Source organism: Struthio camelus, chromosome 2 (genome assembly GCF_040807025.1).
Source record: "Struthio camelus isolate bStrCam1 chromosome 2, bStrCam1.hap1, whole genome shotgun sequence".
NCBI lineage: Eukaryota > Metazoa > Chordata > Aves > Struthioniformes > Struthionidae > Struthio > Struthio camelus.
The window spans coordinates 37,865,713-38,101,407 of NC_090943.1; the positions used below are offsets into that span (position 1 = coordinate 37,865,713).

A 235,695-nucleotide genomic window follows, 5' to 3' on the forward strand; every position below is an offset into this window, starting at 1 on the left:
TGAAGGTCTTAACCTTCAGAATGAAGTCTCCCTGTCATGATGAAATTACTGTTGTCTGTTGGTGTCCTTCCCACTGTGCCCCATACCTTTCTTCCCACTGTGAGATACCTCCTGCAATGCTTGTGCCATCTCCCTGGTGTGGACCCTGCACCCAGATGTCCCCTGGTCACTTAACCAAAGTCCAGTGAAAGCTGATCACAGTATACCTCAGCTGGTGGCTGGGATAAACGATAAGAAAACCTTAAAGAAGCAAGAGAGCATTCAGCTTCAACAGGCTGAATGTGTTTATTCTCTCAGGAACATTGTAAAATATGGCTCATCTTGGCTTACAGTAAGAACACAAGTAATTAGGAAATCCAGAGCCTGTAGGTACATTACATGCCAGCACAGAAAGTGGCAGCAGCAAGATATGACCAATACAGGCTAACTAACCTCTCTCAGGAGTCCAGAGAACACAGTGAATCAGCGTGTGTTTGGAACCAATATAGACCAGCACCTTTTACTCCGGCATCCAGGAAACAAATTTAAATTTTTGGGCCTAATTTAGTACAAAGTATATTCTTTTTTATAGTAGAACAACTAAAATTAAAAGAATGTAAGTAAGATCTCTCCCTCCCCTCAGGAGGTCTCTTTTCTCCAAGCTGATGTCATTCTGGAGCAAACATATCAGGAGCAAACACTGTCCCTAACTCAGTTTTGAGCAAAGCAAGACATGTCTGTCTATCACATGTATCTCCTCCACAAGTTCGGCTTATAATCCAAACACCCAAAGAAAACCCCTCAGTATATTAAGGCAAACTTGCCAGCAAGATTAAGAGGATCTATACCCCTTTCAAGCCATACCCACCCCAGAAGAGCTTCCCATATCCCCACCTGTGTCCTCTCCATGGACTGCCTGACCAAAGGAAAGCTGGGTCAAAGGCGGATGGGGAGATGCTCTTGTGCCTTCGCGTTTGCTGCTTTCACTCTTCTGGGAAGCAGCTGAGGCTGCAGACTGTCCGGCAGGTAAGTGCTGGAGTGAGATACTGGAATACAGTTGTCAGACTGTGCGTGTAAGTGCTCCTTGAAGGCCTCTCACCCGGTTGCTAATCTGCCGTCTCTGTTTCCATGAGATATGATGAGCTCCAGACTCACAGCTGTATTCTTATCACTGGTTTACCACCTGAGAAAAATAACTTGCAATTCTCTGGGCGTATCAGGGATAAATCTGCCCTATTTTTTCCATTTATTCTTCTGCCCTGGTGCTTCTCATTTGGCATGCTTGGAAACACCACCTCACCTGAGCACTCCCAGCAGGAGCGAAGAGCATGTGCTGCGAGAGCGAGCACCGAGTCTGGCAAAGAACACACTGTATAATATATGACTCTGGGTTCTTTTACTTTAATAATCATAATAATATATTTTATTTATATAGCACCTATTTGTATGGCAATATGAGCAACATGTGTGCCTCAGCGAAATGAAAGATGACAGCAAACAGATTAAAAACTAAGATTCATCTTGAAATGAGGGAAAACAATCAAATGAATCACGGAGCCACACAATGACAAATCATTATTTTTAAAATATCATAATAGTAAAACAAATGAAAAATATACAGTGTAACTCTTTTTCCTTGTCTGAAGGCAAATACTGAGTGACATGGCCAGGTTTATGCAGACACAGAGCCCTGTGCACCGTTTACATTTCACAGAAACTCACATACACACACAAAAAAGATGTTAGTCGACTTCAGCAGCGCATTAGCTGTATGCTAACCCCTGGTATATAGATGGACTTGGACCCCTGCAAAAAGTAGTATCTTCTAATCCTTGCATTACTTGTCATGTCACAAGAGTGAGAAAATGTGTTTTCCCAAACTTTAAGCCACTTTAAATTTAATGGATTTAAAATTGGACAATAATGGGGCAGTGCCTATTAATATTCAAACTCCATTTTCTCATATGGAATTCATCAGCTTCCTCAGCCCTAATTAGTTTTTGTGAGTCTGTCAGTCGCAGGCAATCTCAATGCTCTATTCATCTCTTTTGCCTTCTCCTCCCACCTCTTCACCCATATCCATTATTTTTATTATTATTCACATCCTCCCCACCCTGGAGTGCCAAGCCTTCTCCACATTCAAATCTCTCCTAACGACTCATCTTCCCGTAAGGCACCAAAAAAGTGATACAACCGTCTGTATACAACTAAAAGAATCTTAACTTCAGGACAGGAAACAATCTGCTTTTTTTTTTTTCCAGTGGGAGGGTTATGCATCTTCTGCCCCCTCAGATGCTGGGTATCTGGGACCACCAATGCAGTCTCTGGTTTAATGTGAGAAATTCTTCAATTCTTCATTCATTCAAGCTTACAGTAATTTGACTCTGGCTGCTCTACAACACTCTTGTCATAGGAAAGCTAGGGTTTTCCCTAGCATATGCATCATTAGGCTTGTGGGTTTCTAGTTTTTGTTTGTTTGGTTGGTTGGTTTTTTTTTGCTGAGAAAGCTCTTCTCTACTTACTGTGCTGCACAAATATTTCAGATAAGCAGTGGAATATAGGGAATAGGTATCTTCCTGGCAGGAGGCAGGATCTGCCCCATTTTAAAGAGCAGCAGCAAGAGTGGCAATTCTGTCAACTTAGAAAAGGTACACTATAATTAAGTGTAGTTAGCAAATCTGCCCTTTCATGTGCCTGTAAATGTGCACATCTAGACATTGTGAAAACATATTAACACATGGACACATTTTTCCTTTGTTAGCAGCTGATCACTTACAGCTGAATAATGCTCCACTGAAGCTCATGACAAAGCTTCCCTCGACTTCACGCATCAAAAGGTTTCGTCCTGTTTTTTAATATACTTTCTCCCATTTCTAAGAGAGGAAAAAAATTTTAAAATGATTCATTTTTTTTTAAGGAAAGCAATGTAAGTGTCTTAGACCCTTGGGTGCCCTCTGTTCCCTGTCACTCTGCTACTGTGGAGTTAGGTTCTGACACACAGTCAATGAAAAGGGGTGGGAGCCTATAAATAACTTGGGTAAATAAATTGAGCCAGCGAAATGCCTCTCTTTCTTGAACTTGGCCCCGGGCAGTGGGCGACAGCGGACTGTGGTGAGTTCCCGAGCTGCACGTGCGCAGCGTGGCGGGAGGGCTGGCTCCGAAAGGATTCGCAGCGTGAACCTGGCGAGCACGCGGACACGCGGGGCTGGTTAAGAAGGGACGCTGCAGCCAGGGACCAGTGTTTGACGGCACAAGTTTACCTCCCTTCCCCAGGGTACAGAAAGGTGCCTCTAGCTGCTTTGCAGAGACATGAGCAGTGCTCATTATTTTCTGTGGAATTAAGAGAGAGGCAATAGTAAGAAACCGACCTGTTGGGAAGACAGACTGAGCTGGAAGAGCCCAGCTGGAAAAGCTGGCGGAGGGCCGTAGCTGGCCTGAGCTCTCGTACAGGTCGCAGGAAGACGTACACGACTGCTTCTGGCTCACGGGTCTTCTTTTGACTCCCTTCCTCTTGGATGAAATTCCCTAAATTTAAACCCAAGCTTGGGTTTAAATCAGATCAGGTGTGCAGCTCTGGTATTGTCCTCTGATGCCTACTCCCTCTGGGGCACACAGAGTAACAGTGGCTGTGCGTATTGCCTGCAGGTATTTATACGAGCCCTGGGACCCGCACATGGTTAAATGCAAATAAAGGTAGTTAGCAGTGCTGCTGCATAAATGTGATTACAGCTGCTTTCCCCCTTTCCAGCCCTACAGGCAGTGAGCTGCTGCCACCTCATCTGAGAAGAACAGTCCGATCTGGTGCAATCACGTTTTTTCCAGTGCTTCGCAAAAGCAGTAAAGCCTTTTCCTGACAAGGTTTGTCAGACCCCCGGTTTGGGAGCCCCTCTTGAAGAATCCTTCGAGAAGTATGACGTGACTGAAGTGGAACGTTAGTTTAAGTATTTTGTTGCGTGATTTTTTAAGCATTTTCAAGTACAAAAGCAGCTGCCATCTGTCTGCAAAGCCTCTGCTGAACCACAGAGGAGCGTGCTTTGAGATACCCCTCGGTTGCGAGCAGCCGTGTCAGACTGCCAGCCCGGTTATCTGTTTAAATGATCACCTTAAGCAAATCACAGTCCAGGTTAACCTGGTGATCAGGCCCAGGTCAGAGCCACCATGTGTAGCAGGGCTGAAGAAGCAAAAGGAAGAGTGTGTTCCACGTACGAGGACATTTATAAACCCTTTGCGTGACTGACGCTAATTACAGCTGGACAAACAACGAACCAGCATCCTCCAGAACTGCAGCGATCCATCCAGTTTGGGAATATACTTTCCTGTTGAGCTCTCACACACGTATTTACAACACTAAGACACCATGATGTTGGAACATGCTTTCGCACGGTGTGAAGCAGTGCAGATTCAGGCTAAGCATCTTCATAGGCAGTTTTTTTTCTCTGTGGATTTGGTTATTTTTACATAAGCTACTTTTTGCGTTTATATTTGTCTTTAAAGAAATAGTAAACTATAGAAAACCCCTCCGTATATTAGAAGAAAAATAAGGAACATCTTGATACATACTTTAATCATAGCAACATTTTATTTGGTGCTACTGAAATATAAAAAGGATAAATACCGTTGCTACTAGAATGGGCTGGTTTAGGATAGTACTCTAGGGAATTAGAAGATAATGTTTTGACCAGCAGACTGATCCTATATTTTCCTATTAAAACAATAGAAATATTTTGAAAACCTTTAATGTGCTAATTTCAAAATTAGGTATAAAGATTGTTCGCTCTGTACTTTGCCCATTCTGCTAAAATCCGTGCCAAAATCTACACACATACTTGTTTTATTGAAAAAACTATTGTAATAGCCTATTCTATGTTTGATTCCTGACAGAGAATAGTCTATTATACGTTTTTAAAATTCAGATTATTTTGGAACGAACAAGATAATTACAGGCCAATCCTGCCTTCAGTTTCCCATCTTAGCTTAACAAATGCTATTTCTGATTTCCGTGGTTGTAAAGCAGTTCAAATTAAAAAAAAAATTGGAGTAAAATACCTTTTAAAATAGGAAAGAAAAAAGATTTTTTTTTTTTACAGGAGTACCTATCTTTCGCACAAATCATTTCCACTGAGAATGAAGTTCCTGAACCTGAGAGAGGGCTGGAATCTGAGTCTCCTATTGAAATCACTGCAAGCTGGCATGGCTCAGCAGCTAGCAGCACTAATGTGGGGTAGAGTCTTACTAGCTTTTGGTGGCTCCCCTTTGCATGGTCTACCTTGGGCATTGTCGGCTCCGAGCATGCTGTAACAGTTATCAAACACTCAGAAGGATTGGATCTGTGTTTTCCCTGCCAAAGTCCCTGGTGAAATTTGTTCAAAGTAACAGAAATTCACTAAGAATTATTTCAAGATATTAATAAAAAGGGCGTGAGATAGTGTAGTCTTGTGCCGTGTTCTTCACGTCTATCTCAAAAGTGGCTAAGTGCCTTTCTCTCCTTCTACAGTAGCACTCAGCTCTTCGGAGTACAAATGAAGTGTTCTCTTGTTGAGCATAGCGTACTATTTGCTCAGTTAGTAACATCTGTAGATACCCACATTTAATGACAACAGCAATTCATTTTCGGCTTAAAAGCAGGATTTGTGATTTTCCCTGTGAGAATAATGGCAAGAATGTGAAGAGAATGAAAATATAATCTATTTTGCACATACATTTTTAATAAATGAAGCACATATTACAAAGCAGTATTTTTAAAGCTTTTTTGTCTGTGATGTTAAAGTGTGTAGGTACAAAATCCATCAAGATAATACGTTAATGTTTAATAGTTAGCGCATCAAACTCTGTTCTGAAAAAGCAGAGAACCTCTTTCACTAATATTTTCTCTAGTATTTCTTTGTACTGTCATAGCTTATTTACCTCACTCAATTTTTAAAGCGCTAATGTAATTTTTTTATAATGCACTAGAAAACTTAGAGCCACTGCCCTATTTGTAAGCTCTCATAGCATACCAGTTTGGAGCCCTTTATTATTACTATTTATTAAGACCTGATAAAGTACTAGACACAAATATAAAAGTTCACACACTGAAAGACAATGAGGAAAAATGCACTGAGACCCCCTAGAGGGTAAATTTAAATTTAAAGAAAATTTAAACCATTTTAATATTAATCTGTTCTGATTTAGGCACTTTTTTTCTCTCTTCCAATACCTGTAGTTGTGGTGACAACTAATTTTGATCCCTGATAACACTGTCTGAACTGTAAGAGGAAGAGGAAATATGCAAGCAGTCATGACAATTTTAAACACCTTAGGTCAGAGAATCCAGTCCTCACTAAGTGTCCACCGATGTGACACAGACGATCTGAGGAGCTCCATGAGGTGACTGTGATTCTGTGATTCTGTGACTGCTACCAGTTTTCCTTAGCTCATCCACTTCTGCAGAAAGGCTAAAGAGTTCACGGAGATGACCTAGCAGGAGCTCTGAGGCAGCAAAAACTCTTGATCAGAAATCTGTAGGGTCAAGTGAGACACTTGTGTTGAGACCAGCTCTGCTATCTACTTCCTATCACACTGGAAGAACCAGAATGTCTTCATAACAAAGCTCACAGGAAGTCCAGAAAACTATGCTGCAGAGAGCTTACTTGTCCATCTATCTGCATGTCTGTCCTTCCCTAGCGCACAGCTGAAATATTTAAACACAGATCTAATAGGTTTCCAATGGGTGGTGGTGGTTGCAATGTTGTCACCCAGGTGCCTACATTTAGGCATTGAACGTCCTTTAGATGCCATAAAGTTTATAAGACATCTGCATAGCGATGACAGAGAGGACAAAGAGGGTTTTGCAAGAGACTGGTACCTTCTGAAGAGACAGCCAGACACCATGTGTGTCAAAAGTGGCTGAGCTGAGGTAACAGCTTCCTACCCAGTATGATTCACCTCTTTCCATAAAGTTCTGTGTCACTGAGGAGAAAAGCCACCATTTTCTGGTTCTCCCAACATGTATGGAACACAGCGTTCTCAGTCCTTCTTCAAGATGAAAACAGCCAATATGTTCTCAGTGAAATGCACCTTTTATTTGTTGCACTCCCTAATATATTGCTGCAGCAAAAAGACACAGCAGGCCATGGTTTAATGGTCTATTAAAATGCATCTCATGTGCTTCCAGAAGCTCAAGGTTGAGTAACTTCAGCTACCCAAGAAGTGTACTAATGGTCAATTAATACATGCCTTCTTGTGTGCTATTTCTGTAATAATATGGTTGTTTAGTATTTATCAATAAAAATCCTTTTAAATGAAATGTATTTCAACGAATTCATATTCATATTTAGGGAAAAATAGATTGTAATAAAAGCAAAGGGCTTTTAGTGCACTCCATAACAATTTTTTAAAGGTGTCATTTTAATCTAGTGCACTGGAAATGTAAGTGATCATCATGAATCATATCTATCTGTGCTGGGTTAAGATTTCTTTTAGATAAAAATCGAACTCAAGTGTTTAGCTTAAATCATGAATTTGTACATGGTGATTAATATACCACTAAAAAGGTAGAATTTCCTAACACTCCCTTTCCCTTATACAAGGAAGAAAGGTCATGACACAGAAGATGGATATACCAAACCATATGTTCCCTTCTGTTTCTGCAAGGGGAAGAGAGCAGACAGCTGCATATCCCAGCAACAGGAGGGATGCATAGCAGGGGGCTGCCAGCTCTGTGCTGGCTTTCAGTGCAACATAGAAGCACTTCGCTAACCCTGGAGGGATTAATTCGTGCCATATCCTCTGCAATGATTTGACATCCCTTTCTTTCTAAGGTAGACCTTGCTGATGAGACTGTTGCTGTGAAGAGCAGAGGTTTCCCCCCAAGGGCATGGCTGTGTTTGTCACAAGTGGCAGAGGTCAGATCCTAACTTCTAAGCACTTATTTCAAGTTATTTAAATAGCTGACGTCCTCGTTCAGTATTTAGCATTTTAAGCCTGATTTTGACATTGATTGCTTTGCATTTGGAGGGTCTCTGTTCTTATCTGAATCCTATTTCCAGCTCTGGGAATGACCCTACGAGCTGTCACAAAACCTCAACTACTTGTCTTAAGGGCAGTGGAGTGGGACACAACTAGCAAAAGCAGTCCTTGTGAGTACTGATGAGTTGAGAGTGGGTATGTCTCCCCAGAAGTAGCAATGAACTGGAAGTCCAGGCAGGCAGCCTGCGCTTGGTGCTTAGCGGACTGTATTCTCTCTCTTGTATTGGGGCAAGAGCAGTCATGCTTAGTTCAAAGAGCCATAAAATCAGCATATGGAGCCAGAAACAGAGCAGCTGTAGCCTCTGCAATAGCACCAGTGGATATGGCATGCTCCTGAGATCATCTGATACGGAAGCGACACACAGCTATGTATGCTGTTGCATCTATAGAGCGGTTGCACCTGCCCTTGCTATAAGTCACTTTTGCCCTGCCTTTGGGCTGTGTTTTGCGTTCTTCAGACACAGATAGGAATCTAGATAAGATATAAACTCAGAAACCTGATCTCTGGTTGTGGTTAGAAGGAATCACACAGCCTCGTGACCTGGCCAAATTTTGTGCTCCACCTTTATAAATCCAACCTGTAGCTGAATACTTTCTTTACTTCATAATTTCTTTTTCCAAAACAGTCATGCACTGTAAAATATCAATGGCATATCCTCTTTCCTTCTCCCTTCCCCCCCCCCCCAAATTCCTATATTTGAGTGGTAGGTTAAATAGTATCTCCATATAGCATGTGAGGGAGTTAATAAAGTAATTTGGTCTCCCTTACGCTGAATTCCAACACATTATAAGGTTGTAGGTAGTTACCACTACTATATAATTTTGCTTTAAGCAGTCTTATGCCAGAGATGCTGCTGCTTTCAGATTTCAAATTTAATTGAAGAAATATTTAATTTTGGGGGGTGTTTTCTTTAATGAGAAATGAAAATCAAGGTTGACACTGTGAGGAATGAAGCTCTATTAAAAGTCACCTGCAATCTGTTAAAACGAAAAAGTGTTTTGCTCTTATCTGAAAGCACTAAGTTAGCTGTGGCTTTCTGACTTGCAGCTTCTAACTTTTGCTTTAAAAGAAGTCCTTAGCTTCACATCATTTGATTTTTACTAAAATCTTTAACATGTTAAAAAGAAGCACTGTGGTGGGCACACAGCTTTTGAAAAGCATAAAAAGGCACTAAAATACCAAAGAGAAGCCTGCTAAAATCTGGAGCCAAAAGAAAAAATAGGATTATGAATGTAACGTTGTTAAAAACTAAGAAACATAATTCACTATTTTTAGTAGTATTATTTATAGGAGCGCCTAGGGACCAACCAGAAGTGGAATTTTGATAGATTAGGCACTGTTCAGACACAGAATAAAGATAATCTTTGCCTTGTGGAGCTTAAACATAAATAAGCAAGACTGACAATTGTAATTCATAAATAATTCATAAATATTGTAAGATACTTTGCTTATAAGTTAGAAGATACTTTCCTTATAAGTTAAACTTATTTAAAAATACACAATTACTATGTATTAGTATGAAATTACTAATTATTGTATTACTACTAATAAAAATACATAACACTAATACATAATAAAATACATAATTACTAGAGGCTATTTTAATAATTCCATGCAATGTAAAACACTACATAAATACAATTTCCCTCTCATTTATAAATTAATCTCTATAAATGACAGAAAACTAGGAATGTAAAGAATCCTAAAAGCCAAATAGTCCATATCCCTGTCAGGGATATGGCAGAGACACGGCAGTCTACGATACTTCTGATGGATGTTTGTTTAATCTGTTCTCAAAGATTAATGATGATGGAAATTCTACCACATTTCCATGGTAATGTGTAAAAATAACACCTTGCATGAGAGAGGAGTTTAACCAATAACTAGGAATTCATCCCTGGAATGGCCTTTGTATTGTGAGAAGCATAAAGTAACTATTTTTTACCTCCCCATTTGCAGGGGCTGCCCCATGTTTCGTCAGCTGTGTTCTCAGTTTCCCACTCTGCCCAAAATTTGTCTGAGGCAGAGGAGATCAGAGCCATGTCTGAGGTTCCCAGAGACAGCTTTGCGCTGTGCAGCTCCATACTTCTGGTTTGTAACCATCCCTTTGCCCCAGAAGAAATTGCACAAATGGGTTCAAGGAGTCCATTTCCTCCCTGGCTTTCCAAAACACACTTTGCAACAAGAGTGTTGTTTTAACTAGACTTATAACTCAGAATAAAAGGACACCACTAGTCCTATGAGCCAACTTTACTCAACTGATAAGCAACTTTGTGACAGAAATTAACGGCAAGAACAGTAAGTACAGTTCTCAGGTCTATTTAGACCATGCAATAGAAGTAATTAGACTTTAAATGGAGACATTTTATTACATGTGCTTACAGTCAATTTTTATTTCTTTTTAAGCTTGGTTTGCTCTAGTGGCTGTAATTGAATTTCTTTTAAATACTTTCAGGACTGACAGGCTCAAATCTGAAAATCACGGGATTGCAATCTTAAAAACATATGGAGACTGAATAGGAAACACAACCAGAAAGTTATGTAAGATCGACATTGGTGTAATAAATCATTAAATACTCTTTTCATGATGCTATACCTGCCTAAAATAAGAATTTGGTCCCTAAATGTGGTTGTAAGTAAAATGAGCCCTTTCTAAACTGCAAAATATCTTTTCAGCTTCTTTCCCCTCTCCAATCTGTATAATCGCCTCATATTTTCTCTTGACTCCCTCTTCTTTGTTTCCTCATTCAGGCAGAAAAAGTCTCCTCTGATGCTGCTGTCACTCTTGGCAAACAGACTTGTGGTCTTCTTTCAATGAGTTTGCCATGGCAGATAGCAGGGAACGGGTAGCAATGCCTGCTACTGATGATGATGACGATCTTTGAGATTTTCATTGGAGGCACAATCTTTTGATAGCATCCCAATGAACTGGACACATGAGCAGCAATGTACTTTGGCCAGAAAAGATTTGCAGCCAAAGAGTTCTGGAAAGGAGCTGTCTTTTGTAGCTGAAGCTACAAAAGCAGCTTCGGGAAGAGAGCCATGGAGTCCAAAGTTGCTAATACTGCTCATTTTTCTGTTGAAAGGGATAGTTCTTCCTGACCTAGGCTAACTATTAATTTTGCCCTGAAGCATGAGGATTCATAGTCTCTCTGGCAATACTTTTTGTAATGTGGAGAAGATTTTGTTAGGAAATGAACTGAGGTCTACTCATGTGGGCCACTAAGCCACGGCGTTTCTGATAGGCTTAGATTCACAAATGATTTGATTCCCCTGAGTTTATTTGAAGTTTTTAATTAAATTCTTTGCCTTTGTATTCTGATTTTATTGAATGTGACAAAGGTTTCCTGGGACTTGATTATTCTTTAAACTAAGGCCCCTTTATAGCCATCATGTAGTAAATGGATCTCCAAATGGGTGTAAATGACATCATTTTAGCAGTATAAAGGAAAACCATACGGAAACTTAGAATATATGTGGGTTTTTTTTTCCTAGAATTTCAGCTTTGTGTCTGTGGAGTGAAGATAGTCTGGTGAAATAGGGGAATTTCCACACTTTCTGTTAAGAAATTATTTTTGGATATGAATACCACTGAGCTATCTGTCAAGAGACCTGGAAAGTTTTGTTTTCAGAATTTTGCTGTGACTTCTCTTTCAGTGTGGAAACCTGTTAGAGGGAGACTGTGGAAAGGGAAAAATCTAAGAAATTTGCTAGCGGCCAGAAAAGACTTCAAAACATTCAAGTCTTCCTCCTGAAGCTGGTCCCTGTGCAGCCAAGAGTGCAAGGTTGCTGGGGCCAAAAGGAGAGCAAAAAAGGAGGATTATGGAACTATATCCAATTAATTATGGCACAGCTGAGCAACTATAGCCTGGATTTTGGTCCTCGCTCCCAGTAATATTTGAGATGCAGCATTTCACTGGATAAATCATAAATGCTAGAACTGTCTTCTCCCACCGTATAGTCACTTTTCCATGTGTTCTGCACATGAACTCATTGAGTCAGAATCATAGAGTAATTCAGTCATAGAGTGACTCAGGAGGTCCACTGTCCAATCTCCTGGTCAAAGAAGGGTCAGGGATGAGATGAGTCCAGGTTGCTCAGGGCTTTATCCACTTGGGTCTTGAAAAACTCCAAGGACGGAAACTGCACAACTTCTCTTGGCAACCTCTTCCATTGCTCGACTGCCCTGATGGTGAAAACGTTTTTCATTGTATCCAGTCTGAAATTCTCTTGTTTTGATGTATGTCCTCTGTTGCTCATCCTCCTGAAATGCCCTGCTATGAAGCCTGGCTCCAGCTCCTTGATAACCTTCCAGAAGACACTGCCAGGCTGATGTTAGGTCCCCCCAAAGACATCTCTTCTCCCAGCTGAACAAGCCCAGATCGCTCAGCCTCTCTTCACCAGACAAGTGCTCCAGCCCGTGACCATCTTGGTGTCCCACTGCTGAATTCACTCCAGTTTATAAATGCCTTTCTGGTACTGGGGTTCTCAAAACTGGATGCACAATTCTAGATGTGATCTAAGGAGTACCAGGTAAAGGAGAATAATAATCTACTGGCTTTCCTCTTTTTAATGCAGCCCCAGATGCTGTTGACCTTCTTTGCTGCCAGAGGACATTCCTAGTTCATGTTCAGCTTGCTGTATACAGACATCTCCAGGGGCTTTTTCACAGATCTGCTCTGCAGCCAGGCAATCTCCAGCCTGGATTGGTGCAAGCACCTAATCCACCCCAGGTGCAAGTCTCTGCATTTTTCCATGATGAATTTCTTGTGGCTCCTGTTGGCCCATTCCTCCAGCCTGTCTGGGTTGCTCTGCCCTCCAGCATATCAGCTGCACCCCCCAGCTTGGTTTCATCTGCAAGCAGCACTCTGTCGCCTCCTCCAGGTCATTGACAAGGATGTTAAACAGGACAGGCTCCAGGACAGACCCCTGTGGTACTCCACTTGTTACTGGCCTCCAGGTACAGTAGGGCCCATTAACTCTGAACCTCTGAACCCTTGATCACCCAACCAGCTGTTTACCCATCTACTTTTCCATCCCTCCAAACTGTCTGAACCTTGATACAAGAATGTAGTGGGAGACAGTGTCAAAAACCTTGCTAAAGACTTAAATATTTCAAGCCTTGCCGAAGTCTTAACAACTACTGCTGTCTCCTCCTTCATAAATTCAGTCATTTTATCATAAAAGGCAATCAAGCTGGTCAGGCTTGATTTACCCTTGGTAAATCCATGCTAACTGTTTCCGGTCATCTTTTCCTTCATGTGCTCAGAAATGTATTCCAAAAGGACTTGCTCCATGATTTTCTCAGGAACTTAATTGAGACTATCCAGCTGGTAGTTTCCTGGATCATCCTTTTGGCTTGCTCTGCAGCTGAGTGCAAAATTTGCCTTTTCCAGTTGTTGGGGACCTCCTCCAATCTCCATGACTTTTCAAAGAGGATAGAGAGTGGCCTTGTAAGGACATTAGCCAGCTCTCTCTGCACCCTCAGATGCAGCCCATCCGGCCCCATGGGTTGTATGGGTTGAGTTCTCACAAGTAATCCCTGACTTTGTCCTCACCCACTGCTGGTGGCTCTCCTCCTTGCACACAGGCCTGGGAGACCCGGTCAGTGAAGAATGAGGCAAAGGCGGCATTGAGTACGTCAGACTTACTTGGCTATGTTGTCACTAAATCACCTACTCCATTCAGGAACAGATGCGTTTTCATTGTTTGGCCTTATGGATCTTTGTGCCTAACTCTGTATTCTGGATTTTAGTTTGTAGACAGTAGATACTTTACTAAATCTGTCCCTGAAATCTGAGGAGTAAATATAAATTTTATTTTTTCTTCAGTTTCCTTCAGTTGAGTGCTCTAACAGCTCATGGCCATGTAGTCTAGGGAGAGAAATGAGTTGCATGTTCTTTATATAAGAATAATTGGCATATTCATACCTGTGAAGAAAGTTTGAGATAGTCCTGTAAGCTCCTCCCATGTTTTCTTGATTTTCTTCTTATTTAACTCAAATCTCAAGATGGAGGTGAGGTGGTGGCTGGGATTTTTTTTGCTCCAAACAGTATGTGGACTGAGAGTTGAGAATGGACATAGGTTGTGCACAGGGGAAAAGAATAGGTCACCTGAGAATAATTAGTGCATTTAAAATAAATATATATGAGGTAGGAGTCAAGGAAGTGCCTACTTGTTGTGTCTGAGGTATTGCTCATAGAGAGGGAGTTCTTTTTGGAATATGATTTTTCAAAAGATGCTATTCTGCTATTGTGCTTTTTCTATCTTGCAAGGAGAAAAAAAAAGCCTTGTAAAAAGTATCACATTCATATATAGAATATAAATTTTGCAGAAGAAATAGCAAAATATTTTCAGTTGCAGCTAATATCATTTCTCTGATGCACACACTGAAGGAAAATAAAATTCAAGTATACAGACAGAACACCTACAACAATATGTTCAGGCAATTAAAGAAAATGAACAGTACTTCTAAAATGAAATATTCCAAACACATGTCATTTCAGCTTCTAGCTAAGATCAGCTGGTTTGGGACCATGTCTTTCTGCCTAAGCCACTAGTGAGAAGCAAATTCCATAACATTACTGACCTAACCAGAGGGCAATGTGCATTTGCAACCTGCAACCTCTTAATCGATACCGTCCTTGTGTCCAGTCAGTGCCTGCTATTTTTGAGCTGGACCACCAGTCACAGGTGGAAGACTTTTTCAGGCAGTAATATACTTAGGAAATTATGTTCAAGGAAATATTTTTTTGACAAACTCGAGTGTTGTAATTCTAAAACAATGGACCTGACAGGGAAGAGGAGCAGAAGGGGCGTAAGAAAACAGTGCTCTTTTCTCTATCTGGCCAAGTACAGCCCCTGTTCTCTGATAATGGTAAAAGCTTGCTGCTTCAGAAGGCCGTACCTCTGCTCCCCAATAATGACCTTGCTAATTGTGTAGTGTTGTATATAGTGGAAAGATTTTTCTTGACCCCGCAGGGAACTAGTGCTGTGAAGCATGAGATTTGATTAGCCTTATTATCTTAGTTTGCCCGGTTACCAATGTTGTAAGCTGCCATGAAATTATCCATCCCTTTTAAAAATAAAGCCATATTATTTGTCTTTATTATCTCCTCCTTTGGAGTTGAATTCCGCATGCAAACATACCTCAGTAATGAAAACAGCACAGGGACTTAGATGTACAGCCTTTTAACTCTAAAGGTATAGTCCCCTTTTATTTTTTCGTACTGCCTTTCCATGTAAATCAACATTCTCCTAATTACTATGTTTTCAATCAAATCCCCTCCACCCCACAGAAGAGGAAACAATTTTTATTCTACCCTCAATATTTGTAATCATTTGTGTGATCTTCTAATGAGTTCCTATGGGATAGCTTGGAAACTTGTGCAGTTTCTTATGAAATGCATTTTATAGATCTTGTTGTTTTTTGCTGGATCTTTTGGCATATCAGGAACTATGTCTTGTGTAGAGATGTGAATTCATATTATATACCAAAGAAAAACTCCTAGCTGATTCCTTTGGCACAAAGAACCTCATAAAAAAAAATCTCACCGCTTTGATGACAAAGAGAAGCTATAGTCGTAAGATCCCAAATTGTGACAAACACAGCAAAGAGGCTGAGGCTGTATTGTCTATAACTTACCATGCGATGAGGACAACATATTTTAGGGACTATCAAATAGAGAAGTAGTCTGATATTCCAGCTACGTGAAGAGCGATCATAACTGAATATCCAAGTTAGATACAGGTAAACTAAAGTACACAGAACACTGCGCTTGCAGAGTACGCTGGCAATCAGCTGAAAGCATAACCTCATCCTCACTCCTATAACACGTGCAAGGCGTGTCTGCTCCTTCACCCAGTCAACATCAGCTAGGAGCCCTACCAAAGATGAAAGACTTCGGAGACAGACATCTACCATGCTACTACTAGCACCAGCAGAGAGCTATCCTGGCATTAGCAGTCCTAGTCTCTGCAGTTTTATGGAGAGAAGCATTACGCTTCATTGTAAAAGGCACCATTTGTCTGAGCGCGATCCGTATCGTCAGAGTTTCAAAGGCAGAGTTCAGATCTCTGCAGAGTCATTAACTCTAGCTCAAGTGAATCCTCATCAGCACAAAAGCAGGAGGGCCGGGGTGGACCTACCTCACAACTTTCTATAGTCTCTCTGAATCCTGTAGCTAGACAGAGACTGAGATAATCCCTGGCATAAAGCAACTCAGCGTTGGCACTATTCTAACTCACGCCTGGCTGCGCACGACCACTAGCCAGAAACTGCTGGGGCATAATTCGGCCTTGGCCAGGTCCCCATTTTCTCTGCCCTAAACTGGGAACAGGTGAGGCTTGGCTAAAGTACGGTAATTCCCTGCTAAATGGAGAGATTTACAGTTGTTTTGCGCAGCAGGAATGATACAAAGCTATCAGATTGGACTGCTCTACCACGGTCCTAAGGACCGTCGTTGGGTAGGGGATTGTTGTTATGAGCGGCACGTGAACGTAAGCAATAAAAAGCCAAAATGATATGATAATTCCTGCCAGAGGGTAAACATCATTTTCTAAATTCTGTTCTAAAACTATTCATTTATGTTCCTTTCTTGACCCTAATGGGTCAAATGGACTAAGTATTGGGCAAGAAGTAGTGTGTGAGCATTTGGGACACATTCCCTACAGGGCTTTAATAGCCAAATAGCAGCTGCCGAGGCCAGAATGGAAGACATTCAAAAAAGCTGTGGAGCAGTCAAAATTCTTGTGTTTAGATATTTCTCTTACAGCCAAAAACGGGCTCTCGTGTTTCACAGGCTTGGATTCAAGCTTTGAGTTGAATTGTAATAAGGAACCTCTGAGCGTTGCAGTAAAATGATTTTCTTTCATTGGCCATGAAGGTAAAGTCAGGATATCATTAAAAGTGCCAGCATAAATTGCTACAACCCTTTCTCCTTAATAGAATAATTTTCAGCCTCCTCAAATACAGGGATCGTAACAGAAAAAATCAACAAGATGTTGAGTTGTGTAATACAGAATAAGATGACAGTTATGCATTCTGTGGCCCTGGTTCAAAAGGTTTTCCATTAAAACATCACAAAAAATAAATGAGAGGTAAAGAAGAGAGAATGATCTGGAGTTATTTTTTGGGGTGTGAGGCTTTCTATGCCTGTCAGTTTTTTCATTGGTTTGAAGACCAAAAAGAAGATAGTTCATTACTTAGCTTAGAATCCTTAACAACATGCTGTTTCTTTTCAGTTTAACAGGGAAAAGATACCTGCTTGTGAAGGAAATTAACAAAAATACGTTTAATTTGCACCTTTTAACTGAGAGATTGTAAGAGGATCGTAAGCTCTTTGGACCTGAGGACACAAACTCCCATGCCCTTGTGAAGCTCCCACCACAGTGGCTTTGGTCTGAGCAGAGCCCATGGTAGCTACCGTAACTCAAAAAGCAAATAATAATAATTCGTAAAGGAATTTTATATGCTGGCTCCCTAAGATGAAGACACAAAGATCTTATTTACTTAATATGTCTTTATTGGTCAATTTGAAAAAGGTTTTTTAGTTGCCAGCTGCTGTTCCACGGCTTCTTTAATTATGCCCACCATGCATGTTTCTTTTGACCTCCTTGGTGGTATAAAAATCGCCTTATTTGTTAGCTGGTATGAAAGCACAACTTGAACCCACTAAAATGAAAATCAATTCCTGATGGGTTTTCTGTTCAAATGAACTATACCCCCACATAGCTCTGGCTTTTCCTTCTCCTCAACAGCTTGCACAGCAAAAGCCAGCGTGAACTGCAGCAAGCTATTATTAAGGGTTACCGTATGTTACAGCAGGCTATCACGTATTCATAATTAAGTACATTACCGCCAAACTGTATGCTTGGATTTAAAAATTTTGGAAGGTCAGTAAAAGAAGGCAGAAGTGAATGAAAACAATCTGAGGAATGAAATATTGTTTGGGATTGAATGTTTTCTTTTATGGGGCAAATTTTACTCTCACATAGACACTCCAGCTCCAGTGAGACTTGTGCATGCAAGACTCAGTATTTGCAACTCAGATTTCGTTAAGTCCGAGAGCATCCAAAGGTGAAAGCCTCTGCAAAGCCAAGTAAAAGCAAAAAGTGGAATTGTTAGTCTATTATGGCTGTTCAAAACAAATAAAATGCAAAAAGTGAACGGTGATCAAAAGTGCAGGAAAATCACTTTTGCAACATTGTTTCCATCTCAGTGGTCTTGGATGTTATTAGTTGCAGGAGACAATTTTTTGTTCTCTCTTTTAAATATTTGATTTATCCTTCGTCAGTGTTTCGCGCACTCAGTGACTAAATACACAGTGCAAAGTGAAATGCTGGTGTGACCCCTTGTGACTTTGACCAGGGGAGAGTTCAAAACCTGCCCTGGCAAACAGTCACATCAAACCCAGTCAGAGGGTACATGTGCCCCGCACAACAGCAGGGACACATGCACCCTGTCTCTCACACACACAGAGTCCCCCCCCCCCCTCCACTCCACCTCATTCCCTCTCACACACACACCCTCTCTCACTTACCCCCTCCTTTCATACCCCCACCCTCACACATACACTCCCTCTCTCACCCCCCACAGTCCCTCTCACACACACCCTGTCTCACACACATGTGCTCTCACACCCCGCCTCTCACACGCCCCCATCCCCTCTCACACCCCCCCTCCCTTACACACACACATACCCTTTCACACTCCTCTCTCACACACACTCCCTCTCACACACACTCCCTCACACTCCTCTCTCCCACACACACACTCCCTCTCACACACACCCCTCTCACATACCCCCCACATACCCCCCTCACACACAGCCCCTCCCTAATACACACACACACTCCCTAACACACACACACTCCCTCACACTCCTCTCTCTCTCACACACACACACACTCCCTCTCACACACACCCTCTCCCACATACCCCCACACCCCCTCTCACTCACACTCCCTGTCACACGCACACCCCCTCTCCCATCCCCCTCTCACACACACACACCCTCTCATACTCCCCTCTCTCACACCCCCCCAACTCCTCTTTCTCACACATACACCCCCTCTCACACACACATCCTCCCCCCCACCCCTCTCAATACACATGCCTTCTCACACACCCCCTCCCTCTCACACACCCCCTCCCTCTCACACACCCCCTCTCCCTCACACCCACCCACCCTCTCTCGCACACACACACACGCACCCCCCACAGCCCCTCCCTCACAGTCACACACACCCTCCCTCTGGCACACGCCCTCTCATACACACACGCCCCCTCACGCTGTCACATACACACACTTGCTCGCTCTCACACGCTCCCTCACAAACACAGGCGTTGTCACCCGTCCTGTCACGAACGCTCCTCTCTCACAACCACACTCCCCTCTGGGACACACACACACACACACACACACACACACACACACACACACACACACACACACACACACACACACACACGGGGCGGGGCCCGGGGCGGGGCAGGCGGGGGGGGGGCGAGGCTGAGGCGCGCGCGCCCCCTCACGCGCCCGGCCGTTTAGCTCTAGGAGGTGGGGGCGGTGCTTGCGCGCCATCGCCGCGGAGGCCGCGCGCGCGCGCGCCGCGGAGGCCGGGGGCGGGGGGGGTTGGGGGAGCGGAGGAGGAGCGGGAACGCGTGCTACAGCCACCCCGGCGGCGCGCGCCGAGGCGAGCGCAGAGCGGCAGGAGCGGGGGAAGCGGCGGCGGTGGCTCGCGCGCCCCGTCCTCCAACGGCCGGCTCGCGCGCCCGAGTTCGTAGATGGGGCTGAGCGGCGCCCGCTGAGGAGGGGACGGGGAGCGGGAGCCGGTGCCAGCCGGTGAGTTGCGGTAGCGGAGAGGCGGGCGGGGGGGGGAGGAGGAGGAGGAGGGTCTGCCCGCACGCCGGCGGGAAGCGGCGTCCTGCGGCCATGCCGGCGGAGACCCCTTGCTGGGCGGCCGCGAGCGGGGCGGCCGCCCAGGCGCCCCGTGTGCGTGTGGTGTGAGGGGGGAAGAGCCGCCCGCACACAGGTACCGGCGCCGGGCGGGCCTGCAGGGCACCGAACATGGCAGCGCCCGAGTCGGGGAAAAGGGATTTTTGCCCCCAGAAGGAGGATTAACCCTCCTCCTCCCGCCTCTGGGTGCGTCCCCGGGAGACTCGCTCTTCATCTGCTGCTTCGGATTATCTACCCGCCCACCCTCCTTCCCCCACCCCCTTCCCGGTATTTTCTCTCCTCCTGGAGATTATCAGATTTCCCGCCCCTCCCTCCCGGGATCCTCCGCCTCCCCCCTTCTCCGAGGGGATTATCCCCTCCCTTCGCTGTCGGATTATTTCCCCCGCTTCGCCTGCCTTCCCTCCCTCCCTCCCCGATTGTGCCCCTCCGCAGCCTCGCCTCTCGGGGATTATCTGCTCCCCCTTTGGGATGCTTCCTCCTCTCTTGATCTCTGCCCTGGCCTTTCCCTGGTTATTTTCCTCCCGGGGAAGTCATCCCTCCCCTTCCGTCTGCCTCTGATTGGGAAAAGGGGAGAAAATGTGGTTGTAATCGGGTGGGCAGGAGTTTGCAACAGTGCTATCACCTCCTTAGGCTCTGTACCAGTACTGCAAGCAAGTGGAGGTAGGGCAGTGGGAGAGGCACCAAGGGAGGTGGTGGGCTTGTGGCAGAGGTCAGCCTGCGGTGCTGTTGCGCCGTATTCAGGAAAATGTATGCCCCCTTTCTAGGGTGTTTAAACTGTTGATGGAGATGCTGGTGAAAGAGAACCTGTCTGAATATGTCTGGAACCGTAGAGCACACGTGCATGGCTGGGTAGCGGATATCAACTCTTAACCAGAAACTGCATTGGAAAAAAAACCCAACAAACACCCGCTCTCCAGTTGAGAAACATACAATGTACAGTAGTAACACTAAAGTGTAAGTGGGAAGGTATGTGGATGACATTGCTGCTGTCCAGGGGTCAGAGCTGACTTGGATAGCTTCTGTCTTGGCTTTCAAGACAGTTGGCTTAGTCTGTTTCTCTGTGGTGAGAAGGAAGGAGGCAGGTATCTTTTGCTAAGGCTCTGATGCTTATGTGGTTCAACGCTATCGACATGCTGGCAGAGGAAAAATGAGTTTGTTCCTAAGGAGCAGAGATAAGGTTTATCCCATGTATTTGGCTCCTGTGTGGGTTAGACCATTCTCTTCCTCTTATTCCCAGTTTTATTGCACATGGGATTGCTGGAAGAGAGCTGCAGAGCTTCTGACCGGCTTGCCGCACAGGGCCCGAGATTACATCCATTAAACTTCTCCTGACTTGGCTTTTGGGAGGAGGAGGGGCTGTGAGAAATTGTAGAGAGGCTAGGCAGCTATAAATAGACGTCAGACTAGAGGAGGCTTTGAACAAACCTTAGCATGCTGCTTCTGAACAGATAGTGTCTGTTAAACTGGTTGAGTTGACAGTAGCATCATAATGTTTCCTTTTATTTCTGCTGTGGTGGTTGGCTTTTAACACTTTGCCATGTGACTGGACCGTGCAACATCTGTTACAAATTCTTATCAAAAATGCCATGGAGAAAATTCTCATTTAAATAACATGCTGGTAATTGGAGGCTAGATTGAGCTAATTTTAAGTGATTTTTTTAGAGGACTCTTCAGAGAAATCTTTAATTTCCTCTTTCCTTCCTTGAAATGTTTGGAATTGATGATCTTGCTCTCCTTATTTTGTTCTCTGAGTCTAGGTATTGCACTATATAGATTACCTGGGATCCATATTTTTCTGAAAAATCTGCAATACTGAGGCATGGTGTCATTATAAGGCTGGTATCTTTGTTAGCTTTCAATCTCCTCGTCTTTTCTAGATGAGACACTACTTTTTTTTTTTTTTTAATGGAACCTTCAGCATCTGTGTGAAAGTGTGTATGTTCAGCTTCTTTGAATTCTATGTGCTTGCATTTGTTTCAGATCCTGCAAATCACTGCTGTTTCTGCCTCTGTTGTCAAGAACTACTTAATATGGAAGTTATTGACAAATATACCATAGCAGCTATTTGGAGCCGTATCTGTTCTGCTGCTATATTAGTGGACTAACTGTGCATACCAGAAAACTCCAAAATGATTGAAAAGCTGTTGCAGCATATGTGCAACTGGACCTTTCTTGAACTGCTTCTTGTGGTTGTTGTTTTTTTTTTTTTTTTAATAAATAATGGCAGCTATTAAGTTAAATCATGACTTAGTCACATATGGTTTTTTAAGTAAAACAGAAATAATGAAGGAAGTGAAAACATGCTTAGCTAATATGAAAGTGTCTTAAGGAAGCTACAGAGAGAATGAATCTAATGAATCTCTGAGAGTCATTTTTTTAGATGCTTCTTATTAAAAGCATAACATTTTTAGTCAAACTTTTTTTCCCTAAATTACTGTACATGAAAACCTCAGGAACCAGAAAGGAGCAGAAATCTAGATGATATAACTTGCTACTTTTGGCATCTTTAATTGATGTTTAGCCAGAGTAAAAGCAGGAAAATCAAATATCCTACCAAATAATTTGGCAGGCTTTATTCTGGGCTGTTAAGGATGTGATCTGAGCATTGTCCTCAAACATATAACTTCTTCAATCAGGACCAAGTTCCAATGTGATGTTACTTCCTAGTGGTGGGTATTCTACAAAGTGCATATATGAACAAAGGTTGATGATCTGGGGAAGACTTTATAGTACCATAACGGCAGACCACAGAGCCTTCAGTATGAATCTATTACTACAGTTACTCAATCACTGGATCATACTTTTTTTCCTAAATATGTTTATTTGTAAAAATTACTTAACGCTTTTAATGCAATCTTAACACAGCTTGGTGTCCTGCTTTAAATGCATGCTTTCTGCTGTAGTTGTAAGTGATATGCCCTCTTGTGTTCTGTGTTTAAAGTAAAAATGGGGAAAAATTGACTTGTCTTAGTTTGGAGCGCTGAGGTAGTGATTGTGCTTAGATCAAGAAGAGTATTTGCTTCAGAAGGATACCATAGAACAGACAAAAGGGTTCTCAACAGTGCCTACATCTCAGGCTTGCTTTTTGCTATTTGTTTGTTTGTTTGTTTACTTGTTTTAGCTGACCTTGAGTGAGATGGTCATGTTTGATGTTTGTTATGAGGAAAGGAGAGCCAATAGATAAATTGAGTTGAGGGGAGAAACCTGCCTTAGTAACAGTATGCATTAAAGAGTATGTGTTCTATAAACTCAGTGCTGAGGACAGCTGGAATGGGTATGGCCTTGTGCATGGCAGGAAAAACTGAATTTTTAGAAACATCATAGAGGTGGAGCAGGGCAGACAGTATTGGAATTATTTGTGTGGAAATGTGAAGCAGAATATGATCACAGGCTAAAGAGTGAGTCTACTGGGGAAAGCGGTTATAGTGTCCGCCACAACAGAAGTTCCTAAAGGGTTCCGGGGGGGAAAAAGCGAGTTTTGTTCAGGCTGACATTTGAAAGGCACGCTAAAATACAGATGTGCAGGTGACAAATACTTTTAGAGGAGCATAATGCTTTGTTTTCATTGACGTGAGGGTGTTAATGTGACTGTTCGTTATCACAAGTTAAGTAGTAGGGGACATTGATAAAAGATTTTAGTTAAGTGCATACTAGCTAGGAGAAGGCGGTGCCAAATAGCTGGACCAGTCGGTGTTTTGGGCTAGTTTAGAACAGTTATGACTAAAATCTTTTTTTATCTGAGTTCAACAAAATATTAGAATAATGGTTTAGTGTCAGTTTGGTGGGGAGGAGTTAAGATCACTTTTAAGTTTAGGATTTATTTGATTCCCTGGTCATTACTACTAACCATCTGCAGTAGTTCTCAGGTTACACTACAGCAAAACTGTTGGCTTTTGTAATGGAATAAACAAAGCATTGTGATACTAATGTGCTGTCCTGTGGTTTGAAAAACAGCTTTTTTCAGAATAAAGCAAGCTTGAATTATTTGCTTATGGGTGGTGTCTAAAAATGATCAAATATCTTACAAGAATGATGGAGACATTTGACTTGCTGATGGGGAGGTGGGGAGAGGTATTTTTCCCTGTCAAAATACTTACATTCTTATTTTGTATTATTTAGCATCTTTAGAATGATGGTGAGTTATTTCACAAACTTTATTTAATAATAAAAATGCAGATTTGAAAATGGGAGGTTCTACACTTTTATTTATCATCTTTTTAGTTTAAAAATTTTTATATATTGAGAATGTTTCATATTAGCAACTATTCTATGTGTTTTAAGCAAATCATTTATTTAAAGAAATCATTCTAATGTTAGTATGCAGGTTTCATGAAAGCATGGTAGAAACTAGTAAAATATTGAAATTAGATGACTTGTTCAGATTTATTGACAACAGATGTTATTCAGTAAGTTATTTAGATATCTTATTTTAAAGGTATTGACTGGTTTTGCGTTCTGACAAGCATCTGTCTGAGAATAGGGACAGAATGATATCTATGCTGATTGTAGAAAATGCCAGCGATTTCCACACACACTTTGGAAAAAAATGAAAGGAAACCCTCCCCCCCCACCCCCCCATCTTGCACTACTATATTGCTCTTATGACTTCTGCTTATCTGAGCCTCAAAGGATTAAACCAGTTTTTCAGTTAAATTCTCTTTTCCAGTAGGTGGAGACATAGCTGTTGACTTCAAGCAAGCTTAAGCTTTTACTTTTTTGATTCCAAATGTTTTGTTAAAATACTGTTAAAATAATGCCCGCTAAGAGGTAAGAAAAGTAGTTTAACTTCTTAAGTTTTGTCCATTTAAGCCTCTTTGAGATAGTGTTGCCATTCAAGTATTAATTCTCTTGTGAGAGTGACTACTCAGATACTTTGTTTTTAGCATCTCAATTAAAGCTTTGTCTCACCCACTAGTCAAATGTGATTTAATGAAAAGTTAAAGTGATATCACTTTAAATGCCTAGATACAATGTAGAAGGAAATAAATTGAGTAGAATAGAGTAAAGCTTTTTCTTAGGGCTAATAATATAATGTGAGGGAGCACTGAAGTAAATTCCGCAAGGGAATGAAAGAAAAATACACTAGCCGTTCTATATTATTACTTTCTTTATATATTTAGCTACATAATTTTATGTTCATTTATTTGTTACCAGTTTAAATTTCCGAGATATGCAAGTAAGGAGCATATGAGAGTTTTTTGTATGCTCTGCATATAAAATGTCTTAACAGCTGTTTATGTGACATTTATTTATTTATTTATTTTTAATACGTCAGTGTGACAATTGGTAAGTAAGCATTTATATACCTTCTTATTAAAATTCCTCCCCATACCTTTCCTAATTCACTGTTGAAGTTTACAGAAGTCTCTTTGGAAAGATGAAACTGCTTATATAGCAGAAGTTGTGAAACTGAGAAGACAAACTGCAGTCTAGTGGATGAAACGGTTGAAAAGTTTCTTTTGCCTTTCTAAGCAATTCCGGCTTTGTCAACTATTGCATTGTAGCAAAATACAGTGTTGCTGGATAGATTTACTTGAATGATATTAAATTTACAATAGTCATACTGCTTCTTAAAACTTATTTTGCATTTTTCAGGTCAGTGGACCTGTAGGAGGAGGAGGTGTAATTAGCAAGTTCAGTGTATGTGTTCATTGGTGAAGAACACTTGGGCAGAGAGAAATTGTTAAGTGAAACTTAACGTTTGTAGAATGTATGACTGGAGGAAAGGCATCTGAATGCAAGTCATGCAGATATTCAGTTGCTCTCCCCAGATCATGTAGTTTTGCTGCTTATGCTAGATTTGGTAAGCAATGGCAGAATGGGACAAACAGCACTTTGGTCAGTTCTGATCAGTGTAGCTCTTCTATATAGATTCTGTATAGTCTTTGAGCAACATCCAGAAGCACGTTACTCAATGTAATTGGCATTTGTCATATGTGATCCTACCCCTGAGGCTAAATTCTTACTTTGTGTGGTGTGCTGTGTGAGATATTCAAACTTATCCGTGAAGTGAAAAGCTGGTGATATTTGGGCTGGTTCTGTGATGTTTGTTTCATTGTTTCATAGCTTTCTCCAGGGTGGTCCAGTTGCTGCATAGATAAAAGTTAATTTTGCCATGGACCTATTGTGTGAGAAATTGTCCATTTTATTTTTCTGATATTAGTACTATGATAATCCCATAGGTGTCTTGGCTCAAGACTGCTAATATGGACCCACTGCTTTGGAATCACTGTTCTACAGGAAGCGAGATGAACCGATAGCCAGTGTTACTGGGTTTCAAACAGCTCTTCTGTAACGTTAGTTGGTTACGTAGAGCTAATGACTGTACTTGAATTGCTAGCTGAAGGTTGAGGACCCTCATCTTTCCCCTGCTGCACGCAGGGGTCGTGTCCGTTTCATGTTGCCGTTGGTAGAAGAGAGAAAAGTCTTTGCAGCCTCAAGGACAGAAAGACAGGCAGGGAATGCACCAGAAGAAACTTTAGGAAATGGTAGGAAAACACTGGAGGGTTGGCTGTTGTATTTTCTCCTAATTTTTACACCTAATTAGGTAGGGGCGTGGAAGATGTAGGTCTTAGGGATCAAGACGTTATTAGAAATCTCAGCTCTAAGAGTGGGAGAGAAACTGAATGTTTGTGTAGGTGAGAAGGGGAGAGGCTCTGAGGTGCTGAAAGGTGTAGAAAGGCTTTTTTTTTTTTTTTTTTAAGGTTCTGAGTGTCGGTATGAAAGCTTTAAACAGAACCCTCTTGTTTCTCAGTAGAAATTTAGCTAGAATACTCCCTCTAGTGGTTACAGTATGAAATCTAAAATGGAGAAATCTTCGTTGAAGTCATTGTTGTTGCTCTGGCTGATGAAGCGACTTAGTATCCAGCTATTTTTGTACAAGCGCCTGCTTACTTAGCTGTGTACAGTGATAAGCCAAAGTCAGTGCTACTTAACAAGTAAGTAACTAAATAAATAAGAAACCACTGTAGCTAAATTTCATAGATTCAGAAATCTTAACTAGGTTACAAAAATGATTTTCCCATCCAGTAGTCTATAGCTTGGGGAAGTCAATGCAGTCAATTTGCTGAAACTTTTTTTTATTGTCTACTGGAAGCATGCAAGTTTACTGTCGAAGGTAATTTATTAGGTACATTTATTAGGAAGTTATTAGGTAACTGACGCTTATGGATTTATTTGCCAAATCTTGGCATATAGCTCTGTAAACATACATAGCCTAACTAAACAGTTGCAGAACAAAGTCCTTCCAAGTTTACCGTATGGTTCTCAGTCTTAGGTTGGATTCCATGATATTGCAGTTCAGGAAAGCTGTTCAGCAACGGTGAAATGTAACAGTAAAACTGCTGAGCTGGGATCTTGAGAAGGAATTACTGGCTTGGTACTAATCAATGCGAAATGGAAAAGGGAAGGGCTGACTAATTAGCAGCTAGATTAGGAGAAGCAGCCCAGCAGGGAAATCTTTTTCCTTTGCAGTGATGATGTTGGGTGATACAAGAAGGAAACTATGCCGTTCCCTTACAGTTACGGGAATGAAGAGCACTGTGTTGATCATACTTTGTGGCTCTTAGGAAAAGAAGACTTCTGAAAAGTGAATGTGTTTGGGTAGAAAACCCAGTGATTTCCTCTCTTTCAGAGTGGGTTTATGCTTAACTGTTGATGGCTTTCATGTGACAAAATGGGATTTGTGACCAATGCAGTTTCTGCCTGAGTTATCTGTGAAGTTACTAGCAAAATTAGTTCTTTTATATAAAAGTTGGATTTTTTTTTTTTTATTGCTTGTGGTTAGCTAGTGAAAGCATGGCCATATCCATGCTAAAACTTTGTTCTTAACGTGAGTTCAGCTTCTCTTGCAGGGATAAAAATCATTAATATTGGCCTGTATAGAAACACCTGAGTTTTGCTGATGGAGGGTTATATGAATCTGATGGTCTGTTTTGAAATAATTTGCAGACTGCGGAAAAAGTAGCGGAAGCAAGTTAGAAATGTGTAATCTTCAGGTAATTGTGTGGAAAAAAAATCTTTGATAGTATGATAGATCTCCAGTGGTGATGGTGTTAAATTACTTTAGAGCTCAAGAAGTGTAAGTAATCTATACTGCCATTTTAAACTTAGATTTCTCAACCTTCTGCAAGAGTGAATGCAAATAGTGTTTGAAGGAAATCAGTCTAATGACTATCAATGTTTTAATTCTAATTTTCTTGAACTTCCATTAACAATGTAATGATTCTCTTTGTACAGAACTTTTTCATATGTATCCAAAAGATCAGCCTAAATGAGCGAGCTATCTAGGTGCAGCTGAATACATTTGTGGTTAAAGCTAGCTTGGGATTAAATAGTCTTGAAAGAGTCAGTCATTTAAAATGATGTTGTTTAGTGTTCAAAGTACTGCAATTAGTATTTTGCCTTATTTTAAAAGGCCAGAGGCTTTTGGGGAGTCCACTAAAATATTTTAATATGCTGAATGATGCCATGTCTATGACCTTTATTTAAGCAATAGTATTCCTGGTGAGTTTAGGGAAAGAAATACATAGTATAACAAAGATCCTTGGTTTCCAAAGCATGTTTTAAAAATATTATGTTCCCATAATTCATTACTGCCTTCTGATAAAAGTTTTGCAGGCTGACTTTATCCTTTGTATACTATGTCACTGTTGGTCCTTATGCTAGTGGAATGGAAGATCTCAGGATAGTTTGTCACAAGTCACTTGAAATTTCTAAGAGAAGTGAATGCTTCATAACTGATTCCAAATTTTGCATATTGTTTCACTTTGTTTCTTTTTTAGCTATTCAAAACTGGAGCTTCTGTCTCCTCATAAAGGTCTTTTCTGTTGACATGACATAAGGTTAGGCCTTGTTTGATCATACCTCTTATTTCTTGAAAAAGCCACCAAGGCTGTTCTGGGAGTGCGTCACAGCTTTTATGACAGTGGGACTTTCAAAATGGTGGTGTTTAGCCTTGCTATTAACTGGAGATGTTGCTGAGACAAAGCACTTTATTTGGGCTACTAAGTTATAGCTAATAAGCTTTATATTTTCTAAAACGTATTCTCATTTGTAAGGTACTTCCAAAAATCTGTATAGGCAAACTTTCAGTGATATCAGTAAGAGTTTTTGAGTTACAGGCATTAGTTTAGTTACAAACCTCGGAAGAAGTGCTTTTGCAAGAAGTTCCAAACCACTCTGCTACTTAGTTTAAAAGGTATGGGCAATATATGGAAAAGTGGACCTATATGCCCGTTCATGCTTAACATCTGGTGTTCTGCAGTCTTACTAGTTGCATGTATTTACAAACCACTGAAAAAGACCATTATTCAGAATGTGTACTTTTGTACTGTACAAAACATTTCTCACAATTCATGTCATTGTGAAACTTCTACACACTTCAAATTAAAAAAAAAAAATCCTTTGGGCCTCCCCACCCCAGGCACAAGTGATTTTACTTTACAGATATAATTACTGCACTTCCAGAAGGTAATCTCTCTGGACAGCTATAGACTAGTTTGAATTAGATTTCTCTGCTTTTTCCTCCAGGGTGATTTAATACATTGAGTTTTATTTTTCTGTAATTACTTGAAAATTCAGATCACTTTAAAAGCTTACTACTCTTCCTTATTACTAGGCTGAGATAGCTCAGAGTAGTTTCATTTTAAAGATTACATTAGGTTTTCTTTTTACTTGTAACTTTATTTTCCCCAGGTAGAGTCTGCTCTACTCCTAGAACTTATGTTGTATTCTCTTAGTCTCAGTAGTAGATTCTTAATTTAGGGTGCTTGGGAATATTTATCTATAAGCGGAAAGTAAGCACACTACATCTTTCAGATGTAGCATTTAAGTAAGTCTAGCTAGAGCAATGCTTTGTCACATCTGTATTTCCATAGATCTGGGTTTGCTGTGGCTTGTAAACCTTTCAAGTGGTTTGGCAATAAGCTGCATGAACAAAGTGAGTTACTTCTTCCTACTTCTATTACAAAGTTTTGGGATAGAAAGCTGATCGATATTAAATGAATGGAGCAGCAGTTTGTCTTGGGAAATACCACAGTCAAGAAAATGTTTTTCTTGAGGACCTTTGACAGGAAGAGTAATTTTCTGAATAGATGATTGTGAACCACAGTGGGACGCTAATTCCAAAGCCCCAAATGCCTTGATATAAATGGCCTGTTTCTATTGGATTTTACTTAAGGAGGTAGCTATTCACTTAAGCATCAGATCAGAGAAATCTGCAAAGATGACCTTGTACGTCAACCTTGTTGTCTGAGAATACGATGCTGTTCTGAACTAGGTAGAAGGAAATATTTGGTGTGTTGAGCTCTAAGGCCTTGACCTCCTCTTTGTGTTGAATATAAGGCTAGCCAGAAGATAGGTAGAGGTATTCTTTGAATTCTGTAGTTTGCATCTGGCATCAAAGTACAGGAACATTGTATGCTAATGCAAGATTTGCTTGTTAAATGCAAGGGTAATGGATAAAACTTGTTGTACTTGTGTTGTCAGTTAAGTCCTGCAGCCTGGCTGCGTAATACCTGAGACCATTACAAAGTTGAAATTATTTGGGTACTCTTTAATTAGGTATGATTTCAATTGATAAGAATTGTCACAGGGTCAGACCAAAGGTCCATCTAGCTCCATATCTGGTTCCAGCATGCATTACAAGTTTTTAAACCATTCAGAATCTAGCAACAGCCCCTATTAACGTTATTTCTAAGTGCAGTCTCCAGAAGACAGAAGAGAAGCCACGGCTCATTTATTCTGGGTATCTATGTCTCTTGATAAGAAGCAGCTTGGGCTATAAAATTTAGTGTCTGGATAAGCTTAAATTCAGCTTCTAGAAAGGGATGAAGAAGCAGCATATTGTGGTCTGTAAGTGCCTACACATCATTAGCAGCAATCTTACGAAGAATTTCACTGTCCTACTCTGCAGTACCATCAGAATCCAGAACTTAATATGTTGATCAAAACTAAAATAACATCTTATATAATTGTCCTGGCCCTACGCATTAGCGGATTCTAAAAAGATCTGACTGTTTTGCAGAGGGGATTGAAAACCAAGAAAGCAAAATGATTTGTATTGCTGAAGGCATGAGACTGAAAGTTGCCAGAAAGGAAATCCCTTTGTGGGCAACAAAGACAACAAATTGGCTATCCTTTCTCTTCCCCCTACTTTTCTACACGTCATTAGCGAAGAATGAAGAAAGACCCACCATTAGGACCTTTCTCCTGTTTGATTTGACTTTGTTCAGTGTTAGGATGTTACCCGTTTGAACCAGACAAGTTTGTTAACTATAATGTGTTAGAGCAGATAATCAATCCATTAAATGCTCTTTTACAGTTAATATAGCATGTCAGTGTACACACACACACACACACACACACACACACAGAGAAAAAAAGTGTATGTGTGTATATATATGTATATATAGAGAATTTTTTATAAAGTATATATGAAGTATTTAATATATACATTAACTGTGTGTGTAAACACACATGTAACAGAAAGTGTGTCTATCCATAAGCTGTCCAGGAAAGCATAAAAATGAGGTAAACTTATGATATTTTCCCTAAGTAATTCCCTAGCTTCTGATTATTTTTTAACTCAGAGATTTCTTGAACTAGATGCAGATGTTGTTCATATTGTGTGCTTCTACTATTCAAGATGCTTCCACTTCAAAACTAGTTTCAACTTCTTGGACTAGTATTCATATATGGATTGCTATGGTGCACTGAAGATCTGTTTGATTAAACATGAGAAACTCTTATCCTTGGACCGGATTACTCTTTAGCTTCTTTAAATAATTTATGTGGATTTTTCTTTGGGGTTTTTGATAACTGATATGTGATATGCATATCTTTGTAGCCTACTCTAAGGACTGAGCCAGTACTACTAGCTCTGTTTTTGGTAATAAAGCTAACAGTGAGTTTGCAGCAGATTAATGATTACCCTTGTATGTAGGTTAGGGAGCATGTCAAACTGACCAGGATGCCACATGGATTGCTCTTCAGTTGGCCTTTGCTCAGTTCCGCCTAATGGTGTGTTCAGATGGAACAGCAGAAATAGATGCTTAGCCTCCAAGCCCCAGAGTACATACGTCTGCATATTTAGCTGTCCTCCAGAATTCCATCTGCTGCTATCTGATCTGTTCCTCCTGATGCCATATTCCACACAGGCATCCTGTGTAAGGCTTTGGCTAGCACCTTGATGTGGTTTTGGAGGCTCTCCTGGCCTCAAGGTGGGGTTTTCATAAACACGAAAAGGTGCAACATGATGGGGTTAGACAAAAAACATCTTAATAGTTTTGATTTTGGCTTGGTGGGTCATAGAATTCTATAAACTTACATGCCATTGCGCTGCTAACAGGTGGTTATCTGAAGCTGAAGGAAAGACTGCTAAATTAGCAATAGAAATACTCTTTCAAGTTAGACTGACAGTATGTCATCTGTTGTGCTTGCAAACAGATCTTCAACCAGTGGAAATGCTTAGATAATGTAGAAACAGCGATCAGTTTTAGATTGCTGTGATTAAAAAACACTCCCTCTAAAGTCCCCTTTTACACAGAATAACAGAATGGTTGAGGTTGGAAGGGACCTCTGGAGATCATCTAGTCCAACCCTCATGCAGGGCCACCTAGAGCATGTTGCACAGGTTTGTGTCCAGATGGCTTTTGAATATCTCCGGGGAAGGAGACTCTACAACCTCTTTGGCAACCTGTTCCAGTGCTCAGACACCCTCACAGAAAAGAAGTTCTTCCTCATGTTCAGGCAGAACTTCCTGTGTTGCAGTTTGTGCCCATTGCCTCTCGTCCTATCATTGGGCACCAGTGAGAAGAGTCTGTCCCCATCCTCTTGACGCCCTCCCTTCAGATACTTATACGCATTGATCAGATTCCCCCCCTCAGTCTTCTCTTCTGTTCTTACATTATCCTATTTCTGGATTCAGAATTGGGAACAAACTGTAGCAACTGTCTCATCATTCTCTCACTTCACTCCTTCTACAGGTAGCTGGCAATCTGTTATTCAGTGTCATTTGATTTAGAAAAGGATTCCAGGTTTACAGTAATACCTATTGATTCTTAAGACAGCAGGAAAAATATTCTTGGTGGCTTCTTGGTTCAGTCCTCCAATGGAAGTGAGAAGGATGGAGCTGAGATTTCTAGATCATTTTGTGATAATGGTGAACAGGAAATATTTTAATCCGTGAAATCAGCCTGATGTATCTTGGAACCCAAGACTGCCATACAGAAACAGGCATGATGCTATAGAAATAGTTTCTGCTACTTATTGGAAATGAGATGACAAAGACATAAATCAATAAACCAGAGATACAGAGCTCTCTGTTCTGTTTGCTTTAAGTATTTCATCATTTTACATTTCTTGGCAAAAGTCTAAGGTTCTTGTGTTTGATCCCTTCATCAGTCAGTTGAAGAGGAGATAAAGAAGCAGTGTCCCAGTATAGTTTTGTACAAATGTTTGAAAAAATCTTTTTCAAGGTTATTTTCTTGCTGCCTTTGAACAAGGAGTGTAGTCACTGGCAAACCACTAGTTTGGGATAAATGGAATATAGAAGTTCTCAATCTTGCTATAAGTTGAGAGGTACATAAAAGTAAGAGCAGTTTCGCTCCCAAGGACTCGATCTGGGCTTTCTGAGGTGCTCTTTCCTCTTGACATAGGATATCTTAATTGTAGTGGGTAAAACAAATTGTCTTTAATTTTAAAATAGTGCAACAGCCGAGCTCAGGAAAAACAGATAAATTTTTCTTACCCCTGGTTGCACTGGGAGGGCAAGTCTTCCACTAAGTATTGATAACTTCTTGCTGAGCAAAGTGATGAAGGTATGTCTAACTTCCATTCTCAAAACCAGCTGTAGTTTGATCTTCTGATGCTTTGGTCATTGGGATTGACTGGAGGTGCCTGTTCTCTTGCTGAAGAAATAGATCCTTAGGAAGAAAGTTGAGGTAAAGTGCATCAGGCATATACTTCTTGTACAGAAATAGGGAAACAGAGGAGTAAAACTTCTTGCCAGCAGTACTTTGAATGCTGTCTCTTCAAATGATACCCAAAAACACTCTTATGCATTTGAAGATGTTGAATGCCTCATAAATCTCAGCTAATATTATCTAGAATTACTATACTTGGTTAGGTGTGAACAAAATGAGAATCCTACTAAAGCCTTTGTTGAGTAGTTTTTAGAGTTCATTGGCAGCTTCTGACTGAATTAACCAGATGGAGAGGCAGAAGCAGTAGAGTCATCAGGACTCTAGATATGAGACATCTTTTAAGATAAAATTTAAACACTGAAAGAAGATATCTATGGAAGCAGTGGATGGAAGGATAGCTGGTTCACAAAGGTTATTCTTACTCGTATATACTTAATCTTTCCAAGTGGGCTAATCAAGAATTATACTATACAATATTTCACAATTTGTACTTAAAGAAATAGGTGCAAATATCTCTTGTCAGTCTCTTTTGAGGGCGGCTGAATATAAACCTCAGCATGAGTCCTTTATTCAAGTAGCTCACTTTTCTCCTTGCTTTTATTCCTCTGGCCTAATTCCAAAGAGTAACTTTAGCAGGTGCCTTAACTTTGTAGTCAGTGGGTCCACTCACCTGTTTGCAACTGAACATGTACTTAAATCATTTCAGTAACATGTTAGTAAAAAAGCAAGCTTTCTGTAGGGTCCCTTCTCTGTAGTATTGTCTAAAGAACTTCTTTTAAGGTAGTAGGCTGAATGGAAGTTGAACCTGCTCAGCTTTGGGAACCTCCCTCCCCTTCCTATTAGGAAAGGAGTGGTCAGCATAATGACAGCTTTCACGTGGAAGTGCCAAGCTGTATACGTGAAGATAAGTGGAGCTGGTGGCAGTCCCTTTTGAGCACTACTGCTTTCAGCACAGTGAAAGCACTAAGTGCTAGGCTGTGTACAAAAGTGACAGACTAGATGTGGTTAGTGGGCCATCAACTGGATCATGCTATAAGCTGTATTGTTTTTTCTTTTTCCTTCTGAGACACGTCTGAGTCTGTAAGTTTGTTTTGTATTGGTTTTTTGTTTATTCATTTTTTTTGGTGGTATTTATTTGTCTTCCTCAAAGATTAAAGGACAGTGTATGTTGCATTGGCTTTGCTGTTATCGCTGTAGATTTAAATTAAAAACTTTGTGTAAAGCAAGACTGTCTCAGATGCAGTTGCAATAATGGCTCTGTGCTTCAAATCTGCAGTAGTCTTGCAGCTCTGCTGCACTAACTTAGTGATGTATTGTGCACCTCTCTTCTTCGCTGTTGAAGAGTACGTGTTTCTTTTGGGAAGGGGATCTGGTATGAGGGTAATTTGGAGTATATTTCCTGTTACACTGCATATACTCTGTTCTCACCCTTATCCCTCTTTCATCATTCCTCCTATTGTTAATTGTCTCAAAGTATCAGGACAAATTTCTGTATCAGCTGGCTGGAGTGGTGATTGCAGTGACATCTGGGGACTTGGCATTCTCCAAGGGTCTTCGAGGCTACTTGCTGTCTAGGATCTCCTGCATTTAGCTGTGTAGAGAAGGCTCCACAGTAGGTAGTGTAATGCTTCCTAATCTTAAATGCTCAAAAAGTTCATGGCTATGGCATAGACTTTCATTATGATACTTGAGGAAATTAAATGAGAGGAGGTCTCTCTTCTTCCTCCCTACTTATGCTACAATTTCCTGCTACTTCTGAAAAACTGAATACGCTCTCCTCCTAAGTGTCTTCAGCATTGAAAACAGTTTTCTGTAGAAGCGCCAAAACTTCTCTGATCATGAATTTTCATCCTGGAAGCAGTGTTTGTATATAAAGGAGGTCAAGAGGAGTTGTATGGAGCCAGAGCATGGATTTACAGGTACTGTTAGAGCAAAAAAAGACTGCATGTAACAGGCACGCAAGACCAGGAGGTTACAGGGTACATGTAGGCATGTCTTGGTGTGCTCTGCTTAACCTTGTTCAATATGCTAACAATTCATTTAATAAACACAACGAGTTCACAGTTTTGAGCACATCTAAAATTTGCGTAATTACTTTGTGAAGTTAAAGTAATTATAAGCTATACAAAAAAAGCACTATACTGTTTTATTCACTACCCTTTCAGCTATGGTTTACTCCTGTGCCAAGCTGAGATGATGCATGCTTGATTGCATCTTTTCCTTTCGTGGCACTTGATGTCCGTTGTTCTGGGCAGGGGGATAGTAATTAATTTGAGAAATTAAGTTTTAAATACAGAGACTTGACTTCTTTTTTGAACCTCTGCTGGCAGGAGCTCTTTTCAGACCTGTTTTTCTGGTATTAAAAAGCAAGCGCTGATCCCTTCTGTGTAGAATTTGACTCGTCTGGATCTGAAAGCTTATGCTGAAGAGTGATGTGATGTTTAAATCCTGGTCTTGTGTTTAGAAAACAATAAACTTCACCAGCATTGCTTGCAGTTGAGAAAATTTCTTTCATGTTTCAACAGCTTGTTGTTGAACGTGAATTCCTCCTTACAGAATCCAATGTCATTGCTACCATGGCATACTTCTGTAGAGAAATGCTCTGTGTCATCTAGTGAACTTGATTTATAGAAAGGATATTACGTAAGTAGAACTTAGAAAAATACCTTCCCAAGCAGCATACTGCTGCTATTATTGTTAAGGTGGTTTCCAAAGTGTGTATTGCAAAAGGAGTTTCAGCACCAAAATCTGATCCTTCTAATGGGTCTCTATGTACAGACTAATACTACTACACATACCAGTAAACCATTGAGTTGGTTACCTGACTGTGAACAGGCATCGGGGTTAGGATAGTCTTTCGTGTGTTGTGCCTTTGTTGGTGTGCCATTGGACCTATCTCCAGGAACAATGTAGTGGGAAATGGAAGAAATATGGCTAAAGAAGATTAACTGAAAAACAACCAAACAGCTTAGTGTTCTTTTTATAAGGTGGAATTTGCATTTTCTCAAAATGCATTATCACTTGGACTAGGTTTTGTTTTAAACTTTTCAGAATGATGAGCAACAATATGGCCATTTAAGTTCAATACTGAGTTTGCATAGCAGATGACTACTCCATCTCTTTATTATTATATTGCATGTGCTGTATGACCCCTCTGCTGAGATAGTACATTTTCTCTATAGCCAGTAGCTATGAATGTTATGAATGTTTTTGACCTTATAACACCCAGAAAATATTGCGTATCTTAGCATTAAGGAGAAAGACATCATTGCCCTTTCAAGTTCACTTGCAAATATGAGGGTAACTTCATGTTAAATTATTCTGCAACCTTAAGAGCTAGCTCTTTCCAAAGAATGTATTTATCCACAGGAGGATTCATTGCTCTCTTTTCTTTTTATATCTCCTAGACCCAATACTCTTAACTACTGTGCTGAAGATGATGGGCAGAGCAATTACTCTTTTGCAGGTCAAGACCTTGACTTCGTAAAACCTTTCTGTGGACAGGCCAAAACATGGAATGTATCTGTTGCAGTGGAATCCCAAGGCTGGGGATGGAGAAGCGTCCTAGAAGCATCCTTCTCCTGCTACTTTTCATGGTACAAGGGAGGACTTTAATAGGCTGTTTTGAAAGTCCTCTTTACTTCTTTTCTTTTGATGAAATTCAATTCTAAGTCAGTCTGGCTCCTGATACCAAAGTAGCTGTACGTAGAAACTTGCATAACTCTGAGAGAGTCCATTATTGAAACTAAGGAGGTTTTTTCAGTGAGGTAGTGCTAATACTAGCATCTTCCTCTCTTCTCTCTCCTCCCACTCTCTTCTCTGAGATACCCTAAATGATAGCGGAAGAAAAGAACAAAAGACTTTGGCCAAAACCAAGAGAGTCCGTGGCTTTTATTGTTTCACCATAAATGGGATATGTTGGAAATCGCATCACAAAGACTGTAGGATGGAAGAGAGTTAGTATATAAAGATATGTACAAACTGCTTTTAAGAAATAGCAGTTACAGTTTGGAGTCTAGAAAGGAATGTTCTTAGAATTTCTTTTAATTTTTTTCTCCTGTAGACTTCAAGTTTTAAACGCTGTCAAAAAGACAAGTCAAATCATGGCCTCCTTCTTACAAGAAAGCATCTTATAAGTGAAGGCTGTTGTTTATTTAAAGTTTTCCACTTTCAGATATTATGGTGATTTACCTTTCTAGGAAAATGAGAAGTCTTGATAAACTGTGTTATTTAATCAAGATTTGCAGTGGTGTGAACTCTTTGGAAAGAAAAGTCCAGCTGTATTTGCATTTGGCAGAATGTATGGTGTTATGGATGACTGGAAATATGAGCTCAAATAGATGTTGCTATAGAGGAAGAAGAATAAACAGAAGCAGTATAACTGCTTTTGAATTAGAGGCATATTAGACTAATGTCAACTGATACAGGCATGGTACAATAGCAGCACATTACACCTGGGTTTATAATGTGTTTCTAACTTTTTACTTAAGTTTTAGCTCTGGTAGTAAGCTGTACTTCATGCTTCATTTGAGCACTTTCTTTGGACATTGGAAATGAAGCCATCAATAGTTACTGGAAGAAAGATTGTTGTTTAAATATGAAGCTGACAGTTATATTTCTGGACGTGACATATAATTTATTTCCCAGTCTTTTACTGAAGCCCATCCACTACTCTCAATTGTGAGCTGTGTCCTCGCACTTCTATCACCTGGTATCTCACTTCCCAAAGTAAGAGTTGCTTGGGAAGATGAATGAAACTCACTAACTTCCTTCTAACTTCCTTAGTCAGAAGTTATTAACTGAAAGCCTTTGCTAAAAGTTCACTGTTTTCCCTTTAATTAGGGTGATGGAGTACGTGATTGAAATTCCAGAAGTTATTTCATAAAGCTTGAAACCAAAATTGATATTCAAACGAAATAGAGTAGAAAATTTCAGACTTGTCAATAGGCATCAGTGCAAAATATCAATTTGAAGACATCCACTTCCAGATAGCTTTATGCTTTGTAGTTTTTGTGTCTGCATCCATCTTATAATGTGCAAAACATTGTCATTCAATGTTTACAGTGGTAAGTTGCAAACTCACTTAAAAGTGAAAGTGGTTGGATAACATTCAAAGTGGTAATTTTCTTAGAAAGCACGCAGTTCTTAGTGCAAGCTGCTCTAAGACCAAAAGAAATATATTTTCCCCTACTATTGTACCTTGATATTCTTAAATTGAAATTAATTTCCCATTTTCAATTAAGCATTTGTGATCCTGAATAAATCCTGATTGCATAGGATAGGGTAGTAGTCTGGAGATGAAACACATAACTAAGTGCAATGTGATTTACTCTGTGCAGTCTTTCAATTGCCTTCACAACCTGGAATGTCAAGGTGATCTTTTTATTCCTTTCCTAGAGTTCTTGAGCATACCCTTCAAAGGACTAAAGGAAGGTGTTCATTATTGAGGATAATGAATAGGTAACTTGCATAAACCTTGGCTGTGTTAAAATAAAAGCTTAGAATAGGGCGTCTTACTGGGGAAGTGTGTGTTTTCAAGTAAACGAGGTGCATTTTGGGCAGTAGTACAGGTCAGTTAAGCATGTAACATGTCTTACCACCCCTCTCTTAAAGTGCAGAAGGTTTTATGTGGTGTTTTCAAGCGTTAAAAACCTCAGCAATGTGATTCTGTAAATAAATTTGGAAAAGCCATTTTCTATCCGCTGTATCACTACTAACGTTTTCAGAACCTTTCAAGTGTATTCTGCTAAATTTTCTTCGTCAGTAAGGCTTTACCTTGTGATCCTAGACTAAACAAGAAGTGCATCATATCAGTGAGATAATTACAGCCCTTTTTCCTGTTGCAAGTTATCCTGAGCTATGAATTTCTTTACTTAAGAACCTGCTTTTACAGCTTCATGTTAAGTTTGTTTGGTCAGAGATAAGTTGTGCTTTCCTAGAGGGATTATTTTGGTGGAAAAGGGAGCATTAGAATTTAGAAATGAACTACAGATAAAACTTCTGGAAAATATATTTGGTGATGCTGTAAAATTGAAAGCTGGGATTGTGGGCCAGAGACTATTTCATTTCAATTTTATGATTTTTACAGTCTTGCTCATGTGTTAATTTTTACTTGCAGGTTGCCTTGCAAAGGGAGACTTTCACTGAAGTTAAGTAGACTCTTGAGTTAACTGAGAACTTCTCCATACTTTGTCTTGCCTGGTGTGGGTCCCCTCTCTCCCCTCCCCTCCAAAAGAGGGGTAAATGTCATGATCAAGTATCTTTTTTATTTTAAATTAGTATCACTTTCATTTTTTTATTGAATAATGTGTTGAATTAGTCTAAATTTCTTTTAAAGTGCATTAATTTAAATTGCACTATAAAAAGCTGTCTTGTGTTCCTGTTTTCTGCGCATGAATTTATTGAGCAATTTTCAAGTGTTTTGTTCAGCATCTGTAATAGGACCTCAAATAGAAGTATTTAAATGTCTGCATTGCTGCAAATCTGATTTAAATACTCCAATGTTTTAAATTGAAATTGATAACTGAATACTTCACAATAACAGAAATCTGAAACAGGACATGCATGAGCTGTTAATATATGTGTGTGATGTGTTAAAGGGCAGAGGTGCAGATTTTGGAGTGGCTGCTTCACAATGGGGCAGTCAGGTTTTGGAATTCCTGTGTTTGGATGTTTTCATTTAAAAAAGCATTCTGCTGTTATTATGAAATAAGTCTGAAAATGTGTTAGTACAGCTTTATTTGACTCAGTATTGGAACTCCTTATTAGAAAATTCTTTATTGTTAGAATTCTTCTTCAGTGTCTTCACCTCTGAGATCGTACTTCAAGTTTAGGGTTCAAAGATGTCTTAATTAGGCTTTATTATGCATTCTGAAAAAGTCTTATTAAGGAGAGAACCAGGGGCTTACACCAGTATGTGAAGAAAGGATTTGACTTAAGTTAGACTAGGCTGATATTACTGATGCTTGAACCTGAGAGATTAGGGAAAAGGTCGAGGAGTTAAACTCATGTTCGTGATTTTCATGCTCTGCTTGCAGCAAGAGAGTAATAACTGAAGTTAAAAAGAATGTTAGTGGGTAGAACAGTGGCTTGAAAGGATTAAAAAAATACAGTAGTAATTTTAGATAATAGCTAATATTAGAACAGTAGCTGGTTAATGACAGTATTGCTTTGTGTGGTTGGAGTAGAGGTCTTCCTACAAACGTACCCCCTGCTTTTTCGGATGAACTAGTGGGTGTCTGAAGAACAAAATGGGTAACTTGAACTGCAGGTTGTGCAGGATGTGAAACTAGGTGGTTGATGAAAAAGTAGTATATATAGATAGGAATATAGATCTTGAAGGAAATATAGAAATAAAAGTACTCCTTGGGAATGAGGGAAATAGAAAGCTGCCCTGTATTTACCCATCTGAAGGACTGGGATTTTTTGTTTTGTTTTGTTTTGTTTTTTAATAAATAAAGAAAAGGGCACTCAAGCAAGTGAACTAAGGGCAGTCTAGGGAAGACCTAGGTGAAACCTGGATCTCAATCCACTTTTAGGTGGCAAGAGATTTTATTGACTGATGCTTGAAGTCTACCCTAGGCTCATTTGGCTAGGCTTGCAGATGAGAGAGATGCTCCTGGGAATTGTTTTGTTTTGGGAACTGATTGTCTTAGAAGTTCTTGTTCTGTATGTTATGACTGATTATGATACGGCCCATATGGTCATGCAGGAAAACCCTGGCAGACTTGACCAAAGAGTCCTAAGCAGAAAGACGCTATCTTCTTTTGAAATTAATTCTTTAATGGATTAAGTAGCAGGTTGTGATTGTAGCAATTTTTGTGCCATTGTTTGGATGTTAGATGAATGAGCTGAATTATATTTTTAAGACTGAAATTTTTATACTAAGTTTTAAAAAATAATTTCATGAAAACAGTGTTTTAGGAACTGATCATAAGAATTATGTTTAAAGACTGAAGAAGTAGAGGAATAAAATTAGAATTGCTTTAAATCTTGCAAGTTAGGCCTTGAAAGTGACAGCAGTGCAAATAGCAAAAGGTTATTTAGCTATATTCTTATTTATAAGGAAATAAAAATTGGTGCTACTTTGAGAATGTAAATAAAGGTTCTGATTTACCGAAGGCTTCAGTAAGGGAGACGTAGCAAATCTGAAATGGCTACATGATGATGAGGCCATGGAAATAAAATACATCCTGAGTAACAGAAAAAAAACTTCAAGATCTTAAGATACTGAGGTTAAAGGATTTGTATAATCTTCCTAGCAGAGTCATGAAAACTAGCCTGTGGGTATTCAGATTGAGTAGCAAATACTGACAGTAAGACTACCTTTTTGGACATTGTACCATAAAGTTGCAGAATAGCAAGTGCACTGATATGTAACAGACTTTGTCACATTACTTTTTCCTTCCTTGTTAGTATTACCTCACTAGTATGTGTGATTTTACGAGTTGTAGAACAAAATGCAGGAGGTTTTACAAAATGTAGATTGAACAATGATAGCTTGCTATCTTTCTTCAGTGAGAAATGGTTTTCTAGATGAAAGAAGTAGGAGTTGCTGTTTGTTAAACCACTAATAGGAAGCATAGTTAACTTAATTTCCCTACTGGTCTATGCTGCTTCTTTTGGGATGAGATGAGGAGGGGAACATGAAGATAGAGGCACTGCAATGAACCATCAACTGTGTCTACCCTATCAACAGCCTACCCTCTCCACCCTTACAATGTTTCTTTGTTTCCATTTCTCATTGTACTTTCAACAAACAATCTCTAAAATCCCAGATAATAATGCATCATGGTAAATCAGATTAAGAAAGAGGAGTACTGGGAAGAAGTGCAATGTTATTTTTACCTCATAATTGCAATTGACTGTCTTACTGATTTATTATTGAGTTGCAATTGCAGACTAAAATGATGGTAAAAGGAAATGTACCCAAATGGAAGTCTTCCCTAGGTAAAATACTACCACATGAGATACTGGTTGCAATGTTGAAGGAAAGTAGAGCATAGTACAAAAGGAAGTAGCGTAACAGGAAGTAGTGTTAAAAGCAGCAGTTGTATCAGGATGAAAGATGGTTTCTTGTCTGAGAGACTGCCCTGAAGCAAAAGGGGATGAAAGTCGAAGTGTCAAAAAAACCCTGATTTGAAGCCTAGAGCATTAGCAGTGGGACGAAATACAAATATGTAGTGTTTTGCACTTGAGGACAAAGACAGTTCAGCTACAAATTAGGTTTTGGAGGAGCCTGTAGTTCAAAATGATCTTTTATATTCTATTGTGACAGACCAGTAGACTGAACCACCAGTATAATGCAATTGTGAGAAAGCCAAAGTAGATCTGATGATCTATCTGTATCAGTAGAAAGAGAAATATTAATGACGTTGTGCAAGGCACTCGTGAGACCCACATCTCTGAGACCCACCATACTATGCACAGTTCTGATGATCCATATTATACAGGTTGGGAGAAGTACAGAAGAATTATGTCAGATTTGCTTCTTTTCCAATCACCTTGCTGTTTCGGAGAGGAGAATTTGCCTTATTTAGGCTAGAAGAATGAGAGCTGAGACATTGCTTGTTAGCTTTAAATGGATTTGGGTAAGAACAGAAAGTAGAAAGAATCATTTAAGCTAAGGTCATGTTGACCAGGATTAAAGAAATGCTTGTCCCAAGTGTTGGAAGAGTGGATTTTTCTGATGATTTCTTAGTGGTATTCTGTTGACTGATAAGAGTGATCAGGTGCTTTCACATGTAAGGATGCAAGTATCCCAGAGATGCAAACTACAGTGAAACCAACAAGATTTCTAGTGACCGTGTTCATCACACATCTCCTGAGGTTCTAGAGGACTGGAAGGATTTTACTACCTGTACAAGTGGACTCAACATTGTTACTTTGCTATGCAGTAGAATATCCATTTTGTACATTAAAATATACCTTGTCTTCTTTGCAGACATACCCAAAGCACCTCACAAAATAGCTCTGTAAGTATTATTCTGAGCCATGACACTTACGCTGGCAGCAGTGTATGATACAATTCTTGTGAATGTTAGTTTTCTCCTTTGGAAATATGCAATCGTAATGTGTCTAGATGCAAATGTTTGAAGAAGAAGCCCAACAGAATTTGAACCTCCTTGTTTTGTTGCTGCTGGGTGTGTGTTTTTAGAAGTGGGGCAGAACTTATCTCTCAAAATTTCGCAGCTCATATTTAATCACTGTGACAGTGTTGACTGGAGACCAGTAAAAAGATGAAAGCGGATAACAATAGTGAAATTCTGCTTTCCCCTTGGAAGAGTGTTCATTCTTTTCTCCTCAGGTCTAAATTTAATTATTGTGTGAGGTCTAAATTTAATTATTGTGTGGAGAAGATCTGTTCACTGATTTCCAGTTGGCTTTGGCATAAAGCTAGGACATCAGTGGGATAAAGTTGTATAGATGCTTCTGTGTATCTTTTCCTTAACTTTTCCACCAAGAAAAATGGTACAATAAACTGAATTATTTTTGTTAACAATAAGTTGCTGCTGAGTGTGTAACTGTAGTTTTTACTTATGCTATTAGTATTTTGTCAGTCAGTTGCACTGACTTCAGGCTTTGTCTCCCTGCAACAGATAAATAGTTTTGAATCCTGTGACAGAAATGTAGAGATGCAACAGATTTGATTCGTTTGCAAAGGTTAATAGTAGAACTGAAAAATTAAGATGAAAAGAGAAAGACACACTTCAAAATCTATACTTACTTTGTTGTGACTATTATGCTGATATTTTATATTTATGCTAGTTTCTGAAACTTCTTCTAACAGCATTAACAGAAGGCTTGTTAGTGTTTCATGTGTTCTCAGTGAAAGAGCTTGTTCATACTAGTCCAAAATGTTAATTTGTTCATAGGTACTCCTTTTTCAGCTATAGATTACCAATAATGTTTTAATTTATAACTGAGGAGAGAAGTGGCTAAACCAAAATAGTTTTTTTTGGCCTGCATTGTGTTAAAGTACATATATGTGTGTGTGTGTGTGTGTGTGTGTATATGTATATATTTTATAAATATGAATACTCATGGAAAAAATTTAAACTGCTGTCTTTTTTTAAAGGGCTGTATGAGTTATAAATCAAATTTTCTTGTGCGCATTGGGTATCTTCCTTTTTGATACAGCCCTTGAACAGTTTTTCAGTCACATAAGAAATTGTGGCCAGACTTTATTTATGTGACAGGATTTTGCTCAAACTTTCTAGGCTTTTCGTGAAGCACTTCAGCTTTATCAACAGACATGAGGTATTTATTACATCCCCCAGCTGGGTGAGTAAGTGGATATGTCATGTGTAAATAAATATCCATGCATTTAAAGTATATTGTACATAATTTTCTTTTAATCCCAAGTTAGGGTGTAAGCTTGGGGAATAATGAAATAGAATTGAGCCTTAAAAAAAAAAAATCTGTGCAAGGTATTCAGAATGGAAAACTTTCATTTTCCCTAGTAAGTGAAACATTTGTCTTCTGTCTACAAATCAGAACAATTTATTTAAATGTATGCTTTCTTTCCTCTATGTAGAATTAATGTAGGCTAGGATTAAGCACTGAAAGAAAGAGTGGAATTGAAGTTGGTAAGAGTCACAATTTAGGCCTTTTCTTTTACAAATACAAGAAGAGAAGAGTCTATCATAATAAATTTTACTCCTATTTGATCTGAATTTACTATGGTAATGTACAGGGGTGTGGATTAAGCCTTTGAAGCATTCTTTTTGGTTATCTAAAACTTGAATTAGGAGGAGTTAATAATTCTGGCTAATTTTACGTTCAAAAATGGAGTGTCTGTATTCTTATGCCTCAGGATGTACAGGAACTGCCACAGAGTTCAACTAACATGTCTTCCCCCCACATTTCTCTTTCTCTTTTGGATATGGAGGTTCAAATAACAAACTAATTACTTTGAATATGGGGTCATATGCATAGCGGGATTAAATTGTTCAGTATACATACAACTGGCCAGTAAGCTCCAGCTGAATCTTGCTTGAGGCTTTAAACTTTGTGAAGTTTGGTTATATAAAGATGTCCTTTGAGAAATGGCTGTGTAAATTGTCTTCTGTGTGTATGTTCTCTGTCACCAAGCCAGGGGCCGGAGTGGAGGGTGTCCCATTGTAACCTCTGTTTTGTTTAGGCTCTGGAGTCCCAGCTAGAACTCCATTCTGTTGTCGCTTTCTCCTCAGTCTGTTTAGTTCAACACCTTGTCTTAACTGAGAGCCTGTTTTTGCTGCTCAGTCCCTCCTGCTCTGTCTGGAGGCTGTTACTGCTGGTGCATTTCTTGTTACCTATGTATTCCTAGGTAGCTGCTGACACTTGTGTTTTTGTTAGCCGTTGTAGTCAACTGTGCCTACCTGCTAATTTTGCTATCCTAACAAAAGGAAATACTTTACTGTAGTGAGAATTTAAAATTTTATCCAGATGGGCCTTGAACATAGAAAAAGGCCTGTCTTTGAGAGGGAGAAAGAGATGCACGGTAGAGTTCTCACAGATGGTACGTTCATACCAGTTTCCTGTAAAAGGTGGGACAAGACAAGCAAGAGAGATTTTATTAGTGTTCTCACTGAAGGAAAAGCATGAACTTCCTTTTTATTGGACACCAAAGGATTCAACAATAAGGAACATCTCTGAGATGTTGTCCTTTTCTCTCCACGCCTCCCCCTCCCCCAGTACCTTCATATTGAAGCACTGCTAGTTATACCTAAGCAGGCTTTCGCTGTCAGACAGTCTGGTAGCTTTTGCCGTGAGAGACGATGCACGCAATAGGAAGCTGTTTCTGAAAACATCTGGTTTTGGTTTTGATCACTTAGGATGTGAGTAGTCTTTTTATGAATTTTGCGAACTCTGCATATTGATAAAGGTGTTTGCTGTGTTGCAAGAATGCTAAAATATGCTTCAGCAGCTTCTCTTGGATGACAAAGTTTTTATGTAGGGATTTTATCTTTTAATTTGATCATTCTAAACTATATAGAGTTCTGAAAGGATCAGGTAGGAAATAGCTTATTAATATGGAGATATATAAGGAATGTATTCATTATGCATGCCTTTGTCAGCATAAAGTGCTGAAGTGCATTTGATAGTTGAAATGAGTGCTTTGACCTGAAGGAAGCTTTATATTCTTTCTAACATTATTTATAAAAACATAGGTACTCTCTTGAAGTCTCTCAGAAACAGTTTGTATAACCCTTAAAATGTAGGGAATGTAAAGTAATAAATCTTACTATATCTAACACTTCTAGTGTTTATGCAACACCTTATATACTATCTAAATTGGTTAGAAACATCTGTGTACTTCTGCAAACGTTATAGCTTGCATGACTGCATTAAGTGTGTGCTATGAATGTATAACTGGGAACTGAGGAATCGTGAAACAGAGAAGGCAAGCTGCATCTGTCTCTGGTCAAGATATAGTGAACACTTAGTTTGAGGAACCTGTGGATTACATACAGGTTGATTTGTCGCCTTTATGCAGCATGAATTTATATGGTGGCTAACAGCACTTTGTCTATCAAAGTATAAAAATAATATTACTGTCAAAATCTGAAAGTATAATACAAGTGTCATTTTCCCTCCTACTCATGGTTTCACAGAGGATTCACTTTTTAGAAGTAAATGAGTGTATGCTTAGTGAGAACATGGTTAAAATACATTTTAAAAAAAACACACAATAGTCTTTTGACATAAACCCTTCTAGTTAAAATGCGACATATCAGATGGTTTAATTGTAGAAAAATAATTTCCACTTGAGAGAGAGAACATCAAGAAAATATTTTCTGGGAATGGAATTATCTAGGAAGGACTGAAATTAGAAAGTAGGTGTTGAGAAATGCTGTCTGTTCTGTTACTTTGCTGCTTTTCATAATAGCTTTCATTATGAAACAAAAAGTTCAGGGTAAATTCCTGTGTGGGAGAAGGGAAGGGACATATAGGCCTTCTGATTCTCTTGGTATACGCTGCTATGCAACATGCAGAACACTGCAGTAAACAGTAGTTGGTTGTTCTCATGCTTCTTAGCTGTTGGAGATCTCAACAGAAAATGTTGTGGTAGACCTGCGTATGTGTCTGTGTGAGCATGCACATATAACTCAAAAGGAGTTTAAAAGAACAATATTGTAAAAAAACAAGAACAGTATAGATTATTCACTACTAAGATAACAGTAACAAGATGAGAATGTTAGTTATATGTTGGAAAACAGGAAAAAAAAAGGCCATTTACCTTGTGAGGGACCTTATAACTGCTTTTCGTGCTTAGACTAAGTTGCCACATGCTCAACTCTGCAAGCTCAGGGCTCGCCAGTGGAATCCGTTCTAAGGGCTGCTGCGCGTGCACCCAAACGTGCAAAAACTCTGTATTTTGTGAACACATTGAACCAACTGTCGAACAAAAAAAAATGTATTTTGTTCAACTTTATCATAAATAGGAGGGTTGAAGTAGACAGTTACCCAAAACATTCTCATCACCCACCTCACAAATGACCTAATGGGACAGGATGGCTGGGATAATGGGATCTTCTGACCTTTTCTTGGGCACTGTTGTTCACTGTCATTCCCAGGTGCTGCAGTTGTCTTTGTAAGTTTGTAGATAAACAGGAAAATGTACACTGAGTGTACTGTGCAGGCACAAGATACTTCCGCTCTAATATATACGTCTTATTCCAGTATGCTGAGGTGCTAGATTGCTGCTAGCATCTGCGCTATCTGTACTTAGTGCCAGAGTGCAGTACCTCAGAACTGGGCATTTTAAAGGACTGGTAGGGATGGACCCAAGTGTCTCCAAGATAAGAGCTGCCTTGGCAGCACGCTTTTTGGTTGAAAAGATTTGCAAATATGTGTTCAAAAACACTGACATCTGCCTACGCAAGAATTGTAAAACATTGTGGTTGGTTGGTGTGACAGCTGAAAACTTTCTATGAAAGAGAGGTTGAACAAAGAGTCATGAATGAGCTTTCATTGTGTTTGGAAGGTTATCTCTATTTATATCATATACATGGTTTTATGCTTGTTTCTGTTTTTCTTGATCTTCAAGTAGTTGTGAATGTTAAAGGGAATGTGCTGGGCCTAGATTTGAGTTGATTGTGATGATAAAGACTTGGATAGATTCCTCCTTTCTTTCTTTCAAAAATAGTCTTTTTTTCCATTCTATCTACTTGCTCTCAGTCGATGCAGCTGGCTGCTTTGCATCTCTAATGTTAATATTGTGGTGTGTTGCAGAGTTTTTTCGCTATTTATGCAAGACTATTTTGATCAGTACTTACTTTCTGTTTTTTGTTTGTCAGCAGCCATGCAGCAGGTCCTGGATAACCTTACTGATCTACCAACATCAACAGGAGCTGAAGAAATAGACTTGATTTTTCTCAAAGGAATTATGGAAAACCCTATTGTAAGATCACTTGCTAAGGTATTTAAACTTGCTGCTCTGAATAGAATTTGGGAAAGTTTTAACCATTGTGTGAGCATGGATCATGGACTGAAATCTAAAAAACAACTTTTATGTCAGGTATATCTTATTAGTAGACTTGAAGGAATTCTTGGGCACAGATAGAGCAGGTTTGGTATGATGTAATTTGTGTGCACTCTGTTTTATTGTTATATGGAGGATTCTAGAAGAAAAATAAAAATTCAGAGACTCTATAAATAATGTGGTAACACTATTTATTAAGAAGACGTCAAAATACTTAAAAAGTTAGAAGCAGTTGTTTTTAATATAGTGTTATGACCACTCTTGTATGCAAAACCCATGAATGATGAAAAGTGAGAGCAATAACATACTTTTCCCTTATAGCTTAAAGAAGTCTTCTTTTTGTCTTTGACTCAGAATGACTTTCTGATCAACCCAGTGAAATATTCTCTCCATGAAGTGCATGCCTTTTTGAGGATCTTAGGATAGTACTGTGACCTTTGATTAGACATGGGCTATAATTAGTTGTGGTCTTGCATTATCGAAATATTTTATTCATGGATGATAGTAATCATTTATAAATATGTAAAGGTGATGGATACAAAAATTCTTCCTGCAACTGAAATGTAGCTAACCTTATCAGTAAGTGATGCAGTCAGTATCATACAGCCCTTCTTTCTTATTCTAACTTTGTAGCTATAACAGTTCCTTACGTGAGGAAAACAGTTAACTTAAAGATACTTCTCTCTTTAATAGGAACAGACGTGAAAATAAGGCTAGCCAGTCCTTTGGGCAGTCGTGAAATAGTCTGTAGTCACAACCTGCAAACTTATGAAAGCTAAAGGATTGATGAACAGGGATTTTACTGAGTATAAAAATCTGAACAGAAAAACTTTTCGTAACAATTAATACAAAATTCATTTAAGAATTTAATTCTATTCAGCTATTCAGAAAACATTGGATAAAAGTGCAAAGAGTTGCATAGCAATAAACTTAGAAATAATTGAAGTATTTCACCTGTTAGTGAGATGGCTGCTGAGAGGAAGATTTGTATACTGAATTTACAGGAGTAAGTAAAAGCACTTTCGTGCTTGGAGTTGTTTCCAACTTCAATATCTGGTACATAGTTTATCTTTAATATTTATCATGAGCAAAATGTTCATTGCAAAGCATATTTTCTTTCTTATCTCTTGATAAGAAAGTACAAATGTACTTTAATGGCCAATTACAATTATGGGAGATTTAATGATTAGCAAAGTAAAAAAAAAAAAAAAAAAAAAGTACTGGTAATGGAAATGAAGACTCTTAACTATAAACTTGCTTTATCTAGGATGCTGAAAGGCTTTAATTATGTTCACATGGCATGACCACGCTGATATATTTTTGTAATTATTTCAGAATTAAATCCAGAAACTCAGTCCAGCCAGCAGGACCGGATTAAATAAGGACAATATCAAAAAGACAACAAATTTCATGAAGTTCATCAGAATCAGTTTCTCTCTAAAAGTGTATAAACCTTGTCTTTCTATTAGCAGAGCTAATTTTAACAGAATAGACAGTTCTTAGGACTTTGAGGTGGCCGGATTATTTGTGAAGATCCAATCTGGATCAGGCCAGAACCGTAAAAGCCTTTTCATTTTCTTTTATTAGTCAGCTATAAAGACTAATAATTATGTAAAGTATCACAAAAAGGACAAAAAAGAAACTTATGGAAATATGCCATGAGTAATACAAGCTTTTCTTTAAAAAAAAAAAAAAAAAAAAGAAAAGGCGGCAAGCAATGAGCATAGTTGTTAGTTTATAATAACATTTTGCAATACAAAGTTTGGCTAATCTTTCGAAGATAGATATCTTTCGCTCTTCTGTGTCTAGAATAAAGCCATCAAGGTAGAAATTACAGGTCTTCTGGGGGAGAGATTATTTATACACTTCATTCTTCAATTTTATTTTATTTTATTTTTTAGTTTACCCTTGTCTATGAACTTGTTTTCCGATTTCTGTGTGTTTCTGGGCAGAGGGGCTTTTGAAGGGAAGGGGAAGTAACTAGAATTACTGTAAAATGCATTTTCCTGTTAGTTACTGATGTTTATGCTCAACCTTAACTAACTGATAGTTTTTTTTTTCTTTTTTAAGCTGTTGTTAATTTTGGAACGTGCGCTAACTTTACTCAACTGCGCTATTCAATTATCTTATCGACATTTTCTTCTACCTAGACTGTCAACTGTTCTTTTGAACCTCAAACCTTTCTTCTCAATTTTGCAATGACACTAAATGTCGTGCTTTTAGTATTGCACTTATAGCGAAGGCAGAGCCTATATCATTCCAGATATATGGCTAACCCAGACAGCTTAATCTTAGAATAAACTACAAACATGGAATCCAGTGTTTAGGATGTCAGACCGTTAACCAAAAGCCTTATTATTTGAACTTTGGGCAAGTATAGTAAATACTTAATGAGTTTAAAAAAAAAAAAAAAAGATTCAATCTCATCACTGTTTCTGAAATGGTGAACAGAAAAATAAATATTGGTTCTAAGTTAACTTTTTTTTTTTAAATTCATACCACTCTATATACTGCTAATGTGCAATCTATTGCTGGATGGGAGTTTGTTAGCTGATAAACTTCCTGTACCACTGTAAGTATATAACCTTGGTTTTGGGGTTGGGATGGGGATGTTTGTATTTAGATTAAACTCTGTGATGGTAATAGTATTTTAAAGCAAAGGACTGGGAAAGGAAAAGCATATAACCCAAATTCTTTAATCTTGTAATGTTTTTGCAGACAGAGTATGTTTAAAAGTCAAAAGATTTGTAGGTCTCTTTCTTTCCATAAAAGAAGTAAACCTTAAAAGAAAGATATTGTTTACTATACATATTGTGTACAGCAGAGTTAACAACAACATAGCATTCCTGTATTAAGGAGAATGTGTGTAGGTGCCAGGCTCTCAGTGGGTGTTGATAGTGGGGAATGTTTGAAGTGTCTTTCTGTGTTAACTGTTCTAACATTTGATCATTGGTCCTGAAGAAATACCATTTTATAGATCTCAAGTAGAATTTAATACTCAGATGATTTCAGGGGACAAAGAAAGTGTTCTTTTCTGTTTTTTAGCAAAATTTTATTTTAACATCTTTTTTTTTTTTTTTTTTTTTAAGAGCACTACTAGGAAAGTAGATGTGTGTGCATACCTTCAAATTACATATGCGTGGGGTATATATAGACCACTCCTAAATTTATCTGTTGTTTGTTGTTTTTTACCTGCCACAGCAATTGTTCTTTGTTGAACTTCTTATTGCTACAGTATTGTAAATAACTTAATTCAGAGCTGGGAGTCTCAGTTATGTCTTCAACCACATGGCCTCATGTGTTTCCCTCATTTTATGATATAGCACTGCCTGTAATAAATAAGCAGAGCATTTGGATTTGCAAGGTGTTCCTCTTGCTGCTCAAAGCTCTTACCTTTCAATGAATTCAAGCATCTGCTTGAATGTTTAGGGAAGGATTATGTCTGCAGCAGTATCTTCGGAAAGAGGTGAAAAATTATGCAACTTTCTTTCAGAATTTGGCTTTCTGAAGGTATTTGAGTGGGAGGACCCTCAGGTAAATGCTTCTCATTCAGACTTTTTTTTTTTTTCTGAGCAGATTTCTGAGCTGCTTTTTTTGGTTCTTCTAGAACATATACTTCACTGAGTTCCGAAGCAGAAAAGATCTGAAGTGCTATGCTATTAAGAGAGGACTGTTTAGTGTCTATGTCCCTCACACAAAGGTTACAGGAAACGCAGACATGCAAGCATCTCTTGATGGGTGCTGCTTAGAGTTTATCCGGTCATTTCGTTAAGCATGCAAAACCCTTCAGCATTTCTGAAGATAAAGTATACAATTAGACTATATGTAATAGTTCTGACTTCCCTGCTGAAGGATGCACCAAGAAATTAATGAAAAAGTTATATGAATTGGAAGTACTATTTACCTGAAACTTAGTGTAATATGTTTATTGTATTTGCAGGCTCATGAGCGATTGGAAGATTCTAAGCTTGAGGCTGTCAGTGACAACAACTTGGAGTTGGTGAATGAAATTCTTGAAGACATCAGTCCGTTAGTAAATAAAGATGAAAATATTGCAGAATTAGTTGGAATACTCAAGGAACCTCATTTTCAGGTGCAAGTTTTTTCTGTATGTTGCCCATCTATTAGATTAGCGTACACATACAGATCTAGATATGATGATAAAACAGTAACAACTGCAACCTAACAAACAAAGACCATTGCAGCAAACTGTCTTACCTAGGATTTTACTCTTAATGAAAGGTAAAGTAGAAGCCATGTGGCGTCAAGAATGAGCAAGATTTTATCTTCTCCAATACGTCTTCATTCATTCTGTTAAAATCTACTTGAATTTCTGTTTTAAATCTTGGATAAAAATGTAGTGTCTGCATGCTCACCGGAGGTTTCTTAAGATGCTGTTAAAAATCCCCTGGTGGTTCCATTCTTAGCACTTTCTGGTGGTCTCAGTTCCTGATTCTGGCCATTCTGCACTTCTCTTAAGCTATTTACATTTATACTCATATGTTAAGACATGCAGTTTGCAGAGTGAATGAACCTGATTCTGTTTTAACAAGAGGTCTGCGCTGCAGCTTAAACTGAAAGTTCTGCATCCCTCCCCTTGTTGCTGTACTTTATGCAAATGAAATGTTGACACATACTTGTCAAAAGCAAACATTTCTCCAGAACTGGCATGCTGTTACCAGGTTCCATATTGGCCCTTGAAGCTTAGAGATAATAAGCTCTGTAAATTCTTAGTGGATTGCGGACTTTATAGCCAGACTTCAGCTGGGTTTAATACTTTGCTTATGTTCTTCTGTAAGATACCTATAGCTAACTTTTTCCCGCACTATGACTGTGCCTCTTTTGGCAGACAGGTATAGAATAATTATAACACCTTTAGGTATGCTTTTCTAAATTTCAGGTATACATTATACACACATAGCAATGAGCTGCATTACGATTTAAAGTCTGATAGACACCAGAAATGCTGTCAAGCCATGTTATGTCCTACTGGAAGCAGAGAATGCTTTAACAACTCAACTTTCTGGGTAATAGCTATCCTGAGCTCTGACACTTCCTTTGCCATTCTAAAGAGCAAGGTGTTGGCCTCCCCTGTGCTCTTCCTGTTTGTCCAGAGGGACATCATATCAAAGGGATCAAAGACTATGATTTGAAGACTGACTGGTGAATCCACCTTCCGATCAGTCTTTGATCCCTTTAGCAGAAATTGGGATTGGAAAGGGAGAGGATGAGTTTGGAGGAACTGGTAGTTGCAATGCAGAGGATCTGAACTAGGGGCCAGTTGATGCAGTGACAGCCCTGACAAAAATCCTTTATATTAAGCAGAGAAGTTAAAATTGACAAAGTGCAGAAGCTGAACCAAAAGATGAAAAAGACTTAATGACTGAAGAACTTGCTGAAGTAGCCTGATGCTGAAAGGCACTGTAGCAGTGATCTCTGGAGAGAGGTGGGAAAGACCAGAGGCCAGCTGGGCAAGTAATTTATGTGGTGGAGAGTGGAAATGGCTGTGGGAGGCTGAGACCAAATGAGAATTTTCGTTGGGATGAATAGCCAATACTATGGCAAACCCAGCATGCATTCCTGTTCAGTGCTCATAATTATATGTAGAGACACAACATAATGCTGGTGTCAGTTACTCTATTAGTTCAGACTTCAGTAACTTGGCATGTTTCGTTTAAAACAATTTTTACACCATTTAATGGTATTTGGGGGATTTTCTTTTGCTTGTTTCTTTGGGGGGGGAAAAAAAAAAACAACCCAGATTGCATATACGCTACATGAACTTTGCAACTTTGATCTGATCTTTTGTTTGTGCTTTCTAATTGTACATTAAAGGTTCACTTAACAAGCATCTGTTTTCCTTCTCTGTCCCCAGTAGTGGGCATCTAGAGAAGACTGCATAACCAGAGCAAGCCAATAGTGATACCTTCCAAAATATTTTCTGAGACTTCATTGATTATTTTTTGCTCAGAGTCAGAAGTGGTATCATCCTTTTTTGTAACCTGTAGAGGAATTTTCTTCTTTCAGCTTGTTCAGTTGTTTTTTGAACCCATATAAAAATCTAGCATCCACAACATCCTATAGCACAGTGAAGAACTTCATCCTTTTGTTGTTGAGCCTGCCAATTTCACTTAGTATCCCCTTCCTTTTCTATAGAGAATGAATAGTTTTTTTTAATCAGCTTTTCCATGTTGTTCATGATTTTAGAGACCTATCATAGAAACCTCACTTGTATATGCGTGTCTGCCTCAAAAAGGAGAGAGCCAAAGCTGTGTACAACTCTCAAACACAGCATGGATTTATGCAGGGGTTTAATAATTTGCGTTCTATTTCCTATTCATTGCCTAAAAATTCCTGGTATTTGATTTGCCTTTTTAACAGCTGCTGAACATAGAGGCTACTTATTTATTTATTTATTTATTGGGACCGTTGCACCTCTGAGATGCAATTTCTGAGTCCGTCAGTTAACGTTAAGTTAGGATTGTATTTTTTCTGTGTGGAATTTTGTTTGTCTTTTACTCTGTTGCTCAGGAGGTCTTCCTGCAGGTTTCGGTCAGCTGTTGTACTCCCTGAATAGCTTAGCAGCACCAGCAAACCCTGTCATTTCGCTTCTCAGACCCATTTTCTAGATCACTTACGTGACATGCCAGCACATTGGCAAGTGTGGAAGTGAGCCGTGGTACCTGTGGGGATCCATGAAAACTGATCCTATATTTCCGCTCTCCATTTTTCTGTCCTTTAACCAATGTTTTCATCTACTTGAGAGCCTACCTTCTTATCCTAAAGTAGCTTTATTTCTCTAAGGGACTTTGGTAAGGGACGCTGTCAAATGCCTTTGGAATTTGAAGTATACTGTCAACTGTATCTGTCTGTATGCCGTTTTGGTGACTCTTCCACAGAACAATACCAGATTTGTGAAGTGTGACTTCTCTTTGTTAAAGCTGTGATGATGCTTTTCCACAATCTACTTTGTCCAATTCTGTTTTTTACAGAAACTGCTTCTAATCTTCATAGTATCAATATCAGATCTACTAGTATGTGGTCTGTTGACCCTTCCCTGGAACACATTTTAGAAATTTATTGCATGCTATGAATAAGATTGCATGCTCTTTCTTTCACTGCACTGTGAGGTGAGTCATGGATGTGTAAGAGAAATAAGAAACTTCTAGGGTTTCCTTCTTCATTCGGTGCAAATCTTGCACTGTACACTTAATTTATAGGGTTATTTTTTCCTAGATACTCATGCCTTCTTACCAACCTCCACTAATTTCTGTAAGATTTTGCATGATTCTATCACTGTACCAGAGCAGTCTTTAAATTTTTTTTTTCTTTTTTGCATGTACATCAGCAGCAAGCATTCTGCTGATTATTCTTATTTTTAAACAATATTGTCAGAGAAGACAAGCAGATACTTAGTGCTTAAAAGGGGAGGGGAAAAGTTTTAAGCATTTTTGAGGTCTGAAGTGTTAGAAAATGAGTCCTGAATTTGAGAACATAGAGTTCTTTTGCCTCTGTGCATCTCCCCTTCCCACCTCCCCCAAAATGCAATTTAATTGTTCTACTGGAACATAATTGGGAAATAGTAATCACACAGGGGCAAGCAATGTGTCGTAACTGATCATGTTGAGGATTTCATGGGGCGGGGAATTAGGAGAACCAAATTATTGAATTTGAATTTGCTTTCAGTGCTGAAGAGAGCTGTTGGATGTGTTTAATGTTTCTTGGCTTACAGAATTACGAACTACATAGTGTATTTTTTTTAAACTCACAAATAAGTACAGCTAGAGAAAGCTACTTTAGAGAAGTGAATATATTCTAAGCTTATGGACTACTTAACGACAGTACCTTGCAAAAAGGGGCCATAGCGTCTGCCATAGGAATATGTTCATTGTGCCACTCTCTTTTGATACGCAGAGTTCTTGTAAGCATTGCTTTTGTTTCCATGAGATTCCTTCTTCAGTTATCCAGTCTTGGATAGCCTGCTGATGCTTTTTAAATACACTATTTGGAAGAAACTTTGAATTGTCTTTGGCATATTAATTATTTAGTCCATGCCATTTTGCGGGATCTGATAGAGGTTTTTGCAAAATGTTCTGACTCCAGTATGGAAAAGGTTGGATTTCAGGGGAGCTCCAGAGTTGCAGGAGCAGAGGATACTGCACTGTTTTTCAGATGTTGTAAGAGAGAAGCAAGTGAAGTCTGTGCTTCACTTGAAGCCAGTCACCATGAATTCCATTGGAAGTATTTCTCCAATCGCTCAACCACACTGCTGAAATAGGAAGGTAATTGTGACCAACATAAAATATTGGAGAGTAGTCTGACAATGGATACAAAATCATGGACTCTGTTAACAGGTGACTTTTTTTCTTAAATGTTCTTTGGAGCTGTATCCCGTGTTCTGGCTGGACTGGAAACAGCCTGGTAAAACTGGTATAGATTCTTGAGTCTCAGAAGTGAGAGTTAGGTATGGGAACGTAATAAATGATCTGTGTAATCAGAATGTGGATAAAGGGATCAGAGAAGAATCTTGTGGAGCATGTTAATTCAGAAAGGATAGCACAGGCTGTTTAGTAGTCATCCTTGACTGTGGATCAGATTATATTCTGTAAAGTATACTACCATTATGGGGGGGGAGCGGTATGTACAAGCATGGTTACATGTGGGACTCCATGAGAAAATGTGAGAGTTGAGTGGTTTATGGCCAGAAGGTTTGGAACCAGCTTGTTCTAGTATGCGACCAGAAAAGGAAACTCTAAGCAACTTACGGGTGCATCTTCCTGGCGTTGTCTGTGGAAATGTGTCAAAATGTGTAGTTGATACTAGTTGGTTTCATTCTGGAAATACAGAAAGATCCAAAATGTTGCTTGCAAACATTGGCAAGCCAGAGATCTGTTATCCTCTTTTCTGGATTGGATGCAGTTTGGATACTGATGAACTAGAAATTGCTACCATCTGCAGCTGCTTGATTTAAATAAATGATTGTTTTTCCTATTCATTTGATTTGGTTTATGTCCACAGTATCTGAGCAGCCACAATAAGCGGCTGTCTTTACAGCCTTAATGGAAAGGGCAGAATCAGTCAGTTAGTAACTCGTTCTAATCTCTGGTTGAAGTATCAGCAGGGTCACTATGTCGTGTATTTTTTAGGGGCAGATGAAAATAACCGTTCAGGTTTGTGATGCTTTGCAAGTCTTGCTTGTTGAGCTTAGCACTAAACTAACATGGTTGGAGGTTGGCTTACAGAAGGACGGAGCAGAATGCATGGCAAAATTGTTAAACTGAAAAACTTAAATTTCACCTGCCCCATTTTCTAGTCCTGTTTGCTGTTTTGCTCTGGCACATGCGTGTTGCTTCCACTGCTAGTTCCTATGGTGTCCTGTTCTCTGTTGCTCTCTCTACCTACCTGACGCCATCGTGATCTACCTTATGACTGTATCGCATCAGGTCACTGTTGGAAACAAAGTTCTCTGTTGTTTGGGGCAAGACAGGCCTAATAGGCATTGTTTCAGCTTGTTTGCCTTTCTCTTCCTATACTTGTGAGTGAGGCTGTACGATGCAAGACACTTTATCCTGAGCACTGTATGTGGTGGTTATAGTGTGCGCCTTTTCTCCTCTTTTAAGATAGAAGGTCTCCACAGTGTAATTTCACGTTTGATTTCTAGTTTAACCTGTATGTGTTATCTTAGAAATCTTTTCTTTAGTCTTAAGCTAGACTTTCTCATCAAAGGTACTTTAAATTGTATTTTCTTCCAAAGATGGTTATATTTGTTTGGATCTCCACCTTTTGGTCTATACTTATGTATGTAAACTAGTGAAAACATTGTTAGCTGTAAGATCTGAGCTCTTGTCTTCCAAAACGTGAAGTGTGTCAGCTTGGATTCGTTCTAACTTATCTGAGCGTAGAATTCTGCTTTGGTTTTATACAAGCAGAAGCACTCGTTCTGCAGATTGCCAGAAACACTTCTATACCGATAATTATCTTTAATTTGCAGTTACTTCCAAGTTACTGTAGAAGAAATTTCACTACATTGAACACAATGATGAGTTTCTCTCCCCCCCCCTTTTTTTTGGGGGGGGGGCAGTGAGTTGTTTGTTTTACTTTAAATGTTTACTTGGATACAGTCTTGCTAGGTGACAGATAGTTCACATGCTCCTCTCAAATTCATTACATTTCTGCTGTAATTCCTTAAAGAAAAATGACTTGGGTTTGCGAAAGTATATTTGTCAAGATAGCAGGGTGTTCAGGCCATATGAGTACTTACGTTTCATATGAACATGAGAATTAATTTTTGCTGTGTTTCATAAGTAAGAGTTTTTTAAGCCCTAAATAGGCAGTTTCAGTGGTTACTAAGCACTAAATTCTTTTGGTTATTTCATAGTGTGAAAAAGGCTTTTTCTGTTCCCTTGCAGTCACTCTTGGAAGCGCATGATATTGTAGCTTCAAAATGTTATGATTCCCCTCCTTCTAGTCCAGAAATCAATAATTCTTCAGTGAACAACCAGATTGTTCCAGTAGATGCTATTCGTATCCTTGGTATTCACAAAAGAGCAGGAGAGCCACTGGTAAGTAATTGCAGATGAGCGTGTCTTTAAAGTGTAAGTGAAAGTGTTTGCATCTGCTTAATTTATTGCATTAAGTTTTTCATTCTTACCTTTATCATGGTATATAATTTAAGGGATGAGAGGATCAGTATTGAGAGGTTGAAACAGGAAGATATCTGTGTGTTCTCCATCCTGTTCCTTCTAAAAATTTATGATAATGAATAGGCAGTCATTAGGCAGAATGATTTGGCAGCATAACTGACTAACACGATATCTGTTTGGTCCTACTACAAAATGACAGGATTGCAATCAAGAGCAATACAGTCATGGTTCAGTCATATAAAAACCTTGTGTGTGAAAACACTTTTGTGTCACTTGACACTTACCTGTATATTAGGAACCCCTACATCGTAGTAACTGTTATTGTCGGCGTTCTTTTGGGGGGAGGTAGATGGCGTGTTCCATAGCAGTATGTATTTGCTTGAGGTAATGGTAAAATGAAAGTGGAATTCAAACAGTGGTAAACTAGGTGTCACATACTTCTTTCAGGGTGTTACATTTAGAGTTGAGAACAATGATCTGGTAATAGCACGAATCCTGCATGGTGGAATGATAGATCGACAAGGTCTTCTGCATGTAGGTGACATCATTAAAGAGGTGAACGGCCACGAGGTTGGAAACAATCCAAAAGAATTGCAGGAACTGCTGAAAAATATTAGTGGGAGTGTCACTCTGAAGATTCTCCCCAGCTATAGAGACACTGTTATTCCTCAACAGGTTAGTAGTGCACTTTTAACAATTCTGTCAAAACAACTTCTGTTTGGTACTTTAGTGCATAAAATTACTCTTGAGATTTTGGATCGGCCATGATTTGTTTTGTGCAAATAACATTAGCAGGAAGGCTAAAATGCAGATATCTGTATTCCCTTTTAAGTACATGTTGGAAACTGGATTATTCAGTAGATTCAGGTCACACCTAATAGAAATCTGCTTAAAAAATGGTATTAGAATCTAAGTCTGATAAGCATTTGTATAATTTCAAGCATGTTTCTGTGGCATGCAGTAACCACCCATGATCTAGCCATAAGCACACTAAACTGCGGTAAACCGTGTGTGTTTAACATGATCAGTGTCCCAGTAATCCGTTTCATAGAATTCAGGAACGTACTGAATTCAACAGACCAACCTGATGTATGACTCACTGACTTTAGGTTGGAAGTTAATGGCTATTCTTTGTCCTTTTGTTGTTGCTGCCTCTGTTGATATCTCCATTGCAGAAGTAATTGCTGCTCTAAATCAGTGCATTTGAAACACCTTTAGGTAGTGGGTCTTAATGTCCGCAGGTATAATAGACTGTGCTTAGGCTGAGGAGGTGCTATATGAATGTGTTGTATTTGAGGCAGGTACACTGCTTCCTTTTGCTATCCAAGCTGGTAGAAAAAAAGTCAAAGATGTTTCCAGTCTGCTGAAGCAATTCACTCTTTCTTCCCCTGCATCAAATTTGAGTCTTAAGCAGTCACATCTTATTTGCTTTAAAACCTTGAGGTCATGGCAAAGTTAATGCTTAAGACTCCATGAACCTTGAGGGCACTGCTCACATTCTGAGAATGGTCTATGTTTTTAAGTAACTTGATGTCAGAATATTAATCGAGAGGTGTATATCGAAATGCAAAAATGAATGTTTTGTAGTATACTGCCCAAACAGAACAGTTTTTTTTTATTTTTGTCATAAAGCTCCTTCAGTCAAAGTTTGCACTGCAGATTAATTTTACTCTCTCAGCTGGCATACTGTTTGCCATTTTCTCCTCTCATAAATTGTATTTTACTTGCCAAATGCAAATTTGACCATGTCAGACTTCTTAGACTCTACGTGAAGGCAGTACTTCAGCTTGACAGATAAAGTAGCAAGAATGTATTTTGTATTCTTCAAAATTTGTAAATTTTTACACATTTCAGGTTTTTGTGAAGTGTCATTTTGATTATAATCCGTATAATGACAACCTCATCCCGTGCAAAGAAGCAGGTTTGAAATTTTCTAAAGGAGAAATTCTTCAGATTGTAAACCGGGAAGATCCAAATTGGTGGCAGGTTGGTAAAACAATCAAAAAAAAATTTTTTTTTATATATATATAATATATATATATATATATATATATGAAATTCAGAGCTTCACTGGTTACATTAATAAGGAAGTCTTTAAATAATGAACTATTTATAAATAGTAAATATAAGAAAAAATATTTAGATTGTTACCCATTTCAAGCTAATATCAAGATATCAACAATTGAAATACAATGTATACCATTCAATTTTTGCTAGTATATGTAATACTATCCTTTTGCTATTACTACTTTTTATTTGTCGTCTTGTGTCATAAGCCTAGACCTCCCAAAATCAGTTTTAAGTGGACAATTTCTAGCAGGAAGTCTTAGGTTGACTATAATAATTGCGGTAAGCCTTCCCTGACAGTGACTGTGGAAGAAGTGGACCCCTTCCTGAGTGCTCAGAGTTGAGGAGAAAGAGAGGGAAATTAACTCTGTGGATTTGAAGAGGGGTGAGAGTAGTTATTTTGGAGAAGCTATATCTTTTATTCCCAGAGCGCTGGTCAGTGTCTGTGAGCTGTAACATGCATGTTCATAATCAAAGTATTTGGCACTTTCAAATATTAACAGTTCATCCTGCTTTAAGATTGTATTTCTGCATTCAGTCCTTCAGTACAAATGTAATCTAATGCTATCTTTTTTTTTTTTCCCCAAAATAATGCACACAATTAATCATCATCAGTACTTTTGAAAATAGGACAACTGGACCTTCAAGGCACTTTTCTCAACTGAGATACTCAAAATTGCAAGTGGCAGTGGCAATCCAGGCTAAGATTTTAGCATTATTAATTTCCCTTTCTACCCCTAAGTTGCTAACCCTGTGTTAAATAACAAGGATAGTGAGCCAAATATTACTTAAATGAGCAATGTATATGTTGCTCTGAAGAGCAACAGAAATATTTTAAAACACTTCAGTGTCTTCTGCTGAATTCTGTTACTTGTAAGTGATTAAGAAAGAAAGAAAATAAAAGGGCAAGGGGAAGATGCAGAAAATTTGGTATGCCTAAGTGAATTAGTTTTAGGAGTTGGATGCTCTGAAACTCCAAAGTAATTTGAAATGGCTTACATGCTGTCTTCTGTACTATTTTTCAAATGTTTCCAGCTTGTAACTTGACAGGACCCAAGCAAAATAAATCAATAAGGTCTCTTAAACAGCCTTTGTAAGTAGAGAGGGAAAAAAAAAAAGTATTAAGCCAATATAGCATGCTGCAAATACTGCTGTGCAGATTATACCAATGGAAAAAAAATTAGTGGACACTCAAGAAATACTAGACTGTTACTGAAAACTTGCTAACTGTAAAAAATTCAGTTAGTCACTAATAGGTAAAAGAATACAACTTGAAAAGCATACGGTTCCTTTTAGCAAGAGAGAAAGGTCTACCAGTTATGGAGAAGAAAAATAAAGCACTTCATAGCTGTGTGTTTATATGCATTAAGCTTGCTGAGCTTTAGTCATGCCATGGACTAATTAATTGATAATTATGAACTAATTAACTATCATTTATGATGTCGATAGAGAATGTTAGCCAAACCTCGATTACCAGGCATACTTACTTACCAGGATTTAAATCTGTAGTTCTGTAGTGCAGAAGCTTGAAGGGATGATTAGATATGTGTGGATAAAATTCTTTGTTTGTGAAATGACAGTTAAAAAGTTGCACAGGAAGCTGTTTTGGAGCAGCATAAGAATACAAAATAAGTCTGTGCACTAGTGTCCAGAATTTTGCCCCTTGAGAACTCAATATTTGGAGCTATAGAAGTCCATCTAGGATTTTGATGCCAAAGGTTTATAGCTATAGGAGATTATTAACAGAATAGGAATCAGTAGTGAAACTTGTATCTGTTTTATCTAAGCTCTTTGAATTTGAATACCTTGGGGGCAAGCTACTGTTACTGCAAATTTTAACATCCACATGTGAATTAGAATTTCCACGTCTCAGTAATAAAAGTTTCAACACTCACCATTGAGAAACTAGCAGTATACTGGCCCCAAACTGACAGTCTGAAAGTCAGTCATCAAAACGTTCGTGAGAAAAGTGCTTCTCACAAGTTATCTGTGTTTTTATTAATGTTTTTTCTAGGCTAGTCATGTCAAAGAAGGAGGAAGCGCAGGACTTATTCCTAGCCAGTTCCTGGAAGAGAAAAGAAAGGCATTTGTTAGGAGGGACTGGGACAACTCAGGTGAGATTTAATGAATTTCAGGAACATATTTTGCTCTGACTCCATTTTTTTTAACTTTCCCTGCTGTTATAGAAACTATGAAATTGCTATATGAGAATACTCAGTATTGGTAAATGCTAATTATTATATTTGAATATCCTTTGTTTTGGCTTAAGGACAAAAGTAAAAGTATACACTTGGTCGTCATAGATATATGAATCACTTTTGCCACCTGCTGATGAAAAGCTAAATGAGGTGGGAAAGCCATAGAATTAGTTCTTTTTTTTTCCAAGTTTTTTCTTATACTATGCACTAAAAGTTAATATATTAAACATTTCAAGGATTTTTCTAGAGTTTTTTAGAAAGCTTTCTTGGTAAACTAAATTTCTTCTCAGCATTTTGTTCTTACTATACCATTTAATGTGAGAAAATTAGTTGTAATTTTCCCTAGGATGTATAAAATTCTAAAAAGGAACATGATCGTTTCTTCAAAATAGTCCTTGTAAAGTTAATTAATCTAAACTTGCATATATTCATGTAAATAAGCTTCAAGAAAACACATTAAACAAAAATGATGAGCTAGTCTCAATTTTTTTTTCCAGGGCCTTTCTGCGGAACAATAAGCAGCAAAAAAAAGAAAAAGATGATGTATCTCACCACAAGAAATGCGGGTATTTCTTAATATTACATACGAATCCAAGTTCTCTAGGCTTCTAAACTTGCAGATAGTCTAGTGTGTCCAAAGCAGAAATATGTATTAAAGTACATGGTTATAAATTTGATAGGTAGTTTTCTGAGGTTTAAAAGCAGTAGTGACCAGTGGGGATATGGTGGTGCTGGGTACGTATTTCTGTAGGTGGAAGTCAGAGCGGAACGGTGTGTTAAAAAAGAAAAAACATTAAAGTGCACTAATTGGTAATCACAATTTTCCAGTTTTGATCACTCTGCAAAGTTCTTCTTGGAAGTGAAGGTGGTAATCTCACTTTATGCTGCCCCTGAAGGGGTAACTATTGTACTCTAATACCAATTTAAAGCCAGAAAGCTTATATAGGACTTAAAGCCTTGTGCGTACTATTTTTATTCACATATATTCTGTTAATAAATAGCAGAACTACTTAATCATTCTTGCAGTAATGACTGAGTATTAACTATTATTCATACACTTTTCAATGTAGAATTTGATCGTCATGAAATCCAGATATATGAGGAAGTAGCCAAAATGCCTCCTTTTCAGAGGAAAACACTGGTCTTAATTGGGGCCCAAGGAGTGGGGCGAAGAAGCTTGAAGAACAGGTTTATAGTACTGAATCCCACTAGGTTTGGAACTACAGTGCCGTGTAAGTTTTCAGGACTCCTATTGTAATAGCCTACTTTGAGTCTCTGATTAGCTAGAGAATAACCTGAAGTTAAACCCCAGCGATTCAGTGTAAAAGTAATTTGGCAGCGTATAAATATTGTGCACAGTGGGAAAACAAAAGGTTCTTCATCTTCTCAGATAACTGGGCTAGCATATGACCACAGCTGGAAATACATGTAACAGTTGATCATTACTGATGCTGCAGAAAAACAATTTTTGTGTATGTGTGTCTGCTGGTATTTCTGTTTCCTTCTGTTTTCAGTGCGCAAAAAGTAGACCTGATAATAGGGCAGGAAGGATAGATCTTACAAACAAATTGTGGAGCCTGAAGAGAGAGCCAGTTGTTCTGTTAATGTGCTGAATCTCTAAACCCCGAAACTGGCCAATGCACTAACAACTGATATGTATGGCTGATAACAGGGTTGATTTCACAGTGTAATTTTTTTTGAAGAAATCTGCCCCTTGGAATCGGGTTATTTTACATTGACAAGAGATACTGAGAAACGTACTACTTTTTAAAATTATTTATTCCCCTTAAAAAAAAAAAGCCCGCAAAAGTACTGATTTCTCTAAAATGCTGTATCTATAAATAGGTAATACAATGCAACATTACAATGCTTTAACTTAGAGCTCTTTTCAAAGACGTAAAAATAATTTTTCTAACCCAGTGATCTGACAAACTAATTATGTACATGCAGTACATGGTTTATGGTATACAGAATCTCTTTCTACCTTATAATTAGATATTGAGTAGGATAATCAGTAATTTTAATTGGCCTTAGTTTCTTTGATTAGAAGAAACCTCTTCAGGTTATTCCCAAAAGATGTTTTCTTTTTTGTGTTTTTTGGAAAATCGTTGAAATGGATCCATATCGCTATGAGGAAAAGCGATGTAGGCCAACACCTGAGCTAGCTGTTAATGTTTTACTTCACCATTGGCAATAACTCTCTCCAGTGAGTTTATCTTGTTTTAAACGGTAAATTGTCCTGAAGAGCAGGTTCATCTGGCCTCCACTAAGTTTCTTGCTACTGTGGCTAGGCTGCTTTTGTGTTTGAGCTAGCTTATTTTATAGGTAGTTCTGGTAATCTCTACCCTAAGTAACAGTGAGGAAAGTATGTGGTATTTTAAAATCTGCTCCCCTTGCCCTTTTTAAATGATTTTGAGTGCTCAAATAAATTTTCAAAAGTAAACTTAGCATTCGAGATTTGAAGTTACATGGACTTTCAGGTCACTTAAGTTATAATTTTATTTGGTGAATAATGAAAAAGATGGCATGAATGAGCGTTGTGTATGGTGTGAAGGCATAATACAGAGGAAATACATAGTCCAGTCTCATACTTGTATTCTAGCTGTGAAAAGGTAACATTCAATTCATATTTTAAATCTTTTTGTTTAGTTACTTCACGAAAGCCAAGAGATGATGAAAAGGATGGGCAAGCATACAGATTTGTGTCACGAGCTGAAATGGAGACTGATATTAAAGCTGGCAGATATTTAGAGCATGGAGAGTATGAAGGAAATCTTTATGGCACCAAAATAGATTCCATCCTTGAAGTTGTTCAGACTGGAAGGACCTGCATTTTGGATGTAAACCCACAGGTGTATATTTTATGTTGTTATATTCAAAAAGTAGGAATATAATGTTGAAGAGGTATGCCTTTAAATTTAAAGACTTCTAGGCTGGTTGCATATCATGAAAAATTCCAGTGTGGACTGGATTTGTGTATTTGTGGCACCTCATTAGAGTAAGTTAGAACGATGAAAAAAAAAAAAACTAGTGTTCTGCGTGAATGAGGAGCCGTGCATAGTTATAAGTATTCTTTCCTTGGCCAAAAAGATTAATATTGAGCATTTTGAAAGGCAACCTTGTAATTTCAGGCAGTGTAGGAGTTCTGAAATAGAAACAAAAGTACTAGCCTATCACATAGTTCTGCTCATTGTAACAGACTAGCTTTGCAGTGCCACTTAAGTGCTGGGGAGATGTGATGAGTCGTTCTCATACGGAGTTAATTCAGGTGTATGTGTGGTTTTTTTTTGCTTTTTCTTTGCCAGGCCCTGAAAGTGCTGAGGACTTCAGAATTCATGCCCTATGTAGTGTTTATTGCTGCTCCAGAATTGGAGACTTTGCGTGCAATGCACAAGGCTGTGGTAGATGCTGGAATTACAACCAAACTTCTCACTGTAAGCAGATTATTTCACATTTTGCTTTGAACAGGATGTTCTTAAAAATTTTTTTAATCTTCATTTTAGATGGAATTTTCCTGAAGTTAAAGTCTCTCTAAGAATGGTTAGGAAAGATCTTTGCTGATTACTTAGTACAAATTAATCAAATATTATGTATAAGGCAGATTGCTTCTTTCTTAAAAATAGACCTCTTACAGAGAAGTGTTGATTACAAGAATTATATGTAACGTGTTCTTTGAGAAGTGCCATATTTGATTATTTGCAGCAAATTGCAGATGTTCGGTGCGAATTCTTCTTTTGTAGAAGTGCCTTTCCTTACCATTTACCATCTCTACCCCCAAGAAAGTTTTGTTCAGGCCTATCTAAAAAAAACAGGTGTGTCTTTTAAAAACAAAAACAAAAAAGAAACAGGAGTGCTTTAAAAATAGAATCTGTGTTACTAAGGAAAGGTATTGCAGCCTGCACAGAAACACTGAAAGCTGCTAGGCCCTATATGCACTGCTGCTGCAACTCTTGCTGCACTGAGAATGTCTGGGAGTAAGGAGGAGTCTTGAATGGCTTCTCCTCCCCTTACGTTCCTTGTATTTGTCTTGTAAAACCAAGTGGCACTTTTTATGCATCAGATCCTCTCTCGTTTTCTGAGATACAATGTGCAGCAGAGGGAAATGAGCTGTGTTTCCTCCAACCTGGGAAATTAAAAGTATTCTGTATGGGCATGAACTTTCCCAGCTGCAGGACTAAAGCAAAATGTCCAACTAAAAAGCTAAGGAAACCGTTCTGTTGAGCAGTACGTCTTCCCCTGCCTGAGAAAAGCCATGGCTGCCTGACAACTCCTGACTGCAGTAGGTTGGATAGTAGCAAAATTTTACATAATGCCGAAGGGGCATTCAAAGCAACAAAATGGGAGATGGGTTAATTTGCAGTAAATGAATGAATGGGGTTTTTATTGTGTGTGGTTTTTTTTCTTTTGAAGCTTGTGAGATTCCATTCTCTTAACCACATGTGGAAATATCCAATCCTATTTGTGGAATCTAGTTGTTACCGATTCTAGTATATCTGTGGGTTCTCTGCCTTTTCCCCACTGGACCCTAACTAACTTTTGCAATGGATATACAGGAAAGCAAGATTAAAACTGCTCAGACAAATCTAGAAATAACTTCTTGCATATCCTAATATTTGATTCCTTAAAGGACATCCTTACCTTTGTTTTACTTGTCATTATGAGTAAGGAGGATGGTTACATTTAGAACATATTTTATATATCTGTACGGACTCCATTAATTACTTTACTTCTTCATTTTGGCTGTCATATTTACACCTGTATCAGAACTTGAAAGTGTTACTGTTAAAATAAATATTGGTAGGGGGAGCAATTCTCACAACTGATCACAAAAAAAATTGATTTTGTGCACAAGTGGAGAGTAATCTTCTAAGAATGTAGAACTAATAAAGCAGTCCTGAGTGGCAGCACTTCATGGAGGCTTCATAATGTAGGAATATAGATTTGCTGCCCATTTTGCAGCTCATGTCACAAGTAAAGTGACATGAATGAGAACAACCATGTGGAAGTGAACAAGACAGACAAAATGTAGCCCCTAACCAACAGGACGTTCTAGAGCTTTATGCTTCTAGAAATCTTTCTTTCATGGTCAGACATACTTGGATTCTTGGATTCTTTCATTCTTGGATTTTTGGTGCTTTCTGGAGAGAGAGAGAGAGAAGGAGCACGAGAAAGAGAGGCATATTTACATAACTAATGGACTCAGTTATTCCTAAAGATATTAACTTTATTCTAATTGAATCATCAGTTGCATATACAAAATGATTAACTGCCTGTTGTGTGTACAGGCTCCAGTTCAGGTGCTTTTATTGGCTTTGTTAAAAATAGCTATTTGTAAACCTTTGGTTGTGATATTTAACATTATTATTTAACATTATTGACACAGCATTTTCCAGACCTTTTCAAAATATTTTAACTTAAATGTTTTCATTTTTATTCCATATAAAACTTCATTATTATATTTTAAATGTACGTGTTATGTAATTTTAAATAGTCAGTTGCAGTATGTGTTGAACTATCGCTTCTTTGAACTGATACTTCTTTGCCAAGTCCTGTGTTCTTAATTATTTTAAAAATCTTTTCAACAGGACACTGATTTGAAAAAAACAGTAGATGAAAGTGCACGGATCCAGAGAGCATACAACCACTACTTTGATCTGACCATTATAAATGACAACCTGGACAAAGCCTTCGAGAAGCTACAGACTGCTATAGAGAGACTGAGACTGGAACCACAGTGGGTCCCAATTAGCTGGGTATATTGAGATTTCTGAAAACGAGCTTAAATAACAAACAAAATCAACTGCAGCAAACATGCTAATGTGATAAGACGTTGTGTAGATACAAAAGATAACCTGCAGCACCTGTGCATTTTTACTCTGTGTATATCCAAAAGTACGCTATTCTGAATTTTTATAGAAATGTTGAAGGGAAAGTGTACTTAAATATGTAATTTATTTTAATTTTTCTAACTTTTTACAGATAACCTTTCTATTCATATCACATGAAGGAAATGCGTTTAAGCATTTTTATATGTTTTGATTTAGTACCTTTGCCTTTTTCATCTAAGAAACTTTCAATCATTCACTTTAACATTTACATCTTGGTCTTACATTTTCACTGTGATTAACAAAGAAAAAAGGATACTTGAAAATTTTTGTAAAACTTTTGTTAATGTCAGTGTTTAACTGGTCAAAAGTCTATAGCTCTTATTAAGAGGATACACTAATTTTTTTTTCTTTGAAAGACATCAGTTTCATGGGAGCAGAATTTTAAATATCGAAAGCAGCAACCAACACACAGCTCCATTGCTTCAGCTTCTTTCTGCTTAACGTTGATGCGTTCTTGACGTTTCACAAGTTCTTGATGTCCCTTGATTTAGACAACTGTACTGTAGGTTCCCTTATATGTGTCTCTTCAAATAACGTAAAGCAGTACCTTGCAAGCTACTTGTTAGGCTGTTCTTGGGTGCCAACCTGTTAGTCTATTATGGTTAAAGTACTGAAGATAGAAAGCCTGTATGCAAGGTACTTCAGTGTAATTTGAATAACGGTGAAGTAGCCTGAGAGAGAACTTAATAATGTGGAGCCTTGTAGAACGAAGCTTAGTGTTAGGACTATTTATTCAAACTTGTAAAAACACATTGCTAAAAGAAAGAAGCATTTTCTTTTCTTAAAACATTGTTCAATATTTGTATATTGATCTGGGACTTAATTTCTTGTGGTATTTAGCTGGCTTCTATATTATATTTTGGAATATTTGTGAGTGATCAGCTATTGTATTTTTATGAATGTGATGTAATGGAATTTGTGCTCTTTGTTGCATTGTGTTTTTAACGGCATTTTTTCCATGGAATAACTCGTGAATTGGAAGCTGTCAACTGCTAAAATGCAACATTGTTTATACCTTTTTGTTTTACAACATGTTTCCTTTTAGGTTTATGGCAGTTCTCCCCTCAGTAGGCCCATTGATATAATTCAAGTTAGGTCCAAGTTCATCCGTTTCATTGATTCGAAGCTTATGCTAATGTAAACTTCTGCTTAACAAGAACGAAATGAAAATACAGCTTGTCACGAAGACTAGCTGGTTTTGTGACCATATTTTATATTACTGTGTTAGCTGTTGTATATAGTTACGTTTACCATCACTTAATCAGGATAGGTGTCTAAATTGCAGTCATCTGTTTGCTTAATTTCTTTTCCACCTGATGGCAGGCACCTGGCTTCTGAATTCTTTTTAAACACCAAAGTGTGATACAGAATGCTATCAAACAGGCAACTCCTCAGAATTATTTCTGAAAGAAAAGAGGCTTATACACTGTAAAACAGTACTGTTTCCTGGGCTTTTAAAGGCTTCTATGTGCACAAGGAAAAGAAAAACAAGGTTGAGATAGTATAGAAAAAATTTAAGTCTCAACACTCTCCTCCCTCCCCCCCCACCCCTGCCAAACTACAGAGGATTTACAAATTCCTCTGAAGTTTGGGGTTGTATGGTGGGGGGGTTTTCTTTATATATGTGTTTTTTTTCTTTTGAGATCCCGGTTACAGGTTGAAAACGTTAATCAAAATTGTGTATAGCCTAGGTCATCTTTGTGTCTCTTAATACTGAGATTTCAGTCCTTTAGAGGGAGGCTGAAATTTTCTAAGGAATGTTTGTACTGCTACTTTGTTCCGTTCTTACAGTTTTCAGCATTTTCTGGTTTTGTTTAAGTTTTTGGTAGCGCTTTTAGATGTGGCACCAGCATGAGACCTCTGTTTGCCTTTCCCAAGGGAAATAGTCTGTGATCCTATTGCTCAGAGGCTGCTTTGAGAAACAGATCAAGTGGTGTATGTAGCAGCAGTGAAAGCAGACCACTGCTTGACTATTGTAATGATTTGATCCTGGGACTATATGCTGAACATGACTATGCTGTGTCTGTTTGTGTACTGTGTAAAAGACTGACATATGCGGTACGTAAGATCTGTTATCTGGACAGATGTGATGCCTTTTCATTATGAGTTAGAGCATACTCTAATTGTCTACTTGTGATGCCAAAAGTGGGCTGAGCTCACTCTTCTCTAATGAATGGAATAAGAAGATTCTTCAGTTTCCATATCATAGTACTGCAGATATCGCTAACTTTCCTTTCTTTCCATAAATTCACTTAACCAAATGAAACAGGTGAAATAGGCACCAAGGTTTAGAGAGGAAAACTTCTCAGCTCCTTTTATTTCCGTTCTAGAGCTAATACTGCCAAAAAGGGCCTACCTAGTTATCAAGTCTCCAAATAACCAGTTATCTGCTAAAGCCTAGCTCCACATAGTGTTTTTAAATCAAGCAATGAGTGATGGTGGAGCCTTGTGCCTGACCATGTGGTGGTGTTAATGTAAATACTAATGAGAAGTACGTTTATAAAGCAGTAAGAGAAGATGGCTTGCTTAGATTGCATGCAAGGACACATCAAAGTATCTGGCTTTTAACTGGTCCAAATGCAAGTTGTACTAAACAGATGCAAGGAATGTATTTTTTCTTAAATGTTGAAAATTGCAAGTCAAGTTTGGCACATGCTTAACGTTTTGGAAACAGCAGGAGGGTTTTTCTTCAAAAGGAAAATCAGATTTTCATCAGATATTCAAATAAATTTGTCACTAACTGGTAGGATGACTAGAATGTGAATGGTCATTAAACTTCTATTTATTTTAAAAAGCCGTTGGAGAGTCTTAGAATGAAGGTGCCATTTCCATCATATATGTAGTGGTGATAGCCTCTACCTGTTTTGGTATGTTAGATCAGAAGTTAATACCTGTACGTTGTGCAATTAGCAGAAAGATGCTGTGAGTGGATTGGTTTTGAGCAAGTGAAAATATTTCATATAATAGCTATTTAAAGGATTTGGGAGGTTTCAAATAACTAGGGTTTCCGTATGTCATTCTGTACTAAACATTCATTTTCCAGATACTAACAGGTAAACTTATGTTGACTGTTAATAATAACAGTAGGTATGTATGAGCAAGGTGAAGATGCTGCTAAACGTTTAAGATATGTGGTATGTATCACAAGATAAATATTTACGTAGTTTAGAAAAGTAAATTATCAAATAGTTGTCTGTGTATATGTGTGTATGTGGATGGTTTAAAGAAAAAAAAAATCTCATGTCTGCAATCACATTACTAATCTACCATGACTTAATCCAGAAATGTACCTGCATGTGAGACTTTAGAACTGGTACACTTCTCTACCTGGTTTGTTGTGTTTACTAATGAATATTTTTCTAAATATACAGATATTTCAATCTAAAAATTCTATACATTTGTTTTAAACACTGCATGAAGTGCTGTAAAATTCTGTACATATAGAGAGACTTATAGAAGAAACGCTGTAGTTGCCCTGTGAATGAAAACTTATCCATAAAAGTACAGTCAGTATGCCAAGCCCCATAAGTTATTCCCCAAAATGCACCTAAAATGCCCCTAAGTATGCACCAAATATGCATCAACTTTAATGCAAACACTTTGGTGCATGTATACCTGAGTGATTACCTTGCTGTTCTCTAAACATTACACTAGCAGGTCTACTTTAGTTTCTGAATAATGTGACAAAATGCAGTCAATTAAAGTTTAGTACGATAGATATAATGGGATGTGTTATATTGCATATATTTATAAAGGGCTTTAAAAATGTTCTGCAAATATGAAATGAAAGTAAAATTGGAGCAGAATGACAAACTGACACAGGTGGCTCAAATTTAAAATCAATGCAGTATCTTTAACTTCTGCAGTGTTCTCAGATCAGTGCAACTCTGTGTATGTCATAGTACAAAAGCTTTGTGGAGCAGGATGGCAGATCAACTCTTCACTTTTGAACTTGTGTTTTATATAAACTGTTTATCTTGGATAGGCTCAAAATGTGACTGACTCTATTTGTGATCTCTCTGTACAATTCTAACCCATTCCATCTTCTAAAATCACACCTAAATGATTTGTTGTACAAACTGCCCGCAACCCAGTGTTCAAGAAGTCTTCTAGTTGTTTTTGTTTTGGAAGGTGATACAGATAATAAATAGGAAACCATTTTTTTTTCTTTTTTAAATACAGAAAATTCCTGGCTAGGTATCATTTTGAAACTAAGCTTGTCTCTCTATGCTTAAATAAGAACTGGTGGCGAATGACCAAGTAAGTAGAGCACTACTCTGGAAATCAGGAGACTTAGGTAACCAATTGTCTGTCTTTACCTGTGATCTATTATGTGAACCTAACCAAATTTGAACTTCCTTTACTAGTTCCTTGGTTCCTCTCCCCTTTCAGGTTGAACTTTGAGGCAGATGCTGTTTCTCAATATATCTATAGTGCCTACTGCAATAGATTTGCCATCACTCTTTGTGCCTGTAGGTACAGTTTTAAGACAAACTAGAGATAAAGGTCTGTTGCAGCTATAATGCAAACATATATAGATTATTTGCTTCTACAGGACTTCTTGCCTCACCCAAATTCTGAAGAGTAAAAGTAAAGAGTAAAATATTGTTATTGCCAAACGTGATGATACTACTTTTGCAAAAGTGTTGAGAGAGATCAATTTATCCATGTTTAAATAGTGGTTAGTGGATACAAGCACTTTTAGTCTGCTAGGCCTCTTGCCTTAAATATCCCTCTAGCTGTCAGTCTCTACAGAAAACCTGTCTTGGGCCATTAATAGGACTTCTGTGGTTAAAGCTATTTTCATTTGCTTTCTCTGGTTGACCATCATTATTGAGGGTGGTGAAATAGTTCTGGCCAAATTCTTCTCCCCCTCCCCACCCCAGCCTTCTTGATTTTTTTTTTCATGTATTTTTATTGAGCTTATTGATGTGAATTGTTTGTGATTCTCAGCCAGTCTTATAGATGAAATAGTGGTGAATATAAACATCAGTATTTGCAAGTGATATTACTTACTATTTGCAGCACCAAGGTAGGTACTAAAAAAGTACAGTGAAAACACTTGTGAAATAAACAGTTTTCAGAGGCAGCTTTGGCTTCCAAAAATATTAAGTGTGCCCCCCTCCCCCATACATGCAAGCACATTCATATCTATGTGTGTGTGTGTGTGTGTATACACACACACACACACACACACACACACACACACACACATATATATATATATATATATATATAAAGCTTAGAGGTAACATGTTGCAAATAATTCAGTATCTGCCAACTTACTTGAATTCTCCATGTTGGACCATGGTGGGTTATTATTCCACAAACTGGCACGTGTTAAACTGCTGAATTTGTAGTTCATTTACTGGTACTGAAGCTAGAATTTAGCTATGCAGACTTAAAAACAAAAACTCCAGCTTGTGTAAAGGCTGTTAAGGGGTTTCCCCTACAAACAGTGTTTGTTTCTTTTTTTAAATGGAGTGTTTAAGCAATATTTTTATTTCATGGGATAAATTACACTTCAAAAGTAAGCCTGAATTTTATTCTCAATGTTTTTAACCCTTTATCATACTAGCTGAGTATAAAGTTCTTTTTGCTGCTAATATAATGGTTGGATGTGGAGTAATGACCGACATGCAAGGCTTAAAATGGTTGAAGTAGTCCTGGAAACACTTTCTCCCATTATTCTTTTCCTTTTAATGTCATTAGCTCTGTGCTAATGCTCGTCCGTGCTTTAGGATGTAAAGTTTGGCTGTCTTCAAGGCTGATCCATGTATTTACTCCGTAGGTAGCCAAGGCTTATGTAAAATATGGTAAAACCTCTTCCAAAAACCCAAACTACTCCTCTATGTTGTTTGACCTCTTAGGTGATATATAGCATAGGCAAAATTAATGCCACTGCTTTGAACTTTTCTGGGGGTGGCAGCGTGTTGGCTGTGAAAAAGTTATTTTTGAACTGATTTTTTTGTGAATTTACATCTTGTACACAATTGTATATGCAGATAACTTCAAATGTATTTTTCCCCTTTAAAAATGCATGTTGAGAGTTCCTTCTTTCCTCACCCCCCAAGCATATATTGCCTCTATGTAACATTTGTGTACTCTGCTATAAATGGGGGACCTCTTTCTTAGGTTTTAAAATACAGGAAAGCTTGTCACCCTCCCACCCCAAACTGGGCTAAGAACTATAAAATCTTGGTTAAATGTTTTGATTTAAATGTGTTAAAGTCTGAAGCTGTGCATTTAAGATTTTACTTACCTTGCTTGTTCTCACAAATACTTTTCCCCTTTTGCAAGCTCTGCATGTTTTTTTCTACAGTATATTAAATTAAACTGGACTTGACACCTTTAAGACTTTAAAAAACTGCTCTCCTATAATAATAATAATAAAACACTAGCTCAGACATCGTACAAAGAATCCTAACTAGTAGCTGGATTTTCTAATACAAAACAGAAGATTTATCTAACCGTTGTTTAAATACGATACTCTAGAGCAGACCTAGGAGACGGGACTTGTTAGTATTATGACTTTTTATTAAGTCAGCTATTGCGTAGGACATTTTTAAATCATAACTTATTTTCTAAGATCCCCATTGTCTTTTTCACAACTAATATTTCCACACTAAACACAGCCAAGCATAAAAGTGTTAATGTATAAATTGTGAAATTCTGTTAATTCCCAACAAAATATTTTTGTATATAATAAAGATTTAATATTTAAAAAATGTAGTTAGTTTTTTCTTATTTTTCGTCATACTGTGAATTTTAGCCAAATAAAGAAGCTATTAAGAAACAATCTGAGCAGATCTGCCTTTTATCTTAACCTAATCCTCTATTGTTGAAAAGGGGCTCCACATCAAGTAACACACTAAATGTTTCTAGATGTGCTAGTATAAAGTATTAGACAAATGAAACTTACAGGCTAGTGTCTGACCACTAACTGATCTGCACAGATTGGTCTTTGTGGAGATGGTTCTTCTGGGGGATTTTTTGTTTGGTTGAAGTCTAACAGGCTTCACAGATGTGTATGTTGCTTACACAGCATGTTTGGGGCCTAAATTCAGGGCAGTTGTGTACTTTTCAAAGAAATAGCTTGAATGTTCACTACTTGTCGTTATGATATCTCCTCAGAGGGCAGGTAGGGAAGAAAAACTGAAACACGTTTTTCCTTCTTTTCTCTGATGAAACTATGAAGTCTTCTGCTACAAAAGGGGCTGTTTGAAATCCCTGGAAGAGATATATTTACATACAGACTCTGTAATACATCACAGTAGCTTTCCAGGGAGGTTGGACGCTGCAGGTACAAGTGTCAGCTAGGAGGGAAGGTTCCAGCTTGGTTTCTACTTTATTCTTAGATGAAAGGTTTAAGCACAGAACTACATAGTCAAACACTCCTTTCCTGCTCTTCTGGTGCTATGAATTTTGTTCCTGGCTGCACAAGTACCTAGTTTCAGAGGAAGCAGCAGTTTCACTTGAAATGCCTTGGTTTACCAGTTTGGGTGGTTCTTCTGGCACATGGAAGCTGTGATGTTCCCCCTTGCTTTCCTAGGCTGAAGTAATCCTAAGCTTTCCTAAGGTGAAGCTTAGAGCTCCTGCATGGGAAATGGGGCTCAAAATTTGAAATTCATTTCAAGCAGGTGGAAGTTGCTGGTCTTGTTTACTTTGATGTGCTTGAATGATTCCCATATTCAATGTATAGAGCTATGGGGGGGGGGGAGAGGGGGCCTCATCAACCATCCTGTGAAAGACTCTGCTAAAGTCGGACTCCTCATCTTCTGAGCAGTGCAGTAGTACTAGAGCTGTCTTCCTGGGTCCAAGCTGTAGCTATTTCAGTGTACAAAAGCCCAGGGGACTAAGGGTTGCAGATTTTATGTGAAGCTGGTTACTGACAGCAAGGCTGAGCCTGTTCCTCTTTGTAGAGATTGCACATGAAAGGAGGCTACTGCCCTCATCTCCGCTCTGTCCTGATCTGATTCTGAATTGCAACCATGAGGTTTCTCCCCTTTTCTCCTGGGGAAGGCAGAAGCATATCAAAGGAAGGGAAACAACGCTGGTTTGGGGAAGGGGGAATAAGGTATCTGGGGGGTGAAATCAAGCCTTTTATGAGGCAAGCACTGAAGCTGTCTGAAGGGCTCTACTGCCCTCTTATCACCTCTGTCTTCCAGGGAAGACCCTGCCTAACCTTCAAGCAGCAGTTTCAGTATGAGTCCAGCTTGTCACAAGAAACTGGTGTATAGTCTGAGATGAGGTGGATGCACACTCAGCTCTTCTAAAGTGGGTTCTGCAGTTCAGGCTGTGTCCCTGAGAGGCTACCCTCACGTCGCTTGGGAAGCAGCAGCACAAAAAAAAAAAAAAAAAAAACCGCATAGTTCTGATGCGCCCTTGGCTCTTCATAGCCCAGTCTGAGCTATTTTGAATATTAACTTAGTGTGCATAAAGGTCCTGCTTTCAAAAGTATGGAAGAACAAACTGTGGAAAAATAGCAAGATGAACATAGGAAGTGCCTTACTGTGTCTTTGTCCCAGCTATGCTGCTCACTCAGTTCTTCTAAAAACATCATTCTAGGACAGTTGTTGCTCTAGAGGTGCCTTTGTGGTGACAGAAGTGCCTGTCAAAGGGCGAAAACAAAGCCCAGCCACTGGCTTCCGCAAGCAAATTATCAATGCTAAAAGCAGCGCAGGCAGGAGGTGTGAGGTGCTGAGAGACCCAAGCCCTCTTAATGATTAACAGGAAGTGGCAAGGAGCCTGGGCTCCCAGGAGCACTGCACTGTTAGCCCCATGTCTCCCCCTTTGCTTGAGACTGCCCTCCTCAGTGACAGAGGCCCTGGTGCTGCTGCCCCATCCTTTCCGGCAGTCTCTGCCCCCCCTCCCAATCCTGACACGTGTGCCAGGCCTGCAGCAGAGGTGCGGTATCACATGCAAGCCCAGCCTACCTCAGTAGTGTCTCACACATCATTTCCGTGTGTGTTAAGGGGTTAAAAGCAGCAGGACTCCCACAGAACCTCATGCCTTCAGACTCCTTGTCTTTAGTTACTGCCAGAGAAGTTGCTACACTGCTGGGCTCCCTAGTACCATGAACACTGCCAGTGCCCCCAGATGCCCCTGATGAGTGCCTGTGGCAACCTTAATACTCTTCAACTTGAACCTTGTCAGTGGATTTAGCTGAAGCAAAAGGTTTGTGTTTTGTTTTTGGTTTTTTTTTTTTTGAAGTTTCTCAAAAACAGCCAGTGCTTTCTTCCTCCTTAAACAAACCCTCCCCCCCATACATATATAACAAAGTGTGGCCACCTTGAAAGTAGTTAAACAAAATACTTCCCATAAGGCTTATATATAAAGAAGATCAGAGCACGTGGAAAACAGCACTACACAGATGCCCACATGTCCTCTTGCTGCCTGTTGCACCATCTTTCTTTGGAATCAACAAAGGAACAACAGAAATAAAATACATGTGGCTACAAATTATTCTACTGTTTTGACATAACATTTAATACAGATGTCTGATGAATTTGTTACAGAGACAACTTATGAATAGTGGTTGGCAAAAGAAGGCTTTTCCATTTACAAATACACGACTCCTGCTAGTAGTATACTATGTACTTCCATTCACCTAAAGGCCCTTTCCACATGTCCCACTGCAAGGTTCGGGCAATGCCATCCGCCTCACTTTACAGACGAGCCATGGAAACACCAGCCCCTTGATATGCAAGGGTATCTATCTTGCTCTCCGGAAGCAGGGAAAAATACGATAGTGCTTTTTTGCAAAGTCCACCTTTCTCAGGGGAAGCTTACCTGACATGACTTTTTAAGACCTCTTAGGCAATCTCCTCCAGATCATGTGGTAATGGAGCAGAAAACCAAACCCAGGTTTCCTGCATCCTGCTTAAGCTGCAGGGCCTGGTTACTGATCACCCCTTCCCACAGGTGCTTGCTTGTTTGCCTGTCAGCCATCTCACAGTGTTATCTGAAAACACTGATATTCCACTTACCTGGAACAACATCTTCCCAAGCCCATATTTACTGCATTTCCTTCCCATTCACATGATCACAGAAAATTATGATTAAAAAAAGGCAAAACAGTTCAAAGCACAAACTGCTTTACTAACACTTTGCTATTAGTCAAAGAAACAGGCAAAAATAGCTGCACTGAAAATGTCACGTGGGTAAAATGATTGCTTTTGGGGAGTGCAACAGGGACACTTCATATGCACATACCAAAAGGAATCATCATATCTCAAAGGGGAAGTTCAGAATGCAATTTAAACAGCGGAAACTTGCTGTGTAAAAGTTATTAGAAAAGAGAGAAATGCTGTACAGAGCATCCCTAAGGTGGTCTTAGTTTTTGAAAAAGAATTTACTATTTTCTGCAGTGCAGAGTTCATATCCATAAACCCAAACGATACTCAATAAATGAAAACCTAATCAAGTACCTGTCTGAGAGCCCGCCATTCCACTTTCCCCAGAGTGAAGGCATTTTGCACATCAGGTCTTAAATGAGCAAAGCATATATCGAGCCCTGGATTTCCACACTTTGCTTGTTTACAAAAAGCAGTTTGTACTTTGCAGTTTTCTCCCACGCATATTAACACAAGCAATCAAGCTTCTGCTGCCCTGCAGATAAAACAGCTATCAGCACAGTTATGTTCCATTTCTGTTCCAGGCTTGTCTTTTCTTCTTCTCTTTTATTCCTCAGTTACTTATTGCTGTGTTTTCCACTGCAGATATTACCTTAGTGAAATCACAGAGCAGTAGCACACGTTCTGATGGCAATGCAGAGTGCTCACCTCAGGCAAACCTAGTCCATGCTGACCTCCATACCACCTGGCTGGACCACCAAAAGTACTCAACTGAATGTGTCTAAAGCTAGCTCATATACATCAATGCTATACTGCAGAGCTACAGAAGAAAGACCAGGCTAGACCAATAACTGCATTCTCAGCAAAGCTCCTCTACATTCCCACCTAAAGCATGAAATCCATGCAGTGCAACATAAAGAACGAGTGGGAAGCACCTAGGCTCTTTAGTAGTTACAGCTTTTACAGAAGACTCTGTTATTTCCAGGTTAATGTTTGATGAGGCAAACAGCCTTTGCACAACATCAAATCTTCCTCTGTCAGTGAGGGAAGTCACCAAACGACTGCTCAATACCAAGGTGCCGTCAGCTGAAGCAATGTTCGGCTGTATTTATGAGAAAGAACAAGAGACATAGACAGAGATGTTAAAAAGGTTTTCCAAGCAGTGCTATTCCTGGCATCACATAGCTCAGTTTTCTCTTACAAAACTGCTGGAGAGCTTATGAGGCGGTGGTGAAAGGGCAAGAATCCCCTTACTTGGCCTTGGCATGTACAATGTACTCATTCAGAACCAAAGCTCACCTCCCCAGAGCCATGTTTCAAAATGCTCCATGAATTTATAACTGCCTGCACTCTTGGTACCGCTCTCTGGGTCCTGGGGTTGACTCAAAGGATGCCCTCAGGCCCACGCTGGGAATTACAGTACCAGAGAAACCTAAATGCCTACAGCAAGTGTCTAGATGCAAGCACCAAAAATTGAAGCAGTTACAGGGATTCCAAAAATGCCTCTTTAGATTCCTGCTATAATGAATGCAGAAGGTGGATGAGTCATAACTCATTGACTAGAAGGGTGTTTTCAGCTTACTGACTATGGAGGGAGAGCTGCTCCATAGACTGAAGTCAGACAATTTGAGTGTATCTATCTCTGGTTTAAAAAAAAAAACAAAACCAAAAACTCTTAAGACCCATATGGTTTGTTTTTAGAAGAAATTCACGCTTTAGCTGCAGCCTCTTTCTCCACAGCACCTGAGCAAGGGCACAAAACAGTTCCTAATGCTAGGACATAGCAACTGAGGCACAATTACTGCCCGTCTGCCCATCCCTGGTACTTGCCCTACAGCAGACTCCTCCAAGAAGTTTCTCTCCTGCTCCTTCCTTTCCCCCCCACTCCAGCTCCGCTCACTGCATAAGGTACTTAACTCTCACACTTATTCTGAGCAACCAGTAGCATCCACCCTACCTCTGCATATTTAAAGGTTCTTACTATAATTTTTTTCACTGAGCTTAAAAAATTCAGAGCAAAGGCCAACCCTGCCCTGTTCCTTCAGCAGTTTTAATGAACGGCCTCAGTTTTGGAACTGCAAAATTTGCCAAGGCCCAAACACTGCTGGCACCCAAGTGAAACTTCTGTTGCCCGAGAGCAAGTGATTACTGTTACAGAGATTTTTAAAATGGGCTAGTGAGACTTCCAGTAAATTAAAATGCAAGGCTAAGTCACCATTTCCTTTTCCTCACAGCTCATGGAAACTTCTAAACGCACCGACAGGTATCCATTTGCAGTAAATTAACTGCATTGTTTGCCACAGTCAGATGCCGACCTTGCTTATGCAGCACCTACAGCTGAAATTCACACTGGATTCTACTATCTTCTTTATTGGGTGAGAAACATAATAAGCCAGAGCACAGAGTCATTACTGCTGCTGGGGCTCACACACTACACAGTCGCATCTTGATTACTCACCAAACAACACAACACAGGGACAACCTGTAGATCACAGCAGGCACGCAGCAGGACAAGAGTGTAATCAGACAGCTCTGCAAAGGAGACATTAGGGAAAGATTGTTTCCAGTGAATAGGCTGACTGCTAGAAAGGGTACTTCTTAACAGCAAGCTCTGTTATGGGGTTCTCCTGCTGAACAGTGAAAGAGGAGCTGCATTTTTGGGGGCCCCCAGGTACAGCACCATGTGAAATGTGCTCTGGAAACCAAAGCAATTCAATGTTGAGGACAGCTGTCACGAGTGCTCTGGGTAACGTTCAGAAGAGGCCGATTCACCCCTTTCCTGTCAAACACAGTCTGCCTCCCAGTGTAAGGAACAGACTGAGAAGGGCAATGGGTGCAAAATCCAACACTGACTATCCCTGCCCCTGAGACAAGCCTCCGTGAGGCTGGACAGATGATTTGGGCCTTGAATAAAACAAGTTTCTTTGCTCTCAACACCAATATGAGATGCTGACTTCAGCAGAAACGCAGTCTGAGAGGATTCATATAGCTGACCCCTCCTTGGGGAAAGGAGATGGACTAAATGATCCCTTTGGTCCCCTTCAACTCTATGACTCGAAGGCTGTAATTACTAACAGAAACAACAGGCATAAAACAGCTTTTGATTCTTGATCCAGCTTTAGCTATGCCTGGACATTAGCAGCAGACATTATGTCCAAAGTCAGGTGGTAAGGCAACACGCTCAATTAACTGTGCCCTGCTGTTACTAGCATGTGACAAGTGTTACTACATCAGTTGGTCCCTGTTTTCTATTTCTTTTGCATCTCTGCAAATGAGTTAAGCTTTCCTACCTGGGTACTGTTCATATATGCATGCACACTGACCTTTTGCTGCACAGTGCCACATCTAACTAATATCACACTGGACTTCCTTTTGTCATCTTAATGTCATGAAACTCTTTATATATGAGAGAGAAGAGAAAAAGCTAGGAAGGAATATGCCTTGGATTTTGCAGGTGGCTTTCCACGAACATTGTGATGCCAACTAGATTGTGTGGATGGCATTTGTTTGACATTTACGTTTAATCACCTTTTTCAGTAGCAGCAAAACAATCCTCTAATTGCAGTGTCTCTATGTTAAATTCATTTTTGCTAAATACATTTTGCACCTCACAGGATGCGCTGTTATACAGAAGACAACACCTAATATGTAATCCTCAGTATTTAGATGGGGAAGAACTCTAGCATGCAACAGGAACAGAAATTAGCTTGCCAAACCGAAATGCCTACTTTCAACGGAAACTAGAGTTGAGCAATCTTGAGGGAACGTGTATTTTACAAGCAAAAGCTGTCAGTGATGGAGGACTGAATTTAATTCACAGCCAGGAACGCCAAGCACGGTGTACCATCCCCATAAAAAGGAGCAGAACAAATTACGCTCACTGAGCTCACCAACTGCTCAAAGAGAGTAGTAAATGCTTTACACAGAGGGAGCTTCTAGAAGGAAAAAAATGGCTTTTCTCTTCATTCATGGCATACCAGAGATTGCACTGATGAGAAGGTGAGCAGCTGAGAAGAGTTCCTTATCCTGAGGCTGATATTTCTGCAACAGTAGCTCATTCTGTAAACTGCACCCTAAGAGCTGCAAGAAGTCACCTAGTTCTTGTTGCTGTGCAGGTTTTAGCTCCTTCAGATCTAGCTTGTCTCCCGTGCAAATATCATCTAACTGTAAGAAAAAAATAAGTAAAAATAACTTGAAAAGAGAAATGTTTGTACAAAAAGAAATCCTAGCTCTGTTCTGAAATTACTTTCGGGAAGCAAGCAAAAGTTCCTTCATCTTACCACGTCTTCCAGGGCAGTTACCATTTCTTCACGGAGCAAGAGTTCATACAAGGTTTTATATAGAGCTCTTTGCTTGTCTTCTGGCAGTTTCACAAGGGGCTGGAACCGAGTCTTCAACCATGATAGATCTTTCCCAAGAAAGCAGTAAAAAGTTAAACTAGGTATTGCTACACAAATGCCAGTAAAAACAGTTAACGTTTTTGCTATGAGTTTTAATAGCTAATTCATCACCACATCTTGACATCCTGATTTCCATCTGTGCAAGTCATAATGAAATGCCAGAACCCATTTGATTATATTTCCTTAGTGACTCAATGAAGCCTCATCAAAAATTCTGAGAAAAAAATAAATGCAGCTACTAGGGACCAACACTGAGTATTCAACATTTTAGATGTCAATATTTTAATGTTAATTAAATTAGCCACTATATGTTTAGTTTTAATATTGTTTATCACTTGAAAGTTCATCTCCAGAGGAAGTTCATAACCTTACTTCTCAACATGGGTTAATATGAATTACCAAGCCAAAATATTTCATGACGAGCATATTACCAATAAGCTCAAAGAAAATAAGTTTTCAAGTCAACCATGCCAATTGGAAGGTTGGAATGTGTTTTTCCACATTCCAAAAATATGGGCATGCAAGCATTCTTAACCTTGTTTAAAATAAATTTCCCTTCATGTCACTCTGGACAAGAAATGTGCTCTCTTTAAGGATGCCTTTTTATATTGAAAAATTCCTTAACTGCAGGGAAAAAAAAAAAAAAAAGAAAGAAAGAAACAAAAGAAAAAAAAGCCCAGCCAGGGATTTTTTGGTATCTGATGCAATCGTATGACTGCCTATCCAAATAAAAGAGCAATGAAACAGAACAGGAAACCTACTTTAAATTACTTTAATTTAAACAATTCTTTAGTCCTTTTAAGAGATAGTTCAGGTTAATTAATTAAAGGAAACCTGCAAGTCCTTTAAGCAAGAAAGGCACAAAGGCATGCCAAGCTAAAATGCAAACCAAAACAGTGGCATAGCATTCTTTCATTCAAAGGTATTTTTTTATCCACACAAAGAAATGCACTCACTCTTTTCAAATGAGTCTACATCAGACAAGGGCAGAACTTACTGCAGCACAACAAATACCTATTTTGGTCATATTTAGTCTATTGAACAAGCCATGAACAAATGGCTGAATTTAGAGATAACAAATGCATTGTTCATCATTAGAAACAGCTGTAGGAATTACACCAAGAACTGATGAAAAGTGAAAGGGTGCTGCAGCCTTGATTCACTTTTCACTTTTCCATTCCTCTGGGCTAACGGTTTTACTTGGGGCAATCCTGCCCCTTCTCTCCCCCTACAATAAGCAAGCTGTGCCTGGCCCATTATACCAATATACAAATTTCCACTTAAAATCACATTTTAACTTCTTCAGCCTAAGATTTCTACCAAAGTTCTCAGAAACTGATAACCGTAACCACAGGGTGAGGGAAGGTATCTTCATAAATTCTGAGACTTAAAATAACCTTTCACTGAGGAGCTTTACTGAAAACTTTTTCCAAATTATGAACCGATGCTTCAGTGACCCCTTCTGAACTAAAGCACAAATCATTACCAGTCTTACAGAGCTTGGTTGGAGTATAACAGAACTGAAATAAAAACCTAATACTTTAAGATCATGTTTTTGATAAAGGCATTTAGCGTGTTCCTAGGGGACTGTCCACTGCATATAACCGTTCCAGAAGTAAATGTTTTCTATTGTTTCTAAGCATTTCCCCAGGAGTTCCTGATAGGGGCTATTAAAGTGAACTAACATAATTTCTTATGGATTATCATACCAGAATACTTAACTCTATCATGCTACTTAACTCACTGTAATGTAATCATGTAAAGCATTTCTGTTAATACCTTGTTTCAAAACACTTAAGGAAGCATCACTGGGAACAATGTTTTTAGCCCCAGAGTATGTCTCATTATCAACGGCATCTGGCTGATACAGAAGAGAAGCATCTCCGAATAGTGCAGAATGGGGATAAGTTGAGCCTTCTGCGCTTTCTCTTTCAAAACCTCCTTGCTGCTCATCTAGCAGACAGCATTCTGTAATTAAAAATCCATTAAAAAAAAAATCATGAAGGTACACAAGCAAATACTGAATGAGATGCTAGTTTATGTTAGCTGGTGTTTGTACCTGTGATTTCACCATGTCTCATCTCTTCCGGGTGGGAAGAATGCCTAAAATTGCCATCTCTGTGAATTACTGAGCATTACTGCTTGGAACACAAATACCGAGTGCACAAATAGAGGTTCGGGGGCGCAGTTACCAGTTACCATCATCCATTCATGATGGAGACACACACGAAAGCACTTCTTGAGATTCATAAACAACTCTGTAAGTATCCTTCACAAAGCTTTTTCTGGCCATGCCATCAGTGGACCCCCTTTTTGAATCAAGCCACAGGTCTATTCCCAAGTCCTCCAAATGAGTGGAAAACAGGAACGTCTCAGAGCAAATCTCTTAAGGACTTCACCCAGCCATGTCCAGTACCAGAATCATCCTTCAATATAGTGTCTCTCTGACAGAAGTTAATGAGGAAAACAATGAATCCCTGGCCGGGTTACCCTTTCTACCTAGACCTCGGGCTGAAAAAAACAAGCACTGGTCTACCTTACCTTACCTAAACTGGACTGCCGACTTCTCGTCGCTGCACAGCCGTCCCTCCCACCTCAGGAAGCTAAGGGACTCATGTAAAGGTACCCAGCTAGCCTTTGTAAGAGTTAGGCTGAGAAATTTGCAATGTCAAGTTCTGTGCTCACGCCTCCAGTACTGTGTCTCAAAGGTGCACCAAATAACCAAAGCCCTGTGCATTATTTTGATCTTCTTCTTCTAATGGCTCAAACATAAGATTTGAAACTGCACCCACGGCGCTCTGCAGCAGGACTAAGAGAAGAACCTAGGCAGGCTAGCAAGAGAAAGTCAATTTTAAAGCAGTACCTGACAGCAAAGGAAAAAATGTAACTAATCAAGCACAGTGCTCTCACGTACCAGGCAAAAAACCTAAATATAACCTTCCTGTGGTTTTAACAGTCTGTCTCACCAAATTAAGGACATTCAAAGCAGATGAGAAAGCAGGGAGAGCACTCCATCAGCCAAGGGCATTTTCAAAGGGAGAACAGAAAAAGAAACCTCTGCCACAGAAAAAGAGAGACCGAAACCTTTACGCTCCTATTGCCTGCATAACCCTTCACAGAGAAGAGCAAGCTTCAGTGGAACAGAAGGCGATTAACACAAATTAAAGAACTTCCTAAAGCAACAAGACTCGCGACGGCAGCCAAGCACCATAAGGCCAACATGCTCATGTTGCTTTCATTGATACTAACAGGCTTTCACATGCACCCTGAAGGAGAAGATGGTGCTAATAAACTACTTGCCCTCTGAGGCAGAATGATGCTGTGTACTGGTTTACCTTATTAGCATCACGTGCACATTTTTAAGAGATATACAGCCTGCTGTTAAATCCTGTAATAGGACTCAGTTCAGAGGAGAATGCAGGACTCGAAACTTTGCATTATTAAAATTGTTAATTAATTTTATATCTCATTAAATCTGTCAGGCTCTGTAAAAGAAAGAGGGGGAAAAAGAAGAAATACATGAAGTAACCTTGTGGTGTTTTTACTATTGAATTCTCTTAACATTCATCAGTGACAGGCCTCCACCAGTGCAGTTAGATCTTGTCAGTTATTCAAGATCATTAACAGAAATAGAAGAAATCCAGAGATGATCAGCGAAAACCATCAGAAGCAAAGAGATTCCTGTGAGTGGAGCCAAAACAATCAGGACTGTTTAATTTAGAGACACTTAAGAGGAGACAGATCAAATGTATATGACAATAATAGAACAATGCAAGTCAGTCAAGTGCTACTATTTATCCTGTTTGGTAAAGCACGAACAAGGGAACTTGCAGTGAAATCAAAAAGAGACAAAACTACAAAGCCTTTAACAGGAGCAGCTTTTATAGCTAATGGACAATTAGCCTGTAAAAATCAAACACACAGAGCATGATTATAGGAAAACATTGTGGTAAAGGAATTAATAACGGATTAGACTTATCTTTTTTTATGGCCAAGAATGTCCAGTCACATTAGCCAGGCTATTTCTAGGAAGGTTTACACACCATTACTCCTTACAGAATAACTCAAGCACTGACTGCCAGTGGCAAAGGAAAAGGAACAAACAAAACTTACATGCATCTTATTCCATAATTACATGTGAAGGAAATTCATTATGTTATACCTGCTGATGGCCACTTGCAGAGTCATGACAAAGGACCATGTTAGTCTCTACATTTAACTTCAGAGGCTATTTTCATTGCCCTAAACAGACACTGACCACTGTTCAGACAGTAAGAAGTTGAAGTTTTCTTGGTGGCAAATCCCTAATTGTGGTGTTATTTCCTCCACTTTGACTTGTCATTGACAGAGGTAATTAGAAAAAAAAAAAAGAGGAGAAGATGTATGTTGTTTATGAGTTCCAACAAATAAAGATGAAACAAGACTGTTTTTTTGAGGCTTAAAAGATCAGAAAATTAAATATGAAAACAGGATAGGGCAAAAGTGCAAAAAGCAAAGAGGAACACACATCATTAACAACACAGATTAATTATCAGCCAGCAGGTCATAGGAAGCTCTATCTGGAAATCACCTAAGTAGGCTGTCTGCTACATATCTAAGTAGTCTGATAGCCTTAATTGCACCTGATTACTCTGAATTACAGTTCTATTATGACTGTGAAATCAATGCCCTCTGGTGTATCTCTGTGTTCACCTTACGTCAGGGTAATTCCCAATTTTTAAAAACTTATTTACAATTTAGATAATGTTTACTTATGTTCCTGACTTACAGACTACCTTAATCTCAGAAAGTCCGTTGAAGGAGAAGGAGGGGCAGTATCACCTGCATTTCTTATCCAAATGAAGTGCAGCCTAGATTCAAATATCACCTGCACTTCAATTATTTCTGCAATATATCTTTTGTTTCTCTCCACATCAGTCTTTTTAAACTTCCAGCCCTACACTACCCATCTAATTTCCTTCCTTCTTGCGCCCCCTGAAACCTGCTTTAGGTCTGGGACTTTGATTGAGGATGGGCAAGAAAAAAAACCTGCATGATGTTGCAAAGCAGAGTTACCATCTTTTCTTTTCCCAAAGCCAAGAAAATAGGATGGGGACGTTTCTGCAACCACTCTGAGAACAATCTATATGTGAAAACGTTGAATAGACAGGAAAGTATTAATTCCAGGCCTACAGTTTATCGTCATTTTCTCTTAACATGACTGTTTGTATCTAAACATGCCGGGTTGACTGCACGAGCAGATCCAGTTCACTGCCTGCACCTTAGATAACTGCTAGGGTCAACAGCACAGGCTGTAGGCCAGCTGCCTAGGAACGAATTTGCAAAAAAAAGACCTGAGGATCCTGATGGACAAGCTGGACCCGATTAGCAGTGTGCCCTTGCAGCTATTAAGGCTCACTGCATACCGGGCTGTACTGCCAAGAGCATAGCAAGCAGCCTGATAGAAGTGATTCTTCCCTGCTCTTCACCATTTTTGAGTCTGCATCTGGACTGCAGTGACCGATTCTGGACTCCCGAATACAAGAAAGACATTGACATATTGATGTAAGTCCAGCAAACGGCCACCAAAATGGTAGCAGGCTGGAGAACTTCAGGTGTGAGAAGCAGCTGAGAGACTGAATTTGTTCAGACTGCAGAAAAGATAGCTAAGAGGAGACCTTAATGCTCTCTACGGTTACCTGATGAAAGTATGTGGAGAAGACAGAGACACTCTTCTCAAAGGTGTATGATGATAGGACAAGAGGCAACAGAGAAGCTACAAGGAAATGTTGATTAAATATTAAGAGGAAAAAAAAAAAAAAAGGTACACCATGATGGTGGTCAAACATGAGAAAAGGCTGCCCAGAGATGTTCTGGAATCTCCACCTCTGGGAATACTCAAAACTTGATGAGACAAGGCCATGAGCAACCTGATCTAACTCTACAGTTAGATCAAACTTCAAGAGTCGGCTCTGCTCTAACCTGGGGCTTAGACTAGATGACCTCCAGTGTCCTTTTCAACCTAAATTATTCTGTGGGTCTATGATCTATGTACATTTGTGAAAAAGCATTATTAAATCAGAAGAGCAGCATTTTACACTGCTGCTTATGCAGCAGTGCAAATAACTATCAAGGCAACGTACACCACACAACATTGTCATGGTGGTACATGGGGAAATAAAAGCACTGCTCAAGAGAGAGTTCTTTTCCACAGTTGAGCTATATGCCACACAAAATGAGCTTTCTACTTACCAAATTCGCCACTGTGCTTTATATACAGTTCAATTACACCATAGGCAATAGCGGTGGCCGGAGGAATCTCAAGGATCACGCTAGAATCCTTCATCATACTTCCATTTTCACTCACTGAAACCTAGAGGACAGATTTATTCACCATTTACTTGATTCAGTTATTGTATAGCTTAAGCACAGAATTAATTAAGAGGAAAAAAATACAGAGAAAGAACATGCTTTGTTCTCCACCAATGACTGTCTAAAGTAAATGCGATATTTGACATCTGTGAAAAAAACAACATAAGCAGCAAGGTGGAGGTACCAAAGTGCCAAGAGCAGCGCTCAGACTCTCTGCTACCCTGTTCTAATAGGAAGTTGAGCTCCAGGTGTAGTTTTCACTTTTGCTATACATAAATCAGGAACACCGTGTCGGGGGAATTTGGCACCCACTTCAGTGTCCTGACCTACCCTCTTCTACCCAACCGGAGACTGGTACCAGGAAGGTGGCACTGGCACAGAAAGCCATGCAACTGCATTTCCCAGATTTCTGCCAAAGGAGACTCCCTGTGCACAGAAGTAATTCATCTGCAGCTTTAAAAAACTTAAAACAAATAAGCATACGCTGGACTTTGGTAACTTTTTCTCAATTCGTAGGCAATTTTTTCAAATGTCCTCACAATGCAATTAATCCCTGCTCCCCAACCACAAACAAATAGCTTCTCAATAAATATTAAAACTCAGGAGATATTGCAAACATTTTTGATGAATGATTATTTTGCTTTTCAAATAAATTTAAGAGCAAAAGCATTACTGACACAACTTTCATTGGATTGTTATATCTGTTTGTTTGATGTTCTGCTGTTGGTAGGAATCTACATAGAAACTGAATCATAATTTGAGACTGTTGACGGAAACCACATTCCAGACTCGCATCAAAAGCTGGCGCCTTTAGTCAGTTAGGTAAGAGGGAAAATATTTTACCTTTTTGAAGTCCCACAGCTAAGCAGCATAATGAGTTCTTTCGACTGACAGAATTTGTTAAGAAAAAATGAAAAATACTCTGAAATCTGTTTGGAGAAATCATAATTTTTTCCTAAGGTAACCTGTAAGTTTAACTAGAATATTCCTTGCAGGTTTTTAGTAACTTTTACCTTTACTACTTTTGTACTGCATCCCAGGATGCCACCGATTTTCTCTTCTGTCTGGATATGTTCAGATATCATACATTTTTGGGTTGTTACTATCTTTTCTCTCAAGATGCAGAGCACTTCATGTTTTCTTTCCATTACTTGTTGCAGTAAACTATTGTTTAGATTTATTGTTCTGAAATAAGAAAAGACACCAGTAACAACAATAAATACTAGAACTGAGAAAACACATTTTCAAAGACTGCTGTTCAAACAATTAAGAATAAGCTTTTATTGTAAAATAAGAATGGTTTCTGTATGAGCAGCCTCCTCAAAATTATCATATCCTCTTTTGTTATTTGGTAGCAGCAAGACTAGAAATATCTATATTACAAAGTAAATCCCAACATACATACTGAATTCTTGATTCTTTACTTTGAGCAAAAACGTCAGCTGTTCGGCTATTTTCATTTAAGTGCAAAAACAACAGAGAACTAGAGACAACCTAAAGCCTCCAGTGCACTATGAAAACAATCAGCCAAGCTTGCAGACACTGGAGTGAATCCTCTGCCACTCTGAACTCTCACTGACCCTACCAGGGCTATGGCCAGGGATGCCGGCTAATCATTGTCTTCAGAGCCTCATGTTAACACAGTCTCAGGAAAATCAATGGATTACATACTGCAGTCTTTACTCAGAAGAATTATTTTAACCAAAGAAGTTACTAGAGAGTACAAATAAAAGACATGCACTAATGGTCCATATTGTGACCTTCTTGCATCCTACTGCATACACTAGGCATGCATGTAATATAAATACATATAATAGCACAATACATAATAAAGCATGTAATATTATCCACACAAGAAAGCTCTGTTTAGAGAGAGTGACCCTGGACTATGACAGCTTGAGGCAACCATCACTGTGAAAGCTGGTTTGGCCTCTGAAGGTGCATGAGCAGTGTGCCCGGACAGACTGCCTCCAAACTCCTCAGTTCTTGCTCCAAATTCTGAGCCATCAGAATTTTTCTTAAGGGAAAAAACAGCACACAAAGAGAGCAGAGGCTCATTTCCAGACCTCATAGCTTGCTACTGATCTGTTATAGCATTCATTTAAAGCCTAAACTGGCTGAGTGGAACTGTTAACAACGCAACCAAATACTTCTAAAGCCTGGAAAAGATTTCATGGATCTTAAGATTGGAGAAGACTACTAAAAATCATCTGCTATAAACTCCTGTGTTACTCAGATGTTTAATCTCACAATTCAAAACTAATGACCAGGACTGTCCCGTCAAAAGAAAAAAATAATGGGGGGGGGGGGGGGGGGCCCTCAGTTCTTTTCTCTGTGCATCCAATTTAACAAATCACCTCCACCACACAACATACTTCAATTTGTGTTTAAATGCTACTGGAGTTCTTGTAATTTGGTGCTTCTTAGAATGAGCAGAAGTAAGAAAATTAGGTCCCAAGCACTGCAAGAGAGGATTATTTTCTAAGAAAAGATGGCCAAATTCACTATCATATCTTCTGGGGTCAGTAACAGTCTTTCCGGTAGAATTAAAGCAACTTGCTAACTGCATTCTATTGATGAAAATGTGTCAATTATACTATACTTTTGCAAAACACCCATTGGAGGTGCTCAGATGAGATGTCGTATTTTCTATTAACGGACACCTCTAGTAAGACAGCTGGAAGATTAAAAGATTGCTATCCCTGACTGAAGTTATTCAGTCTTTTCTTCTCCATTTTACTGTAAAGGGTTGTTATGCAAGGGGCTAAATGGCAATTCCCCAAAAATATGATAGAAAGACATGTTCTTATTCCAATTTACTTAAATCAAGATATCTCCAGCTTTTTAATTAAAAAGTTTTAGATTTATTAGATGCTACGGCTTTTGGATTCATGCAGTCGGTATACTCAGAAGTCAGCTTGATTCTTTATTAAATTAAAAATATCCTGAGGCAATTTCTGATCTTTGGCGAGTTATGTGCTTATATGAAAGTTCAATCACTTGGAATGAACTGTCTGAAAAACTTAAGGTTGATTGCTTAAACAAGGGAACGAAAATACCTCTGAAGCAATGTAAAAGCCACTGGTAAAGCACCCCAAACGTTCCTGAGATTATGAATTTAACTTTTCTTTCTTTAGGTGCCAAGCCGTGCTTTATGCTTGAAATCTTTGGAGTAAGCAAAAATTGAAGAACCGTCAGACGATCACAAACACCGTTAGAAGTTCCTGACAAACTAGAGCTATTAATTATCACAATATCTTTTAACAGGTCATGTCTATTCACGTGCATTGTGACATAATTCCCAATAATTATTTATAATTCTGAAGAGGTGTGCTAAGAATTCTGAAAAAATAATTAAAGCCCAGGGAACCTGCAGTTTTAATGCACAACCAAAGAACCCACATGGGAAGAGATACAATGAAGATGACCAAAAGCAATTTGTCACTTGCTTTCTTATCATGTACTTTTTGCCTGCTTTAGAGGATGACAAACTCACCAGGATATCCTCAAAAGTTAAGAATAAAAAACACAAAACCAACAGAAGGTACAAAGCCACAGAACAAATAGAGACTTCTTGTAACTTCATTAACTATACTAGCATTCACCTGAGAGGCATTTAAAAAAAATCTGATTTAACCCTACAGGACTGAATGACCAAAATCATTCAGAGACTTTTTCTTCCACCTACTTCTACAGCACCCGCCCTGAGGTGAGTCTGGCTCAGATCCCCTCATGCTCCTGGCTTTGAAGTTGAGCTAAGCAAATAACAGCCGCGTGGCAAAGCGAATGCCTCAGGTGACACAGCTACGCTTGCAGTGAGGTGCAGTGAGGAAGTCAGTGCTGAATGAGCTGCTGCAGCACCGCAGCAGCACTAACACCATGGGGACACATAGCTATTCAGCCCGGCCCCGAGGCAGCGCTCCCGCAGTGCGGTGCTCCCTATCGGGGGTAACTCGGTGCATTGTGGCAGGGATGTGGCCACTGTCTCAGGCCCAAGATTTGAGAGACTTCAGTGGGATGCTGTAAAGCCAGGCAGAAATGCTTTCCTGTTCCCACTAACTTTTATGACCACAGGATAGAGACTTTAAAACCACATCTCCCTACCAACAGTTAAAATTACTTTTTCTTTTAGGACAGCACAGTTAAATGCTTTCCGTAGAGTTTTGGCACTCAACTGTCTAAGACAAAAGCCCTCAGACCCCGGTGTTGAGCGCAGGCACATTGCTGGCATCACTGGGGCACAGCCTGTGGAAGGCAAACCCCTCTGCTCTTCCCACAGGAAAGCACAGGATGCTGACTCAAACAGAGGACAACGTGTGGTAAATAAATACCCAGCTTAATCTAAATTATCTTTGAAAACAGGTGTCAAGGGCAAAATGCAACAGGGTTGAAGTTCAACAATCTGAACAGGGCTTAAAATATTGAGGGGCAATGGCCGCTGAATCTAATGAGTGTACTCTTGCAAGGGCTGAACTCATTTGCTAGAGTAACAGTCTGAGTATCAAGAACAGCAAGACGGTCGAGTTAAACAGCTAAGAATACCATATGCAGGCACATGGAAGTGCATTTTTTATTCTATAGGCTACATTTCAAAGCTCTCATTTCTGCTCTGCAGCCTTCACTCTTCCTATCTTGTTCACAATCTACTGTACAGGAGCCCTCAAGTGAAGACACTTGGCGTGGCCTATAGGCTGGGACTGCAGTCTTCCCCGCCTTTGAGAAGCTGAGCTGAAATGTTCAAAAGGAGACACTATAAAATACAGTGAGAAGTTGTATTCCTAAATCCCACGATCAACATACAGATTATGAATTGTTATAAATAACTTTTTTCTTCTTGCATGAGGAATGGAGTGGAAAATAATCAGGTACAAAGGTAAATTACTGCAGCTTAGATGCAGGAAAAAAGAAAAAGACAGAAACCAATACAGGGCAAGGGAAAACAGACAGCATCCGGCAACTCGGCAGGCTCTCGCAGATCACGCGTCTAAAACCAACACCTGAGACTCTGGGTCTTTCCTTCATGTGCAGAATCCCTGACTTGGACTATCTACAATGAAGACGGGCTAGGTCAATTTTTCCATCAAATCCTGTCCAGATTTCTCAGTAACGCATCCTGCAAATCCTCAAAGCAAGGTGCTTACCAGTTTACCTTGACTACCAAAAAGAATGGTTGCAACTCTTAAGTACTCTTCATGCTCACAGTAAGGTCAGCACACTTTTCTGGCTGCACATATTTTCTGTGAGTTCATACAGCTCATGTAGCACCTTTGAGGGAAAACTGGTAAACAGCTATGTCATCCTACTCATAAATGCTCAAGGATTTTTACAGATAAATAACAAAAGGTTTATGTTTGAACCAGACTTCAAACATGCCCTGACAGGTCAAGTCAATAAGAACAGGGAGAGCGCACACAGTTAGGTTAATGGGCTGAATCTCCACTGTACTCTGATCAGGAATGGGCACCTAATTTTGTCCCAGTTTTGTCTCAGATAATTGACTGAATCTATGAAAACGCATCTTGAAGTACAATATGCAAGAATATACAATAGTATAAAAATATCTTTCAACCATGTGAGAGTTTACTACTACTAAAATTTAGCCTGTTTTTCTAATAGGCTAATCATGGACTGAAGAATGATTTATATGAAACGATGGAAATGTGCCAGGCAAACAAACCTGTTTGCAGCTGATGTGGATTGAACAGCTGCTATCTGCTGCCTTCTTTCTGTTGTTTTTGTCCTCTTGGAGCATTAATCCCCTAACCCAGCTCAGTGAAATGATAAAAACAAACAAGTGAACTGTTAATTCAGGAGAACTGAAGAGATTATATCCTCCCTACAATCATTTTTACTGGAGGGCAGAACATTCTCTTAAATGCAGAACAATCTCACCAATTTAAAAGTATAGGACTGTGCCCTAAAGTCAGTATGCTACAGTACCTGGTGAATTAGCAAGCACAACAGAATACGAGAAGTAAAAATAATGCATCATAAAACATGCAAAGTTTAACTATGTTTTTGTTATATATATTATTAAGTGTATTCTGTATTGAAAATGTCATTACTCTGGCAAGTCAGGAGGTACCTCCTCCCGCATCCTTCAGCTGTTGTCTCTTTTCTGAAAAGGAGAGTCACTGCTGCATCTGGAATCTAGTTAAAAGACTAGCAGAATTCTCCTTTGTAAGATTCACATAAGAAGTGAAAGGAAACTGATTTGATGACATCCAGCACTTGCAACTTTCTGATCTTTAAAGACTCACAAGACTTGGTTTAGAAACCACATCAACTTTCACTTTTTTTAAGATGCTTCTGCTATTTATCAGTAACTGACTTAAGCAGCCAAAAACAACAAGAACAACATTTAAGTATAACTTAATTAGGTTCTACCTAGAAACTACAAATGAAACAACAATTGATCTGACAAGCACAAGCAATGCGTTTCATTAGATGAAAAAAAAAATGAAAAGAGCTGATTCTTTTCTCACAAGAGCTGACCACTAAACACCATCTTGGTACCATACTGCTTTGTATGCAAAGTCACGTATTTCTAGGCATCACCACTCCCGAATGTTCTCTATCCCTCCCACCAATGCTCCATGAACAAGATGAAAGCTCAAAGCCATGAACAAGATCCATCACAAATCACAGAATATTTATGAATGGCTAACTGGAATTTCACGTGTAAGGACCTGCTCACTGTTTCCAGTGAGCTTCAACCTTATGCTGAACGAATGAATGAATAAATAAATAAAAAGCCAAACTGACTGGATATCAGTTATACACTTTGCATCATAAGCTTTAATAAGCTATGAGCATCTTTTCTATAAACAAAGAACTAGCTCCTTGTTTACAGGGGCACACACATTAAACTGGACTACTTCACTGCCACACCTACTAAGCAACCCAGCGGGCCTTACGTGCCTGCTCAACTTCTTCATACAAAGTCAGCATCTCATAGTGTTACTGAGTCTAGCATGCAGATGATTTAGTGATCTCTTCCAGGTCCTTATACCATAAAGATGTATTTTAACAATAATACACAGTCATTACAAACACAACTCGTATTTATACTTTACACTTTACATTTTCAGATCTGCCCAAACTTACTGACCTGCCTTGTCTATACTTACTTTTTCTACAGCATTCTATCCACTGTTAGAAACAAATTTCTAAATCATGACTGATATTGTTTGTCTTACACTAGATGCATACTAATTTTACAAGCCTGGTACACACATTAATCCCAGTATTTTCTGTTTGTAATACGACATTGAGTACAAAGATAGCAAAGTGCCTTTTTAAAAAACAAGTTTGATGACTTATGAATGCTCATGACAAACAGCACAATGGGCAATTGTTCCTCTGAAAATGGAACACTGATCATTTCCAGAATGTCCATTTAACTAAAGAAAATGTACACTGCTTCATATAACTCTTGCACAGATAACTAAAAGCTATCATCATCATCAGATCATTAACAAACGCGATTAAAATGTATTACACCACCTCCTATAGATCTACATGGCTGTCACATATTAACCACCCTCAACTCCCATATGAGTCAGGAACTGCAATACAGAGCAGACCCTTGACCATCAGCTGGTTGCCAAGTAGGCTTCTGTCCTTGACTGTCTTACTACAAGATTAAGTCAATCACATTTCAGATTAGAACTCAAAGTCTTGGATGCCTTGTAAAATTACAGCTTGGTTATAGCTTGGAATATCTGGGTTTTTTATTACTCTACGTAATAGTGATCAACAGTTCAACAAGCCAGTTTTTGTTCAACTACTTGAATGAGTAATCACCATGGTGCTCATCTTTTCCATTCCTTCCTCTTTACTTCACATAATTCCATTGTCTAGCACAGCCTCTTACAAAAAAAAAAAAAAAAAAGTAATTATAAAGCCTGCTTACAAGAATATTGGTAGTTCTGAATTCAGTTTCCATAGCATTCATCCCAGTAACATAGAGAAGCCAATTCATTTTCTTCCAGATTGTATTTTAATAGAATCCCCCAAAGGGAGAAGGATTTGACCCTTGTTCCACATGGTAATTCATGCAAATATGTAAGATGAAACAGCAGTGAGATGTTTTTTAAATGCAAGCGAAAGATCTGACCACCGAGCTTTCAAGAAGCTGGAAATTTTCATTTTGGTATGTATGACCTATAGAAAGTTTCATGTGCTCGAAAATGAGATTTTACAAGAAAAGTAATTCTTCGACTGTGACAACACTCAAGAAATTAGTTGCTCAGTGATCACACCTAGCACAAGTCTTTTACCTAATTTAAGTTCAGAAATCTTTTTTGGCCTTTGCCATGCCAATAGTAAAAACATACCTTCCCTTGATGTCTTTCATAAGCTGCTGCAAATCAATCTCCTGCTTCCTCAGGTTTCCAAAGGAGGACCTGCTTTCCACACAGCCCTTCCCTCTGGCTCCCAGGCTGATCTTTCCAAATGAAGTATCAACACTTCCTTGAACAAAATCTTCAAATCTCCCCAAATATTTCACAAAGTCAGACTCCACAATTACTAGGAAAATGATAAAGTAATTTCAACATGTAAAGACAATAAAAAGAAATAGCATCAGAAGTGGTTGAAAAAAACCCAAAAACTTACAGAGAATTTGAACAGCTAATGAAAGCAAGGAACAGTACTGAGCAGGTAAATAAGGACTTTCATTGCTCTACACCTCCTATTTCTGCTTCCACCATATTTTCATCATCTTTGCTCTGCTGATCTTTCTTATTTTGCCATTTTGGGAAAACATAAGATGACTAAAATGCTGAGCTCAAATGCCACGGAAGACTTGCAAAGCAGAACAGAACTGCTTGCATTGCTGGTGCTTTATATTTTTCCATTATCTTGAGGCATCTCATTCATTATAAGCCTGTCCCAAAGCTCACTGAAAATCAGTGGAAGCATCTAATTGGCTTAAAAGAAATCCCAAATCTCACATACCTACATACTAAAGAACAGACTCAGAATCAGCTGCTCTTCCACACCAGCCACAATTAAAATCTACACTTGACGATAGATCTGCTCTCCTGTATGGAATTATGACATGCCCAGAAATACAGGATTCCTCCAGATCATTACACCTATGACTTAGTTAGGGCTGGTGCAGCTAGATGAAGAAAGAAGCACAAGCGTCACCTATTTTTTCCAGTCTGTACAAGAAGAAAGGGAGCGGTGGCAAAGCTCACTTGGCCTTGCCTGTACAAGCATCCCCTGGGTTGCTGTCACTAACAAAGCACTGTTTGTCCAACACATTTTCACCCAGAGCACAGTACAGTTTCATGCTGCTATCGCATGCTGGCATCCCCAAGAGATGTTCCAGGGGAGCTTTCGAGACGGCAGAGCGCTCTGTTATCAAACAGTAGCACCGCAGGGCTCGACCACCTCCAGCACTCAATTGCACTAGTCTCTCTAGACAAAACACTTTTTTTTAAAGAATTAACATTTATTAGTATTGTTTTTAGCAAAACGAAGAGTCAAGCGCCGAAAATATCAGGTCATCCCATTTCTAAGGATGGAGAATGCTTCAGCAGATCCCTTTGAAAGGAGTCCTCGAGTAACATGATTGAGAACAATAACAAAAAAGATTAGGCTTCACATTCTTTTTATCTGCAACAATCTCTGAGTATGCCTTTACCTGGTTTTATAGGTTTGTCTTCAGTAAGCACATCACTCAATGTGACTGTCAAGAAATGGTACTTGGGCTTCTGCCAGCACCACAATTTCTTCCTCTTCGTAATTAAGCTCAGAAGCTGCAGCTTGTCAGAGGCATTCAAGTGGGAGACAGGGATCAAGTCACCTCCAGTGTCAGTTTCTCTCACAAAATTCTTTGTTGCTTTTGCAAACATCTTGGAGAATCACTTAAAGTCTGAAAGATTAAATTTATTTTTGAACAACTACAGTTGGAAAGTATAAATATTTACATTCTTCGCTTTAAAAAGTTCTTTGCAGTAGTTAGTGTTTTCACCTCACCTTCCACACTGTGGAATCAAGAGTTCGAATAACTTATGCAAAAATAATAAGGTTGTAACCTTGTTACAATAACAGATGAGAGAATTTTAATTAAAATTTTAAATATGCAACAGTGAATAAATAAAGAACAATGCATTACAAATATAGCACAGAAGGTTCACATGTTACAATGATAATGCATGCATGACATTTATGATCATGTGGATAATGAAAGAAAATAAATGTGTGGGAATAGAAATATTCCAATCTAAAACAAAAATAGTCCTTCAAAGAACACTCACAGGCAATTAATTTGTTAGGGAGGAAAAACTTACCCAGCTTACCTGAAGTTCTGAGAAAAAGCTTTGAAGTAAGTCGAGGAGCATTGACTAATGAGCACCCCGCAGACACTCTTTGGGATGACAAGAACACAGATGCAAGGGCAGAGGATTCCTGCCTCCACACAGAATCCTTCTTTTATTACCTTACTGCCAACACAAAATTATCTTAATCTATATAAGGTGAGTGGATGTTATTCATACAAATTATCTTGACTAAACCAGTGAGTAAACACATCTAGTGACAAGAAAAAAAAAAAAATCTATAAAAAGCAACAAATATTTGTACTGGCTGGCTTGTGACCAAGTTGTCTTTCTGAACTGCACCCATGGAAAGTCCCAGCTCATTTTTACTTTCTGAACCTTTTCATGTTTAATGTTTTCCAATCTTCTCTACTACCCATCAGTATAACTACAGGTATATTGAACATATGCTGCTTGCAACTGTTATTCTGATCTGCTAAACTGCTACTTACGTTATCTTTCTCTCTCTCTCTCAAATTTGCCTTAAAAATACTGCTATCTCCTCTTGTGTAAAGTTTCCTTTATTCCAAGCAATTCATTTTGCTGTGTTTACAGGGAACTTTTTCAATAAGGGACACTGAATGAACTCACAGAAGAAATGGCAAAAAATGACCATTCACAAAGAAGTGCTAAACATGCACTTTTAATAAAAAAAAGTTTTAATCTTTAAAAAAAATCTTTTTTAGTTTTTCAGCTGTGTTACTTGATCTAGCAGTATTGCTAGAATTAAATCTTTTTTTTTTTTAAACTTGATAGCATTCCTTTCAATCTCCCAGCTGACACTGAAAATTTCAAGTAAGAATATAAAATGTCTTAGCTGCCCATTTCCTTTCTTTGAAATGGCGTATCTGCACGTTCTCCATTAACTACCTGTCCTGCTCCACAGAGATATTAGATTTGTCAATTACAAATACGGACCAAAATAAAGTAGGACAGGCTTCAAGCAAAAAAAGAGACTGCAGTGGGCACTCACGACTCTTGCAAGACAATGAAAAACTGAGTAAAAATAGTGTTTGGACCATAGCGTTCATGCTTTAACGACTGTTTGAGGAAAGAAAAAAACACCTCTTTGCAGAGAGAAACTTAGCTTACCACTAGTTTTTCCCAAATCTCACTTCAGAGAGTACTTCACACAGTATTTAGCAATTCATGTTGAGGTATCTATCTTCTTATGAAACCCCTACAGCTGCCTCCTAGTTCCCCACGCAAGCAAAGTTAGTAAAGGCTATTTCTCAGCAAGACTAGCATGGAAAGGATTTGCACAATGTTGAAGTCCTGTAACATTTTACGGAAAAGTCTTCTGGGGCTCTCATTATTAATTGTGGTTGCAACATACGTGCAAACTACATGCACTGGGAATATTCCCACGGACTTTCTCCTTCTCTGACCTTTTCCTAAACCCTAAACTGAGATTGATTTTTGCATTCTTAAATTTCTCCTCCTTAAATTTCCCCCCAGTTTCCATCTCAGCGAAAACCTTTTTAACAGAATGGCCAGTGCAGCTCCATTTATATCTCAAAAGAAACCTCAACAGCCTCAGAAAGCAGCAAAAAAAAAAAAACAAAAAACAAAAAACAAAACCCTAGTTCCCCCTGGGACTTCTTTTGCATGATGATGCATTTCACAACCAACCAGATGACTGATTTGTAATGGAGGGGACCATTAAGAAAATTCTCATTCCTGGCATCAGCTGCTCTTCCCTAGGAAATGTAACCTTCTTCAAACGTTTCTGTGTTTTATGTTATCAGTTACTCATTCTGACTCCATTCCTACACACAACAGCCACAAGAGCAGGCCCTCTAAAGACAGAAATCCCCATTAATTTCTAAGGTGTTTATAAGAAGAGAAATTGCAAAAATCAGTTCCTGTGATTCAGCTGTTACACACTCACTAGATCAACTTCACCTCCTGAGAGGAACAAGTAACACCGTTTTATAGAACTTGTTACTGATGTCTGATGGCTTGTTTTATGTCTTCACTCACAGTTACCACCCTTTTGACTAGCAAAAAGGACATCTGGTAAGGATCACAGCGTGCTAATGAAAACTGCTGAGACTCACCAGACAGGGGAGATGGCACTGTCTTTAGCCACAGAATGACAATATTAACGTCTCCTGTACTTTGCTGTGTTGGGAACGTCCTTGCAGGGAGCACATTTGCTGGTGTGCACCAGTACCTGCGAAGCAATAATCTTCTGGCCAAATTGCTCTTTATGTCTATTTGGATACAGTGCCTTTAACACAAATTCTGAAAATTCACCCAAGTATCTGTTTTCCCGGGTTCTCAAAGCTAAGACATAGAGCCGATGAATGCCATTACTCAACAGCAGGAAGTTAGCGCAGCTACCAGCATCCAAGCTACCCTGACTGAATGGACACAGACTGGTTACGGACACTGCGTTAAGAAAGCTCTGCCTTTCTATTTTCTTGCTCGGAAAGTTTTGTTAGAACTGTGCTTGGTTTGGCAGAACGGAAAGGGAAGCATCAAAGCTGGCAGGAGAAGCCTGACAGGGTGAATTCATTCTTACAGAGCGACAGCTGGGCATGGAAGCAGGAGAGGAAGCAGAAGTACTTTCCTTGCCAACCAAGGAACTTAAAATTAGTCTGAATTTGGGCTATGGGAGGAGTATTCAGTGAAGAGGATGAGATCAGGTAAAGTTGTTTAGAGCAACTTCATTGTTCAGTTAAACAAACAAATCTTACCCTGCCTCATACCTTTACCACAGCTCCCTAGCTCACTATGTTGGAATATTAGATCCAAAGAAATATTTTATGAGGAGTAACAATCAAGATTTTACCTTTGCCAGCAGAAAAGCAAGTTCTAAGCAGCTGTCCAATGTCTTCTGCATTCTGTATACACATACAAAAAAAAACCCTTTAGGAAAATAAAAAGTTTTTAATTTAACGTCAGATTACCCAGAGCCCTGGGCAGAGCAGAGAGGGAATCTGTGCGGAGGGTGACAACTGAATCACGAAATAATGTTAGCACATTGATTGCCAATCCTCACTGTAAGGCAATACTTTAAAGGACAACCCTTAAAGACCATAGACGACCAAACAGTAGCTTGGCTTTTGGAAGAGCTGTTAGGCTTTAAATTCAACGTGCAGCAGACGTAACAGCCTTTGAATCCTAACGAAGTCAGGGGTTATGCTGGAAGGCGAGGAAAGCGAGCAAGCGCTGACAAGCAGCACGTACATGTTGTTACAATCTCTTATAAGTTACTGTCATCTCCTTTCCAGATAAGTTAAATTACAAAAAGCCACAAACGCGAACACGCAAAGGCTAGCAGAGACGCTCACGCAACGAACCGCAGCCCGTGAGCGCACTGCACTCTAAACACATCCCTAAACTGTAGCCGGGGACGCAGCACTTCCTTCCTTTGAACCCTGAGGAACCTGCAGCATGTGTCTCCCAAGACCGACTGTCACCACGCACAGATACAGGCCCAGCGCTTAACCACCCCCCCCGCACCGCCGGCCAGGCCCGCGGCCAGGCAGCCGCGAGGGGAGGGACAACAAAGGGGCCGCAAAAGGGCCGGAGCCTCCGCCGGCAGCCCGGCCGGCTCCCCGCTCCAAGGGCGCCAGCGGCACCGCGCCGACACCGCCCTCGCGCGGCGCCTGCTCGGCGGCGGCGGCGGCGAAGGACGCGGCCCCCTCAGCCAGCGCGGGGCGGGCAGGGCCGGCTCCCCCACCCGCCGCCGCCGCGCCGCTCGGGCCCCCGTCTCGTACTCACGGCTGCCGCGGCGCGTCCCCGCCGCCGGCCCCCGAGGATGCGGCGGCGGCGCCGCCCCGGCGATCCCGCCCCCCGGCAGGGGCGGTGGTGGCGGGCGGCGAGGCGCGGCGCGGCGGGCGAAGCTCCGCGAAGGGAGCGGGGCTGCGTCGCGGCGAGGACGGGCGGCAGCCGCCGCCGCCGCCGCCGCCGCCGCCGCCGAGGGCGGGCCCGGGGCGAGGCGGCGGGTGGCGGCGCTGAGGGGCCGCCGCCATTTTGAGGTGGGCTCGGGCCTCGCCCCGGGGCAGCGAGACGCTTCGTTGTCCGCCCGGGAGCCCCCGAGCGGGGAGGGGAGGGGAGGGGAGGGGAGGGGAGGGGGGTGTCCGCCTGCCTCCATCTCCTTCAGCGTTGCCCTTTGCCCCCCGCTGCGCCCGGCCGGCTCAGCACAAGGGTGGCATCACCGGCTCTTGAGGGAGTAAAGTCTGGGCTGTGGAAGAAAAGGAAGTTAAAAGTTGGATAGCCTTGGATGAACAGTCCTCATGAGGGACAGCACTTCATACATACAGCCAAAGTAGCGCCAGTTTTCTTCCCTTCTGTTCAGCTGCTTACATTACCCAACACTTCCAATAAATTTCAGCCGATTTTAGTCCGTCGCCCCTTTCTCTTGCCCTCCCCCCCCCCCCCACCGCCAAGTGACCGCTTCAGTGAGTCAGTGATAGTAAGATTTCCTCGCCTGTGCTGCACCTGCTTAAAGAACTTTGAACAACAGTCAGCCTGTAGCTAGGTACATATCTGCCTATGTGAAAAGGTACTTTTCATGGACCAGTAAAAAAAATACAAGGAAAACATAAACCTCAACTCTTCGAGCCTTATCCTGAGAATAAACTGGAGACCTACGGGTGCTCAATAAACGTCTTTTTAGGCTCAGATCCAGACCGCCGAATCACTAGCTGCAGCAGTAATCTGCCGCAGCGGCCCGTCCCCAGCACGTTTCATCCCGCCGGCGTGGGCTTTGTCTGAAGGAGTGGCGCTCTGTGGCTCGTTTCCAATGGAAGGGCCTGCTAACACATATTTTGAGAAATCAAGCCAGGAGGTTGCACTGAGCCACATTACCATGGAAATTGCTCACTGGGGAAGTAGGAGACAAATGCAAGCAGCAGAACTTGCTAGTGAGTTTGAGGAGGTTACTGTCTGCCGGGTGTGCACCAAGTCTGCACCACGGTATCTCCAGCTTTTCAAGAAAAATACTTCAAGCAGGCATCAGGCCATGCAGCAAGTTCAGACAAAGCCTGGTACCAAAACTGACTGCAAATGGGAGAGGTTTAGGGTTGCTCCTCCACCTTGAGCCTTGAGTCATCATGGAAATATGTGCTCCTCAAGGGGTACCGCAGAGTCAAAACTCACAGCACAGTTATTTCACGACTGGCACGGAAGTCAGCGGGCAGAACATGGTGCTGGAGAAACGCGCTGCGAGCGTGGTCGAGGCTGGGATGTGCCTGCCGCGCACGGACCCTCCTGAGCTGGGGCATGACATCCTTTACTAGGACCGCTTTAGAAAGGGGTCTTGCAGCAAGGGCAGGAGGAGAAAAGCAGCAGCTTTTGCCTGTGTGACAAACTGCCTTCACTGCTGGATGGGATTTGGCTACCTCATCTAAGTAAATAAGTAGTTAACAAAAGGAGGCAATCTACACAAGAACTGAAAGGGGGCACAATTTAAAAAATGAGTAATACATGTTGCCTGTAAGTAGTGACACATGGTAACAGAAAGCACAGTATTCTGAAAGGGGAAAAAATCGACAGCGGTATGTCCCTTAAATATCTTTGTGTGAAATTCCTCCGACCTGATATTGAGCTATGAAATCATTGAGCAGTCCACCACCAGATGTCAGCATTGCAGAATGGTCATTCCTGCCACGAAGAGAAAAGGTCTTCACGCCCTGCAGGTGATGTGCATTAATTTTTTGTATGCTAGTATGATCTGGCCTTATTGTTTTTTAATCATTGGGATGGGATGTAAGTACCAAATTGTCTGCAAAGGGGAATGTCTTTAATAGCTGTCTTTTGTCTCTCTTTCTCTCTTAAAAACTTTTCTAACTAATTTGTAGTGTCAGCATTGGCAGCAGTACTAACGGTATATAACTCCTGGTTGCCATCACTGACTTCTTTCAGGCTGCATCCAGCCTTGCTAGAAAGTGCTCACTATAATTCAGCCTGTGTTTTGAGATGGCAGGAGACTGTCCAAAACTCCCTGCTGTTAAACCCTCACGGTGGCTGGAAAAGGGTCTGCTGGCTTCAGTTCTGTGGAGGAAATGAGGAAAAGAAAGCAGGAGACTATTTTGGGCTTCCATTTAGAAAAGAAGGGTACTTGGGGGAGCAAAGTTTCTTTTTAGAGGTGTCCAGCATCATGAGCCAAATCACTAACAAAAGAATGAACTTTCTTTCTCCTTTCCCTTTTGCAAGAGTAAAAGATCTGAGAAGTTTTTGTTTCTTTCAAAACAACTAACCAGTCTCATTTGCATTTCTCTTTATAATTCAGCTCTTGTTTTGGTGGCATGTTCTGTAGTTTTAGCCTATAACCATTCAGTCCTCCTAAACATTTCCTGTTGCAAACAACAGCTTTCTCGCTCTCCTGCTGCTGGGGCTGTCATCAGCCCTTCCAAAGTGCCAGCAGTTAGTGACATGCGTAACAAACAGCAAGTTACTGAATCCTGCTTAGAGGAGATGGGAGGGAGGGCCCAGAAGGGACTGTTTGAGCTCAGAGTAGCCAGAAAGGCATTTTGCTGCATTTCTCTCTACCTGTTCGTGTGAGCTTCTGTCCATAAAGCTCTTGAAGAAGGGGACAGGAAGATAACATCTTTAACCATTGGGAGATCTTGTCTGTGAAATGAGTTTAGCCACTGTTTAGAGGAGATGTATTGCCAGATGTATCTCTGCTACCTTTAGAGGCCAATATGAGGAGAAGAGTGTGGTTCATGAATGGATGTTTTAACCCATTGAAAGAGACATCCGGAGAGTGCAATACTGAGAAACATAAAAGAATGAGGGAGATAGACATGATTGCTATAATTCAATATGACATGGTAGTTGTAACTCAGTCAGTTTTGATGTCTCGGGTATTCATGTTGGTGTGGGGAGAAATGGTACAATATTTAGCTTTCTGTAGCAAATACGTACGTTACAGCTCCCTTCTGTCTTATCCCTGCAATGACTGACTGTACTGTAGCGTTGCCCTAGATTTCTGAAGTTCTTCCTTCAAAAACCTTGTGATTATTTTCTGGTTTTTCTATGACTTAAGAAAATTGTCAGAAAAAGTAAGCTTCATTGACCCTTCATTTCTAATAGACTGTGGTTACCTCAAGGAATTGTCTAGCTACGTCTCTAACAATAATATGAGAGGCAGTCTGCACGGAGCTGCATGAGCTAAGTGCTTCTAACTTTAATATGTAGACAGAACTTTCTTTTATTTCTTTTGCAATATGATAAATGTAGACTTAAGGATAGATAATGTTTCTTGCATGTCTCCAAAGTCGTCTTCCATAATAGTTTATTATGAACCATCTGGTCTCATTAATGTTTTATCAACGACCAGCTGGCTGCTATATTGTTCAAGCTATTCAGTAGTAGGACTTCATCATAAATAAACCAAAAGGAATGGCTATCAACTATGCCTGAGAGCCCAAAACATTTATTTCAGTCCTATATAAACACAATTATTTTAAAAGCATATTATTCCACATTAGACTGCAAAAATCTAAAAAAATACATGACGAATGAAATTTGAAGTGAAACCTAATCACTATGGTTCATAAATTTTTTTTCTTATTCTACGTCTTTGGTTCTTGGGCAGATGAAATAATACCTGTGAAGGCAAATGACCAACTATATTAAAATAAGAAATATCAAACTTTGTTTTAGATATTTGTTTGGTTGCAAACACAGGATACTTGTCAGTGAGCCCAGGGAAACACAGGCCTCCAAAAATGCAGTCCTTCATCTCTGTATCTCTTTGTGCATATGCTTTTCAGACTAAGCATTCTGGCGATCTTTAAAACGTAATTGTACACAGCACGTAGCACTATTTAAAGTTTTGTTGTACAGTGCCTAGCACTATGGCAGCTAGGTACAACTGATTGTAAATGATTATGTAACATGCATTGACTTAATGAGTTACATTTTAAGTCATAATTGTTCTACTGTTGCCCTTTTAGATCAGTAACGTAGATGTGATCCTAAAATTAGTAGAGTTAGTATTGATTTTGTTAATTGTAAGTCACCGCTGACAACCTTAAAGTTAAAGGCCAAGGGGATGCAAGAACGAAGCAAAGTACGTCTGAAGAACAGATAGAAACAATAGCTTTATCATGACTTAAAATGAGTTTACTGTCTCCCTTTTGGGTTTTGTGGCTCTTTTGTTGTATTTCCCAATAATTTTGCAACTCCTTACCCCCCGTTCTCATTATTTGTTTACTGTCAGCTCAATTTCTCCTTTAGAACGGAATGACAACTGGAATTCCTGTTCCAGAGCAAATTGAAGGGCTCCCTGAAGAACACAATAGATGCATGTTTTAATTTTCCATAGAAACAGAAACTGAGAATTTGGTGGAGAGGACCATGCCCCACGCCAGCAGCAGATGCAGTGAGGAGGCTGCAGAGGTAGAAGGAACCAGTGGCTCCCAAGGAGCAGCAAGGCTATATTGCCTGTGAAGGGCGAGCCAGGGCTCCTGGTGAAGGGTCTTGCTTTCAGCATTGGCTTATGGACGCAGGGCTAGGAACGTACTTAGCTTTTCCCCTCTGCAGGGAAGCAGAGTGTAAAAGAACACAGTACCACAGCCGGATTTTTGAAACAAGGAGCAAGGGTTGGCAGGCAGCTCAAGACTGTGTGGGCCACTAATTGTATGGCTGATTCGGGTTCCTTTTCTATTATGCAGCAGTGTTGCCCAGAAAGACAGCAAGATACCGTGAACAGCGTGTTGTGGGCCAAAAACAAATTGGTAGATGTAAAAGGCTGTGACTGCCCTGAGGGGAACCAGCACACGCACCAGTGGTATCCTGCAAATTTATACTAGGCGGTGATTAGGAGTAAAGTCACACAAGTCCCAGTTACTGATACTCGCTATATTGTAGCTATGTGTACAGACTGCTTCATTATCCTGGGAATTTGAGTAGGAAAACACTCAAAACAGAAAACAAAGTGCCGGCCTGTATTCAGACAGAAATCTATTGCATGTGCTCCATCATGGGACCGAAGCGTGTGTCCTTGCTCCTTAAACTGCCCTTGTTTGTTTGGATAACGCACTGATTTGGGTGAAGAGTATCTGTAACAGATGATGCAAGTAACTTGGGTGGACGGCTTTCTTGCTGCCAGAACCACCCTTTGCAACTGGGAGATGAAAATGCGTGTCCTTCTGCAAAACTAGTCTCAGTCAGCTTGAGTTGGGGCTTACTTGGTTTCTCCGGAGTCGCTGGCTGGAGTCACCAGTGCTGACACAGCACTGTGTGAGCGATACAGCTTTTAAGAGAGGGAACACCAGCTGTGTCCTGAGAGGAAGCATTAATATAAAAATAAACAATGAGCAACCAGCACTGGCGAAGCATGAACTGCTTTTGGCAAGAACCTCCTGACTGCGCACTTCAATACCGGAAAACTTATTTCAACATATGCACCCTCCCATCATTTCAAAGTAATTCCTGTTAACGTTTATATTGGGACTAGTGTCAGAGAACAAAGCAGTCACATGAGCATCAGCCTTAGGATGCCTTGTGGCTGGATAAAGTTTTTTGTGATCCATTTAGACCTAACGCCTCAGCGTGGCTCCTACCATGGCTTTTCTCATGCTGTAGCACAATCAGGTTCTTGTTCCTCTCCCAGTTTCTGATGGCCACAAAACACATAACATTACATCCTTGAGTTCTCTGCCCTCTGTCAACTTTGGCTGAAGTTGTACTCCCTCTCCAAGAAGAGGGAAGGGGACAGATTAAGGATGGGCTAGCCTCACCATTCTTTGGTGCACTGAGAACTCAGGCAGACAAGCTTATGTTTATATCTTCCTTAAGAAAAGGTGAAGCTTTGCTCTAATTGGGCTACTTCTAGTGTTCTTTCTCAGCAGAGTTTTCAGTGGAAGTTTCTCCTGCAGAAGGACTTAAGGAGGTGGTGCAGTATTTTTGAACTTCATAATAAATTTGATTTTTCCATCCCAAAAAACCTACTTAGCTATTATATAGCTTTAGTTGCTTTCAAAAGATTTGTTTTATTGACTGAAGTGCAAGTATCAAACAATAAATACAAGCAGGATGATCTCCTGACTTCACTCCATCTTTGGTTTGACAATGGTTGAAAAATTGTAACAGACCTAAGAGTAAACAAAACAATAAATCTCTCTCAGCTATTAGACAGGTTCTCATCTATTGATAAATCTACATAATCGTCCTTGCTACAGGCAGCAATCTAGTCATTGCAGAGAGAGCCTCATAAAATCTAAGAAGGAAAAGATTTTTCAAGGCATGTGCTGCAGTAATTCTAAACAGATTTACTGCAGTCTTTGCCATGGCTTTTTTTTATATAAAGCAAAAAAAAAAAAAAGTGAGAAATTTTTAATTTAGGAAAGCATTTTTTATTGTATTTTTATTAAGGAAAAGCAATGCTAACTATGCAAAAAAATCATATTTTCAAATTTTAACAGTCTTGGTAAAATAGCAACTGAAACATCAACTTAAGCAAAATCTTCAGGAGAAATAACATCTTAACAAGTTAGAAAAAGCCAAATCCTTCCTAAAGTCTATCAAGTTACAGACAGAAGCCTCAGCTGATATTACTGAAGAGCCTGTAAAAACTTACACTGATGATCCCAGAGTCAAATTCTCAGTTAACTTAGGCCTCAAGAGTCATACTCAGCTCAGCAGAGCAATGTTGATTTGCTCCAAATTAGGGTTTACACATAGATTTGGTATCTGGCCAGCTTTTAACCCCATTTACAAACTTAGACTAATCCTGCAAATTCTTATGCATCTGCTGCACTAAGTTACAATCAACACATTTAGCATGCAGAGCAATGTTTGCAAGATGAAAGAAATGTAACATAAAAAAAAAAAAGAAAAAAGAGAAGGAAAGAAAAAAGAGGAGCCAAGATGTGAAAGTTACTATGCAGAACAAGCGTTGCTCAGCTGCCAGTGTTTTTCCTCATGCTACGGTGCTTTAAATCATTATGCAGTAAGGACTGAGTTAAATTAAAGATTACTGTAAGTGAACAGCCAGCTGAGCTTAAACACAAATTGGATGTAAGGTCTGTATGAGCAAGGTTTAACTCACGCTTCTGTAGGCCAGGAACAGCCCATTTTGTCTCTGTAGCACTGCCCATGCTGTGGGCACCTGGCATGGTTACTAGCACCATGGGCAGTCCTGAGACATTGACCCCATTCCCACTTGTCTGTAAGGTTAGGTGCTGTTGCCCTAGCTATTTATGATCCGGGCACCTAAAATGAGGATCCCTCTGCCCTCTCCCTTTTATAATTATGAAAAAATACTACCATTTCTGTAGGCTGCTTTTTCTGGTGTCTTGAACTGAATGGTAGTTGTTCCAGGTACCAGTTAAAGTGCATTAAATCTCTGTGACACTAATCAGTAATGAAATGATTCCCATTGACATCATGAGCAAGTTCCAAAGTTAATAACCCAACACAGAATCAAAATGGCTGGACTTCACAAAGCAGATGATCCTTGCCCACTATAAAAGCTGTATTTCTTTTGGCCTTTATACTTATTCTGCCGTGTACAACAGCTGAAGATACTGTGTGTGGTAACAGATTTATTGATGCAATTTTCCCAGTTCTTCCTGGAACCTCCATGCTCCCTCCCCCCAACTCTTGCACATTTTGGGTCTGGGAAGCGCTGCAGAGCTACAGGCAGGAATTACAGGCTGGTCATGACTTTCAGTCACTTTACCCCCACATTTTTCAAGAACCGAATCCATCCCTCTGCCTGCATATTGTATCTTATACACATATGGTGGGACTGTGAAACATAGTCTGATCAGATCTGACTGGCAGTTATACTGAACCAGTCTCTAAGGGAGAAAACACCACATTAGTACCGTTTCCTTCCCAGCTATTTATTCTATTCAGTAAATACCAGGTTTCCTTGTTTTTAAATGCTGTTTTTTGGAGAACATGTCATTTGTGGTCTGGTCTCCACTTTCCTGCTAAAGCATAACATTTATGCTGCACATCTGTCTACTAAAACTGCTTTTAAGCCTCAGGTTATGGGTGTAAATGAATGGCATTAGCTTACCCTTTTCCCAGTCCCCGCTATCTGGCATAATAGTCGTGACATGGTATTGTATGGTATGTACAGGTAACTGGTAAACAACTGGAAAATTGCAAAAGTTCCCAGACAGATTGTGAAAGTGATAAATAAGGCTTCTGGCAGATGGAAGCTCTTTCATACTTGCCATTTTGGCAAGCGTAAAAATCAAAGATCAGTACAGCAGCTGGACTTGTTTCCACTGTCACTAACAACCTTTGAAGAAAGAGGCTTACAACCCCTGGGAAAAAGTCAGGGTGCTCTATGACCTTTTGCTAGTATAATTTATTAACATCCAACTAAATTGGTTTACAGAAAGAGGGGAAAAAAATTCAAGTTGTAAATTATGCATCAAGGTGCTCCAACATTATTACAAGTTTTTACAGTAAGTAAAGCAGAAAACAAGAATGATCTTGACTACAGAAACAGTATTCTCAAAGATCTGAAAGTCACATGATTATTGTAACACACAGGATACCTTTCCTTAATCCTGAAATCAGTAATCTCCTATCAGAATAAAGAGCAAATTCAGCATTTAGCAGCTTGCATATGCAATACCTCATACTTCTGATACGTTTTTCCAGTACTGGTAGTACTCAAACGCTTAACATGAATACAAATGTGCCTTATCCTCAGGGATACCAAATATTCTTACAATCACCTCAAAGATATGCAGCTGAAGGAACTCATCAACCTTTGTGAATAAATCTCCAAAACGTTCTTGCAACTGTTGCAAGCAACAGTTTTGTTCTATACAACAAAACATCAAATCTACAATTTATACATATAAAAAAATTAAAATAATTTAACACATGGCAGCTATTTATATGGAAAACTTCTCTTATCGCCTTCAAAAGCTGCAGCAAGAACAGTATCTAAGAACTGAGAGATAAAATAATATATTTGGTGATAAGTTAGAGCATTTATATAAGTTTCAACAGATAAGTCAGGTAACATCTGCATGTTTTTATTAACTCACTACTGCTGAAGTAAATTACACCCACCAGTAGCTAGAAAATAGAAAGGATGAATTAGTGAATACTGGGATGTTTATTTATAGTAGGAATACTTAATCCATGAATGAAAACATATTCAACTGAAATAACTTTCTGTTTTAACTTCACTCCTTCTTTGAATAGCACCACCCAACTCCAGCACTTGCAAGGCGTATTCAGCTGTGTGGAGAAGCTGGATTTCATTCTTTTCTATTACGTATACACTGTGGGCCAAGTTTTGCACTCCTCTTGAGCTTGACCCCTGTGTGTTTCAGCTATTTGTGTACAAAATAAGGCGGTACTGAACAAAGCAAGATACACTGAAAACTTCCTGCCCAGAAAAGCTCATCCTGTAGAGCAATGGACCAGACAATAGAACAGATTTACACAAACGTAGAGCCGAGAACGTTAATTAGGAGCATATTGAGCAGGTGTAGCTGCACATTTCTGCAGGACGCTACCCCTACCAGGCTGCCGTCCGACTGACTCCAGAGCTGCCGGAGGCAGCTGGGAAGAACATCCTGTTCAGTCAGAAAAAGGTATGGAAACAGGCCAAAGCATTTATGGAGAGTTTTTAAACTACAGATTTTAGACAAGATTTGTCACTTAAAAGCCTAGTGGAACAGAGTATTTTCCTTTTCTTCACTAATTTTTTTAAATGAAGAGAAAATGTCTACCTGGGACACCAGAATAAAGACAAAACTTTTTATTTTTTTTAGATATGAGGGGCCACACGGAAGATCTACACCACTGTACACAACTGGGGGAAATTGGTGGTGAGGGGGAGGTGCCTTTGTTTTTTGTTGGTTTTTTTGGTAACAGTATTAAGTACAAAACTTGTTTGTTTACCTGCTAACAACAGAAGTCAGATGAAAAATAACACATAGAATATGTTATAGCAACTGATTTATAAAGTAGATGCAAAAAACCTAGATTTTGACACTTGCTGCTATGCCCTAAAGCTGTACAGCTTTTCATACCAACACTGGCAGTACAGGTTACATGTTGAATTTCTTCTTAAAGTTACTTGCAAAAGCGAGTTTTTACATGCCACATTGTTTTTTCTAAACATTAACTCTTCCTAAAAACCACCTGAAAATAACCACAGAACTGTATATGCTGCACATAAAGATCCTGCTATGTTACCGATTCCCAGATTTTACATTTTGTTTTAAAAGTAAAAAGAGTATAAGTGTTAAGAACCCAACACCCAATATACTGTGAAATATTTAGCCCCGAAAGCATTGCTTATCTGGCTCAGTTCTTAAGATTCTCTATTGCCCAGGCTGCAGAAAGTTATCAGATAGCAGCCAAAGTACAACGTGACACAACCAACACTACATCGATGCAAGAAGTTTGGAATTGCGTGGCATCATCACACGCACGCTATTTAAGTGCCAGTGTTATCCAAACAATAACAAAATTATAGCATAGAAGGGAATATAAGATTGAAAAAAAAATGCTGTTGAAACAGAGTTTGTATAACAGATTACAGAAAGCATTGCTTGAACAGCTTCTATATTTGACGTCATTAAAGAAATATATAGCTCTATCCTTATCTTAATAGATTGTTTAAAAAATAAAAAATCTTCCTTAGCACTAAACTTCTCAACTTTTTAAAAAATCATACAACCATACTTTCATATGTATACTTTCATACAACCACACTTTTCACTTTAACCCAACGTTTTTCTTAAGGCATTGTAGATACTTCGGATATCAAGAACAGATAGAAACTAGAGCAACTATTGGCAAGTCCTTTCTTATGATGACAAATATCATGCTAACATATATTATATACATGCATAGGCGTACATGGGCTCCATTCCCTTCAACAGGGAACTAGAGTTCCACGTTGCCCCCCAGGCTCTGTGTTTTTAATCCAGTGGATTTGCCTTGTGTAAAATAAATGGAAAGTCTTGGAAGTGGAGACCAGCACTGGACCTTTTCCCTCCCAGCCACATATCCCAACCCCACAGCTGTCCCCCTGGTCACACTCTGGCCCTACGAAACTTGTATTCCTTTCTGCACAGTGATCTGGCCTCAACAGTCTCCAGTTGTTGCAGGGACAGTTTAAACACTAGACTGAAGTAATAACGTGACTGCATTTGCAATCACCATCTCCTTCAGGGGCCAGGTTTTATTTAAAAAAAAAAAAAAAAGCAATTCTGCTTCAGGTCCAAAGAAAATTTTTTGGTGTCAACTCTGGGGATTATGAACTCTGTATCCCAAGAAAAGCTACCTAAGCATCAGAGAAGAACAGCTCTCCCTAGGACATGTCCTGCTCAGAATTCTGCCTGCTCTGGCTCTTGCTCTGACATTTATTTCTCCAGCTCTGCATAAAGAGCGTAAGTTCTTTACCGGATTTTTATTTCCAAAAGTGTCTAGAAGAAGCGATCAGTGCTGGCAAACTAACGCGGAAAACGTTTCAGAGAGCAGAGGTTATGAAAGGAATGTAATGATTAATGGAGCACCCTAGTTCCACTCAATCTGACGACACCAAAGTGCACTTTGCTACTGAGAACGGTGTCCTATACAAATTAGGCTGTTGCTTCATAACTCCAAATTTCCTATGCACCAAAATCAGAAATAAATGTCATGTCTACAAATCTGGAAGTACATCTGCGAGTTTCTCTTTCTATGAGCACTATTTCCCTGGAAGTTTTTCTTTCTTTGCTGTGTAATTTGAAAAATGACCCATTGTTTCAACACCCAAAGGCCTGAGCTGCTCCATGGTCTTGATGTAAAGTTATAGTGTTTTTACTTTTTGAAAGGGCAGAAAGGAAAAGGAAGTTTTACGTGAGTGGTTCTCAAACTGTGCCTCTCAGAACCATGTTATAAATGTTATTTTTTAAAGTGGTCAAATAAGAGTGCTACAGCATGCAATAGTCCTTAGGAACAGTCCTGCTGTGTATGAAAGGAAGCACTAAGTTGTCTGATATTTTCTTATTACCATTCAAGGTAGAAGTGTAATCATATACCAAACCTAAATGGGAGAAGAAAAAGATGCCTAGACTTCAGTTACTAAAAACAACAGATGTCATATTATATTGCAAAAGGCTAAGTTATACACTTCTGATGAATTCATAAGTGTTTGTAGTAAAAAAAAAAAAAAAATCTACCACAGCTTTTTATTTTACCAAGAATAACTGAATAGAAGATATTGTTATTTCTATGTATGTGTACAAATATGTGGAGGATATTATTGAATGCTGGCTACGTGACAAGGGTCATGAGAACAAGATCGCAAGACCTGCTTAAGTGCAGCTGGACACGTAGGCAGGGCACGGAACGTTACAATCTAGGATAGAAAAATGTGCAACAAGAAATAGAAACAGGCTTTTGGTTTAGAAACCAGAAAAGGATATAGATAACAATGTCTTGGGAAAAGTGCATAGCCTTCTACTGTATCCACCTATAAGGAGCTTGGCTTTTGCAATATGTATGAGCTAATTAACTCTGTTATATAAGTAATAAGATATTTCTAAATAAACTGAGACTTGTTGATCATCACCGGATGTGCTTGTCTCCCGTTGTTCTCCGACAAATGGTGACCCCGACGTGATAGTGCCACGGCGGAGCAACGTGTGGTCAGGTCCTTGCGGCGAGGACGGCTGAAAACACAGCGAAAATACTGTGTCGAGCTCCGGGTGTTCGCATCGGCGTGCCTGGCTGAAACGTGCTGCCGAGACCTTGGGGGGCTGCAACAGCGCTGACGATATTCAGGTATGGAGAGACAAGCAGCATATGATTTATTTACATGTCTCTTACAAAAGCGACAAATTAAGGAGATAGATTTACAAAAGGATCTTCCTGGGTTGTTAGCTTGTGGGCACTCCCAGGGCTGTTTTCAGAACCCGCATACTGTTCACGAATTATCTGAATGGCGTAAATTGGCTGATAGCTTATGGGAGGCTGCAGTTGATGGGGACAAGTTAGCCAAGAAATTTGGAAAACCATGGAGGGCTGTACATAATGAGTTATTACAATATCAAGCAGAACAGAGGGCGGCTGAACAGGCATCTGCTGCTCGTGAAAAGAATAAGACGTACGGGATTGACTGGCCGCAAGGTGCCCCATTACCCCCAAGTGTGTCTACAGTATACTTGCCTCCATCTCCTCCGCCTTTTACTGAAGGATTTAAATCTCCTCCTCCTGTACCCTCAGCTCCCGGGAGCGAGTTTGCTCCCAAGGACACATCAAGCAGCCCTACTAATCCGTTTCTGTCGGAGCCAACTCCAGGGGCGGAAGCGGACCTGGCTAAGGCTATGGCAAAGGAACGTAGAGAAGCTTGGGCTGCGCTAGCTCGGGAAGGGCTGGAGCGAGGGGATGCAGAGGTATTGCAAGTGGCTGAACAGCTAGCCTGTCCTGTCCCATTCCAAGCAATTCCGGGAGGCGGTGTGCAAGTGACAATTTTAGCCTTGGATTGGAAATTATTGTCCCAATTGCGCGCCACGGTCAGTCAATTTGGAGTCCATAGCGAGCTAGCGAAACAAATGTTAGATTATATCTGGAGTACACAAATCTTATTACCTGCTGACTGCCGAGGGATAATTCGATTGATATTTACCCAGCATCAGCAATTGTTGTTTAATGCCCATTGGCAGAGTTTAGTGCATGAATCAGTTGCAATTCAGAGACAGCCTGGGGATCCGTTGCATGGAGTGACCGTAGAGGAACTTATGGGACTTGGACCGTTTTTACGCACTGAAGCACAAGCAATGATAGGTCCAGATAAGTTGAGAGAGGCAATGCGAGTAGTAAGGAGAGCTATTGATCGAGTGAAAGAACCAGGGGGCGTTCCAGTCTATATGGGTATAAGACAAGGCAGGGACGAGACGTTTGGGGCATTCATAGACAAGGCTGCTGCAGCTATAGAGAGAGCTGGGGTTCCTGAATATATGCGAGGAGCCTTATTAAAACAGTGTGCCTTACAAAATTGTAATACTACTACTCGTAGTATTTTGAGTACTCTTGGTGCCAATTGGACAATAGAGGAAGCATTAGAAAGAATGGCTCAGGTGCCCACTGGACCTCAAGCTTTAGTAGTAGAGGCTATAAAACAGTTGGGAGTTGGGTTACAAGAACAAGCTAAGGCATCTCAGACTCAAGTGTTAGCAGCTCTTGCACCCCTCCAAGCGTCGGTCGTTACTCGACAGAAGACATCTCAAGGAACTGTTCGAGTAAAATGCTTTCGATGCGGAATTTTGGGTCACGTCCGAAAAGAGTGCACCGCTTCCGGTGTTTGGTGTGTAAAGTGCCGTTCGGACACTCATAACACTGGAGCTTGCCGCCGTCGTTCGGGAAACTCCCCTGGGAGCGCGAATCGGAGCAGCCGCGCGCAGACACAAGTAGCTGCTGTTCAACAAGTAACACCTCTCGCCTCCGACCAGCAACAAGAGGGAGCCTCGGACTTGACCTGGCATCCGCTGTAGACATTAGTCTCCTAAATACTCAGCCATGTCGAATTCCCACTGGAGTGTATGGCTCTGTTGTGATTCAAAACAAGTCTGTGGGGGCATTATTGCTCGGCAGGTCATCGGCATCAATGCTGGGGCTCTTTGTTTTACCTGGCGTTATTGACGCTGATTACACCGGAGAAATAATGATAATGTTATATACCCCTTTTCCTCCCGTACGGATAACCAAGGGACAACACATTGCCCAACTGGTCCCATTAGAACAACTTACAAAGGGAATGCCGTCGTTAACTGATAAGGATCGAGGACCTCTTTGGATACCTGCAAGATGGGCAAGACCTGTACTTGATCCCCAAAGTTCTACAGACTCAACAGAAAGGCACGGTGATTGAAGAAGAGCTGATCCAATATTACTGCGATCATGTGGTCCTGGATCTACTGCATCTTATTTGTGCGTAATACCGTTTTTGCTATGTATCTCACTTCCTCACCAAACTTATGGGTAACATGGGCTAACAAAACGCATACTACTTCCTTTTGTTTGGCATTGGCCTCTGCCACTGATCCTTTTCGTACATGTTTGGTTGGAATACCCGGATACAATACAACTGATTTTTCAACAATATCCACTGCCACATGTAATAGGTCAGATGATAGCAGTAAATGTACAGCCAAATTATTAGCTGCATTGAACAAAACATTACCCTGGGATCCTCAAGAAATCAGGCTTTCAGGTAGCAGAATGCTGAATAGTTCAGCAAATGAATCAGGATGTGTTGAACTGGGTGATTATAGGCAAAATGTTAATGATCCTACATTACGGCTTACACCCAGGAGCTATCCCTTTTGGAACAAAACATATATGTGTGGTGCTTATAGAACCTATGGTTGGGGGAAAAATGACACAAAGATTTGGGCTAATGACAGTGCAAAGGCATTGCCTGGCAACACCTATTTGATTTGCGGTGATCGAGCATGGCAAGGAATACCTAGATATGCTCATGGTGGTCCATGTTATCTGGGAAAATTGACTCTTTTCGCACCAAATGTTACTTTAATATCACAATTCCTTTTTAATAAAACACACCGTGATAAACGATCTGTAGCTACCCTCACACCTGACTGCAATGATCAAGTAGAACTCTGGGGACCCACGGCTAACTTTTTTGCATCAATTGTTCCAGGGGTAGGTGCTGCTCATGCGCTTCGTACTATAAATAAACTAGCATGTTGGATGGTTAAGCAATCAAACGTAACAACACAGATATTGAATGAACTAGCACAGGACATGGAAAATCTCAAACATCAAATACTTCAAAATAGAGCCGCTATTGATTTTTTATTATTGGCTCAGGGACATGGCTGTGAAAATTTTGAAGGTATGTGTGTTGTTTTAATCTCTCCTCTAATTCAGAATCAATTCACAAACAATTGCAATGGCTTACGGATCATACTAAGGATATTACTGTTGTAACTAACCCGCTTGATACCTGGCTATCATCTCTCGGTATTGGTCCCTGGCTTAAGACCATGATTATGTATATAATAGGCATAGGATTGATGGTTGTGTTGATGATATTGTTTTTACCCTGTTTTGTAGCCTATCTACAGAATATAGTTATACGCATGATCCATAAAACACAAAATAATTTGTTTTTATTAAAAGACGACGGGGGAAGTGTGGAGGATATTATTGAATGCTGGCTATGTGACAAGGGTCATGAGAACAAGATCGCAAGACCTGCTTAAGTGCAGCTGGACACGTTGGCAGGGCACGGAACGTTACAATCTAGGATAGAAAAATGTGCAACAAGAAATAGAAACAGGCTCTTGGTTTAGAAACCAGAAAAGGATATAGATAACAATGTCTTGGGAAAAGTGCATAGCCTTCTACTGTATCCACTATAGCCTTCTACTGTATCCAGCTATAAGGAGCTTGGCTTTTGCAATATGTATGAGCTAATTAACTCTGTTATATAAGTAATAAGATATTTCTAAATAAACTGAGACTTGTTGATCATCACCGGATGTGCTTGTCTCCCGTTGTTCTCCGACACAAATATATTCATCATTCAGAAAACACATCAAGACAATTTTCTTCTACTTCTTAACGTAATGTTGACAGAAGTTTAACAGCTAAAACTCTTTCACACAAAATTAACCAAGGACATATATACTGGAGCTGGAAATGTGGGGTCAGAGGATCATTCACAACTGGTTATACCGGGTTGGCAGTTGTGTAGCACAGATTTACAAAAGGAGCTATTACTTCTGCAATGATTTTGCTTCAGGTATCTAAGAAATACCCTCGATTCTTCTGAGGCATTACTTCACTGGGGATAACAGTAAAATCCTGAACAGTTCACCTTCGTCATCTGTGAATGTTGCCAAACAAAACAGTTTATATAAGGCCCTTCCCAGCTCAATGCTTCTTGTCATTACTTAAATGCATTTAAGAAACTTAGACTGTAAGATACAAGGCAACATTGCCAGCCTGAGTGCTCAAAAATCATGACTAGAACACCCAAAATAGTAAGATTAGTTTAATATCTGCAGATTTTAATGCATTACAATTCTTTAGTTTGCATTTTTGCCTCTGACCCTTTAATTTTGGATGCCATTAACTATTAGGTCATGTAACAAAATGTATGAGGAAATCTACTTCATACATTGAAAATAATAAAACAGCTGTCAGATCTGACAATAATAATAGCTGCCAAATAAGACCAAGAGTAAATTTAACACATCCTGTATTACTCCACAAATTTTACTCCCTTTCTTAAAAGTTTTTTTTTTTTTTTTTAATCCCCCCTCCTACCCTCTCCTGTTGCTAAGTGAATGTTATTTTGGAGTTTAAAAGGTAATTACCAACAGCAAGGATAATTACAAATATCAGCTTATGTCTGTGCCAAGTTTTGATAGTTAATACAAGAACAAAACACAACAAGGAATCAAGCTATGAAGAGATTGCCACTTTCCCCAGAAAGCCAAACAGACCTAAAGGTTCAGCTTTCTTTTGGGGTCCAAGCCCAAATTTTGTCTTCGCATTGACTTGAACCCTACATCACTGTAAGTTGCAGGCCTCCTAGTTGAGTTTTTAAAAGACAAATTAAAGAATTATGTTAACTTTTTTAGTAATAAATTACAGAAGCGAGTGATGCAGAATTCCTGGGCAAAGCAAATAAAGGTGACAAAGCAATTGTCTGCTTCTGAGACAATGGAGTTTCAAGGTGACAGGAAGCAAAATGCAACTACATGCATCTAATCTAACATCTCAGCTTTGTTTTAAAATGAAAGCATTCATAGTATTTCTTACGTGTTACATATAATACATGGATTAATTTTTAAATGGGTTTTCTTTAGAACAGTGCAGCACATTATAAATTGTGAACTTCTCTAAGCTACTAATTCCTCTAGGAGGCTCCCTTATCCATACATTGTCCCATTATTCCAGTCACAAGCCAGTTAAACAAGGCAACAACATTTATCACAGGTAAGGTTTATTTTATATTATTAATGTGGCATGATACATGTAAGAAAAACAAAAGGGGTGGTTGTTGGTGCTGGTGACAGGATATATATTTATATATTTTTTAACTTGAAAACTATGTTGTTGCCAGAGAGTCACAGACACACACAGCAGACTTGAAGCAGCATGAGCTAGGCTTGAGTTGCAGATAGGCAGGAACGTATATTATTCTATTATGTGAATGACTGTAGCGTTGCTGTCGGAATTAAAAACAAGAACACTGCCCATCTCCATTATCTTCATTCAAAAGTGCGACTTTTGCTACATCTGTTTCCTGCTATATTTTTGACCTATTGTTTAGTATTTCACAAATCTATCCATATGTATAAAATTACAGGAAAGAGATGCAACTAATTTAGTGCAAGACAGCTGAATATTTATCTGACTGTAACAGAGGAAGATCAAAGATTCCATACATTTATCTATAAGGCAGATGGTCATTTTTTAATATAAGATCTTGAATATGCTATTCCTTTCTTAAGAGGTAGAAAATATCAAAATACTAGGAAAAAAGGTCTAGCTTAAAACAATTAGTTTGCGTAGTCTTTAAAGAGTCTTACTGCTGCAATTTTTAGTTTAATAAAAACAAATGAAGCTATGGAAGCACAGGATTTTGTGCTCGGTATAGATTTTACTTACTGGGGAAAAAAAAGAGAGAGCTTCTTCCTCTATTCAGTGCTCAAGCATTATGTAAGAAAAGCTCTGCTCCTCTGGCCCTGTTGGGGGCTATAAATCTGAAGATTCCTAGAGGAAAATTTTGGCGATTCCTGAACTTCTAGCACTACATTTCGCTGGGTACAGTTCATGTATAAGGCAGTAGAATCACTGACGTAATTAGCTCAGAACTACCTCTTCCATTATGCTAGTAAGAAAGCTAATAAAAACAAAAGCTTATTTAAATCTTTTCCACAGGCAACAAAGGATTGTATTCAGATTCCAGCACCAACTGAAAATCTGTTTCAGCAATTTTGACTAGCCCAGAGACAGCTGCACTACTCTTTGAACTGTGGTAGCCTGCTTGCAGTTTGTGTTACTAAGGCTTCCAGTCCCCTTTCTCTCAGCACAGCTAGGAGATGCTGATGTTGTTGTCTTCAGTGCAGTTCAATAAGGCATAAGTTAACTCAGAACTGACATTATTACACATTGGAAAAAGTAGTGTAAAAGCTCCTCTTCTCCCCTCCAGTCATCAACATTCAGTAATATTTATTAAATAGTTTATAAAAAGAAGTTAGGGTATTTATACATTCAAATAATCATTGCAATAGTCAGAGTAGAGAAAACAAATGCAGTATCAGATTCTAAATTAAGCACAATTCTGGAGATACACACACTTGCGCACACACACACACACACCCCACACATATATTATATGTGTGTGTGTATATATATATTTTTATATATAAATATATAAATATATATATATATATATATATATATGTTTTAGATATATTTCTTTTAAGTCAGATCTGGGAATACAGCACAGAGTATCTTCGCTCGGCTCCTCCTTCACCAGAGGACAGGATTGTCCAGTTTGGAAAAACCAGGTTCTTTTCTAAGGTCCATGTAGGTTCCATTGCTCACCCAGGAGTCATCTTTGGATTTCCTATCAAAGATTAAACAAGTTTCCCAAATGTAATGCTGGTATTTTCTTTGCACGTGCTATTAACACAATACCACACTGTGCAGAGATGCACAACTAGCCCTTGAACCAGGCATAGCGCAGCTCAGTACCACGTTCAGAGGAGGCAATACAGCTTGGAGGACCGAACTGGTTACGTCTCCACTGGGCCTTGGCGAGGGACCTCACTAGCCTAGTGTTCAGCAGAGATAAACACTCACTTTGACTTGTCAGTGCTTTGTACTTAAAACTACAGTCAGAAGTGCTTTTCTGGGTCTCAAATGTCCACAGGCAGTTTACTGGAAACTTCTGTAAGAACAGTGTTCCTGTGCCTTTTTGAATCTGAACGATCTGCGTTTCTGTCCTGATTGAGACCAAATCCAAAAGTCGTCTTCTTCCTCTCGCAAGATGACTCATCACATTCATTGCATAAAGAAAGCCTTATAGTTCTTGGTAAAGGAGCAGGGCTCATTGCACAAGGTACTCTACCCTGAAGGAAACAGTCCACTTTTAATCCGGTGTGCCACATTTTTGGCACAACAGCAAATTATTCTTTTAAGTATATCAAGCTTATGATTTGTAGAAGAGAGAAGTCTCTAATCAAAAGGAAAATGTATAATGCGTATCTACTCTAGCACTGGGTAATACTTCCGCTTAACTGGAAGTGTTTATTCTATTATTTAAATCTATGGCACAAATCTCACTTTTCAAAGAGCATCCTTCTATCCTTACTGTGAATATAGAATTATATAGTATCAGGCTTTGCTTCTAACCTGTCTTTTTAGTCTGCTGAAAGTGAAGTTTGCTTCTCTTTAGTAGCTGTGGTCAGTTAGCTCACCAGCTCCTCACGCACCTTAAATGCTTGAGCTGCTCCCTGGTCTTGATACAAATTTATAGTGAGCTTTTTACTTTTTGAAGGGGCACAAAGCAAAAGGAAGTACTAGATGAGTGGTTCTGAGCTATTTCCTTTTTGCACCAATTTTAAACATTTCTGTGTTTCTCAAAATCTTGCTCCTCAAAAGCACAGTATCTATCTACCCAGAAAAAAGTAGAACCCCAGATCTGTTAACTGCAATACACAAACCCATTTATCTTGTCTCCTGCTCTCTCACTGGATCCCAAACAGAGAAGTTGAAGGGCTAAAACCCAATGTGCTCAGTAGCATTCACTTTTACCTTTTGATGGTTGAAGCCCTCTTCAAATGTTATTTGATTTATAACAGGAAGAAATACAGTGTCCTCTAAATCATAATTCTCTCCTCCTTACATAGGGGGAACATGTTCAAAAACAGCAGCCCTGGAATTGAAAGGCTGCAACTCTGCAAACTGCTGCACAAGGCAATCCCACAGAATTCAGTGGGACTTCAGCAAAGGTGATTAAGCCAAATCCATCCCCTTCACCTTGCCTGAAGGAAAGATGCTATATTTGCATATGCCAAGGCTAATTCAACCTTAGAACAAACACCATTTGCCTTCAAGGCAAAAGTTAAAAAGAAATTTAGGGATGCACTAGTAAAAAGGCAATATATAATCCTTAGTTTTAACTAAGTTTGAAGTGTTTACATTGCCAAGGTACAAAAAAACAAGAATGTAAAAGAAACCTGGAAAAAAAGTTGGAGCCTACTCTGTGACAGTTTAGAACCAGAAGCATAATACAAATTTAAATACATGACGGTAGATGCTAATCATTATATAATACCTGAAAAATCTAGGCTGATGCTCCAGATTATTTTCTTCCAGAACCTTCCGTCGTTCTCTCTGCAGTTGCTCAATCCTCTGCTTTTGCATTTCAGCTCCTTCGATATTTCCTTCCTCTAGAAACCTGTAGCACCAGCAGTGATAAAAGATATGATTGGTGCTCCTGTCCCCCATCTTTGTCAGGTCCCCCGAGCTCTCTAGAATCTAGCCTTTACGGCAGGTAACTCATAGTATTCGAAAAGTAAGTAACTACACCTGCAGACAACAACTCACATATAAAAATTACTTTGAGCTTGCTATTAGATTCTTTTCCTCTGAAGTTAGAAACAGTGGAAATTCTACTGTAAAAAGGAGTTTCATATGCCTCAGTTTCTGGCAACTCAAACAGTATGCTGGACAGCCAGTATCTGAAAAGATTTAGCACCTTTTAAAATGCATTTGTTGTCCAGAAAATGAAACATCCAAAAACCTGTTCTTGACAATATCGATCCATAAGGAGTAAGCCAGCTCTTGGTAAGTGATTAAAATGTCTTTTTCAGATGCGTATGAATATAGAAATGGAAACACACTGCAAGTATCTACTCAAGATAGTCTGAGCTGGAGGTAAAGTGAGTGCACAGAATTTTTAAAAAAAAAATAGTTGAGGCTTAAGAAAATATTGATGCTTAAGAAGGAAAACTTCTTACCTTTGGTCTGGCCTAAAACGTGTATCAGTGGACGGTAGCAACGGTCTAGTTTGCGGGTCCAGTTCATTTAACTCCAATGCAAACTGAGTAAATCCATACCACTGTTCATGATCTTTAGGCATTGGATCTACAAGAGAAAAGTACATTCAGAATTCCAATTAAATGCTTTCGTCTTTAGAAGGAACCTTCTAAACTTCCCCTCCGTCATTTCTTCATCTCTTCATCTCAATTTTGGGGGAATAAGAGATACTTACTTGTGTTGTGACAAAAGAGAAAATCTCTGAGAAACTGCATCCAAACAGATTTCTGTCCTCTCTTTGAGCCAAAGAGAAACTATGACAAGGTACATGGTACTACCCCAGTGCTTTCCAAACTACAGTAGACACAAACCCCCAAGGGTTTGAGTGAAGTTCACATATGGCTCACATTACACAGTTGAGCTTTGGGGGCTATCCCCCAATGTTTAATACAAGAAATCAACTGCAGTTCTTTACAAATAAAGTGTCCCCCCCCTTCCATTTGTGGAGTCCTCAATACACCCTTCACATGCAAACGTGAAAACTATACCCCCAACCAAGGGAGAATGGGGAAAACGCAGAGTCATGGGATGAAGTTATCTCAATATTAAGTTAAATGATTTATTCTTTTGGCCTACAGATTTTTGTCAAGCATTTAATACATTTTTCCACATAGAGAAAATAAGAAATTGAAGCCTAATAAATAAGATGAAAACAGATAGCAAGTTTATTCTCAAGTAGATTTAAAATTCTGACCACTTCACATTCAACCGTTCTGACCACTAACTTGCTCTCCATATGCAGTTTGAAGAGGATGAAGTCCCACAGTATAAACTGTCATGCCATTTCCCAAAAAGTCGATGCACAACTTTCCCAGTTTTATCCATGACACTGCCTTCAATCTCATGTGCATTTGGATTCCAATATTTTGCCTAGAATTAAAAAGAACAAGAGAAAAAAGGTACATAGGACTAAGTGCAAATGATTTTACCATGCGTGTAGCACCTTGTTGTAGCCTGTGTTTTTGAAATGAAAACTACTCCTGTAAGTGTGAATTACAGTACCATTTACAGAGAACTGCTCTGAGTATTATTAATCAGCTCATTAAAATACTAATGTTGAGAAACGTATCTATTTTGTTTGCCTTTTTTAGGGGCAGTACTGGATGAAGCATAGCTGACTTTCAATTTTGCCCAGTGACAGGAAACGCCAATTCTTGACTTGTTTATCCACATTCTCCCAGATTTGAAGAAGAGGAAGAAGAACAGCTGAGAAGGAACAGATACTCAAAGTAAACTGCACTTTAGTCAATTTATAATATCAAAGGTGTAAGTATCTACAGTCTCTCATTCTTTAAAATTTGAGCTCCAAACATCCATTGCAACTCTATAAAGACATTACAGTACTTGCAGCTTAGTATTTGGATTAAAAAAAAACCAACCAAACAAACAAACTTCAATGATTGCTAGAAAGTAGAGAGAGACAAGCTATGACAAGCATAGCTTTGTCCCAGCAGTCAGACTTGGAAAACTTGGATTAAAACAAGTCTCCTAGTATGTTGTGCAAAACACTGTCTCGGGTGAAAAATTCTGGCATCATTTTAGGTTTCCAGCTGATTTCCTTTTACGAGGAAGAAGTCATTTAATCTACTGCCAAAGTAATTTTAATTTCAGTTATCAAGGGAATTTCTTCAGGATGTTACGTCTGATGCCTGGTACCAAAGCAGAAGTTCTGAACAGCAGCAATGTTTTCCACAACAAAACGTAGAAAAAGAGCTAGAAAAGAGCATGGGCTCCCCTGTCAGTGAAGCATCTGTGCAAGAGCTGGTTCTACAGCTGCTGGGACGAACGCATCCACAGCACTCACAAATCGGTTAGCAGGAGGCATGCAGCGGACCACTGCCAGTAGACGCCTTGTGCCTATCTCTCTTGTCAAACACAAATATAGGTGTTTGATGATATTTCTTCCTTTCTCCTCTTTATACTATTCTACACCTTGACTGGAATCATCTGAGAAAGCTGTTGCTTTACTTTCTTCCCTGGCTCTGCCGAATGAGTTGCAGTTCCTTCAGCAAAGTCTTACAAGAATCAGAGGTAATTATAGCAGAACTATAAGAAAACACAGCTTTTAAGCAGTTGTACTCTGCTTCAGCAGACAGCATCCACCTACTGCTGTGCTTGTTAGAAAGGGCACTGCCAACATTGCTGTGGTTACTGGAAGTCACCTTTATGAAAGTCAGTTTGCAGTGACAAGTGTCATCGTTAAGATTTTTGATGATGATCTCTCCATAGTGTTCAATCCATCTTTGCCCGCTTAAGATGTTATGGATGCAAGAGGTCACCTTGTTCCACTCATAATGATCTCCAAAACTGGAAGAAATTACATACAAGAGAAAACTCATGCAATGTTTAGACTAGCACATAAAATTTATTATTATTACTATTAAGTAGAATTTTTTGCAAATCTTTTCTTAATTAAAAAAGACAATAACACACAAAATTATTTTTGAATGCCTCAATTTTCTTGTCCCAAAGACATCCTGCCTCCTAGAAAACCCTTTTTACTTCTGGTATAAACTACAGTTTTGAATTCAGTTCTCTGTTTCTCTGCCCCTCTTTATGAGCTTAAGTTTCCCAAAGTAATCATTCTAATATGTTCTGCTGGCTACAACGCCTCATTTCCTAGTCTGTTACGTAGCGGAAAGTCACAACACGAGCATATGCGCCACTGGAGTCAACAGAAGTCTCTTTATTGACTGCAATGAGCTTGGTTCAAGCCCTTGAGGCTGACCCTATGTGCATGCTCCAGTCAAGAGCAAAAGCTCTTACCAGCTTGTTCAAGATGCAGTTGCATGCTAGAAGAGAGCAAATGGTGAGAGATGAACAGGAATACCAATAGATAAAATAACACTTCATCTTTCATTTAAAAAGTAGATGTTTTTACAAAACAGCTTTATAAAAGCTCAAAGTCTGTCCTCGTGACGGTTAAGGTAAAAGGTACTTGCAGAGCACCAGTTTCCTCATAGCAGCCGCCTTCAGCTCACAGAAATGTGTTTATCAGCTTGCATCCCATGAGGATATTAGCATCTTTCCCTACTTCCCCTTACCTACTCATTCTCACTTAATGCATTGTAAGAGCATATGCAAGGGCAGTTCCTATGGACTAGCAGATACACTGCCAGTTTATCCACAGCAACTTGTTTTCCTGCCCCTACCTGCAGTTCACGTGCTCTATTATGCACATTAAAAATACTGTGTGTGCTCCAAAAATAACCTTAAAACTGATGCTTCATTTCTGCCTAGCCTCAATAGACAGAGCCTTTTTTGTAGCAAATTCTAGAGCTGATACTTTTCCCATAGGGATACAAACCAGCACATGCAGACCACATATGCATCGCAGCAAAGACTGCAGTTCATCAGCCACCCATGGGCCCTAATCCATTAATTACTTTGCCTCTGACCCTTCATTCACATCCTAGAGATCTTTCGCTCCTCAGTTTAGGCTAGCCACTATGAACAAGAGAACACATCTTTTATGCACAACCTATATCCAATTTTATCCACTTAAGACAAACTAAACATGCCTTTTTCTTTTATCAGTTGGGTTCTTGCATTTTTTTTTCAGATGGCAAAATAATCAAATTTGTAGACTCTCTTTGGAAAACAGGTTTACCTGGAACATTACTTAAACTTTAGACCTCTGGCTCTGCAAATAAGATGGACATGGGACAATTTTTAAGGGATTTCAATTGTTTGATCTATAATGAACACTGATAATCCAGCATGTGAACACTGCAGATATTTAAAATAAAACTCTATCTAACACTTTACTACATTGGCTACTTACTTCCTTTGATAAAACACACCAGATATGCTACTGGTGCTGTTGATCACTCAAGTAATTATTATTAAGTAATTATTTATCCAGTGATAATGGCTATCGGCCTCAGCCACAGACCAGAGCCCCATAGTGTTAGGCAACGCACAGATAGGCACAAAGGCTGTCTCTTCCACAGAGCTCTGTGGCTGTTCTAAAAAAATAGAGAAAGAATTTGCATCTTCCTCCACCAGGTAATATTTTCGTGTAAGGTTAAAACGCATGTAGCTTGAAATTCAAATTGTACCGAACCAAAGCACCAACTCATCAAGAGATCCAGGAGTAATTGTTTTTATTTTATCTTTTGTTTTTAACCTTTGGAAGAGCTAACGCTACTGTTAAAGGAAAGGGGCGGGTGAGAGGAATTTCATAATCACTTATTCTTCCAAAGGTCTAATATGGCACTGTACAGCTTGTTCTTATTTGGGTAAAAGTAGTGTGTCTGTGTGTGTACAGCAACATGCTATTGCACCACTTACGCTGGCAGAGTTACATGTGTTGTACCAACTGGAACAATTTCCATGGACTTTCCCCAGAATTTGTTTTTCCATCTTACATCTGAAACAGGAGGAGGAGGGAAAAAAAAAAAAAAAAAAAAAGGTCATGTTTAGTCATAGGCACTGCCAAATCAATCTATTTTTGGACTTTATTTCATTCTCAAGAAAATGTAAAATGACAAAGTGCAACATAATACAGTTTTCAAAGTAATGCTATGGACCTTTGAATAGTTCCATGTTTTTTCATTACATTACTGGTTATTTAAAAAAAAAAAAAGGCACCAAAAGTTTAGACAAGATACATCTGTTAAAAACTTGTTCAAAAGAGGGGAATTTGAATTAGCTATTTATAGACAGTATACATTCGTCTGGAATTCAATACTGCTGGTGAATGGATGCAGACGTTTCCAAAAACTAGAGCAGGGTTTCAGATACAAAAATATACCACCTAAAAACATCTGCAATAAAGCAGCAAGAGAATGATTCAGAAGGCACAAGTTGGAGAGGGTTTTAGTTCAATTTCCCCTAGAAGTTTAACCGGCCTATTTAAAATCTGGTTTGAATCATAGAAAGAGCTGTCCAGGTTTCATGTCGTTTTCTCCAAAAGACAGCTCAATGCAAGTTTAGGCAAATTTATGAAGGGGTTTATTAAGTTAGCAAAAACACCTGCAAGCAAAATAAACATGGGCAGAGAAACATCACACAAGGGGTATAGTTAAATCGGGCTAAATAACCAGGCAGTAACTTTCATAGCAGCTTCAGAGCCTGGGGGGTGGCATCCTTGCTAGACACTAGGAACTCCAACTGCTTCCCATCTAATCTGAGAACGATGGAAAAATTCATCTCTAGTTTCAAAAAGATGCTAGTACTAATATACAAGGAAAATCGAAACACCATGTCCCATGCAATTGTGGGGAGGAAGCTGTTACGCTGGCTGTGAGATGGATGCTCAAACTGCAGTTAGGAGAGCATGCATCTTCCCAACACGTAAGTGGCAGTGACAGGGCTGAGCCACTAAGCTGCCTACCGCTGCAAAGGTGAGGGAATGGGACATAGGAGAGAATTCCTAATAGACAAATGATTCTCGTCTTATCACTTCAGAATAGGACCTCCCTTTTGGTTTGGAGGGTTTATGCTGTGTCAGCATCTTTGGCAAAAGAAATTCTGTTGTAATTCCTATACTGTATGATAAGAGGTCCAAAACTACCCTGATTATGATGGCATTTAGCCAAACTCTGTGCTAACTTTCTCTTCCGTAGTGGATGGAAAAGAAAGGGCAAATGCAAGATTAAAATAAATAAATACTAAGCTACATCTAACCTGCTCTTTATTCTATGCTGAAATAGTTACATTCTCCAAGTATCTACCACCAAGTAAGAGAGATGTCAAGAACAGACACACCCTGCAGAGGGTCAAACTGTTGAACTCTAGCAGACTTGTGTTCTACGTTCTCATAAATGGCAAGGCTGTCACACAGTGATCAGTACACTGGAAACATCTTGGGAATCAGTGTTTAACTTGATAACCCAAAAATTTTAGGACAGCTAACAAAGTGAACCATTATTTCAAAGCTATGCCCAGACCAATTCAGGTGCAGATACTGTAAATAGCTGGAACTTCCTATTTTAGATGTCTATTGTACATGTATCCGCACTCCTCCTCTGCAAATGAGCGCTACAAAAAAATAGCGTCAGTCTCATAAGGCACAAAAAACAGTTTTCAAAATAACTGCCCCTGTCAGAACTCAGTCTTCCGGCTCGCTAGACATGATCATGAGATTTCTGAATGCTGTGACTGAGAAACTGAGGTCAATGCGTGATAGGATGACAGCATTGTCAGGAAAAGGAGAAAAGAAAACCGACAGAAGTATTTTACAGAAAACAAACATAAGTATTAAATGCATTTCATTTCTTCAGATACAGTAGAACATCTGAATCCCAAGAGCCTTTTGCTTAAGTACAGTGACAGCTTCTTAAATTTACAGAGCAAATATAAATCTGATCTCTGAACTCTACCCTGCAGCCTTCCTAAATGCAGTGAGGCCTGTGGAAATTTTGCACCTCTGGCAACGTAGCTGAGGTCCGACTTCTTGGATATCATATCGTAAGCAAAAGGATATTTGCACCCAGGAGGAACTTGCCTCACTGATAAGCTACCTTTAGGATGAACGTAACATTAATCTTTTGAATCTAAATTAGGACAGCCCTATAGCAAGAGCCACAGCATTTACGAAAATCATTGTCTGTCTCCCACAAACTCAACTAGCCGCTTTTTAAAAAAAAAAAAAAAAAAAAAAACAACACACTGCTGCGCCCTGACTCAGTCTCCTGGGGCATCAAAGGCAGAGCTCAGATTCTCATTCTCCTTGCTCAGCTTCCCAGCTCTTATCTTTAGAGAAGAACCTTGTTCTCTAAACGCATGTTACAACAGTTGCCAGATGACCATTTTCAAGATCTTTTAATAAATAAATCAGTCTCTTTAGTTTTTATTAAGACAGGCTGCTATCTAGTCTTCTATATACAGTATTGAGTTACTGAGTAACTTTTTGGTCCTCTCTGCTTTTTGAAGTACAAAAGTTTCCTGTCATGTATTTTACAGAGCGCAGAATTAGGCTGAATAATGAAATCCAGACTAATGAGAGAGGTCTGATTTTTGTTCAGCATGGCTCCATCCACAGCAACTGTAATCAAGTGAACAGAGTCAATTGTAACAGAATTAACACAGCTACATTGTGAATTGACCAAACTCTGGCTGAAGAATTTCAGCTCCATTAAAAGGCATGGTTATGCTCTGTGTACACTCCAAAAATACCTAACCACGTAGATATTGTAACTGGCTGACATCTTCACCAGAGTTACACAGCAAATGACCAGGGTTACACAGCAAATGCACTTTTTTTTTTTTTTTTTGGAAATACTGGATGTTAGTAGTCCATCAACACAAAATCCTACCATACTGTAATAATGCTAATGGAGAAAGTGACAGTAAATATATCTGTCCCTGCTGTTACGCACATTTTTGGAAATTATTTTCAAAACTGGATTGCAATACCTGCTGGGGCTCAGGATCTAACCTGCAGTTCTTTCAAATTCTATTCTAAGTTGTTGGCTTTTTTTTTTTTTTTTTAATATCATGAGGTATAACTATTCACTAGTAAACAAAATAAAAAAAACAGAGAAAACATTTCAGAAAATTTCAAGAAATGCAGATATTTGTACATGAAGAGAGTGTTTATTTAATGCTATGAAAGAGAAATTTTCATAATGGCAAAAAAAAACAGGCAAAAAAGCATGGTAGTAAGTAAAGGCTAGAGTTTCTTAGAACAGTTCCAATATGATTTAAACAGTTAGGAAAGTTCATCTCTTCCCAGCTTCTAGATATTTCCTGTTAGACGTACAATGAAACCGTTATTAAGGCTGTAAAAGCAAAAGATAGACTGAAAAGTTACCTTGCCAAATAGCAAAATTCACAGATTCAGCATGGCATGCAGAAATAGGCGGATGGTGACTGACCTAATAGCAAGACATGAAAGGAGGCGAAAAAAAGATAAACATTAAAACTTGAACAGTTTTTTTGTTTGTTTGTTTTCATTTTTTATATACGGCATTTACAATTTGAACAGTTAACTTTCCTTTTGCAGTTGTGTCCTGAAGGAGGAACCAGTAAGATTAATAAGGTATTGAGGACTAAGAAAGCCTTGAAAGAAATGGGAAGCACTTTTATTTTAAAAAGGCCTGTGGATTTTTGATCATCGCGTGAAAATTTAACTATATGTTTTGCACGTTGTCTCAAATGTGATAACTACATTTAGCCTTAGGGACCCATTCATATATTAATAGAAGTTGTACTTTACCCCCAGAGAAGTAAAGAAACAAAGGGCCAAGTTCTTCTGTACAATAAATATCAACAAATCCCTCTGACTACAAAGGGAGAGGGCAACACTCAGCATCTCTGAGGGCTATGAGTGGAGAAATAGGACTATGAAATTCCATCCAGAGTCAACTACTACTGTGATAGCAAACACCTGACATTTTTTCTAGTCTGAAACTAAGCATTTTGATGAGCTTTGGGTAATAGCACATATACGATTAAGGGCAACCACTAAAACAGCAAAGCAAGAACTGTAAACAAACAAACAAAAATACAATTGTTAAAAAAACAGTAAATGATAAAGTGACCGCATAAAGTAGAAGCGGCCACTCTTTCCTGACAGAACTCTTCTGGGTGAACGTGACTAAGAACTCACCTGGACCAGCTCTTTGATGTGTAATCCCTACTGTTCTCTCTACAAAGACAACTTAATTTTCAACTAGAGTTGCTAATTACTACTCTGAATTTCATTCTTCAACCGCATACATGGCTCAAATGCGGCAGTGTCACTATCATCTTTGCTACTCATTTTGCAAATTTGTTATTGAGCATTTTTTTCCCCACAGGCATCCAGTTCTTAAAAACCTCTAGTTAATTAAAACAAAACAAACAAAAAAAAAACACCACCAAAAAACCACAGAACTAATTACTCTCAGTTATGTCCTAATTTACCTGGGGCAACGCTGTGTATCTCATTTACTTCACCCAGATTAACCCTAGATGTCACTATAATTCACAGGTTAAACTTAGCTCTCACTTAAACTGTTTTAATTCCTGAATAAGCTCCTGGAGATAAAGTAGGGTTATTCTAAACTCACTGTATAGAGAGATGGGAATCCACACCATTTTATACATTTTGCATATTACATGGATTACATAGAGTATCCACACTATAGATTATCTACAGCAAGCATCAAAATGCTTTCCCAAACAAGTAACAAGCAACAGCTCCTGATGCAAAGAAAAAGATTTAACGCTTGCAAGCTGCATGAAACTTCTTTCCTCCTATACACACCTTTCTTATACTCCTCCATCCATATTAAATACACTAACTTTACAACTTTTTAAGTTAAATGTCATTTACTGCACATACTAGAACAAAAGTTAACAGTCCAAGCTCCTGATGTTTTAAAATTCCTCTTTAAAAAAAAAAAAAAAAAGAGGTCAGTCTTCATAACTGATTTATCCAGTATTCAAGAGAAAAATCTTTTCCTTTCATTCAAATTATCAATAACTTCATTAACAAGCTTTATTTGTCATGTTGTCACTCTAATTTGTTGTTATGCTGCTAACTCCAGTGCTCTATACATCATCTTAGAATTAAATATAGAAAAGAATCAGACATGTTACCAGAACTCGAAAATTCACCACATGCCCTTCCTATTTTGCTTTTTTATTTTTATTTTTATTTTGCACATGCCAGTGACTCTTCCTGAGACTAGGGAAAGATCACATAGCACACAGTGTCAGTTGTATAGTGTCTTGTACACCATGTTCTACCTTCAGAGTTTGTCAAAAAACTTAATTTCCTAATGGAAGCCTCTTATAAGGCTCTCTCATCAAATTTCAAGGTTATGCAATGCTGCCCACCTCACATTTTGTAGTTTTTGTTTCTATGGAATAAGATAGCTTTTAATCATCCTTATTCTGACAGGCATCAGATTATTTAAAGTCTATTTCTTTTTAGCACATGTCTCAAGCTTAACTATTTTGGTAACTGGACTGGTTTAAATTTGGTATTTTTCACCGATAGTTCATAATTATTCTCCTTTTGGGGGACCAGTTAGAGCCACACTCAAATCTTGTTGTGCTGTATACATCCTTCAACTATTAATCTGTGGTACCAAATTTGAAAGGCATGGCCCACAAAGCATTTAGACAGGGAGGAGAAAGATTCAGGTTGCCACAGAAAATACTACTGGTCGTTTGACTCTTATTTCACTTTTATGTAAGAGGACATTGAACAGCAGAAGATAATGCAATGTTTTTCATGATCCTAAACATACAAAAAAAACATGACAAGAATATGAAAGCTACTTATAGTCCTGATCAGATTTCAGTGTGGGGAACCACACTCTGGTTAGCCAAGATATCCAGCTACTGGAGCAGACAGCCTTTGCTTCTCACTGTCAGCTATTAGTTGCCATGTTCCATCCCAGAGTGAGATGGAATTTCCTCCATGAATGAAGCAATTTCGTTCATTTACAGTTTTACAGCGTCCCTTCAGTTTTGCTGGGCCCAGGTTTTATAAATTAATTTTTTATTTTGCTATTAACTCCACAGGATTCCAGTCATGCATTCAGAATTAAGCAGTCTATCAAACAGTAAATTTAAGTGTTGCAGTATATAGTACCTGTTCAGCAAAAAATTGGAAACCCTTATCTTCACGAATACATTCATACGTTTCTCCAAGCACAGGATTAAACGGCTTACTTCCAGCTCGGTAGTAACTGGATGCATAGGCAGATGTTGCAAACGCAGCTATGTACACCTGGGAATAACATACACAGAATTTTGATTAATTAACCACAGCCACATACCATTTTTACTACACATTCTGATTTTACAGAGGGAGGAAAAAAGTCTCATCTTCACATCACATTCTACGTACTCGCAAATCATGGAAAAATAAACACGTATGCCTACTAAAAGTTAAGCAATAATTCAAATATTATAGAATTATTTATACTTCAGATAGCCCTTTCAAGGGCCCAATGATGAAGCTGTTAGGGTCAAACACTACAAAAATGTCATCAACTGAAAATGATATATCTGAAAACTGTTTGAAGCAACATAGAACTGAAGAACTGAAATATACACAGTAAGAAGCTGTAAGCTTAGAAATCACTAAGATTTTGTATTACAACTGGCTTTTGCAGTTATGGTCCCCAATTCTATGGATCTACCAGCTATCCTTTTCCTATGCAGGGCACAAGAAATACTGGATGAGTTTCACAGTTTGCTGTGGCTTATGTATTAGTTTGAACTGTCATTTGTCTATTGTATGCTGACTGTTACCTAATAATGAAACTTTTCTGTGCTGTGATTGAGACAAAGGTGTTCCTTCCAAGTTACTGCAGTGAGCTCAGCATAACTCCTAAACTTGAGGAATTAAACTTTGGGCTTGGTCAGCAGACCTTGATGGATGTCTCCTGTACCATTTTTCTTCCTTTCATTCCCTTCTCCTCACCTTGTGGAAGTGTAGACACTCTCCCTTTTGGTCTCAGGAACTCTATCCGTAAAAGAGTCATTCTGAAGTAAGCTATCACAAGCACTACGCAACAGCTAACTTTATCTTTGCCTTGGGAATTCTTCCATGGAGAAGAGCATTTCATCCTGAGTCTCAGCTTCCCAGGACTTGGGAGTAGGATAAAGTGAAAAGGCTTGTTTTCACTTCCATATAAAGAACTACTGCTCATTTCCTTTTTCTTTTAACATATGTTCTCAAGAAAGCAAAAAAAGCCATGCACCTAAAAATCCAATTAAGAGGCACACCCTCTGTCCTCTGAAGAGGACTTGTTTTTGCACACAATGAAAATAAAGATGCAATTTAATCTGACTGATACTGAATTATAATCCTTGCAGAGTGTCAGAAAGCAAGAAGAGTCTTTCCAAATGGGATTTATAGTACAATTATTTATACTCATTAATAGTCTCATTTTAACATAAGATATGTTGAGCTGAAAAGGCTCGATTCATTTTAAGGGACAATCAATAACCTTAAATTAAGAGAATTTAGAGAGCTTTCAATCCCTCATTTACAGGCTTATACATTGGAAGCAAAACACAGCTGAAATGCATTTTTCCCTTGTCCATTTGCCAAATTCTGAACTCAGCGTTCTTCATTGGCAGCAGATGACACCATTACTGTACTTGATATCTACAGGTATTGCTAAGTTTTGAAATGCTGAACATTTCATGGCAGTTAATAAATCCAAGGGAACTCATCTGGTTAATATAAAGAGATCATAGTAGTGTAGCGCTGGAAGATCCGGTGTTCTTTATGCACACATACACTGTAGTCTTCATATGCATGAGGGAAGTATATACTAGTTCAAATCCCCCTTTTTTTCTGTAAATTTTTAATCTTACAGAGAAAAACTTGGTAAACAGATCTACACTTCTCCTTTGTTTAACCCTGCAGGACAGCAAGGCATTTGAGGAGAGTTACTTCTTGTTAAAGCAACAGAAATTATGCAGAAGAACCAAAGACTGGGTGTGTAAGCATGCACAGACACATATGCTATATATCACAGTGTTCATTTTGGAGAGTCTGCCTCTCAGCTGAGAGAAAAAAAAAATGGAACAGAGTATCTTCACTTCTTTGGCAGATTGTTTGTACTCTGTTCTGATTATATTCAATGCTGCTAAATACTTGGAATAAAATATGTTTACCATCCTTTCAAATGGATCGGGTGTGTGTGCTGCTTTATCTAGCAGTTCACTGTATTCCAGTTCTTCGCAGAGACGCTGAAGGGTGTTAAGTGGCTCATTCAGTTCAACGGGCATGGCCACTTTGGAGAGATCCTTTCCTATGTTATTTCTCAGGATATTCCATAGGCTGATGTTACTAGTATTAGGACACGGAGCTGGCAAACATGTTCTCCGTTCAGAAATGCATCCATTTCCACTTTCAGAAATACAATCTGAAAGGAAGTGGCAAAACAAGTCAATCAATTCATTGTTTACTTATAGTGGATATTTTAACGCACATTCACAAAGGGGACAAAACAGTCTTTTTTTCCTGTCAAAACTTCCTTCCACCCCCACACTTCATTCAAATATGCCCCTTGTGGTTTGAAGGCACCCTGCTATAAAAAGGTAAAATTAAGAGCAAGATTTTAATTTCAATAAATTTTAACTGATATAAATTCCAAGTACAAATGAAACAGAAACGTTTAATAGAAAAATTGCCTTCCTTCTGTTAAAGGTTATAAGAAGAGCCTCAGGCTTTCAGTTGAATTTGAAAGAGTAAATATTGTAACTATCCTATTTGTAAAGGATATATATTCCTATACATTTAAGTGACATAAAAACCTCCTTCCTTGACAGAACTTCAATTAAACTGACACTTCTCAGAAGGCAAGGTGTAACTTCCAGATCCAAGTGTCAAAACACCTCCTAAGTATCTCTTACTATTTATCTGAATACTCCTACAAGGGAAATTTACTGTGCCACAGGTTTATATACAGGCTTTTCTACAATGGTCCTCATAGTATTATGCATTTTAAAAATTTTAGTGGTGTTAGCTTCTAAATACATCCATATATTGGTACAGAAGTGACTTGTTTTAAAGGCGGAAAAGCTGAAGCAACAGTAGAGCTATGGGCTTGCTGAAGATCCAGGAGAAGGACTCTCATAGCCACAAGAATATCTGAGCTCTCTGTTGGTATGTCAAAGCAATCTTGAATAGAGAACAGAAGCTAGAAGAACAGAATAGAGCCACAAGCCTCTGCAACAGGCATTGGCCTGAAAAGGCTGCTTAGCTGTACATAAATCTCATTTCAGAGAGGAATATGCTCCCCATTACATCATGTATTTTACCTTTACATGATTAGAAGCATCCAGAAAGCGCTTGCGTTAGAATCAGTTGCCATTTGGAGAACTTTGGGTATTGCCCCAGTCAGCCAATCTGTGCCCTCATATATACACAGAATCACATGCACGCACAGAATCACATACAGAATGGCTGAGGTTGGGAGGGACCTCTAGAGATCATCTAGTCCAACTCTCCTGTTCAAGCAGGGTCACCTAGACCACAGTGCCCAAGATTGTGTCCAGATGGCTTATGAGTATCTTCAGGGATGGAAACTCCACAATCTCTCCAGGCAACCTGTTCCGGTGCTTTGTCAACCTCACAGTAAAGAAGTTTTTCCTTATGCTCAGACAGAACTTCCTGAACATAAGGAAAAACTTTTTATGGCTTTCCCCAGACGGCTTTGTCTCAGAGGGATGGAAACAGTACAGGGCAGCACACCTCTCCTGCCCAAAGAAACGTGCCCAAAGAATCACTGCCCTTAAATGCACAATTTCAACCATTATTTCCTCTGTTGTTACACTGACACAAGCACGATACCAGCAGTGACAAAAAACAGATAACCACAAGGGCTTACTTCCGGATCACTGCCACGTATGCTAGCCAATAGCTCAGAGGGAGGTTTTCAAGTGTAATCAGCATTCTCAAAGCCTTGAGGAAAAACTTTCCATCTTTCCTGCCACTCACAAAACTAAAAGTCCTGCCACCTGCTGTTACTGAGTTACTGCAAATCTGTTTTTGTTACAAACTCTTCTGTTCTGCATAAAAAGGCCATAGGCATTATGAACCAGAAAACCTACCTGAAACAATTGCACTGTTAACACTGTCTTTTCTAAGGGGCTGGCTTCTGTACTTCCGTGCTGGAAAACTTTATTTAATAATAGAAGAGGAAAAAATAAAATAAAAAAAGAATGCTTCCTTAAACACCTCAGGAGTAAGGGGATATCTGAAGAGAAAGGAGGTAAGCGCTAATAACCTGCTCTTGTTCAAAAGAGCTCTTTGAAATAGGATTAAATCATGTCCTTTGACAATTTCCAAATGAACACGTATCAACTTAACCAGGTATTCTGGATCAGCACGTTAAACGGCGTAAACTGGTGAGGCTCCATTCGCAGTCACAGAAAAGGGGTTCTACAAGACACAGCACAGAAATAACTGCAACAGAAGATATGACAAGCCTGGGGGTGGGGGGAAGAATAGTTCACACAATGCAGCAGGAGGTCTGAAACCTAACACTGTGTATTCATCTATGCACCTAAATGAAACGTTCCTGCCTGGGAGGCAGACCACACAGCTGTCATTAACCTCCTTTAAGGTTTCTGGGGCTTGCTCAGTGGTTAGGTTAATCTGAGAAGTTGTTTAGATGCCAAGTTTTCTACACAATAAATCTCCCCTTTCCCCTCCAACTCCCCAGAAAAAAAGACAGACCAGTTCTGGTTTGCAAGTGTTACGATAAATGGGCAGCAACACTGCCAACACCGAAGGACTTTTAAAGCCAGATGGGCCATTATGATCATCGGGTCCGATCTGCTCTATCACAGTGCCCAGAGGATTTAATCATAATCCCATAGCTTCCGGTTCAGCTAAAGCCCACGTAGGAAAAAGACACCAAGTTTGATTATTAATAGGAGTGGCAGGGTACCCAAAGCACAGAGGCAGCAGCTACCAGAAGCACGTGGAAGCACTGCTGATACAGAAGAGTTTTGATGATAATCTGTTACAAGAAGTAGGAGCTGAGCAGCCACACTAATGCAACATTCTAAGGTCCAGATTACAAGCAAAGTTAATCTCGATTCTTTCCTATCTTTCAAAAAAATAAACAAACAAGAAACCTTAGTTTTTTTACACAGTTAGAAAATACAACAGATCTCCAGGCATTTCAAACCAGCCTGCGCTCATGGGGATCCATTGTTCCTTGAAAACGACCAGGAAAGAGCTGCTAGTAGGAAACCACTGTTCAGCATTATTGAAGATAAAATATACTGATAGAGTAGAGTCCACAGTAGAGTCCAGCAGAGTCTAGTTAGCAGAAATGCGAAGGCAGTACAACATAGCTAATTAGCATGTTCTGACCAATTCCTCACTCTCTTTTTTGATTCTATCTCCAATTAGCAAGACTGTTAAATAAGTACTTTTTTTTTTTTTTTTTTTTTTTTTTTTAAAAAGAGCAGCATGATTACAAAATGCAAAGAAGTCACCTTACGGTCACACACCAGACCTGTTGATGTGTAATTATGCTCAGGTTCCTTTAAACATTAAAAATTGTGTTAAAAACAACAAAACTCTGAATGTGGTTGTTAAATGGTAGACTAAAAACACAGATTGACAAAAGAAAATTACTCTTTGAAAAATGGCAAGCACCTAGGGTTTGCTGCTTCAGAAAAAAATCTCACGGACATGAAAGAAATCGAGCAGTTCAGTAGCACAAGATAAGGCATGAAAATAGGTGCTTCTCCATTGATACAGAACCACCATCCTACTTTAACAGCGCCAGGGCACAGTTGTTTATCAGATTAGCCTAACTATGCTGTTCGAAAACAATTTGAGGCTGTAAAAGAACGAACACTGGCTGTTAAATCTCAAAACCTGTGATATCACATAACTTCTAGAAAGACAAGGGGGGGGGAAAAAAAAAGAAACAAACAAAACCATTTCAGAACACAATACTACAAAACACTGAACTTACCTAAAGTTTGCCTTTCATTCTCCATGTCATTGCTTAGGTTATCCTCTGAGACATTGTCACTGATATCACTCACATACGAATCATCATCTGATATCTGAGCATGGGGTGGGGAAAGAAAGCAAGATATGTCACTTGCTAAAAGTAATCCCATACACTCACTAGCATTGTTATTTCAGCTGCAATTATTAACAGATCTGAGTTGTTTCTACTGTGTTTCAGTATTGCTGAAAAGTACTAAGGAGATCTGAAAGGACAAAACTGAGTTTGGGAGAGATCACCATCATTGACTAATTCAACTACTCTTTCAGTGAAAAGATAGTTCATCTTCTTTGACCCCACAGCTAAGAAGCCTTTCTTCCTATCAACATCTCAGATTTTTATGTAGTCCTAGAGAGGTAACAAAATGGACTATTAAGTTTCAATATACATGGCCTCAGCCCCAAAGTAACCTGCAGCTACCACAAAGACAGGTATGAATATATATTTCTCTGATACAATTTCTTAAGTACCTGTATGATGAGTCAAGGCAGACAGTACAAGATACATGATATCTGCATACTATACCATTCACAAGCTACCTGTTTGACAAGCTACTAGTTTTACGTTTTCGTCAGTGGGCACCTAAGACTTCTCCGTAATACTTATTACGTTTTATTGTGAAGAGGAAGTGGCAACAAATAAATACACCTGGTGTAATAATTTTCAAAGCATTTCATTTTTTGACAGTCATCTGATTTGCAATTAGCACTTGGAAAGACCAAAAGTTCAATTAGTAGATAATGAACAACATCAGAATGATGTCTAATCTTAGTGCTCACACCTCATTTTCTGAAGAGCTAGCAGACAGCAGGACCTCCTGTGCATCGAAAAACTCTGTGAGGGAGTCAGCAATAGACAGTCTGCTTTCATTGGAGATCTGGTGAACCAGACCTCTGCTTTCTTCTCTTGAATTTTCCTGCATAAAAGAAGCAAAGTTTTGAGAGGAAGAGTACCACAAATAGCATTCATAAATGCAAACCTACAGCCATATAACTTAAAGGGCTGTAAAATACTATGAGAAGACTGCATATGCTCCTCTAATTTATTGAGAGGCAGCATGCGCTTCAAAGATGGAACTAAAAACAAAGAAAAATGGACCAAAAAGAAGAAAAACGAAAGAAGAAAGCAATGCACATTCGGTAAATCAGTTATAGCACTGCACATATATTTTCCTCCTATAAGCAGATGTAAAAACACAGTGCTATTTGAGTGACTTATTCAGTCAGATATATGCAAGCATATCACCAGAAATCCCCCAAACGAGCAAAATCCCTGCCTCTTTATATTACATAGTAGATTTAGATTCTCTTCTGATCTCAGCAAATGAATTATTCTTCTCCTCCCTTAATGTAAAGTTTGCAGTACAGGAGCATGCAAAATTTAGAGGAGCAAAGAAGCCTTCTATATAAGAGCAATGCTCTCTTTCTCCACTAGACTACTTTCCATGCTGCGTTACTAGATCAAATCTACACCTGAAGCAACTCCCTGTTAACTAAAACCAGCATATTACCAAAGCCAGAGAAATGAAACTACTTTTATCGCTGCAGTCATATTCAACTGCCATGGACATCTCAGTAACTTTTGCCATGCAAGTCCTAAGTGCTCTACAGATGGTTGGCATTAGCAGAGTTCCAAAAGGCTGTCTACTAAAGGTGGGATGAGCATCAAGGCTTGTTGTTTCACCCTGTGAATGCAGTAAAACATCCGGGGAGGACTGTACATTACTGTTTTTCCTGATAACTCCATCACTACTAAAGAAAAAGGCCAACGGCCCAAAGGAGTGTATCAACTACTCTCAAGTTTCATTCTGCATGAGATGATTTGTAACTAGCCATCATGACTGCCCTCACTATCATAATTTTACAGGGATATATTTCAAATGGATGAGAGCTGGTTGTAGGACACCACAAAAGACATCATCTGCTTAACTGGTAATAACATATCATAATTCACTCATGTCCTTGCAGCAGTTTTCAGGCATCTAACTTCGCCATTCCCACTCTTGGTACATTCTCTCCTCCTTATCAGTCAGTCCCAGGTTGCCTATAATTAGTAGAGCCTTGTAGTTTTACGTTTACAACAACATATACAGTGAGCAAATTGCACTTATTCTGATCAGTCTATAATCAAACATGATGAATCTTCATTTGAGGCATTTCCACTGAAAGATTTTACTATAGAATGGAACGCTATTTAGTGTGTGCTGCTAATGGTGAAATGGTAGCAAACCAAAATGTTAGCACACAAAAGCTCTTTTTCTTATACGCTCTTGATAAAGCATCAAGAAAACAGGCAACCTCAACCTCTTCTGTGGGAAGGCAAAGACACTGGCCTATAAGTCAAAAAAAAATTTTACACACGTCTGTTGTTACCGGGATTGCTTTCCTAATACCACTTCTAATCTGAGAGGCAAAGTCAGCAAAAAAGGGTTCATGAAAGAACACAAAATTTTTCTATTTATCACATGGAAGTTTCATTTCTCCTTCCTTCCTACTCCAGCTCTGGCATGATAAACCACACCATAAGCTGCCCGATAGATAAACTAAACGTTTATCTAATGCAAGGCTTGAAAAGCTCATTTATACTGCTTCAATTTTTTTGAGGTCTGTCATACTATTTGATGGATCAGTTAGAGTCAAGTTTTTGTGCAGTGACCCTGTATTCCTCACAACAGCACTACTATATCTTCAGCCAATCTTACTAAGATGAAACTTGTCCAGTGTAAGCTATTTTACCCTTCAGGTACATCCCAAACTATGTCACAGGGAATTTGTGAATGAAACCCTTAAGGGACCTTTTGAAAGGTATTTTTAGCATGTCTGCAGGTATTGTATAGAATGTGTTTCAGAAATAACCTACTGTCATTTCAAGGACTTCTACTAAGTAAGAAAATAAGGAACGGCTGAGAGTAAAAAGACTGCATTAATGCTTCCCTGGATACCAGCCTAAGTATTGTTCAAATTCTCACAGGGTTAGAAGAACAAGCCATTTGAATGATTATCTAACCCCCTCCCCCCCTAAAAAAAGTATATGAACAAAATCCAGCTCTACCAAAAACATTATACCAGAATAAGTGGAAGAAGTGAACAGACTGAATGACTAAGTCCTCTTTAAAAGTGAAAGAAAATAAATTTAATTCAAAACAAAAAACAAAAATGACACACATTTAACTTCTAATAATAGATTTATAATACAAGCAAAACAAATTTTTGTTTAAGTTAACATTTGGGAAAAACCATCAGAAATAAAGTTCTTGCTTCCCTCATTAGCACTATTAAGATCTAGATGCCATGAATATAAACACATCATATTCATTCTGTCACAATGGGAAAAAAAGTGTGTCTAGACATCAGCATATCTCAAAACGGTTCACTGGATACGCTGATGACATCCTGCTTTCAAACACAGAGAACTAAGTGGCTGAAAGAGCTCTTACCCCTACATCACACTTCTTTGTTCCTTTTATAAAAGAGTGTCCAGTAATGCTTCTAAACCTTAACCGAGACACACTGTTAGCCAGTCTTCTAGGCTAACAGTATTACGACTGGCAACAGAAAGAACTACAAAACTTGAGAGCTAACATAGGAAAAAGGTGGAGAAAAAAAGCTAGCATTAAGGAAAGGCTGGGGCAGCTTTGTTCATGCTAAACGGGAAGCAGGCAGGAGCTGAGGGAGAAAACTGGAGCTAGTAGCAAAAAGCAATGGAAGTGTGCTCAGGAAAACTGCTCACAAGAAGTCTTTAAAATTAAAAATTACATAATACATCATCAGAAATGATTTGTAACTATGAAAGCAGGCTCTTTTTGCTAATACAATACACTGCAGGGAAGACATGAAGATCAAGGCAAGATGCAGCTGTGCAACACTGTCTAGATGTAGCGGCTTGAGATAACAGACATCACAGAGAGGAAAACCATACCCACCTTCACCAAATCTGGACTTGATTTTGCATTAGATGCTGAATCAAGGATCATAGATTCGGCATGTATTCTGCGTAACCGGTCTTTAAGATCTGTGTTTTGTGCTATTGCCTGGAACATTTAACAAAAATATCGGGACTATAAAGTTCTCTCAGCTAATTTGAACAGTGGCTTTATTGTGCAAAAAGGGGAGAATAGTATTTAAAGTACAGTATAAAACACCTACATCATCACACAGGCTTTTACTGGTTCAACAAATCATTTATTATAAATGCTTCAAATCATGTTCCTTACTTCTCAAATTAAAACTATTTTTGTTCAGTGTGAGAGAAAAGACAAGAGTGGAGAACAAATGCTAAAGAGAGCTTGGACATTTCAGGTTAAGAGACTGGGAATACGGGACTGTTACAGGTCACCAGGTTCTGCAAGCTGATTTATTAAGTTATAAATATGTTTTATGCATCGTGGTCTGTTTCCAGCTCTGTTCCTCTACCCCCATTTCCAGCCTAGCCTTTCTCACCATTAATTTATACTCTTGTTACCAGCCAAAGATATGTTTCATTTTCCCATTGACCTGACGCATTGACAGTTTCCTCAGCCTTCTCCTGACACAAAAATAAGGTTCAACTTTCTCTTACAAATCAGTCCCAAATTATCTTCTCCTTTTGCTGCTGCACTGCAACCACAACCATAACACTGGACTGGGCAAGGATGGAGAAAGGAGTTTGAAAGAGTGAAAGATAACTCTTCCACAAGACAAACTGTTTTCCCCCCCAAAATTTCAGCAATGGCAGAAGGCCAGTTTCACTGAACATGGTGATTAGGGCTCTGAGGGATCCAACTGACAACAAGGAAAGTCACGTAGCTTTTCTCTGTATAGTATGGAGAGGGCTAAGATCAATAAAAGTAGCTTTTCCCCCCCTCACACTAAGAAAGGTACAATTTATTAAATGCAAATACACGATTTTAAATATTAGTATTACATCTGTACACTATTTATATATTAACATTGTATAGCAATAGTATTTTATGTTTTACTGCTTTGCAATTATTTGCAAGTATTCCTTTAAATCAGTTCTGTTATAATACAAATCTTTACAGATAAAGGTGAAACAAGCCATTCTTTATTCCATTTCAAAAACTGAGATACTCCTATGAACAAAAAGAACTTATCATTCACACTATTACAAGTATATATAATATCATAAAACTGTATACCAAATGAGTTTCTCCTGTTCTCTTAAAAACATGACTACATACAGGTTTCATGCTGAAGTAAAACAGAGTAGGCAAGATTACCTGCTCTATTTAGCATCACCTAAAGCACATTTAAGAAGACTTTGAGTCTTTGTGCTCAAGACTCATGAACGCTTTCTCAGTCTCATAAATGAGATGGATTAGGAAACCTTAAGCATTGGAAAGTCTGCAGAGACTTCTTATCTGAAACAATTCCTCCTGAGAGAGGGATTTCCTCTAAGTTTGACTTCTAAGTTGTTCCTCTTAACAGTATCTCACTGCAGCTGAAACTGGTTGTGTAGCAAACATACCTTTTTTTGGCCAGGATCATTTTATTTTGCTCATAAGTGAGTTCCACCTTACATATTAGAAGTTGTTTTAACTCTTCCCCTCCCCTCCTATTAACATAATCAAAAAAAAAAAAAAAAAGAAAAAAAGAAAAAAAACAGACACCACATAGAACATCAACAGATGCTCATTTATGGTAACACCTTTTCCTTGTCTTCCAACACTTTCTATAGCTTGTGGATGTACCCAGGTCTAACATCCTATCCAGGAAGAGGTACAATTTGCGTCCTGACAGCCTTAACAGAAATGATCAGAAGAAAAAATAATTTCTACTGCAAACTCTGGTATTCGCTACTTATGTTGGGTGCATCTGAAGGCCGGATGTCATTTAGAGTAGACTTATAGGAAGAGAACACAGGCCTGCCCACAATACAAGCATCTATTAAAAAAGAGTTATTAATTTTAAACATAAAAGGACAAAACCCCCACCCTCCTAAATAATAATCCCGGTACTGCAAGACAATTTTAGCCAAGCTTGTGATTTTAAGTATTTCCAGTATAGAAGTGAAGGTGCTGCCACAGCCCTTACACATTTTCCCCGTTTACAACTATTAAATTAACAATAAAATAAACAAACAAAAAACACAACGTACATACCTCTTGACAACTGGAACAATACTGAAGACTTATCTACTGCCTACTTTTGTCATCTGAATTAATGCCAGGATGTAGAGAACCCTTCTGTGTACACCTCCACTTTCTCCCAAAATATTCTGATTTCAGGAGCATTTTTTGTGGAGGTAGTCTTGGGGACAGGAAAGACAGTAGGCTCCAACTAACAGTGGTGGGGAGAGGGATTATTTTCTGGCTCTACCTATGTATGGTCTGAATACAGAATACAGACATTTACCATCCCCTTTGACAAGCAGTCAAATGTAGAACATTATGTATTATATGACATTATTTATATATCTATATAGCGATATAGATATCTATTAAATTTACATAGCTTTCCTATATAGCATTTTGCAATTTTCCTCGTCTGCTACAAAGTGTTTTCTTCCTTCTACTGTAGCTCAATAAGAAAGAGTATGCTTTTCCCCACTGCCTATTGGCTTTTCTTGGACTGTGTGTAGGTCAAGGATATTATCTTAATGAAGAAGAGGCAGAGGAACAGCTGCTAATTTTGTGAGTGGAAAGTGCTTCATTCAATTCAAATCTGTTCATTTTTCTTCCCCTGCCAGGCTGAAGAGAGCAAAACAGACGTCATGTTTGATTACTCTCAACCTGTGAGTCTAAATTTTTTTTTTTTTTTGTTCCTCTTGCACAGCAAAACTGAAATTAGCAACAAAAACTACGTCAAAGTCATCAATGAAGGGCTCTCTTCCAAGGAACAGTCTCAGAAATACGTCAAGTTTATCATATTTGTGTTTCCAGAGGTCTTCAAAGGAAATTAATTCCTTTCTCCTATAGTTTCTCTGCTGTACAGGGGGACAAAATTTCTGCTGGTACCATGGCTTTACAAAGATCCGCAGGTTAATAGCTCTTACATAGGTGTTAATCTCTGCTAAAAGCAACTGCCAGTGTTCACAGATGATTTCTGGATAGCCTACAGAAGGTTTGTTCAGTATCAGATGGTAAGACCTAAGAGCGTGACTCTAAAAGACATTTAGAGGATGAAGATGGACAATAGCATTTTACTGCTCAGGAAAAAAAAATCATGCTCAACTGAGCGTTCAGAAACACTCTGTTCAGAAACCTTAACAATTGTTTTTGACATAAAAACAATAGGCAATTAACACTGGAAAAACTGAAAGCCATCTATCCAGATGTCAGAAGCAGAACATCTGAAAGCCAAAAGCAAAGAAGCGCAAGCGAGTGAATATAGTTACTGTGTACCAGGTTTCAGCTCTCTCTGAATTCTGCGAGGACATCATGACCTCTAAAGGTCCAGATAAACAGGTATGCTATAAGCTAAAATCTCTAATCACATACAGCTTTTGTACAGCAAACAGTAGTTTTCATATCAATAAAACTATAATTTTATCTATGTCACATTTACCAGTGGTAGAGAGTCACCACTGCCTCCGATCAGGAATTTGCAACATACACACTGAAATTTAAAGAGCAGGCTAATGATGGCCTTCATTGCACTGAAATCAGACCACTGTCTGGCTGATGCATTCAATTTCGACCAACCTGGAAGTCCTGGTTTCAAGCAACTAAAAAAACCATACCTATCAAGAAAAACACCTTTTTACAGAACATAATCTCTTGTCATTAGAGCCAAGAGCTCCTTTGCTGCTTTTAGACAACTAATAGATAATTAAGATTGCAAGTCAATGTAGACAAATTGTACTTGTATTTGCTTTGCAGGATCTCAGTGCAGCACAGTGAAGCTCAGATGAGTTAGAAGGGACAGACGAGCGCTCTTCAGCCTTGATTTTATGCCAAATCACATTATGACTACCTGAGTGCTGTTCAGGAAAAGGTGGGGGGAGGGGGAACCCCAAACCACGAAACATCAAAACCTACCAGACTTGAGTGATAAAAACAGAATGCATGTTTCAGAGAGAAAGTAGACTCATCATTACAGAGCAGCTCTCTGATACTTAACATCAAAACATACAGATTATACTACACACAATAGATCAATCTGTCCAATTTTAGTGATTTCACAATTCCTTTATAACTTAGGAAAAAGTGTCTGAAAAGTACTGCATATAATAATGTACTACATTTCAATACCGAAAATTCTAGCTCATAAGAGACACTAAAAAAACCAGGTATTAACCTGTATAAAATTTAAGAGTGGAAACGGATGACAATGAAGCTTGCTGAGCTTCAGCATGTCACTTACGGATGCTAATGCATTCTTCAAGCCAACTATTTGTGCAGATGGAGACAAGGATGCATCATGTTCCAGCATCTGCTTCAGCTTCTCTCTTTCTGTAGATATGGTACTGAAAGCTGACTTCAAGGTGAAGTACACTAGAACCATTTTGTGAAAAGTGACAGTTAAAAAACAACTACCAACTGTATACACAAAAGTCACATAAAACTTCAATGATACATCATTTATGGTGACAGAAACCAGAATCTAGGTTGAAAGATCCAGGGTGGGTTAAAAACAAGTGATATTAAGCAAGGTTACAGGGTAGATATTTTAGTAGTGAAAATGTTTATGGTGAATACTACAGTGTTGACTATAGTAGTCGCATTCCAAATTACTCTGATTATTTGTGACAGATGGCAGCAAAGCTAACCAACCGCATCTGCTCTTCACTTGCTTTTGTTCCCCAATTAGCTTGAATCTTCAGACAGTCACGATTATTCCGCATTCCTTTAAGAATTTCAGTGGAGGAGAAGAGAGGGAAGGAGGAGAGAAAAGCAAAAGCAAAAAAAAAAAAAAAATCAAGGAACCAGCTATGACACAAACTGTACCATAGCTATGACGGGCTAATAGTTTGCTCCCAAGTAAACTGTGATGTTGAGTTTGGTTATCTTTTTGGAATAAGGAAATTCAGGCTTGTCAGATGATTTCATGACTCAAAAGGTAAGATCCTAATGTTTGGTGTGCATGCTACACTGCTACTTCCACTCTTTTCTGAATTAGTATTGCTAACCTGAAACATTCAACTCGAACAGATCATGCAAGCTGAAAATCACTAGATTTTTAAAGTGGAATATGCCTTTCTTATTTTGTGACTTTTGAAACACCCACCCCTCCTTTTTTTTTTTTTTTTTAAATAACCACAGGGAATAAAAACTTGAAGTAATGTTTATGTAGGACTTCAACATGCATTTAACTGGAGAATTAGAGAATTTGCAAGAGCCTAATCATAAATCTTGTAATAAAGTCATGAGAACTGGCAATGCAAAAATTCTTTAGGTTACAGGGAAGTGGAGGTATAAAATTTGTATGTGTGTCTATACCCATGATAAATGAAAACGATAAAGAAGAAACTTTAATACCTCTCTCTCCCAATCACCTACACACCAGAGTTACCTGAATAATCATAAACCCCCCTGAGCATCGGAGGTAACCTAATTTACTGTTTTTTACAAAAAAAAAAAAAAATACTCCTAAGGTGCATGAGCACTGCAAACCATTGCCAGAGTTAATTCTCATACTTTAAATTATTTCAAGAAATCTTTAACAACATGACAAGGGAGAGAGGAGGATGTATCCATTATGATGCACTTTACATTAGCCTTACAAATGTAGATGACGTGACCAGAATCCTCAGTGACTTGATATCTCATTTAAAACTCTATACTTACGTAAATTTGCAAGAATCATTACAGAATAGTAAGTGCCAATATTACATTTTATTTAATTTATATCAAAAGATAAAGCAATGTTTTTCTTCCAAACATTATTTTTTCAGAGTAGCAATAACATGAAGCAACTTTGGGAAAAATTCAATGCAACCTTTATAAAATGCTATAGGTAATTAGCATTTATTAGGTATAAAATGCTTTAGGTATATTAAATAGCACCTAGTTACCTGCCTCCACTGACTAAAACTAGTAAAACTAAAATAAGATGATATCGAGTAGGAGATTTCTTCAGCACCTTTAGACAGTGACTTTTGCAACAGTTCCCCACCCCCACATACTTTTTTTTTAAAAAAAAAAAAAAAGCATACACCAGTTTTGACTACACTTGACTTTACAAAGCTTACTACTGAGACAGATAGTCCTTACATAATGGAATCAAGACATCTCTTCACCAGAGGGAGGAATAAATAAAGAAAGAAATAATCAAGCAAAGAATGCTTAATGATAACATCAGTCATCATCTTCAACAAAAGGGGGTAAAGTCAATACTCCCAAAAGCCTTTCAGATACAAATGCACAAATGCTTTCCTTACCAAGATCACTTAAATAATGAAAACCTTTCTGGTGCAAGGGTGACAGAGCAAAGCATTGCTAATGAAAAACGATCTTGCAGAGAATAAACATTTCTAGTTAAGCTGCCCCTCTGGCTGCCTTGCATGATTTTACTCTTTGGTATTCACTAAAAATAGGTTACTACCATAGCAACCCTTGCATCAGCAACAAACGTTGACTGAAATATAGTGAAGCACCCCAAATATACAAACACATGCATGCTCATACACACACATGCGCACGCAAACACAGAACACAATCTGCTGTTGCTTTTATAGCAACTGATTTTAGGACTTTTACTTTCTGGCAACAAATGTAATCTAGGTTTCTAGGGCATAAAACAAAGGGGAAAAGGTCCTAAAAAGCCACTTGATGGTTAAGCCATTTTTTTTCCCTGAACAACTCAAGACCTCAACATTTACAATTCCTCAAGGGAATTACAGAAAGGGAAGAAATTTCAGGCTTTATTTATTTATTTTTATTAAGATTAAACAGGAAGCAATCTCAGAAGTCACATCATTATTAAGTTGTGATGATGTAAAACCACATATAGAAGAATTTCATTTACCTTTATGTGCAACGTGAAATAAGTCTTCTTGCATTTTAGTAAATTCTGACGATGTTTCAGAGCCATCAGAGTAATTTTTCTCCTCTACAAAATCTATAGCAGATAAGTTAGGATTGGAAGCATGCAGTCTCATCGGGGCAGAAAATACTGAAGGCACCTATAATGAGAATAGCCATTTGTGATGCTTTCTGCTTTTTTAAACAAACTGTAAAGAAAACTTTTGTTATTGTCCCTACCTGGGTTAGGTATTGGAGGCACTAGAAATAGAAGGACTGTCAGTTAGCAATAGCTTTGGAATGGGTGACACCTGGCAAATGAAATCACAGGTGCAACTTTGCACAAGATGTTGTAATCGGAGACTTGGCAAAGCTCCAAAGAAACAAGCCCACAGAGAGCTGTAGCATATGCTTTACTATTCCCCCCCCCGACACACACACTTACAAATATCTAATGACATGGTCTCTAGAAGCAAATATATTCATAACTGTCTGCAACATTTGCAGAGATTTGTACTGCTGAAAAGCAAACAAGGACAAATGGAGGCAGATTGAAAACATGTAAAAATGACAGCCAGTCTCCTGAACCAACTGGCAGAGGTCCTGATGCAGATTTCAAAGATGATGTATTTGCATTTTGTCTAATGCATTACTGTTTAAGATGAGCTACTACAGGAGACTACTTAAAAAGGATTCAGATTTCCTAAAGTGGATAGGCTAAAAACTAATCAACAATAGTATCTGGAGAAAGAAGAGCTATGGAAAGGACTGAAGTTACCTGTAACATTCCTTTAGTCTCTTTCCCAACAACTCTGGATCGCCACCTCCTGTGGGTTCTTTTTTCCTTTTTTGGACTTTCGAAAGGTCCAACCTTTTAACAACACACAGGACAAAAGTAATATGGATTGCCATAGAACTAGAAAACCTAAGAAGAAACACCTTTATCCTGTGCTTTTTTTTCCCCCCTCCTCCCTCGGAATGACAACGGAGAAGTTCTCTTTTTTTTTTTTAAATAACAAACCTGTATAGCATTTATAGCAGGTGCTGAATATGTCCTGTGAAGAACATCCATGCTCTGTAACAGCTGGTTCATTTCCAATAAATAGGTGTGACAGTGGGAGAGGTCTGTTTTGAACAAGAAAATATTTTCAGTTGTCCTGAAGTAACAGACGCACTGAAAGCTTTTGTCTGTTTAATCACGGGTTAGTCTAATTTTGATTTTCATCTGCAGCTAGTTTAAGTTACTCTTGGACTAAAAGCAGACTACTAGATGACTGGATATAACAGCCTGTATTTTTTTATCTTCAAGTTTACATTCAAAGTATTGGAATGCACCGCCATAGACTGTGGACTAATGATCATGGTATTTTATCCTAGCTGGTAGTGGAAAAGTCAGAGTAATGTGGTAACTACTGCAGCTTGGGACTAGTCAGACCTCTTCACAGAGGGGGCAACAATGCCACAGACTAAGACTAAGTTTTTCATTCAGTGCTAGAGGTGAGGCTCCTCTTTATTAGAATTGAAGCTCACCAGTGGGCAGAACTTTACTGAGTATGTACCACACAGACGCTACCAACGTGACAAAGACCTTCATGCTGTTAAGAAAGCAAATACAGAAGATGACTTGGAAGCACATAAAGATCCAATGTTTTTTAAATAACTGGATTTTGGACATTCTCCCTTTTCTTAAGCTGGATATTCAAAAAAAAAAAAGTTCAAGTCTTACTACTAAAGGTTACTTTTATATACAAAGAAAATGTACTGAAATATTCAGGTTTCTTTAAGAGGTCCCCAAATCTGATGTAGCCACATCCAAAATTACTAACCCTTTCAGAAACAAGTGACTAGCCAGTTAAGAAACAGCCATCCCTTTCCTCCTCTAATTTTAGAGGAAACTAACTGTAATGACTACTTATGCTGCGCTACTGTTATTATTAGGAACAAACAGGGGAAACACTAGGGTATTTTCAACTTTCTTCCAATATTCCAATGCTACCTCTTGAGCATTTTTCCATATCTTCAGAACACTGTAGCCAAGATGGAATCCGAGACTCATTACTTGAATAGGAAAATGACAGGCTACCTCCAGCCGACAATGAATTCTGTTTGGTCAAGCTGCTTGCCTGTTCCAAAGGAGAACAAATGAATTTTTAACATACAATATTTTATTGCTGCAAGTACATGTTTTGACAGCCCACAGCTGAGGTCCATGATCATTGACAAGGACTGAATGCATTAACAACATCGGAAAACAGAAAGTGTAAGAACTACATTAGGTGTACAAATCATTGAGTACAATGCAGGGATATCATATTGTACTAAGAAAGCTGACTACCAGCAGCAGAAAAACAGATACTAAAGGAAGCACAAAATTTGCTGAAAATTAGATTTTGAGGGGTGGCAAAGGTCTGCATCAGTTAAGTCAATTTGACACAATTACAGTACTGGACCTGGCACTGGACCAAGGAAGGACATTCTGTTCCTTCTCTGCCCTCCCCAAAGAAGCCCCAGAAGATGACTTTAATATAACATACACCTTTCTGTTGGAAATATTCTTTCAGTGAAGAAAGCAAGATGTTTTCTGAACACTAGATGTTTTCTGAAATTTTACTCAAGGTGACGTGCCTTTAACCAGGATTTTGCTTGATAGTCCTTAATACATATGAGAGCATACATCTCGTCAGGGTGAAAAACAGCATTTTGCAACCTCCCAGTAGCAAATTATAAACTGTTATCTCGTCTTTAGCAGTGTTCGCTATCAGATGCTTCAGAGGATATTGGAAAGTGCCCACAAGAGCTAATTAAGCAGCACAACTAAGTAGTTTCCAATGAGGGGAAAAAAAATTCTACACAACACTTATCAGTTGATAGTGACTTATAACGCTGTTGTCTTCTCTAGCATAATGAGAACTACTAGTCATCCAAACGCCTAATTATTTTTTAGACTTTATGAAACCTTTTGTGTTCAGTAACGTCTATGTCAGGAAGCTGTACAAGGTAATTACATATTTTGTCCGTACCTTATTTAAAATCAGTTTTAAACATGTCATTTCATTTGAAGTGCCATTACATGACACCTTTACTCTAGGGTTTTGAGAAAAGCCGACTACGTTACTTGGCTCCTCTCTAAAGCATATGCTTTACATACTTCGTTATCTCTTGGCTCAACTTGGATCAAAATCGGAGATAGTACTAGTTTTAAATCTATTCTTAGGAAGTTTCCTTTATATCTCAGTTACTGTTGCAGTTGTCCTAGTTGGCCTTTTAAAACTTACAATATACGATCCATCTTGAGCTGTAGGGTAAAATAAATTGCACTGTCCAGGCGACTTCATTCAGTATTATAATCCCAATTTATATAGTCAGTACCAAATAGTAGTAAGCATCAATAAGCACACTTATTTTCATATTAATCTATGTAGTTTAGCTATTTCATTACTATATAAAGGGAACTGTGTACTATATAAAGGGAACTGTGTGAGCTTTAGTCATCTGTATATACATAGTCATCTATACTACAATAGTAATCTATACACAAATAATAATCCCAGCACCTTTCAAAACATAAGTAAATTAAATTTATATAAGTATTGTGAGCAAATCCCACGTTGTCTCTTCAAAAACCTACTGCATATAATCAAAATTTTTGTCGGAACTCATACACATGGGGGCATGAGCAGGAAGGAAGAAGGAAAAAGACATTCCCAAGGAACAGGGAATGGGTTGAGTTTGTATTGCTCCACTTAGCATACTTTTGTTTTAGGTCAGTATGGCCAAGATTAAGAATACAAGTATTCTATGTAAACATATATGGACACACACACCCTCCCCACCCCAGACATGAAAACTGACTAGGTGTTTCTAAAACGCAAAGATTGCTTGATTTTTTTTTTTTTATTTTTTCAAAATAACCTAGTTACTGGACTGGTATCAACTAGCATTAACCTAGGGTTGGTGTAAATTGACAAACCTCCATTAACTTCAGCAAAGCGAAGGTGATTAACTGTAACTTAAGAACTATCCCTTTCTATTTTTCACATGAAAACAAATAGGGCTTCTTTGCAGTGCAAATCTGGATTAATATACTAAAAGTGAATTAAAGGCTTTTATGCCAAAGAAGAAATGGTTACTTTACTCGACAATAAGCACAGATTTTAGATATGTTGCTCACATGGACTTTATTTGGAGAGCACAGGCATACTGACACCACGGGGTTTGCTACGATCTGCTTTTGCCCTCAGTATTCTTCCTCTGCAACCTAGCCATCTTGTGGGAGAAAAGGACAAAGCTGTCCCAGGAGGTTTTTCCAGTTCCTTGCAGATGCAGTATAAGAGCAGCAGGCTGTTAGAACAGCAGAGGTGCCACAGGCAGCAGCTCTTTGCAGAAGAGCGCGTTCCCGCAGGGTGAGTTACTGTTCGTTCAGCTGCCAGCTCACACAGATGTCCTCCCTGCCAGCTGCTAGCAAAAAGCTGTCCAGCCACGTGCTTGTGTCTGGGAAAGCTCTTCCTCAGTTACAAGATAGTCCTTCCAAGGTGACAAAACCCTTCCAGTGGTCCTGCAGACATACACTAAGACCCATGGAGCCAACCAACAGTCTTTAGAAATAAGGATATTGTTCAAATCAACAGAGCCATCCAAGAACCAAACAATAAATTCTAATGCAATACAGATTTAGTTTTCTTTAGCTAATAATATTATTTTGAAGTTGGAGACAAACACTTAAGCAAGAGAGATGCTGGCTGATCTCTGGTAATCTCTTAGGAAAAAAAGGAGACATGCAAGCACTCTAAAGTCCTTTCCTTATAGTTTTGTCACTGTCAATATTAGGGCATGTAGTATGAAGCTCAGTGTTTCCTAAGGCAAAAAGGAGACCTGGGAGAAAGAGTAATGGGTCAGTTTACTTAGCAAGTCCTAAACGGTCCCCTAAAACTCTGTAAAGGGAGAAACCTCAGCAAAGGCCTAAAACCCTTTTAAGCAAAAGCGTTACGCTGTTTCCACAAGTAAGCGTCGATAAACATGTTGCTGATAGCTCAGAAGAAATCCCATCAACCCAAGGAGGTGACAGTAGGAAGAACATTCCTGAGCTGTAGGTGTGGTGTGAAATAAGCCTGCTCAAAACACACACCAACATAGCTAAGGGAATGAAAACCTTAGGTAGGCAATGAATAAAGCACTTACTGCTACATCAGCCAGCCAGTGTGCAAACCGTTGTGGGTATGGAGATTGTGTCCAGGTGAAAGTAGCAGTCACGGCTTTTAGCCAGAAAGGAGCACACAGCTGACTGGACTCACCCAGTCCACATATCCACCCACAGCACAATCCTCGCCCTTGCCTGAACAATGCTTCTACCTCACTTAAAATATAAATGGTAGTCAAGATAATGGCTCTAGAATAATCCTGACATACTCCTCAGCTAAGTACAGTCAGATGTATTATCGTGAACAGTGAGAAGTCTTACTAGCTAGACAGTAAATGGAAAAAAAGCTGAAGAAGAAAACTCTAGCTGGATATTCTGCATCCCATACATACTGGTGTGCATTCACCAGCACACATTAGACAATTATGTTTTATAATGTTATCTTATTGTTTTAATGAAGTAAATTACATTTTCATGATGACTTTTAAAACTGGATGTTAAGTTAGAGTCCTCAATTTTTAGCAGCATCACACACAAAACTACCTGGGAGTGAATTTATAAATAACACCATTTTGCTCTTGACATTTTAGATCATAACTTAACGAAAGTTTGCAGCTGGGTTTATGCTCTTTACTTAATAAACATCAGCCAGGATAATTTAACCCCTGATGAAAGCTCACTATCTGTAAGTCATAACCATTACCTTTCTACTTGGAGCAGAATCACACATGCCAGCAACAGAGTCCACAGTAGAAGACACAGGGAAGAAAAGATTACTGACATCATGGGGAAACATGGAGATTTCGTTCTGACGATACATTCTGTGATGACGAAGTTTTGCTACCCACTCATCAAACAATTCCTGAGATTTCACCTACATAAAATTTCAAGTTTTAGAATATTTACATTCAAAACTGTTAACAAAAAACCTCCTAATGTATTTTCTGCCTATTAGGCAGCTGGCCTGGTCTACTTTTATTGGCAAGACATCAGTTAAATTTTTCTAATAACGTCCCTACTAAACAGCATTCCATATTAACTTGAATGCAACAGAAAACCAGTCATAGGATAAATTCAAGCGAGAGAAACTTCAATTACCATAGTTATGACTTTAATGCAGAACATAGTACTTAGCAACTTCTAGAACAGAATAAATGATATAACAAAAATATTTATCATTTTGTAGTTGCCATTTTTTAAATAAAAATTAGCAAAGTTTAACCAAGCATTAATAGAATTTTGATTTTGGTGAGGAAATCACCAAATCATCAATCACTAATCAATCCAATTTTATAACACAAGGAAGGATAGATGAATCTACATATGTAACTGTGCAGAGAACTCTGCAGATGAGAGGAACAGCATGATACCACTACTGAAAGTAAAAGCAGTCGTATAGTAAGGACATAACCTTTGCTGAAAAAAAGGCTGAATGAAAAACGCTGCTCAGCATGAGACATCTTTCAAGTTTCTATTCATAGAATAATTTTGTAACAGAGTTACACTGACTATGGGACAGTACAATAAGGCCTCTCAAGTTAAAAAGCGTAAAACTAGTCTGCTGTGGCTAAAAACTAAGTTATTAGTGTAATTAATAGACCTCCTAGTATTTAAAAAAAAAAAAGAGCGAGCCAGAGAAGTAGAGCACTCTTCCATACACACTTAATGTTGTTATTACAATCGCACAATTTTGGGAGCAAGGTTAAAATGATCTTGAAGACCTACCTTCAGATGGTATATCTGCTCTTCTGTATCCAAATCTATACATTTCGTTGATTTCTTCACAGACATCACAGAAAGTCCAACATCAATACAGCCATGAAGCTTTCCTCTCTCTATCTGCAAAAAATAAAATAACCTCAAAAAACCCCCCAAAAGAGCCTTCATAGTAAAACCACTATGATTACTCTGGAATGGAGCAAAAGGACAGACATCAACTGCTAGAGCCATCATTTTTCCCCCGTCTCGCTTCAACCTTGTATTTAAAACGGTTGAAACTTTACTTCCACTTCCGAATAACATGGAAATATTACTATTTGAGATAAAACACTGTATTTACCTTAAAATGGCCTTACAAGGTTTAGGACTACTTACATCAGCTTTGCATTTAGAATATTTCAAAATCCCTCTGTCCAAAAAGAAGTATCTCTGAAAGCAGAAAGTCAGTCTTTTTTAAATAAATAAATAAAGCATCATGAAACAACTTAAGTACTTTCTTAAGAAAACACATTCTCTACTCTTAAATAATCTTTTTACAATGACAACATACCATGCAAGTCACATTAACATGGCATCAGGCTTTCAGAGACACATTTCTTTCTTACCTTGTGCCAGCCTTTCAAAGGCCATTTCCTCTTTTTCAGCAAGCAACCTTCCTGCTTCTGTGGTTCTTGGGTACAATTCATTGCTCCCCGGAGTCCTTCTACAATTTCCCAGCTGTCCTGCTTAAACAAAAAAATCCAAACCTAGATCTTATTTCTTCCAAGGAACAGAACTGTTAGGAGAGATTCAAGAAGAGGAAGACTGTAAGCAAAAGAAAACAAAAGCATGCTGAAATCTAACCTTAGATCCTTCTTCATTCTTTGTTACGTATGTCCCAAGGCACTGATTCTCTTTTAGATTGAGAGAGACAATATAAACTAAGCAAAAAGCTATTCTTCTGACACCATCTCTTACTGAACGTACATGCTTACCAGAACTGTATATAAGCTCTCGCTCCCTCTACTTACACGTACGCACACTGCATAGCCACAGGCTAGCCACAGTTCAGCATAAAAAGCTTTCTGCTGTCACAGGCAGAAACAGCCTATGCTAAAAGGACATGTTTTGTAGGTTATGAGGTAGAAGTAAAAGATTGGGAAAATGAAGACCTTTTCTATAACGTTCTTTTGCCTGTAGTCAGCAACTCAAGGTTTTGTGTTTTGCTGTGAATTGTTGTCTCCTTAAAGCAAAAGAATTAAAAAAAATAAAAAATAAAAAAAAAACAAAAAACCAAAAACAAAGGAAAAAAAAAAAAAGGGAAAAAAGCCAGGGAAGCAACGCAAATACTATGAGGAACATGATGTAAAGGCAGAGAGTGAAAAATAAAAATCACACTTCATCATATACGTCTCTAATCTAAATATGATCTCTCTTTTCTGAGACGAGTAACTCTTGAATGAAAGACCCTGTCGCAATATACAATAGAGAAGAGAATAAACCTGATGGCATTTTTAAAGTTCTTACTTATGGAAAAACTGCTAATGACAATATAATACAAATTTAAATATTTCTGATCTGAGATCTCACTCATATAAATTATCTCCTGTCAGCTATTCAAGATTTGAAATTATTAAGTGATCGAAAACTGCATGTGCTAGCACCATTGCCATATACATGAAAAAGACAGAGAACACTAATCTGGAGAATTTAGTGATATCAAGGACTAGTAAGAAACACTAAAGGAAGAACAGAACTATACCAGGTAGCTGAATATTTGTGGGCCTCCATGTAAATTACGTAGGGACGTATTTCCCATAAAAGATTGACCCAAAACTCCAAAACAAAAATGAAACAAGATCTGCAGTGTGCTAGCAATGCTCCTTTATCCATCCCCAGCTACAAGCAACTCTAAGCTGCTGATGCAGGGGAGTGTTTCTGCACTTTTAAAATATGAAAAAGAAATCCTTGTTAAAAGTTCACTTTGGACTCATGCCATTTTTCCCTTTAGTAGGGAGAGGACAGTAGTTAAAACTAATAAAAAAGTCACAGAATTTAGAGACATGCACTCTTCATCAAATATACTTGCTCCAATTAATTTTTTAAGTGCCAAAAATGCAACAGCCCTAGAATCCTTAAAAAAAAAAAAAAAAAAACACACGCAAAACACACAGGTAACATGCTCATGACCAGAATAACAAAGCACAGCAGCAAACCATCCTGAAACAGGCATTCATTAAGCAGTGTAAGCAACATGAACTCCCATTCGTCCATGTTCCTGGGGGTACGACTGTTTTGTCATTCTCCTTGCACTGCACTTTACGGAACAAACTGCAAGGACAGTCTGCTTCCCTGGATGGGAGTTCATCCTGCCAACGCTGCACAACAGGCCACAGGTATTAGAAATGCGAGGCTGAGCAGCTCCCCTCATTAAATATCCTCGAAGAACACCCAATGATGCTCTACCACCTGCAGGTAAGCCAAAATTGCAGTTGTCCTAAAGGCAGTTGTTACCATAGCAAACATGTTGTGCCCTTACAGCTTTTTGTTTTATTCTTGGCAGTTTTGTAATAAGCAGTTCCTTCACTCCCTCCAACCAGGAATATTTTTGATGGCTACTTAAATACCATTATTTTTAATCAACAGTTATAAATTTACATTTTTCCATTATTGAAAAAAAAAAATCAAAGTAATGCTCCATTTTCTTTACTTTTGATCTTTCCTTATTTGGGACTCACTTCTAATTCTCAATACTCATCAACCCTTTCCTGCTCTGGGACAAATTACCATCACATCAGATCTGGGAACAGAGAACGCACTCAGACACTAAGAATAAGTAGCTTGAACAGAAATCAAAATCCTGTTGGGCTGGGTCTTGGGCTCCCGTGTCCAGCACATCAGCCCAATACAAGCTGGAGCAGCGTACGCCGCTCTCACCTGCTGCTAGAAACCAACAGCACGAGTCTTTTGCAGGGTGAGGTGGGGAGACAAAGCAGAGCACCAGCTTGTGCCCTCAGCATGACAGTTAAGTGGAGTCTGCTAGCTGCAGTTTGACAGCTATTCAAGCACAAAGCCAGCTATAAGCTGCAACAATTACAGACTTATCTTTTTTTGGCACAGCATTCCAGTCTACCATCTTGAAAACCCAAAAAAGCATTCCACCATCTCCTTGGCCAGAAATGGAAATATTAAACCACTGAATGCTTCCTGTACTGGTTTTGGATCCCTCTCCCCGCCCCCCCCTTCAAGATTATTTATTAACCCTTAAAATAATCACAAACATCAGGACTGTTAAGAGAATATTCCAGGATGCTGATTTCTGTCATCAAATATGGTATAATGTTATAAAATAATGTTACAAATTCTTATAAAACTAAGTAGTATGCAATAGATTATTCCCCATTTCGCTCTGAAGTTTTTCACTGCAGTGAAATCCCATCACGATATCACTGCCTGAGAAGTCAGTGGTCCCCCCTCCCGCCAGAGCACCCGTCTCTTGCCCAGCATCCTCCAACACAGCTCTTGGGGAAACTTACACCCAGCAGCCCCAGCAGAAGTACCCACAGCCCCACAGGCATGAAAAGGAAAAGGCATTTCTCCATATCCAGACCTACCAAGGTGCCAAGCCAGCTCCCAAAACAGGGTGCAGTGACAATCACAGGTATCTTTCAACAGTTTGAGTCTCTTCCCTTTACTACTGGGAAAAATCTCCATTACGTAACCTCAGCTCAGTTTGGCAACGTTAGTGCGGTGCCCATCCTTTAGGCTAGTGAACTGGAAGCATTAATAATAAAATAACAAAATAATAAAAATCTCATTTTAACCTCACCAGGTCACATTAACTAGACGCTTCCTGGCCCAGAACAATAGTTTGTAACTGCACTGTAAGTAGTGTTTCCATTTTGCAGGCTATAAACGTAAAGGTGACAGCAGTTGCTGTTTGGGGCAAGAAACCAATTTTATGATTCACATTAACTGAGCAACAGCTGAACTGACTGCTACAAAAGGGTCCGTGTGTGAACAAAATTTCCTCTCCTCAGGAAGCATGTTCTACTAAATGAACTAATATGAAAACTAATCTTGACATTGACCAATTTCAAATCGGCAGCTCAGAAAAAGGCAAATATTTTAAAAAGTGAGAAAGCTAAAGGAACTAGTGAAATAAAATTTTGATTAAGAACTAATGGAGTACCTACAAGTTTAAAAAGAGCAGTGTGTTTCTGTATGGTTTTTTTTCCCCCTCCTCCTTGAAACTGGGGAGAAAGGTTTAAACTCTGTCAGGAGAAGCTTACCAAGCAGGCAGCTCCCATTGCCTTGGCCAAGATGTGCTAAACTGCAGTCCCCAAACACATAATTTTTCCACTGATACTAATCTGATAGTCAAGGCTGCTGAAGAGTAGATCCTTTTTAATATTCTAGGGTTAAGCCTAATGAAACAAGTTTCTTGAACACTGGATCCAATTCTCATGGACTTTTGCTAAGCTTAAGAACAATACGTTGTCGACAGAGAGGTCAACTGTGGGAGACAAGTAGAACGCTGCAAACAGTTAACAAGATAGCAGAATGAGATTCACCTTTCTATAAGGACACGCTTAGGAAGAAATGGGCTTCTGAAGTGAGACAGATGCATGCTACATTGAGGTGACAAAAAAGGAAGCAGCTGAGATACATTTCAACCAGCTACATCCACCCAGAATATACCTGGCTCAGCTAAAAAGTTCAGGTTAAACTTTTAAATACAGAGCACATCCTGGTCTACATCACAAATACAATTTTGTCTGGGCCTCTCCTCATTCCGGGCACAAGACAACACCTACAAGCTCCTGTAGGAAAGCAACATTTTGCACTGTTCCTCTAGTCCCCCAAGGCTGCCAAGACAGTGTTTTTGCAATTAATGAGAGTGGAAAATGAGAGAAAGAGCTGAAGTAGAAGGACCGTTTCCCATGAAAAGGGTCCCAGCAGAGACTGAAGGAGCTTCTTATGGTATAGTTAATGTGCCACACTCACAGCACTAAACATGATCCTGCCAAATCTCAGATGAGAACAAGTCTCTCCTTACATTTCTGTCTTGTTCTGTGGGAGCCTCATGCTTCTTCAACTGCAAACTTTAGTTAGAGGGAATTTTAGCTCCAGCTGAACTAGATCCTTTTAGAAGCACGAGACTTCTTAATTAACCTCTGAATTACCCAAAGACAGACACAGAACAGTAGACAGAATTAGCAATTTGGGAGAACTGTTAGATAACCATAAGACACAACCCTGCAACAACAACAGACATTTGTTTGGTCCTGTGCCACATCCATCTAGCCAGAAGAGTCGCATCTTCCCTACCTGAACCCTCAAATTCCCAGAGTTTTCAGAACACTGCTGCTGTGACTGTTTTCGGATTCATTTTGCTCTTGACCCAAACCCTGTAAGATCTTGATTAATACTTTGTTTTACAAGAGATCTGACACCTTGTTTAATGAAAAAGAAGTTTTAGTTGCTATTGCTGGGACCAGCTGCAAAGGAAAACTGCTCACTCTCTAAAATTAAGGCAAATGACTCAGGCTGGTTGGTTATCATCTGTTGTCATCTGTCTGAAATAGCAGAGGAGCAAATTGGAAATACAGGATTTCCTGAAAGCTGCTGGAAGCATTTAGATTATGCTCCATTTTGCTGATTCTTATCCCACAGCAAGGAACTGAAAAAATACCCCATATCATAGTGATAAATAAAAATAATAAAAAAGCCACAGCTGAACGGTGTTAATGATGCTAGCATAGGCCTGGTGTCCAAAATAGTACAGTCTTAAGGTTATGGCACTTCAAAAGATTTGATATTGAAATGGGTCAATATCTGCACAAAGTGATCATCACTCCTTTTGCTGCCTGAGACAGGAATTCAGTCTATAAGGCCAAGGGAGGGATGTACTATTGTTACTTCTCTCTGATCCAGAGGTCCTCATTTCAGATCAGCACTGGAAATTTATATTGTATTTGCTACTTGGGTTATATCTGCTCTATGGCTGAAAAAAACCAAAACCCAAACTGCACACTTTGGTCTTCAACGATAACTAGAGTTATCTAATTACAGACTTGTTTTCTTTATTTAATAAACCAAAAGTATCCTGATTTTCTACAATATTCTCTACCATACAACTCCTCAAGGCCATAAATTATTTCAGCTGAAGGAACAAAGTAACAAATTTGAATGGCTCTCAGACTCATGCTTGTTCTTGAAACTCCTTGAGCAAAACAGATGAGTGCCAGACTTTCTTCCAGTGTAAAACGCAGTCAGTTGTACCGAATATTTTAAAGCGCCAAAAATAGAAAGCTCCTTTGTGGAGGATAGGGGTTTGCATCAGCTGCAACTAAAGCATTTATTACGGTTCATAAAATTGGCAGAAGTGATTTATTTTCTTTTTTAGAATATGAGGTTTTTTTAAGCAGTTCTCCTGTCACAAAGCTATTCCCTACTGTATCAATTTGAAAAGTTGGTTAACACATTAGAATTAAAAAGTTACTATCATAATATATCTTCTTCTGATTGTAGGTCAATTTAAATTTAAAGATCAACAACAGTTTTCCTTCCTTACAAAAAAAGTTAGGACTGTGGCTCTGTGGAAGCTACCCCTTTATGTGACTGAAAGAGAGGGAGGAGAAAAGAGCACAGGGTGGATGTGGCAGTAGCTTCCCTCCTGTTACGGGGCTTTAAGGTGAAGGTGAACTTAGAAAAGGATTAACTGTCAGTGTCTTCAGGTCACACTGCAAACGTGTTGTGGCAAAAAAAGGACATTAAGATTAGCAAAGGAGGAAATGTCAGAGTCCTGTAGCACTGCTTAAATCAAGTGGTCCACTGTCACGTGGAAGAACTTGTGCGTCACAGGACTCTACTTATGCTCCACGCCACTTTCACATGTTGCTCTGTGGAGAGCAATAACCAAATTTTAGCAGATGCTGGAACCCCAGGGGTATCCTTATGCCACCATGATTCCATAACCCCAGTCTCAAGTCACTACTGTTCCTCAGTACCAGCGCGTACCCACAATGGAGCCCCTACTTGAGAAACAGGGAGGCTCACAAATCAGACCTCACTAATTCTGCAAAAATCTGGCATGGTTCTTTTCCTCCTGAGCTTTTCCAGAGATTCTTCCCACTTAATCAGATTAAAAGAACTGCCTTGTCAGACAAGCAGCACAGTCCTTTTGGCAAAACAGAAAGCAGCACGCAAGCAGGTCTGTTATCTAGCAAGCAAAGAGCAGCCCATTTCTGAAGGTGCCTTGAGAAGGACCTAAACATTTAGAGGAAGAATAAGAAGTCTTCCACGGAACTGGAAGACAGAGGAAAGAATATTGTAACCACAGCACTTTGCCTTCCACTCAGCAGAGCACACAGAAAAATTATTTACTTTCAGGATGCTGCTAATAAAACCACTGGTGTTACATTGTACTCTCTTCTTCCAGGGCTTGCAAATCAAAATTCTGCTGGAGCCAAGTTGTGCATATGGTACTTTTTTGGTTTGAATTAGGTGATTCTCACTGTTGTTTTTTTGTTTAGTTTAGTTTTGTTTTAGTTTAGAAGAACTTTATACAGTTGGTGTTCTCTTAATAGAGGACCTAAAGTGTTGTCATTTAAACCAACGCATGCAGATGAAAATAACAAATTAATCCTCAGACAAAGACATCACTCATCCACAGTCTTGTCAGCAGGCGGGTATTAGTAGGGGTGGACTGTGAAGCTCCAACTTACCAGTCCAAGAGGCTGAGTGTAAACAATATAAACAATGATATAAACAATACTTCTTGATCAAATGTAACAAGAAATCTTCTTGGGGAAAGGAGGACTGAGAAATATCTTGATTTCTTTGTTGCCTAGACCAAAAATTCAAACTTTATGCTAGTTAAAAAAAAAAAAAAAAAAAAAGAGTATATTTAACAAGACACAGACCTTTATAACTTGCAAGACTAGAAGCTTCTGGGAGCAGGAGAAGGGAGAACAGAGCTGTTCCTCACCAGAAAGACTGTTGTGTCCAGGCTAGTAAGTCAGCCTTGTGGAGTACTGCCTCTGTTAGTCCTAAAGGTCTATTTTTCCACATGCAGCAGAGAAGACTATTTATCAAAACATTCAGTGAAACATGCTGCCAACACAAACTACAATTAACAAAGAAATTTAAAAGCCATAACAGAAAAAACAGTCAGCACAAGTTTTTTTTTCAAGTAAATATCCAGACAGAGTATATATTGTATGGGGTATTTAAATCTTTGTTTTCCCCAGCAAAAGAGTTTGTTCTACAAACCGCATGACAGCTTCAATGTGAGAAATCAGTCACGTGTAAAATACCAGAAGCATCAGAGTGTTAAGGAAGGAACAGCAATAGTACCGCCAGGCATATATAAACTGATAATTCTGGGGGGAAAAAAAAAATTGTGATTCAGAATTAATTTGGGTTTTTATTTTTCCTTTCTAGATTTAGCTAGATTGAGGGAAGACCTCTTGATCACTTCAGCAAGGTTTAGATGCAAAGTTATAGTATAAGTATCTAATCTAGGAAGTTACTGCATTTGGTAAAGGAAGGAGTGGAAATGTATTAAGGAATCCCCTACAAATATTAGAAGTCCTCACTAAGGAAAAAAAAAAGAAAGAAGAAAATACATAAATACAAGTGGAGCCTTAAGAAACACACGTAGTTTCTGAAAAGGTGTTTCTAAATTCTCCGCTTCCTTTACATCGGTCAGACCTTTTAGTGTTATTTAGTGATCTTTTCACAGGATACAACAAGCAACATGAACCACTCCAGCTTCTGCAGGCTTCATTCTGTCGTTAACAGAAGACATGGACAAGTCATTGAACAGATGTGCCTCAGGTTCCCTAGCTGCAGAAGTATACTACTACTTACTTGGTATTGCAATGACCAGTCATAAAAAGAAGAGAAATACTGAAACATTAATCATAAATGGAGACAACTAGCACCATGCTCCATATTATCATGAAGAAATAAAAACTATGTTGCCTTCAATATACATCAGGAAATAACTCACTTTATACCTCTATTTAACTTGATCTGATAGATTTATGAGGCAACTTGCTGTCTGCCTGACTACAATAAATGAACATGGATGTACCAGAATTACGAACAAAACAGTAAGGTGCATCTCTCACCTCTGTCCGCTATACCTTGCATTTTTGTACAGGCTAGCACAAAGGCTACAAATCCAGAAGCGGACAGGGTGACATTAAACCTTACTAAATTATTCTCTTCCTCTGAACAAAGCGTGTGAAAACTTTTGTTCCTTTGGGTAAGGAATGGGACTGGCTAACAATACAATTCCTGGACAAGAAAGTTGAGCTATACAATAGATTTGGTAGTTACATGGAAGCGAGCAGCCTTTCTGCAGAAATTCCCTCTGTATAAACATAATTGCTTTTACTGGCTATACAATATACTAGTGGATTTAGTCATATTCATATAAGTTTTATTCTTAAAATACTATATAACAACACTTGAATGACATCAGCTATTGGAACAGAAAATACTAATGCTTTAAAATACACTTGTTTTGAGGTTATCTCACACTAAGGATATGAGAAAAATAATATTGCAAGAAAGTAAAAGAGTACCCTGAAAGTAAGGATTTCCTTGCTCAGTGTACTAGAAATGCATAGGATTTCTTACAATCACAGCACTTTAAAAGGCAAAATTTATTCAGAAGTTTGTCTGCCTTTCCAATTGTGTGTGCAGGGCCTTAAGTCCCAGAAAAGCAGGTGCTATTTCAAAACACAGCTGAGGTCTGCAAAGCTTTCAGGGGGCAAAGCTTAACGTGTCAAGCAGAGGCAGCTTCAAAAGCTCCACTAAGCCAGCATCTGTACAAATAAAACTTATGCTGAGCATACTGCTCACAATCTTTTTGCAAGCATGGCTGAACTATGTTTAGAGCTTAATTCTCAGCATGGCTAGAGGTCAATTTTTCTTGCCCACACACAAGAGCAGTCTTCAACATAGTCTCACTCGTCAGGTACCAATGCTCGTAGGCTTAAGTTTTAAAACTCTAAAATTAAAATATAGCATAAATAATAATATCTGAAAAAAACAGTGTTTGGTGTTTCATATGGTATTAGGCATCCAGACCCATCATGCTACACAAGTATTTTCTTAACTACAGTTCTACAGCACAAATCAGCGCTTTTAGGCACATTTTCAGTTTCAATAGGGGCTCTGCGTCAAGTTTCAGAAAAATGCATCCTCTTCCCACACGCATGCACATCTTTCCCTGGAAATCTGAAATAAGCAGAGCTGATATACAATATTCTACCACAGAAGTGGTACATTCTAGGGAAGATTTGGGATTTCAGGACCAAACCACAGAAATCGAGTGTCTTCAGTAGCAATGCTTCACTAGAGAAGCAGCATGCATACAATGTGATAAGAATTTGAACTAACTGTTAATCATTCCAGTTTTACAACTGCCTGATATCCAGTAAGGTGTGTGTACTGCACTTGACTGAAAAGCAGCAGCTGCCACCAGCAAAAACAGAACACAGAAGGAGGAAACCTAGAAACAACAAGATAAAACAAGCAAGCAACAGGAAAACAAAATTTCAGAGAGTTGCCGATACCCAAAAACAAAAGTAACACCCAATCTTGATAACTCTCTTAGTTTGCGGTGGGGGAGAACTTGTATTACCTGTCGACTTCCTTGCTTGGAGGAGCAGCTGCTAGTACTTCTTGAAGGAGACAACATTTTCTGGGATGCACCAAGGCTTTTTTCTTCATTCATGATTCAAAGACAATTTGTTTCATATGAACTCAATTAGAACACCACTAAAAGGGCATTAAGCAAATGTACTGGAAGACTCCCGAGAGAAATCATCATCCTTTATCCAATGCATGATCTGCATCTCATGGAAATTCCTGAAAGGAGGAAGAAAAAACAAAACCAAAACCAGACCACAGGTTAATCGAACATAGTTTTTTATTGCCATCCTGCAACACGAATCAAGAAATCATGATAAAGCCCCCAGTAATATAAACTGACTGCATTGCTGTACACCATGAGAAATTAATTGAACAAATGCCTTAGAATAATCTTCAAGCATCAAATAGGAACAACTTTGGGCTCTAAATGCATGCTTTAATTAACATTACTTAAGGCAGAACACAATTGAAGTACAATATCAAACATCTTTTTAAAGATTTAAACGCTAGTCAAAAAATTATGAAAGATGCACAGAATATGTTTAATATCTGCATAGAAAGGACTGCAGCATTCTCAAAATCAGGAAAAAGCATCTAAAAATGTCTTGCTAAAAAATAAACCAAAAGAATTGTTAGATATCTCTTTTCCCAGTTCCTTAATAATTTAAGTATATGCGGCTTCAGGAGGAAAGGGAAAAAACCCAAGAGATAGACTGAAGTAAACGTCACGCAAACTCAGCTACCTAGAGCTCTGCACAACTTAATCCTACCCAAAATCAGAAATTCGTAGCTACTGTCACATCTATTTTCTAAGCCAGTGACTGGAAGAATAATTAATAGTTTGTTTAATAACAGTGGTGGTTGCAGCATGTGCAAAAAAAAAAAAAAAAAAAGCTATGCTAGTAACTTCAAATAGCGGATTTCCAGTGTGGGCACGAGTTGCCACAGTAACTGCTTTTTTTTTTCTTTAAAACCAAACAGAGGACGTAAAAGGGTGATGCTTTTCGAGGCTCAGGGGAAGAGGGCGTGGGCTTTTGCAAGTTGTATATCACTTCAGATTTTAGTGTTTTGGGCAAGGAAGTTGCGCATTAGGAAGAGTGGAAGAAACACCACCTAGGAAGGTAAGGAAGTTCCCACAAAGAGGGGGGAAAATCCCATTTCTGACATAAGGAGGCATTACTTCACAGTCTGCTTGTTTGCTTACACTGTCACACTCGTGAAACCACACTGAACCAGCATTTATTTTTTCTTGAAGAGGCTCAAAACACTATTCCAAAAGAAATAGCATTTTAAGACCCCAGTGAAATTCTTTGGGTATATTTTAAGAGTTCAACTTTCCTTTTTTAAAGATGCTATATTTAAGATGAAGACAATAGCGTGCCACAGAAACATCTCTCCCTACTGCTACAGTTTGCAAATTTATGCTAAACAACAGAGATGAGACAGTCCTCGTCTCCCAAAGTTACGTTGAGAAAGACAGCTCTGCTAAACTATTCACTGGTGAGTCAGTGTGGCAGTTATTTCCAGTAACCATCAGAGCCAACAAATACAAAACAAGAACTTGAGAAAACCAGAACAGCACAGTGATGCGATAACAAGAGCTGAGTTGAGCCTTGTGCACAGGTTTCACACTTAAAGTACTATTGAAATTAGGAGCAGTGGATGTTGGAGAGGGTATATTCTCTTCCTATCTGGAAGACAAATTTTCCACATCGCACTTCATTAAGGACTATTACTCTTAAAGGCTTTTATTTTAGCTCACTTTATGCAGGTTTTAAGCTGCTCAACTAAGCACAAAACATGACTTTCTTGATGAGTTTCGAGCTGCATTTAGTAAAACAGTATCTCTGCTTACAAGCAGAGGTCAAATATTCAGGACAGCAATGCAAAAATGTTTAGGTGAACTCACAGTTCAGATAATGCCTTGAAAGCACCCTGCAGCGAGTGTTTTACTAATGCACACTGTTTACTCAGTAGGCAACACTGTTGTCTTCACCACCCAATGTTCAAACTGAGCCATTTATCACTCGGTTTCCATTGTGGATTATCTAGCGTTTTGGCAAAGATCAGCACACTTCATGACAAGAAACAGGCTCTAATTTGCAGCTAAACGCACTGAGAGCTATTGTTGTCAGGACCTTGCGAACATATCCCCAGCGCATACCGGTATGAATTATATGGCCCCCTCTCCCCTTGCCCATTTTGAACACACAGCACAACGGGGGTGATGTCCTGGAAGTTTTAGATAACTGAAAAATATAGCGATCTCATTGATTTCAATACAAAAAGGAGGCATGCAATCAGAAGAGCGTTTCTATCATCTTTTTTTCTTTTTTCAGTGTAGAGTCTAACTGAAACTAAGGTGTGAGCACACTAGCATTTTAGCACAGATCAGAAGTGCACTTCACTTGCAAGTCTCCTGATCATCCCCCTTACTTACCACCTTTTGGTTTGCACTGCAGAACAGTCTTAGAGCATGGAAACCAAATTCTGTTAAGATGAAATGAAACCAGCAGATATGCTCCAGGAACGTACCTAGCGCTTACAGCATTCAGTCTAAGGCACCAGAGTAGAGCTAGCCCCAACACAGGTATAGTGTGGATGTGGGGTCCTCATCACTAACTGGCTCACTGCAGAGGTCCATTTGAACTGCGCTGCCCCACTCGCCAACATAGACACAGCCCAGACTTGGACTCATGCCACCTAACTTTGGGCATCCAGTCGAACACTTGAGGGAATCTATGGCAACGTTATTTGTCCTTTTGGAACTAGAGATGGGCACTTTTCTAGATTTCAAGTGAGCGTACCCACAGTCTGAACTGTCCTCTGACATTGCAGAGTTGAAGATGACGACTCAGCCATCTAATCTGAGGGGCTTAAATGAGGGGCAGGAGACAGGTGGGATAAATCCGACACAGTTCGTCTGCAGTAGCCCTTTGACACAGTCCACCTTTAAAGAAGGGCTTTTGTATTTTTCTTTATTTCTCCAAATTAACTTACTTTGTGAATTGAAGAAAAGGCTTTTGTTACCAGCCCGAAAAAGGCAGGAGTGAAACCTGTCTTCTGTTTAAAGCCTTTTCTCTTACTATTTTATTGGTGTTTCCCAGTAACTTAAATGAGAGTCTTGAGAATTCTGGATTTGAACATGAGAAAGGGTGTGTGAATGCTGCACATACCTACCACCTCTATTAAAACGGCTGCATCCTCCAGCAACCACTCTGTGCTCTCCTTTTTAAAAAACACTCTTCTCAAAGTTCAGGAAGAAAATGTAGTTGTCTTTCAGTAATAACTAAGTTATTCTTTCAGTAAGGTGTGAATACACTGACAATTCATCCCAAATAGACCCTCGTGCTCTGGCTACCAGCAGGAGTCTCCAGGCCTCCCTGGGGTGGATCATATTTTATGTTACCTGTGAAACTTAGGGCCGTGAGGTACAACAGTATTTAAGACTTTAAAGCAAGCATAGAGATCAGTAGCGTACTCAGCTGAAATTGTAGCAGGCTGTTGTGTTTTGAGGTCATCACAACCCCTTCACTTCTGCTTCAGTATTTTTTTGGTCCTGCCCAAGCCACAGGATTTGTTTGCACCTTTTCTCTGAAGCACACAGTACCAGTTACTATGGTTTATTCCAAAAAGACAAGTCAAAGGTGTGAGGCTGAGGCAAAGTCAAAAAAATTTAGAATGAGGATTTTCACAAGTGCTAAGTATGTGCCTAACTCTCAAGGCAACTGCAACAGAAGTAGGCCAAGAGAGTACTCTTAACAAATGACATCTCACCAGATGCATTTTACAGAATTAATAGTAAAAGGGTAACAGATAGTATTTCTAGCTTTTGTATCCTAAACCTATAAACAGCACCTATCCGCTACTTGTCATCTGCTAAGAACTTTATCTTTCTACATCAATTAAAGCAAATGTAAACAGATGACAATATGTTCAACAGGAAGACTTGCTTTATTTAAAAAAAAAAAAAGTATCATCTTGAGTTATCCTCACAACTTTAAGGCAGTTTCTCAACATCAAAATTCATCTCTTGCAACTCTCAAAGCGAACAGCAAAATTTAAGCTTTTCCACAGCTCACAAAAGAAGAAAGGTAGACATTCAGAAAAATCTGGAAAGCTGCAGTAAGTACGGAATCAACATTTAGACAATTATTTTTGTTATGGCTCTGGAAGAAAAATAAAGACTTAACAGCTGTTTCAGAGCTGATTCAGCAGTGAAAGAGCAATGTAGAGAGCATTTCAGCAGGAAGACTAGAAGCATGCATCTAATTGACTACAGTTACAGAATAAAAATCTTGTGGATAAAACAACAGCAACAACAGAATGCCTGATGAAAAACATGTGGGCACAGCAAGTGCACAACTGAGAAATCTAAATCAGAGTTGAAAATAACCTTGACTTTCACTGAGTTAAAAAGAATAATCCATGCTAAAACCTTTGCTCTCTAGTAATTATTAAATAACTAAGTTGCGTTCACTCACATCCACCTAGATCAAAAAACCAAACAGTATTATTTTCCAGCTAACACTTTCATGGCTTTCTCCATTATATTTCAAATTGTTGGCTTCAATCTATCCAATAGCCTCGTCTGGCTCAGCAAGGGAAAGAGTTAATTTATAAACTACAGATATGCCACATACAACTACTGGAGATGTCTTCTCAAGAAAGTTAACTCCAGTTCCAAAGTTACCATAAGATTCATGCTATTGAAGGATATAAAACAAACAGGGTACTATTTCTGGATATCCACTTTACAGGAAAAAAAAAAGGAAATAATTAAAAAAAGTTATTCAAAAGAGTTCTGAAAGAAAAGTTCGTAACAAATTAATAAAATTAACAGTAAGAAGCGTTTCAGAAAGGACATCAATCAAGCAGATGCTGTCTCTAGATACTGTCCAAATCAATCTGTTGAGCACATACATTCCTAATATATATGGCTATAGGTTCATGATATGGCTCTGAAATACTCTTATGATGCAGTTACTTCCATCTAGCCCACTCCTTTAAGGTGGATACTGATGTAACTAAATCGCACTACTTCACTGACTCAGGAGAGTCAAGTTTCAAATAGCAAGCTACGAATCAAGCGAGCTGTCAAAGAAGAATAAGCTTCAACGTCAAGTCTACTCAGCCTCTTCCGAAACAATGCAAGTGTCTGCTGTTTCCACTAACTCTTGGGGTAAATGATGCAGTTCCTTATATTAGTAAGATCTTGTATAAATTTAGAAATAGGTCAATATGCATCCTAAAATATAAGTACATATAAAAATACCACCTTTCCTCACATCCACCATAGACATTGACTCTAATATTGCATGTGACATATGATTAATTTCAAATGTGTAATCTTGACACTCCCCCCTCCCCGCGAGAACTGTGGTAGATTACATTTGTATGTAACATGCTCTGGTGTGTGTAAACACACATAGAGGTATGTATATGCATATACGTATATAGTGATACAAAAAATTGCAAACAGTAATACCTGTATTATTATAGTAAGCAGTCAGCTGTCAAACCACCCTTTTAACCCAACTTTATCAACAGCCTAGACAAGCAACTTGTTACTCTTCAGCGCAAGGCATCCACGTGAGTAGGGTCTCAGAGGCCCCTGTGCCAGCTGCTAGTACAATCGGCACACAGAATTCAAGGGTGAAGCCACAAGCCCTGAGACCACAGGCACCAGTTTGTAACTCACTAACAGAAGGGTCCACAGTCTCCCTACAAAGAGGGCTGGAGGAGAAAGTGAGAGCTACTAAGCGGTGATCAAAACCTATCCTGGGAGCATATACTCTTTCTTCACGCTGCAGGGCTAATGAGGCTGACGGCCCTTATTGTACTCAACTAACAGAGAGGCGGTAGGACTGTTTGCAATGGAAACAGTATATATCTAGAAAAGGACTTACAAGTCACAAGAAAACTAAAGGATGATCAGGTGATGCTCAACAAGAGAGGCTTGTTGTTTTCAGTAAGCAAAGTCATAGGCACATAGTATCATTTCACAGTCTATGCTAAATACTTTGGAAACAGCCACCTGTCACAAATAGTTAATGATAATGTCCCAGAAATGGTACTAGTAGAAACATTACCATCAGGGCTTTGGCATGAGCTTGGTTGCCTTTTGCTCTTATCTGCTACTATTTAAAGCTTTGTTTTGTTCATTAAAACGAAGATGTTCCATTACGCCCCCAGCTTGCTCCTTTTCAAAACAGCACTCGTTATTGCTAAAAATGTTACTGAAATACAATGTCTGTTCTTCTACATTCAATTTTGACAGGCACAGTGTAAGTTGTGGTAGTCAGTGCCTTCTCGTGGCAATATCTGTCTGTCTGCCAGCACACAGTAATTCAAGATCTGAAGGCAGCACTGTCTGTACATCAAGGAAAAGACATCACTTTACTGTCAAATCACTGAAGGCAACCTATAACGCTCTAAACTGCATTAAGCTGCCAACTTTGATATCAGGCACTGTATTTCATTAAATGAATTGACGTCGTTGTGGAGAAACAAAACCAAAAATCAATCATATGTGGTTTTAGGTATTACAGCAAATAGGACTATTTACAGAAGAGTTTCTGTGTCCCAGGTACCTGAAGAGAAACACCACAGGGTATGTATGAACAGCAAACAGCTCTTCTTCTTTCAGCTCTTGCAGAAAGTTAGACTTGCTTACTAGAGAGTGGCAGGGTCCAACAAGCCTGTTCCATCCCCTCTGATGTTGTGTTTTAGCTTTCACACTTCAGTATCACCTACTTTGTCAAGGTTTTGAAAAAGGTACCTCTTATTTTCAAGACAGACTGAAACTTTGTTGCATCTGTATGGTATAAGCCACTCAATATTTTTTAATTTTTTTTTCTTTTACACAAAAAAAGTAAACAAATCACTTCCTTCTCAGGATACTTAATATTTTTCTTTTATAAATAGGCTTATCAACTCAAAACTTAAATCCCATTAACTTTAATGATTGTGGTAACAAGATTCAGTTCTTAGGATACACAGAAATTTGTATAAACACTTTACAATGTGTAATGATCACGGGTTACAAAAATTTCACATTTCTTCTAGACCAACTTAACTATATCTTTAGAGGCTATTTCAATATACCTTTTTCAGTGTCCTTTACGACATTAATATTTATAAACAAATTGCTGCAGTCAGATCTACAGCTGTGATTATGTAAAGATTGACTACACTTTCATATTAAGATAGCCTGAAGAGGTGCATAGTCCGGTATTCTAACCAAACAGCAGATAGCTATAAGCACAGCATCAACCCACTCTAACATCTTCTTTGGCTAGGGGCCACCAACTCACCTTTGTTGTTTCTGAACATGCAATATGTGAACAAACCTTGACACTTTGGAGAAACGTTACAGGAAATAATTAACATGTATGAAGTATACGGAGGATAACTAGTACTACGCTAAATAAGTGCTAAGTATTTTTGTTATTAAGGCAAAAAGGTAAGAGTTTATTAACTCTGATCTTTCAAAGGAAGAAAATCGGCAAATATGAAGAAAACCACATTTCTGCATATGTTCTGAGTGTTCATTTTAATGAAAGTTAAAGATGCTCAAGACAACATATCCAGAACATCTCTAGGATGTCCTCACTACCTGTAATTAAGGCAGATATATTATTCCAAGATGCTCCATGTCTAGAAGTCATCCAACCAGATTTCATTAACAATTGACACAACTCTGGGGGATTAAATCCAATCTTTTTGGTTCAATTGCACTGGACTATGGAATTCTCAACCAAAAACAAAAACACACCATCAAGTGGCCTCATCGCTCTACCAAAGTGCGCACATCATCTGCTAGTACTTGAGTTTCTGACTCAGCAGGCTCTCTAGGGAAAGACAAAAATACAGATATTTTATTCTTGGAGCTATTAGCTTGAGCTTTATATGGGAAACATGGCTCAACACAGCAAATTGCAAATATTCTTGGATAGCCTACAAGGATGGATCTGCAGGTAATTTCAGAAGACATTTGCAGTGCATCTAATTCACTGGATTCTTTTCCTTCAAAAACTGGCTTAAACGTATATATACCATGAAGTTAAAGATCCTTTGCAACTTCAGAACTGAATGTTGCCTAGCCAATGCTTTTTATGACTATGAAGTAGACTGACATCAAAACATACCCACTGTGATCAGGGAAAGTGTTTAGGGCCGCTCAGCCACCTCTAATTGTCCAAAAGAGGAAAAGCCAGCAAAGGGAATGACCACACACTTAAGTCATTTACCTTTCAGCATCTAAAAGAAAATACATAAACAAATAATAAAACAAAACTTGCATATGAAGATGTGGGCTGAAACAGTCTCTCACACCTGAAAGAGTTCATTTTACTTGCAATCACGAATATTTGGCCGGGTGTTTGAATTCCTGAAATACCACTTTTCTTCTTCACTGAAATAGCAGCCACTGAACACAACTAGCAAGGAGTAAACATTAAAGCAACAAGTGTCTAAACATACTTAGCTGCCTAGTTAAGCACAGAAGTAGTAATACACAGAACAGCAGCTTCAAGTTTATGTTTAAGTTCATAAGCTCCTGAAACCTCTATGCTTTTGGTTTAAAAGTTAAGGGATATTATGAGTTTCCCAGACTCCTATTTATGATAAACTTAAGGATTTTCAATACATCATATATGATAAGAGAGTTCACAAGTATGCACACTGATTCCATCTTTTTCTTATGACATCCCCCCCTTCCCTCACCTCTCAGAGGTACTAATGGGCAGGTAACAATTTCACACCAAAAAATAATAATCCAAAGTCAAATGATGTACTTTACACAGATTTCAGTATGAGAAGAAAGCCATCAGGAATCAGGATAAACATTTTTAATGAACCGCAGGACAAGCAAAAGACTCCGCACTTAGTAATCTCCATAAATACAGGATAGACTAAAGGAAGAGTAAGTGGAAGAGATGAACAGGACAGACTTAGGAAAAATCTCAGGTTCATAACAGATCCCAGCATGACCAAGAGTCAAAATGCCATGCAACTGCTGAAAAAACAAATATTAAGAGGGAGATGCTAAACCAGAATAATGCCAACAGAATTTATGATATCACCCTGCATTCACTTACACTGGTAAAGCCTCAGTTAAAATACTATATCCAACTTTGGTTGCCATTTTTCAAGTACCATTTGGCTCTAAAAGAGACCTAACTCAGGGTTAGAGAGGAGTAACAAGACCCTGAAAGACCGACCACAAGATTGGGGTTTTATTAGCATAAAGGAAGACAGAAGCTAAGATGCAGGCTTATCACCAATGTCAGCTGCCCTAATTGCATGCTGCTGCTACAGCTGCACCCTAAGATCCCACCATTTGCCCCTTGTGAGAGCTCAGCTACCTCAGTTCAGTCATCCAGCAAAAAATAATACTTTTTAGGGGGGAGTATGATTACTTCTCAGATTTCTAATGAAGCTAAGTTCAGTTAAGTGCTGAAGTGATTGCCTAAGAAGATGGTAGAACCTCCATCATCTAACCTGATCTTCAGAAATCTTGAAACAACCATCAGCGATACAATCAAGCTTGCCTAAGAGCAAAAGGATTGAGTAAGTAAGTTCTATAACTTCCCTTTCCAACCCATTTTCTACAACTCTAATTTTAAAACTATGTTTGTCTAAGTGAATGCTTAAGTGAGGTAAGTGTCCAAGTTTCTTTTTCTAAAATAGACTCACTTAAACCTCAGTGAAAGTTAAAAGAACAGAAGTGCCTAGTACCTATTTTCAGACGAGATCTAGAGCTTAATTTCCTCAAAAGTATCGACTCCTATTGGAGAGGTTGTCTCCTTTGTCTAGGGCAAAACATGCAATTTAAAGTAGATGTGGCTTTGAAATTTGAATTTTTAGAAGGAAGGCCACACTCATGGCCCCTCACAAGATGGCTAAGAATCCCCTCTGGGGGGAGTGATGTATTAAAAGATGGGTTTTATTAATCCAAAATCTTTTTAAGTTTCTGCATGCTTTTTTTTTTTTTATTTTTAAATAGGAGATGCATCAAATTCGTTGGGCTTGAGTACTTGCCTTAATAGTTAAGTCACTATTTATTTCACAGTGATTTATGCTAAGTACTCCTAGATGACCCACGGAATCAAGTAAGTGTGGAAAAATTAGGTTTAGGACAGAAAGCTAAAGTAGAGAGGTAGTATTTTGAAGCCAAGTACTAGAAGAACGGGACAAGAAGAAATCGAAGGACATTTGAGAAGGCTCAGCCTGGAGCTTCTTGAGGATAGACAGAATGATGCCTGCAATAGACCATTCAGCTGGGAACACAAGTCATGGGAACGTATGCAGGTGACAAGAACAGCGAGAAGCACCTGTACAGGGAGTGAACCATTCTCTTGAAAGACGCATCTGTATCACACTTAGTCCTAAATCCATTCATATTTATGATTGTAATGAACACCCTGACAACAGGGAACAGGAAATAGGTTCCATATATCAGGTTTTTCCACCTGCAACATTATCCTCATGGCAGAGGATAAATATGAACTGAAGGAGATCTAGAAGCAGAGATGCTAGATATAGGAAAATGGTTCATAAGTTAGAATGATTACATGCAGTGCTTTGCCAAAAACGATGAAAAACAGAAAAGCTGACATATTTATCTATATATATGCACACACGCAAAACGATTTAAAAGTTTGTCCAGTGCTGACATTTGAAATACCAGCTTTCAAAGCCAAGAGGTGCACTTGTGAGAAACCGCACAGAAATTGAAAAGAAGGCTGACAAAAGGGCTGTAAGGTAAATTGAGCCAGCCATGACACAAAGGCCAGAACAACAGCTGATGAAGGGAATAGGGCTGTTCCTCATTTCCTAATAACATGAGGCATATGAAATGAAACGATATGAGACATGAAACATGTAGTCCCATCGGGGAAAGAACTGCAATAGCTGGGTTAGCAAGACAAGATGCAGGCTAGAGATTAGGGCCTCTGACTAGGTTAACAGGGTAGCTATTAAACAGGAAAACGACCATTAAAAAAAAAAAAAAAAAGATACTCTCCCCACTTCAAAAGACAGAAAAACAAAACAATCTACCCAGTTCTGAAACACTGAAGGAGGACATGAATCCAGAGCTAGGGGTTACCTTAGAGGTAACTTCATGCAGACTGAACTGGTAAGAGAACTTTTGACCTTTTTTGACCTTGACAAAAGGAAGAAAAGCAAACATGAAGCTGCAGAAGCAGCAGCCATGTTCGTGAAGAACGGAAAATCCGTTTGAGAGCGTGCTTTCACATCAGCTCTTGTCCTACCAGCACATAGCCACAGCAGACCAAAATCTAAAAGCAAGTTAGGAGATTGGCCAAAAAGGAAAGCTTCAATTAAGACTTCATGAATAATTTAACATTATTACCAGCAACCCAGAACAAGGAAGATGCACAGAGTTTTAAGGGACTAAGGTTCTTTATACTTTTCAACTACAGGATGGCACCCCGAAGTAAAATATGGCATCCCTCCAGCAACAAAGCTCATAGTACAAATGCACTGAGAACTTCTATGGCCTTCAGCAGTAGCTCCATGTCTCCATTGACAGGTCACAGCTCAAACTCCAACTCGCTTTGCAAATAGCCAAAGCCATTTAAGATATTCTCGCTCCCAAGCGATTTGTTACTATCCCTTCATGAAGAACAGTTTCTCCAAAAATCACGGAAGTCCTAACTCAGTTAAGCATAGAGCCAGCTGTCACAGTGGATGGTTTCATGTATTCTGCTCTGCTAGCCAAAACGCAGGGATAGTAATCACCAGCTGGTGGATAGCAATGAAAAAGGAGAAGTGGTATTATTTTCAGCTGATCTAGACAGATCTGAAAGAGATACTCTGTCCTAATTTTACATTTAGATTCACCTTAGTGCAAGCTACCGGCTACATTGAACTTAATTAAAAAGAACTGCTACTTGATTAAATAAGCTCCAGTTAACACTCCCATTCTCAGACATTTCAGAGGTTTAAAGACTGGCATTTTTAATTAGGATGCCTCAGCAACATGAAAGATTGAAGAATCTACAAAAAACTTGAACTGTGATCAGTGAGAGAGTGCTACAACGTAACAACTCAGAATTATTACTCCTAATGAGTAAAACTCATTTTTTCACTTCAGTTCCAGTCCCTGCAAGCAGGCTATAGAGACAGCAGAGAACAACGTGAAGAGTTTTATGATCTGTGTGCAGTCTAGTATCTTTCTTGCTTCCTAGCATTCTACTGGTTGGTTATACTTGAACTACAATCAAACCACCTGGATTTTAATTACAGACTATAAAAAGAAGTAGTAAACAGAACTGTTTACAACTGATGTAGATTTCCCTTAAACTTTTTGATATTAAAGAGTGCCACCATTGTTGTTGTTCCACTACTATCTCTCTACTCTCTTCCCATCATTGTTGTGTGTTTGTTTTCAAAACACTTGCATACGGGACAGGTTTTTCTAGACCATCAGGACTTGTAAGAAATATAGGTTAAACCTGTGGTTAATTATGAGTCATGCAGCATCAGGTGTAAATTGGCACACTTAACAAGACATTTCCCATACTTTTTCACATAGTGCACTTGAATTTCTGAAAAGTAGGATACATACACACACAAAAAAAGTAATTTTTAAATAAATAGAGTTTTTAAAATAAAATCGTGTTTAAAATGATAAAATAAATATATGTCAGGAGATGGCAATTGTGCCTCCCTTAGACCTGCATATTTTTTCCTCAACTTTTCTTAATATTTTCTTAATATTCGTCTTTCAATGACTACATTTTCCATGATTTTTATTCGCCAGCAAGTGACACTTTCCAGACAAAAAGTCTGAGAGGAAAAAAAAACCAAACCCTTTCAAACTACATCATGTTTACATGATAAAATAGGGAACACATAAGGAGGAACACCTTTACGAAGCCTACAACATAACATTCTATTTTCAATATAAAATTGTATTTTCAAAGTCTGCTCAAGTTTTAAACTCTGCACACAGCATTTTCATTTTGTCTTGGCCACAAAACTCCATTTGTGCAAAGATTAAGACATTTTCATACTAGTAGTACTATTTTTTTTTCCTAGAAAGAAATACATCTGTGCCACACAGACAATTCAACACAACTCTTAGAACAGAATTTCTGTTCTGTGAAAAGACACACCTGTAGAAAGTGAAAGCTGAAGGAATGTTAAAAAAAAAAAAAAGCTACTATGAACGGTAACCAAAGTTAAGAGAACTCAAAACGCTAGTGTTAAATGCAGCCAATCACTCCTCCTAAGCATTATGCTACACTGTTTCTGGGAGCACATCATAAAGCATGTCAAGAGATGTTCAGATCTTTTACTTTTGTTACTCTAAAATGACAAGGATTTACACGAAACACCGCAATAAAGATAAATCTTGGAATGACTGATGACATTATGACTGGAAGGATTATTTTTTGGAGAAGTAACATATAACAGCACCTGCAGTTTTGTAGTTTCTTATTTTTTAGTGCAGAAGGCAAGATTAAGTCAGCTGTCTGTCCTAGCTACAAACAAGGTGGTGGGGGGGAGCCTGGAGTCCCACAGGTCTGACTTCAGACTCTCATACTCAGACATGCTAATTTGCCTGACTGCTCTTCAGTATCGGGGGGAAAAAAAGCAAGGCAGTCTGAACAGATTTGCACCACTTCACTTGCAGTCTAAAGACTGCTGCAAAAATTCATTTTGGAAAGGCTCAAAGGCTTTTCCTGGGATAGAAGAAAGAAATTTCATCCATGAGGAATTTACTACGTGAAAAGCCCCCTATGAGAAGCATTTTGGGGTTAGAAACAAAGATGTTGAAAAAGGTACGACATTATCTGATTGCCTAACAAGAGTCTGAAAGCCTGCATATGTGGACAGAGAACTAAAGGAATATGCAGTTTCTATTTTGACTGAAGGACCGTTCCCTTACGTCCCTGGTTACGATGATCTTCCAGATTAGAAACCTTGCACTAATCTGGAGAAGCATAACATGGTTGTTGTTGAAACTACTCCTACATTGTTTGAGGGATAAGATGATTGAAAGGATGCTTGCTGGTGTGATTTTACAATATCAATTAGAGAACTAACAGGGAAGGAGGTAATTGCTTCAAGTCAGTGACCAAACTAGAGAACAGAACAGACACAGTGACAAAACAGGCATGATCTCCTGTAACACTCCAATGTTATGTCACCCAGAGAGTTTAGAAATAGATCACTTATCACACTGAACAGGTATCACCACTTTCAAAAAGCGACCAAAGTCAAGTCATACAGACTACAGCACAAGACATTTCTTGAGCATCTGATGCAGTAGCGTACGCCATCATTTTAGCAAGAGGAATCGAAACACTGCAGAATAGCAGGCCTGTTCATTTGGAAAGTCCACCCATCAAAATTCAAATAATTTATTTTTCCACCAAGTAAAGAAAGGTCATTCAACAACCAAGATGAAAAAGATTCTGATCTTGCTGCTTGCATTTCTATCCTTTTGGCACTGTTATGTTTTTGAACAAAAATTTTGAAAATGAAACAGGTGGGAGTCACATCTGAGCAGCATCCAATGAAAACTGGCCTTATCACCCTTTCCAAAACATCCACCCTGAAATACAGGGTGGATGCCCCAAAGCTGCATTACCTTTCACACTCCACATTTTGCTTGTGCCATAAATAACAGTATCCCCAGACACACAAATTCTTGTCCATTGCCAACCTATTCATAAGTTCAGTACTGTTTCCAAATACTGGATGTAAAGGTTACCCTCTATGGTGTCCAGCAACTGATTTTGAAAAGCCTGTCATCTGCTCTTGCAGCCTGTTTGTCCAATTCCAGTATACAGCGCGTCAGGGTAATTACAGCTTCCTATAAACGCTGCAGTGCATTGCTTTTGATTCCTTGTGCAGACAGACCCAACTTCTTAATTTTGCCTGGGGAATCAACAATAGAGTTCACTTGAATAGAGCTTGAACAGAGTTCACATCAGCTATTGCTAGTTTGTACATTCACAGCTCCATCTCCTCTCTCCAGCTTTCCTCCTTGCCTAACAAGCCCAGCGTCCGGAATACTCTTCTAGAGCTAGGTCAAGATATAGAAGAGCGTGAGGTAGTTAAAACCAGCAGCTTTACCATCTCACAGAGCAAGTTTAAGAGGCTAATCTCGTCCATGAGTGCAGAAACTGTCACCTGGACGTTAGGCGTTAAGCACAGGGAAGTAATGCAACAAACACATTTCTTTCCATGTGAATGCAATGATTCTCAGCTAATGTATCTAAATTAAGTCACATTTTAGTTATGTCTGCACAGAGCAGAACAATAATTAACATTATGTACATAATCAGCCACTGGCTTGTTATATTCAGAACCAATTCTAGGGATGCTGCAGGCCTGATTTTTCCTCAGCTGAGCAAGTACTGAGATGTTACTTCAGCAACATCCACTCAGAATAATTGGCCATCATGTCCACATGCACAGGAGCAAGATATTTCACAGGTAGCAAATTAGCAAACCATCAGAAAGCAAACAGCTCAAATTAGGTTGCCATCATTTGTGCAAAACCACTAAACAACTAGCCTTCCATTCGACCTTCTGTGCAACATACCGAATCACGACTTGTTCACCGCTATTAATAGAAAAAAAATCAGCAGAGATGATTTTCATGATCTTTCAAAATACTCTGCAATATAGGCAGATGCAGCAATATTAGTATTTCTTTTGTGACAGAAATAAAATATTCTTTATAATGGAAAGCACTTCCTCCTTATCCTGCATTTTATAACACTTACTCTGTTTCACAGCAGCTAAGTACTAAGCAAAGACCTTGCTGAGGACACTTTGTTAGATCTCAAACAAAGCTATCTGTTCTCAGCTTAGCAACCGGAATTTTACTGACTATTAACTGTGGCCGTTGCAGCCTGATGCTCTCAGACCTAAGGACAATTAAAGGTCACTGTCCACTAGATTATACTGGCCACCCAAAAGAGAATATTTGGATGTTGAGGCAGAAGCCAACTAGCTCTGAGTCACTGCGGAGTCTGAGGAGATCTGGATATTTCACTGAACTAACTGCATCACTTGTGCTTTCATAGCTGGCCCCCATACTTGCAGATCTGTCAGTATGCCACCTATGCCTGGGAGGCTCAGGTCAAATGCATCCTTAGTCTTTATCAGAATATATATTTAACAGCTATATTCCATTCACTAGGCTAAGAATTTTGTTGCAATAGCATCTTCTGAGGCAAAACTGCAATTTATGACGGTTATAAAGCTGTTTAATTGCCAGTACCTAAACAAAGTACATGCATATCTATATACATGTTTACTATGAATAAATAGACAGCACTGTACACTTATGTAAGTGCTATTAATCCTTTTAAAATTAAGTCTTATTAATGAGCAGATTTAGTTTTCCAATAGGATAGCCTTTGTATTTTAAAGGCATACATCACGCCCAGCATACCAAAAGCACAATTCTGGGCTGTAATTTATAAATAGTGATGCATGTTCACATAATTAAAAAAAACTGAGTTGATCTTCTCACAAATGAGGTCTAATTGCACAACTGGAGCAGAAGTTTCATTCTCCACACAGCCAGGTGTCTAGGTGAAGTGCTGTGCTCCTTGCAACTCACTATCGAAAGGGCCTCTAGCTTACAGCCAACAGCTCACAAAGGTCCCACTTCACAGCATCCATCAAAATTCCTCAGATGTTGTGCTGCTAGTCATGAATTGAGTTTGAAGATGCTAACAAATCCTAAAATATTCAAATCTGTCTAAACAGAAGCACACCAAGTAATATGTGTTTCAACGAACATAACTTCTCTGTGGCATTTATGTACTTCTCCATTAGGACTTCAAAAAAAAAAAAAAAGAAAAACTAGAATAGTCATTTACTTTGAGCTGCATTTCAGCCTTATTAGGGGGTTTCAAAAGTTTAAGCTTGCTTTTTAGAAGAATATTAAAAGGGCAAGACATTGATAGGAAAAGTGAAAAAGTTTTAGAAATAAGATTTTGGCCTGGCTATATCTTACAAAAACCTGAAATCTGTTCATGATTTAAAAGTGCTCTGCTACTTGTGCTTTAAAAGATGCTGTCAGTTTTATCTATAACGCAAAGAAGAATATCCAGTTTTAAGTGCACAAATATACAGTTGTAAGAAATTTACCACTTTTACGTTTGTCTGTCTTTCATCCCCGGTATTCCTCTAAGCCTCCAGTTTGTCCTTTGCACCTTTCTCCCATACAGTTCACCATACCTCCCACCACCACGCACAGATGACTACCATTGATGCGTACTGCTACTTTCCTACCAACACATCCACTTTCACTAAAACGTGACTAATTTTAGTGATACTATTTTGGCTCACTGAAAGAGACTCTGTATTTAGGAATGTTATGTGATTCTTCTGACAAACACTTCTGTCACGTTGTCCAAAAATCTTTTGGCTGAAATACAATTCCAGAGAGAAACCATATTTTAGAGTACAGTCAGAACCACTGAGAATTTACAGGCGTTTCTCTGGGGGCAGGAAGAGAATGACTTCAAATGAAAAAATTGAGTTTCTTATAGGAAAGACCTTCAACAAGACATCTCAACTTCATGATCAAGCATGATTTAATGAGATAGTGTGAAGCTACTTCATTGACTGGTTTGTCTTTTCTTTCCAGTGCCAGCTTTCCCTTTAAACAAGAGCTGCTGTCCAGCTCCTTACAGTCAGTGCTTTCTTTACATGGGATTTTTAATTAAATGAGCATTATTTTTTCAAGCTGCCCTGACATATTAGGACAAGGGAATAGTTACCAATATAATATACTACTGCACTTCAAAATCAATTTATTTACCACAAATATATCCAAAGTCAGTCCCTATAAGAGAATTTGTTTAGCTTCACGGGTGCCATCCAGCAAGGTAGGCACTCACTAGTAGGCACTTACTAGAATAGGAAGTGCAATTTTTAAAAGTCTGGAAAAGAATTTTGAAAGCTAGACTTTCTCCACGCCAGATCATAAGTCGCCCTTCATCTGATGAAGATCAGAAAGCTGCCGACAAAAGGGCAGATGTTTTATAACTACGCAGGGTAAGGACTGATGCAATTTCCTCCGTAGCATCTGCTGTTAGCCAATGCCAGAGACCGTTATAAAAAAGAAATTATGGAGCGCACCCATTGTGCTGGTGAAAAGAATGCAGGAGCTGCCATTCTTTCACTAAAGAATTTGCACATACAGGGCAGACAGAAGCCTCAGGAGACTACTACTGCCATGTAAGGGCAGGAGGAGGAAAGGGTGTTACTGAATCACGTCCTTAACAGCTGTTACTTAGCTAACACCAACCCTTACTAGTGTTTTCTTTAATACTTCCTTGAGAATTGTATGGCACTGGAAAAACCCACAAACTACACATTAAAGTTTTACAGGTGACACAAACTTCAGTGTCACCAAATAGAACAAGCATTCTTCTTCAAAATTCAGTGTCTTAGATAACGCATGAATGATGGCATGAGGGAAGAATACTTTTAGATTTAAGCAACATTTCAAAAGATTTGGAATTTCCAATTGTGGGAAGACTTTGAAAACAGGCACGTGAAGTCACTCTCCAACTACACCCCAAGCAGAATTTGAACTAGTACAGAAAGAATCCTTGTATCCAAATTGATACATCCAAAGTGTTTCTTGGGGAAGTATCCAACATAGCCTACTTCCATAACAGAGCCCCTGCTGCAGAAAGCTAAGGAGATAAGAGTGGGGATTTCAGCATTTCAGTTAAATCATCAGACAGACAACCAGGGTCTTCCTATGCTGCTGCTACGCTCCCTTCTCTTACTTTCTTCAATGCATCCCCCAATGACAATGGGTGAAATAAAAATGAAAAAGTGTGTCAAAGAATTTTAAAAGAAATTCAGAGAGTTCAGTCATTTCACACATGTACACTTTTATAGTTGGTTACAAGACAAAGACATAACGTGCACAACAATAAGTTTTTCAGGCTTACTGGTCCGCTACAGAAGAAATTCACCCCTTGATCTACATTTCCATTTCTTTATGTTTACTTAAAAAGAATGAGTGAACCACTGCATTCATTTCAAACTATAGCAGTACCAGATTAGAAATCTTGGGATTAATAAACTTTGATTTAAGCATCTTTGGTTGTTGCTCCTATTACAATGTATTACTAGAAACATGTAACTGTCTCATTGTTATTTATACCACGACAGTTAGCACTGTTGCTATTTTATATCTGTAGTCTCTCCTGTTAAGATAACAGAAATGAAGGACCTTATGTTCTGCTTCTCAAAAAAAAAAAAAGTGGATTCTGTCACCCCACATAATATTAAAAATACTTAAATTCAGATCATTATGGACAGCCTGAAATGTTAACAAAAATAATTTGTGATACATACAGATGCTATTCAAAATGTTTAACCTTAAAATTTTATTTCTGAAATTATGATTAAACTGCTTGACTATAGCCTAAAAATGATTTCAAACAAAAAAGCGAACTGGAGGAGCATATGCATAAGAGCAAGGTTTTAAAAGTATTCTCACCACAGGATTATGAAGAGCTGCTGATTTATCACTTGGAATCAGTGTGATCTGGAAAGCTAACCTTAACTTCTCTGTAACAGCATCTTCTCCAAGTACTTTCTGTTGCCTACCCTTAATTGCTGTATATTGCTCATTCAAAATGGGGAAGGCAAATGGGAACTGAAAATTTGCTATTTCTTTACCTAATAGGCGAACAAAATAACACCAACAAATTGTGCAAGGGGACAAGAATTCTTGTCAACTTCTACACTTCCAGGCAACTTCTACACTTCTGAAGGACAACCAGAAACAAATCAACACAATACATTTCTTGTTCAATAAGTCTATGCATGTTACACATTCCTTAACTTAATAAAAATATGTCCGTTTCTGTATTTTAACCAATTTCCATGCAAATGTAGCTTATCATGGATCACACGTAGAACATTTTATTACTCCCAGAATGTTGACTAAAATAAAGCTAGAAAGGTCCAAACCTGAATTAGCCTGCTACACTACATGGATCATTCCTTAAATCAGCAAATGTGCACAGCTGTTTGTGAAAGTAGGGTTTTTTTTTTTTTTTTTAAAAACTAAGCTAAAATCTAGTACAAAGTATCTACTTACAAATTATCGTTTTAACGAGGCTCAATCTTTTGTTATCTTCATAAAAGAAAGCAAAAATAAAGATTAAAACCAACTAAAGAAAAGTTTTTCTTCTGGATTAACGGCCACTTCCGCAGTTTTGCAGTATCACCTTAATTTACACAAGCATAGAGATAGCTAGCGTGTTTCCTCTACGTGGATAGAGAGCAACAATATTGTTACGACTCCTCTCTTTGTATTTTTGCATCTTCATTTCCTCAAAACATGCTAAATTCAGTCAAAAGTTTACTAGCTGTGACAATTATCTACAGGCACAAAAAAATCTGCAAATTTACACTACCCTTATGACAAATGGAAATTCACTGAACGTTTCAGTCCTTAACGTCCTCCAACCAGTGGCTAATCCACAGCTTTAAGAGTCCCAAAGTCTGAGCCAAATGAAGCATGGTTTTTCCATTTTTCCCAAATCAAATGTTTTTTTCTCAAAAGCAGTCGGCCAACAGAAGCTGGAAGACGTTACAGGTAAAACTATAAACCAATCTGTCTTTGGGAACCTCTGTCTCTCAAACACCATTTAGATCATTTTGTCCAGTGTGAACAATAGCAAAATCAGCAGGTAGGAAATGGAAGGTCACTTACTGTTGAAAACGTCTTTAATAAACAATTTCAACTTTTAGAGGCAAAGATTTGTTGCCCCACAAAACTGAGTTAAAACTGCGTATAAACGGATGCTGCACTTTTTCCAAGTCCTCCTTATCCTTAATACTAATACAAGATCGACATTCTCACAAATTTATTTTTTTCACTGTAAAGACTGCCAGCATTGTTTTATCTCCTGATTATTACTGCAGCTGCCAGCATCTACTTCTTCATTAATGTAAGAGCCCATAAAAATTAAAATCTATTTCAGTCTGTAGCACTTGTGACAGCCTGTAAGCATTTCAAAACAATTCTAAACTTGCAGCACAACAGAAAGCAATGTGTTTAGTATCACCCTTTTCATTAGCGTAAGGATTTCTGTTTCCTTGATTTTTTTCTGAAAATCTGAGATTCCTACTATTAATAGTAAACCACTACTTGCAGCACATTCAAATGCACTCGTGAACAGTTGTCAACTTGTTCAGAGACTCATTAAATACTGAGAGTAGAAAATTCCAAGGGATAAACATATGCCTAGACATAACACAGGTGGGAGGAAGGGGGGGAAAAAAAGAAAGTTTTTTAGTTCTTTTTCCAAGGAAGACATCATATGAAATCTACTCTCAGATCAAGCCCCTCTTCTGTATTAATCTGCCATCCTTCAAAAATACAGCAGAACTACTACTGCAAACTTGGAGGTGCAAGGACATACAGGGAGGGAAGAAAAAAAAGAGTCCGCAGGTGAGCTCTTACAAGCCTCACTAATGTAGTTGGAAAAAAGAGACAACCTTTTGGGTTCGTAAGTCCTGTTTCAGATCTGAAATAGAAGCCACACATTTCAACAGTAAGCGCAAAATGATATGTAAATAAACCCTGAGTATTGCTATGTACTTTTTAATACATACACCCACCTCTGCATATGTCCATGTATGCACCTCTTGCCAGCCCCAAACAGTTGCTCTCTGCTCTCCATTTAACTCAGGAGAGGACGCTTCACACCAGGTCATTCCCCCTCCAAAGATATTCACATACTATAACCTCCAAGCAAGCTGGCGCTCCTTTAACTCGCCTCCTTGTCTCTCCTTGCCCCACACAACACCAGCTTTAGCTGCAGGGAATTTTCCTGGGGCTTCACCCTGCAAGGCAGGGAGTGGGCACCCTGCACAGCACATGCCCCACACACCCCTGCAGAGGGCAGGGCCCCTTGCTTGGGAACCACAAGGGGTATCACCAAAACGGAAATTTTCTTCTGTGTACCAGAAGTACGCAGTCAGGTCACTTATGGCAAACACAGAGACACAGAAGTTACGTGCACTAAAGAGTATCAGTGAAAGTTACACTAAAACAGGCAGTTGCCTTAAGAAGTCTCTCAGAACTAATTATTTCTAAGTTATTTCATACAGTATTGCTCTGACGCACTCTGTTGTGTCTGCCAGTCACCAGCCAGCATCTTTTACTCCCTACCAGCTAAGATCTAGTCTATTTTTCTGCCAGAACCTTAATGTTCTTCTAACATAACTTTGGCCGACAGGAGAACGCATTTTTCTTCTCAACAGGTCTTGCTATGGTTTTGCAACCAAAAAAGCATAGGTCTCCACAGTAGACTTAAATTTGATTTTATGCTTGCACAATCAACACATTTAATAAGCTCATTAAACAAATAGTGCAAACATACTTCCACAGATGCGTTTCTATTTATTAATCACTACTGATAATTATCTGTGGTCAGGTTTGATCTTTTCATCTCTCATATATGCTTTGATAAAACATGCAATTTAAAAAAAATCTACAACAGATTATATGCTTGGACTAACGTGACATTAAAACAAGTTTAAAGCATCTTACTACAGAAGCACACCGACTGTGAACTTTACATAAATGGCTAAAAAAAAAAAAAGTGCTGTTAGCATTTTACTCAGTCTTTAACATAATCTATTTTTCCTTGAAAAGTACCCACTTTAATAACCACAGTATTTTTCTGATTAACATGGAAAGTTTCTCCAAACCTAAAGGAGCGACACAATTTTCATTTCTTCTTCAAATACTTACAAGAACTCCATGAACTTTCCTTCTGAATTAAAATGAGGATATGACCTTTTCTCAAAGAAAAAGAGAGCATGAGGTATTTAAACTAGAAGACAAGGAAAGAACAAAGGAGTCACTAGAGGCCAAAAACATACTTTATCTACTGTTACACATGTGACAGGATCAAAGATTCAACCCCACATCCTCACTATATAGTGCTTGCGTCATTACCACACCACCAAAGGGATCCACCGAAAACTGCAACCTTCTCTTTCCCTCTCATGCAGTTACTTTCAACTTTGCTGTTGCACAGCTGAAAAGCCAGGGGCCCTGAATCTATACAACAATTACTCTTTATAAATAAATTTCTAAGGACACCCTTGAAAGGTGACAAATCTTCTCTGAGGTGTCTGATATATTATTTTTACTCTTCACCCGGTAGAGATATAAACAACTTCTTAAGAGTTTATGTAGGTGAAGACAGGACACTACTGACACACCAAATTCTAAAAATTACATTATTCAGGGATCACACCAAATCAGCAGTCCAGTTGTTTCAAACAGTCCCTCTGTCTAATCAGCTACTGTCTTCATTTAAAAAAAAAAAAAGCAATTTTTTCTTAATAACCTATCACTAAAGCTAAAAATAAGCGATTATGCACTTGCGAGATAGTTATCCTGCTCCTTCACCCCTCCCTTGCTTAGATGTCATCTGTGCTGCTCAGCTATAGCTCACTGTAGTTTTAAACAACAACATAAAGTTAGATTTGTTTCAACAGCAACTGGCAAGACAGTAAACTTACAAACCTGCTTTTTCTCCACTTCTCTTCTTTTTTTTTTTTTTTTTGCACAAACATCTACGTATGCTACTACCTATTGAACAAGTTAGCCTAAATATCCAAAAAACAAATAGAATGAAAACATACACACTTCAGAAATAAATAATATAAACTCATAGACGTGAACCTATGCACAAAGATGAGCTAAGATTGTGCACACATTGGTAATTTTTACGCTCACAGGTACACTAAGATTTGACCTCAAAAGCATTTTCCTCCAAAGAAGCAAGTACCAAAGGTTTAAACTTGTTTGTGAGTGCAACTCGGACAAAAGCATGTTGTGGGATCTTTAACACTGCATGATGTATTTCAGTACAGAATTCATAGTTCAGTACAAAGAGTTTCTCATACAAGATGCTTTCAGTAAACCCACAGTAAAGGCAGCATTTCTGTCAATATTCAGCTTACAGAATAAATCTTGTGAAAGTATTTAATTAATTTTCAAATTAATGTACATAATGTTTGTACTAAGAGGCTGAGCTTGGAATTTACAGTTGGCAAAACTAAGATTAAAATATCAGAGGAGGAACAGACAGGAGTTGCATATGGTTTCTCAAACAATGTTTATAAAGGCTAAGGAATGACCATTACTTCTGTCGCTATATTTTCCTCCACGTTCAAGTGAGCAGTGAAGAGTTCTTCTAAAGGCTCTTTAGTAGCTCACAGAAATGGCTTCTATACCTGCCATAGATTCAGTTTTCAACTTTTTAAAGTGAATTAAAAATGACTTCGCTATAAGGTGAACTCCCTTTGTTAACCAAGTACTATTTCTTTCCTTATGCAAAGGATGAAGAACTATTCAGTGAAATTACACTATGCATTAATATGAGATTTAATATTTCTTAAAGTAAGGGCATTACAAAGCGTTGATGGATTCCAAGAGTGTGTGCCAACAGGATGATACTACATCAGCTATGAAAACTAAAATATTATTGTTAAGTTAAATAATGGCTTTCACAGAGCTGTTGCAGAAGGCTGCAAAGGGAGCAATGAAGAATTTCCTTTTTACAGTTGCTCAAACTCTGTTAGTTTTGTATCCCTGGAATTCTACCACTCTTCCTCTTGGTGACTATCAATACTGTCTTTCAATGGAGAATAATATTCTAATCCTTCACTTTCGGGTAAGAATACGGAAAGCAAGGGTTTGCCCTGGCTTTGTCACAGGTTTCCTGTGTGACTTTATAAAAAGACATTAACATACCTGTTCCTCAGGAGCCCTTTCTGTAAATAAAACAGCTACATGCTGCACAGTGGGGTGGGGCTGAGCTATATTCATTTCTGCCAAGTACATTGAAATTTTTTCTGCAAATCATTAGACAATCATGAAACATTACTTTGCTATTTAAATATAAAACATGCCAACATAATAATCTACTTAATAATAGTATTTGTTAACAAACTGTTCTGCCTGCATAGATAAAGTGATCCTATAGCAACGGGGCACCTCCCAGAGAAAGCCCATTGTAGCAGTGCTTACCAATACAAACAAACCAAGCACCAGCCAGATTTCTTTCTGCTCCCTGCCCTCCTCCTCTAACTCTTTTTCAGCTTTTAATTTGTAGAAGCTGAGAACGTGCACAGATGCTAGTGTCCTTTAGAGCAGCCATATCTAACAATGAGTAGACTCCACTGGCATGTCCTCATGGCTGCTGCGTACTTAAGTTTTCATGACTCATCTCCAACTTTCCAGAAGAAAATTAAGTTAGTTCTACTGGGCCCTGTACAGCTAATAATACCCTGTACAGCTAATAATACCCTGTACAGGCTCAGAATGGAAATTGTGAGAAACGTGGCCTAAAACAATTCACTAAGCTAAAAGCAGTAAGCTGACAGAAACAGAGATGTAAATATAATGGGAAATTAGTGCAAGACAGCAGTGTTATAGTCTGTTTTATACGTCAAATATCCACATAAGCCTGTTAACACATATTTCAAAACATTAGCTTTACATACAATCACAGAACCGTAAGAACTACATAGGTCAGAACATACAGTCTTCCACTACTGCAAGCGAGTTTTATGCAGAAAAGGCCTACGACATCCTGTCTGTCCCCTATACCCTACATCACTAACATAATACAATAGTTTAAGAAGGTCAAGAATATAAAAATTAAAATGCACCGCAAACAGTTACTTAGGGATCTCAAGGGCTTTATCAGTGTCCTCACCCCAAGAGAGAACTGGATAAGTAAAAGTACTGAGCGCATCCTGAATACATGCTATCAGAGAAGGCAAAATACTACAAGTTCCACGACGTGCGATCTGATGTGGGACAGAATTTCTTCCTGATCCTAAATCTCACAATCAGTGAATGCAATGGCACCAAGGACACAAGAAGCTCTTCAGTACCACCATCAGAACCATATCATCTCACCTTGCCAAAATCCCATCTCTGGCTGCGGCCTACTGAGAGCACTTCAGAATGAGACACAAACCACAGAGAACCCAGCTGTGCACCGAGGTGGGAGATTCCCTTCCTGCCCTGGTAAGCGACCCGTGGAAACTCCAAAACCTGAAGTTAAAAAGATCCTAAACATAGTACAACCCCCCAAATGGTATTTTCCCTAGTCCTCTCTCAAAAGTAAAACAGCATTAGGATATTTTCAAGCAACTCCCCTCATCTCAGTGGAGCATCAGGTTACATTGCCATAACTCTAGGCTTACCTAGTTCATTTCCTTCCTACATCCTCCATTTCTACTTCTAGACAATATAATTTGGCACAACGTATCACCCCAAAAGGAGATGGAAATGCTCTCTCTCTGCCAGCTAGACTACACTCCTCTCCCATTCTCCACGGATAGTGATGAGTCTTCACAGCAAGAAGCTTCTTACGCAGCATCAGCATGATCCCTCTAGGCTGAGGAGGCGTCCACCTCAATTTACCTTCTACTTTCCTATAAAAGGACATCACATATGTAATATCAGGACTGACTTACAGTGAGCGGGTGGTCTCCGAGTGCCAAGTTTGTAAAGAATCCAAATTTCCTCCTCTTTTAGTGAAGTAGAAGTCTGAGCAATTCCATCAGGCAAAACCTGACAATCTCACACCGGTCTGGTGTTAAATCTAAAGACAAACAAGCAAACAAAAAAAACACCACAGATTAAAAATAAAACTGCTGCATTCTGCCCTTCTATATTTGGGGAACACAAGGGATGAAGGGAGTATGATCTATAAATACCTGTAAATGCTCTACCTTGGGTGGTGGTGGTGGTTGTTGTTTTTAAACTAAAAAGTTTCCCTAAAATACAGCATTTATGACTACACACCTTCCTATCCTGAAGGATAGGTATTACAAGTTCAGGTTAGCAATCCTCTGCAGTATAAAGCAACAAAGTTTTAGTTTATTAACACAATAATAATAGAGTAATGCATTTTGAAACAGAAATCTTTCTTGCCTCAAGGATCCATAATTCTGTACTACAAATGTGTAACTCTACTGGGGGGGGGGGGGGAGGAAAACACACACACCTATAAACATCTCGTCAGCACAAGAAAGAAGAAAAAGAAATCTGCATGGGAAGAGATGCCAGAGGGTACTCTTTCCCTGACAGGCTTATACCATTATTCAGTTGTTGCTTTGAAGCAGCCAGCATGCATTTTTGATATTTAGTCAAATGCACTTTTTCTACAGACGATCCAGTTTTGCACTTTTAGCAGCCTGCAGGATTTCTCTGTACAATATGAGCGCTAGCAATCAGATATGGCTTACGACAAGGTTTAGGTATCTTGAGTTCAATTTGAGTTTAACAGGATCAATATTTTAGCCTCTGTCTATATGCGTACACTGTATAGTCCTTCATTCCGATTATTAGGTTTGAATCTCTGTTGAACCAAGTCAATTCCCGCATCAGCTCGATAATAATCTTCCCAGAAGCATAATCAACATCAAGCAAAACAGTGTCTTGGTACTAGATATCATTTACGGCTTATAAACAAATCATTAAGCTTCCTCTAGAGCTCTGAATCTTTCTTGATCTTTACTCAAGATCAACATGAGAGAACAGCGATTTCTTCAAATTATTTGTACCCTGGACTTAAAACTGTATACAGTACGTAAGCTTGAAAAATAATACCGCTTTAGCAGTCACGATTTAACTTTTTTCCTCAGTTATTATTTCAACATGCTGTCAATAGACCGTCCAGCTTCTTTCAGAAACGAAACTATTTAGTACTCCTGCCTTTGCTGAAGTGTTAGCATAACTGACCTCATTTAGTATTGAAATACCAGCATATTTTCAAAGGAAGAAAGAAAATTTCCCCCATTTTCAACCCACTACGTTTTGAGCAATACTTTTGCCTTCTTTTACCGATTGTCTACACTTAAAAACTCCTAATTTCCCATTTACACTCAATTCTTTTGCTTCTTCTATTTGTTACCTTTCTGAAAATGCCACCACTCCCAGCTGGTCTGTAATCTAAACATCTGTGATCTAATTTTAGGATTAGATCTTGTAATATATTAGCTTACGTATTTTTATAATAATCATAATATTAAGGTTGGAAGTTTTTTAAAAGCAGAGCTAGAAAAAAAAACTTGATGCATCAACTTTGTTATTTCATATTAATTTAAGCTTTTCCTTTATGCTGCCTCTTATGATTAGAGAGCTAAAGAAGCTATTAACGCAATAGCCCATTGACGGTTTTAGCCTGTAGAAGCCTGTAGTGGGCAGAGACAGCTGAAATAACGCGTTTGTGTGAGGAACCAATTTTAAAATTTTATTAGTCAGACATTCCCAAATCTATGCCTGGCATTTTTCCCAGCAATTAAAAAAAGTTATTTTACATTTAAAACTTCCATCTAATCATGCATTACAATCTTTTCATTATTAAGGCAACAGAATCATTTGATAAGGCTCCAAAAAATAAAATACTTAGTCTTGAAAAATAGTGCCTCTAATCCTTGGTATTATTTACATGAACAAAGTAAAAGAAATGGAAAAAATTATTTCGTCTGAAATAGGTTAGTTAATAGTTAATCAGGTATATCTTACATATGCCACAGAAATAGCAGTGATCCTTAAGGGAAGTGACAGATACCAAAGAAGCCTTCTCCTTCACTAGCCACATTAAGCCATCAGCAGTTCCGCACTGACTTTCAAAACATGTGATGGCTTTCAGAAAAGATGTATGCCTTCACTATACCAAAAAGCAAGCAAAATAATTGAGCTTTTCAACACAGCCCAGAAGGTCATGTCTTAGCCAGCAGCTCTGCAAGTCAAGGGACAAGTAAGGGGAATTGCCATTTCTACCATTTTACCCTCAAAGCCTTCACTTAACTGAAAGTTAGACAAAACAATATTGAGAATTTACCACGTTATTATGCAGCCTTATGTGTAAGAGTTTGGCCTTGTCTTCACAACTGCAGATTAGTGAATTATAGGCCACTTTTATACGTCATCTAAGACAAGCCAAATACACAGGCCTTTAACTTGAAGGGAGTTTCTAAAGGTACCTGAGAAGTCCATCGGAGAGCCAAAGCTTGTATCAGCTGCTCACTCAGTTATTCCTTAAAGCCAGCTGGTGCCTTTGCTCTTCCACTCTCTTTCCACATTTTTGCAAGCACAGTAAGTCCTCCTTCCTCCAAAAGGAGTTTTCCCTACAAATCATTGATTGAAACAAGGCCCCCACCTTCCCCATTGCTCCCAAAACTTCTGTGCTGCATTGATGCGATCTAAGACCACATGGACAAACTCACAAAATGCCGTGGATCAGCACACTACTAAGCTCCTCTTCAATCTGCAGCATCCTATATATTCCTATGGCGAGACAACTCAATACAGATCATGAACATTTAGCAAGTCCTTTCCACAACTCATCTATAAAATGGGCCAGCAGGTATAAACTCATTTTTAGAGATTTTCTGTTTCTGAATACTTTGCAATACAGGCATGCTTCCTAAAATCATCAGGGAAACCAAGACCAGTTTAACTGCAACATCTGCCACTCTATTGACTGATCTGTAATTTTTCTAATTCTTTTCCTGGGCTTGTGAAAGAAAACACGACTTCAGCAGACACTCATGTAATATTTCTGGATATCGTATTTACAAAACTCCACATTAGAAAAATTCTAAAGTCTGATAAATTGGAATAGAAGGATAAACTGAATAATAAAAAGTTATCTGACAGTGGGTGACTATAGCTTGTGTGAACAACGTAGAGGGAAGGCTATTTAAGGGAGAACAAAATAAATTAATTACTTGGTATGCAAGAAGAATATGTAATAATTGATATTTTTAACTCTATGAGAAGTCATTAAGCTGCTTTGAACAGAATCAGTTCTAAAGAAAACAGACATTTCAAGCGTATTTCTGGAAAGTCTACCAGGAGCACACCAAACTAAGATGTAATCTGGCAATAAAATTCAAGTTGGTATAAATCTGCAGCAGGCAGGACAAAGCCATTCAGGAGGAACCACCCAGTTCTCTCCTTTCTTATCGTAGCCATTAATTCCTGGTTTCAACTTTTATCAACACCAGTAGCAATAGGACTGCAGAGGGGGCAGGATCAGGACAGAAATCCAGTTAAAAACTAAGCGAGCAAAAAGCCAGATTTTCAGCCACACCGTTACATACTGAATGAACGTTTGTGCCACTACACAGGAGGTTAAAAGGACAAACCAGGCAACTGCAGACAGGAGGGTAGGGCTCCACTAACTATCGTTTAGGAAGCAATATAAAATTATGCTGGGGTTCCCCTGAAAAACGTAACCAGAAATAAAGCAACAGGGAACAGTAAGAAAGAAAGCGTACTGCCAGAAGCAATTTGCAGTAATACACAAAGCCTTCTCAAATTCAGTTTGAACCGTGTGAACAGAAGATGCCACTCTGAGACCACCTATTGAAGTCTTATAGCTTGCATGATGGATAAGCTAGTTACAACTGTCATTATATAGTGCTAGCTTTAATTGCTCTGAGCTAAATATAATTTTAAGAATCTAATAGCTCCCTGGCAGCTTTTCTGACTTTCAAGAAGAGAAAAAAAATCTTCAAATTGGAAAAAGCACACAGGAATACACAGTTTCATGTCACCATAGAGAAACATGAAGAAAATCCCTAAGAAAATTAACTTAAAGTCTCAAATGCTCATTCAGAATTAGTCTTTTCAAGAAGCTGTTTGCTTTACTTTTTCACCTCTCTGGTTCCAATTACGGGAAGTGACTGAAGCTCCTTTTCAAACTTAAGTCATTTATTTGCTTTATTAGCAGACTGCACTGGATCTTGCTCACACCATGCCTCTAGCCAAGAGGCTGCTTTCACAGGCGACCTGCCCTGGTACCCACATGCTTCTTCCTGCATCACCACGCTAAGCACCACAGGGGAGGAAAAAAAGGAGCAAGTCTCCTTCTGCACATGCACATGGCCTGATCCTTACCTACAGCTGCTGCATTAACATGACATATATGAAGGGATTCAAAAATCTGCAATGGCAGCAGAGACTGCACTGCCCCGATAACAGCATGGAACAAGTTCTCTTCTGCCTTCTTGCACTGAATAAGGATTTCCAAAGACTTTAAAGTTCTACATAGCAGGTTCTAATCTCCCTCTCTGAGCTGATAAAGGAGTTGAGGCGCAAAATTTGGCTGATAGCTAGAAATAGGTTCTACAGATTCAGCACTTCTGTTCATCTTAATTTTTTTCATTTAGAGGTTATTATGTAACTGAAATGTCCCTATTTTTGGTACAATTCAGAGGAGGTTTAAAAAAAAAAAAAAAAAGAGACACTGCTGTAATGACAGATCTTTTTGACTTTCCTTTGGGCCATGACTGCAAAACCCCACTGCAATCATCACCTGCTTGTCCCTTCTACCTATTTTCTCTCTCATTTCATTCATTGTCCTCTCCTTCTTCTATTAAGCTAAACTCTTAGCTAAACTCTCTTTATTAAGTTCTCGTCTCCTTCATCCCCATCTTTGCTGAGTGGGCAAAAGAAAAATAAAGCTACTTATTTAAAAAAAAAAAAAAAGGCATTCATCAGACCATATGAATTACTGAATGCCACAGTAGAGCTTTGCCACTGTTACAGAGCTGCGGATGTAGCGTAGGAGCACCAGTTGGAAGTCTGCCAGGAAGTGCCTACTGCACTGAAAAAGAGCAAAACTAATATGCTACTGCTTTTTCTGTTCTCTGACCTACCACTTCTCACATGCAGACCAGGTTAGATAAAACAGGCTAGAGGAACTGCATCTATTTGTTGCTTCTTAAAGGGAAATTTTGAAGCAAGCCTCCTGATATGCACTGTTCTGCAGGAGAGTGTGGATGTTCTACAGCTGGCTGAGCTAACACGCAACAGTAAGACAGGGGGAAAGACCTCTAGCGTCAAGGCAGGGATAGAGAGACTTTACTTATCCACTTCAGCTAAAACAGTATATCATAATGCTTATTACAATGAGGATTTTCTTCCAAAGTAACAGATCAAAATACAGATAAATAGCATCAAGAATAGGGACGAATGATGTAGGCGTTAATATATTTTCTGTCATTCTGGCAGAAGGCATTTTTGTTCTAAACCTTTGCCAGTCAGAAGAGCCTATTTAGTGCAGCTGAATGTTTTAAAAACATATCGTGCATTCATTATGGATAAATACACTCTTAATACTATATGCTAACTGGAGTGAATCAGAGGTGAGCGACCTAGAGCTCTACAGTGCTCTTTCTGGTTCAGCTGCTCCTTTCTCAAGCATTGGCAGCCAGGCATGGCCAGGGCAGCCTGTCAAGGTGTGTGCAGGGTGCAGAGGTCTTGAACATCAAACTTCCACCCTTTCCCCACTTTCAAAACCGCAGTGTGAGGTGCAATGAGAAGAAATGCACCACATGTTGCCTTTTAAGAAAGAAGGTGAAAAATGAAATGCACAAGCAGAAGGAGGAAAGAACAGTGGACATCAGCCAGAACGAATGCAGGATTAGTCTGAGAAAGGAAGCATACAGCTGCAATAACATTATACGACTAACCAGTAAATCCTGACCTGTAGATTAACAGGAGAGAAGACATTGAGAAAAGGCGATTTGATATCTTGCACTGGTAACACTGGAACGATTTTACCCTCCCCTTCAAAACAGGAAGGCCTATGCAAGTATAACCTCCTCCTCTTTCCCTCTTGGCCTCATATGTACGCACAAAGCTCCCCCCCCCCCCCCCCCAAACTGAAGGAACAGTATCATCTGCCTTTGGTCTGAACAATTCTAAAATCTAAATGTTAACAAAACTTTCACAGAAACATCAGTTAAGAAGCTATCACGTTAAAACAATAAGATCGACCAGCATAAATATATGCCAACCTCCAGGAGCTGCAACCTACTTGCAGTAAGCAAGAATTTTTCTTAAGGAAAAATAAATAAAAATAGATGTGGCCAGTTATGATTTTACACATTCCAGAATCTATTCACCAGATGGTTTTCTCTGCATCTGCTGACCTGGAAAACTGTCTCAACTGTAACAACACCTGTAACTGAAAACCTCTGACAACAGCTATTGCGGCTTTATGAAAAACATTTAGGTCACATTTCAGTGAATGCTTTCACTCTCAGATCAAATAATTCACATATGACGGCCCTTCTTTCTCCTCCTTGCACTTTAACTATTTCTATGCTGATCCGAAGCCACAGTATTCCTGGTGTTCAAACTTAAGTAAGTTAGAGCATAGCATAGTGGAAAAAAAAAAAAAAAATCTAAAACTTACTTATAGCTGGATCTCAAATAACTGATCCAACTACACCTCAAAGGATTTGATAAAGAAACATTAAAATATTGAAGAGAGAGAAGTGGGTGAAACACTAGTGTCCAAACTCACTTATGGCAATAGGACTGTCTGGCTGATGGACTTATTCCTGAGAGAAGACGCTGGCCCTCTGAGACAAGGAGGTGAGAAGAAGTGATTTATAGATGAAAGCAAGAAGTGAAAGTTTCTGGGCACCCATGCACTCTTCCCATCTAACCTCACTGCACCAGCAGAGGAAAATGAGGATGTGGCCAAGAACTACTCTTATCTCTGAAGATTTGTTAAAAGAATTAAAGTCCTGACACATGGATGAGAAGAGGGGTCAGGCAGGCAAGTAGTCTGTCTAGGTAAACAGGCATGGTCAGATAAAGCATCTAAAGTATTTGCATACGAATAAAACGAGGCCCATACTACAAAACTGAAGAGCTCAAATTAGGTATTAAATATACAGCTAGATATCACAAGGATAGCAGAGGCTTGGGGGCTAAACATGCATTTGAAAAGTATATGCTAACCAGAGAAGCCAGAAGTAGAAATAAGTGTAGTAGTACCTAGCTTCACAACTTAAAATAGTGAAAGATTATTAAAACAAAAAACACACAGACACACACAAACCACCAACAATAACCTGAAAAATTAAGGGAATCTGTTTGGGTCAAAAAAAGCACTTTAAAGAAGGACAGTTCAAGTAGCTTTATTAGGAGAGGCCACTATTAAGAGGTCACTATCAACTCCAAAAATCCAGCCTTGGTACAGGTTTTATTTTATGAGAATGTAATATATCACAAGGAACTGTGCATTACAAGAGACTAGCTTCTCTGACAAGGTGAACAATGAGCAAGAGGAACTAGATGAGGAGGTCAGGTGGGCTGAGGAATTCACATTCTCCAGATCAATAACACTGAGCTGAAGTTTTAGAAGTGCAAAAACTAATCTAGAAATGCCTCAGGGGAGCTAGGGTACAGTAGACAACTTCTAAGATAAAAACAGGCCTAACTTCCTCAACCCCTAAAAAAGGCAGGAAAGGAATTGATTAAAGAAGTTGCACCTCATATGTTAAAGGGCAGAGGTAAAGTTAAAACTTTCCCTTAAAAAATGGAGTAAGTTTACATTTAAGGAGTTCTTCATCCATGCACCAAAAGGTAAACAAAGGAGTAACCTCCCAGTAAAAATTGGTTAGTAAAGAAACAAAGACGGGCAGTCTACCATGAAAAAGGCCTGGAAATTATCACAATTAGAAAAAAATCAAAAATCTTAGGAGCACAAGTGGGGAAACCAGATGATGCTTTTACAGAATTCTGAAAGAAAAGGCACATGAAACAATTGTAAATACAGTTTTTGATGCATTTGGATACCTCAAGCTACTGTGCCTACCTCGCCTGTAGCTGACAGAGGCATTTTAAAATGTAGTCTAATTTTTAAGCCGACCAAAAGAAAATCTGAGATACTCTGTGATGGCAGGATAGCAAACAGAATACTGATCTGTAAAGCTCAAGGTGGGGAGAGGGAAGGGAAAAGAAATCAAGCCTACTGGAGTCAGTAGCACGCAATATTTTGGAGCAAGTTGATGACACACAAGGAAATAGTACGTGGGTCTACCAAAGGCCAACGGTGTGAGATTAACCAGTATATAAACATATATAAAAAGGAAAAGGGAAATAAGTAGATCTCATCTGGACCTGACAACAATTGCAAAAGCTGGAAATGATCATGATTAGTAGAAGAATTGTAAAGTGATTAACTAATTGGCCTGAAGATAATCAGAAGATATCAGGCTGGACAGATATCACCAAGACAGTTTACCTAGAACTGTCTTGGGGCTGGTTTATTTAATAGCCATAAATGGTGAGAGAAAATACCAGTTTTAGCTGGATGTACATGCTGGTTGTGAATACACTTAGTCAGAATCCTAGAATAAAGCTTTAGTGAAAGCGGTGAAGTTTTGAAGTATTCTGTTTATGGGACAACCGGGGACAAACAAATTGAAGTATCTAACGAAATTTGCCGCTGACAAGTACAGAGGCACCTTTGATGCACTGAATGACTAGAGCCCCAGAGAAGGAGGCTCTGAGAAACTGGAGCAGTGACAAGGGATACCATTCTTTAGTACCCAATCAAAAGCTAGCCACCCAAGGAGCAAGGTAAGCAGAAATTCTGCTGTAAGCAGCTGGAGGCGACCAAGGAGGGGAGGGTACTTGCATGTATGAGCTGATTACAGGTTCACTCAAATCACCTATTTGATGAAGGCTTGAAAAAAGAAAAAGCTATCCTTTGACACAAAGTAAGGCATTCCCTACAGAGACAGATAGGGAAGCACTAAAAAAAGTCATTGTGCAAGGCACTGCTAGCATATAATCTGGTCAAAACACCAAGAATAGCAGCTAAGACACTACTGAGATAAAAGCTTATACAAGAAAGATGGACAGCAGAATATTCTCCTACAGTGAATATCGTGAGCATATCTGGTCTTCCACAACACAAGATTCTCTGCGTCTCCAAGTTTAACCGAAGGTCTAGTGGCATGGCTGGGGGAATGGAGAGTCTCCCCTGCATAACGGACAAAGAGGTCAGCCAGCTCAGCTTAGCAAAACAAAGACTGAGAGGGAATGTAGCTGTTCTTATAAATGTCAAGAGGAAATACCTATTTTCGCTAAATAGTCACACTAGCTGTGAATATATTCAGTCAGAACCCTAGAATAGAGTTTTAATGAAAAGAATGAAGTTCTGAAATATTCTGTTTACGAGACAACTGGGGACAAACCTATTTTCAGAAGGTGCCTTGATCAATTTACAAGAGGGATTATACCCCCTCCTCCACATGCACACACTGTTGGCTGCTACAGGAACACGGAACATAAGTATCCAGGAACTCTCTTCCACTCCTATGATGCATCAGTACAGCCACTTTCAGCAGGAATGACTTATCTACCACATATAAGTGTTACTAATAATAATTTAACCTCTACTGCCAACCGACCTTGACTTAATATTTAAGAAGCAGTTACTTTGGGCTTACTCACTTTTTAAGTTTACTATGAAATAAGTAAACCCTTTCGTGTGATTTAATTCCTTAAGCACTCCCTAAATTAGATGAATATATGATTCTTCCTTCCTTACTGTGTAAGCTACTTGGCTCAGACTAGGAACAAATGAAACTATGCACACAGAAGTTTTATTCTCCGGAACTTGCCCAATTTGTTTCTTCTGCTTTTAACAAATAGTCCAAGGTACTTCCTAGCCTATGAACATGACCATCCTTTGTCACATTCCCTTACAGTCAGTCTATGCTTTTAGAAACATGATGAAAGAGAAATCTGGTAAGCATTATTTCTTTTTTCAGAAGGCTGTCACAAGTTGGAGGCTTGGAGTGTAAGAATCTAACCTGTAAATCCAACTACTCCAAAAATATTTTTTTCATATTTCCTCTAGGGGATTTTTTTTAAATATCAACAATTTAATACATGTCTTTTTCTCTGCAACTCTAACATACAAAGCATCCGTTAAAGCCAGTTAGCACTGACAACTAGATATGCTAAAGTTTCCCTTCCACTAGACCATCCTGCTGCTTAATAAATCTGTGAAAGGCATGCCTTAGGAAGATCGCAAGCAAAGCTCCTACGTTACACACTTTTGCACGCAAGTACTTCAGTGACATTCACATACCAGCTAAAAGGTTTCAAAAGACTATTTGCAAATATTTGCTCAAAACTCTGCCAGTATTTTCAAGGGCCAGAAAGAGTCATAGGGAACTAGAAAAAGCAGCTGGGTCAACCAGAATAAGTAGTGAGAAATTAAAATTTGTTCTTTTTAACACACACACATATACATCTCTTATTTATGAATATATACATATACCTCTCTCTATATATTCATGTATGTAACGATCCGTTTTCCTATCCCTCAATACACCTCGATCCATCCCTCCCTCCCTCCCCAACTCAAGCTCTATTAGTCTACACTAATATAGAAGACATGGCCTTACTGATACCAAAGTAATGCACAACTGATGCATAGCTTATGCCTTCTTCTCTCCTGCATTTAAGTAACCCACTGCATGGCTGGTCAAGTGGCAACACATTTAAGGACTGTTGAGCAAAGACGTTAAGAATAAAAATCCTTCAAAAATTCAGCTTCTGCAAGATGCAAGCTTCCTAATATTCAAAAAATTGAATTCTTTTTTTGTTTTAACACATAAAACACTATCACTTAACAACAAGCAAAGATAATCCTTATGTAGAAGGACTCTGCACATTAAACTATTAAGTAATAGTTTAATTTGAGAATAGCAAAAAATAAATGACTCCCATTCTGCACTGAATAAAGGATGTTTCATGCTAACTGTGCATTTTATCCATATTAAAGTAAATAAAGCCAGCTCATTGGGCAAGGAACATTTGGTAATGCAACATGAGTTGCCATTATGCCTGGATTATCAAGACTGAAACGGCATGCGCTGTTAGGAAACCCTGGATGTTTTCAAATGCCGAGCCATGCCACTGAAACAGAGACTTCCATGGGCTCTGCAGCAGGAAGTAGCCGTCACTTACTGACAAGCTCCACAATATTTTCCAGAGTGAAAACACTGGATTTTACCTACCAAGATACAGCCACTACTCCACCATTGAGCTGCACTGGAATAAGGAAGCTACATGTTTAAAAGTAAAAAGATGGCTAAAAACACAGCTAAAAATAAATGGGAAGTTGCATCTCCCCTGTTCAGCTTATCATACTAATCACCTAGGACTAAAAGCAGATTATTTAAAGCCTGCCTGATAACAATAATGACCTTGCGTGCTTTCAAAAACACTCAGTGGTGTCCCATTCCTTGAAATTTCATATTTTAAAATGAAATTTTATCTCCAGTAGAGGATCTTCAATATACCAGAAGTTTCATGCCTAGACATGGCAGAATAAAATGACCTTGTATACTTAAGTGCTCCTGCAATAAAGGAAAAAAGCATTTTACAAGTAATTTTGTAAAAGTTTGACAATATATATATATTTTTTTAAATAAAAATCAAAGTCTCATCAGCCAAACAGATCCTGGCAATGGCTTTATTGTTGCCTTACAAGTTGAACTGCTGATACTGACAAACTTCAAAACATACAGGGCAATACAATACAATACCTAGAAAAATGCAAAGTGGTATCTTTGTGTGGAGAGAAGCCTATGCTTCAGATGTCCTGTGGAAAATTTTAACATCGCATCTCTCAATCTCAAATGAAGTTCCATACTTACCAAGCGAATTGAATGAAAAAAAATATGATTTCAGTAGGGCAAGTTTATACTTATTCTAATGAAGTAGAATGTTAAAAAGCTCGTTTCAACAAAATAGACTGGATGTCAGATAAAAGGCAAGAATGTTATTTCTCTTTCTCAATAATTTGTAACTCTTTAAACCCTGGGAGATATCTGGTAATTAAGCCTTTGTTTTATAAGGCTTATAAGGTTATTGTAACATTGAGTGCTTCTGATTTTAATGCCTTGCAGATAAGATAGGTGGATTTGAAGGACAGTAACAAATCTGCAACTGAACTCAGAATTATTACTTTTTTTTTTTTTTTTTTAAATACAGGAAAGATAATGAATGGGTGTTATAGCCCTTGAATTTCAGCAGCTGTGGCAGTGGTGTAAAAGCTTTGAATGGTTTCTTGCTAGTTAGGTCAGTCAGTAAAAATTATCAGTACTATTCAGTTAAGTAAGACAAGAAGCCACTGTAATGACCTGACCTGATATTTTTAACTCAACTTGCAAACTTCCATATTTGGGGGTGGGGAGGGAAAGGATGTTCAGATTTTTTTTCATGGAAGGTCAAGAACAACATGGCAAAGCAGCCTCTCGTATCCAGCCCAGAAATCTAAACCCAGCAAGATGCCTGATACCACAGTAGTAGGCAAACAGTGCGTCTCAGCTGTCAGACATCTTACTCGGTAAATAGTCTTCCCAGATTATTTGTTGATGCTAGCTAGTAAGGGTACATCTACTGAATTTATAGATCCACTTCCAAGAAAAGGTAACTTGCTCGCCAGGACATGAAAAGGTCCTGCAGAATATCCAAATTCTCTTCCTTCCGTTATTTGGCCCTATTAAGTTAACAAGAAATACAAACTCTTCCAACTTGGTTGTTGTTAAAGTTCTACAACAGGGCTGCTCTGCTACAGCCTAGATTCTCCCCACTTCATATACAAATTGCAGCTAATTAGCAAACCCCATTAGTTCTATTTCAGAAGTTGACCTCTAAGGCAGCTTCTGTCAGACAGATACCACCAATCTTCCACAAGCAGTCTATTCCAACTATAGTTGCACTCTGCTATATGAAAGATTACCTTTATCCTGGCCATAGCCTTGTGTAATGATCCACTCATGACCCAGGCAAGACTGGAACACACTAGGACTGCAATAGGCTTCTCCAAAAGCATTTATAAATCTAGCAGTTTGAAGAGCAGAGCTGCATAGTTTTGACATGCTCATCCTCAAATCAGTGTTCTGTTGCGTTTATAGCGTTATATATGCAGAGCCTATCTAAAGCTCATTGCAAGCTAAATTAAACCGCAAAATATACTAGTACAGTTATGTATCTTAACAAGTGACAAAAGCATTATCATAACGTTATCTTTTAAGGAAACTAAACATGGCTGTTCCGAGCGATTCCACTAACCATACTTAACAAGAGCAAGAAAGATGCAGTTCTGAGAACTTACCAGGACACTGCAGTGCCAGGGTAGACCACAGAGGCTAATTAATCACCTTTCCTTCCTAGCAAAGAAATACTTCTCCCTTCCTCTCCTTCTCCTCTCCCCGCCCCCAAGTCTCCCTTACTTTTTTTTTTTCCTTATCTTTAAGTATAGTCTTAATAATGCTTCTTGCTGGTTCTCTTTTGTTTCTTTTTTCCACTATTGCTTGTTTAAAAGCAGAGATCTGCAATCTTTTAGCAGTAACGCTAGCTTTAAATAGACTGATGCATGCTAGGTGGCCTGCTTCTTTTGAGGTGGTGAAAGCAATGCTAAAAAAATGGACTAGCAAGTTCTTAGAACATCTGCTACCCAAATGGCTGTAGGACTCCCAAGAATCAGAGAGGCCACATACCACTGAGCTGCACAGGCACAGATATATGCAATTAAAAAAAAAAGTTATTAAATTAAAGAAAGGTATCTCTCAGCAAGTATTAGCCTGCCTGCCTTTGGCAAGAAGCAAGGTATCAGAGAGGAAACCAGAGAAAGTCACTGCAAACTCCTATCATAGTCATCTTAACAAAACGGCAAGGACTCTCAGGAGGCCACATCCCTTTGAGGGTTAGCTTCATCAGCTCCCCGATCAGCAAACAAGCAATTACTAGGAGGTATGTTAGGAACCCCATTGGTACCAGTGATTTACACTTAGTTACTACTTTAAGGCACTCAAGCAGCGCCACATAAGATTAACAGCCACTTGCTATTTCTTTTTTTAAGGTATGTGAGACAGTCAGGAGAGGATGACTGGTGACCAATTCACATTCACACTGAAACTTTTTTCCTGCTAATATGCAAGTTGCACTTACAGTTTATGTTTTCAAAGCTGTGTCAAGGGGAGCTCAGCACTCATATTTGTGACAAGTAGGGGATATGGAAGATTAAAAGTTTGCTGTCTTGAGAATACAGCATTTTATCAAATTATTAAGCAAGCTTATTTTCAATAGCAAGGGTAGCTCCAGATGCCATAGACACAGGAACATGCCTTGCTTGGTGTTCAGGGGAGACGCTGCTATTATGCTCCACAGTCTGAGGCAATGGCAGAACCCTTCCGATGAAGGGACTTAGTGAGACAACATTGGTTTCAAAGCCATCTCTTGTCATTAGAGATAGGACAGCAAAGGGTTTCCCATAAAAACAAGAATTGTACATTCCACTTGAGGAACTAAAAGGATGAAGGAATTCCCTCTATCTCTTCTCAAGGCTATTCTTCTAGACACATTGACTAAACAACCATTTTTGAGGAAAGGAAGATATTTAAATACTATGAGCAAACGATTGCCAAGATGGGGGGAAAAGTAGTGCCAAAGAACTAGATCCTACTCTGCTCATGTAGGAGCTCAAAGCACAAGAATTAATCGACTACAACAAGCAAAATTAAGAATGACACAGATGAGCTTGTGTACAGAGAAAAGTCTCCGGCATACACAGTTCTGTTGGTGACTGACAAGGTATTCAGAGTTTGTCTTTTCTATAGTTATAGTTATTGCCTGAGCAAAGGAAGTTAAACTCTTAAGGCAAACAGTACACCCATAGACTTTTTTTCTCTGTTGAAACTGCTAAGACCAGGAGCTTCAGTCAGTTTCACCAGCAGCTAAATAACAAGTCACTGCACAGATTAAAATCAGAACAGCAACAATGTGTACACTGCACCTCTCAGTCAGACAAGGAGAGCAGAGCTTGACTAATGTCCTGTTCCATGACTACAAAGGAAGGGTTTTCAACTTCAGCTTGAACTGTCACAAAAATGAAAAGCAAAGTACAAAGGCACATAAAGAAGAATTTTATCTGTAGCCTTTCTTCTGAGAGTTATCAGATGCTATTAGCTGGCCACTGTCTATGTCTGGATGCCTTAAGGAACAATACAATTAGTAGGTTTGGAGATCCCTCTGAGGGCAAGAAACTCACAGCAGCTCTAAATGTACCATTTCAGATCAGGGCTTAGAAGTCAGTGAAAGTCAGTTGTCAGTCTTCTTCCTCCCACCTGTTGTACATAACAAGGACTTCTATAGAATCATGCTCATCAGCATTTTTTCCTCCTGAAAGAGACTCAGGAGCCATATGCAGGATAGGTTTGCAACCAAAGACTGAGAAACGGCAGTAAATAGGCATTGCAAAAATTGGCCAGCACCTTCTACATCAAAAGTGGCTCAATTCATGTCTTCTTCAGTTTTGTCATTAGTATCATGGAGCACCTGGAAACTGAAATAGGATTAAGCACTGCTGTGCTTACTGCTACTTATTAACACGTGACTTCTACTACCCTAAGGAGCTTGCAGTGAGTCAATGGTGTTTCAGCACAACAGACTGGAAGGACAGTACAGGCTGAGCTGCACTGGACTGAACTCATCAAATGCATTTCTCAATCTCAGCTAGAACTCTTAAAGCCAGTTTAACCATACATGATGCAACATTTATGACTGAATATATCAATCTACATGAGGAAAAAGATCAAAAACTACATGAAATAATACGTAATCATGCTGCAGTAAAATAGTCACACTAAACTCAAACATACTAATAATGCACATATCAGATCTATTATTGAAATTTTTAAATATAAATATATAAAAGTTCAAAACATTTAGAACTTACCTGAGTCACTTGAATACTGGAAGTTGGAAAAAACTTGTGTAAATGTTCTGTTTTCTTCCTCCACTGAGGCTGTCCTCAACTTTTGCAAGCAACTTGCAACAACACGCCTTGAGTTTCATGTTGGTAGAGCTTCAACACTACCACTAAAATACTGTGTTGATTCACGTTGTAACTTCATGTATGCTCAGAAGTACCAGAATCTATTATATGATACAGGCTACATGGAAACCATGAGCAGCACACTAAAAACAGACTGAAAGGAGCAGGAGTTATGGATATCCAGCCTTCAAGCATCAGATCCACAGCAAAGCATTTTGTAACTATCATGTTTCCTACTCTGTGCTACCTGAATTCTTATATTCATTACCATCAACACCCATGCCATCGAACACTGGATGGCAGACACCAAACGAATCTATTTTAATTAAAATACATTCCTCTCTCTTAGTTTTAGTTTCTGTGCTCAGTTCTGTGTTAGTAGAAAAGGACACGCACCCACAACAGGATGGAACATCCTTCAGATGAACAAGAAACTAAAGTAATGAAACAGTTTGTTTCTAGGCACAATGTTCAAGGATTTACATGTTTGTACCACAAGTGACAGCTGCACAAGACTAAAGACATTGTCTGTCCCCTCAAGTATACTGCTTCAACATAACTGCGAAGGCAGAAAACTGAAAAACAAAAATTCAACATCTGAAAGAGCAAAGCTGGGTAAGTTCTGTAACAAACACGTTAGTATCAACTCAGGAAGTTGTTTGTCAGGTCACAGAGAATCTCCTTCCTATATCTGAAGCTTGACACAGGACAGGACAACTAGACTCTCCTGTAAGTTTCTTTGGCTATCAGAGGAATGGTGTACCACAGTACCGCCTAGCTGCTTACCAGCAAAACTTTCCACTTTCATCACTATGAGTCAAATCTTAACATAACTGAAATTGGTTGAGAAATTTCCACCAACTTCAATAATATCAAAGCATGTCCTGATATAAATACTATGCTTATTCTGAAGTATAAAAGTACCTTGTAGTTGTACAACCCCATCTTCATAATGCTGCTTCATTTATCCCTGCACTCTTCAAAGAGGTGCACTACTAAATTAAAGCTAAAAAGGTATTATTTAGAAAATGAGAAAATCCTTCCTATGCAAAAGGTAGCATATACATATATAATTTTTCCCCCCCCAACAACTGAAAACTCATTTTTACAATTAGAATCCATAAGATGCAAAACTGCCAGAATAACAGTGTTTTCTATTTACTTTCTACACAGTATGGAGCAAAACCTATGGAATGCAACTAATGAAGGAAAGCCTATTATAGAAAGATATGCATCTGTTTATAATAAATGTGGTTTTACCTAGTCCAAATTCTGTAAGATGACATACATACCAACACACACAGCTGCCCTACAAATAAGGTTTTGTATAAAACACATTGCACTTACATTTGCAAAGCGAATGAACTAGCCACACATGCAGCGCAGCAATAAACCCCCTCAGAGTCTCACCATCATTTCCTGTCCTTCGTGAATATGCTAGTAATTTCAGCCCAACCACAACTGCTCTGCACCACCCCCAGAACACAGTCGCACACACGTGCACAGATAACATTTCCAATTCCTAAAGTTGCCCTCCCAACCTTCCTGCATACAAACCCAGATATCATATGGAATGAGAAAAGAGGACGGAAAAGGGCCTAACATGAGGGGTCAGGGTAAAGGAAAAGAGAGTAAAAATTACGAACTCTATCGTTTAGTCAATGGGCTAGGAATTAGAATGAAAATATTTAGCTTAATCTATTAAAATACACACTGGAGATTATTAGTTAAGATGCATTTGTTACATTTTCAGTAAAAAGCTGGGAATACAAAAAATAAAAATAAAGCTCAGAGAAACTAAAAGCCGAGGTTACCCAAGGCTTTACAGAAAATGCCCATATAAAAATATGCTTTAAATGCCTGAACTTGACTTACGAGCTCTGTTGAAATTAAGTAGAGTGAAACATCATTCTGAACTCTATGATTAATCAATGAAAGTCAAGTGATGAAGCAACATCCATTGTTCCCTGTGTCCCTTTTCAAGAAAGCAGAGACTGAAGAACACCGTTACAATCATTAGAGGCCTAGAGAGGGGAAAAAAGAAAAAGCAGACACATTACCTTACAAGGAAAGATAAAATTATTAAGTGTCCTTCTCTATAGCCATTTCAGATATTCTGCTAGTAAAATAAATCAGCAACTGCCAGTTAAGAACATGAAATGGTTTTAAAGTAATGAAGCATTTAAATGCTCAAATTGCTTAATTTGTCCTCAAATGGAAATTACATTAACTTGGATACTGAACTAAAGTGAATGGATTTAATTAACCTATTTTCTTGAAGATGTGAGCAGAAAAAAAAAGTAATAGCAGTAATTTTTTTCTTACACTAGGACAGAGAACCACAGACTTAGACAAGAGCAACTGCTGTACCAATATCCTCAAGATTCCTGAAGTTACATTAGCAACCAGCTGGCTGCCAGTTATATTTTCCAAAGCACACAGCAAGAGGGGAAAATCTGCAGTGGCTCCCTGCTGAATGACTCCCGGGAAACTTGCCCCTCGAGCCTTGGGGCTTAGAACCGATACAGGATTACATTTTGGAAACAGATGCTTGGTTTATCAATTAACCTAGAATTAAATCCATTTCAGTGCCACAAAGAGCATACCGGGAATTAAATACGTTAACTGAGTCGTATTCAACAGCACACTCCCAAGGCAGTGAAAGATTTTCAAGTTGGTTATCAAGCTGAGAGAGATACACTGTGTTGTAACAGCACAACCGGGGATCTCGGCGGATTGCAAGAGATGAGGTGCTTCAATCCGATTTCTTTTCAGGACGGTTTAGCGGGGTAGGAAGTACGCGCGCAGGCTGGCGGACCAAAACGCCGCGTTTCTAGCAGCAGCCCAGCTCCCGCCCGCACCACGGGCAGCGCAGCGGGATCGCCTGCCCGCGCCCGGCGGGGGCCCCGGCCCCGGCCCCGGGCGGCTCCTCGGCCAGACGGGAAAGCTGCTTTTCTTGCGGTAAAAAAGCCACTTTTCTCCGTTGCCACCACTCTCTCCCCCCGCCCCCCCCCCCGCAGCGCCCGGGAGGCCGCGGGGCGGGGTCGGACGGGCCCCGCCACCCCTCAGCGGCCGCGAGCCCCCGCCAACGGCCGCGAGCCTCCGCCAACGGCCGCAACCGCCCCCCTCCCGCCCGCTACGCCCCGCCGCCCCCCTCCCCGCAGCACGGCGGGGGAAGCGGCCCCCGACCCCGCCCGGGCACCCACCTGAGCCCCTCACCTGCCTCCGGCGGCCGAGCTACGGCCCGCCGGACGGCTCCGCCATGACCCGGACAGCGGGTCCCTACAGCCGGCGGGAAGGAGGGAGAGAAGAAGAAGTTGGGCGGGAGCGACAACCACAACCATAATCTGCAGCCCTACCTGCGCCGGTCCCAGCGGGAAGGGCGGCAGCGCACAGAGCGGCGCCTCCACTCGCCTCGGCTTCTAGGGGCCGTTCACGAGAGGGACTGGCTGCGGGGGCCGGGCCCGCCGCTCTTGATTGGCAGCAGCGCTGACCAAAGGAAAGCTCGAGCTCTGATTTCCCCCCCCCCGCCAAAAGGCGTTATTCCCGCCCTCCGCGGCTGTTTGGGGGGGGGGTCGTGACGTCACGTCACGGGCGGTGCCTCTCGGACAGGTGGAGAGCGAGGAGGCGAGGCGAAGCGGGCGGGCAGGCGGGGTGAGACGCCCTCCCCTCCCCTACCTTCCCCTCCACGGGCGACGGGAGCCGTCCCTGAGGGGACGCGGGGACGGTGCCGCGGGGGGAGCCCCGGGCTAAGCCAGGTGCTGGGACAGGGCAGGCTGCAAGCAGGGCGCATGACGCCTCAGGGCGGGCAGGCAAGGGGTGGGGGGGGGTTGAGGCACAGGGCTAATCCCGCACCGGCTTTATTGGAAACTCTGAGCTGAGGGATTGCCGGCTGCCCCCGCCGGCCCGGCCCAAGGGCACACGGCCTCCCCTCGCCCCGGGGACCGGCTGCGACCCGCCGAGCCGGCGCCGGCAGGGGCGGCTTAGGCGGGGAGCCGGGGCCGCCCGCTAACGGCCGCCTGCCGCAGCCGCGAGGAGGTGGAGGGGGGCTCCCCCCCCCCCCCCGCCGTGCCCCGGGAAGGGCTCTTGTAGTTCAAGAGATTCCCCCCCCTCCTTGCCTTCCTCCCCCTCCCCCCGCCCTGGCATCCTAAAATTAAGTGTGTTTCTCTGAGTCGTATTTAAAAAGAAACGACTTGAATGACTAATTGGCTCCAAGTTGTTAGTAGCTCTCTGGACTGTTTCCATAAATCCTTTAATGTGCGCACTAAATCTTTCCAAAAGTATGACTGCTTGCGAGGATGCAGACAGGATGTGACCTGGGATGCAATTCACACAGTTTTTATTTACGAAGTACTGTCTAATCCTGATTTAAAAGGCGGGGTGTGGAGAAGGGAAGAACCAGCCTGTTTTTCCTACTCGGCCTCATTTGCCCCAAACTGACCAACTACCTTTCACATTCCGTTCTGAATTTAGTGCTTTTCTTAGCTGGAGCGGTCACAGGGAATGGAAAACCTTCTGTTCATTTGTACCATTAACCAGAGTTTCACACTGCTGTGTTAGGAAAGGGTAGATGCAGTTGGAAAAGCAAGGCCAAGTAACATCCCCAAAAGGTAGGGAGGGTATTCATGGATGGGAACTCGTGCTAGCAGAGCCTGGGAGCAGGGTGGCACTTGGCGCACCGGAGGAAAGCTTATTTGTTTTAAGGGCATGAAGGACACAACAGAGTATCACAGTGCTGAGCCACACTATCTGGCAGAGGCTTCCCAGACCAGAGCACACCAATGCGACCCAGGCACCTTGGACGCCAGAGGCCAACTCGAAACAGAGCTTTTCTTGCCTCTGTTACTGTACACATGCAGCCTGATGATAGCTTAAGGAGATAATGCTTATCTAATGAAAACTCAAGCAATGCTGTGCTGTATGTCCTTTGAGTACCCTCTGAAATATGTATATCATTAAATACCTTAAAATGATGTTGCTGTGTATGTAATGCTCATATTAGTATCGCCTTAGCTTATATAGATGATAAAATGTTCTTGAAAATAATACAGATAGAACCATTAGAGTCCTAATTATTCATCATTATTTCTACCTTTTCTTATCTGAGGAGCAATTTTTGTCATTTTTTGATCAGCATCAAATAGGCAAGTCCATGAAAAGCAGCAGAAGCAGTTTTACTTTTGGTTATATTGTTTAACATAGCTTCAAGTTGCTGCTGCTGTGTGGGAATTTAGGCACTGCCAGAGGCTGTTTATCAGCTTGCAAACAACTGGAATTTAAAAATAACCTACCTCAATTTCTTAGTTTTCAGATTTTATAGAAGTTTGTTTATAAATGCAAAAATTAGTGTTGTCCTCTTTAAAGAGCACAATAAACAATAAACAAGTAAAGATATTATAGGCTGCAGCAGCAAAGCAGTTAAGGAAACATTAATGAGGATATGTTGAAGGCAATGAGGATATATTGAAGGTATGCTTTCCCAGTGAATATATAATCCACATCTAACATACTGTTAGGTAGCACTGTGCATGTACGGTCTGCTCCAACTCTCACTGAAACCAAAGTCATACTACGTCTTGATTTAGAAAGGAACAGGACAGCTCCCTGAAGACATCTAGTCTCCAGGCCCTGCAAGAAAAAGGAAACCAGCAAAGCAAATCTCTATCTTAAGTCCTGCCATACGGACAGTAAGATACTTGCGGTTCCTGAAACATCATGTTACTGATCCTGTGTTCCTCACAGCAAAATTAAAATTATTTCACTGTGGTTATATCAGGAAGGAGTTTGATCTTTCTGTGGATTTAGGACTTTGTTTCCTTTTCTTTTGTGCTGCCTTCTTCTCGAACAGAAACCATGAGGAAATATTTGAGGTGTCCCTTTTCCTGAGCTAAAGAAAAGTTTAAAAGTAAATGGACATCCATTTAGGATAAGATCATTCTTTGCATCAGAAAATCAAAGCACAGAGAAGTAACGACAAGGCTGTTAAATGAGATGGCAAAATACAAGATGGTTGTATACATCGAGGACAAATACATAGACACAAATCCTCTGTCTTGAATATGAGCCTCACTGAGCCTCTGTCTCAGTGTTTTTCCATTTTAATAGATCCATCAACACAAACCCATCTGGTTTGTAATAGAAAAAGGAAGCTGGTTAGGGTATTTCCCAGGCCTGTGCACTTAACCCTCGTGTTATCCTTGCTCCTTGGTTTTTCTCTTCTGATTGACGGAGCCTCATGAAAATGTGATCCTTCCAGAGCTATTAAGAAGAGGAATTCCATTCTGCATATTCCAACAGGTATTTTTTTTTTTTAATTCAGTTCCCCTTTGATCTAATATAATTCAGAATTAAATTACGTGGTCTGAATGAAAACTCTGCCACTGTGTGTGTCGGTTTAGCTTGCTCTTTCCTGTGGTTTTGTAAAGACAGTTCACAATTAAGCTTTCAGTGAGTGTGAGGAATGGGATTGTCTTTTGATTTCCAGCCTTTTTTTATAATTAGGTGAATGTAATTACTACTTCTCTGCTGAACTCACTGACATGCAATGATCTTTCACGTTTGAGCAGACCACTCTTACACCGTGTTTATGAGCCAAAGACAGAGAGATTATTATTCTTGTGAGATACAAGCATTTTGTCCTGTGGTGTGAGCTGAACCACTAACACAAGTAGGCATGCCTAGAACTTCCACATATACAGCAAAGGAATGTATTTATCAGTATCTTGGTGGCTGAGAAGTTACAAGTAGCAGCATAGTTGTGTACATAGCAAACATATTAGGTTAATCCATCTTTTTCTCTAATGATTCTGCACATATGTCTTCAGTTCTGAGCAGGAGTTATCCATCCTGAAATTCAACAACATCTTTCCTTGTTTACCAAAAGAAATCTGTCCTTGGTGGCATTTCTCTTCCACTAGCCCTTCCCATCATATTGTTTCTGTCCTTATGCTGGTAATTTTTATTTTATTTTATTCTCGATGTCCCCTCAGAAGGGGGGGACAACGGGCTGTGCAGCAGCTTCACCTCCAGGAGCCCTTCAATGATGTAGCCAATAGTGCAGTCATCAGGAAGACGCACTCTTTCTGCGGTACTGATGAAATTACCTAGGCTGTAAGAGAAGGCGGGGACATTCTCGATGTCCCCCCTCATTTACAATGCTTTGGCAAATGACGCTGTTGTCCTATCACGTTTACAGACTAGTATGATGTAAACTATTGCCACTATCTTTCATCTGTCTGTCTTGTTGATATTTCTAAACGCTTGTCCAGCTATTTCCTTCCTCTGCCCAGCATTAACCTTGTCGCTGGGCCTTCTTCCTGGGCTCTTCATGCTTCCCAGCTAGATTTATTTGGCCTCATTAAACTCCTTCTGTGTAGTCCTTTTGAATGCGTCTGAGGTGCAAAGTTTGTCTCTCAAGTGCGGCCTGGTGCCGCAATGCCCGTGTGTAAGCATCTCACCTGTGTTGCAGAATTCGTGAATTGTTGCAAATACATTTAGCAGTCTGGATTCTGCCTTTTGCTTGTCTGGTGACTAGAGCTCTACAGTTGTGGGGGAGGAAGCAGACTTGCCATCTCAGCAACCTTTCCTCTTCTCCTCCTTACAAACCACTTAGCTGGCTCTAGTTTACTCATTCAAAAAGCACAGAGAAAGCTGGAAGAGTTAGTCATTTCATATTCTCAAAGCAGGTGGGTGGCCAGAAGTAGTCAAATGGCAAGGAGAAGACCTGTGAAGGAATGAATGTCCACCTGCTTGGTGCTCAGCAAGGAGTTATTCCTGCGGCCTGCACTACAGTGAAGAAAATAAGCAGAGGTTTTCTTCCCCATACCCAAACTGTCTTTCAAGTAAGAGTGAGAGTTTCAAGAGAGAGAGGAAAGAAGTTCACTCTGACCCGAGGCTTACAAAGCTGGAGTAGCATGAACTGCGCAGTGAACATTACTAAGACACACAGATCTACAGTGGCTGTGAGGATCATGCATCGTGCATGCAAGCTGGGTAACATGATACCTTTTAGCTTAACAACTCTTCTGTTTCCACAGCGCTGCTGATCCACCCTTGGACAGGGCCAGTACACGCCAAAGAAACAGAGAAGTTAAGCAACATAAATCCGTTTAAAAAACAAAAAGCAGAAAAGTAAACTCTGGAGAAACCCCTTTTTTTTTTCTTCTGTGTTTGCGCAGCACCACTTGCCATAACAGGATTCTTGGGCACTTGGAAATAACTACATTCCAAATGGTAACATTTATCACTAATACTAGAAGTGCTTTTCCTGCTGTTAATTTGATTTGTATTTGTCTGTTTCATTTAGTTCAAGGGAAACTGGAAGGAACAAAAGATGTATTGAGTCCACCTCCCAGGCTTACTCCATTTAAGGGCCAAACCTGTGAAAGTGGCCACAGCATGATGAGGGAGCAAATCTAACATCAAAATCGCTGGAGGAAGAGAGGTTTAGGAATCACTCAGCTGCTGCTTCACAAAGGCAAGACCATGCTTCAGGTAACTTTAATGCTGACTTGGAAAGGAGAGCCCGCTCCAAAGTATTCAAGAGAATATGATTCTGAAATTATAAAAATAGCATTTTCCTTTAAGAAGGAAAATGAAACAAACTGATAATTTAAGAATTGATATGTCAGTCCTGTACTGGTTTCATATACGCCAGACACTATTTTATAACATCTATCCTCCTCCCCCTCATTGGTGACTATTACTCATTCTTCTGAGTATTCTTGGATTTTAGTATTTATCTAAAATGCAATCAGATGGGAAAAAATGGTCCTATTTTCCCCATATTATTTCAGAGAGAAAGTATCAGAGTACATTAAAATTTACCATGCTCAGAAAATATGTTCACAGAGACAGGTCTCTGCAGAGTTTGGCATCCAGGTGCAGTTAGATAAGCAAAGAGGGCAGTACACCTATTAGGAAACACAGTGTAATTCAGTGCGCTGTGGGCTAGATTCTCCTTCCATACCAATGCAAGCCTGTTTACTCAGGTTGCTAGTGAGGGGTACTCTCTGGAGCAGGAGAGAGAGAAACCTCCTGTAGGACAGGAGGAGTTAGGAGAGGTAACTCCACGCTCACAGGTCTTTTGCCTTTCTGAAGTCTTATGTTGTTGCAGATAGAAGGCTTAATGTGCTGGCCATTGCAACCAAAGTTTCAATTTAGTTAGCTGGGCTCAGGATAAGGCCTAGGCACACCTCTTGTGTTATTCTTTCTCTGTAACTATTGCACACAGAGGTGAGCACTTCAAGTCCAGAGGTGAAGTCCCTGCATGAGGACTGCCCTCTTCTTCTCTGAGGAACTACATGCAGATTCTTTAGGCTTTAGATTCATGTTTGCCGCAATGAGAATAGGATCCAGATTTCTTTTAGAGCTGTCTTTACTAGTCTTTTCCTTTAAATGCACATAATAGGAAAAAATGTGAAAACATTAATTTATTAAAATTGCTGACATAAGGCATTTCATTCTTTCAGGACTGTGAGAGCAAAAGGTAAGATGCACTCAATTTATATCTGTATTGTGTTAAGATACCTGGCCATGGGACTGATGCCTTTGCATTTCACTTCAAAGTGAAAATAAACTACATGAGGGAGCAGGAGGGAATTGTTCAAATAGTACAATTAATTCTACCTACAATTAGTGTAGGTAGAATTACCTACAAGATATGTTTCCTGCCAGCATGGGCAAAATCTTCCGTTATGTAAACTCCTGAAGGTTGCCAGTTCTTCATTTGAGTGCGTATGATGTTCAGCAATGTTCAGTAACAGCGGTGACAAGTGCAATCCTAAGAACATGCGTAAGTCCAGCTAAAGACATTAAACTCATTAGCAATGAGTTTATTATGAGGAATTAGTTATTCCTGACTGTCATGACGATAAAAGAGCAGAGAACGGACTCTCCCCAGTCTCTGAAAGTTAGACTTTTGGCCTCCAACCAAACAGCTGCTCCAGAGCCTTTCTGCTCCAGTGATCAGATGTTCTCCCAGTTCTCACAGTTAGTTACAGCCAGTTTGTACCTGTTGATGCTTTGCACCCCCCTGACCTGCACCGCAGTATAATGGTTAGTCTGCCTATCTATTATCACAGCTCTTGGATGTACATACTTTGGCAAGAACCTCACTAGAGGAGAGTAGAAAGCATGCCTTGTACTGGAATGAGTTGACTGTACGTTTTGAAGCAGGAAATTTCCAAACAGGAAGGCTATTTGGTCTGGCTGCTAGTTCTCAGTGGGGAAAAGCTAAGCTAGGTGGATTGAGTTCTGCTGCTGTACAGTAGTACAGCCATTAGTGTCAGTGTCTGAGTTTTAAAACAATTCAGAAGTGTCTCCCTGTGGCATATTTCCCATTTTCATTGCTGGCAGCAGACCTTATTCGACAGAAATATTCTGCGTCTTCCCAGACGTCTTAACCCTGACTCTGCACAAAGCAGGTCGGTAACTTCAGACAGATTTGCCTTTTTGCCAGAAGCTAGCTGCAACAGTAGACAGAAGGAACATCCAAGAAACAAACTCTTTTATTCAAAGTAGCATTTCAGTTCCAGGCAGCTGTGTTGGACCAGATCCAGAGCTGTTAAAGTCAGTGGAAAAATCATCCTTCAAGTTCAAAAAGCCTTGGGTCACATGCCTCACCTAGTGGATCAAGTCAACTCTCCCTTGCATCTCAAGGCATTGGTGGGAATCCCAGCAGCTGCTGGGAGAAGAACAACACCCCCCATCATTGTCCCCAGGATAATTCAGGCAAGACAGGCTACTTAGTCTGTTGTTCAAGGCATCCATTCATCCTTTCAATTTTTCTAAAGGTTTGCTGCTGAGGGGTGGGTTTCTACATGGTTAAGAAAGTTTTGGAGGACAAAGCAATGAAAGCCTTCAATTGCACCATCAATGTGTGTTTGTTGAAGAGGGGAAGAACAAAAGTATTTACAGCGTTAATGCCCCAGTCTGACACGACTGACTGATAAAATAAAATGGAGGGAAAGCAAACCGGCCACGCAGCCTGCCTTGGGCAAACACAAATACAGAGGTCACTAGAAAAAGGCATGAAAGGAAACTTACTCACCTGCAGCCGGGTACAGCCAGTTCATCACAGTTGCCACAATCCACTCAGTTGCTGATCCGGCAAGTGGTTGCTTGGCGCAAATTCAGTTAAAGTCCCCTCAACCAGGAAAGAGACAGGCAGCTGCCTTCCTAGTCTTCTGCCCCTAAAAGAAGTGTGAAAAAGAGTTTTAAAGCCATCCACTTTTAAAATCTCTCTTTTTAGTACAAATAGACACAGATTTACCAACTGTTAAGATTTTTATTTTAATGAACTGCTGTTTTCCCCATGGAATTAACAAAAAAAAAACTGTTGAAAATTTAAGCAAATACTATAGCAAAAATTTTGAGGCCAATGATGTGTACACATTTGTAGGAACCAAGAGTGAATAAGTGTATTTTACAGTCTTTAAGGTGACCCCAAATTAATTAATATAGTCTGATAAACAGCTACTTTGCAAGAAGAAAATGAAAAACATAGCATCTTTAAAGTAGAGCTCATGTAGATTTTAGGAATTATGTAGGTTATAGAGTGTTAGTTCAGTGCTGAGGTGAAGAATTAAAGGTGTATTTCTTAGGCAGCGAGGACTAATATAGGCTGGAAACAAGCAATCGTAATGATAGGGAGAAAAGCAAGCAAATAGGCCTCCCATGCACCATCTTTGATAGGCCAAAATAAAGTCAGTTGCTACTGGTGGAAAGGCATATATTTTCTAAGGTACAAACATTATTTCAATGTTAAAATAATGGCTAATGAAGGATGAGGGGATGCAATTAATTTAAAGCTTTAAAGCACTATTGATAAAGTCTTTTTCAAAGAGGCTGCAAAGGAAAGTTGATAATCAGGTGAAAGGTAAAGTTCTGTCATGAATTAAATACTAGCTGAGATAGTGGCTACGAAGAGTCAAAATAAATTACTACCTCTTAGAATGGAAAAAGGTTAATAGCAGGATACCCTAGGGACCACAGCCGGAGCCAGTGTTCAGTATATTATGCAGAGTCTGGAAGGGCGAATGGTCTGGTAGTAAAGTTTGCTTGTGATACAGTCTATTTGGGTTTGGCAAGGCTTGGGAGGATTATGAAGACTACTAGATGGATCTAATAAAACTACTGTAAGTGTTTGGAAGCTATATAATTGTAAATGAAATGTCAACAGAGAAAGTTCAAGAAAATGCCCAATGGAAGGCAGCTAGGCTGCAGCATGCCCATATGCAATGGGTTCTGAATGAACTGTAACCTTCCAGGAAAGCTCTAAGCAGAACGAGCAATCAGACTATTCAAAAAACAGTAAAAGTGCCAAAGTGTGATAGCTGTCATCTTGAAACTGTTTGCAGATATGAACTGACTTTGCCAAATAGTTTCAATTCCAAAAAAAAAGACCCATAAATTTTTGAGAGCTAGATTCAAAAAAGCAGAGCTGTACCTGGAGTACTTGGCAAAGATGGGGGAGAACCAGTCTACCTTCCTCCACTGTGAGGGAGTTGCACATCTCGTGGCAGACTGTTAAGAGCTCTGAGAGCCCCGGCTGTGCCAAAGGGGGTGGGTTAAATAGACAGAATGACTCTCTGGCTTTGGTAGTGATTAAACTACCCCAAGAAGATACGATGCTTTCATGCCTCTGCCTGACCTAGCACGTTTAATTACTTGTGTACCAAAAGAGGTTTCATACCTTTCAGCCAAGAAAATGCTTTTGGCAGGTCGTTAGGGCTCCTACATCCCAGGTAAGTGCTTCCTTACTGAACTGTGGGAAAGACAGTGGTACAAGCAGGAACAGTAATGCTGGAGAGTTAGATTATACTTTCCTCTACTTTTCTTCTATGCAAAGCCTTTCTCTGAGGCTGAATGGAATGTTTGTGTCAAATGAATCAATGTTTTTCAGGGTTTTATTTGGCAAGGAAAAGATAAAGTGTAGTTTTGACTGTAACAATTTTTTGTTTAAATTGTCCAGTTTAGCTGTCAAATCAATTATTTGTGCTGCCCAAGATGCAAATGCACTTGTTGACAGCTCATCCAAGACATCTACTAAGCACTTGCTCAAAAACTGAATAAAATGGTAAGATTTGTAAGAAGAGAATGAAAGATAATAAAACAATATGACACCATGCAGTGTTCCTCTGCTCTTTGCTTTGTCAGTTAACGAAAGGCTGCTACAGAGAAAGTTTGAAGCTTAAAGGCATTTTAAAAAGACATCCCACACTACTTTTCTGTGCATCTTTTTGTATCCCTTTTCTCCTTCATTCCTTCTCTTGACTCACGTGTACCGTACACACAGCACAGCCCCCAAAATTCTATCATTTTTTCTCTATCTTTCCCTTTCTTTCCCTCTTACCTCCTCAGGTTGCTATCCCTTCACCTCTCTTGATACTTAAGATAGAGAAAAACTTGAATTTGAAAGGCACGTTGTTTAGCAGGTACACGCTAAAAATCCTTATTCTTAAAACTTCACACTTATAAGAGAAATGATCAAAACATAGCCCCCTGACATTTTCACAAGTCATGACTGTCATCATAAAAGTTCCTCAGTTACAACATGAGATACATACTCAGTATTCATCCCCCCAAAAAGGAAAAGGAAGAAAGTGGCACAGACAATATGTGGAGAAAAAAATTAGCGTACTGTTTTTTGGGGTGGTGTGCTTACAAAGTAGCTCAGCGAGAAGGTACAGGGAAAAATGACTGTTTTTTATCCAGAAAATGTAGGTTGAATGGCAATGACATCTTCAAACTGCCAGCTTAAAAGTCTGAGTCATTCAGGAAAGATTTCTGAATATAGATGGCAAAAAAAAAAAAATCGGAGGAAGAAACTCTAGAGGGAAAGGAAAGACAGTATTTCATGGGTAGCAGAACAACTGAAGCCTAATCTACAGATTTGTGTCTCTACATATCCATAAAGGTCCACCTAGTAACCCTAGTTTTCCACTCATCTTCTCTCATGTCCCCACTATAGCACCATGCTGTCTTTGGCCAGTCTTCCCATGTCCCAGTCTCTCCCACAGTGTCTCCAGTTTATCCACGTATTCCTTAGCTCTCCTACAATACTGTCACCTCTAATTACCAGTCGGGGAAGAGGCCAGATGTGCTGTAGCTGTATTAGAGCTCTGCACCTGGTCAATTAAAATGCACACACTAATGAGCCAGCCCACTCTTGCCCAGAAGAACAAACATTGGCTGAATTCTTCCTGCTTTTCCTCCGTCATCAAGGAAATAATAGGATTTTTCTATCTAACCACAAATTTTTACATGACTTGCAAGAACTCTGCAAATCTGCCAAATCTGGCTGAAATCAGTCAGCAAGTTCATAGTTATTAGAACTAAACTGATGGGTGAACAAACGAGCTGGCCGGGTAGGCATTGTTTGCTTAAGAAGCTGGACTAAAAATAGTTTTCTGTTCTGAATGCCAAACACTCTAGGGGCTCTTTTCACAGTGAATAATTTCCAGCCATTTTAAAAAGAAGTGAAGCTTAGCTATCTGACCCACCTGAAATAACTTTGTAAATGGAAATTAGCTCCTAGAAATACAAAGGAAGTAAAGCGAGAGTCTCTAATAAAAGATGGTTTGAAACACGCAAAGTAGGAAGCAGACTGCTGGCAAAATGCTGCCATCCTCGCCACCAAAATAAGTCAATCTTGCCTTTTGTAGCTTGTACCAAGTACAGGCAAGTGGGTTTTAACTGATAATAACCAATCCAAACCTAAAACAATTGCAGTCTCCTCCTGGTTGTCAGTGGAAGAATTAACTAGGTGGTTTGTTAACAGTGTTGTCTGTGCAGAGACAGCCACCAGGCTCTGTATGAGCCAACTTGGGTCTGGAAGCAATACATCCATGTTCTCATGGAGATGCAGTCCAGGATTTACTAGGCTAAGCCCATGCTAATTTGGAGAGCTGGTACTGCAGAGTAAGCTATGCTGACACCAAATTTAGGCTGTGTTTTGTATCATCAACTTTATTATTATCTTGTTTAGTTTATCTAAGCCCCCTTGTATCATAGTGACTAAGTGGGCAGGACTGTATTCTTGAATTAGACTCAGCAACCCAGAGGATGGCCTGTGTGGACCATGCTGGGAAAGGCATGGAAGAGTCCAAGTTATTGCCCCTTAGATTCTCTCCTCTAGCAGAGCCCTGGGAGGGTTCAGCAGTGCTTCTCCAGCCAGATTTGCATTATAATGTAGCTCCCCTCAGGCATTCATCAGGAATTGCTAACACCAAAGCCAGTGCAGTGGATGAGGAACTTGTCGGAGGCAAAAAAATAGCTTAAACTGTGAGTGCTAGCAGGCAACAGATTAATTGGGTGTATGTGTGTGTGTATGTGTTGGGAGGGTGAACATCTGAAACTGAACTTCTGAACTCTCAAGCAGAAGCCTGCTACTTGCTGGCTGCAACAAGTACAAGCTGGTTGTAAATTTTGATAGCGCCTGGACTAAACAAACATGGCATGTCCTGAATTCTGCAATTAATGAAGAGACATGAGACAGAACTACCAGACTGGAGGCTGAGCCCGCATTGCGCTTCTGCACATTGACTATTAAGAATGGAAGTATTTGGAAAAAAGAGCTGGTGCTGAAAAGAAGAGTTCCTGAAAAGAAGTGTTTTTGCAAAGAAGGGGGCCTGGAAAGAAGGTGAAAATCTTGGCTGGATGAAAGATCATGGAAGTGGGAGAAGATCCTGGGGATCAGAGAGATGCATGGAGACAGATGCTGGGGGATGCCCAGGGACCTTGGGCGCTAATGTGCAAGACTGGTAACTGCAAACAGCTGTACAGCATGAACCAAGGCAACTTTTGGCCCCACCTTCCCAGACCAGCAGTGATCTCCCTGCTGGAAAGGGAAATCGAGACCTAATGAACATAGTGCTGGGGTGGCGGTGGGGGGAGTGAATGAGTGTCTGAAATAATCAAGAAGCGTAAAAGCTCTAATCTTGTTGGTTGTTAAACAGACTCCAGTATCTGATCCATTATGAGTTGTTGTTTACTCTGTCTTGCCCATGACACGACCCAAACCTTGTTAAAGTAGCCTGTGTTTCCTGGGCTAGAGATGATGCCAACTTGTGTGCTGACTCACAGGAGGCTTTTGTATATTTCTCGGCGTTGCGATACAAAAGATGAAAAAGGACATTGTCACATAAGTAGTGTTTTCCACTAAGTTTTCTCAACCAATAGAGAAGCACTCCAATGCTTGAGTACAACAAATCAACTCATCACACCTTTTAGTGGTAGATGAGCACTAACACTTTTAACCTTGCAAGCAGGCACCTGAAGCGTAGTAATGCAGTGTAAAAGGTAAACACTGGTCTAGTTCCAGAAATTGCTGATATTCTAAACATTTGTGCCCATGAAGGGCCTTTTCCAGATGTAATTAAAAAAGCTAGTATGGAAACTCATCCGTATTAAGCAGTTTGCAGACTGTTAAAATGTATGTATTTTAAAACAATTTCTTGGGAATGCAATTGATTTAAAATGCAATAAAATTGATTAGTGTGTAGCTGAGTAATACTTAGCAATACTTATTTCTTGGACAGTTTGCCTGCATCTACCACAGACATGCCTTTGAGTGACTGATCCCAAGCTTTTTCATGGAGCGGAGGGGAGTGGAGTGAAGCTCCAGAGATCTGCAACCACATCTTGCATCCTACTGTGCTCTAAGCTTATCAAGATAGTAGGCACTCGTCTTAGCAATCTGCTTCCCTTTCCTCTCTGTTTCCACAGTAAATTCTTCACAACTCTTTCTGATGGTCGGATATGTAGTTCACGAGTACATTAGGCTGTCCGCATGGACATAGCCCTTTGTCACAGTTTTCAACAGTCTTGTAATCAGAGTTGAGAAAAGACAGAGGGCTTTAAGTGGCCCACTTACAAAGATTGCCTTTCTTTGGCAGTACCTTGCAGCAGCTTGGGGCAAGCATTTTCTTCCAACAACATTCCAGCAATATCATCATAAAAGCTGCAAAGAATTATTTTACAGAGTTTGTAGAACTTACTGGTGAGGGGAACAAGACAAAATAGTGAGGGTTTGCCTCTAGAATAATTCTTGGAAGGAAAGGAGGGTATCATTAGTCAGGTACGTGATTCCCATTTCACTTCTTACTGCTAGGTCTTCACAATCCTGGATTAGGACAGTAATAAATTCTGGCCTTCCTATTTTCTGCAGAGTAAGCTTGCACTCTCTTTTGGTTCTGGACCATTTCTGCAGACCATGCCCCCTGTCTCTCTACAAAGAATATTGTTGCTGCATCTTTGGTGAAACAACTATCATGCAAAGCCTCTGGTTTATTCTCAGAAACTAGCTTTTCCACTTGCCACTGCTTCTCTGACAAAGCGTGGTGTCTCCTTATTCAGGTCCTTGTGAAGTTCTACAGTCCTTTACATTAGATCACACACACAGCAAGTTACATGGTTTCCAGAAATCTGAGGGTAATTATCCCAAATCTTTATTATATCCCACAACTTTCTTGGAAACTCACAGAAATACTGCTGCTGCCATTTGCCGAGTCTTGTAAGAGCATTACACTGAACTATGAAAGGGTGAGAAAGACCTTGACAAAGGAGTTAGCGATCAGATCTATTGCGAATGCTGTTCCTGGAACTAGGTCTAGTCTAGACTGATCTAGAGTTCAGCCTCTGATTGGTACTAACTCTGAACTAGCCATACCACCAAGCAAAAAAGCCTCTACGCACCAAGCAAGTGGCAAATAACTCTTTGGCAGATGGTTGGTGACTTTTTCACAAGTACTACACCAGCATCGTTCTGGTTTCCTGAAAAATAGCAGCTCTTTCAAGGTTACAGCTTGATAAGGCCTATTCAAGTTTGCAGATCGCCCGCACTGATGTGTATACATCAGAAAGTTGAGAGCAGGAGAAGGTGCTAAACACTATGCTTCTGATATATGCTTCTACTTACATGAGCTGACTCGGTAATGACTTCTGTCTCTGACTCTCCGAGATCACTGCACTAAAGGAGAGAGCCACTACCTCCACACACACACTGTAGAGCTGTACCTCTTCCATTTGCTTACTGTGGTTTTTCAGGAAGCTGTTTACTTGCTAGGAAACACTATCTTTTGCCACGCTAAAATTTCAAGCAGATGTGGAAGTTTGAGTCTGCCTCTCCAGCCATTGCCGATGAGGGGGCTGATACAGTAACAAAGCCACAGCAATTGAGACTAAAAAGGAGAACAATTTATTCCATTAGCAGTAAAGTAAATTAAATCTGATGTCTTATAAATGTATTTTCTGTGTCCTGTGCACTGATCCATATCTGTAATCCAGCTCTCACCTGTTTCTTACAACACTACCATCACCATGCCTCCCAGAGTCCTTGTCTCATCCCTCTCTGTCTCCTCTTATAGTCCCCTGAACTGTTCATACAATTTCAAAAGCTCTTCTTATGCCCTCTATTTACAGCTTTCAGATTTCCTGCTGAGCAAGAGGTAGCACAGGGTATGAAGAGCAACACGCACAGTTAACCAGCTGCTGCTGGAGAGACAAACCACGGCCTAGTCCCCCTGCTGTTCCCCTGACCAGTCCCTATCGAGTCACTTGTTGGATCTTCACACCTCTGAGACCTCTGCAGATCCACCCCTTTTAACTGAAATTGGCCAACAGATTCAAAACTCTTGATAAAGGGACTGATGGCCAGGATGGTGACAGACTTCATCTCCTTAAGACACAGAAGTAAAAAGAATGACTGCTCTTTCTTTTTCTTTCCAAGAGAGGTATGGGGTGACATCCAAAGCACTGTTGATGTCTTGTAGTCTGCAGATAAGAGCTGACAGCAATCCCTGATGGCTCTACCTGGGCACTGAGCCCAGCAGACCCATCACATCTGAGCGGGAGGCACGACTAAGTTCTTGGATGCTAAATTCTGACTCTTCACTACAGCAGCCTCCCCGAAGCTGCAGATTTTGCCTGAAAGGCCACAGATACCTTAACTTTATTAAAATTAACAATCCTGAGAAAATTCAACCTGTCATTCTGGTCTTCCTCAGTGTTCCTCTGATCTCCCTCTGTGCGATCAGTGGCAATATAGGTGACTGTTGGATCATTTATTGTAGGGCGCCCAAGTTAGCTGCACAAAATAATCTCCTTGAAATACTTCATTCAATAGTAAATGAAAATGAGCTATTTGTATGAGCACATGGGTCACATGCAAGTGTTGCAGCTAAAATCAAACATACAAGGATAGGAATGTCCTGCTTTCCAAAACATCCTAATAACAGTCCTTACACTAACAGTTCGGTAGAGCTCTGCACATATACTTTTTAACTTTGGTCCTGTAAATTTCAGGATAGGAGTAGGGCAAGTGTGAAACTGAGCTGACAACTCTGAAAACCAGGTACTCGTTCCCATCCAGGGATCAGACATATGTCAAGGTATGGAACAACATACACAGCTTTGTTGCTGGGAGGGACCACTAGCCTGACTGCTAGCACCAGGGAGGAAGAAAAGCAACGAAGATGATTCATATTTATAATATTTCCCATGTAAGTATGTGGGAGTGCTCTTAGCTTTTTACCATAATCTTAAAAAAAAAAAAAAAGCAACAGCTCGTTTCCAATTCAATAACGGAACCATACAGCATTTTAAATTGGTCTGAAAAATGAGGAAGGGCATAGTATAACACAGTTTTCTTCTTTGATGCTCCATATTGTTTAAATTCATGAGACTTATATGCTGTGTTAAGCCAGCTGAAGAGCTGCTGTCAGCCAAAAGCAGCAAATAAATGAAAGAGAGGAAGAATATATTTGGAGAGTTGTAAGGAGAAAAGGCTATAGCTTCTCAGATGTCTGACTAATAAATATAGCATAGCTATGATGAGGTCCCTCTATGGCAGCTGTCATAAAATATTTTGACTTATAAAAAAATAGAAAAAAAATTCTCAAGTAAGGGTGAATACAAATAAGTGGATTTAATGATCTGACTTCCTTAAACAGCAGCAAACGAGTAGATGAACTCTTGCTTCAAGACACTTTTCTGTACGTAGATACTTCACTTTGAAGTGAAGTCACAAAGACCTGTTTTTCTCCTCTTAGTGCTCACAAAATGATGGCTGAAGCAGATTTTAAGTGCCTGGTATTTACTGAACACTGTCCATAGTCTCCTGCAAGATGCCAATGGATCCTGACCAATTTACACAAACTCGAAATCTGCCCGTGAGAAACTATAAACAGAAGCTGCGGTGTAGGAGAATTGTGATATGAAGTTAGCAATGACTGGCAGGATGGGATTACAACTTCCAACAGCACCTTGAATTTGGAACCTGTATCTTCATTTTTCAAAAGAAATGTTGGCATTTTTGAAAACGCTGTTCCAGAATTTAACCAAGGAAAAGAAGAAATTGTGCTAGCAAGAAGAGGAAACAATCCAAGGAATTTTTCAACATTCCTCTCTCTCCAGCACTCAATGGCAGAAAATTACAAATCATAAAGTGTCAATCTGAATCGTTACATTTCCTGGTCATTCAGATCAGAAAAATAGAGATAAATCTTGTTATTTATCTCCTGTATACACCAGTCATTCTGATGATCATAAAGCCCTCGCCATTCTGCACTGCTCCCTTGAGATAACTGTCCATGAAGAAAGCAACTACAGGCAAATCAGTTTAGATCATTTGTTTCTGAAGCTGCGCTGTTGCCAGCAGAACTCCAGTGAAAGAACAGCTTAGAAGGATGTGCTTCTCCTTATCCTATATAAATTTGTTATTTTACAACTTATCACTAAACAGCAGAGGATATGGTTCAAGCT

General features: G+C 39.3%; 4 protein-coding genes across 55 annotated transcripts; 2 read left to right on the forward strand and 2 right to left on the reverse strand.

Annotated features, from left to right (window-relative positions):
* Positions 1-19,609: 19,609 nt before the first annotated feature.
* Positions 19,610-71,704, forward strand: PALS2 (protein associated with LIN7 2, MAGUK p55 family member). Of its 3 annotated transcripts, none has more exons than XM_068935120.1 (12): positions 19,610-19,833; positions 49,157-49,275; positions 53,279-53,431; positions 59,748-59,900; positions 60,429-60,656; positions 61,836-61,967; positions 64,063-64,162; positions 64,744-64,812; positions 65,317-65,478; positions 66,896-67,098; positions 67,552-67,680; positions 69,832-71,704. In XM_068935120.1, exons 2-12 carry the CDS (start codon positions 49,159-49,161, stop codon positions 70,006-70,008), a joined length of 1,623 nt encoding a protein of 540 aa, XP_068791221.1. In that variant the 5' UTR covers positions 19,610-19,833; positions 49,157-49,158; the 3' UTR covers positions 70,009-71,704. The 3 variants fall into 3 exon arrangements, with proteins under 3 accessions (XP_068791221.1, XP_068791222.1, XP_068791223.1); XM_068935121.1 differs by having other exon boundaries at positions 19,616-19,833; positions 49,154-49,275; XM_068935122.1 differs by lacking the exon at positions 19,610-19,833 and adding an exon at positions 45,138-45,155.
* Positions 71,705-79,596: 7,892 nt separating this feature from the next.
* On the reverse strand, positions 79,597-105,684 carry GSDME (gasdermin E). 35 transcript variants are annotated; one of them, XM_068935155.1, is made up of 13 exons: positions 105,025-105,187; positions 104,090-104,141; positions 103,353-103,468; positions 101,266-101,342; positions 100,617-100,839; positions 99,301-99,493; positions 91,975-92,146; positions 90,842-90,962; positions 86,390-86,578; positions 84,491-84,618; positions 84,188-84,374; positions 82,669-82,742; positions 79,597-81,312 (listed from the first exon to the last, which is right to left on the reverse strand). In XM_068935155.1, the coding sequence occupies exons 5-13, from the start codon at positions 100,825-100,827 to the stop codon at positions 81,070-81,072; spliced, it is 1,518 nt and encodes a 505-aa protein (XP_068791256.1). In that variant the 5' UTR covers positions 100,828-100,839; positions 101,266-101,342; positions 103,353-103,468; positions 104,090-104,141; positions 105,025-105,187; the 3' UTR covers positions 79,597-81,069. The 35 variants fall into 35 exon arrangements, with proteins under 35 accessions (XP_068791256.1, XP_068791253.1, XP_068791242.1 ...); XM_068935152.1 differs by having other exon boundaries at positions 101,275-101,342; positions 105,025-105,124; XM_068935141.1 differs by having other exon boundaries at positions 101,275-101,418; positions 105,025-105,124.
* A 524-nt stretch (positions 105,685-106,208) lies between these two features.
* On the forward strand, positions 106,209-120,908 carry LOC138066319 (endogenous retrovirus group K member 7 Gag polyprotein-like). Its single transcript, XM_068935177.1, has 2 exons — positions 106,209-106,943; positions 117,860-120,908. The coding sequence occupies exon 2, from the start codon at positions 118,020-118,022 to the stop codon at positions 119,724-119,726; it is 1,707 nt and encodes a 568-aa protein (XP_068791278.1). The 5' UTR covers positions 106,209-106,943; positions 117,860-118,019; the 3' UTR covers positions 119,727-120,908.
* A 2,286-nt stretch (positions 120,909-123,194) lies between these two features.
* Positions 123,195-218,495, reverse strand: OSBPL3 (oxysterol binding protein like 3). 16 transcript variants are annotated; one of them, XM_068935170.1, is made up of 26 exons: positions 218,292-218,495; positions 216,808-216,956; positions 214,834-215,086; positions 198,728-198,855; positions 172,164-172,390; positions 162,127-162,243; positions 161,897-161,950; positions 161,528-161,641; positions 160,506-160,676; positions 156,662-156,788; positions 155,687-155,790; positions 155,444-155,536; positions 154,670-154,826; positions 152,066-152,196; positions 147,685-147,792; positions 144,544-144,678; positions 143,724-143,817; positions 139,897-140,147; positions 137,855-137,992; positions 135,080-135,143; positions 131,614-131,692; positions 129,483-129,627; positions 128,046-128,190; positions 127,242-127,368; positions 126,557-126,679; positions 123,195-124,843 (listed from the first exon to the last, which is right to left on the reverse strand). In XM_068935170.1, exons 5-26 carry the CDS (start codon positions 172,254-172,256, stop codon positions 124,747-124,749), a joined length of 2,667 nt encoding a protein of 888 aa, XP_068791271.1. In that variant the 5' UTR covers positions 172,257-172,390; positions 198,728-198,855; positions 214,834-215,086; positions 216,808-216,956; positions 218,292-218,495; the 3' UTR covers positions 123,195-124,746. The 16 variants fall into 16 exon arrangements, with proteins under 16 accessions (XP_068791271.1, XP_068791262.1, XP_068791269.1 ...); XM_068935161.1 differs by having other exon boundaries at positions 162,127-162,246; XM_068935168.1 differs by lacking the exon at positions 214,834-215,086.
* Positions 218,496-235,695: the final 17,200 nt, after the last annotated feature.

Coding starts and splice junctions, on each gene's coding strand:
- GSDME (XM_068935158.1), bottom strand. CDS start 100,827: ATGTTTGCAAAAGCAACAAAGAATTTTGTGAGAGAAACTGACACTGGA. Junction 90,963..91,974: donor GCAGTACAAAAGTAGTAAAG/GTAAAAGTTACT, acceptor TCTGTCCTCTAG/GTTTCAGTGAGTGAAAATGG. Junction 84,375..84,490: donor TAACTGCCCTGGAAGACGTG/GTAAGATGAAGG, acceptor TTTTTCTTACAG/TTAGATGATATTTGCACGGG.
- PALS2 (XM_068935120.1), top strand. CDS start 49,159: ATGCAGCAGGTCCTGGATAACCTTACTGATCTACCAACATCAACAGGA. Junction 49,276..53,278: donor TTGTAAGATCACTTGCTAAG/GTATTTAAACTT, acceptor TTGTATTTGCAG/GCTCATGAGCGATTGGAAGA. Junction 60,657..61,835: donor ACACTGTTATTCCTCAACAG/GTTAGTAGTGCA, acceptor TACACATTTCAG/GTTTTTGTGAAGTGTCATTT.
- OSBPL3 (XM_068935163.1), bottom strand. CDS start 172,256: ATGAATGAAGAAAAAAGCCTTGGTGCATCCCAGAAAATGTTGTCTCCT. Junction 155,791..156,661: donor TATGGAAAAATGCTCAAGAG/GTAGCATTGGAA, acceptor TGTTCAAAACAG/ACCTCTCCCACTGTCACACC. Junction 124,844..126,556: donor CATCAGCCTAGATTTTTCAG/GTATTATATAAT, acceptor AATCTTTGATAG/GAAATCCAAAGATGACTCCT.
- LOC138066319 (XM_068935177.1), top strand. CDS start 118,020: ATGGAGAGACAAGCAGCATATGATTTATTTACATGTCTCTTACAAAAG.